This window comes from Plectropomus leopardus, chromosome 8 (genome assembly GCF_026936395.1).
Source record: "Plectropomus leopardus strain MGB_pleo_1.0 chromosome 8, ASM2693639v1, whole genome shotgun sequence".
NCBI classification, from domain to species: domain Eukaryota; kingdom Metazoa; phylum Chordata; class Actinopteri; order Perciformes; family Serranidae; genus Plectropomus; species Plectropomus leopardus.
In genome coordinates, this window is record NC_142183.1 from 23,513,847 (window position 1) to 23,752,060 (window position 238,214).

Below are 238,214 nucleotides of genomic sequence, written 5' to 3' on the forward strand. Positions count from 1 at the left end.
TGGGGGCCTGGCTCATGTGGGGATTGTATATTTGGCCATTTGGTATTTAATTAAATATTGTGGCCCTGATGTTATGGCTGCAGGGGTGTCAATCACGATATTCTATTGCATAAAGCATGTCCAGACTATTAAGGCCCTGGTTATGTTGGACGCCCACGTGCCTCAGTGTGTTCCCGCCTCAATCAGCTCAAGCAGGTATATCTCTGTGGCCCCACTTGCCCTGTTTACATCTATCTGAGATTGCTTCTGCTCAAATGGAATCTCTTTCCTCCCTGCTCCTCCATGCATACGGCCTCTGCATATAAACACGGACGGCCTGAATCCATGTCTGCATTCAGAATGAGGTGGAACACACAGAGCATGGTTCTATAGGTTTTTGGTCACAGTTTGTCTTATTGATTTATCGTCTCTGTCTGTGTGCGTCTGTGTCATCCGTCTGACTCCTTCTCCTCTATTTCTCTCTGAACCTCTGCCTCATTCCCTGCCAACTCATGCTGTAATAAAACACTATATTTCATGTGATTCTCTGTTACTTCGGTCTCAGTACTGGTACTCTGCACTCAGTGTCAGTCAGCTCTTTTTTTCTTCACATTCTGTATCTGTCTATGCTGTCTATGGACTAGAAAGATGCAAATACTTTTGAAATTGGTGCAACATGACCCAAGAAAACAAAGAAAAAGAGCTGTGGTGTTTAGTTTTGCTGAAGAGGTAGAAAACCTACAGCTACTAGAATGCACTGCACCATATAAGACAAAAAAACTCCTGCTGGTGGGTGATGTAATGTTATCTCATCTGTTTGACACAATGGCAGTCAGCTGGTAACAAATGATCGTGTATTTCAGTTAAACGATAAGCTAAAACAGCCCATTTTCATTCTAAACACATCAAATACTACCGCTTTGTCATTCACACTAATGCCGAAAGCCACCTTTTACAGCGATTGGCACCTGGCACGGCAGTATTATATGTGGACAGGTGGCGTCAGTCGATAATGTGGTCGGATGAAACCTGTTGTGGCCGTTTGATATACCGCTGGACGGCGTCAGGGTGAAATGCAGTTAGTAACGACAAAATATGAGGAGCTGAAGGGTCCATATAGGATGGGTGGGTGAAAGGTGTGGTGGATGGGTCAGACAAACCCCGACTTTTACCCAGAAACATTCACTTCCCATATGAAAGTAGGGCCAAACCATGATGTTTTTTATAAACCTAACCAGCCATGCCTTTGTTGCCTAAATAATACCATGTGGTTTCGTGGTCTAATCTTACTATGTGTTTTAGTTGACATCCCTGTTAGTTGTGGCATCCTTGAAAGTCAACACCAGCAGCAGGAGGGTACCTAGAGTGTAATATATAAACACAAAAGTCCACTAACAAGGCAGCAATATGTGGCAACTTGGGATGAAAACATGTTGGTTAAAACATGTTTCTGAAAACATTTGAGGCAAGAAATAGGCAGTGCAGTAACATAATCTTGATTTATATTTGATCAGCACTGACTGGTTTTGCTGTCTGATTGGATTTCAATCCATTTCAGCTAGAGAGAGCGGAACTTTGCTGAATAACATGCTTTGTGTCATTTGCATCATCCGGCTGAGTTTCGCCAGGATCAAGGAGGAATAATAAGGCACTGGCTAGATGGAGGGAAGTTTGTCACAGTTCATTTACACATACTACCCACAATGTTTTGATATAAAGTTTGTTGAAAATCAGCAAAGTGCCTCTTTAAATGAGATGCTATGTATACATTTCTGGCTTATATACTAAAATGCAACTGAGAAACAAGGCGAATATCCATAAAGAATATAGGAAGTGCTTTCTTTTATACGGACAAAGGCGACTGCCATTTCTTGCTGAACTGAACATGAAAAATGTTTATCCACCCACAGAGCTTCTTTCATGGTAACCTGACATGCATCAAGTGGTCTGTGGCATTTTCTTTCTGACTCTAAAAGACAGAGGGCAGGTTGAAGTGCACAATTAAAGCTTTTGGAAGAAATGCACATTTGGAATGGAAATGAATTGCATTAAAATGTCAGAGAGAGAAAGAGGGGGTAGAGAGAGAGAGGGAGAGAGAGAGAGAGAGAGAGAGAGAGAGAGGGAGAGAGAGAGAGAGAGAGAGAGAGAGAGAGAGAGAGAGAGAGAGAGAGAGAGAAAGAGAGAGAGAGAGCAGCTCAGGTTGTTTAAGACTGCCCACTCGGTGACTAACAGAGGAGACCATCAATCCTCTCCATCTAATTAAGCAGGACTTTAAATCCATCAGCACACTTGAATCTGCCAGGTTGCATCTGAACACTGAATGTTCCTCACATACATTTATACATAATTGTTTCATTTAGGCACCAAAGGAAATCCAATTACAGAAAAATACACATATGAATACAGTATATAAAATATACAACTGTCACACACTCAGTGCACTGTGATCTAAGCTCATCTATGCTACAAACAGAAAACACTAAACTACAGTGACAGCGGCCATATTCTGCAAAGCTTCCTCATTGACATTTACAAGAGATCCACTTTAAGGGGTTTATCAAGGCATACAAAACACCACAGTCAGTATGTTTGCATAATGAATTACTCTGCATTTCAAATTTCATTTCAAAAGTAAATATTTCATTTAGACAAGACACCCTGAGGCTATTGATCATAGAATATTACAGAGGCAATTCGTGCAGATTACAAATTGTCTGTCTCCTGATTTCAAGGTCTTACTGTGAGGCACAATGTCGTAAATCAATAAAAAAAACTATTGCAGTTCTACTTTACCTATCCCCAGCTGTGAATTCATTCAGTATTAATCAAAGACTGTCACCCAGTGGTTTGTAGACTACAGTTTTGAAGTCCTGAGGTGGCACAAGGCTGCTCAAAGGAGGCTGGGACATGCTGTCTGACCCCATAGGAGCTATGGGGTTTCACACACGCGCATTATAATTAGAGCTGTGATGTTGAAGGGTAACAGCAGATGGCACTACAAATAAATGTAGGGTATCCATGCCACTGCTCTTTTGGTGAACTTCTTTTAGCCTCTTTGGATGCCTTTGCCCTGGCCCATATCTTTATTTTTTGTATAAACTATATTCTTACCCAAGGTCAACTGTGGAGTGAACACTTCAGTTAAATGATTAAAAAAACCCAAAGTTCACTGACAGAGCGCCAGCAATTGAGCCTTTCAGCAAGCATAGACTAGAATTTACTGGGCATGTGTTGTACCCCAACGATATGACATAATATGATGATACCGCTTTCAGCCTTAATAAACTGTTAACAGCTGAGTTTTATATATATATATATATATATATATATATAGGTAAATAAAACTATTCACCCCCATACAGTTGTCAGGAATATTGAAATAAGCTAGACATAAAACCACTGGTCTGTAGGCTGTAAACATGTTTATTTCTGCTGTAAAGTCAGTAATTTAAACATGTCGATGGGGAGTGACTTGCTTTTTGAGTTTTTGAGTTTAATTTTTAAGCTTGTCAGTGGTAGCTTCGGTAGCCGCTTCCTTGCTCTAGACATCGGAAAGACATTGTTTATAGTGTTCAGTGTTTGACAGACGTTGACTTTTGGTTGGAATGAAAATTGGGTGAATGATGTTTTAAAAGCCAAACTATATTAAAATGTCACATTGATTTTGATGTTTCTGGTTTAGTTCTCCATACCTTACACAACTTAAATCCAACTAAATATCAACATCATCTGTTGTCAGTTTTCTACATCAAATCGAGCATTAGATGTTATCCTGACACTAGATTTTGTTCATAAAATGTCACAAACTAAATTCAACTAAATATCAACATCTAACGATGTTGGTGGCCAGCAGGGTTAGTATCAATCCACAGTTCCTCTATACGAGAGTTGTATTACAATATTGTGCACATGTGGGAGTTTGGCCTGAGCATCAGTAAGTTCACTTAGTTCACTCTGTTGCCCCTGGTAATTGAAAAGGCGCGTCTGGGCACAGGCGCGCTTTTCTCCATCAGTGCTATCAAAGGAATATGGTGTAAATTACACTTCTGCATGCTAATGTAATGCAGTTAGCCTGCTGGAGTGCCAGATCCCCTTGGGAGAGATAAACCAGGACATGCTCCTTTTGTCTGCCCGCCTGCTTGGTTAAATATTGATACCCTCTGTGCTGTCTCAGACCATTGTTTTGGCTGACTGCAATGTTGCTATAGTCGGGTTACACTGCTGTGGCCAGAGTTTTGTAAACAGGCTATCCCTGGTGTGCCAGCTAACCTGTGTTGCGGTGTCAGTCAGTCTAATCAGATACTGCAGCCTTTTTGTTCGCCGTCACGCTGAGCCAACAGCTGATGGAGCCTGTTGTTTGATTGCTGAGGGTTTAATGCACTTGTCAATCACAAGCCTGTAGGTGTGCTCAAGTGAAAGTCAAGCCGTCTACTTGACTCTGTTGAGTTTCATCAGCCTTTAACCTGTGTCTGGAGAGTTATTTTCATATTTCTTAGTAATTTACAGTTCCCTGGATACCAAAGATAAGGTTAGAATCCACTCTTTCATGTGATTGATCGAGCCATTGGTTCAGGGAAACCAACTGCCCCAAAAGTGCCGTCCATCTGGCAAACTATCTCTGGAATTGTCTGCATTCAGTCAGCATGTCATTCGTTGGAGCAAATGGAGGCTTTTACAATGGTTGCCATTTATAAATCCTAATTTCCCAGTTTGATGTTTCCAGTCAAGACATTTTTGTCTGGAGGGAGTTTTTCCCAAAGTGGTCATTTTCTTAAATTTCAATTGACGAAACATCTTTCTACTCCATCATTCCAGCTGAGGCAAGCTGAAAAGAAACAGATTGTATAACTGTGCAGTGAACTTCTTCAACTTCCCACTCAATAGCACTCGAGAAGTAGCAGTGAGTGGTCGATGATTTCCTGTGGGCTCGTTGTAAAAAAAAAAAAACACCCCCTACCCCCCAGTCTGGCCTTTTGTTCTGTGAATCTGGAGGGTAGTGAATAAAGCTTGTTCTCTTTGAATGATGAGGTCATTAGCAGAGATAATAGGACTTTGCTGTAACGATCTTAAAACTGGGATAACACATCACATTTTAAAAAGCTGATCTGTACCACCATAAGTCACATGCCTAATTTTCCTGGTCAGATCTCCCCCATCAGCACTGTCATTTTCACACAGGGACTAAATTTAACACAGGCACCGCAGCACCCATCTGAGCTCCACAGTCTATGACAGGGTGAATAATCTCTGCTCCCTGCCGAAACACCTGACACTGAAATTATTTCTGCGTTGAGATAATGGCAAGGTTGGTCATGCATATTGCAAGCTGTGATGTGTCAATGGGAATGAGGTGCATGTGTGTGGCGGGGCTTGGAAAAAAAGGAGAGTGAATAGTTTGCTGGTCCTTGTGTGTGCAAATGCAAGGTGTGATCATCATGAAATGAGACAGATGTGAAAGCAACAAGGTCACTCTCTGAGAAAGACATGACTTAACTGAATAAATAAATAGCGAGGAGAGCTGTGCTGTTCAGTCATATGTAAAGGTGAGTGTTGACAGGCTGCATGACTTCATAATATGGGCTGTAGGTGTGCACTCATACTCCCCGGGGCAGAGATCAGGAACCTCTGAGCCATAAGTGATGTACAAAGTTGAAGCTGAAGAAAATTAAGTGCTTTTCCATCACAGTAACTGCTGAATGTCAAAGCTTTTCTATTATTATGTGATATATGTGAACATTTTTTTTGCTAAAGTTTGGAGATATGTGGAAGTTTGTTTGTGGTGCTTACAGAACTTCTGTACAGCTTCTCTGCCGGTTGCCCAGCAACCTCACGGTGATGACAAGACATCAGGAAGTCACTGTGCCTAGCTGTTGTTATCATGGATGTACAGAGAGTGTTGGAGGTGGGACCCCATCCAGTCGTATGAAAGTTGCTCAGTGGTGCATGAAAAAAGTTCAACTGCTACATATAAAATTATCTAGATAATCGGTGACACTTCCGCATCATTGGGTTCGTATAAGCGCACCAGAGATTGCCACTGGCCAAGCTTGCTACCTCCAGTTTAGTGCTCGGCTGACTTGAATGCCGATAAAATTATTGAATTGTGCGGCTCTTCTAGACTTTCCAAATGTTATCTGACCGAGCGGATCATATTCTGATATTAAAAATTCACTTTATTTCATAGGAGGTTATAAAGCTCGAAAAATATGTTTCCACCAATTTACAGACGTCCCTTTCAAGATATACGTCTATGGGAAAAAGGATTTTTGGGCCAATCGCGTTGCAATTCCCCTTCTTGACCGCTAAAAAAATTGGCTTCAAAGCCTGTCGCACGTCCTGGGAGCCTGGTTGTTACAGTACATATCTACCCTTAAAACCAAAACCTGTCATGTTTACATTGCTTTTTCTGTAGAGTTTAAATAAAATACACACATTGTATTAAATATTATTGGGCTTTAGTGAAAATTGTAGGAGCGTTTTTGTTTTTTTTTTGCCTTTGGACAAAGTCAGGCCACCTGTGTTTACCTGATTCCTGTCTTACCCTAAGCTGAGCTTATTAGCTCCAGCTTTACAATGCAGTTATTTTTCTCATCAAATTATCTATAACTAAACAAATACGCCAAATTTAGACAATGCTACGTCATGCTAATTTTGGGCTCATTTAGAACTGGTTTTTCTATTTAATTGACACATATGATGCACTGCTTATTATTATTGTTAAAGGGGCTCAATATAAAATTCACGGCATGTGAGCTGCATGCAGTACGGTTCTTGGCATGGAGGTGGCAGAACTGGAGGGTGGGCGCAAAGCTTCCGCTAAAGCGCTGTCAAGTTATCCGCGGTAACTGCATTATGGGCCTGTGGGATAACATGCACTAACATGCACACGCGGATAAACTGGCTTACCACAACAAACCACAGAGAAGCGCTCGGGTTGCAACACACACAATGTGACTTAATTTTCTGCTCTGGGTGCCATTACTCCACTATACATTTACACAGGACATAGTGATTTGATGCTATGTAAATTATCTGAATGTCACATATAGACTGTAGACTGTAAATACTGTTTGGTTTAAGCATGAAATTACTTGGTTTCAGTTAGGGAAAGATTGTATTTTGGCTCAAAATAAACTTTTGGTCAGGGCTCAGGGACAACTGCTGTCAGAGGAGAAACCAACAAAAACTGCTGGTAGCAAATGGAAAGCAAATATTTCCTCCCTCTACAGAGTTTGTGGCAGATATATCACAGTATTCCTGTCCACTAGAGGTCTATATCAGATAAATGTGAATACACACACCCATGTGGGTCTAATAAGGGTAATGTCGAGGGAAATACAGGACTAATATAAAAGAAAAAAGGAAAGACACTGTCACGTGATGATTCCTTTTTTTGCTTTTCTTTTTTCCTTTTAAATGATGTCTACACAAATACTGGTGACGTGGTAAATGGTGAAATATTTATATGATATAAAAATGATACTGACTGATTATTCAAACACTCTGGTAGCAATGGGTCACCTCAGGTCACCTCCCACATAGGTTCAAAATAGTCAAGAATCTCCAGGGGTGAGAACCATGATAACCTCAGTATGATTTTCTTTTTAATGCTCAATCGACTCTCATAAGTGGAGAAAAATATGACATGGTGAACACGTATCAACCCTTTGCTCTCTCTCTCTCTCTCTATTGGCAAACTTCAATGACACCAAGAGCAGGAGTTGTGAAGTGTAAATGGAGGAGATGTTATTTTTATGCTGAGCACAGACCCATCCTATCGTAGATGAGAGGTGAGATTTCCGACTGCCAATTACTTCAGACTGCCGGGAGGTCAAGCATAGCGGCCAGGATCCGCCAGCTCATCCAGCTCAGCCAGCTCTGTGCGGATGACCCCTGGGAACATCATGCGGACTTAGCTGAAACCGCAAACCCAAGGAGAGGTGCTCTGGAGCGCTGGACTATGGCCTTGTTGACAATGGGGACACAATTATACAGGGACCTTGTGTGAATGCTGAATTTGAACCTAAATTTCTTTCTAAGCTCTTTTTAATAATGTTCACAGCACCCTTGATATTTTGGATGACCTCTGTGTTTGGTGAAATATAATCACTGTTTGAAATGGATTTTTTTTATCTTGCAGTTTATGAAGTTGCAGGTTCACATGAGGTTACGATTACCAATTATCACAGATTGCACAGGGACCAGGTAATACTAATCTAAAGCAACAGGCTGCTTGGAGACATTTTTCAATGCACTGACGATGAACTGTGATGCACCTCTGAACTGTGAATTATTCCACACATTATACAACATAGATAACCTTTTTGTGATTTATAAGGAATAAAGATGAGGCTTGTGGTATTTATGGTTCATTGCTCATGAATCCTGTCTCTTCTATGTGAGTGAGAGAAAGGCATTCGAAACAATAAAGCTGAAAAAGTTAGATTTCAAAAATAAGAAAACGGAGATAAAAGATAAAAACTGCCGCATGTAGTATCAAACAAAAAATAAGCATATACTGCCTTGACTTCAGATATATCTTGCTTAATTTTTTTTTCAGAATACACTTCAGTATGTAAATCATCTATATTAGGAGCAAACAATATAAAGGAACTACTTTTAAGTGATGATACAGGGGATCAGTTAGCTAGCAGAGGTGGATATTAAGGTGTGTATCATACCTTCGACTTTCCAGCCTTCAATCAAAGAAAGGGTGTTACTCTGCTCTTTTGACGAGTGAAAAGGGCAGCTCGCCACTGGAGACCAGGAGGGGGGAGAATCCCAGTAACAACCAGCCTGGGCCTGTGAAGGTAAGAGCCAAGTAGCCCATTGTGGCAAAAAGCAAAGCCTAGCCTTTCAGAAAGGGCAGGGTATGGCCGTGAGGTATATGGATTCAGCTCTAGATGTAATGTGTTGGCTCTCTGATTACACCGTGCTTCCTTTTAGTGCCCTGAGGGCGTGTTCACACCAGTCGTATCTGCAGCAGTTCAATCACACAGTGGAGCATTTATTTAGTTTAGCTCAATGTGACAGGTGAGAGCTGTGCCATTTGAACTTGGGCACAGAACAAATAACCACCTGCCTCCAAATACGACACTTGGTGTTTAACCAAGCAAAACAGTGAAAATGAATCTGAACAGGATTTCTTTTTCAGGTATTAATCGACAGAAGTTAACCATGGGTCATTACAGTGGCAAAAAGACGAGTCAAGGGTTATCGAAACAGATTTGTTTGGGGTTTGGAGTCACATGTTGAATTCTGGCTAGAGTTGCTGTGAGTGCAGTAATCATTGTCCGGCTTTAGAGGTGTAACTAATAACGAAAGGGTGAACAGAGCCCACCAGACCTGGTTTATCAGGCCCATTCATCTTGTCATAGCTATTGGTCATTCTGGGCTGTATGATAGATGATGTGACAGAGACACAACAGGACTTACATCCCATCATTAATCACCAGGCTGGTATTTACACACCAGGAGAGCTGTTAACAAAAAGAGAGGAGGGGGAGGGCAGGTTAAGTAACAAGAGTATTTCAGAGTCCTCTTCTGCTTCTACTGTAAATGTGGCTTTCATGTGTGTTAGTTTGTAATTCTTAAATGTAACAGGGCGTGGAAAGGCGCACCTGTTCTATTCTGCTTAAAACATAAAACCATGTACACACACACACCATCCTGCTCTGATACTTCTGAAATCCCACTAACAGACCACAAGGCCATAGGGGAAATACAGATCTGAAAGTCTAAAAAGTCTTGCTATCTGCTCTAAACAGAGCACTGACATGAACCGCAGTGCTTCTCCGAGCGGTCATAAAGTTGTCACGCCACTGTCACGCACATCTCTCTATAAATAAGATTTCCTCTGACGCAGATGGTACGTCAATTACTGGACATCTGTTATGGTTTATTATATTTTGCAGACCGTAGCAGAAATATAAGCAACATGGATCTTTATATTGTCGGAGCTGTTTGACAATTTTACTTTTGTAAGTAAATGACAGCTGCCATTTGGGGTTTTCTTTATAGATCCAAATATTCCCACAGACCCTGAGGCCAAATTTATTTAAATGTCAATGAATAAATGTCAGTGTGGGTGTGTTTGCCTCTGTCTGCCTGAATGTGTGTGTGACTGTGGCTTGTCCAGATAAAAGTTTGGGGATTATATAGGCATATGTTTATCTCTCCACAGCACTCAGATAAACATTAGCACTCACCACAAGCATGTACAGTATTTACTACACATGGTTTACTCTTAAGACTGTATGTGTGTTTTGTCCTTGAGGGAATAAAAGCTTTCAGCGTAGGAGGGGATGACTCTGAAGAAGGTCAGTGAAAACATCTTAATGTCAGGCTTAAATTAAACAAACATTTCAGCTGTCTGCTGCCAATACGTCTGTACCCCACTCCGAATTATTTCAGTTGAATTGGATTTGGCTGTTCAATACAAACATTTAACTATTTGTTCTTTTTTTCCCTGCAGTTTATAGTAAACAAGCCAAGCTGATGTTCCAACTTAACTAAGCTAAAGATGGATCAGAAAAAAACAATACTGTTAGTTTGCCGCCGCTAGATATCAAACAAAAGACAGAGATTTTATTGTATGAAGTTGCTGTAAGATGGTAATTTACCACTTCCAAGCAGAAGTCAGAAGATAATGTTATCTCAGAGCCTGCCCGGGAAATGGCTCTCCTCCTCCTCCAAGCAGCTTCCTCTATATCACTCAGACACACCCTGGGTCTGGGTCTGCAGCTGCCTGCACTGCAGAGCAGCATGCAAGTGAGGAGCACTCACTCTGCAGCTACATTTAGGGACCGAAACATCCACGGAAGTAGCCTAGACTGCACACCGTCTGATTAAAAAAACAAAACAAAAGAAAAACTGCTCCACTTCAGGTCTCCAACTCATGATTTCAAATTTCACAAAGCAGCCCAAACTGCTACATACAATATAGTACAAACAAGTGTGTTTATATTCAGTGTTTTTACTCAAATGCACTGTGTGTATTCTTTAAGTCTAACAAATGACATAAATCCATTTTCTTCCTCATGAAACATCTGCAAAGCTAATTTATTTTTTTCAAAGCCAATAGTTTAAATTATGCATCGTTCCCATCCATTTTTCCTATCACACAACCTTCTGCTTCACTGCCTTTGTTGGCGTAATGTTACATTTGGCAGAAGCAGGGATGTGTATGGCACTGCGCACATGTGCATCCTCAAACTCATGGGGACCTTTTCAGCAAAACATTGCTCCACACCACTAACAGTGGTCAAAAACATTTACAGCATACCTAAGGATTAAGGATTAAGCCCAATGAAAAGGTGATAATGAGGTATTCAACAGTTTAGAAGTGCATCTGTGGCTACTTTTGTAGAGAACAGATGAAGAGAGGATTAAGGAGAATCTATACTCACAAGACTGTTAGGTCTTTTGTATTCACAATGACAGTCTGCTGCCTCTAAGTAATCAGTGTGATTGACTGAATTATACTGTTAATGTAATCAAATTACATCTCACCACTTTTTGTTCCAACTTGAAAGTGGAAGAAGCGATCAATGGGGCGGGTGTGAAGTTATGAGACTTTAACTACATTAAATGTTCTTTGTAAAACAGTTGTTTTTTAGATGACCCTGCTCAGTTAAAGTACAACAAACAATCTTAAGCCCCTTTCCTACTAGACAAAAAAACACAAACACCCATCTTGCTTTTGTATTTAAGGGGAAAAGTTACAAATGGCATTCACTACTGCGACAAATGACTATAGTATTCATGGGTATTTATCAGTTCCAGCTCCAATCAGCTTTGACCGGCACCTGGGTGGACACATTGATTTTAGTCCCTTTGTCTGCGAATACTATGTGTCTCCATACAAGTAGAGCTCATTAATGTTCAAAATTTAGTTGGCACCGAGTTTGAGAGACAGACTGAAAAAGTTAAAGATATAAAGTAGAAGTAACCACTACCACATTTTCACTGGCCTTCATGCTGCTTTCCTCTGTTTAATGATCTCTTTTCTGGCCAATGATGTCAAACATGACACAAAAAGAAAAAAAAAACAACAAACAACAACAACAAAAAGGTGTGCTCATCTACTACAGAGTGCTGTACACTGCCCAAATCTAGTGGCTATGGAAAAGTAGTCTATCATCTATTTTTTACAGGTTTACCTGCTATTAATAAACCTGCATACACAGGCTAGTTTTGGTGGACAAGGGTAATGGCAAAGTTGTTTGCTGCCAGCTCTAGAGTCTTGGTACAGTTGTGAACAAGAGCAAAATATTGCACTACAGAATATTTCCATGAGGAGAAATGTGCTGCGGCTTCAGAAATGATGCCATTCAAAAACAAAAATAAAAATCAAAAAACAAAACAAAAACATTGCAAACATCTAGCAAAAGGGGGGAAAAGTGCCAAAAAAACCAAAAACAAATCACATTTACAGCAAACATGCTGCAAATACAGAAACAATTCAAAGTCACAAACACAAACCAACAAAACAAACCATTTTAGCATGTTTGCCCTTGTCGCCCTCTATATCTTGGTAAAAGAAATTACAACAATGGAAACTTAGAGGGCACTCCATCTGTAGTCCCACAAACCAGTCAAGTCTCATGACTTAATCATTCTGTGAAAAACATCTGGTCTCCCTCCTGGACAGCAGGATAGAGGGAAAGTCTGGCCACAAAATAGATGGCTGATTCCCAACCTGGGGGCTAATTAAAGGAGGTGACATTCAACCAACAATAGAGGGGATGGAATATGGCAGCTGTGTTGATGACTATCTTCTCTTAATCAAAGGTGTTAATGCCTCGGGTTAGGAGCTCATAATAGCCACACTGAGGGTAAAATAAATCCAATATAGAAAACGAGTGAATCTAACATACACCATTATTTCTCTATTAGTTACCCTCATGGTGAGCGGGGTGAACATCTGAGAGCTAATAAGGTATCTTCATCCATTTCCGTGATGTTCTGCTGCATTGTTTTCACAGTTCCATTAATATTTAGGAGAAGTCTGAATACACATGTTGGGAAGTCTCCAACCATCTGCAACTTGGCTGTCCTTGACTGAATGATACATTTCAAAATGTGCTCTCAACTACATTATAGAGACAGGGTTTTCTGAAAGCCCAAAAGGCCCTCTCTTGGACATTATCGAGACAAGCGGCACACCTAATGCTCTCTACTGTAACACACCATTCAGCACCCTTAGAAATATGCCACATTACCACTCCATGTTTGCTATATACTGATGGATGTACAGAAACCATCACTGGATAACTTTGATACCAAAAAAACATAAAAATGTGATAATTCTTAGGAAGTTCTGGAGTGAAAAAGAGCATCTTTTTTTCTATGTATTCTAAGCAGCTTTCTGGATGTTTATTTGCAGTGGACACCAGAATGGTTTTCTCGAAAAGTGTAAGTCACTCTGAATATAAATATGTGCATCATGTCTGTGTGTTCAGAGCATAGACTGTATATAAAGATGGACAACATGACAGTTCCCCCAAAGTGTAGCCCGCCCCTTCATGTTTGTGAATGGGACGTAGGCCAAACTAAAAACTCAAAGTACACGCCAAACAAATTTTTCCCAAAGATGGTTTCTGACACTGAAGGTAGTTCTCATCACCCTGATGTTTATTCAAGTGTTTGTTTTTATGATAAGCTTGGTTTTAATTAGTTAATAAATTCTACAAAAGGGGATGTTCCGCCATGATTGACAGCTATGTGTGCTAATCCATGCACTCCCATTTAATGGGACTGCTTGCGATTGGTAGGACAGGTGTTTTGGCGAGAATGCGTAGAATGCGGCTCTCGATGACATCAAGATGGAGAACGCCCGTATCTCTGATATTTTAACCTCACTTAAGCATAGCGGGGTAAATGTGGGCATGTCGTGCATCCTTGTATACAGTCTATGGTTCAGAGTTTATTGAGTTATGACTCCAAGAAGGTGTACTATAACAACAAATAGCTGCCATTGGGGGCTAATTGTAATCAAGTATCTTGTTTGCCACCATCAGATGTGTGTCACAGCCTCTGTTGCAACTATTGACTGTGTTGGGCTGGCCAAATTAATGGGCCAAGTTACAATCACTACCATCCTGCTGTTTTTAGAACACAGACATGCACCTGCCTGTTTGCCTCATGATGTATCATTACCTCATTTCTCTTTCTGAGTCTGAATACTTCTGTATTGGAACAATCTGAATGGTATTGATGTGAGTAATGTCTGGCCCCAGAAGCTGTAACTATTGCTGTCATTTTTATCTCATCAGCATAATTAGCTGTGTTGGAGAATTTAAAGTCAGACTACAGCCTCCATACTGTCATTAAAATAGTGCCCCTGCTTTGAAAATATATCCCTACCATATTGAATCAGATCTATGTATGTGTATATTTAATAGTTATAGCTTCAGGTCAATATGTGACATCATGGTATGTAGGAAATTAAGTTCCAGATCACCACCAAAAATGAATCAGTTGTTCCTTGGCCCAAGGCCTACCTTTCTACAATATTTCATACAAGTTCTTTTATAATTTAATCAGGCTAAAAATGTAACCTCTGTGGCAAAATTAATAAAACAATATTCACTAAAATAATCATATTTTTACATTCTCGTGACTAAAGAACTACCAGTATGTTCTGAAAGATGGTGGGAATCACCTGTATCACCTTCCTGTCTCTGCTCTTACCCTGACGGCATCCGCAGCTTGTGTTGTCTTTGTTTTGAACTCAATCATCTGCATTTCTGGCTTCATATCCTGAGCCACAACTCCACTCTCTAACATGGAGGGCAAAACTTTTTTATGTCTTACTCTCACTTATCACAAAATATTGACTCATGGATCAGCTGATCGTACACTGAAACGGCTCTGGTGACAAAAACAGAAGACTGGGTACATCAGGGCAATGATTCCATTGAATGACTGCATCAGGATCAGACAACATCAGCTCACCATGAAATACCACACCTGTCTGTCGGAATAAGAATCAAACATTGACAAACAGAACCAAATCTACACACACACATACATCACACACACACACACACACACACACACACACACCCACGCACACACACACACACACACATAAACAGACAGACAGACTACTCCTGTGGCTCAATAGGTTTTTTGTTTTTGTTTTTTCAATAAAATGCAAGAAGTACTTAAGCTTTTTTCTTTTTATCCAATTTTAGCCAACCCCATGAATTCTACAATACCTTGCAGTTTAGTCTAATCCCACCAACTTTACCATTAATTTGACTATTTCAAACAGGTAAAATCCCATTTCAATGTAGAGCTGGGTGTAGTATTGATTTGCACAGGACCTCTCGCTCTCTGTTTATCATGACACCACAGCTTCAGCACTGGAGCTCTGTGCCTGGGATAGAGTCTCACACACACAGACACACACAGTGACAGGACTAACCGCTAGCATCACATGGCTAACATTACCCATCGGCTGTTCCCAGATGACAGTATGTAGCCGTTTCAGTGTTAGGTCGTGTTAACCAGGCAGAGAGAGCAGGAGGAGAGCAGCTCAGGAGACCGATTAAAATGTATAATTCATTAATAGCTCATGTTAGAATTGTGGGGAAATAAATGATTCACTTTACACGTCTCTTACTAATGGCATGAAATATTCAAAAAACTTCATCATGTTACCTTATACTCCAGTGTCTCTTTGATCTAATTTCAGATAACATTAATTAGCCTAGTGTTAGCTTAATCTGAGGACTTACGCAGATTTGTATCCCTTTTAACGGACAACTACACGACAACAGGTTCATTTTTATTTAAGTTTTTTTTTGTTAGTTTTTGGAACATTTCATGCCAATAGTCAGAGACAGTTGAAAGTGGATCCTTTATTACTTCACAACAGAAACATGCTCATGGAAAGGAGACGGCAGCATTTCCTTTAGTTCATCACGTGAGCTTTACAAGACGTGACATTAGCTGGCTTACTACCCCACCTTTGGAGACACTGCCAAAGCCGTGCATCATAACATAGACCAAATACTTAATGAAGAAATTTGCTGCCAACTTTTTTTTTGGTTTGTGTTTTTTAAATCAATTTCAATCAATTAAATTGACTAGTAATGCAGACCTTAAGTCTTTTTTAGGTTAAGTTCCCCTCTCTGACAAGTGGACTCGGGTCATGGTCTGACTTCGATTTCTATGATTCAAGTGAGACCTGTCAATCTTTGATCACTCTGAATTCTGCCCAATCTCTCTGTTGTTGAGTTCACTGACTGGCTTCGCCTCAAATGCGACTCTCGCCACTCCGCTTTTGTCTTCCCATATCCGTCACTGCCACAGCAGACAGGACACAGTCGACATCAAAGATAAAGGGTCAGAGACGCTGCGCTCCCGAGGCCAAGACGCGCTGCATTAACTATACTGCATTCCTCAAACTTCTGACAAACTTGGCAGTGCGTTTAAGAATAGTTATGAAAAAAGTTTGGCGTGTTTGTCTGCGTCAAATTTTCCAATTACTGATGAGAGACAACAACTGTATTGGTGCTGTCTGTTTCTTTCTTCATCTGTCTCCATCTCTGCTGTCTCTATATCTCGCTGCCTCTCAGTCTCTCTGTCTCTCTCTCCCTTACTCTGTCTTTCCTACAAAATCAATAATTTCTAATAGATTCAGGACATGATTGAGTATAGGCGTCAGTTTTCCACAGGCTGAAAGAGAAGCGTATTAATCACTGTAAATGTCTTTTTATTATTTTGCACCACAGAGCCCTGTAGTGAGCCTCCAGCACCGGATAACTGAAGCATGTGTGTATATGTGTGTGTGTGTTTATGAGTCTTAATGCAAAGTCATGTTATAAGCCCTACCAATGGAATATCACAGAAGTTGTCATAGTAAATGCATATTTTTATTTGTGAAACTAAGCTTAAGTCTGAACGAAGCTTTGTATGAGAGATCGTTATTATATGAGAGCAATTTCACATCAGCCGTGTACTTTAAACACAGGTTCAAGCTTACTGTGGACTGTCACTTTGGCGTTTTTCACCAAGTGGGCAATAACTTGAGTGGCGGTTCTTTCTCTCCACTTGTCACCTGTGCCACTCTGTTTCAGTCAGGCATACAAAATACACTCAGGCCAACAGTTTGTCGTGAACATGCACCTGAAAGCTGATAGCTTTCTGGTTTAAATTTAAGCTCAACAGTGCACTGTCTGTCCAGGGTTTTCATTGGGGAAGGAGAATCTTGTGTGCTCTCTATCTTTCTAATATTTTCCTCTCAGTCATGTTTACCAGAGCACAGCCAGCTCATATTTCTGTTGAATCCATGGAGGTATTGTGCTATAGGGATGGTCAGTACGAAGCAAAAACTTTCATACTATGGATGGGATTTGATATGATTTTATTGATACCAATGCCTTTATTAATTTAGCTTATTGGTCTAATTCCTTATCGATTCCATTATTGATTCCTGAACAATTTTGTATGTAAAGAAAAAGTAGGCCTGCGCAGGTTTTAGGCATCTATGCAACTGTTTTATCATCTCTGAGTATGAACACTGTAGACATGGAGTAGACCAGCAGTCTCTCTTTCTTCATATAAAATGGATGAAATGAGGGAATGTTTGTACAACATTCATTTTTATTTAGGTTACTCACTTACATTATTATAACATGATATTTCCTCTCAGTAATGGACGTGCTGCTCAGCTGGGAAGCAGCGGCACTCAGCTCAGATCACATTTTTGGGGTTTCCGCTCTTACTTTAAATGATTATTTTACAAAATTACATTCAGAACTCTGGTCATCATTCTTTGTGAAATGAAGATATACTTTGGACCATTTCTTCCTGTTTTCCATAACTACTTCTCTTTGCAAGTTTACAGCAGTGTAGACATGACTTTCACTTCATTGTTTTGCAATGCAAAACTATTAGAAAACCATGCCAGAATCGATAAAAGGAATCGATAAGCTCAGAGGTATACAGTTCCAATGATTAGAGCAATTTGAAGTTGATTCTTAATTAGACCTAAGTCCCAGTTTCCAGCTCTATCATTTTGTAAAACAATATGACAATAGAGTTGCAAAATGGGAAGAGCTATATTTCCATTTTTTTCATCGAAACATCATCCTCAATGTTATTCCACAATGAAATGTAGGACTCTCTCAGGTTAATGTAACAATCACGTAGGTTTATATTGTGACCACAGGTTCAATTTCAACTTTGTTTCTGAGAAATCACGTCTTGTTTGTGATTTTTTGGCATGACATGTCTAAATGTTACAATACCAGTGAGCATGAGCTGCCATTGCAAGGCAGAGGAGTAGCAAATTCACAATGTTTTGTTGTTGGATTAGTGAAGAAAACACGGCGCGTGGCTGTTAAATTAATCCAAAATTGATCCAGAGTACAAAAGTAAACTGGTACAAGTTGCAGGATGTGTTTTCAGTCAAAATCATCATTTTTTAGCTTTCAATGCCATTAATGGCACACATCACAAAATGTCAAGCTCAGTGACTGAATGTTTCCCGCTGAAATCAGGCTGAAATGCACTGTGGGAGTTAAAGTTAACTTCTTCCTTTTTAAGTTCACAAGCACACACCCTCTACTATTTATCAAAGGACCAGATATTTTCTAACAGAGTTCTTAATCTGTTGTATTAATGATTTAAACAGGAGCGTTTCATGCTGATCCAAGCAGCAGAAGAACTCCAACTGTGAGTCATGTAACAATGTGTATCGGAAAAATGAACAGGGGCAAAATAGCTCTACTTTGCAGCTCTATAACAATTACAACATATGACCGATAAATCTGGAGTTAGTGGCCAGCCTTAGTTATATAACCCCTCCCCCAGGCTTCTAATGTGACTCCTTTAACCCGACATTATTGCCCAAGACATTTCACTCTGAAGCCGGATCTTCCTGCTCTTTAACTTAGAAAATTAAGTCATCAGCACTCATAGCTACGTATGCAATACTTGTAATGATGCACAGTAGCGGAAGGAGACAGATGCGTTTCAGCCCCTAGGCTTTCCTCAATGTTACTGGGACATTTTTGTGTGTAACCCCTATTAAACGGCAGCCAGGAGCCTGCCGGTGATAACCAATCAGCTGATGCAGACCATCAAAATAACATCATCAAACACAAGACAAATTGTGAATTTCAGACATGAGAGGAAATATATCAATATGTTCTTGCAACAACCAGATAAGTGACTAATGGATGTATGCACTAATGATAGAAATGCATGTATGTAAACTCATCAACACTCCATCAAGGGATAAATAATAGTGATAAGACAACAATTTAGCATTTAAGTCTCCAGGATTAGGGGTGGGTATCATTTGTGTTCCAATTCCTGTGCTAAAATAATACTTTAATAATAGTAAAGGTACCTAAACAGTATCTGAACTGATACTTCTAAAAAAAATAAATACATAAAGCACAAAACAACATTTCTCGCATTTCACTGTTATGTTTAACGTCATACTTTCACCTTGTCATGTGTCACTGTCACACACACCCACTTCCAAAATTTCGACTGCATCCTCACCAGGCACAATCTGGAACCTATATGAGACACTGAAATCTGCGTTGTGAGTTGGTTATGTAGGTGCCAGTTGTATAAGTTTTGGTGGCCGGACTTACCCAGGATACACAGTCTGTAATTCTCGTCTCATCTCCATCTCCTTCTTTTAAGTGGCCCAACAGCCTCAACACCCACAAATCACAAAAGGGAAACCCCACGGCCAGCAGAATTAAAGTGTCTGTCACCAGAAACCCACAGCACAAAAGTAAAACAGAAATTGTCATTTCCAAAGGAGATTTTGTCAACAGGGATCTCATTTTCAAGCCAGTCAGCAGAGAAACCAGAAAGTCAGCCGGAGACATTCCCCTCAGGTATTAGGGATTCAGTGTCTCACTCAGGGGCCCGACAGCAGCTCAAGCTCAGGTCCTTTGATTAAACAATATTCTCTCACTGCTCCTGCTCCCTGCCTGTCTGCTACCTCCCTGCTGCTACTTTAAAGAGGTACAGTGTGATCCTGTAAAAACTGCAGCTAAGGTAAAGCAACCAAAACCAAAACAACACAGATGAATACATGCATGTCGAGTTGCAATGTGTTAAAAAAGAGACGTAGAAGTGTGAATTCAATCAGTCTGAAGGCGCGTCAGCCTGCCTCTTCAGAAATTGGCATCACGCTTGGCCAGACCACATGGCAGATGCGAAGTCAGAGGAAACTAACAGGCTCCTGCCAACAGTGCCCATTAACTGCTGGGCATGCACGCAGGGCACAAGGTTAAACTAACAGGCCTGCTTGTCCCAGATCAAGCCTTGCTGACTAAATGCACTAACTGACACACAAACACGGGCACAAATGGCTGACATGACACTACTGCATGCTGTATCAAGAAAGCTTGGGGAGGTTGCACTGGCGACAAACTGCATCAAAGTCACGACAGGGAAACATGCAAATGGTATGCATGTATGCAGCAGACCTGTGTGTGTGTGTGTGTGTGTGTGTGTGTGTGTGTGTGTGTGTGTTTGTGTGTGAGAAAGAAGGAGTTGCTGCCTGCATGTAAACAACTCTATTAGCAAGCTGTCCTTGGATGATCGAGAGAGGCGCAGCCTCCATGGGATGTCTTTCTCCGGCATTCTGTCTCACCACTTTCCCCTTTTCTTTTCACTCTTTATTCAGGCAGCACAAGATGGCACATAATGGAATACTTAACAGACTGTGAGTGCCTTTATTGTTTTCTCTGTCACCTCTAATGCATCCACCGGCAGTCACTGTACAGTGCAGGCAAGACTGCTTGCTCTGATTAAGTATTGCTTGCCTTCTGTTCAGATGTCCATTTGACATTTCGCATTTCCCCTCTGTTACTTTAATATTCAATCCCCCACCTCATAATCCCATTACTGTCAAAAGCCTGCTTTGTGCCCCTCACTGTCTCATGTTCTCATTTTTCTCTTTGACAATGAGCCAGCAGAGAAATGAGACTCATCCTGAGCACCAGGAGAGAAGGGTGAAGACGAGAAGTAGCGGGGTAACAAGAAGAGGGGGCAAACATCGGACAAAAGAAGAAAGAGGAGTGAGGCAGAGCAAGAGGGAGAGTGAGGAGAACTAAAAGATGAGGGATTTTGGTTTTGAAAGGGTGAGGAAAATAGAAGCAAGGAGAAAGTTGAGAGATACAATTTAGATGAAAATAGATGAATAAGAAGAAAGAGGAGAAGGCAGGAGAGGTTCAGGTATTTCTAGTCACGCTGGGGGATAAATATGCGTCTGCGCTCGTTCATTATCTATTTTTCTCATTTCTCTTCGGCAAAGTGCAAAGGTTTATATAGCCTCTTTTGTGCCGCCGTCGCAGAGTGCTCAAAGCATATTGTCGGCTCCCAGCTCCACCTTCAGGTACTCTGCGGTCTATTAGTTCACGTAGGACCTTCTCTAATCTCTTACTCCCCTGAAGCTTGCACATGTTCAGTGCTACTACATCATCATCCAAAGGACTATACAGAAGAAAGGCTAAGAGTGTTGGAAATCTTGTGCTCTAATCAGCATAATGGGGCAGAGCACACAGGAATGCGAACGTTTAACCTTGGAGCTGTCTTTGGTTAACATATTGTGCCATTATGTCCTTGTGCCGCAGCACAATAAAAGACAGATGATTGGTTTGTGTGTGTTTACATGTGTGATTACCTCAAATTTCATACCACTCATATCCGACTGTGATGCCTCAAAGGGCTATCTGCTTGTTTGCAGCATAAAAAATAAAATAAACATTCAACAGAGATCTCTTGCGCACATACCAGCTGAAAAGGTGTTATCTTTAGCACTGCCTCTGAGACGCAGCCTATTACCGTACATCCAACCAACATAAACAGAGCACGTCCATACACACACAGCTGTTCAGATGCACAGCCCGGGGCAGAGGCAGGGAAACAGACAGAAGCATGCTCTCATGAGAAACGAGCTATGTTATCTCTGTTATCTTCCTCCCCAGCTGGGCCTGGCAAGACACAATAACGTTGTCGCAACGATCGATGCATTTCCACAATTCACAGAGTTGATGGAGTGGGTGTCAAACTCTGTAACTTACTTTTTTTTTTTTGACTTCCCTCTCATAAATGCACGCACACACGCACACGTACACAAACACAAACACCTGCCTTCCTGTTCCAAGAGCTATTCAATCAAATGCCATTATCTGAGTTATGAGGAAGGTCAAAAACATCAAAGGTCAAAGCGGCTAGTGGATGTGTTGGGAGGAAACTTTATTATGTCATTATGCTGCTTGGCAGCTTTTATTTGCCAGTGATGAAGCTTGTGTTGTGTCACAAAAACGTATCTCATCCACGGAGGGAGAGTGATAGCTCAAGACCTCAACGTGTGTCTTGCATACTAAGTATCTCATATAACACCACTCAAGGTTTTTGTGTAGAGCTAAGTGAAGAGTTGATTGATGGACTGATCGATTGACAGAAAGCTACTCTGATTATCAATTAACTACTTGAAGTTTTTCACTGCTGAAAAAATGGTCTTTTCAGAAAAACTGGACTGTGCAGTATCTGTGCAGTAGAAAGATGCAGCTACTTTTGACATCGGTGCTACATGACCAGAGAAAACAGGAAAAAAAAGGACTGTGGCGTTCCCTTTTGCTCAAGAGGTTCACAAATTTTCATCTTACAGCCAAACAGTGCACTAAAATATGTTTCTGAAGACATTTTAAGCAAGAAATAGGCAATGCAACAACAGAATTGGTTTACATTTGATAAGCACTGCCTAGTGTCACAGTTTGACCGGAGTTTGACTCTGAGTTCGAGACAGAGAGGGGAGAGAATCTCTTACAAATGAGGGATTGTGCCTGTATTTGGTATACAGACCATGTAGTATAATTTCAGTATAGTTTAGCATATTAAGCCACGCTCCCTATAGCCATATATTCAAGAATCAGTGGGGTTTACCGGTAGCAGCATATGGACTGCTTTTCTTTCTCTCCAGACGTTTCCCTGCAGCCTCAGCAAAGACAAACAGGGTCTTGTAATGAAAAACAGAAAAACCTCAGGGATTCTCTATGACAGGTGATGTCAGGTTTGGTTTGCAGGTTTCACTGTCAGTGTGTACACATACCTCTGTCTGTGTGTGTGTGGGCTCATGGTGTTTTATGCCATCAACATGTGTCTGTGTTTGTATATGAGTGTGTGCTTTGGGTCCTAACAGAATGGTGGAGGACCACTCTGCTGTTTCCTGCTCTTTATGAGATTTGTGATTAAAGGCCCGTGGCAGTGAAGACTCTTTTAATCTCTGTTTGTTTGTCTCTCGATGGTTTTCTCTGGAGCTTCCTCTCTCCCTCGTCCAACATCGGCCTGGACAAAACCTCTTTCAACCAGCCGAACGCTGGATCCATGCTCCATCCCAAAAGACAGCATCCATTTTACTCCCATTTATAGGACAAGCACTATGAGAAATACATTATGAAGTAGTATATTTATATTTATGTAGTATAAAATAAGGATTTAACTGTTGAACGCAGCCAGTTGAAATCGCCTCAGTGCACAGAGGAGGAGAAATAAATTGAATCAGGACCAGGCACATGTGTAGTCAAACAACTATATCTTCCATTTAGATAATTGAATTTCCCACAAACTCTCTCAATCCCAAGTGAAGGATAAAAGAGGAACCTGTGATTAAGTTGAAGGTGGGTGTGCAGGAATGGAAAATAAATTCTGTAATTAGCTAGCGCATTAGATTTAATTTGAATGGTGTTGAACAGTATTCCCATGTTTCCTAAAGCGGAGCTGTGGGGTTAATTGAGAGAAACACCTGTAATCATTGTCATGGAAACATCTGTGTTCTCTTGAAATGAGGGACTCAAACTTTAATGAGTAAAATCCTGTATCTTTTCATCTATTCTATGACACCTCAACTCTGTAAATGGTAAATACAAATACATTCAGGAGTGCAATATTGAAAAGAGTGTAAACTGGGACAGCAAGCAAACTGCACTAAAACAATACCAGGAGGCACAATCACCCATTAGTTGATGCTTTATAGGTTTTACACTACCTGGAAGGAATAGATCTGAGAGGAGGCCCATTTGAATCTGTTGTAAGGAGCCAAGGAAAAAGGATATTCCTCAATTAAAGATGAGTAGCTTCGGGATGTAGATATTTGCCGACATCCAATGGTGATTTTCCAACTTATTTTTGCTAACTGTGAAGTTAGAAGAATACAGCCCATCAAAACAAGGCTGATCTTATGATCTTCACGTGTGGAGTTTGTTTATAGGTTACTTTATAGCTGACTTAGCTCAGTTTTAGCAACGCCACAATAACAACTAAACAGTCACATCACACCATTTGAAAAGTTTGTTGCGAACTGTAAGTCTACAGTTCGTGTTGTCATTAGTTACATTAAAGATATGTTTTGGTAAATAGCCAACGTTAGATGTTACTTTCCAGTCTAAAAGAAATGTTGTGGGTTCAGCATCAGACCGCATATTTTTACTCTCCAAGAGCTGTCTCCACTGTTGGAAAGCCACAACAATATTTACTCTGGTTTTGCTTCCTATGTTGCTTCTTTTCTTTGCTGCTGAACGTTGCTTCTTTCCGGGAGCTGCTTGCGATGGGGATAATAGTCATTTTCCTGGAGCTTCTACCAACCCTGTGTTTCTTACGCACTAATTCAATGAGACTGTAACTTCTACGCTTTATTTAAATGCTGGCTTTACTCATTCATCCTCTCCTGTGGCACATTGGAAGCTACAGTGACTCACCATCGCCTCTCAGGTCAGGATGTATTATTACAGAAGGTAGGACCCGTCCCTGGTTGCTTAGCAGTGGATAACTCTGTGATACAATAAATGGCATCTAGGTTTTACTCTGTCATACTCTGTTGATAGGAGGGTTTGCTTTTTGAATGTTTTAAACAAAAATTATGTCCAGATCTTTCATAATGCACGTTAAAACTAGACTAGAGTAATTAACTGGACAATCAGACACAGGATATGAAACTTGGAAACACACTCCAGTTTCCAAATGTATTTCTCCTCCTGGTCACCCTCCCAACTGAATGAAGCTCCCTTCATTAAGATGTAGCTTATAAATACAGTAGCAAGCTTTTGTCTGCAGCGAAAAGGAACTGTTGTAACTTTTCACAACCAAGGAGAAAATAAAATTTACTCTCATTTATGTTCTTTACACATATTTGTCTCACTTATTTTTGAGTTGTTGTGAATTTGAGGTTTCGTATTTTATCCTGTTTAAAATAAATGTGCTAGCCTAGATTAGTCAATAAATAAATAATTACATAAACAAATCAATAGAAATAAAATTAAGTTAACTCCAAAGCCTCCTTGGTGGCTTTTTTTTTTCTTTTTTGTGGAAATATTTTTTTACTCTTGTGTTTAGAAGTTGCTTGGTTTTTGCAGCAGGTTCTGTAGTTATACAAAACTTTTATATGAATATGACTACTGTTTTCTAGAGACTAGGGAAGGGTATATTTGATCCTAAATACAATGTAACCCTTAAGTTGTTTAGCATCTGTTCGACAATAATAAATGAAAATATTGAGCAGGTCACATTTTAAATGGCAGTTACAAGGAATATTATTTATGTGAAGCATCTTCACGACAAACACAGTACAGCACACAGTCAGTAAGTCAGCAATGGTGCCGGCTTATTGCTGGAGGGTTTTATACCACACTGGGACTCTTCAATAGTTGGTTTAGGGTGGGACTTAATGTGGTGGACCCTCTGTGCGAACGCAGAAATTGAGTGGAGGAGGGTAGGGCGGGGGTGTAGGGGGTGGTTTGGGAAAGGCCCATCATTAGACACAGCCACACTGATCTGCTAGGCCACACCCTAATCACACAACAAATGGTGATTGGATAATCATGCTACACCACAAAGATGTATGAGCAAAACGCAATCAAGAAGCCTTCAGCTAATTAAAACCTTTAAACAAAACAATGATAGCAGCTACAGCCGATCAAATTACTTCAAACAAATGACAACAGCTACTATGTCTCATAATAGAGTTCAGTTTATCATGCAGTTTTTGGTTCACTATATTCAATGAGGTGAAAATACAAATATAAAGTACAATTTTTAATAGATAGCCTAAACAGCAAAAGTTCAAACATCAGATTTAAATAAACATAAACAACTTCATCCAATAAGTAATGTTACATTTAAGAAAACAATTAAGTCTCTATTCATCTCCAACCAACTCTCATGCTTTGTTAGTCCAGTCAAACACTCTAGTGGTTTTATGCTTAAGAAAAATTACTTATGCTGTTGTTTTTTCTTGTAGTCATGTTGGTTGAGGAATGATTGAAATAGATTTTTTTATTTGAGTCTAAAAGTTCTGTATTATTTTCTTCAAGTCAGACACAACAGGTATAAGGAGAAGCCTGCACTGTCTGTTCACGCCTGCACATTTCTAAACCCTCCATGGACTTTCTGTCTTTGATTAAGCTGCCAAGACGCTGAAAGCAAAGCTATTGGGAACTGCCTGCGGGGAGAACAGAACAGAGATACTATGATGGGTCTTAGTCTCTGTGGCGTTCAGGCCTCTCAATGTTTTTTATTTTTTTTATTCCCAGTTCTATGTCTGGGAAATGAATATAAGTATTTCTATCTTCACCTCATTACAATATGGCAGCTTATTGGATCCCAGCCGCTGCTTGTGATGGTAAACAAAACATAAGCTTGTGTTTTTTATATATCTAGCTAAATTTTCTTGGATATATGTCACCTATTTGCAATACACTGCTAATGAGAAAAGTCTGATCCAATTATCAGCATAGCAATGTAAACAGCTATGTTGGCAGGAAGAAAACAACACTCACAAAGCCTCTCTATATCTATAACACAAACTGCACACTGAGGCATGCACACACACAATGCACACTAGCAAACTCTATACATCATGGAGACACTGCAACACTACAAAAATATGTTTCTTATTATGCTTGTATTGAATCTTAGTGAGTTTTGACACCTGCTGGTTGTTTGCTTTGTTGCAAATTAGCAGCTATACTATGTCTCTACAGTGAACCTTAGCACACAGTCTGCACACTGCTGCATCTCTAAGCAAAATACATTATGTGTGCATTAGCTATGTACAATTACATTCCCAGTTGTCAGAATTTTAACTTTCAACTATAATAAAGGAATTATATAGAGGAAAAACAAGGGAACCGCACTGTGGCATACAACAAAACAAACAAAATGAAGCATATAGGCATCAGCCATTGCTTTCACGTTGATTCTCTGATTTATAAACTAGTGTTCATTTGCAGAACATTCAGAAAAATGAATCAAGGCTGCAGCTATGTCCATGCATCATCCTCTGCTTATCCTGGACCTGGTTGTGGGGACAGCAGGCTAAGCAAGACACTCCAAACTACCTCTCCCCAGTGACATTTTGCAGCTCCTCCTGGGGTATCCTGACTCATTAAATCAGTTGATTATTCAATCAATTTATTGTCCTTTTAGCACACATCTCTGTGCAAGACAAAATGAGAAAGAACAAGAGTGTTTCCAAGACCAGATGAGCTATATATCTCCAGCATGTTCCGAGTGTATCCCACAGCCTCCTACCAGTTGAACATGTTTAGAAAACCAGTTACAGGAGGCAGCCAGCAGGCATCCTGCTCAAATACCCAAACCACCTCAAATGGCACCTTTTGACATAAGGAGCAGTGGCTCTACTCTGAGCTCCCTCAGGAGGTTTGAGCTCCTCACCCTATCTCTGAGGCTGAGCCCAGATACCCTATGGAGGAAACTAATTTCGGTCACTTTCATCCACCATCTCACTCTTTCAGTCACAACCCAAAGCTCATGACCATAGGTGAGGGTCAGAACTTAGATGGACTGTTGAATTGAGGGCTTTGCCTCCCAGCTCAGCTCCCTCTTCACCATGACGGTCCTCTGCAACAACCACATCACTGCTGATGCTGCCCCAAATAGCCTGTTCATCTCAAGCTCCATTTAACCCTCACTGGTGAACAAGACCCTAAGATGCTTGAACTCCTTCACTTGAGACAGTACTCTTTTGAGATTCCCAAACGAGACACTTTCCTCCCGTCAGCTTTGCCTTGAGATCCTGTCCATGAATATTACGAACAGAATTGGTAACAAAGGACAACCCTGGCAGAGGCCAACACTACCAAAATTGTTTTTTACTGTGTGCTGAGTATATAGACAGTGCTCTGAATTTGGTTGTTCAATGACTGGATGGCTCAGAGCAATGGCCCGGGTACCTCACACTCCCTCAGAACCTCCCACAGGGTTTCTTGGGGAACATGGTCATAAGCCTTCTCCAAGTTGACAAAGCACATGTAGACTGGATGGGCAAACGACCCTTCCAGCATTCCCACAAGGGTGAAGAACTGGTTAACGGTTCCTTTGCCAGGACATGTTTCAAAAGAGGAAGATGAATATGTGCTCTAATGAGCGCCTACAGCAATGTAGTGACCTACCATTTTCTTCATGATAAGTTGTGTGAGCTTGTGTGCTGCAGAGAGCTACCCAGTTTGGTAATGTGAAGTCTCTGAGAAGAAGTGACTGTTGAACCAAAACAAAGAAATGAAAACCTCAGTAACCCTTACACATGGCTGATAGTATTTAGTTTAATAATCATTAAAAAATGACATACTGAGCTTTAAGTCACTGTTGATCAAATTGCATTTGCACTTTAAAAAGTTTGTTTGAAAGTGTTCCAACATCATCATCATCAGTATTGTACTTAATTATAGGGTGAATATGGAGCGAAGCTTTATTTCTAAGACTGCAGCTACTGTGTATTTTTATTATTTATAGTCTGAAAATTATCTTTTAGTTTAATGGATTAATTGTATGGTACCAACAGCCTAAATCTTTACTATCTAACACTAACTGTGTTTGCTGTGTTGAAATGGCTTTTCAATAATAATAACAATGATAATAATACATTGGATTTATATGGCGCCTTTCCAGAACTCATGGTCACTTTACAAATAATAATAATAATAATAATAATGATAATATGGGGGTGTATGATTGTGGAGAGAAATGACATGGGACCTGTTGGAGAAGTAGGACCGGAGCCACTGAGTGCAGTACCTTCGATACCGAGTTTTTTGAGTCTGGTGAGCAGGATGTTATGGCTCACGGTGATGAGGATAAGGATGTTGAGGGAAACAATGTCAGCAGAGGTGAGGACATTGTTGAGGACTTTGAAAAGAGTGGTTTCTGTGCTGTGGAGGGGACAGAAGCCAGATTGGAGGGGTTTAAAGAGGTTATTTGCGTGGAGATGGGATTGGAGTTGTGTGGCGGTGATGCGTTCCAGGGTTTTAGAAAGGAAGGGGAGGTTAGAGATTGGATGGTAGTTAGTAAGGGGTGACATGTTTGGGGAGAGTAAAATTGTCTTGTAGAGTGACAAACTTAGAGGAGAGCTTGCCGGTGGGGGAGTCCATGTGGATATTTAGGTCAACAAGTAGCTTTTCAAATGCAAAAGTGATCTGAACACCGTCACAAGGCTAAAGGGTTGGATAGACCAGCAGAACTGTTTTCTTCAATCTTGCTGTAATGTCATTAATGTCAATACTGTTCAAGATTACCTTAGGTATTAACAAGTATTGAAAAGTGTGTTTAATTAAAACTAAAGGTACCCAAAGTAATTAGACAAATTCTTTGGACAATGGGCACCAAACTCATCTCTGAGAGGAAAGGACATTGACACTGGAAGACAGACAGTTAAACTCCATATTACTCATTGTGGGCAGAAAATGGGCAGTTTTGCTTGTGTCTTTAAAAACAGATGAATTCTAAAATGGACACCTTTTGCGTTGTTGGCACAAAAAGGCTTCTTGGCAGCCAGAAAATGTTTCTGTAACTTGACAGAAGCCTTTTAAACAAGGATAGGCAGATCACTATTTTTACAGATGAGCCGCTGACTTAAGTGTCATTTTGTTTTTTTCTCCGCTCCATTCACATAAATGAGCTGTCAGCGGGCACCTCTGCAGGCTGCCAGGGATGAGTATGTATGACATAGGTGTTTGCTGGATTATAAGTCTTTGTCTGAATCAAGTATATTGCTTTGCAACAGTGCTGACTTTGCAAACTAAAAGTATATTGCCACCACACTTGCCCGGCATAATCTAATTCCCTTTATCCTCGATTCAACACACCAGTTATTTCCTATTATAAGCATTTTTTTACTTCCTGAGAGCCAAACCGCTCGGGCGGCAGTGAGAATATGAATCACTCCAACAAAAAAATTGGATTAACAGCAGCTAGTGAAAAATTAAGGAGTGAAACACCGGCCAAAAACGCAACATCAACCAACTGTGAGTTATCCAGCACAATAAGACTCCTATTTGGATTGTCTGAAGCACATTGGTCTCAGTCCTTTCATGCTACAGCAGTAAGCAATTATATAGAAGTGATGGCTTTTCTAGCAGATGTAGAGTTGGAAAAAGGTTAGGAGGATGCCTAGTTGGAAATCGACAAATTAAAATAAGAAAGGTCATGTAATATGGAACAAAAATAAAACAACACACATTTATAGAACAATGCATGCTCTATAATTTGCATGCACTTAGACAAAAGCATATGTTTCAGAGCCACAGAGGGATGCTGCCAAGGAGCATCAGAGAGGAGAAGTTCATAAATGAATAAATAAACACTTTGACACTTTTCACTTATTCATGCTGAGCTTTCAGTCACTGAAATATACTCTTTATTTCACATGCCACTGAGAATCCTTGAAAGCCAAATGTGCAAATAAAATATCTTCATGAAAAATGAATCCCTGTCTCTTTCACCCTCTCCAAGAATAACAGAGTGCACGTCTGTTGTGTGATTAAAGAACACACACATTAAATCTAACCTTTAAAAGTGCTGTTTTCTTTATCATTATCTTTCAAAGTGAGAACAAGTCATCAGAGGAGTGTTTTTAGCTAACCTCAAATGTATTTTATTGAAGAGATAATTGTTTATTCTAATGAGGCAAGGTGAACATAGAAGCTCTAATTGTACAGTCAATTCCTTTTTTTCTCAAGCGTGTTTTAGCTAGACTTAATATGCTCCTGCGACACGCGTAATAAACAGTCCATGTTTATATTGTCATGCATTCCACTTCAATGATTTATATAACATCACGACAGGCACTTTGTATTCAGCCTGTGGCAAAGCATTCTCATGTTTGTCATGTTATTCAGAGCTTAATCACAGTTGCTGCATGCAAATATCTATCAATCAGAACAAGGAAAAGTTCACATGAAAATCTTGTTGGAAAAAAAATAAGTGGCTCAGTTGTTGACTGACAGCTGCGGTTTGTTCTATGTATATTCTTCCAGTCTCACAATAGTTCTTCTGAATCAGGTAGAGAAAATTTCCCTTTTGGTTTGTGCCTCTTTTTCTGAGCAAAGTTACCAGCTTTCTGCTCAAACAACGACCTCCTCTTTTTAACACGTAGTCTCAGATTAACCTATAGCTCAGTTTCAGTCAGAAAGGTACACCGGGGGAGAGCACTTGTGTCTGTATCTTAAAGTGTTTTTTTGTTTTGTTTTGTTTTGTTTTAATCTTATAACATTTTGTAGCTTCCCAGCAGTGTTCCTGATGTATTCAAATCCAATTTAAACTTTGGTCAAAGTGAGTGTTTTAGTGTCAAAATGCTTTCCCCAAGCCCTTCTAAAAAACCTTTCCCCATGTGACCCTAATGTAGGTTTCTGTAAAATGACCTTACTATATATAAACTCAATGGCCCAATGTAGGTCTTAACTAAACGTAAATGTAGTTTAGTGTTTTTATTGGTATCTATTACATATCTAACATTTTGATTAGCACTGGGGCACTTAACCTGCATATGTTAAATGGATGCCATGCACTGTATTCTGCAAACCAAATCTACCTATTGGTACAAATAAAGTAATAAAGTAAAGTAAAGTAAACCCCCCAACCGGCACTGAGGCCTCGCAACATACTGCTGTGAACATCACATAAGTCACACAATGACACAGATACACTAACTAATAGAGGCAATAACAGACAAGCATAAAATATGTTTTGTGAGGTAAAATTACTGAGCGATGAAGCTTTAGTTTCCCTCCAGAAAGGGCAATCTGTGACAATACTACGCTGACTATGGATAACTACTAATACAATCACACTTCAAAAAATCCAAAGGTACCCTTTCAGTTATTATTATTTATATCACATCTTGCCGCTGTAATGTAGGCATTTCCATTTAGACCCCCAACAAATGACCGTAGATGGACCCATTCAATAACACGCTCAAGGTCACCACAGTGCACAGTGCAAAGGGTTTTTCTCTCTCCAATTAGCTGCTGCTTTACTTTTGTTGACCCTGAGAGCTTCACCACAGAGAAGGTCAGAGTAGGGCGGTAAGCAAAGATTATATTTTGTTAAAATATAATTGGAAACATTACCAAAATATACAGAATATATATAGATAGAAGCCTAATAGCAAATGCAGTTTTCACCCTCAAGGCCATCATGGAAACAGCTTAATAAGAGGAAGGAAGAATGAGAGCCATGAAGGACAATTATACGCAGCTATACATGCAATCTGAAATATAAATATGTTGGAGAAGCACCTTTACACAGAACAGTTTCTCTAACTCAAAACAAACAAACATGCAGAGTTTGGAAAAAATAAATAAATGCATTTTAAATGGGAGACTAAACTGGAAGAACTCAACACAAACTATATTCCCAACTAGGAAAAAGCCAAAACACTTTTTCCCCTCTGATCACAACAGGGAGTTTACTCCAGAGGAAAAAAGTTTTATAAGAAAAACTTCTACTTCCCATAGTTGAAATTTTTAATTGCTTGATCAAGTATATAGTCAGGATCTTGCAATCAGAGGGAGCTGATGAAAAGACTGTACTGTTGATTACAGAAAAGCACCTTTAGGTCAGTGAGCTGTGATCTGTGAGCCACTCTGGGAGGTAAATGGTTGGCTGAAGATTTTATGTGCAGCAGTTTGTAAAAGCACAGAAATTAAATACTTTTATTAACAATGAACATTACAATCATGTTTCAGCAATACAAACACACGCACTATTGTTTTCACTGCCACTGTTAATATACAATTTGCAATTAGAGAAATTTCTCATTTCATCTTGAATCTTTTGGCATCCTTTTTGATTTTTGATTGTTCTTGTCTCCTTGCTTTTCTCTTTTTTAACTACTGTTTGTTTTCTTGTGTATATAATATAGATATCTTTTGTGCCATGTATCCCTTGCTTGTTTGTTGCTTATTTTTGTTCTATTTTTGTTAGTAACGTCAGTTTTAGTGTTATTTAAATAGGGGAGGACTTTGATTTAACCATTCAGGCTTCCTTCCTTTTCAGCACTTAAATTAATTCTCTTGCATATATTTTTCATTTTCTTGAATACAATTAAACTGAAACGTAGTCACATGTTGATGGTAACTTGCAGCTTGCAGCTATGTGTTTGATATGAAACTCTAAATTATCATCAGAATGATTTAATAATAGTAATTGGGTGAAGATAGTGTATGTTGTAAAGAATGATTTAAATAATCAGTTGAGAATCTTACAAGACAAATCTCGTAGAAGTGGGTGTGGGGTAGCTGTGTTGTAACCACACAAAGAAGTGAATAATATGTTTTGAATGATTGCAGGTAGAAGAAGGAAAAAAGTCACTAATAATGTTGTGATAATATAATATGTAATATATATAATATATATAATGATGTATTTATAAAAACAAAAAATATATATCTATAGATAAGAAAAAGAATAAGCCACATGTCAACTATCAAAATGCTGAGCAGTAATAGCACATATGTTTATTTCATTTGAGGTTAAAAGGCCATTGACCACTTTTTTGTGTGGAGTTTCGTTAACAGAAAAAAATCTTATAATGTTGGAAATTATGTTGGAAAAATAAGAGCTAAATAAATCCTGTGTATAGTTCTGAATGACTTAGATGGTTCTGTATTCGTATTCTTTGATAAGAAATGAATCCATCTGATATATACAGTATATGGTTAATACAAAATTGAAAACACAGTGTAGAGGCAGCAGAAACAGCAGTGTTTATCACAGTTCTTCTTCCTAAACTCTGTAGCACCTGAAAAGAAGAAAACCGCCGCAAACAACTGGCCTTTCAGTCTGCCATCAGCAAGAAATCAAACTGCAGCACGAGTCCCAAACCTATCACATTCAACACAGTCAACAGACATTTTGTACACCTCGAGGGGTCCTCACAAGGTGAACTGAGGTAGAAAGCAGCACATTTCACCAACACAGAGCACTAGTTAAAAAGAGCACATCATAAAAAAAGTCCAGCAGTCAGCGTATTCTGATGATCAGAGGGGTGCGTCGCGACTGATGTGAATGTTAAAGAAAGCTTCCACGTGCGTGCGGGACTGTAGGAGTTTAAGTTGGTTGGGGAAGGATAATTAATCGGAGAGCAAACAGGAGCAGCTCAGTGTTGGCCCTCTCGTTCTGCTCCATTAGAGGGAGAGAGCATCATTGGCCTAATGTGCCCAGAACCAGCTGTAGAAGAAGAAAGAGCTGTCTGGAGTCCAAGTGGGAACACTAATGAGCTGCTTTTAAAGACACAGCCCTGCAACTGGCCAATAGGCTGAGACTCGAGGGAGTAGCACACACATGTAAACAGGCACATATACATATATGAGCATGCACACACAAAATTGTGGACTTGTTACACTAAACTAAGGCTTTCTCCTCAGCTAATGAGAGGAGAAGAGGGAACAGGGTGTGAGGAGACAGGAGGATAATTGTGTGAGCGGAGTGAAAATACTTTGAGAAACAAAAGGCAGGGGAGGTAAAAGGAGGGTAATGGCTGTTGGATTGGAACAGATGACAATAACCCCCCCCACACACACACGAAAAATATCACAACCTAATGGCACAGCAGACTACACCCACATTTATCTCATCCTCCCCTGAGAGTGACTTGCATTATTCCGCTGAGAGCCACCGCTGATGATGATGATGGGAGAATGAAACTGTTCAAAAATCAAGGACGCCCGCAGTGAAGCACACAAACAAACATGCACTGATACACACACACACACACACACACACACACACACACACACACACACACACACACACACACACACACACACACACACACACACACACACAAGGGCAAAGTGATCCATTGCAAATGACATTGCTTTATAAGCCAAGACCTCTGCAGTCTCAACAATCCCTTTAAGCTGCTCTCTCAGAGGAAAAACCCAAATTTTACAGAGTTATAGCAGGGGTCATTTACCATTTCTGCTCATTCCTAACACACTTTTATGTATTGCTTAAAAGCAAAAAAACATATCACTTGTTTGTTGTAAGTGATGTTTACTGATTTATGGGTTCCAGACCAAATGCATATTTAAAACAGTATGTAGATGTAATCCATGTGCAGTGGGAGTGGGAAATATGATAATATGTAATATGTTTGAAAAGAGTCAGAAATGTTGTCAATTTATAACTTGGCAGCTATATCTTTACCACTAGGTGTAACAGGTAATTGTAGGCACTAGTGCAAATCAATAGCAGTTGTGTTTTATGACAATATTACATTATTATATTATATATTTTATGAACAAACAATTTTCAGGGTTGAGTCAAATCCTAATGATGAAATGAGTATCTTGGTATCATCCGAGTAAAATATGTCAATATCCATATTGGTGATGAAAGAAAATCCAACCTTGGGTCATTTTGTGTAGCAATGTTCAATCTATTACACTTTTGATCAAAGATGATCTGAAGCTAAAACCAGAGCTTCTTCTGTAAATGGTTTCCTGATAAATAATGAAGGCTGCAACTTTTGATCAATTTCAGGCTTAAAGGTCCAGTGGGGTAGGGTTTAATGGCATCTAGCATTGAGGTCGCAGCAGCGCACAACAAACGTCCTTGCCGCAGCATATGCAAGTTGAATTCCAACCTGCAGTCCTTTGTTGCAAACAAAAGCAATATGGAAACATTAAAATCCGGCAGTATATAAAGACAAATCTTCACTCAGAAGCACCATGTTTCACTGAAGGATAAAATCAGTCAAATTAAATCAGCTGCAGGGCACACATCAAGGGAGACAATTTTCTGCATTCACACCAGTCAATCACTAAACATACACATGCTATTGACCTATATGATGAGCAAAGCACTGATTGAGTAACCCATCAATCTGTTGCATTTTAGCACGGCATCTTAGCCCTGGGCAAAACCGATGTTAAATCCAGTATTTCCACAAACTGCTTTACTGATGACCCCACTGTTCCCTTTTCGTCTGTATGAGCGGCTCCATCAGAAGCGCCAATAACACCTGTACTTTTTCTACTATGACAAGTGGAAATGTCTGCAGTAAGCCCATATGGGCTTTTAAGACGCCAGATGACAACGCATTCCAACGTAACAAATGATGTAGAACTTTTTAGAAAAAATAAATAAATCAAAGTCCAATTTACATGACACATTAAGTCCTGTTATAAAGGATAGAAGACGCAACTGTGCTTTTTATCTTGCCATAACAAAAATCCTCTCATTAAAAAGTAAACTTAACATTACACTTTCAGACAGCCAAAACAAATTAGGAGTCTATAATAGATAACAGAGTCCCCAGGTTGCTGTACAGGGGCAAAGAGATATAAAATGAAATGTTTCTATGGCAAGATAAAAAATTTTAAAAAGACTTAATCTCTGCTTCTCTGCTGAGAACCACTATGATTAGGATGAATGTAAATTCCCTAATATAGTCTCATCTACTACATGGTGGTCCTGCTCTGTGGGTGCATGAATGGGAGATGCCTTTTCAAAAAATTTTGAGATGTTATGTGGTAAGTATAGATGATATAGAAGAGTCCCTGTTTCTTCAATATGACATCCACCACTTGAAAAATGTAAATATTAAGCACTGTACATTAAGGGAAATCAAGTCCCAGTTATAGCTACATATAGCTATAGTTGCAGCCGATGGTTTATATCAGATTGCTTCTTTAAATAATGATGTGACTGAACAAGTCTCAGCTTACAAACAGCTTTTTTTTGTCCTTGAGAACAATCTTCCTTCTAAACATCATATTGAGTGTCTTAGAAGAAACTCGGGTGAAGTTGGGTTTCATTTTAAAAGCAAACTGTGTCTCTCTCTTTTGGTGCGTGGAAAAAATTGGTTCGAAAGGCGCATTTCAGTTACTGATAATAGTGATGGTTTGTTTTATATGCATGCAAATTCATCTTCCTTGAAAATGTCAGATTGAGTTTACCATGCTTCGCTGCAATTTGTCTAATTTGGGTTTCTGCAGACATCATTGCAGTTAGTATGAGAAAGTAGGTTTTCCCACTTTATAAAACTATAGAATGGAGTACTGGTTCATTTTTCTTTATATGGCTATATTACATGAGCTGCCTCCTTATTTAAGTTCTCCACTGACTCCTTAACCCATCAGTTGCTGCAACCTTCAGTTACATGGACAACTTATTCATTCCTCGACTGTCTTTGGTGAAAGTGCTTTTAAAATTTTTGCTCCCTCCAGGGACGTAGCACCAAATTTAGGGCCCTATGTATGGGCAGTGTCTGTGACACCCCCCCGGGTGGGGGGTGTCTGACACTGCCCTCCCTCCTCCCCTTCCCCCTCCCCTTCCCTCCCCCTTCCCCTCCCCCTTCCTCCTCCCCCTTCCTCTCACAATGACGTCTCATGCACCTTTTGATTTGTTTTTCACAATATTACAATGGGGGAAAGACATGACACTGTATGTCGATGCTCCTGCAGCATAAGCAGTCACTCATTCAATTTTACAGTAGCTGTGTTTAGAGACAAATCCCAGTGCTGTGGCGGATTACACCATTTTGCATCTTTAAGGGATTAGAGGTGCCTTAGTCTTTCAACACTGCTCAGCTGATTGGTATTTGTAAATAAGATGTTTGTTCTCGGTCTTGCTTGTTTTTTGTTTGCATTTTTATTTTATGTATTTATGTATTCTTTTGCTGTATGATTTGTCTTTTTGCCCTCATTCTTTCTTTTTTGCTAAACTTTTTCTGCTACTGTCATAGCAAGCACTCCCTGGCAAAAAAGATTTTGAATCTCAGTAAAAATATTCCTTTTAAAACAAAGGTTAAAAAAATAAAATGAAATAGCAGAACCCCTGACTTCTCAGTCGTTTCACAGCACTTCTACACTATTTAAACATTTACTTGCATCTATCTAGTGGTATGACAGGCCGCCCTCTGTCTTGTCACAGCAGTTTATTCGTAAATGACTCGATGCATACCTCTGGGACAGTTCAGTGACCTCGGATTTATGTTGTCATAGTTAGTGCAACATCAGCCTGAGGGGAAATTCTAAAAGAGTACTAATTCAAGGATTGAAACAGAGTAATAAAGGTCGAGTGACATCACTGTCTTGATGTGAGAGGAACAAAGAGCAGAGCCCTGAGGTAAACACGGATGGTCCCACTAGCCGGTCCAGACAGATGGCCCAAGTCAGAGGGGTTTAGATCGACTGAGGGTGCTGGAGGTTGAAGTCCACCGTATCTACCATAAAACACATTATTCTGGGGTGCCTGGTAGCTCAGTGGATGGAGCGGCGCCCCATGTGCGGGGGCTGTGTCCTCGCCCCAGTGGCCGTGGGTTCGAGTCCAGCCTCGGCCCTGTGCTGCGTAACTCCCCCCCTCTCTCTGCCCCTCTCACACTCACACTGTACTGTCAATTAAAGGCAATAAAAGCCCCAAAAATTAATCTTTAAAAAAAAACAAAAAAACACACACATTATTCTAACTGGAATGCTACTGACAAATATAGACAATTTTATTTAAACTGTGGTAATAGTCTGCAACAGAACAATGGGATTACAACGCCAGAGAGGATAGTGAATATTATGACACAGGCAAAATCTGTCAGCAAGCACTAAAAGTATTCAACAGCCAACAAGCTAAAAATCTAGATCTTGGCAGAAAGTGTACTGATAAATCAATGTCTCCCACTCTTTGCTCAGCCTGCTCAATAATTTGGGATTTTGCTTCAGGCCCTTTAAATAATCTTTTGTTATAGAACAGATGAAACATTGTTTAGATTATTTGTTACAACTACAAAAATAAGCATTAATCAGATCATGAGTTACAACAGAATATAGTAAACTTATTTCAGTTTTAGAAAATTGCTGTTTTAATGCTATGCAGTCAATAAAGAATAACTCACAAATAAATAGTCATTAAGCAAACCATAAAACTGAGCTTTACTCCAAAAGAGTCTCCTGTGCACCTCCTATAATATTCTTGTCAACAGCAAAGTAGGAGCCAAGAACGCCAAAAGTTGTCATTGTTTTTTTGGGTTTTTTTTTGTTTTGTTTTGTTTTGTTTTGTTTTTTAACTCCCCTTATCTTGACATTACAAAATAAAGTTACCCCATGTAGTTTTCATTTGTTTCTTATAATTGCAAAGTATTTTGTGTGAATCACTGAGACCAAACAGCAGTGAGAATATATTTCTGATCTCAGCTGCAAAAGCTTTAAAAAATGCAGATGGAAACGTACATCGTTTGAAATTCTTTTTCTCCTGTTTTTATTGGCAAATTAACACCTTCAAAAGTATATCTGCATTACCACCCTCTGCAGATGTCACTTACGGAGCAAAACATTGCTCTTTAGCACCAGTAGTGGTCAGAAACTCCACAACTTTTAATTTTTTTGAGAGATCAAAATGTATCCCCGAAATAGCTATTTACTCATCCTGCTACCCTAATAAAACATACTGTTTTTCTTGAGATCATGACTTTATTGATAACTAAATGTGGTTGAAAGTGTCAAATGTTGATAAACGTAAAATCCTACGTGACGATCAGTCATGATCTCCCTGACCAACTGTTCCACTTTCCACTTTAATCTGTCTGCAGTGTTACTCCATTATCAGGTCCACTTGCCTTTCATGAAGGTAACAGCAATTAGGCTGCAGTTGTGACCTTGAAAAACCATTAATTTTTTTTTTTTTATCTTGAGATAACAAGATGATTAAGTCAGGATCTTAAGATTAGAGGAGTTAAAAAGCACGTGGAACAATGGCTGCACACAGGACTGCTAAGGTCAAAGATATTTGGCTGAAACAAGACTCGCCTGTCAGATAACTGTGTGTTTAATGACCAACTTCTTCCAGTTTGTGATGGAACCACAGATCTTTTTATCTTTTAGTGAGTGAATGAAGCATTCGAAAAAACTGAGAACATTTTTTATGGAGAGGAGTAAAAGGGGTGTTTAACAATACCAAAACTTTATTAAAACATCTGTTTAAAGACTAATAACTCAAGTCTGACCTATCCTGTCATCTGCTTAGTACTTCCCAAACACATCATTTTGTTAAAACCTATTGGAAACACTTTTGCATTCTAGTAGTGCACATGGGCAAGCACGAGCATTTGAACTTTGCTCATTCATTACATTAAGCAGAGTCCAAAAGCGTGCTCTTGCCAAGGCATGCTAATCATGTGTGCATAACTGTTTATGAGGACGTTTTTTTAAGCAGATGCTTTAAGCATTCAGGTATCTGTAGCCATCGGTGCATTTGTATTCCTGGGGATCTTTGCACCATTGAAATATGACGTTAACATGAACATTTCTATTAAGCGATTCTCTTAAAATGTAAATACAGCCGCTTTATACATCCTAAAAACTGAAAAGAAGTTTTCACCTGGTGTTTCCAGCACAGAATATTCAAGAGCTTGTGCTGATCCTAAGCGTTACCTCTTTGCCTTGAGCCCACTTCTAACCTTGACATGTCAATGTGACGAGCACGAGCCAATCATAGCACTCAGTGGGACCCATAATAACATGATGCAGGGATGGATGTAAATAACAGAATAGCCTGAGTGTAATTATTCGTACCTGTGTGCAAGCACACACTCCCTTGTTTTAAATTGTAAAGTTTCAATAAAAATGCATAAACTTGTATGACTGGATAAATCAGACTAGGAGAATGCTATAAAGCTTTTTTTTTTAGTTTTGCTGTTGTAAACACCCTTTTACTCCAATTCATCAAGAATTTTTTCCTGTTTTTTCTAATGCTTTATTAATCGAGGAACATGCGAGAACAACAAAGTTTTCTTCACAAATTCAAGGTAACCCAGGGGAAGTAACTGATATGCAAATGATTATTTTATGGATAGCATATTTATTTATATCAATTTGCTATCTCCTCATTAAGCAGTACCCCAATTGTGATTATAATTTCACAATAAATCTTGATTTATAAGACCAAATTTTGATGATAACATTAGGGTTAAATCATGAGCAACCATGGCTGCTTTGAACTCAAAGAAAAGTATAGGAAACACAAAAAAAAAAGATACTGCACATCATCAATATGTCATTTTAGCGCCACACCCTATGTAGTGTCACAGACTGTGCTATTCCACAGGCATCTTTTTAGACTCCAAAAATCTGATTCATCTTCTGACAGGAAGTTTAGCCAGCATTTGTCAGTGTGAATTCAGCTCTGCAAGACTGCCAATTGTAATCAGTAATAACCAGGCCTCCTGTTGTTCTCACAAAAGGGAGGGGGAGTAAGATTGTTTTGTGTAGGTTCAAAAAGACCCTAAAATTGATCCAGGACACGGGATCTCTGGAGCCCAGGGTTTTGTACTAACATGCCCGCTTCATGTCTGTCTGTCTAATGTGCTGCTCTTTGACTGGTTGGAGTCCCAGAGGCTATTTTTAGACTCATTCCCGTGATAATGACAGCCAAGTCCTTGATATGTCTGGGCAAAGACTTATGGGAAAAGATATCTTGTATTGTCAGTTAATGTGGACAGCATGGACTGACTTTTTCTTCAAAAGGACACAGCCCTCAGCCATATGCTTTTATCGCTTTAGTGCAGCACAATGGGTTTAACCTAAGACACACACAACACACACACACAACCCTGCATGATTGTTCTTTCTGACTTGCTGGGATTTGGTCGAGAACTAAGAAGGCAGAGTGGACAACACCCAGCAGGAAACATTATGCTGCATTTTTTCTTTTTTTCTTTGTAGGCTCCTTTTGTACCCTTACCATAAACTACAAAGGCTGTCTGGGGAACCTGGTTGAAACACCCTGTAAGATTACAGGTGTGGCACAGCTGAAATCTCACAGATGTATACGGTGAGAAAAGCCAACAACATTTATAGCCTTCCAGCTTGTCCCCTCTGGTGGATAAATTAAATTGCCCAAATAACACGTGTCAAAATGGCAGGCTAAATGTTGTAATCAAGTGTTGCATGTTTCATTATGCCTTTAATGCGTGTTGTTTCTGAGAATTCTGTCCACGGACCAAATTTCACTTGCTAGATTAAAGAATAATGAGCTAATTAGACTTTAATTGAGCAAAAGTATAATTTGAAATTATATCATTTGAATTCTGTTTGATTGACTTAATTAAATTCTGAACTGATTTGAACACAGCTGCTGGGAAAAAAGACAACAAATGAGGCAGCATATAGAACTTTCAGTTTGGTGCCCTACCTTAAATGGCAATCAAAAATTTTAATCTTGCAGGTTTTTTAGACTTCCCAAATGTTACTGAAATAAATGGATTAAATCTTGATAATGAAACAAGTCATTTTGCAGAGGTTTTGATGCTTACAAAAATGTATTGACTAATTAACAGATGTCTCCTTCCCAATGTAAGTCAATAGGAAAATGTCTTTCTGGGCCTCAAGGCATCACATGACTGACCACTATGTCAAATTTGCTGAAAGCCTGGCGCTCTCCCTGTAGGCGTGGCATGGGTAGATTGGTCAAACAAACTCAGGACTTTCACCTGGGACACCACTGTTTGTTTCTCATGTGAATCACCACTTCAATAACAACAGACTGTGCTAGTATGTGCAGCATACAAGACTGGTGACATATGTCATGTGATGTCACATTATGTTACTAACAAATGTATTTATTTTAAGTCAAACCTTGATTGATTTTTCCAAACATAACATGTTTTGTTGTTTAGACCTCATTAAGTTAACCTAAAAAAGATGGGGTTTTTTGTTTTGTGTGACGTTATACATTTAACAAGCAAAAACTGTACATTTCTTGTGAAAATTTCAGTCTGTTTTGAAAAGACACAATCTATGTAAACTGGAAATTGGCACACGGTCCCTGAGTTACCAAAACACTGGACAGGTACCAGAGCGCCATATTTTGACATTTTGGGTCAATGACCAAGAGTCAGTACTTAACAACCTTGGAGTAAGAATTTGTTGGATCAGTGTTTGGAGAACTATGTCATAGAGAACAATAATCTGCAAACATGTCTTTAAGACATCAATGTATATAACACTCACACATACATCAAACCATGGATAATCTGTCATCATGACAATAAGAAGATGGGTCATTAAGAGTCTTTTCAGCATAAAGGCCATGCACCACATTTCTTTGCACATTTGATTCATAGAGAGAAACAAATTGAACAATTTATCAAAATCAAATTTAATACCCCACTTTTATGTACTAGACCTTTTGCAGCGAAAATGCCAACAGAAAAATAATTAATAAGGAACTGGTCGGTCATTACAGGTACTAACAGCTCCTGATGGCAGTGCCCATCACACATTTAGCAACATAAAAGACCTGGAGTATGAGAGCTCCAGTTTGCCATTTAATAATGTAAGTGCAAAATTTCCTGCGGAAATGAGAGGAAAATAAATGGGCTTTTTGAAGCACGGAATTACATTATATGAAAAGAACTGAAAATCAGAAAGTCCTTCATGCTTAATATTTCTTTCGCAGATGCCCTCCTTTACATCTAGAGTGGAAAAAAACGATGAATGTTTTTTTTTTCTCTTTTTTTTGTTTTGAGTCTATATGTTTTGACTGAGGCTTTGTCTTCACATAATCATAACAGTCAGTCAATAAGTCATTAGGCAGTACAGCTGGGTGTCATGTCAGTTCAGCCTGAGGTCAATGTGGATATTAACTGTCTTATTTCTCATTATGTTTTCATTGCTCAGCCACTCATGAAATCCAATAGATGCACCGAATTGCCAACGCCAGGCTGTGTAACACCTGACCCCTGAAAACGACGAGGAGGATGAGGAAGATCGGCATGTGTGTAAATAAATCTGAAGAGCAACTTTGAACGATGAAGGAGATGATGGAGCCATTATCTTGCAGTGGGGCCGCTGTGTGTGCAGTAAGTACTGTATGTATAGGGCTGTATGGCATTGTTGACCGTGGGGATCAAAACAGATCAAAGGGTTAATTGAGTGTTAAGCCTCCATGCTGTAGTGATCAAAGACTCAAAGTCTTACGATCACAATCAGCACCTTCTCTATTCAAGCCGCTGCTGCATCCTCTCTGGCAAGGTCACCACTGATACAACATTGGATTGGTTGGGAATTCTTGCATGTGTCTGTGTCGACCTGTGTGTCTAGGACCACAGCTGGTGTTAGTGTGTGTGTGAAATAGAAACATCTCTTGAGTGTAATGTAAGGCTTTCTTTTAATTCTCAGATGTCACGGTGAATGCATATGTGAATGTAAATTTGATTTATTGGATCAAAATTAAACACCCAAAGAGTTTGTATTCATCATTTGCCTGCCTGCTTTCTCAAGAACGATAATACTGTCGATTACAACCCACAAACTGTACAGAATTTGTAAATGTTTGGTATGAATGAAATACTATGCCTATCACTATTGGGTGACCTAGTACAAAGGAAAAATACCGTAAATAAGCTGGCAACATTACACTGTAAGTACTTTTTAAATGATGCATATATATAAAATAATCAAAGTCACCCTCAAGAATATCTTTTTAATTATGTAAAAACACTCTGCTATGATTAATATTTCTTTAGCATGGTTTTCCCACATTAAAAGTAATTTAAAACATGGAGGAATTTTCTTTCTGCCCTCCACCTTGCCCAACACCAACAACAAAGTGTGCCTCCAAAAGTGGGCCAATACCTGTGCCCAACTTTACAGTAGAAAAAAACATCTAGTATATGATCTCACTTTTCACTTTCTCTAGCACTGGCATCACGCTAGCGTACTTATGCTGGGTTGACCAATAAAAAAGCAGTTGCATAAAGATGGCTCGTGTTAGAGAGAACATTAAGAGATTCAACCATACATTTCTGTGCCTCAGTCAGACTCAGATGTGGATTTTTTTTTTTTTTTGCACCAAAATCAACAACAGGCAGATGTATCAGAATGCTAGCCGTAGTTAGCGTCTTTTGTTTGTATTGTTTGTTAGCTTGTAACTGGCAGCCACTAACACAGTGTTAGTGGTTGCGAGGCATACGTCTGCTATGTAACACATTAGTCTGGTTTACATCCAAAAATTGCACACTGACATTGAAAATGTAAACTCTGCTCTTTGTACTGACAAGTCCCCTCTGTGCTGAAGGTTTACAGTTTCTTTGCCAGCGTCGTGTCAAAGTTTGTTCTTTCAACACTGTGCATTTCCCATATTAGACAGCTATTGGCTTTTGAAACAGTAACATTCCTCACGTAGCTTTCCTGCTGTATGTTTGAATCTTAGATTTTGGGGCGGTGCACAAATATCGACGCCTTTAGTGGAGGAATGTGAAAACACCTCTCTGGTGACAAACTTTGCACAGGTCAAAGACAGTATAATTAAGATCAGACATTTTAGGGGACATTAACAAGAAAAACACATTTTTAAGAACATGCAGGGCACCAGGTTTAGCCTGTATGTCTGATTTTTTTAGGAGAAAGAATGATGAAATATTGCCAAACTAAGTGTGGCACTTATCAAAAACAACTCTATTATATTATGTAAAATATAACATAATTTCATTGTGCATACATCTGAAAGGAGTAAAACTGTACTGGCTACAGAAATAGTTCCTCCATAATTCCATTATCATCCAACTGCCATTATAGTATACTGTATGCCAGAGAGAGTTATAAAACTTTAACCAGAGGCTTCTGACTGCAGTTTAGAGCAATAGATCTTCTACTTATTGTTTACACTTTCAAATCAGTTTTAAATTGATAGACATATCGTGTTTTCTGAATAAGTAGGCCTTTATTATGGAGATAGACTGTACTGTTTAAGTATACTGGAATAAACAGGCCTAATGGCATATATAACAGCCAACATTCCTAATTTTATATATATATATATATATATATATATATATATATATATATATATATATATATATATATATATATATATATATATATATATTTCGATTTCAGTGATTCAGTGAACATGCCTTACCTCATTCATGCTTTCCAATAAAAGTTGGTAGATACATAAAAAAATTAATAAATAAATGCCATCCGTTATTAATGAATAGTGAACCACACACTTTCTATACTGTATTTTGTCCAAGTTAGTTAGTAGTTAGTAGTTAGTAGTTAGTAGTACGACGTATGTGTGTGCCTCTTTAATTGCTTTTAATCCAATGACAAGTCAGGATATAAAAGCTACTCCAGGTTCTTCCCCAACATCAATGGTGATCGTTACATTGGATTCAAAACTCCCTTTGTCTTCCCCAGTGTTTCTCTGTAATTTTAAAAACATGCATGTTACTTATTATAGCTATAGCTGTAAAGGTGCACTCTTCTCCCAGCCTTGCTCCTATGCAACAATAATGTACACTATATTAACATTAATTTCAACTCTATTATTAAAAACGTAGTTTTTATATCATAGTTTTAAAATAAATTATACCCTGAACAATTTTATTGCAATTTCAGTTGTTTTCCCATTTTCCTGTCTTATTACCTTGTATGAATATATTGATTATCAAAAACTGGCAGTGTAATTTATTTGATTTTGACCTTTAAACACCAAGTTTCTATATGCTTATTCAATAAACTGTTGTTTTCTTTCATTGTACCTAAATATCGGTCTCTGCCTTTGTGATTCTCCTTTGTGAGAATCACAAAGGCAGATATTTGCATGATCAACACCCTCAAATTGCTACACAAGACCACCTGTTGTGCTCCATCAGTGTGCTCCATTTCATCATAATAATAAAGAAAACTCAAGAGTGGGAACCTTTTCCTGCTGTTGGAATTATCAGATTAAAATAAAACACATTTAGCAGGATGAGTAGTGCACCTGAAAATATGACTGCAGCTGTCAACAACGTGCCATCACAGTTGTACTATGACAGAAATAAAGGAGGACCAGAAGGAGAATGGTCCATGACTAAAATGGGAGGCGGTAAAATTGACCGGACATCGCAGAGATGGACAACAGAATACATCCTACAGTATAACAGGTGATGTCACAGCTGCAGAAAAACCCTGGGTGAACATTTTCCTAACAAGTTCTGCATGTTGCAATGTTTATAGGCTTTTATTTTTTCACAAAATTAAAGATTTGCAAAAAAGATTATTTTTTTTGTCTAAAAATCAAGGACAACGTGTTCCAGTGAGAATAAAAACGACACTGCGCCAAGTGACTACACTGACATTTCCACTAACAATGCATATTTTTCCTAACTCGCTTTGATTCTTTTAGCACTTGCTGCAGATCTGGATGCAGCAGCCTCTCTCATGGTTATTTGTCTTGTCTATTGTCACCATGTTTCAACAGTTCTCCAAGTGTGTTGTTTGATAGAAAAGTAACATTAGAATCATAACATTTGTTTGCATGACTACAATCTTTCACATGGTGCAAAATGTTCCTTTCATGTATAACCAAAAGGAAGTGCCTAGCATGACCTTCAGCATCAATTTCTGTTGCAAAATATATCTGCATGTAAATGAGTTTGGTGACGTTGTGTGGGAGACTGGTCAGATTAGCAGATAAATTGCACTGATGGGACAAAAGTGCATGGGGTTGCAGAATTCACAGGGATTGATTGAATTTGCATGAATTGATGTGATCGCAACATCCTGGAGGGGCTGTTAAGTCATTTCCTTTTACATCTTTAGACCCTCAACCCTACTCTCAATCTTACCCTTTATTTCCTCAGTGCCAATACATTTCAACAACTGCATCTTGGCCTGAAGTAATCTGACATGTCTAAAAACATTTTAAAAAGCTACAAAAAGGTTGTGTTTTTTTCTCTGTAACAGTGGAACAGAGCAGATAGATGTGGTTAGTTGAAGTCTAACTAATCTCATCTATCTACCACTGTGACAGAGACCTTTACTGGCGCTATCTGTAGTGGGAGTTCACCCACAGCGTTAATGAATGGAAACAGCATGTCAGTGAAAGTGTGTGTGAAGGTGTTAATGTGTGTGTTAGCTTCTGCATCAGAGAATGACAGCTCTCCTTTGTCCCAGCCCAGATTCACTCTGACTTTCTCAAGCTTCTCATTAATAGGGAGAAAAACGGGTCGAGCCGGTAGTGACCATGCTGAGTATTCACCTTTATAAAAACCGTTTTCTCCATAATCCCGACTGCATGAGTCCCTTCCTGTGGACTGACTCTGCAAACACACCCAGTGTCCAGCACATGAGTAGCTGTGAGTCCCTGAGTAAAAGCCTTCAGAGCCCAAAACACAGAAGTAATCCTCAATCTTCTCTGGGCTGTCAGGAAGCTGCTGTCTCTCCCCGCATCTCACACTGTTCGGATCTTCGGACAGGACAAGGTACGAACCAGCGGTGTTTGGGTCCAGAATCACAGGAGTGTAGGAGGCCATCTCCTTCATCTTGTCGCAGATGTTAAAGGTCAGGTTGTCCAGATGTTTGGCCATATCAATCAGAGCATTTGAGAGCAGCTTTGGGTCATCCTGCAAGGGGCACTGCTGGACTCATTCTATCACAGCCCTGTAGTTTTGCAGGAACGAGACATCTTCAAGCTCTCAGCTGCTCCTCTGTGGCCCTGACTGTGTCTGAAAGAGCTTCTATCTCTCTGCTCAAAGGCTCAATCTTTTCCTTCATCATCTGACTCTTTTACTCCACTTCCTCCCTCAGGGCAGCCATCCTGGCCCACTCTTCCTCCTAGAAACCGCTGAAGCTTTGTAAACTGTTCATTAATCCGCCTCTCTGTGTGTCGAACCTGGACTTCAATGTGTTCTGCTGTTTGATTGAACTTAAATGTAACTTTCCTAACAAGATGCAGTTTGTCCTGTATGAGCCTCAGAGATCTCTGGAGCTCCTCTCTGTGATCCTGTGCAGCTTCATCGATGGGTCTGAATCTGTGGTCAGTGTGTGTTATTGAATCTTTGCACATGTGACACACTGGCTGCTGATGCTCCAGATAGAAGAGTTTTAGTCTCTCAGAGTGCAGACTGTGGAGAATCTCTGAAGCTTTCTGATCTCTGTTCTGTGAGAAGTCCTCACACACATTTTTTTAATGCCAAGTTAAAGGTTAGTGGTTAGTGGTCCTTTGAGAATCTTCTCTTACAGAGTGGACACACACATGCTTGTTTCTCCCTTCACCGGCTGTCTTTACAGAAGCTCCGGCTACACGACAGGAGGACAGGATTCTCAAAGATTTCACAGCAGACAGGACAGAGGAGTCTTCTCTGACAGGGAAGCCATTTTCTCTCCGTGTGAAGCTGAAAACACTGCGGATAAAAGTACAGTCAGTCATGCTGCCACTCCCTCCTCTAGCAATTTCACTGAAATGTACTTTCAGTTTGAGTCACGCTTTAAAAAGAACTCACATTCAGTGTGTGGTATGCCAACAGGTTGAAATAGAGTGTTTCCGTTTTTTTGAGGTCCTGTGGCTGTAATGCTGGAGGTCGATGTGAGTTTGGTGTGGCCGTGAATCTTTTTTTGCCTGTGTCACATTTTAGATGGAAAAATAACTGAGTGTGTTTCCTGATTTGTCTCAGATGAATCACATTACGGGTTGAGCTTTGTCGGACCTGTAACACAGATGTGTGTTTCATTCCAAGGTATTTGTCTGTCATTGCATTGAAGGGAAATTCAATCGATAGTGTGCAGAGTGATAAAGCTCATCTTGTACTTGTTGTTCAAATAAAATATTCCTTGTTCATACAACTTACAAAACATTTCAATATCTGTGCTCTCTCCCATAATTTTCACGGTTGTTAAACTTTTCACAATTAAACCTGTCCGTTCTTGAGTTAGTGCTCTCTCATTTGTGATTGAAGAATCTCTATTCTGTAACACCACTGCACAGTTGCGAGTGGACTGAATGTTTCTGTAGTTCTAGCATCACCAAATGGGGGACCACAATCTGGACCTGGACCGAGTGACAGACCCTTGACAAATATCTGAAAAATTAATGAGAATAAATAATCTTCACGGAGCATTTTTTTCCCTGTGACAGTTGCGGCCACAGACCGGGCTTGCAGATAATTGAGTTAATATGGCAACAGCTTCACTCCACTGAGCCAATAAGATTGATTGTTAACCATGCGCAGACAGTTATGTACAGAGAAAAACAACGTAAGAGAGATGTGAAAGAGATGACGACACAGAGCATGAATCAACTGACCTGCCTCTTTCTGACTACAGACTGTGTCTGAGAATATTTTCTTTGCTCAAACCAAAGCAGCACTAAACACCACAACCATGTTTGGATCGACTTAGAGCTGTGAGTCAGCTTTCTCCACTATGAACAATATTAAAACCAAATATTGTTCCATGCTCATCGATGAGCACCGACACATGTGCATGAGAATGGACCTAACTCCAAGCCAAGATTAAAACTGCTGGCAGGCCAGTCACAGGTCCATTTCTCTACTGAGAAGGATACGTAGAAAGAAAAAATAAAAACAAAAGAAGCTGTTCAAATAAGCACTTTTACATTTATTTTATTCAGAATTTTCTACTTGGTTTCTTTTATCTGAAATGTAGGTCTTATGTTCATTGTGTTAGGGCTAATTTTATTTTTATTGTATATTTATCTGCACATATGTATTACTGAGACCTATTTTTATACCTTTTACATGGAATGTATTGCTGCCGTTTTTATTTTATGTTTTAATGTTCTTAGGGTATGCCTTTTATGTATGTTAAGGTGAAACTGAAGGCAAATTTTGACATTTGTGGTTTTCATATTCGTATTCGTAACAATATCAGTTATCAGCTATTAGTTTTCCATACAAGTGTCATACATGGTTAATGAGTCTGTATGTTAACATTGTACTTTGAAAACTGACAATACATATTTTTGAATATTGAAATGATATAGAAATGCACTTTGCTGATTCTATTTGGTACACAAAGGGGTAAGCTATAAGACACAATTTAGACATTATAAGCTTTGGACCTTTGCTGGGAGGAAATATTAGTATCTAGACCTCTTTGAATTTTAGTAGATTACCCCTGCTGTAGTTCAAACACTTCCAAACCATACCAACTACACATTTTCTCATGTCACATCAATGTCAGTGTTCTCCAAGTTAAACTTTAATTCAAAACATAACAAAAAATAAAGCTAATAAACTTCATCTTTTAACCAGGACCTCCAGTATTCGGATCATGTAGCTTAAGAAAAATAAAGTGTGTCAGATTAAGTCTAGACCTCTTACTTCAATGTTCTTGGCAAAGGCAACAGCAAAATGCCTTAGCACTCGTCAGCTCTTCCTTATTTATGAGAATTATTCAGTTAATTTAGCTGCTTTGCATCTGCATTTTGTATTTGCTTCCACCTATGTAAGGTTAATGTGTACGCTGTGTTTGCTGCATGCAGGTCAAAATAATCCACAGATTTGGATTATTCAAAGAATCCCTCATTATTTATTTGATAACAAATACAATAGCAGATGACATGCTAATTTTGCTTGTAGTTTAACAGAAAGTGAGAAACCCTTAAGCTATGGAACTGTTAACTAATAACTGAGTTAGGCAGTGTATAAAAATAATTTACTGCCATTTTTAATTGGAAACGTGTCTTTTAGAAAGTGAGAATCCAATGGGGATTTTTCACAACTTGGCACCCCAAAAGCGGTTGATAATGACTACTAATCTTCAGAGCATTAGTGAATGGCTTCATTAACCATTAATAAAGCTACTACTTACAATTCAAATAAACACTTTAAAATAGGCAATTTCGAGAATTTAAAAAGTCTCACTCTATCAGGCGTGATGCTGCTTATGTTACTGAATCTTCCAGTTCCAGCAGTGTAACATCAGCGCAAAATGTGCATTAAAGCCAGGCCTCTGTGACCACTGTAACACATCTGTATGTGTGAGAGCAGGTGAAATATGCTTGTGAAGGTAGGTACCAGTGCATTTGTAATCCAGAGGTCTGCCAGAAGTGCAGGAGCGAGAGGAAATTACCATCTGTTAGTCCTCTGCCAACATCCAACGCAGTACTAACCGTCTTCCTCACGCATAATTACCCACACACACACTCCACGAGGCTGATTCCTTCTCCATGAGATTGCCTCAGTCACTGCCTCGGCTCACTCCTAAAGCTCGATTTAGCAGCAGATTACAGAGTTAGATTAACACAGCTGGGAGTCAGCAATTGCTTCAAAAGCAGACCCCAGGTCAGTGCAGAACTGTTTCCCCTGAAGGCTCGGGTCTGTATTCAGTCTACACTAAGCTCTAGTGTGGGATGAATTACAATGTGCACATTGTGACTGAATTTTAAACTGCTGTTAATCAGTTTCTTCATATCCATAACTTCCGTTTCATGTTTTAAATCCTTTCCATAATTTGAATTTGATGTAGCAGGTGCAAAATTCACTCTTTTTGGGTGTAATTGGCCATGCTCATATCTGGGAGAATCGGTGTTTCTGTAACAGAGAATGATGTTGATTATCAAGAAATCAGAGTTAGCCTGGAGTGAGGTGAAATGTAGCAGAATTACAGTCTCTTTGACTATCCTGTCAGTCCAGTCACCTTATGCTTCAAGCTTGATTGTCTGCAGGCCTGAACACTCTGCAAAGAGAGTGTCTTTCTACTGCTTAAAACATGTTCCTCTGTCTGTCTAGACATTTTCAGTTTGCAGAAATACTGGGAGATTGTCGATAGCCTTTTCTGTCACGTTGACAGGGGTAACCAGTGTTTTTCTCAACTGTTTCAACATGTACGAGGACCTGCTTTGTTCAAAGCCAGACACAGAGGAAAGGATTCTGCTGGAGACAAAGACATAACAAACGAGGATGCAAAGACAAGGAAAGACTTATATAAGAAAGAAACAGGGAGAAAAACGACAACATTAAGAGGTTGTTTGGTATGCTCCTCCTGTGCTTTGTAAATGTCCCTGCTTTTTTATCAGATGTGAAAATGTCTTAGTGCATACATTTCTGTCTCTCGCTCTTCTCCTCTCTGTCAATTTCAAAAGCCTTTTTTCCTATCTCCAGATCTTCACTCTTCTCCATTTCATCCCTTTCTGCCTCTTTTTAATTCTTGAGGCAGTCAAAGCAGAACAGACAGCATGCTCAGAGAACAAAACAGAGCGCACTGTCAGTGAAACTGAGCCTCCACATTTCACCTCTTGTCTTTCTTATTTTCTCTCCTTACCCATTCTGCTTCCCTATTTAATCACATGGCCCACCTGCCTTTTGGGGTGTTTTCGAGGAGTGTCTCACCATAGGGTCTAGCATATTTATTCCTCTCCTCTCCTCTCCTCTCCTCTCCTCTCCTCTCCTCAGGATCCTCTGCAGTGTCGAGGTGTGATATATCATTCCTCTGGGCATTCAGAGAGGCAGGTAGCCTGTTAAGGTTGTAGGTTCTCAGGGCTGTTGATATACTGATAGCCTGAGGAGATCTTCTGCTGCTATTTAGGTGTTCCTCTCTTCTGTGTGTGTGTGTGTGTGTGTTTGGCTGTGTGTTCATTTAAGCTGTGCATGCATGCAGGCTATCAAGTTCTCAGTTAACAATTTAAAAAAATGCTTATTAGCATTAAAATGACTTACAGAAATGCATTTGCACACAGCACACATGCAAGTTATGCAAAGCACGAGTATGTTACATGCACACACTGCTTATCTTTATCTTTGCTTCTCTCTGTTTGTGTGTGTCACACAAACAGAGGCATGCACATAGGTAGGAATGACTCATTATCTCAGCCATGGCTGTGCATCCCTGATTGAATTGATACCGATAGATGGAGCAGCAGGGAAAACAACCTTTCCTATACTCTCCTTTGCAATTCTCCCTCCCCCGCTACCACACACACACCTCTCTCTCTCTCCTGCTCTCTCTCCCTCTCTCTCTCACACTGCCTAAGCATCTCCGAGCCAGCAGCATTAACAGTTAGGAAGGAGACTCCGTATTCACACACCGCACACAGAGTGGATCCAGCACGGACGCGCAAACACACAAAAACGCACTAACACACACACACAAGGAGAAAACGAGAGGTGGACGGTGGCTCCAGCTGTAGCATGTCCACTGGCTGCAGTCAGACATGTAGAAGGAGGAGGTGCTCTGCTCGCCGTTCCATGTCCGCTTCAGTCCTCTAAGCACCTCCCATTTCCCCCCTCCCTGAACGCTCGCTCCCTGGCTCTGCGGTTGCTGAGGGGCTGGCTGGAATGACCCGGGAGAGCGGGAGACACAAGGAGATGCGCTAGACGGGGCTGCCGGCTGGGAGGACTCTCTGATCCTTGATCCCTCCTCTTCTCCAGGCTGACAGATACGAGGCAGACCTCTGATCTGCCCCACAGATGCATGCCCATATAGGAGGGCATGGCTGTGTAGACCGAGGGTCTTCATCAAGCCCAGCCACAGAGAGGAGGACCACCACAGAGACACGCAGGTAAGATTCAGCGCAGCTGGGGCTGTTTAGCTGGATTTCCATCTGTATCGATCTGCGCAGATCTGAGGGAATCAGCTATGTGTCGTCTGAGATATAGATTACTTTGTTCCTTTGATTCTCATCTGTGTTCCTTTCATTGGTTTGATAATTAACAATTGTTTCTTGTCTTGTTTGGTCATGCCTGCTGTGCTGCTGTGCTGCATGGTCATTGATTAGAAGGGAGATGGGTCTGTGGATGAGCACTGTGGCAGCATGATAATGGAATATGTCTCCTGGAGGACATGGTCCAATATCCATCAGATGTCTGGGGAATGTCAGGGGGAAATGAAGAGGGAACAACAGGGAGGTAGCACAAGAGAGGAAAAAAAGAAAAGAGACGGATGGCGAGAGAGGGTGAAAGTCCATGAGATTTCATATGATTTATTTGAGTGCCATATCCTGTGCGCTTCTGCTGATTTTTAGGGGGGTGACCATTTGGCAGTGCTTGTCTTCAGTGCTTCATTTGTAATTCATATATTCATCTCACACTCCACATTTGGCCAGTTTTTCAATTAAATTCTAAAGGCTGTGTTTCACGGTGTGTCAGGGTGCTTACGTTGAAGAAATGCCACAGAGGAGTTTGAAAAAGGGGGTGCTCACTGTAGCTGGAGAGCACAGCGAGCACATGAGTGTGATGCTACACCAAAACAAGCAGGTTGGAAGTTGGGGTAGAGCCTCGGGACAGAGAGGAAAACTGTGACTTGCTGCATAATTAGAGTGGTTGCACACTGAGGAAACACATGTCAGAGCAATGAGCGCTTCATGAAAAGGAACATTGACAGCCATATTACTAATGTTGCTGTTGCAGCCTTGAGACTTTCCTTTGGCAGCCCCTGCAGAAAAGGGAAAAGGTCACTTTACAACCTTTGCCAACAGAAGATTTATCCCCTCAACCCTCCACTAATACTCTCAAGCCTTGTTACATGACGTAAAATGGTTATGTGCTTTTCTTCTTCTGTGGATGTCAATGACGGGGGCAGCTGCAGCCCCAAAGTGCATTTCAAAGATTGGCCCAGGGTGGATGTGCTTATTCAGAGGTGCCTGTGGCTGAGAGAGATGAGCTGTCCAGTGCCGTTGCATGGAGCATACATCACCGAACGCACAGCCATGGACCCAGGAGAAATCAGCAGAAGGAAAGCCATTACTTAGATGACTAGGCTTCTCTGATCTCATCATGTGCCTGGGCAAGTTATAGAGACACCGGACAGGAGCAAATGGAGGGAATGAGACAGGTAGAGCCGGCAGTCAGACGAGGAGAGAGCACTCTCTTCAATGCCATGATTTATTCTAGAGGCGATACATTCAGCATATGCCAAAAAACATCAATATTTTCCATTATACGGTGCGTTTCAGAGTGGATGGTGGCTGATTTAGAGGTTGATTTTAAAAGCCATTCTGCAACATCTATCTAGATGCAACTCAGCCCGACGCTGGTGAGGCTGGCGTTTGATGGAGTGGATGTCTGAGGTTGATTAGGTGTTCTTTTGCAGAAAATGCTATGTGGAGGTTGATTGTGGGTGTTGTTTTATTGCAGTAAATATACACACAGGCATTATATGACTTGAGGAAAAAGTTAGACAACGCTTTCTTCAGGAATTACATAAAATTACTGATATTCCAAGTTCTGTTAATGTATTAAATATGGTCAAAAGTGCATTACAGCCCTGAAATCATTCCTGTGATCTTGCTGTACATTGTGCTTTCACACGCAGCAGCTATTTTATCTTCACTGTCAACTTCTGCTTAGTCATTAGAGAAAGCAGAACAGCCCCAAGGTTGCAGGGTAGAACAAATTAATACAACTAGTGGTGCAGCCTTTGCCCAAGCATATAAACACATACCACATAATATGGCTCATTGAGATATTCTGAATAACAGAGGGCTACCACAGAGAAATACCAAGCCTGGATATGCTTTAAAAATCCAATCAGTATCAGAGTAATGAGGTTTGATGCACATGTAAGGAGAGGGAGTTGGCACAACTCTGCAGAGGCACATAAAAGCACATTATAAAAACAGACTTGGCACTCGATAAAACCTACAGATCACACCAATTACAATAGAGGGCACTTAAATGAGGGGAAACAACACGCATTTTTGCAGTCTCCCTAACACTTAATGCCAGGAGTTAAGAACGAGTGGATAGCTCTGTTGCAAGGCACGTGAACACTCTCAGAGATACGCATGAATGCACACGCTCGCACCAACTGCTTTCCCCTGCTGGAGTTGATTTTTAAATCACTGATCTCCATCTCCAATCTTGTCTGGCTAAATGGTTTATGTCCGGGTTTTAAAGCTCCAAAACACGACATGGAGTTTAAGTATGAGGGTTTTTTTTTTCCCTTTTTTATATTTAACAGCAAATCTCACAAAATAATTAAAACACTAATAAAGACCCAAAAGAGTACCGTCTGTGCATCCACAGTCTGTGGCTAATACCTCTTTACCATTGATTTCCATTGTTGCATTGGCTGACACATGTTTACTGTAATTACAATGAGCGTAGGACGTGTTGTTCATTCTTGTCAGCAGTGTAAAATGCAAGTACGTCCATCCCGTGGAGTCATATCAGGATAAACAACACTGGCTATGATCATCATAATGAAGGAACGTGTCAATCACTGTAATGGTATCTTTCACGTATCTTTGCTGGAGATCAGTGGCATGCAACTACAGACTATGGTTACAGAGGCAATACTTCTATAAATAATATATAATGTTTCCTTCTAAGACAACATACACAGTGAGTCTATAAAATGTATGAACCATGAGAGAAACACAACAGAAAGGCAATGCTTGCTTACAATAGTACAGTCGAAAATCCCTCTTACGTAAAAACTATTCATTTGCACTGACCTTACACTGCTTCTGTTAGTTTTTAGCCACCTAAAAAAAATCAGTATCAGTTTAGAGTATGCTATTTTTAAAATATTTTCACAGCTTTACCTCGCAATCAGACAGCCCTTTCCGACAGAAAACTGAAGTCGTTATCTCAGAGTCACCAGACTCTGCTAACAAAAACAGTCATTTTACTTTGCAGAACAAGGGAGTTACTGGTCTACTCGCTGCTTCCATCAGTTGGTGTGTAAAGCAGTAAAGCAGTGAAAACATTTCAAATGTAATGTACACTTAAACTAATTCTATTTTTTTTTGGCTAAATTACATTTTGTTGCGTCCCCATCCACAGCAGTAGCCTACATTGTTTAGCTTATGTGCCAACATAATTAGTTTATATCAAAGACGCCCGCAAAGCAACACAGTACATAAAATAAACACAACAGAAATGTCAGAGAGGCTGATCCTCAGGGTTTACTATATATTTCTTCAAACGCTACATATAAAGCAAAAATGAAAACAGGAATAAATAGGACTGCCCAAGGGCGTAGGTTTCAATTCAACATCGGTAGGGACACATTTGGGGGATCTGGGGTCCTTCCCCAATAAATTTTTAGGCATCAAACACTTAATTTCCTTCATTCTGGTGAAGTTTTATGTAATAATTTGTGGTGGAAATGGCTTTATTAAGACACACAGGCAGTAGGCGATGATTTCAAATATAAAAATGGGCTATTATAGAATATAATGCAGTAAGGTGTAATCAGAGGTGAAATACCAAAACTAACTGAAGACTCTGCTGATCAGGTATAATAGCCTTAGTGATCATCCCATATCGAAAAATCAAATGCACTGTCTCTTACTGAATACAAGACACGATTTGACCTGTATTTTCGTGCACAGAACTGTTGTTTGAGGAAAATCCAAACGAGTTTCGTAGGGACAGTCACAGGAAAGGACCGTCCATATGCAAATCTATGCCCTAGAGTTTGCTGGATTCACATATGTCTCTAATTAATCTTAATTATCAGTTGTCTACCAGAAGTAACTGCTGCTTAGTGCGACATCATGGTGGGTCGGTCTATACAGTTTATAACATTGTAGTTTTCCCTTTAAAATCTCAGGTCATACTGTATTAAACCAGTGTAGCCCCTTTAGTCAACCCATGATTCTCCTTGGTAATCTAATATTTTAAAATGGTGTATCCTTTAATAGGACTTAATATGATCTGAAGGAATCCTTTTCAAATTTCGGAAGCATACAGGTGGACTCTAAACCTGCTACATGTCACATTAAACTATTTTTTTCTATATTGCTGAAATCTGGTGATAACAGAGAGGATCACTTTTAGTAAACTCTGACAACCGAGGGCCAAGTCCTAACACAGATCCAACAATTCTATTTTGTTCCCATGGAAACCTTTTGTATTTCTAGAGAACAGACTGAAAAAAGCAGGCATTAGATGAATAGATAGAGAGGACAGCACATACCATGAACAGAAAGAGTAGCCACTCAGAAAACTGTAGAGCAAATTTCTCTCTCTTTCTCTCTAATGTGCTTGCTCGCTCACTCGCTCTCGTGGTCACCCCTGACAACCAGCTGTTTCTGCTGCTGTAACCAAGGACCAATCTGACCGAGCTGGAGCCCTGGCCTCAGACGCTCATGAGAAAAAAACAAAACAAAAAAACAACCACCGTAATAAACTGGCAGTGTTACTGGGGCGATAAATATCTGAGTAACAACATGCATATTAATTGGTCTTTTGTGCCAGCACGTATCTGAGAATCACGCTAGTGCTCCGCAGAAGAGCAATGCAGTGTGAAGTCATTACTTAACTTGGCCAGGATCCCAAACTATCAACTGGGGAAAAGAACACACTTGCAGCAAATGCAAAAATAAAACCACGCTTTGAAGACTGGATTGTATGATATGTGCATGCTAGGAACAGCTTTCTGCCTCGATGATCGGGAGAGAATGGACCAGAATCATTTCCAGACACAATAATTTGACACTTTTCAGCTACTCAAGATGGCCATGTTATTCAGTCAGTAGGTCAGTACAACAGCTCCTAGACAGATAGTCACGAACACGAGTACATATATTTATGTTCTAGTGAGGAACTACTTGATCTCTGGCTTCTTAGTAGCAACACCATGAGGTCTTATTTAAATTTTGTCCAATATTTTGGTTTATGACCTGCAAACTACAATGACCTTCAGCTTTATTTTGTGCTTAATGCTATTAAACTAATGTTAGCATTACTAACACGCTAAACTAAGATGGAGAATGTGGTAAACATTATACCTGCTAAATATTAGTACGTGAGTATAATGACATACGCATTTAGCTCCAATCAACGCTGTGACTAAGGTCAGCATCATACAGCCATTAGCAATGCTGTGGACTCTAATCTTGCGTTCATGTATTGGTGAGACAAAAAATATGATAAAGTCCAGTTTTAGTCATTGGTCCATGAGTGTGTTGGCTCATCAGCTTCACCAAAACAATGCACAGTGGTTTATAGTAATTTGAGAAAGGATTTTTCAACTTAAAAGTATTGAAGGTAGCCTGTTATTAATAATTTTATCTTTTATCACATTTGTGAACTGCTGCTAGGTTGTATTTTATTGTCAGAGCCCAAAACCCTAAAGCACCGTAGACCCATTTCTGCCGGGGGTGGGTAGGTGGGGGGGAATCAGCTTTCCAGTCATGCCTCACGTCCAATTTATTCAATTCGAAGACTGTTTAGGGACCTCAGTGCAGAAATATTGAAATACAACATTTTTAGTGTAGGCGAGAATAAAACAATTATACTACACACAAAAATCTGCATGCTTTTTGGCACAGACTGCATGGGATTTTTATAAAGTGGGCACGTAAAGGGGATACTCGTCAGTACCCACAGAACCCATTTTCATTAAGATAGTTTGAGGTCAGAAGTCAGGGGAACTCTCTGAAAAATGGCAACACCAGTTCTCCCGTCGCCAAATCATTTAGCTATCTTCCAAACAAGCTAGCATGGCATGGATGATACTACTCACACTTCCAAAAAATCTCAGCCGCATGTCGGCTGAGATATCTGGTGGTCACGTGGGTCTCTTTGGGTTAACATAAACAGCCATGGAACAAAATCTCTCTCCAATGCTAAAAGCTCTCAGGCCAAAAACGGAGACTTCATGTCCACAGCTGAACAACAGCCACAAATGAAAATGTTCTCAGGGTTATGTAGCATTAGGCAGACGTGTGCAGTCTTTGGGGAGAATATTTGCATTCCCCCTCTCTCACACACACATAATTAGAACTTTGCACATTTGCACATAAATATTTCCACACAAACACACATGCTCGAAATAAAAGCACTATCTGTACCGCAAGGATCATGTTGATGACTTTTTTGTTGTTTCACAGGGTACAAACATAGCCAGGGGCCATAAAAGCTAATTACATTATTAACTGTGGTTCCATGTTCTCTCTTCTGCCACAGTGGTGCTCCAAAGGCTGCTGGAAAATATCCGTAACATTTCGTAGTTGGGCATCGCTAAACTCCCATCTAGTCTACCTGAGTGTGTATGTCTGTACAAGTCTTTCTGCAGCCAAGAAGAAAACAGATGACTGCAGTGCTTTCTGCAGGTTCAGCCAGCACCCAAACTCGCTTTCTTCTGAGAATATTATCCTATTAGGTTTGCTTTTCAGCAATTTTCATTTGTCAACAACAAAAACACAAGGATTTTAAATGTGCTATAGATTTGTGAGCCGTAACAAAAACTCAATTTTGGAGGTGAGGACAGTTTTAGAAAAATAGCCAGGAGGGGAAGCTGTACACAGACGAAGAAGTGGTGGGCAGAGATGGTGCTGCTGCAGGAGGAATGAGGAGATCAGTGAGGTAGACTAAACTGAAGAGCTATCAGGAGTCTCTCTCATAGTCCACAGTCCATGTCCACACGTGTGGAAATCCAGAATGAACTAAATCTTTCAGTACAGCAGGTCTTTCGCCAAAGGAATGGGAAACGTATTTGAAAACAGATAGATATATTTACTTAATATTTCAAAAGAATTTAATGGATTTCTCTTACTCTCTCTCTCTCTCTTTCACTCCCCATCACCCTGAACCCCCACCTCTCTCCTTCTCTGGCCCTGTTGTGTTGTTCTTCCTTTTTGTCGTCTTCATGAGATCTCGTTCACATGACATACACACACAATGTTGAAATTGCTCTTAAACATGACACAACAATATCAATATTTGCAGCTTAAAAAATATATACCTATCTTAAAGGCTCACATTTTTTTACCACACGATGGGGGGCGGGAATCACCTGAGGCCCAATGATATAATATTATCACAATACTTCCTGGACTCAATAGTCAGTCTTCTCTACAAGGTGCTCCTTGGGTGGGGATATACTACGATTAAAAATCAGAAAGAAAACTCCAAGGCACTCTGTAGAAATGTTAAAATGCCTTTATTGCGATGGTCACGATGAACCTTAACAACCAATCCTATGCATTTCGGCACACAGGCCTTCGACAGGGAGTCAATATAGTTGGGATTTGAAACATTTTTTGATATGCTAAGTTATTGTGATACCATTAAGCGATATTTCTTACCTTTTTTTCAACTTTAGTATTTCCCCAAAGAAAAACTTTGTCAAAAGCTGTTTAATCTAGTATGATTATGCTTCCACTTCAGTCATTTTATTGCAGCAAAATGTATCAAACGGACTGAAAAAGTAATAGTTTTTATTAATCTAGTAGACTACCAAAGGTTTTATTTGTATTTGCAAGATCAATTATTTATGTATTAATAATAATTTTTTAAAAAAATAAATAAATACTTGGTATGCAGGTACTGATAAGATATTGCCACAAAAATTATCACAATACCATGCTGTATCTATTTTTCCTCCACCCTTTTAAAAGACTGTATAAAAATAATGGACGTAGTCACTATGACTTCACCCACTGATTTGAAGCCTTGAGTTCGGCACGTTGGCGACGGCTGTAAAAGATTTCTTGTTTGTTTGTTAACTTAACTGTTGTCATGTTAGAATTTTTATGTAATTTTTGTTTTTTAATTTTGTTTAATTGAGAAAAAAAATCAAGGCTATTCAACACATAAAATCCACAAAATACATTTATAAATCTTCCTTAGCTCATGTAAACATTACATTTTTGGAGACACAAGGTGTTTACCCAAAAGCAACAGCACAACAAAGGTCTTATCTAGTTAAACTACAAAAACTGTAATCCTTTTCCAACTCTTTCTTTGTTGCCATCAACATCTTCTTCATTATCCAATGTCCATTACATATCCAGTGCAATTTGGACAGAGGAGCGGACCATCTGTCCTCAGATAATATGCAGAAAATGAAAAGGAGTCTGATCAAGATTAAAAAGAAGCAATATATTCCTCGAGTCTGATGCAAGTTGGAGAAACAGACGGAGAAAAGAAAAGAGACGCACACAAGGATGCAGAGTTGAAGATGATTGATGATCCTTTTTTTCCCCTCTGCACAGGAGAAAACAATCTCCCTAGAAGTGTTAGAAAGTAGATTTTGACAGAACATTTCAAGTATTTTGAGATGAGGTTTAAAAAATAATATGAATAGTTTTTCACTGTTGTGCATAACATACACAAACAACAACAATGTAGCCTGACATGCTTCAAGATTTAAGCTGCCTCATCTGATAAATATTTTAATTATCTCACAGGTGGCAGCTGAAAGGACACAATCACTAATAATGATCACCAGTGAATGTGGGACATTTGCTAACAAGCTGTCAGAAACTGAATTGCTGCGCTCTTAAACCAGATATAGCTCTGTGAAGTGGAACCACCACATCAGCAGAGAGTGTAGCTCCTCCAGCTTTCTCTACATCACAGCCTTCAGTGGCCCCGCTGCTCAACTCACAAGGCATCACGTTTAATAATTTTTTAGAAAGTCTGGAAGAAAACAGAAGATTTTCTGTCTGGTTTTGTTGCTCTAGACTGCAATTCTATGAGTTGTTCATAAGATAGAGATATGTGCGGAGAAGATCAAACAGATACAGCATCTGTTATATAAACAGCAACAAGCGGGAAGACGAGCCAAGGAGTTTTATCTGATAGTTTTTTGGAAGTAACAATTGCTTATGCACTAACCCAAACCAATTCTGCACAGATAAATCTGATATTGTGCACAAACAGAACAAACAGCTCAATCTTATATTTCATCCTCTGATAACATTTCATTGATTTCAGTGCAGAACAATTGAGAAAGGTATCATGCTTCTACACCAATAACAAAGTTAATATAATGGTGTTGTTGTAGAGTGAAAGGTGCAGGCTCTGAGTAGATTTATGAACAGAGGCAGCCCAGTTGCCAGAAGATAATGTTGGCATTGTACATTTCTGTATACCACAGATATGTTTTATTTGTACGTTTCATACAAATCAACAATTCTAAATTGGCCTTGTTCAGATTACATGAACTGAGTTTCTCATCAGGAGGAGGAGGAGGCGATGTCGGTGTGACACCAAGGTAAGATGGCTGCCAACCAGCCTATGAGCAACAAGACTAGCCATGTTTTTCAACAACACATCGTGACATTTCCAGATGTGTTTGTGGTGATAACACACATATATATTTATAATATAAGAGATAGGAAGAAATGTGTGTTTAGATATCAGAAAAAAAACACTTTGTTTTCATTTCCAAAACAATGTGGCTGAGGTCCTACTTATTAATCTTTCCTCCTGATCTAATGACCGGGGGGGAATGTGTAAACCAACAGTCTGCTCAGCAATGTATTCAGGCAATAGCGTCTCACTGTGGAGCTCCGTTATTACACAAATCCCGAAGCATTCTCACTTTCAGTGGTCCAATCAAATGTGACGGATTTGATTTTAATCCTTCTTACAACTATACACTGCTCAAATATTTCATCTTACTTGGAAATATGTCATAGTACATAAGTGACAGTAACCAAAGCATTGTCACAACATAAAACTGAAAACTCAACATAATTAAAATATCTACAAATGAATCATATAAATGTAAAATAATCAGTGGTTTGCAGAAATGTGCAATGCCAACATTTATTTTTCTGGTAACTGAGTTGATAGAGGACCTATACTGCTTACAGTTACCCCTGGCCATGCACAAGTGATTAGAGTCCCATTTTCTATAAAGTGATGCAAATTTTCCTTCATGATTACTACAGAAGTGCTTGGCAATCAGTCAAGTCAAGAAGCAAAACATAATAATAATAAAAAAAATAGAAAAAAATGTACCACATTAGCCACCAGTATTTAGGTGGGCTGCCTACAGGAGGAAATGGAAAAATAAATTAATTAAAGGAACAAAATCCATTTTCTAAATAACTATAAGGAAGTTAGCACATGATTTTGCATTATATTGCGGAACTGCACTTGATAAATGGAAGGTTTAAGTACTATTCAATGATGCTGCACCCATACTGCACATTTGGTGCTTTGAGATCAATTGTTTTCTACATTTTTTTACAGTAATTGTTTTACACTAAAAACCCCATTGAGCTAATTATACAGAAACCATCTTTTTTTGTCTGATCGTAAACAGCATTGTGAGATGCATTAATAGACACAACATAAAGCCTGGATTGAACAACAAGTGGGAGATGTAATAGAAAATGCTAACATAAAGGTCTGTGTTGGTTTTGCTGGTGAAGATTACATGTTTCACTCAACTGTCCCCACTTTGACATTGCCACTTTAATGAAACGTGGTCTAAAATGAAACAAATTGTAACAGCATCTACAGTAATTAGATTTACTCTACTTTCGCTGTAATTATTTGCAGAGTGAAATAATTAAAATCGTCTTCATTCAGTACCTGGCTCACTTAATATTGTCTCCATTTTTGCGAACTGAAACAATTAAATTATATTCAATTGTAAGTGCCATACAATGAGGCAAGCAGGGTTCATTTAAATGTGTGCCTTCAGCATTTTTAGTGCATTACTGACTAAATATTGACTCTAAACTTTAATACATAAAACATAAAACCAAAGATGATCACTGTAAACTGAGCACTACTTCTGCCGTCAGAGAACACTGTTGTTTGAAAAGAAAGCAACTAATGAGAGGGAAAACTGAGGAAATCTCTCCTGGTGCAGATGATTTGTTGGAGTAAATAAGGCTGAGGATTCACTCGTCTGCTATTGTCTTTCTGTGGAGATTTGGAAAGGGATCTGATGTTCTTTGATGTGTGTGCTGCTCCCCCCTGAAGCAGTGCCAACCAAAGATAAAACCTTTCCTTATAATGTGGGGCTTCACTTCAAAGGTGCAAAAAGAATGAAACACTTTGACATATCGTGAGTGTTTACTGGTGTGTGTGTGTGTGTGTGTGTGTGTGTGGTTGTGTGTGGTTGTGTGTGTGTGTGTGTGTGTGGTTGTGTTTGTAACATTGTTGCCCAAAAAAAGGTGTGTAAATTGTCTTTGCTTTAACACAGTTATTTAAAAGTGCTACTTCAGAAAAAGACACACAGATTAGGTCAATGATTCACTCCTGTTTGGGTCCTAACCACAGCACCAGCGCTGCCACTGGCAAAGGTGTACACTGTACAAATGATCCCAATTGCTGCATAATATTACATATATTATATATATATATATATATATATATATATATATATATATATATATATATATATATATATATATATTTGCAGTTTTAAGAGAGCAACACACTAAAATCAAGAGTTTTTTCATATTAAGCACAACTGTTTCTTACTGTGCCGAGCACAATTGCTCGCCCCTCCCCTCTCACGTTCACGTATATAACGTCATTCCTATGTCAGAACATTAATATAAAGTGGGTCGCAGTATGCACTTAGTTGCTTTGCAATCCGTCAGTACACACAAAGAAGAGGAAGCAACCACTTGCATAATCAACTAGGCACATTTGTTTCTGTTCCATGCGACAAAAGAGCCCAGTGCTGTGCGGCTACAAAGGAAGAAACAGGAGGTGTTAACAAATGCCTTTACAGCTCTACGTGCTGACTGCAAGTTGTGGAAGTCCATGAAGTGACAAACACACCAGGTGTTGACTAAAATATACTCTCTGGATTTCCTCAGTGCATTTTAAAAAAAAATGTGGACAAGCTACGTAACCAGTGACAGTAGTTATGTTTTTATGATGGCTGTGACCGTGGCACGTATAATGCATGGCATAGTTGCTTTCCCATCTCCTAAGGGACCATACTCGAGTACACATTAACTGCGCACAAGACCACCTTTTCAAGCAGACTTGAACCAATTCAGAGTATGGTATACTTGTGGTTATAATAATCATATGAACTGGATTTTGGGGTCAAGTGTACTCAAATCCAGGCCCAGGTCTCTAATGTAAAACAACTCATAAGAGTCCCTTAAAACTTGAAACATTCATTGGGCATAGAAATAACATGAGAACAGACATTACCACCCAAATAGCAGGATGGTCAGAGCGGCAGCCATGTGCAGTATGTTGTCACTGCAACCGCTGAAGTGGGCAAACTACTGTGAAAACTTCACCTAAACAAACCAACTGGCAGCAAGTTGCAAGTTCACTAAGATGAGCAGGGAAGTAGCCATGCTACTTTTTCAAATGAGCAATTTGTTACTTTTAAATTATCACCATTACTGTTATTCTCCTGTTAATTTTGTTGCCATTAATTTCGTGTTTACTTAAACATGATGTACTTTTGCTGCGGACAACGACTCAGCTGGCTGCTGAGAGCCATGTTAGACTGAGGAATAATTCAAAAGCATGTAGAGCCAGCACATTTTTTTACATCTAACCCAGTGAATTAAGGATTTAAATTAATCGAACCAGAGCTGGTGATTGTTGAAATAGTGGACTAACTAACCAAACAACTAACAAAACTATCTGAGACGATTTGATGAGTTTTACTTAGTGTCTGTTGAGTTTAGGTTAAGGTGTGTTTTATGGTGAGTTAAGAAGGCACATAAGCTTACTTACATCATGTTTACTTACTAAGTGTTAGTGCAGTAAAGGAAAGAAAGATTGGTGTTTGGTTGTGTTTTGCTGTTTAATTAAGAAATTATGTGTAAGAATAAGTCAAACAAATTTTCAAACTAGTGAATGTAACACACTTTACCGTTGTCACCATAACTAAAATGATTCACCATTTTATTTTGTAGTCAAATGACCATGGCAAACCGAACACTGTCTGTCTCATTTTGTTTTTGTGGTTTTAGGTTATAAAAATTGTATTCACACGTACAAGCACACATATGTGTTTATGCTAAGTTAAAATATTATGTGTTCTAAGTTGTTCACGTCACAAAAAAGTGTGTTACCAACCACCTAGCCAAATTTGAATGAGAAGACAGACTCTCCTTCAACAGTAGATAATGCTAGCACAAATCACACAAACACAGCAGTGAATAGTAACTGGGTAACCATCTGATCTGGGCTGGAAAGACTGAAAGGTACATTACTGAGGGCTATTTCCTCGTGCTTACATGACGGTGACATTTAACAGAGATTATCAGACATTATCAGTATTTATCATACAGAAAGAGTTAAGACAGTTTGTGAAACTCAAACTTTTAGTTACAGGGGGTCAACAAAATGACACTGATTGACTTTAATGTTTCCCCAGGTGTTAACAGATTAGAAAAAATCCTGTAACCCCAGCAGTCATAAACATATATCATGCATTGCAAAGTTCCCTGGTTGACTCTGGCAGGTAATTTTATCAGGTTATTCCCCTTCTTTCCATATATATCTATTTGTCTATGTCAGCTGTGGAATAAAAACAAAATGCAATAATTTTACAAATACTATTATCTGACTACTCTGCAACATGTACCCACTGTACATCCATATGGTTAACATGGAGGTGCAGAGCAGCTGATAATGAGGATTCAATATTCTGCAATCATAGTCAAGACAGACGGCGTGATTCCCCTGCAGATAAAGATGCTTTCTTTCATAAAGCCCTGCTGGATTTTGCTGTCAACACAACACATCTACGTACAAACATGGGCTAAGACTTCCAACAAAAAGCTCAGATTTGCAGATGAACACAACTATGTCACATTCTGTTTGAATCAGACTGATTGCTTGTGTAACTGAATTGTTTTGAAAACCGCACAGACAGGGTTTATATTCATCTGCAGACTGTTTCGGGGGTAGTAGCTTTCAGCCCACAGGTCTGTTAGCATGCACACCACATGCTGCGTGTTCGTGTGTGTGAGTGCATGAGTGCGCACAGTGAGAGCAGCCCACGAGGAGTTATTACTGTAAGACAGATTCTTTCCAACCCTTCTCATGCACATACACGTGCACCCACAGGCACACACATACAAATTGATTGTGTGGGGGTACATTCATTCTCTTCAGAGAAGCCTAATTTAAATTTTTAATGGATCCAGACTCTTTGAGGAAAATAGAGAAGTGGCTTCACTGAATGCTTATAACCAGCCACCCCTCCCAACTCTAAGTTCCTACATCCCTGAGGGAAGGATGCAGCCCAATATGAACATTTAATGTAATTGGACACGCTAAATGTGGTATTATGCAGAACATGTCCTCACGTAAATAGCACTCTACCATGCATGAATGACTGATTAAGTTTTCCATTTATTTCTTCGTTTAAAACTTTGAGCACAGGATTATTTACAGTCCCACGTTCATGCCAGGGGGCCTCAGGTATTATACTGCATAAAGAGTAACTTAACTTTGTGTATCTATAAAATAATAACACTCATTTTATTTGTTCAGAAAATACTTTGATTTCATCTAATGACTCTGTGACAATCCTATGTATGTATCACACACAATTGCTACTTATTGTTATGGGATACAATACTGATCGCTGTTGGTTCCCTCAGGTACTTTATAAAACAATCTGATACAGTTAGAGTCCTATAAATAGATTAAGCACTGCTCACTTATTTGTTTGATTGTAGCGATTAGTACTGCAAGTTGCAAAGCAGAGTGAGAAGCTGCAGAAAAATCAATATGATCATAAGCAACAGAATGGCGTATAGCAAGCATATTTTTGTGTGCAATGCAACATTAATGCAGAGTAATAATGTGGCAAGAGAAGCTTAATATCAAGAGTATTATTTGTATAGAGTCACAGGGATTTACTGTGGATATGGAACAAACTGATTAACAATGAAAGTCACTGTTCTTGTCCGATTTGAAATGTAATACTTTAGGGGTGTAGAGAAAAAAAACATCCAATATGTGAACATACCGCATGAATGAACAATCAAGGCAGTTCCCTCAAATCTAATTTCACATAGGCCCATGAGTATTTTACTCAAACTTACAGCAACCACTTCTGTCCTTCTATATTTATAAGGACTGAAAAAGATGTAATTCAAATTAATTTCCCCTCATTTCTTTATGGGAATATTTTGACAGCTATATTGCTAAAGGATAAGTTCATAATGTCTCAAGTGCCCATATAAATGTTTAACAGTTTTTGCTTCAGGTAATCATTCCTCATATTCACACTGACCATTAAGAGATCCCTTTCTAACTCGAAGTGTTGAGCACCTTACATTGTTTCTTCAAACCTTTTCTGGCGCACTGATCAATAGTGCTACTAGAGGTCAAATACCTTTAATCCAGTGCCAAATGTTAAGAAAATGGAAAACTCTTACAGTGATTACGCTGATCGGGTCGATTTCTTTACTTTTAGTGGGTAAATATTCTAAGTTACTTTTCTTTTTTTCTTAATCTTTCATGTAGATTACTTGGCATTTGTATGTGTATTACATGGAAATTAAGTATTGACACAGAAAGTTACACTATTTGCCAAAACATATTAAGTATTTCAAAATACAGTGCAGCTGCTTCCTCGGTTCACTTGGTGAGGGCATCTTCAACCACATGTACTTTACCAGTGCACTTTTGTTTTCTGTGTCCATCACTTGCAGCCATAACTGTTTCTCATTGTTTAACTAGACTGCGCTACGTAGCCTGAGGAACACCAAGGTCTCCTGCTGCAACTCATTGGCTCATTTTTGGCAGTTTTTCATAAGCTTTGACGACATTGCATCCCTTCACTTTGCAGCTTTTTCCTTATCTAACAGTTGTTGAGAACATTGGCTTAATTCACCCTATACAGTAAACGGACCTGCAACACACACACCACACAGGGTGAGTCATGCAGTTATTAGGGTCATCCTCCTTTGATATCTACTCCCTCCTGACATTACCTAATGATAACCGCCTAGCTGGATGTCTTTTAGGTTGATGAATAAAAACAGAATCGCCATTGATCTTGTCCAGAAATTTATCAGCCTCTAACTGATCGTGGTTTGCGCAGCCGAGGGCCACTGCTGAGATGAAGCTCCTGTCTGCTTAATTAATGGTCTGCAGGTAAAGTGGGCGACCCCGTCTCCAGCTCCAGTGGAGTACATTCTCAGGAGAAGGATCGACCTGTAATGAAGCGCACTTAGACCACCTGCCTGGAGACTACAGCCATGATTAAAAGTCACTGTGAGTTTCCTCGGTCCAAAATGCACTGCATCGCAGATGTGTTACTGAAATATTGTGTTGTTGTAAACCTACAGGTCTAATCTGCATTCAAACAGAGTAGAAACAGGAGAAACAGCAGAAATGCAGTAAAGGACATGTTTGCTTATAATCGCAGTGTTGATGATTAAGTATCTTTCTGTTTGGAGCAACAGTGATAAATTGTGCTTTGCCCAGCATATTCTCATTCAGCGACTGTCTCTAAGGTGAAAAGTCTGGATTCAGACAAATCCTTTGCTAATGGCCTGTCATTCCTCTAGGGAATACAGTAAACACTGGCTCTGTAAATTATATTTCAGGGTGCACGTCTTCCTGACAAATATGCTGACAACACACAGCACAACAAATATAGAGCATGAATAATGCACTTACTAATGAAAGGGAAAAGTCAAAATAAGACAATATTCATGCAAAAGCCTTTTGGGATATGTGCATATCAAGCCTTGATTTGAATGAGTAAACTGTAATCAGTTTTCAGAGTTTGCTGCAGCAACGCACAGAAGGATGCTCCATCTAATTTTGGCTAAAGCAGTTTCATCCAGCAGTGGTGTATAATCACAGCTGCTGATCTGCAGGTTTTTTGTCTTTTTTCCAGGAAACACAATGGGATTAATTATGAATTTTGCCAGGGAATTAAGCCAAAAAGAGTCTGTGTCAGTAGCATACCATACTGTGTTGCTATAGAACCATTTTTTAAAGGATTACAAATGGGAATTATTCATGAATATGCCTTCAATCCAGGTTACTGAAGGTGAAAAATGCCTTTGGCCTAGCATTTTTAACAGTAAGCTTCTCCACACTCAACACGCTGCAGTCTGATAAATATAGTAAGGCTTCCTGACACATAAAGTGTTGTGTCAGCTTAAGTTTGTCATTTTTGTCATAGTCTGGGGTTCAGTCAACATCTGACTATATTGTTTTTATATGTTTATCACCTCCGCCAGCTAACTTGGAAGGAGAATATGTTAATTTCATCCCAGTTTGTCTGTGAGTTGTTCTGTGTCTGTGGGCAGGATCTGTTAAAAACTTGACAGACAGAATATGAATGAAATTTCATGAACAGATACCCCTTCTCAAAAGAATAATTTGATTAGATATTGAAGATTAAAATTGTTCATTATTTTCTCAAAATCTAATCTTTGTCATTAACTTTACCAAGCATCTCAATCTCAACACAAGATCCATATAGTAGTTGTTCTGCATCTTTTTATCATAACATATGTGCTGCATCCGAAATTCCATACTAACATGCTATTTATACACTAAAACAGCATGTAAGATTTTTGCCTGAAACCTGGGCATGAAGCCAATAATATGCAAACTGCATGTTAATGTGAAATGTTACACATTGAAAACACTGGGCACTAAGCTGGCATAAGTATCCCACAGTGCGACATAGATGACCATGTTCATAATGGTCAATGGAGGACAGCAACCAAGGCAGCTCTGTAATGTCACTAACTTAACATAAGCTAGGCTAGGCATTATATATTTTAAACTTATGTTTTAAAAACTGCAGAGCTGAGGTTTGTGCAGGTTTACATGGTTACAATCCAACCAACAGTAAGGCTCTCAGGAAGTGACTTGATACCTTCAGCTCAGTGACCCCGAAAAGATACATGTTACTATTTGTTCACACAAAAGCATGAAAGCAACAACAGAGTGCACCTGTGTATGTTGTGCATAGTATTAAATATTGACAGCCGGGAATGACATGATGCCAAAGTTGACTATGTCCCAGGACAACATGTCAGAAAAGATGTTGTTGGCAATGCCCGTTCTAGCCAAGTTAGCCACTGTCAGCATTACTAGTTAATAAGAACGGGTTATGCTGCATTTTGAGCATACAAACACCATAGCCACGTGTCCACAGATAGAAATTAGACGGGACTGTGTGTGTGGCTGGTAAAATGAGACACAAATAAGATAGAATTGTTGATAAACAGTATATTATTTTCACTTGATGCACAGAGCCACCATCATAGATTTGAGGTGGGGGTTGGTGACGTTCCTCCAACTTTCCAAAGCAGAAATCTAACTTTAAAGACCATCCCAGTTTAAATGTCCATATGGTGCAAATGGAATGCACCATTTGCGTAACTGTCACAGAATTGTAGATTTTTTAATTTCCATAGTTTTCTGACCACTTTATGGACTTTGAGTCCATGTTCATTTCAATTCAATTTTATCTATAAAGCCCAATATCACAATTTCCCTCTGAGGGCTTTACAGCATACAACATCCCTCTGCCCTTGTATCCTCTCAGTGGATGAGGATATACTCCCAAAAAAAACTTTAACAGGGTAAAAATAAAATGTTTGTTGACATTGTTCAACACAATGTCTGTGTCCAAATTCCACACTAACATGGTATTCAGTACGCTAAAAAACTGCACTAATGACCAGTGATATATTACAGTATGCAACACAGGACACTACGCTGGCATATTTATCCCACAATGCGATGACAATAATCTTCATTACAGACAGCGGCCAAGACAGCTCTGTAAGATCAATACAACTTCAACTTAAGTGTATGAACGTAAGACGTGTAAGATTTCAGCTGAGGTCAGCATGAGTTACCATAGTGATGCGTCTTCAGCTGGCAAGTAGGCTCTTAGGAAATGATGTGCTCATCATAGCTCAGTGCATCAGAAAGTATACATATTACTGCTTTTTTTAACTACAAAAGTATGCTGAATGACAGTACACATATTGGGTATGTAGTGCACAGTATACGAATTTGAATGCAAGTCACTGTACATTTGAGTTATACTTTCAGCCTATCCCATCTGTCTGCCTCACCATGTTATGGATGAATGTGTGTGAAACCTTTCTGAAACATTTAGAAGAACAACCACAGTTCCCTTGCTTCTCTAATGGCATCAAACTATCGAATGATCAGAATGAGTCAGCTCCTGATAGTCCTGAGTTGGTCAGTGCTGTAACCAACATATACTGTTAAATTTGAGCTTGTGTGGTTGGTTTAACACATGTTTTTATTTGCATGTTATTATATTTTATGATCATATCTATGTAGTGGTAAATTCTGTATTTCTTTTGGCTGCAAGGCAAACTTTCCCTTGGGAACAATAAGGTTAAAGTTGAAGATGATATACTCATTGGCTGGTGGTATTTGGGGAGATTTGGAATCAGAAACATGATTTAGAGAAACATATCCTGATAATTCTATCAAGGCTTGGTGTAATTGTGGGAGGGTAGCTCGGTGAACAGCCACTGCCTAAATATAGCTTTGACTGTCCATCTGCCGTTGTGGATAGTTATTTTAAATGGCTAGGTTTTAAACAGGCACATTTCATTGTCTCAGTTCAGAAGCAGTCGTAAAATAAGTGAGCATGTGAAGCTGATGATGAAACGCGACAGAAAATATCAATTTCTGGTCCAAAATCTAGAACTGCCGTATCCTGTTAATTGCACAATGCTGGCAGTTTTTGCATGCAATCTCAGGAATGCCAGCCATTATGCTGCATTTCCATCATTCACTACATGTATTCACATGCTGCTTTCAGAATACTCAGATGTATAAACCCGGCTCTCTGTCCAGACTGGTTGGCGGCAGTTGATGACTTCATGTATCTTTCTGGCAATTTGAGGCTCCAAGAGAACATGTGGCTGGTCTGTTTTTTGCCAAACGTCTCACTGGGCAAAGGTGCTGCTCCCAGCTAAAGGCTGTAATCTGTCTCACACCTGGCTAGTGTGGTCGAGGCCAATAACTGCCTGCCTCTCAGGCTCATCAGCCTGGCAGACAGTAAATCAGCCTGGGTCCCTGCAGGAGCCCTGGAGCTGAACTGCACGTCACAGACAGCAATTTATACCTATAATACCTTCCTGCAGGCTTGCCCCTGTGTCGAAAATGTGCTTGCTTTGTGAACATGAGTATGTGGATGAAGACTTGAGTGTATTTTTGCAAATACTAATTCTTTTCACAGTGGGTTGCAAAAAGTCCAAAACGTCATTTTGATCATTTATGATGCAGGGAGCAGATAACAAGCACACCTTCCATCCAGAGGGAGTGCTTTAAGCTTTTTCTGAAAAAGCTGTGTGATTACTTTGAATGCAGCTCCTCTGGTAGTCTTTTGTCAGAGCATCAGGGAGAAACTGACATACATTCCTTGTGTTTCTGCTGGTGCTGGATTCGGATGTGTATTTGTTAACCGTGTGTGCCAGGGTTTGCTTATGTCTGTGTGTTGAGTGCTCTGTGAGCCGGATGCAGGAGCCTGGTATGACAAAAGCTTACGGCTTCAGACAGACAGATGTTCCTCTTCAGATATCGATCTCAGCAAAGAACATGGCTGTGAGAACAAAGCCATCTCCTGTGATTATGCTCCCTCTACAGCTTGGACCTGGGGAATACTTTGTGCGCGGTACAGTCGAGACCCGGCTGATTGGAGTCACACGCAGATAAATGATTCATGCATTTATGACAGTTTCTATTTTTATATCTACCACAGCGGCTGTTTGAAGTTGGTGGGGGGAAAAAAGCCTGTGCCGACTAACCAACTTATTTACCCTGTTTTTGCTGCGAGTTTCAAAACCCACTGAGATAAGAGAGAGGGGGATACGGCAGCTGGCAGAGTAAAGGCTGTTTTTGAAAAGCAGAAACTTCAGAGTCACATTTAATCTCCACCTTCTTACCTAAATCATCCCCAGCAGCTGGGAGAGGAGGACCTGAGCTGGTGATTACCAAAGGCAGGGGCACGGATGTGACTGCAACCCTCAAAAGAGACAAGGCCCAGTTGTCCTCAAATCTAACGGAAGTGACACCAGTTTCAAAATAGCAAACACACACACACACAAACAGACACACATACAGAGTTCAGTATTCATCATTCAATGACTGACATCCTCAGGGCTTCTGTGAGTGAGAGCTTCTTTTACTGATAACTAGAGGGGGGAAAGGTGAGGGTTTCAACATTTTCTCCAGCTGACGAGCCGGCTGCCATGCACGCAGTGATGAATGGAGGAGGTAGCCTTAATGTGACTAAGTGCCAAAGGTTTGGGCTCTCTGAGGTGGCTGCAAGGCTGAACTGTGATGGAAATGCAGTCAGAACAGCAAATCTTATTGTATGGAGAAAACCGATTTACCTTAGAATATCCTGTATGCTCCAAAACTAAGCCATTCTCCTAAAGAAAACACACCGCATAACATTCTTTTGAGGCCACAAGAAGTGCTTTACATACAGCAATGCTGGTCAAGATTTTTAAAATAAAAAGGGGGGGGGGTGTTTTGTTTTTTATGGAAATTTAATTTACTTGAGGCAGAGTTGGACATCCAGCCCTGCCTGGGATACATATTTAGACAGATTGCACTATCAAGTTTTTTGGCAAAAATACAGCACTGTAAACTTTTCCAAACTTTGAGCGGCCATTAGTGCAGTTTGTAAAAAGGTAGAATAGAAAAGGAGATCTGTTTTCCCAGTGCACTGCTAAAAGTAAAGGATTCCCTGTATGTTTTTTCTGTTGTTGTTTGTTTGTTTCGGTATATAACTATGGACCTTCTTATATTTAGTTTTGTCTTATTTTCACTGTCCAGTGATAGAAAGTAACTAAGTACATTTACTCAAGTGCTGTACCTAAGAACAACTCAGGTATTTATAGTTTCATATTTTAATTTTCTGCTTATAATACTTCTACTACAGTACATTTTAAGAAAACCTCTTAACCTCACCACATCTACCAGACAGCTATAGTTAATAGTTACTTTTCAGATAAAGACTTAAATAAAAACATGGGGTATACGAGTTTATAGAATATATAACAATTTGATTAAACCTTTGCCTCCCAACCTTTTTGTCATGTGACCTTAATAAATCAGTGACGTTTGGGGTCTTTGTTGTGTTTAAGATGTCTATGAGTATGACTCTTTTTTTTTACTCTGAACATCTCTGATGGTGTTATCTAAATTACCCTAAAAAAAACTGAAAAAACAGATTAGTATATCAGAACTTTTCCTTCTTTCTTTTCCCTCTCATTATCTAATGACCCATTAGATTTATCTTGTGACAAGACATTCTCACTTCCATCTTATCAAATACCGATGCTTGGTCAGTGGGCCTCAGCACCCTTTAGCAGCAGTATGAGATGCGCTGGGCAGTGTGTGGCAAAACAAACTTAAAATGTTAGCAAAATAATGTTTTGAGTTTAAGAAACAAAAGCACGTGGTTAGGTTTTACATTTTCAGGTTTTACTAATGTAATGTTACATCACTACCTGGTATCCTACAAATACTCACACACTACGTTGTTAAAATCAATTAAAATAACTCTAATGACTTTTGTTACCAAATGTGACATAAACAGTGGGTGAAAAGTCCAGAGTGAAAAGTCCAGAGTACGTCCCTTCCTACTCATCTAATACTCATCTAATAAAAAATGTATTTATGGACAGTTGCCCAAGAATGCTACCACCCAGTGCTACTCATACCACTGATAAACAGTGCCTCGATGTGTCTTCAGAACTAAAATCTGTCTTCAGAAATTGCTCTCTAATCAACTTAGTGTAGCATTATAATAAGTACAGAACACTATAAATGAGTAACAGAGTCACAATGCCACTTAGTCACAACAAATAAAAAAAACAGCCACAAGTCCGCTTATTTTAGCATTATAGTAAAACCAGTTTACTAAAACTGATCAACAAAAATTTCACTTACACTTAAAGTGGTGTAGCAGTTTAAATTTTACATAAACAAGAATCAGTTTCTACATGTTGGAGTGGAAGCATTACAATAAAACCTGAATATCTGCAGCAAATCGTGCTCTCTGTTTATGACGCTTGTGTGACTGCAGACATAAACAAATGATCAGGTAGGGTGCATGCTCAAAATAACCAAAATAATAATCAAATAATCAAAATAATTAAATAATACATTGATCTGGCCTAATACTGAATCCTGTGATCTGATAGAGGTGTCCCTAATTAACATTGTTGTATTAAGTCATGTTTAAATTTTTTCCGTGTTTGATTTTAGTATACGTGTTGTGCTCTTTTCACAGTATCATACCAAAACATACACTTCCAGTACTGTATATACTCATACCTTATATGTGATGATGTGATATGATGATGTTATATACATATCAGACAGGTCACATAATTAAAAGGCACAAAATTCTGCCACCAGGAGAATTTATGATGTCTATATTTTTTGCCAGTGGTGCCGTATGTTAAAGTCAAACATTTCAGCCCAGAAAACAGATCTGACAGCCAGAGATTTGCACTTGCAACTGGGACTGTTCAGAGGAAAAGGGCAACGTTGACGTATTGACGCAGAGTGGGGGCATGACCTGTTCTGCTGTCACTAATCAATGTTCACCTCAACCTTCAACATTTCCTGCAGAGAAGAATCCCTTGTGTGCAAACACAATGTGCCTGCTTTTCCACTCTCACTGTGTGTGTCAAGATTGGAAATTTGTGACTGTTCACTCTTCTATTAAAATAAGTGGTGAGCTTTAGCAGAGAAATGAGGGGGCTTTTAATGATCTTGGTTTTATGGTGCTACCACTGGAGAAATGACCAGAAAATAAGGAGCTATCCAAGGTAGGATATGTTTGTATATGTCAGAGATGCGAACAATGTCCGCAAGAAAACACATTGCATCTTTGGTGGATCCTATCTTGACATATCTCCGTAAACTGACACAACTGGACCCTGAAAAATCTGGAATTGGGATACGCATCCTTGAAAAATACATAAAATATCCTACAATGTAATCTGCTTAAGGTCTATGTGTCGTATCTTTTCATATATTACTACGGAGCTATCCAAGGACCGATATGTTTGTATTTGTCAGGGATGCAGACAATATCCAGAAGAATACGTACTGCATCTTTGACAGATTATATCTTTACACTGTCAGAAATAATGTGTAAAATTCGTACCTTTAGGGGTCCAACAGCTTGTCATAGTAGTATGGGTATTGGAATGCACAGACAGCTTATGTTGAAAACCAAAAAGAACCGAAGCCCTAGCTGCTTGAAACACTCACTATGTAGCAGCTCCATCTCCCTGACATCACTCTACAATTATTGACATGACTACAGGTCCAGTGTGTCAGTGTGCGTATTTTTGGTGTATTTGTGGAAAAACTGAATTTCCCCATTGAGAGATTACTAAATAAGAATATGTCATTGTATCAGTATTGATTCAAGTTTAAAAATATAGAAGCATCACAGACAGTCATGGCACAGCGGCCATCCAAGATCATTCCAAGATATAAGTCAGCACGGCAGCCAACCAAAAACACATGACAGATTTTTAGATAATAAAAACACTATATATCTTATGTGACAGGCACAAGAGATAAGATAGAGATAAAGAGAGATATAGCTGAAAAGATGAGGTAAAGACATTGTAGGGTGATATATGGAGGGATAGTCATGGCACAGCGGCCGTTAAAGATAACCAAACAGAAATGTCAGCACGGAAGGCCATAACAGATAATCAAACAAATCAGTTAGCAAGGCAGCCAAAAACACAACACAGACATGAAAAATAAAAATGGCACTTACTTTTTGTAGATCTTGCGATAGCTCAGTCTGGGACTTGACGTGGAAAATGGAGGATGGTGCCCTTGAGAAAGGCACTGAAGCTCGACCTGCTTGGAGCTCTAAATATGTGTCAGCTCCATCAGTCTGACATCCCCCTGCAACTAATGCATGTCTATGCAGGTCCTGTTTGTGCATGTGTGCATGTGTGTATAAATAATAATAACAATGTTATATTTAATTTTGACAATTATTGTATCATATTGATCTATACTAATAGATCCACCTAGATAGACAATAGATAGTCATGGCACAGTGGACATGACAGATAATCAAACCAACCAAACCGTCAGCATTGTATCTGACATTTTTATCATTATTCTTACTCTGTGACAACTTAACATTATGTGAGGTGTTTCATAAAAGTTATGTGTATTTTTTGAGTTTTTATTTAGAAAACAAAAAACATTCTTGTAAATATGAATGCACAACTTTGAAGCTCAATATCTCAAAACTGCTCAGAACACAAATAGAAACTCATAATTCTAAGGTGGCAAAATGTAAATGACACTTATATCTCAAAGCAGATAGTGAGATAGAGAGGCGATACAGAGAGTCAAGGCACAGCGGCTATATATAGATAAAGAGGGATGAGGAATAGAGATAGAGAGATAGAGAGGTAAACCAGAGAGAAGCGATACTTACAGAGATGAGAGATGAATAGTTATGGCACGGCGGCCATGATCAACAATCAAACAGATTGATCAGCACAGCGGCCAACCAAAAACACAACACAGACTTAAATAAAATAAAAATTGCCCTTACTATTCGTAGATCTTGTTGGGTGGCAGTAGCTCAGTCTGGTGTGGGAACCAGAGGATGCTGGGTTGGAGTCCAGGAGTCCAGCATGGACCATGTTACAGAGTGTGGACTGGTAGAAAGACAAAGAATAAGGAGATATAGAGGGATAATCATGGCACAGTGGCCAAAAACACAACACAGATATAAGGCCCATACACATGGGACTATTATTACTTAAGGACCTCATGTTATGTCAAAATGATACCCCCCACATCTGTTTTTCATGAAGCGCATTCGCACAGGATAAGCAATGGCTGTGTTATACCCGAATTTACTGACAATATAATCCTAAATTTATAATAATAAATAAAAATAATAATAATAAAAATAATTTAAAAAAAACAAAAACAAAATAAATTAAAACAGAATTAAAACTGCCACTGCCAGACCACCCACAAGCAGCTTATAGGTGAGCTGCCACTGTATGGGAAAGATTTATTTAAGACATTAATACCAATTTAGGCCTTATTTTTAGATCAATTAATCCAATGTCTTTTAAGACTTTTCTTTCCTGGCACTCCGTGGCAATATGTGAGTTCATGGGCAGGTTCTAGAATTTCTTCCATCATGTTATATAGCCTCCCGAATAATATCTTTTTTTCTTCTTTTTTTCAATGGCTGTCGTTCCCCTGTAAGGCAGAATTTATGCAGAGCTGTAGTTGTATTGGATAGCATTAGATTGTTGGTGTAGCTAATTAAGTGACCATGCAACTTGCGTTGTAACTTACACTGAAAGTCAAATTTCAGAACTTACAGCCACTAGATTGCCAATAATGGATTTCATTTGCAGACTGGAAGGAAAAACATTGGTCCAAGATGTCTTTTTAAAAAATGGAGAATTTCTGTGTCATTCAAATGTATATTTTATATATATATATAGTGTGATTGACATGCACTTAAAACAGCTTGTTGTGTTAACTTCATCACATGTTGCTAACAGCCTATGTTACGTTACAACCAGAAGACTCATGTTCTTTCTGAGGGCAGGCTAATGAGACTTAAATCATTTTTTCTCAGTGTAAGATAACAATGAATTTTTAGATAGCAATGAAGAGAAAATAAAATAAAAGTCAGACGGTCTAAACACAGCCCAATATTCAACACCCATTTCTGGGCAAAATTAGGACCAAGTCGGACAAGTTTTTAAAGTCTTTTTGGGGGCTAAATTAAGCTGACCCGATTTAGCCAAAAAAAAACAAAAAAACATCTGACTGACATCTGTTGCTCAATGGGTAGTTCCGTGCATATAGGGCTTTGGAGAAAATAATAACGACACTTACTCGTTGTAGAACTCGCTGGACGGCAGTAGCTCAGCTGTCGTGGCATGGAATCTGCCAGCTCACTTTTCAGCCATCTGTAGGTTATAGATGAAAATAACTTTTATCTAAGATGAGCATTTTTTAAATGTATAAACAACAATTCATTTTAATGGAAAAACCAGACAATTTAACTTTTGTAAATGCCACAACTTAAATTGTTTGGTTGTAGGTCATACCAAACTGTGAGTCTTGAACTAAACAATCAAGTGTTTATGCACAAAAATTAGATGAAAATATATAAAGTAGCTTCAAGTTTTGCTTATGTAGCAAACTAACATAATATACTTGCTTTCAGAGTAAAAGTTGGAGAAAATATATTAAATTACTATCCAGCATTGCGTCTCACTAACTAGTTGATAACATAGTCCAGCTTAGACCACATTACAGAGTGTGGACTGGTAGCTGGAGAGGTGCAAGTTTACCTCCTGGACACTGCCGAGGTGCCCTTGGGAAAAGCACCAAGGCTCCAACTGCTTGGAGCTTTGTCAATGTGTCAGCTCTATCACTTGACATCTCTCTACAACTAACATGTATAGGTCTATAGGTCCTGTGTGTGCATGCATGCGTGTGAGTGTGTGTGTGTGTGTGTGTGTGTGTGTGTGTGTGTGTGTGTGTGTGTGTGTGTGTCACACACATCCATAAACAGAATTGCACCATAAAAATCCAGAATCATAACATCTATCTGTAATCATAACATCTATCCATGCAATATTCATGAAATATATATACAGTATGACTGGTATCTTACAGGGTTTGTATACGGACAATATTCAGAAGCATATGTGACAGATGAGATATTTTCCAGATATCTCTGGATATGTGAAAGACAAAATTGTGTACCACTGGATCTTTCAAACTAGCTGTAAGCTTCTTTGTCTAACACCTAACACCTAACCTTGTATTTCTAACAGATTATACTATAGATAAATATTACAACATTAGCATCTTTGACAAATTAGTTTGATGTTAAACATGTAATGTTTAACATCCAACCCTAACCCTAACCCTAACCCTAACCCTTATGTAAAGATCTATACTCGACCATAGATGATCCGATTTTTTGGTCAGCTGAGACAGTATTGCAGGTTTCTTTGTATCTGCAGTTGCCTGAAAATCAGTTGTTGGAATTTTTCCAGATCTGCGATCTTTGTGATATATAAATCTGGTATCATAACTGAGATGTCACAGATATCATATGCAGAAAACATCATATTTATGGATCTGCTATGAATCAGATCTTCCAGGATACTATCCGAAAATGTTATGGATATGTGACAGATCCATAAACCTGTATACTAATGGATCTTTCTGGATACGGATCCTTTTCATCTAGTGTACATAAAGCATGACATTGAAGATGCATAAGAATGCTGAGGAGGCGAAAGGATATGGTGCGCAGCCACCTCCTCCCCCAATCACAACCTTCATGAGCTCCTCCCAGTTCCCCACTGCACATTTATGGTTTCTGCTGAATGCAGGCTGAGCTGTTTTGCATATTAGCCATAAACCCCCGGGGACAGCGCTGTAGATCATGGATTTGTTCATTGGTTTGTTACTGGATGAACTACATGTCAAAACAAGGTGCAAATCTAGGCAATACTTTATCCGGAAAACAACAGAGAGGGGTAAATGGATTTTAAATTCAAAGTCAGAGTAATTAAGTTTGCGCAATGAGATTGTTACATCACAGAGAAGTGTACCACTAACCACCCAGCAAAATTTGAATGATTAAAAAAAATCAAAGTATACAAAGTATACAAAATTAGGTTTAAAAATCGTGAAAAATATTGTGAAGAAATTAGATATTCTTTGCTCTGAGACACAAGAGGCATGTCCAATGAAGGAACTGAAACAAAGCACAGGATGCTGCAAAGCAATAAACCCTGTTAGCAACTAATGCTAGCACAAAGCACACAGCCACAGCTGTGAGCAGGAGCACCCTGCAGGTCAGGTAGCAGATTCAGGCTAAAAGACTAAGAGGTATGTTAGTGACAGCTATTTTGCTCGTGTTATTATGACTGTGGCATTTAACATATTTATTAATGTATTTATTGACTGAATGAGCTACAAGATCTTGTTGAATGAAGTGTAATGAGCATACAAGATCACACTGATGATGCTATGCATACTACAGGGTGTCCCACACATTCATTAATTCGTAGCAGCCAGCCACAATTAAAACATCTGCCGCCACATATTGATTTTATATCTTTGGAATTGGACCATTTATCAGGAGCACTATTAGAGTTTATATACCATTTGATCAGCTGATGCACCACAACCTCCACGTGCAGAGTGCACTCTGGGTACAGACTGAGCAGCAGAACGTCAAACTTTACCCTTTATTGTGCTTGGGCCAAAAGCTTGCTTTTCTTGCCTCTCGGCAGCTGCTCCTCTAATCCATCGAGCTGATTTGATCAGCTCTGACCACAACGACAGATCAGTTACCCACCATGCAACTCAAACACCTCAGATTGCCGCTGAGGAAAGAGTTGCGCTTGCACTGTGTTCCAGGACCGTAAAAAACATCCCAATTTAGATTGAACACACAAAATGGTGAAGGAAAATGCAAGATAAAAACAAGATAAAAAATAAAATAAAATAAAAAAAGTACACTGACTTAAAACATCACAGATTACAGGTAAAACGGATTAAATTTTATGTTACATAATATTTAAATACCTGAGCAAATTGTCATTTAGACTGTGTTGTTCAGTATAAAAGCGCTCCTCCTCAGCATTAGCCTGATCAGCTGTTCACTTATGAAGAATAAGTCAGGCTTTTCTGTAGTCAAGGGCATAGAGACTGCATCGCCACCTGATGAGGAGAAACTGGTGCGTGATAACAGCCAGTCATTAAACACAAACAGAGCTAATCTCCTCATTATGCCACTGTTACATTGACTGACTCTTAACCTACGCCACCGCTGAAGACAAAAACAGCCACAGCAATGTGAGGATTAAAGTTATCCTATGGCTTTAGTGACGGGCTTTTTTCTTCACTTATCCTAGTGGTTAGGCTCTCTGAGTACAAACCATTTCATTTCAGATGGAGAGCAGCACTGAGTCATTAAGTCCTCTCAGTGCGTCAGCACATGAAGATCTCTTCAGAGTTATCAGTGAGGATACATCATCTTGCTGAATTGAGAACAATTTCCTGAAATGGAAAGCGAAGGCTTCTCATTTTCATTACACAGTAGTGACGGTCCTCGGTATCATACCTCATTAACATAACTCTCTCTACATCTACTTGCTGTACTCCATTTTATTTCATTTGACCGGAGATATGTAAAAGTTATAAATAGACTATGTCATGTAATCTTACTGTTGTTGGGTTTTTTTTTCTTTTATTGTGAGTCTGACCTTCATTCTTTGTCCGTATATTAAAACTTATTTCTGTTTTGTGGCCTAATCTGCGAAAGGAAAGCAAAATATGCATATAACACTGTTTTTATATATTTTTTAGCTAAGTTAGGCTACCATATTAGAGATAACAATATATTTTGTGATTACTTTTGATTAAATAGTTAAAGAAGAAAAGAAAACAATATTTGCTGATTATGGGACTGTACCAGAGTTGCAAAGGTGGAGAGAGCAAGGCTGCATCTCATATTTCATATATTCTCTGCACATGGTAAAGCACAACTTTATGACCGCCTACAAAAAATTGAAGCCATTGAAGCCATAACAACAATTTATCTCGTAGGGAAGGCTGAAATAAAATCTGCAGTTAGAAAAAAATAAAACACCCTCCACTACTAACCACGGTTCCGTTTGTCTGTGACTAAGGAAATCAAAAACAATGCATTCTTACACAGTGACTCAGTAAGTGCATCATCATGTTAGAGAAGCCTGTTTTTGCAGTGACTTTGTTTTGCTGCATTAGCACTGTCTATTGTGACGCTTAGAGATCAGTCATGGTTGTCACATTATCCATGGCGACTGGCCAAGTATATGATCCACTGTTAACAATTATTGAGTCTGATAGGCTCAATCAAAAAGCATATTTCTTAATGACACTAACAGAACAGGTTCCAGTTTAAGTTAAGTTTTAGTCTAAATGCTGCTCCTTGAGTTATAATATAAAATCTATTCAAGAATCCTTTCTGTGAATTTTCAGTGTGCACAACAGTTAAAAAGGTCCGCAGATTGTGTTTCTGTGACCCTCTCTGTGTAATAGTTTTCTCTGGATGACTAGCTAGATGGCCTTGAGCTCTTCAGTGGGCCAAATCTGTTATGATGCAATGCTTTTACCACTTTCCCTTGAGACTTGACTTTTAAAGAGTTCAAAGCAGTGCCCTTTGAAGTACAAAGTATTAAGTTCTAGTTTATGTTACAGAGCTACTCAAGTTTACACTGTGGTGCTGTGCAGTATGTCAGTGGACTCATGTTCCCAGTGTGCTGAGGGCCACCTGAAGGTTTCTAAATTTAAATACATAATTAATACATTTATGGAAGTGCATGCAGGCTAGTCTGAGTCCTATGTCAAATGTCCTTGTTGTTTTATTTCATATTTAGTCAACCTCATTCCATTGTTTTGTCAAGATTTTATCAACAAAAGCTCTGAGCATTTGCCTTATCTTAGTCAAAGAAAGCCGTAACTATTTTAGTTTTAGTCCATGAAAGCTGTTGACTGTTGACTTTAGTCATCAGATTAAATTGAACATTTCTGTCAATCCTTTCCAACCAAAACTAATTTTTTTTGTCAGTTTAGTCATTTCACATAAGATTTTATGTGATCTTTTTTTTTGATAAAAAACAAATGATAAATGACTAAGTGTGCAGCTTCGTAATAACTGTCTGCTCCGGATGTCTGATGGTATTAATTTAAGAATAGATCCAGACATTAAGCATATTCTTATTTGCATATTTACTTTGAACCAGCACAGGGCCAGAAACACTACTCTGAGCTAGTATTTAACAATGAGAGCTGTACATACAATATGTGCTAAAGGGAAACTACTTTCCATTTTCAAAATTCATGCATGTTAATGCTATGATCTAAGGCAGTCCAAAAAATATTAGTAAGCATGAACAACTCTCCAAAATCCCAAGTGCTAAAAGTCAAATTTTTGATATCATGTGGTATAAAGTCTGGAGCTGCTCCAAAGACAATGAGTGGTAAAAATATTTTACAGATGACAATGAGAGCACCCAGTTTCGAGTTTTGAGAATATGGGTACATTTTCTGTTTATGAACTGAAAACATTACAACAGAATTAAGATCATTTGGGTGTAATAACAAGTTACAAATTAAAAACAAAGAAAACAAAGATTCTGTGGGTCCGCAAAATAAAGGCTCTCTTCGTAGTCTTGTTGGAGTGGCTCCTGGCATCAGCTTTGAGACGTACCTCTCTGATTTCTGGCTTTGAGAGAGAGAGTAGCTCATGTTCACAAATATTAATTTAACTTTACTAGACCATGGAAAAAATATATTGGAGTTCAACTTGAAGTTATTCTGAGTCCCCCTCACTGTGCTGATTGTGTGCTGCTAGTGTAGTACATGCAGCACATGATGTGGGACTACTGCTGAATTGAAAAATTTAAATAACAAAAAACAAAAAAATATATATATTCAAGAGAGACTTTAATTGTTTTTACTTTTACATGACATATTAGTCTCATCTTTTTTGTCAAAAATATTGCATACTGATACAGTCACAGTTATTAAGAGACGTTGGTTTCCTCTCATCATCATCTCATCTTAATCATAGTGAAAAGGTCGTTGGCAAAGTCAGTTTTTATTAAAAAAATTAACACAGATTCAGGTAGCGTAGATGGCTAGACTTATATGGGTTGAATAACCATCAATTATAAGTTCGAAGGGACAACAAACAGACTCTAGCAGATCCATGACAGAAAGGAATCAATGCAAAAAATAAGACACCCACAAGTATAAACTTTCACTCCCACATGTACGCACTGTTTTTGTTGCTTGAGTGCAGGCTTGTGAAGTTTATCTCATCCTACTCGGCCTCTGCATGTTTGTTTTCCATCATAATCTAAAAATACTATAAATATTTTGCAATTGGCCTGTTTGCACCCCATAAAGATATCAAATCTTTAGCATACTAACTTTGATATGTGTGGGTGAAAATTAAAAACTGAAGCGTTCCAAAATCCTGATAAGCTCTATCAGCCACTGTGTTATTAAAGCAAAACTCATCATGTTCCCACTATGTTTCTCATCTATTGCATATTTTTACTGCAGAAACATTATTTCAGGGATTGCTGGAATATTAACAAACAAAAGTTTTTGTGGAAACTAGATATTATATGACCTAAAAGCTCGAGAAATATACACTGCAGATATATAGAGTTCCCCAGAAATTAGTCCTAAAACACGGAAATAAGTTATCATTTCAGCACCTCCGGTTCCCTCACCCTGAAAACAATGGGGTTTTTTTTAATGGGTTTTTGGTTAGAAGCCTGAAATAAGGTCTGTGGTTAACACAAGCTTAAGAGGCTTTCACATTTTGTTCTTCAAAATAAAATTCATCAGTATATACCCCACTTGCGAACTGTAGTTTGTATATAGCCTAATGTTAGCGTTTTACAACTGGCAATTACATTTTGGCTTCAAAAATTGGAAAATGGGCGTTCATTTGTGAAGAATATTTTGTAGAACAGAACGTGCAAGTATCATAAACATTTGTTTACCTATTTTCTGCAATGATCCAAAATCAAATGGAAAAATCCTATAGGCTTTTTGAAGAGGGAACCATAGCAAAGCTAACTTCAGCATCAGTCCGTCTGAAAAATGTCATCCCTGGGGCTCTCTAAAAGCCCTTATTTCCAACATAATTTCTTGTTTTATAAGAAAGAAGGTTAAGGGTGATAAAGATATAGAGAAGCAGAAGTGTAACTGATGCATTTAAAGCTATGTGTTCAGTGATATGACATGATGATAAATAGCCTGCACCTCAAGATCACCCAAACTAACTAAACTTTATGGTTTGCAGCACTCAGTGTAGCAAATGAGTGAGTAACTCTATTTTGAAAACCAGTCAAAGGTTAAGCCGATCATTTGTAATCAAAAGAGTTTTTTTGATTACTCCAAATTATAATTGCAAATCACCAGCAGTTGGATGCGGCTTTCTTCTATAACGCGGTGCTTTGTTGTAAGCCACAGCAAAGTACAGCGTGAATAATAGTCATTTTCTCGGCACAGAGTATCTAAGTGGTGGTGGTGCGGGGGTTTATTTTGGGCAGTGGTTGACATTATAAGAGAAAAGGGGAGAGTGCACTGAAAGAAATGATTAGTCACAGGTGTTCTGGCTGCTGACGTAAACTCCTTATGCTGGTCACAGGGTACGCTCATGTAATATAGGACAGATACAGAGCTGAGATGAGTGGGCTGTGAAAGATACTATGATGTATGCACTTTTACCTGTTATGTTTAGATTAAATATTTCATAGAAAGTGCTTCTGGACTTTTCATTGGCTTTAATAAACGTGGACAATGATTTTTCCTCTCTCCTCTATATTTACCTGTTGAAATGTGTGCTCTTTATGAAATATCATTACAGATGAATGTAACAGTACTCTGGCAGTTGGACAAAAACTACCTACTAAAGCAAAGCAATGCCAGAGTCTCTCATTTCTAAAAAAAAAAAAAAAAAAATCAATAAAAGCAATACCCTTACAATTGTTTTAATTGGACCATGATTGATTACGGACTGTTCTAAAACTAAACCTATCTAATAAAGTTGGCTTTCCTAAGTGCTCTAAACAATTAGCTAGAGGAACAATACAGCATACAATACAACTACAGTATATATTACTGTTAGTTGAGATGTATTCGTTCACAGTTTTGTTGTGTCAAAGCGGAAGTTGGGAGCATTGTGGTGGTTTAATTTCGTGTCCATATTATTTAATGTTTTTTTTGCTGAATTAGCTTGTAAAATGGCAATATTCTTTTAGAATTTATCTTTACATTTTTATTACTAGGGTGTTCTGTTTAATGTCATTAGAAGCTTTGAGATTTCCATGAGGTCAAGTATTTTCCCTGATGAAGGTTAAAAGACCAAAAGCTTGGCTTTTTCATTAAATAAATACACGGACTATAGCGCGCAGAGTCTTTCCTTCTCAAGATTTAAATGGGTACTCAAGCAATTTAGTATAACACTTCAATAAAGTTAGAGGACCCACAAGAGACAGATTAAATACGAATGGTCAAAATAGGAGCAGCAGAGCCAGAGATTTCCTGGCTTTAAGTGCCAAGTATGAGTCAAGCTCAAAATACAGTAGATCTTACGATCCCCAACTCAATGACATCTCATTTGACCCTCCCCGCTGCTAAATTATCAATTTTCAAACCTTCAAACTCCAGAACTCAAACCACACAACATATTCTCATAGAGGGTTTGGATGATGTCTTACAAATTAGTGTCCCACAAATGATGTTACATATTTAACGTATAGTTATGTAATTAACATGCATTCACTGTGATTAGGTTGAGAAAAGGAAACATGATGAAGGCATGCTCTGAAATGACTCAAACCTCACACCAGACTTCACATGGTTCCAAGCACCTGTCTCCTAGGAAAAGTCCTGTGTTTTTTGATCCATCCAACCACCCCAAAGTACCTTCTAATAAACTCGCTATTGTTTTATCTTTACTCCCATCAGGGCATTGGTCATGTGACTGCAGCCTCACAAAATGTCCATTATGTATGAATTTCTGGCTCATCATTACATGGGATATGTACAAATTCTGATGCATTACTTTTTATAGAAAATAGCTGTCCTGAGAAGTAATCTATTGTTCTGGTCTTCTTGCACCTTAGCATTGAGTATTGCGTTCCATGACCCATGTTTGTCAAAAACGAAAAATTTTAGCTGAGGATCTCGTGTTTTGTATGAAACATCTTGAGTAACAAGAAACCATGGCTGTTAAATGAATGCAGTGGAGTAAAGAGTACAATATTTTCCTCTGACTTGTACTAAGTACTTAAGTACAGTAGTTGAGTAAACGTACTGATTTTCCTTTAGTCAGAAGAAGATATATACAGAAGCCAAAAATGTGAGCACACTAGTTATTTGTTTTGACTTCAAATGGAAGGAGGTTGAAATGGATAAAACTGCACTGCTTTATCTCGCAACATCGTTTTGTTTGCAATTTATAATATCTCTTGGGATGCTAAAAGCGGATGTGGGATCTGATATTTTCTTCCAGATCTACAATTTGAATAGCCAAGGCTTAAACCTCAAGCTTTTTTGTTATTTTGCTGTGTTGTGTTTAGACACAAACAAGCACAAGAGAAGCTCTGAATCTCAAGGCCTGCAGGGGACAACACAAAATAAATTATTAATTCTTCAGACTCAAACTGAGCCTTACTTTTATTTCTTAAAATCAAATAAACAAGCTGCTGTTAGCTGTTCAATCTTAAGAACATCCTGCTGATTAGACAGTAAAACAACAAGATGATTTAAAACACGTCATTTGCTTTCATGTGGAAAGGTGTTTATTTGGATCCCCATATGTTGTTAGCTTGACAACAACTGACTTCATGATGTTATTATTAAGTTAGGTACACTGAGGACCAAGCCAGAACCAACAATTATCTTGGTAATTTGGATAATTCCAAAGACAAGTGAATATCAGGTGTCCCAAGACAGCAGCCAATTTTACCTTATCTCTGAGATGTGCAAGGAATTAGAAAGTGGTAATCATCCAAAGACCTCCCAACAGCATCACACACACAGACTCTCACACACTTTATTCTGACGAAAGGCTACATTAATTAGTTGCCTACCTCCTTGTTCAATGTTCTCCTTTCGGCCCTCTTTTCCCTCTGTATTCATTAGGCAATCATGTATGACTGTCCTGAGGTGTAAACATCATGCTGCAAAGTAAATCATCATAATGAGCCGAGGAAGGTATATGCAGCTGGCTCAGGGGAAAAGAGTCTGTATAGCTTCTGTACATTACCGGTGAGCACTGTTAGTTATTCGTGAGTACAATGTATTTAAAAGGCTAATGGAGCATATAGTATAAGGAGATAATACTCATGTTGCTGTAGTCGTCCGCTTATAAAATAGGATGCAGCGAGTATCATCTGATCTGTGCTGTTTTAAAAAAAGAAATACATAAAACACCAGCAGCTTAGGGTTTTTTTGACATTTCCTTTTCACTAGTAAACCAGATTTACATCCAGAGAAAGGGGGTGTTGCTTAAACAGTTGATGTTGTTTTGACATTGTGAGGCTTGTGTAGAGCATGTATTACTGGGAGGGAGGAGGATGCCAAGGACATAATGTTTTCAACCTTGTCTTTAAATGTTGGTCAGCAAGATATCTAAAAACTGTATTTAGAGATTTCAATTAAATTTGCTGAAAGACTAGGCCATTAGCCATGGAACATATCATATCTATAGGCTAGCAGTATTTACAAACCACTTTATGTTTGGGTACATAACTCCTGAACTATGAGCCACAGGATCCTGTTTTTCTTGCTTTAAGACAAATTTATCACTATACTTAAACATACTAATATAAATCTGTAAAACAATTTTACAGTCTATCTAACACCAACTAAATTGTGTAAATGATTAAGATGAGACCTTAAAAAACAAGTAATTTGTTTTTTGATATCTCATACCATTTTACAAACAGTTGCCAAATCTTATAGTTGTGGCCCATCTGACATAAACTGCCTGTCTTTTAACAGGCTGAGCGACAGCAACTAAATTTGGATGAGATACACACCAATCAGGCAAAATATTACAACCACTAACAGCTAAAGTGGATAACAGGACAATGCTCCATGCCACACCACAACAATTGCAATGGCAAGAGGAACATGACAAAGAGCTCACAGCATCAACCCGGCCTCCCAATTTCCCCAAATCCCCATCTGATCTGCGGAAAGTGTTGTAACAAGTCCAATCCTTGGAGGACCCACCGCGCAGTACAAACCATTCAAAGAGTCTGCCGCCAACACTCTGATGACACCTCAGGACACTTCAGAGGTTTAGGGAGACCCCACTGTGGATCATTTGTGAGAACAGTCTGTGACACAGCCATCATGTTGGAATAGGTCTTTCAATCATCAGTTAATCACTAACTTCGTTTTTTTTATGGTTTGATGAAGGGCAAGCGGTATGGAGTATTTGTTGAAAAAGCTACTGCTGAAATTAAATTTGATGAGAGTGGAAAGAGTGCAATAAAGGTGAGGTATAAACCCAAAACAGTGAGCTTAAAGATGCTAAAATGCTGAGAGAGATAGCAAAGTCACTTAATAATTCTCTGTGGGTTCAACACTGTGAGGTACGCCTTTCATATTACACATAAAAAAGTACTGATAAAAGTATTGATATAATCTGCCCATCAGCATAACCCTCTTGTATAGTGCATATTATGGTGAATTTCTGAATTAAAATGCAGATAAAACCTTTTGAATTATTGCATATTGCTAAAATAACAGGTTTAGAGGGTTGTAGAATTCTTGAGTGCTTTCTATTTTTTTCTTTTGATATGAAGATACTGTACAATAAAATCATTTTAAACAGGGATCTACAAATCTCTTGTATGCAACTCAGATATAATCAGAATGACATATTGGTGGAAGTTACGACTCTAATAGGTTCAACAATTACTATACCGTCACACTAAAATACTAAATATATTTCGGTGATATGAGCTGCTTTACATTCTCGTCATTACTTCTCAATTATTTATGTTTCACACTCCTAACACAGTCATTTCCAGTGGCTCCTCCACAGAGTGCTTTTCTGCATATTTGCAAATAAAGTCCACTCTCTCTCATCCAATTTCCACAGACACTTGTGGTGCCTGCAGACCTGTCAACCTCTCACTCCCACAGCGAGCAAAAACTGGCTGCAGAGAACGACCCCTGGGGACTAACTATCTTAATTAGCAAGTATTCCTTTTTCCAAAGTGAAGCATGCCACAGCAGAGGGCACCATGAGAAAAGGCCAACCCGCAGCTTTCCATTAAAAGCTTAAAGGGGTTAGGAGCTAGCAAGAACATCTAACAGCGGGATGATCAAAGACTTGAACACAAATCAATGTGTATTGTACACATGTGAGCACACACATACTGTACAAATGTGTGTGCTGATGTGCACAGGCACATACACATACAGTACGGATTCACAGGCTTGTATTAAGTTGAAACCATTTATGCTTGAAAAGCAGCTGGGCCACTGAGATATCACTGTGTCTGGACACTTCAGCAGGTTTATTATGGATATCCAAATTCAAATAGCTTTCACTTTTCTCCCCTCACATGCATCCAACAGTCCCATCGGCCACAGCCATGGCGTTATCCAGTAGAAGAAAAAAGCCAAAGCACCTGCTCTTATGACCACAGAGCCTTTGAAGGCATTAGGATGCATATTGACAATACAGAACCCATGGGCAATTACTGGCCTTATCTTCCTGCCTGACAAACAGTTTGCTTCATTACAGGCTTTTAGCTGGCACCTTACCTCAGCCTTCCCCATTGAATCATCACTGCTAATGCAAAAAATGAAATGGCTAAGAGGTTTGTTAAATATATCTGAATTGTTTAACCATAATTTTCCTCCTTGATAGTCCCTTTAAAGCTTCCATTAGTGAGTGGATGCAGTGAATGACAATTGAAGAAAGGACTTTGGGGGATGCAGAGGAGGAGGAATATTTAATGCACTAACTTCTGAAGGAAAGCGAAGAGGTGGTAGTTTAAAATTATTTCAAGTATATGACAATTACTAGAAATAAAGTGGACACTCTTTCCAGCCTAACCATGTGAAAATAATTTCCACAAAAAGATTGCAGTTTTGTTTTTTATTGGTTGATTCATTTATTTCTTTGTGTCATAAAAAATATCCTGAGCATATAAAATAGATCATGCCAAATTCCAGAGGAACTAATTTCAGCAGCAGGTTGTGGCTGCATATCTTGATTAAAGAAACACTCGAATGTTTGTCTATGTATGTTTGGGTTTAACAGGGAAATTCTTTAAAGTAAGGGCGCTTGTTTTCCTCCTTTCTCACCCATCTAGGATGTCCTAGAGATAATAGTGTAGTCATGGCACATGGACGTGGTAACAAACGTCTGCCGCAGCATGTCTGCTGCAGCATGCCCGCAGCAGCGCTCGTCCACTGTAATCAACTAAAGCTGCTACACTGTCAACCAAAGCAACATTGTGTGGCTCTTCTCTAGTCTTCCGTAGCTGGTCTATAAAAATCAAGTACAATCTGGTTAAAATTAATCAAAATGAATACCTCATTATGCCAGAGGCAATGTGAAATAGCACAGCAACCTTGTGGGTGTTTTTTCATTTCACATTAAAATAAATCAATCAAATCGATGCATCATGTTGTTAAAGCTATTCAGTTAATTAATTCAGTGCCTGTTTATATAGCCTCTGCCTCCAACTATTGCATAAACAACTGCAATATTAGTTGGCAAAACTCAATATGCACACAGTGGAGCTGGCAGCAACCACACACTACAAAGACGGAGTCTGTGTAGCAGGTAAAATACCCAGCTCTGCCTTGCCTACATGATGCGTCACGTCTGTGCCCCATGTATTTTGGATATAATTCTGTGGATGGCTTCCACTGCAAAAACACTCAGTGATGACGTGCAGGCATGTAGTCGTTCATTCACCACGTTTGCTATCCATTCTGTTGAAACAGTCTGCGGAGAGATGCTGTCCACGGTGCTAAAACGCATTCACCAGAGAGTTGCGGTTCATGGTACTGTAACGCATTCACCGGAGTGTGCTGTCCATGGTGCTGAAACACATTTAACATAAAGATGCTCTCGATGGTGCTGAAAAGCATTCATCAAAGAGGGACTGTCCATTGTGCTAAAATACGTTCACCTATGAAATGCTGTCTATGGGTCTGAAATTCATTCACCAGAGAGATGCAGTCCACGATGCTGAAACATCTCTGCCAGGCAGTTTGCTATCCATAGAGCGAGAACATATTTACCAGTGAAATGCTCTGAAGTACGTTTACTGAAGAGATGCTGTCCATGGTGCTGAAACATGTTCACTAGGCAGTTTGCTGTCGGTGGTGCCATAACATCATTACCAATGAAATTCTGTCAATGGTGCTGAAATACATTCACTAAAGAGATGCTGTCCATGGTGCTGAAGTGCATACATTACACAGTTTGCTGTCTGTGGTGCTGAAACACATTCAACTGTAAAATGTTGTCCATGGATAGGGTTATTTTTTAATGTGGCTCTAGCATGTCCATTGTGTCCATTGTGTCCACTGTGTCCACTGTGTTCACTGTGTTCACTGTGTCCACTGTGTCCACTGTGTCTGTCTCTGTCTGTCTACTAACAACAAGTGACTTAATATTTTGGTCTGGTCTTAACAGTCCATCTCAGCTCTCATTCAGCAGAATGAGTTTCCTTATCTTCTCCTTATTTTCCTCTTTTTGGTTACAAATTAAGGTTCAGGCTGATGAGCTAATAAGCTCTAATTACTGATGACAGCTAATTCTATATGCCATGAGACATCTCATGATGTTACCATAGTAACACAGTGGGTGCTAGACTTGTGGGTGTAGTGTTGATATAGGGATGTTGTGTGCAATATGCGATCCATTAATTAACTATGACAAAAATCTGAAAATGTTCAAAAATAATAGTATTCTCCTGGCTTTGAGCATTTTCATTTTGCCCAAACCCTGGTTGACCTTGTTTGAATGTAAAATGGACAGCGGCATAATTTTGTGGATACTGTAAGCATCAGGTGTATGTGATATGATCAGACTTCTAAGAGAACACAGAGTCAAGGCTGTGTTTGCCCTGGCCACAGAGATAACCTCAGTGGAGAGGTGTGAAGGAGAAGGGAGCATAGGAGTGAAGGTGCAGACAGACACTGTTTGCACAGGACAAATAAGAAGTGTTACAATGTGTGTCCAGGGACAGGGGGGTAAAGAATGCAGAGACGATAATGCCAGAGAAAAGTCTGGATGAAATGGACAAAGGGTCAGGCTCTGTTTACTGAAAATACATGTTGGAAGATGGATGAATAGCAGAAGGAGATTAACTTTAAAGTAAAGGGAGATGAGTGAGTGGAAAAAAGGAGGATTAGCATCATTTACTTGAGAGGAGGAAACTGGGGAAAAAGAGGGATGAGATTAAGGGACAGAAAGGTGAGGGGCCTTCTAAACATTAGGATATGGATAATTCATGTCACCAGGTGGTGAAATGACTTGACTATCTGCCTCTTTCAGAATTTAGCAAAGCAAAGGACGAGCTTTGCACATTTTGAAATCAGTTGGCTGAACGTGAAACTAATTACATTTCACCTGCCTTGAAGCAAATGTCTTCTTAGAAGACAAAAACATTACACAAACAAAGAGATCAATCAGGGCCGTTGAAGAAAAGAGCTAAACAATGACGTTAAACCTTGGATTTGGAGATTCATATACAAACATGCTAATATTTTTTTTTTTTAATCACTTAAGTCAACATTCTGTGGATGTTGTTTACTTCTTCAAGTTGCGCTCCTCATGTCTCCCTTCATAGTTTTTCTCTAACTTTACATTTGCTTTAAAAGGTGATTTCTTCAGAGAACAAACAAATGCATTGAGTAAAAACTCAAGCATGTCTATGCAGGAGATCAACCTCCTAATCCTCATTGAGTCTTAGTAGGAAAGTAAAATATTAGTTTGGACTACTAAAAATCTGTACCCTGATTATCTTGATCCCAGATCTTTACCATGAACTTTATTATGTGTAGCAAGCGCAATACCATTTTAACTGTAACAATGAAACATCTTGTTGACATGTGTATCTAAGCATATATGCCACAACCCACAGCAAAAGAGATTCTTTCAGTAATTACGTGTCAATAAAAGTCAGTGGCTGTATGCTTGAGCGATGGAGTGGTAGCCTGTTTTCCAGTAATGAACATGTGTTCCATTCAACTACAGCCTCCAGCAAATACAATTTTATAGACTTTTCTAGACATCAGTGATGCCATTCATAATGCAACTGGAATGACTAATGAATGTGAGACAGGTAAAAACAATTATGATAACCATATTATTTTGGGGGACTGACAAGCTAAAAGAAAAGATGGAAGATACATAGGGCAAAATATAAAGGGGTGTGTCACTGGTAATAAAAACTATGTCAGAATTTTATTGTGATGCAGTCAAGCTTCATAGGTTGGAGCTCAGCGTTGCAACAAAGTTATCGTTCAGTAGTCGGAAGCATTATATGTACCAGAATGTCTGACTTTTTCCTCTACAATGTCAATAAGGTGCCATGAAAATACAGAAATAAAAAATTGGAAGCTTCTTTACCCTTTTCATACGTTTTAAGAAGCAATTCTTATTTTAAAATTACTGTGCTGTATTTTTACATGGTAATAAATATACATCTCCAGCTTCTAATTGTGGTTTTTTTCTTTGTCTCTCTCTCTCTCCGTTATTCACACCCTGAATCAGTATCGGTGGATTAGTGAATGCCACTGGGTGTTATGCGAATGCTAAGAGGTCAACAATGTATTCATATTTCCACAGATCTGTGAATTGTTACCCCCCTTGCGTACAGCATTTCTGCATATTCTATTCACTCTTTTGTCCAGCTCTGTGTTGTGTAAGTGCTCTTTTGACACTTTCAGCTAAAAAAAGCCACAGTGTCTCCGGACACACAGATCCGCCTTGGTGTCCGTAGCGGTTAGTGAATCTAATTTGGTACTATGGTATTAGATGCTGGTCCCTGCTATGTACAAGCTAATGAAACATTTAGACATACTATTACAGGAAGCACCACTGGGCCTTGTTGGCGCTAATTAATATCCTCCTACTTTTATGTCAGATCTGATTCTTAACTTGGATTCTACATTGTAAAAAAATCCTCCTGGGTCAGTTGTAAGCAGCAGTGGGAGACGGTTATGTATGCGTTCTCCAGGTTCCAACGTGGCTCCATCTTGTTGTGCCTCCTGCGACCAGAGCTGCAGGCAGTCTGTTTTTGAAATGTCCTTTTTGTGCAATTATAAAATAAATGTGGATGTTTTTTGAGCCCATTAAAACTGGAACACTGTGCTCGGCAGGAGCAGAGTATCAGTCAGTCTGTATTTAGAAAAGTGTGATGAAATATTAAATAAGGGCATGCTTCAGAGATTGGAGTGTCATTACTTAGCTCAACATCATATCATGAGATGTACACTTGATAACACACACTTCTACATCAATACATAAACAATAACAAGAAAAAATATTTAAAAAATAATGGGATTTAACTGTTCAAAAAAAGTGTAAAAGACAGTGGTGTCATGGTACAATGCATTTTTGATACATAATGTAGAAATGCCAGAGAAATGTCTTTGATTTTCTAGTGTAGTCATTTTTTTATGTTATTTTAAGTGACCCATCTTCTTGGGAGTCTTTTTAGCATCACGCAAAACAAAAACAGCTCCTTGTAACATATATAGTATTGAGATTATTGTATAATTATTTATTTTGTACTATTTTGTAGTATTATTTCCTTCTTCTATCTCTTTCTATTTTTCTGGACATAACAATATGAATATTTTTACATATAGTTATATAGCTTATAGTTTATGTATAGTTATATATAGTTCAATCTATTTAGCAATAAAAGTGAATCAATTATTTTTCAATAACTAATGGAGAAGGGGCAGGATTTAATAATTTTGTATTTCTTTCCACTCCTTTTCGGATATGTCTGTATATGTGTGTATATTTATATGTTCATTCTTTCCTTTCCTGTCTTTACATGTTCGAAATAAATTTCAATTCATCCATTCATTTGTTATAAATAAATACAAACAAAAAAGACAGCTCTGTTTCTGAAATGCCAGAGATTTTTTTTTATGTATTTAAACAAACATCATAATTTGGAGAAAAATAAACTTGTTTTTTGGTACAAGGCAGGTCAGACTGAAACAGGCTATGACAGAATATTGTAGAGGGGCTTTATTACATTAAGCATGTCTGTAAAGCCTGTATTTTAAACTACAGAGTTGGGTTTAACATCTGTGGCTAAAAATGTACCAATCACCACTGAGATTTCTTTGTCCCTGAATCAGTTAGGAGTGGCTGCCTAAATGCTGGAGGATTAACTGGAGCTTGTCGTGTATGTGTTGCTCCTTGTTTTTGTCCAGTTCCACCTACTATATTACCACAGATGTAGCCTACTGTCATGTAGCAGATGTGACAATTCGGTGTTTTTTAAGAACCACTCTCGGCTTCGCCCTTATAAGTCAAAGCAAACTAAAGTGGCTGCAAATGCCAAACCTGTAGGTTATGGGAGGATCTTCTATTTCTGGTCTATTAATGGTGTAACTAACCATCTTGCAAAGGGTTAGCTTAGTGTAGCGTGCCTCCAAGTGTGTCTCATGGGAGAAGAATGTAGTGTTTTGGGGTTTGGGAGGGGCAGACAGCTTGTTGCCTGTTACATTGTGTGGGCTGCCTTGTTGAGGGCAGAGGCATTGACAACATAAGTTCAACATATCATTCAGTTTGTTATGCGCACCGAACCTAAGGCCTCATACTGAGCGGTTCAGTACAAATACATGTATTGTTACACCCCAATAAAGTAATAAAAGCCATCATACAGCAGGAATCCTCAAACATGCAATGAGTACTGAGATTGGGTAAAAACAAGTAATATACAGATAATTATACATTCTAGAAACACAGAAATACCTAGACAGATATTTATCCATCATTAGTCTCCATAATATTAATCATCACTGTCATAGCAGGAATTACTAGGGACATCATGTTTCAGTCACTATGGACATCATCACCTTAGCTATAAAAGAACAAGACATTTCCCCCACAGAAGGACACTGTTACTGCCCAGTTTCAGCCACAACCTGAGAGAAGATAGAAAGAAGACCCACACACTGCAGACTAACTTATTACTTCACTCCTACTCAAACAAACAGACATGCAGCAACATGAATAAACAGGGTCACACAGATCAAGAAAGTAGGACACCGAGACTAAAATTGCATTGGCAAGAACCTGAACCTGTGAAATAACGATAACACTGGAGTTAAACATTACTATATGAAGGGAATGACTCGCCCACAGTAACTGGGCAAAGCTTGAAGGAAGGCTAGTAGCACTGTGGTCCAATATTTTTATGAGTGGGCTGCTGTTTTAAAGCTCACATGCATGCACAGCTCACATGTAAGCACACACTTGATACGATACACACTCCTGACAGAGGTTTATTCCAGCTGTCAAGGTGGCAGTAATGTGCCAACAAGGGCAGAGAGTAAACGCGGGTTCCTACAGCTTACGGCAAGGTAAATTTGAGACTTTTTATAATGTTTTTTTTTTTTTTTTTTATACCACTGGGATTAAATTGAAAAGCTATAGCACAATAATCAAAATTGAAGGGAAAAAAACATGAACTGACATATCTGATATTCCAAGAACATTGTGCAGAAAAGGTCGTCTACTCCCTAATTTGACATGAATGGCTGGTGTTCTGTAGCCATTTTTATACACGCTAGTACCTTCTGTGTATGCGTCTATATGAATGTTCTTCGAAGATCTGTTGCTATGGACCCTGGTGCTGCTATTGGAGATAGTGTTAGAGACGAGGGTAGAACAGAGCTGGAAAATACCTGCTGTTTGTTGCTGTGTTTTTTTGCCGATTTTACATGTTGGATTCCACTTCCTTTATTCCCAAGAAGTTTTTTAAAAAAAAAAAAAAAAAGACTTTTGCATAAAATACACAGAGCCTTGTATGCGTTTCCTTGCGCTGGTTTCAGTCATGTAGTGAAAGCAAAATTTCTTTGAATTTGCATTTTCCCATTTCATCCAGGTTACAGTGACAGCCAACTAGCAGACAGTGAATCCTAGTTTTAAAAAGTAGATGTTACCAGTTATTTTGAGATTTCACAATGCAATGACAAAAATATAATTCATGAAATGTTATGTTCCATGTGTTAGCAGTTTTAAGCCTTTTAAAGATTGACTTAAGATATTTTAATAGCAATTAAGCCTTTATTTTTAGATCTTTGAGCTCTGCCTCTGCTGTGTTTATGTACTCGAAAATACCTCTGAATTTTGAGAGGGAAAACAGAATTTCCCAAAATGATACAAAGGGGACAAACACACACATACACACACACACACACACACACACACACACACAAACACACACACACACACACACAAAGCCACACAGAAAAAACTTGGAAAGTCAGAGTCAGCTACCACCATACACAGATTGCAATTCTACAAGAAACATGAATGTAATGTGAATGAATGTGAATGTAAACAACAAGAAAACTCCTCAGAGCACCTCTAAGTTTGTCCAAATATTTGCAAATAGTTGATATGCTTTACCCACACATGCAGAAGTACATCACAATATCACTCCCAGTGATACAGCAGTCAAGTTTGATTCAACACGTGTGTGCATTACTACCAACAGACTTGTGCAATGTGTCAAGTTGGTCAAGTCGGTCCACTGTTTGCTTTCAATACACAGCCTTCAGTCTGGTTATTGAGGTTATTTAGTCAGTTGACTTGGTATATTCTGTTCAATCACAAAGTAAATTGGTGGCAAATGAAAGAATCTTAAAGGAGGGTGATATGCTTAGGGCAAATGAGGTTAATGAGTGTGGCTTCAGTTGCAATAAAAAATATAATCGAAGACAGACACACTGTGCCAAAACAAATGAGAGATCGATAATGTTATGCATTAATGCCCTGACACCAATCCGTGCCCAGAATGTAACAATCTGTGTGAGCATTTAAGGGGTCAAGCACACAGGTTCAGTTTTTTCTTATCCTGTGATAACGTAGAACAGGGGCCTGGAAAAAAAAAAGACTTTGAACCATGAAAGTATGCAAACAGTTTGATAAACATCAAGTGAGTTATTTAAGTGAGGGTCAGCTCCCTCTTCTGAAAGTTTGCTTGTAATCTCATTTCTAATTACAGCAATATTATATTTTAAGAAAACTTGAAGTCGTCAGCAAGAGAGAGCAGTCATTACGAACTACAGCGGCACAAAAAAGAAAATTCAGCATTCAGCCTCATGAAATCTGCATTTTGACTGCTCAGAGTCCACATGAATTATTTGTTTATTAGTTTATGATCACTCCGTGCAAAACAGACTTCATGCCTATAGTCATTTAATCTCCAGTTTTAATAAGCTATAAACTACAGCACTGGGTTTTTGAGTTGTTAGCAATCAAATTAAAAGAGTGTGAAACAAGGTGGTGTTCAAAATGCTGATACTACAATATCAAGGGTGCCGCAATTTGAACAGAAGCAGCACAAACATCCACCTGTGAATCTGAATTTCAGCAAAACAGCTGGTTTAGATATTTATATTATATTTAAAGATATTTAATATTACATATTTCTACCTTGACAGCAGAACTCACAAGGTAATTTGTGTTTAGCTCTACAGGACATGGACGCACTGAACAGTGATATCACTCCAAAACCTGAGCTTCTGTAATTAATGGATTTAAGAATGAATCTTACAAATTAATAAATATTTAAGCTAAATAAAACCGCTGCGCCGACTTCACTCACCCACACACTATTATTCTTAATAGTATTTAAATATGTCTCACAGTTTTTAAATATAAATCTATTATTCAAGGGACTTTCTATATATTATTTAACATTTTTGCTTAATTTTTACCTGTTTTACAGGGCCATTTTAAGTACCAACACTGATGCTGAGCAGCTACTTGTTATTCAGCATCTACTTTGATGAGCACTCAACTCTTTTGTGTTTTTGTGTCTCTCAACAGGAAAACACCCCACGGACCAGTCGCCTGTGTGTGTGCGTGAGCACATGTGGGAGACCCCTGCTTAAAAATAAAAAAACAACTCCTGTCCACCAGTCAGCATTCAGAGATCGTAAGTAGACTTTTAAACCTTCCCTTTTCTCCAAGGTTTTTATGAGCCAAAGCTGTACATGGTTCCCGAAGGATACTCGTGCTAATATCACACTGTGAGATCATTTATACAGTAGAAAAAAAGCTAAACCCAATTCAAAGCTATAAGGACTATTAGAAAGAACATGAATCATACGAAAAAAAGATTTTCGACTTCTTCCGCTTCAGTTTGATCTAACAAAAGGATATAAAACCTAATCTTACAAGGATTAAATGATAAATCCTTTATCAATGCGAGCCATAGGCAAAAGCTATACAGTTAAATTGTGCTTAAATGCATAACCTCTTTCTCGCTGACTGATCATTCTGCTTTAATAGGCCGTTTAAAATAAGTCACGCATAATTATTCCCAGTGCTTTACCCTCTAACCTTCTCACTCTCTCTCTCTCTTAAAAAGAGACATAACTTATATCCTGTTAGAGGTTACAAACTCTGTCTTGGTAGGAAGCCTCTGTTGTCATGATATTGCAGTGAAGGTATGATCAAGCAGGTAGCAGCAGTCTCTGTGTGTGTGTATGTGTATGTGTATGTGTATGTGTATATGTATGTGTGTGAGTGTGAGTGTGAGTGTGAGTGTGAGTGTGTGTGTGTGTGTGTGTGTGTCTGTGTGTGTGTGTGTGTCCTCTGCAGCTTTTGCTCACATCTGCAATTCTGCATTGATTCCATGCCAGTGAGCAGAGAGCTGATGCAGAGTGGAGGGTTCTCTGTTATAGCCAGGTACATCAGCCAATGGCTATTGCCATAACGGGATGTGTGTGAGGGGGTTTAATAATGCTGCAGAGTAAATGACTGCAGTCAATACAGTATCATCAAATGTGCTGCAGTCATAAGCAATTATGTGGAAATGTACTGTTTATTTGCAATTAATGCTACAATAATTATTACTGATATTTTTGTTTGTTTTAGAATGAGGTATAGCCTATTGAAGCATTGTTTCTTTATTGTGTTAAGCAAAGTGGAATTGAAACTAGTTTGCAAAAAGAAAATACTAGTCAACAATTGGAATCTTTCCTTAATTAGCATATAAAAGACAATGTTCAGACATCAAAAACATGCTGTTTATGCCCACAGCGCTTTGGGATTACAATCAACTCGTGGGCCCAGTTATTCTCAGAGAGGTGGCCACTTATGCTTGTTAGGACCCCCTCAGTGCAGAATCACTGCCGCATATTTCATCACCTTGCTTTTCAACATATTAACATAGGTCGAGAAGCGGGTAAAACTGAGATGGAAAAGCCTGCAGTGCTTCTATTTCAGCTGAGAGTGGGTAACATGCTGAGCTGATATTTACAACATCTTTGGGAGATGTTAAGATTGTAAACGTGCCATCAGGAGCTGTCAAAAAAAAAAAAACATTCACATCCCCAGTGGCTGGAGTTCTGTGTAAATGTGTCATTTTATTTCTGCTGATGAATTAATTACACTTCCTATACAAACTGCAGTTCTCAAGCATGCTAACATGCTGATGTTTAGCAGCTGTAATGTTAACCGCATTGACCATTAATCACCATTAATTTAATAATTTGATAATTAGCATTAAATATACTACAGCTAAGTTTGGTTGGCGTTAGTTTTGCAGGTAAACCATGAGCTTTTTTTAGTCTGGAGCAACTGGACTAATGGACTAACAAACAGAAAAACATATCCCAGAAACACTATAAAGTTTAATTTAAAGGTACAATTCATACCCAAATAAAAAAAAAAAAAACACATATTTTCCACTTACCTGTAGTGCTATTCATTGATTTATTTATCGCTTCTCTTTGGTACAAACTACTGAGTGTTGGAGATGTTGGCCATAGAAATGTCTGTTTTCTCTCAAATTGAATGGAACTAGATGACACTTGGCTCATGGTGCTTAAAGCACACATGCACACAAAGAAACAAACAACCAAAACAAAAAACTCCATGGCAGCAACAAGTTACACAAGATAATCAACAGATTTTGTTGCGAGCAGCTTCATATAGACACTACTTTCTTTCTACAAAAATACACCCTCAAAACATATCACTGCACAGAGAGAAGTGTGCATCTACTGCTAGCTCACTGAACACTGAACTAGTTAACGTTACAGCTCAAGGTGGACACTGTTAATGTTTACAAATTACGCTGTCATGAGCACAAGCCCTCAGCTATGAGTAGATGCACACTTCCTTCTGCACAGTGATGTGATTCTGAGTTGTGGTTTGGTAGAAAGAAAACAGTTCCTACATGAAATTGCTCACAACAAGGTCTGTCGATTATCTTGAGTAACTGGGTCATGATTTCTTATAAGAATAATTTCTGTTGAGTTTTTCAAATGCATTTTTTGGCACTTTAAGCACCACAAGCTGAGTGCTATCTATGTCCATTATATTAAAGCGAAAGCAGACAACTCTGCGGCCGAAATCTGCACCACTTGGCAACTCACACCAAAACAATCCAGACTCAGAAATAGCACAAAAGGTAAGAGGAAAATTGTGTAATTTTGATCTAAGGGTGAACTGCTCCTTTTGATGAGAAGCAAATACATAGACTTTTCCCTCTAACTGCACAGCTGCATATTGTTGCATTCCATAACAAAAGTGCCCCTCCTAAATATCTTAGTGCCGCTGGAGGACCATTTCACCATTTCAGAGAGGTTTAAGTAAACTGTGCTGAGTGGAGGAGGCCACAGAGGAGCTGGTGCACCAGGGATAGACAACATAGATGCAGCACAAAAAAAACCCTCTGTGATCTGCCAGGGGGGAATATAAACAGTTAAGCATATGGAAGGGGCTGCTATCACAGGCAGAGAGAGGGGAGTTTGTTTTTCACCTGCATCTCTACGTGTGTGGTATGCATATGATGCTTTTGCGGGAACATTTCTGATCTGTTACCTTCAATGATTTATGAATGCATGTAAATGCATACTATTGAAAAAGAGGAAATACTTCTTACATACTTCGCAGACACCTAATCACATGCAAATGTGGCTAAGCTGGAATGTATTGGACTCTTACCTTACACTTTCCGCACTCTATTTCTTAATAAATGAATCAGACTGATAACTCTGGGAGAAATGGATAAACAGACAGTAACCAGGACTCCACAGAAGCGTTAAATTATTTGAGCCACACTGAGACAGGTTAGAGATCTGCTCAGAGGCTGTACATTTTCCAAAGATAGATGCACTTTAATACAGTGAAACTGCTGTTAAACATTGAGTCACAGTCTCAAACAGCTATCCCCTCCGGTTAAGAGGTCTCTTTTTCTCTGTTACTGATATGGGAGCTGACCTGATTCAATGGCTGTATTGATCAAATTGATTAAATAACAGTCTGCCGTTTGACTTTATACTGTGGAGATCTCACTTTTCAAGGAGCTGAGCTCTGCTGCAGGACCGCAATGCATTTCCCTGCTGTACAGACTCCAGACACCCTGCTCAAAGTTGTTAGAGCCGACATCAGTCAGACAAGCCCATCAAAGGCCAGTCTGGTATCCTAGTGGGGAGCATTTACCAGTCCAAAACCAGCAGACTGATCCTCAACCTCTGCTAGATTCCTCTTATCTAGACACCGTGACCTCTTGTCTCGCTTCATCCCTGACCTCTCTGTGCATCTCCTGCACCTGACATTTACTTAAGGGCTGCACCTCTACTTCTCCCTCCCTCAGTTTTCAGTGGATACAACTTGTTTTTCTTTTTCTTGCTCTTTGCAGTTGCATATTCTGTGATGGTGAGCTTACAGCAGCCATCAAACACGATGGATTTTTCTTATCTCTGGCCCCTTGAGTGGAGAGGCTCTGAGGCCCCTTGCATGTCTTTCTTCTCCAGTTCAGATAGAGAGATGCCAGCCTCTTTGGGGGCGTGAACACAGCTGAGCTTATGCCAACATGTTGATATCAAGAACTGCTGTAAATATTGAAGCAGAGATTGCTGTTGCTAATCATCGCTGGCAAAACGGTGAAATTGCAATCAGTCGATCACAGGTAGACAGCGCCTTTTTTTTTTTTTTTTGAAAAGCTGACTGAATTTAGGCCAGGTCTTATTCTGTAATCCTCCTCTTGATCTCAGCGGGATCTTCACACTCAGATAAAGGCGGGATGTGTGTGAGGATGCCGCTTACTCGTGTGTGTGTGTGTGTTTGTGTGTCTTACAAGTGTACATCAGTGTGTGTGATCGTCTCCAGACTCATCAACATGGTGCTCGTCTCCTGTCACAACACTGTCTGGCAATGAGCGGCTCTGTCACACTGGGTGACACAGCACTCCAATTAATCACAGGGAAGGACCACTAATGAAGTCATTATGTATTCTGAGAGTTTCATCTTGACAACCACTTTTCCCACTAAAGGAATGACTGATACAGAAATACATGTGAAAGACTTGGGGCATAGTGGTAATGGATTTACAAAAATGGTTTTGACAAGTAAAATGCAGCTCTGAAGAGGACGTGGTGGACATTAAGTTTTACTTCATCTCTACAAGTGCTTAATTTCCCCTTTTCTGCTACCAGTGTTATTAATTTTGGTCTCACCTTTCAAATATCAGTTAAGAGTTTCTTGCTTTTCTTTTAATGGGTCTAAGTACAAAGTGCTGAAGTACCACTTTCACCTTCAAAACTACAGTACATTATGATCAGAGTTAAATTTGTGTCCTTCTGTCTTTGTTCATGTTGCAATATCCACATCAGACTGTCAGTTTAGGCTGCTCACACCAGTAATGCAATTTATAAACCTCTATACATTCAGTACCATCATATACAAATGTTGAATGAACCTGTGTTCATGTGCTGTCGGACTAATGGAGAAAATGATTTCTCCACTAATAGAATTCATGTGAACGCCGCCTCAAATCAGAGCAACACCTCAGAGAGCAGAGAACAACATAAAATGACCTAAATTAGTGAGAAAAGTTATTCCTCAGCATTAGTCTACTGTTATGTCCCAGTGTGACTCCAATTTCCAATTCCAAGAAAGGCCAGTTATACAGTAGTTATCAGAAATCAAAGTTAGCAGTTTATCTCAAACATCAGAGTTGAGCCATGACCACAACAATAAACAAAAGTTAATATTTTCAACCCTAAACTTTTTATGCAAAAAAAATTAAACAAAAGACAAGCTTCCAACTTGAGCTCCTAAACAATCTGAAATGAGAGAAAACATGGCAATGACAAACAAAAAAGGGCTCTCACTCGTACTAAACAGCTTTAAAGTGCTCTTACATTTACAGTGACAAAAAAGGAATAACTGAATATTAACAAACTGATAGCACTACAAAGTTTCAAGCCTAAATAAAACACAAACTGGTAAAACGACTTTTCTACAGCTAATACGTTTATTAAAAAAATTATCAACATACAAAATGACCCTGGATAGTAATATAGGTAAAGCAATACTTTAATAGTTTTAGGGGATGTACTGGTGTAGCAACAAATCTGGGGCAATATCTGACTGTAATATAAAGCTTCAAAATGTTGCCACCTTTTCTTAATGTTTCCCAACTCTGGAAATGAGACCTGAAGAGCACGTGAATGCAGTATAAGTTTGAAAAGTTTTAGAATTTTGGCACAACCAGAAGAAAATATCACAAAAGGTCCCCTCCTCTTAAACACTGATTTAATTAAAAATTGGAGTGGACTTTACTGATCAAGGAACAAAGGAGGGGTAATATTGTTTGATGATATTAAGTGAGAATCTGAATACATACTATATTTTGGCAGTGAGATTTTGGTATTTAGATTTAGATTTAAGAAAGATGTGTATATATAAAATGGAGAAATAAACAGTATTCCCGACTGAAGACCAGTAATTAAAAAACAATCATATTTAATCACTATAAATGATCTCCACGGTGCAAAAATAGTCTTTTCTGTTTGTTTTTTGTTTGGTGTTTCTGAGTTAAATAAAATCATGCTGTATTCCCCAAGCAACCACTTCTTATGTTGGTCCAATGGGATGTAGGTTTCCAAGACTTAAAGAAGAAGAATGTGCTCTAATGAAGAGTACAGGCTGAATGCATGAACACTAGAATGAATTACAGCTCTGTCCTGTCTACAAACGTCTCTAAGAAGTTGATCCAATAATCTCTGAATTTGGCATGCAGTGTCTTTGGAAACTCAAGACTTTAAGTTATTAAATGACTGTTGGCACTCATAATCGTTTAGCTGCCGTGAGCAAAACAAAATGAGCCTGAACTTTTAGAAGCAAAGTTCAATCTTCAAAACACTTGACACAACTGGCCACAACTTGTAATCCTCCCTTTAGCATACCAAATTTCCAGAATGTTCAAATGTAAATGCCACTTCGCTAATCAGTACTCATCGCTCTATGGTACTTTTCTTAATTCAATATTTTAGGCAGTTTTGTAAAATGATGCAAAATGCAGCAACGCCCGGCCTATACAAATCACTACACTGCTGACTTGCCTCACAGTTCCCATGGTGCTTGGACCTGCCAAATGCTATTCGTGGCTACATATTATTTAACTCCTTGGAAATCAGCAGCTTGACGGCGCGCAGGGACGCCCACGCATACATACACACATTCATATGCATGTGTGTGTACATAACAAAGAGATGGCACAAGAGAGAGAGAGAGAGAGAGACAGACAGGGAGAGAGAGAGAGAGAGAGACAGACAGAAAGAGATAGAGACAGACAGAAAGAGAGAGAGACAGAGAGAGAGAGACAGACAGACAGACAGACAGACAGACAGAGATAGAGAGAGAGAGACAGACAGACAGACAGAGATAGAGAGAGAGAGACAGACAGACAGAGAGAGAGACAGAGAGAGAGACAGAGAGAGAGAGACAGACAGACAGAAAGAGAGAGACAGACAGACAGAAAGAGAGAGAGACGGACAGAGAGAGAGAGAGAGACAGACAGACAGACAGAAAGAGAGAGAGACGGACAGACAGACAGACAGACAGACAGACAGAGATAGAGAGAGACAGACAGACAGAAAGAGAGAGAGACGAACAGAGAGAGAGACAGAGAGAGAGAGACAGACAGACAGAAAGAGAGAGAGAGACGAACAGAGAGAGAGACAGAGAGAGACAGACAGACAGACAGAAAGAGAGAGAGACGGACAGACAGACAGACAGACAGACAGACAGAGATAGAGAGAGAGAGACAGACAGACAGAAAGAGAGAGAGACGAACAGAGAGAGAGACAGAGAGAGAGAGACAGACAGAAAGAGAGAGAGACAGAGAGACAGACAGACAGACAGAAAGAGAGAGAGACAGAGAGAGACAGACAGACAGAAAGAGAGAGACAGACAGACAGAAAGAGAGAGAGACGAACAGAGAGAGAGACAGAGAGAGAGACAGACAGACAGAAAGAGAGAGAGACGGACAGAGAGAGAGAGAGAGAGACAGACAGACAGACAGACAGAAAGAGAGAGAGACGGACAAATCCTAGACAGATTTATTGTAGTAGAACGCAAAGAAGATAAAGATTATGGATGGAGCTGCATACATGCTGAGATGCCAAACACACACACACACACACAGATGCCTTTTTTCTTCTAAATCAATCATGTTATTTCTCAAGTGATGCCATGTGACATGTACTTTAATAGGACAAGCAGAGCAGCCTTGCACAGGTCATCTGCATCCCACCGTATTTTACATCACTATGCATACATGTGCACATCAGTATGTTCATGTATGTGAACTGAGCACAGCTGAATAAATAAACCAAGCTTTACACAAATCCCAAATCACAATAAATGTCATTAGCATTTCTATGCTTAACTGTGAATTCAAGGACATGCATCGAATTAACCGATGTAAGCCTCCAGGTACAGTATGTGTTGCTAGAGTGACATATCTTCACACTGTTGTTCATTTCTGCAAAAGATAAAGGATGAGCAAAAGAGAAAGAGAGAGAAAAAGAGTGACAGAGAATAGAAAGACCAGCATGGTAAGAGGATGATGTTGGTGTAGAGCTACATGCAGATGTAGTCTTGAGGGTTCGTGCAGTGTATCGTCTTACTCATAACCTGTCCTCGCTCCTCAGCCTTCAGGCTTACAGCTGCTGCACTGTGGAAATGACACTTTGCTCCATGCTCAACAGGTTGCTATGGTGATCACCAGCCTGAGGAATATGTAAATTACAACCTACCGAGTCCACAGGTATTTTAGAAAAGAAAGAAAAGTGAGATGCCATTATGGTTTGTAAAATAATGATGGAATGGATTCGATTAACTCCCCGATAGTCCTTTGAAACAACAGTGCGTAAAGTTGTGACGTCAAATGTGATGAGTAAAGGGATTTTTACATTATGAGTTGAAATGATGAGATGCTTAATCTACTGGCAGGACATGTATCACAAAATTTTGATGTGTGATTAATAATTTTTTAAGCAAAATAATATTTCATAAGATAAATACTGCTTGTAACTTCCCCAATGTGAATATTTGCTATTTTGAAAGTAAGTTATTATAGTAACCTGAATATCTTTGGGTTTGGGGGCTTTTGATTAGATCAAATAAGCAATCTGAAGATGGAAACTTGGGCTCATTGTTTTTGGATTTGCCTTGAGATTAATTGATCATAAAATATTTGCTTGTTTTTAGTGTGCAACCAAAATATTAAGTCTGTATTAAGGCTCTGTTCAGAGTTACACAACAAACACAAGTGGATATCAAAGATAGAGTGTGTTTCTATAAGAATAATAATGAGAGAAAAAGTCATGAAGCAATTTAAAATTTCAGTGCAATATCCTCAGTATGCCTAATAGCATAAGGAGGTTTAAAAGGATAGTTTGGGATTTTTGAAGTGGGGCTATATGTGATACTACTTATGTATAGTCAGTGTATTACATACAGTAGCTGGTGGTCGAAGTGCCCCGTCTGTTTCTGCAATCCGGAAGTGTGCTGACCACCAGCTACTGTATGTAATACACTGACTATACATAAGAATCTCATACAGCCCCACTTCAAAAATCCCAAACTATGGCTTTAATGTATCCACACAAACTATTCAACAATAAGGATTGCCCTTTTTCCTGTAATGCTAATAAATCTAGCAACTCACTTGCCTAGTAAAAAAGAATTAAACACATTATTATTTTATTCTGGAGCTGATGATGGAAGGAGCTAAAGAATGAGCCATCTTGCTTCCCTCTCATGTCATGTTGCACATGCTCAGTAGCGATCCTGCACTCGTTAGAAAATGGCGGTTGGTAAAGATAAAGTTTATGAGCTGAATGGCAAGCGAGGAAGGGGAAATGTTTCGAAAAATGCACATGTAATGATAGTGAGTAGTAATCTGACTAAGTGTGAAAAAACTGAGACATGTCTCAGGGTCTCCTCTCAGGCTGATCACCATGTTTTGTAAATGGATAACCATTGTCACAATGTACTCCTTTACACTAAAAGAAAGCGAAACATTTGCAGGTGTTGTTATGTATAACTTGGTATGTGGCTTATTAACTAAAATGGGTTTGACAGCCCTGACCTAATGGATAACAGAATTTATGTAGGGGGAAGTAAAAATTGACCTCTGCCAGGTAGATTCCTGATCCACTTGCCTGACTAGTCAAAAAAAAAAAAAAAAATTAACACTGAACCCTAACTACTGTTCCCATGTAACACAGAAACACATTTTGGGCTTTCATATATATTCATGCCTAAAGACTTTTCATCCTGGATTCATTATTCTGTTTGCCTGTGTGCTCCTTCTCACACAGACACACACACATGCTTGTGCACGTGTGTGTGTGATGTAAAAGCTTTCTGGAGCATGAAATAAGCTTTCCAGGGGAACAGTGAAGACGAGAGGGGCCGATGTCCCTTGCTATTTCTTAATTAAGTACACGCAACTCTCATCTTAAAAATCGTAAATGTCACCTCAGAGCTTCTGGCTACCGTTCCCCTCCTTCCTCTTGGTTATGGCTCTTAAGTAAAATGCTGGCGCAATCTGAGTGATGCAGCAGCACTTGGCTATACTCTTAATAAGACACTCTGGGTGAAGGGCTCTGTCGCTACAGCGGGTCATTCATTATTTTGTAATCCCAACAAAAAACTCAAGAATGCAATTTTGTTCCTAATGTCTCAGTGGGGAAAAAGCAGTGTATCAACTGTCACAACATTTCCCAAGAGTTTCTCTTCCAAACATGTAAATAGATTCTCTTTCTTCTCTCTCCCTCCCTCTGCCTCTATATCGCACTCAAGGAGGTGTGATGTTGTTGCGAGTGATGTGTGTGTGTGTGTGTGTGTGTGTGTGTGTGTGTGTGTGTGTGTGTGTGTGTGTGCTCATGTGCGTGATGTGCTCTGGACTGTGATGAGCCGAGAGGAGGCAGCTCAGCGATAAGAAACATATCAGTGTTCAGCACCTGCCTTCCTGCCTGCCTGCCTCCTTACTGACTGACTACACAAGCAGATTGCATGTGGAGTCCCCTCTCATTGTCACAGCTAAAAAAAATCCCCCAAACTAATGATGAAATAAAGTGAGAGACTTTGAGACTCTGTTTTGCCGATGAATGCATTTTGTCCACGCGTGCAGCGAAAAATTAACCACATCAAACAAATTTTAGTTGAAACAGAAATTTCATCACTTCTTGTTCTGACGTGAGATCAATCCTGAGGAAAGATGTGTGTAGTCGTGAAGGTGTGGCTTTGAAGATGAAGCAGCCCCTAGCCTCAAAAACAAACATTTTTGTCGGAACCCTACAAGCCTCAGTACATTTGTCACTGTGTAACAAAAAGCTGCAGTAATTTTGCTGACAGGTAAGCTTCTGTGAGGACTGTTAGACGCCTTTCAGCTTGTTTTACCCACCCTGTAATGGCCCTGCCAACACGGATCGTGTGTCCCAATACATACAGCTGCTTTTATTGGGACACAGTAAATATCTTGTGTCTTTTCTGTAGCACCTGACCAATTACCTTGAATGGTTCGTAAGCACATATTCCATCTTTGTGGCAACTTTGTGCTCACTTTGGTTTGGTTTGTGTCTGTAGCTCAGTGAAGCCACAGAGAGGCTATCAATGTCATTTAGTACACAGTATCACAATGCACAGTTGTTGATTTTCTTAATGAAATCAGACGATCAGATGAAAAGGCTTGAGCAGCATATGCTTGCATGCCTGTAAACATCTCCGGCTTCAGACATTGCTACGGCTCACACCAATCACAGTGTCTAATTGTATCAGCGTAAAACAATATTCCAAGCATAACTTCTCATGTTAAGTTTTGCAAACCATAAACAAAGTCATCTAATTTACTCACCCGATCTCTGACTTCCCTGCCGTTCATTCCTTTCTCCAAACAACCAAACACAAAATGCTGTATCGTAACCTCTCAGTGCCCCTGTCACAACACCACCACTTTGCAATCAACTTTGCTTTCTCAAACTTCACACACATGGCTGAACACACGCTATCACACAGCGTTGCTGAAGAGGGAGAAGAGACGAGCTGTGACAGGCCCGGGGCCTTGAGGAGAGAGGCGAGGAGCAGCCAGGGAGCACCTCTAAGCCACTTAACACCTTCGGGACATTCACAAGTCCTCTACAAAGATGTGCAACATAATATTGAATGTTAGATGTGTCATTAGCGGCATCTTCTATCACCCTACGGCAGCCTTTGCACCTAATTGTAGATAGATGAGTGCATTTAAGAGTGTCATAAAAGAAATAGGGAAGGACAAAATAGCATTCCTAAGTCAAAGAACAACCGAAATTACAACACAGTGACAAGCTTACAGAAAACAGACGTATGCTTATTATCTGTGACTAATTAGACTATATTTCTCCTTTTCTCACCCTCACCGTCATGACACAAATGTTCCCCAGTGCACTGTAGGCTCAGTGAACCACTTCTTATGCAGTACAGACGATTTCGTAGGTTGTACCCTTGAAATGGTCCTCCTAAAAGTTCGATATGAAAGACCACCCAGTGCATTACTTCCAATCTTGTTGATTATCTCCACATTCATATCGATTATCACGTGGTTCCCTCCCCCGTCATACTCAGTTATCACTCTGTGGTTGCTGATATGGAGCTACATTATTGATCGCAGCCCATTAACAGGGATAAAAGTGCACAGTTGCCGCCTGATTCATCACAACTCATGGGGGAGCCATCACTCAGTGGGCCACCTACACTTGCAACTGGAATAAACATCCGTCCACAGGTACACTTCACATCGGGTGCCTTCAATAAAACGAATTCTCAGAGTTATTAAATCATAAAAGAGCATAAATGCTGCTGGACTCTTCCCAAAGCAGAGCTGAACGGTGACAGGGGGTGTACTTTTTTGGTGAAAAACAAAAAGGAAAAATTATATGACATGCTGTCTTTTGAAGATCTTTATACAGTAGTCTGCTTTCCCCATTAATTGTACTGGATGAATGACTATAGAATTATTAACAAAATTCAATGTGCCATTTTGCATCACCAGCTGGAACAACAAATAAACATTTGGTGGTGAAATGGTCAATAAATAATTGCTGCAGAGGGACATTGCCATTGATCGGAAGCAGTGGCTCGGCGCAAAGAGAAATTCATTGAGCATACTTATTTACTCTTTGTAGGATATCAAGGAACCGTTTTTTCACATATTGAACACCCTGACTAATGCTAGCAAACGAATTACACATGACAATGACAACCGCAACCACAACTGCAAGCAGTCAGCGGTTCTGCTTCACCGTAGCAGTCAAGCTCTTTTAGATACGTGCACCACAGCCGGCTACATATTCCTCTCTCCTCTCCTCTGCCTAGGGTGCATTAAATGGATTAAAGCACTAAGAGCAGCCAAGCATATATTCATTTCCTCCACACTGAGAGTGAGAGCAGCAGACAGCAGACAGAATATTATGGAGTGTCACAGTCCCTGGACCATCTCGCCAGATCAAAGATGGAAGATTGAAATAGAGAACAGAAGAAGATACAATCTTCTTCATTAAGCAGCTTTGATGCAGTATTGTTTGTTTGCTTTTTATCCGACATATGCAGGAGCTACCACACTCATATGGAGGAACAGATATGAGCAACTATGTATTCTAACATAATGGGAAAAAAATGTGGTATAAGCAAAAATATATTTCTTTAGACAACTTTTGGTTGTGGTTCTACGTCATGAATTAAAGCTAAGCGCCCTGACACACCAAGGAAACTGTCATTGATCAGTCAGCATTGGGCCTTTGGTGAGTGTCTGTCACCCTAGTTTCATTGTGTTGTGCAGTGTCGGCACTAGTCAGCTTTTTAAAGGCCGATTCAGCACTCTGAATTAACGTAGAGGTTGCGGAGCCTGTCAATGAGTGAAATGACTGTGATTGGCAGTTCAACTCAGTACACGAGAAGACAAACGGAAGTGAGGAAGGCAAAAAACAAAGTCAAGTGGACATCAAAACAAACTTGTTACTTAAGGAAATATTATTTTTAGCCATTGAGTTTAAAGCAAAAACAGTTTAGAACTGTCTGTGTCATTGTTTGCTGGCACACAGTAAATATCCTTTGTTATTTCACCATCAGGTTGGGTTGTTGATGTGCTAACTGTCTAACTAGCATCTTGAATGGTCTCCCAGATCCCCTTTTTGAATGCTGAATACAGAGTACTGCCTCCTGCTGGTATGGAGAGTTATTTCCTCTCACAAAGCTGCAGAACATAAATGCTGGTTGGCTGCTGACTGTAGTCTTTGTGGTGTGTTCAAGTGCAATTTTCGGCCAAGACACAGGTGACGTGAGGCGACACAACAGTCAGCATTCACCATCACTAGTTGTTAACATAAGTTAGAAACAAAAGCAGGCCTATGTTGTGTATAAAGTCTGTGGGCTGAATATTTTTCTGCAAGACTGATCAAATTAAATCTGCAAAAACTGGGGACCTCTGTTAGAATAAAGTCACTGTAACAGCACAGGATTTAATCTAATCACTCAACTCTCCGACCGCCACCTGATTTAAACCTTGATTATCTCCACTTATTGTTCTGTTACAATACACAAGCTCTTACACTCAGCAATAAGTAATAAAGAGCAGGTGGCTGTGGATGGTTGGGCAACAGAGATTTGGGTTTGTGTCCTGGTCCATGTGTGATTAGTGTTAGGGCAGTTTCATGCCAACCACACAACAATGAATAGATTGTGTGAGGAAGAATGCATAATGAAAGGCAACAAACAACACTGCAGTATTCTGCTGTGCTTGAGATTTTCTACTTAAGTATGGGTAGATTCAGAGAGAAGAGTAACAAAACTCAGAGAATTCAGAAATGCACAAAATTAACTTTTCCACCATTCTCCCCCTAAGCAGTGTTTGTCGTCATAACCTCTGCCTCCTGTCAAATAACAATGCAGATGGATGGGTGTTTTGGAGCTCGGTGTATTTGATGTCGATGTCACTTTCGGCAAAACCTGTAAAATATGTGTAATGTGGGCTACCGGTCAGTAAGGCAGCTGCCTGAGTGAGAACAGCTGATCGCTGCATTGGAAGTAATGGCCTCAAGCAACGTTTTGGGCTTAGAGTGAAATTCACATTAAGCTCCTAAAACACTTGGTTAAGGTCAGGCAGAGATCTTGGTTAAATATTGAAAACATCCCGTGTCTGAAACTGAATCAAGATCACAATCTTTTCACTGACATTAACTCAGTGCTTTGAGCAAACCTAACCATAAAATTGCTTGTGTTTTATTGGCCTGGAGTGGATATTGTGAGGGAAAACAAATTAATTAGAATATCTATTTCAACATAAAGTGAAATGATGATAGTACAGAAGAGATGATGCAGCACCACTGTTCCAGACAGCCCTCCAGCCACAATAGATGCTGAATAATACACCCAAAAGGCACCCATAAAGGTTGTTGATTTAATAATTAATAAAACATTTGAATTTGTAGATAAATGGAAAGATGCGGTTCTGAAAACAACCGTGGCAGCACATTAGAAAACCTAAAAAAGAACAAAAGCCACATAGTCACTGTACAGTGCTGGACTTTGGTCCGAGCTGAGGCAGGGGAGGAGTGCGGCCTGGCTGAACCCAAGCAGACAGGCAGCAGGGGCATGGTAGCTCAGCAGGCCAGATAATTACACACCCTGATGGAGCGGCCACTTGGTATTCTCTGCACACCCACTAAAACATACCAGCACTAGATAAGTCAGTAGTAAGGGAGTGAGACTGAGGGGAAGAAAGGGTGGGGAGAGCTGCTTCAGAAGCTCCCAGACCAGCCAGACCCAGACGGCAGGGAGGCTGCGTTACAAATCAACCGCTTACTGCGCTCTCAACACGCTATGCTAAACGCTGTGTAAATAATATCAAAATCTTATTTAACTCAGTGATGTATATTCTTCAGAATGAGTGCAATCGCCTCGTCATGTCAACAAACTTGAGCGCTCTCCGGGGAAAAAGCAGTAATGACAAAGAAAGAAGATGCACCTCAGTGATTAATGTGATATTGGGGCAGAGCAGGGAGGTCAGACTGGATATTGTGGGTAATGAAGTGTGGCAATGGTGAATCCACACCTTGTCATTATTACATGTAAATGAGAGATATGGGCAAAACTGTTGTACTAACTGTTGTTGAAGCAAAGCTCATTTAATAGTCTCTCTTCAGCTCCTTATTTTGCTGTTAAATACAGAGGAACATCCCTTTGTGTGCAGTTAGGCACAATGCATGAATTAATATTACAGAGAGAGAGTTTGTGGAAATGCATCTGAGTCAGAATATTTGTTTACACTGTGTGATGCATAGCTGAATGTTAGTCAGGCACACAAATATAGAAAATGGGAGGGTGTGAGAAAGGCGCGCACACTGCAGGCAAAGAGCACTTTATTGGTAGTCACAAAAGGGCGGAGCTGGGAGGGGCATGCGGGTGATATCTCATGGGTGGCAGCAATGGGAGGAGGAGGGGGGAGTCAGCCGCACTGTATTTGGTAGAGAATGAGTGTCACTCTGTGTCGTTCCGCTGTCAGGCGAGCTGCTGAGAGCTGTGTGCTTCACTGAAGGGTGACAGCAAAGAGACACAGCCGCACTGCTGCTGTCACGGCCACTCTGCCTCTTAGTTTTCAGCTGTGGGCAGCTGGCTGGTGGAACTGGCTGCAGGCTGCTGGACCTGAGTGGCTTATCATGTCATTTTCACTACGTAAGTGAAAGCTAAAGCCAACTATTCGCTAATGGGTTCATTTACACAACCATTTGCACAAAAAATATGGAAGAGGCTGGAATTAATTTAGTAAAGGTCAGGTGTATTAGCCCGTGGTGGGAGCATGGTCGCAATGCCAACACTTAAAACTTCTGTCTTACTTACAGTAACTTGAAAGGTTAGGTCAGGTAAATAACAAGAAATAGATCAGGAATGAAAGTTAAAGCAGGTACACAATCTGTACAGTGTAGAGTCCCCGTCAGAGCCTAGGCGGGTTGGTAGACTTTAGGGAGAGAATAATGCTACGGGGGCCTGACTTTCTCCTTTCAGCTCCTGACTGATGAATCAAATGTAGTCAAGTGGAACCTCCCCAGCCTGAGAACATAGATTCAAAATAACCAGCCTGGGAAACTGCATCTCCTTGCTATCTAAGACGGATTATTGAACTATGACGGGTGGTTTTTTTTCTCTCCCTGCGCTGCTTTATCACTTAGGAAGTACTCCACGTTGCTTATTTCTCTGCTCCAGATTTCATTTTACATATTTCTGTTTTACTGCCCTGCAGCCTTATTTAGTTTTTAAACTAATTCTCTATCGCTGCTCTACACTATAATTTAAAAGTAAGCAAGCACACCCAAGTATATGCATACACACACACGGAGAAGTGTTGGTGTTAAGATATTTAACAGATAAAGGGTTAAATGCATGTAAGCATATTATTTAATCAGGTTTAATTCAATAATACAGCATTATTTGTTAGTTGTTCCTCCTTTTCATTTCTTTTTAATTCATGTTCAACAAGCAAACATCTGACTCAGCATGTCCCACAGGGTAACAGGGGAATTGTTCTCTGTGTCTGCTTCTCATTTATACTGTATGTGCTTCAACTTTAGCAGTCTGCCATGTCATGGATGGGTAAAGTGGACTAAAATGTATGGTTAATAGGAAAGCCTCTGTGGCATTCGCCAAACCCCAGTGCTATGGAGATGCAGCTCTACACTTGGCAGCTTCAACCTCCCTCATGTAACAGCCCACTCTTCTTACTGGAACTTATATGCAGCTTATAGTCAACCAGATCTCAGTCTCAACTCGGCAAATACATACACATGGTCAGTGGCCACTGGCGTCAGATACTGACACATGGAGAGAAACCAGGTAGCTTGTTTTTTGATGCTCCAAGCGACTGCTGTACAATAAAGAGCAGGAAGGCCCGCATACAATGAGCAGGAGGACAACTGCATGGACAACGTCCCATGTGAAATCAAAAGTCAATCAAGTTATTTTAACTAACAACATAGTGTGGCAATTTATAATATACTACAGGGATTCCCACACATTCATCTTTTTATGGCGGCCTGCCATGATTGAACATCTGCCGCTACCTATTGATTTTATATTTTTGGAGCCAGACCGTTCAATTAGGAGCACTATTGGAATATATATACAGTTCGCTTATTCATTCACCACACTCTTGGCTCAGACAGCAACTGTACACCAGATGCAGTGAAAGTAAAACTTAACCATTCATTGTGCTGGGTCTGAAATTCTGCAGCACGTGCTCCTCTCGTCCGTCGATCTCATCAGCTCTGAGCAGATCGACAGATCAATTTTCTATACAACAACTCAAACTCCTCAAACAGCAGCTGCGGCAATGACCAGTTTCACCTGTGATGGGTTCACAGACTCACAAAAACATCAGAATTTAGAGAGGGAGCACTGAATGATAAAAAAAAAGGGACACAAGCACACAAGAGAGCCGCCCACCCGCCCCCTTCGCCAAACATACATTCCAATTCTGTGTGAAACACTGTATTACGCTAGGGATGTCTGTAATGACACATCACATTAGTAAAAAACATATTTATCTTAAGCCAAACCATAATGTTTTTGTCAAAACCTGCAATGTATATTTGTTGTCTCAACCTATGGAAGTGAACCTAAAAACAATGTTCCTTACCAACATTCTGAGTTTATTTTGACAAGAGGCTGTACATGTTTAACAAGCAAAAACCATACATTTCTTGTGAAAATGTACGTTTATTTTAAAGAGACAGAATGCATGTGTGCGCATAAATTGACATGTTGTCCTTTACATCCAAAACTGACACTGGAGGGATATCAGAACGTCATGGCTTGATGTGTCAGGCCACTGATCAAGCATTGGTATTTGGCGAGTTTTTATGTGGACAGGGAGTATGGCATTAAATAATATATTTCAGGTATTCAGACTATTTTTGATTAATTGCCAAATGTGTAAAAAGAATAAAATCTGAATTTGGAATGTTAAAGTCTCTAGTTCCCGGCATCAGATCATTATACAGTGGCTCAGGTTTAAATGCTGTACTCTGGAGCTTCGGAAAGTGACTGATTTAATAATAATTAAATATAGTTATGAGGGCAAAGCAGTCGAACAAAAACAGGAAGAATGCCGTCACCGCTTTGGCTTTCACCAGACAGCACTGTCATGTTTGCCCTAATATTTATGACCTCTACAGAGATACCGCAGTCTCTGGACAGCATTAAAGCCTGCCCCTTGCCCTCTATAAATATTTTCTTTATGGCCAGGGAAGTGAGGGAAAGTCGTAACAAGCTATTACATGGATGAGCTGCATTTCTTAACCTCATCCTCTTTTTATCAACCAAGATCCTGCTCAGTGACCTGCAGAGACCGTCAGAGCCGAACATCTGTTTGGCTAACCTCCTCCACCCATCTTTCCTCAGTGACCGATCGGCTCTTAACCACCGTGCTGATCCATCACAGCTCACTGTCCCTTCTCTCCATATCTGCCTGTCTGTTCGTCTGTACGCCGGAGAGAAGGCCAGGCTATTGATCTCTACTCAATGAAGCAGGCTCAAGGTCTTTAGAGCAAAGCTATGTTTTAACTTACTCTTGCTGAAGGAGAAATCTGCTGTCAGACAAAGTTTTGCTACAGTGCGACAAGGTCTGTGCTGAGCTGTGGGGGCCCGCTCTCAGTATTAATGGTGCAGCTTCGAAGAACTGAATTATGTCCTGAACTTGAACTGAACGTAAAGCAATCACACACAAAAACACACCCAATAACTATGCTCAGGGACTATGTCTATGATCAACAACAGCTGGTTTACAGCAGCCTGTAGCGGCTAAATTAGACACAAGGTATCATTGTATCACTACAGGGACTGACAGTGTCTCTGTTTGCCTAGCGGAGTCAACAGTTTACAGGGCTGCAATTATTTTCTGTACTAATTAATCTGCCAGTTATTTTCTTGAGTAACTGATTAATCATTTGATCTAGAACAGCCAAGAATATAGTCATAATTCTCCTGTTCTGTCCTTCTAACAGAACAAACCCAAAAGATATCCAGTTTAGTGTTGGACTGATGGACAATGCCACCGTTCATCATCAATGGTTCAGTCATCGACCACTGAGCATGACATTGTAAATTAAAAGCCCCAGCCCCTCTGTCTCCACCAACACCAGGATGTAGTGGCGCCAATGGCAATCATTGCATGCTTATAACGTAATCTGATTTATCTACCAGAACTGTAAGCTGCCAGACAGGTGAACTGCAATTGTCACCTTGTTTTTAACATTATATAAACATCACAGGTTCAGGGAGGAAGGTCAAAAAGCACCAGTCTGAGTAAGTTATTTTTACTTAAGAGGCTTTAACACATGAAAAAGTCATTGTGTAGTATGAAATCCAAAACAGTAGGGAAATGTTATGGTATATTATGTTTTCCAAAATGGCATGAAAACATCTTTTTATAGTATGTCATCAGAAATATCATAAAAAAGTCATAGGATAGTATGACATTCAAAAATAACAAAAAAATCATAGTATGGTATGCCGTCAAAAAGTCATAAATATTTCATAGTATAGTTTGCCATTAAAACCTTCATCAAAACTTAATATAGGATTTTATCAAAACTATAAAAAAAAGTCATAGTATATTATATTGTCCAAAATAGCATACCATAGTGTACATGACATAAAACAGCATCATCATGTAGTGTGTCCTATAAAGTGCAAAAAAGTAATAGTACAGTATGTCGAGAAAAGGTTTTTAAAAATTTCATGGTATAGTAAAGTGAGAAAACAGATGCAGAGGCAAAGGGAAGACAAGATGGACGAGCTAATAATGGTAATGTTTGGAGTCCGCTAGAAACTTACAAGAACAGCCATAAGAAAAATTGTGCCTGTGTTAACTTTTTCACCAAACTGCAGATGACTGGTAAATTATCAAAATATTTAGAAATCTTTCAGTGTTTTTCATTGTTTTGAAAAAGTATGCAGCTACAAGCTAGTTTGTACCTCTGCCAGTGTTCAGTGGAGCACCTGCCTTTTATCACAGCCACGGATGGTGGTGGCAGTAGCCACTTTTAAAAACGCTTTACCTTTTGGGGGAACGCTCTTGGAGGAAAGTGGTTTTCAGTGCAGTTACCGTGCAGTGCTGTGAAAGCCCATACAATGCATACAATACTCCACCTTTCACCTTGTCTTACCTTCTGTCTGTCTCTCTCTCTGTCTGTCTCTCTCTCTCTGTGTCTGTCTCTCTCAAACACAAACACACTCCTTCCTTACTGTCTCTGTCCTTGTCTCTGTCCTCAGTTCTAACAGTTTGGCTACTACAATGCATAAAGTTCGCAGTGCGTGGGTCAGGTCGGGTTCTACAACAATGTCATCATCATCACAATGTTTTAATGTGGACATTGTAATATGCCAACTTGGTGGATATCGCTCAGACATAATTTAGTCCATAACAATATATGACAGATTCTACCAGCAAATATTCACATTTAGGAAGCTATAACAAATTATGTATTGATGTTTTGCTTGAAATGACATAAATATTAGTAGATTATCAAAATTTATTACATTATTGCTAATTAAAATTAATTTTCTGTCAACCCAGCTAATTGACTAATTACCTTACTGTTTCAGCTCTATTTACCTTCATCTACGAGAAGACATGATGCAAACTCTAGAGACTTCCCTATGCTTGATGATAGATCAATTTGAAAACTGCATATTTTTACCTTGTGAATGTAAGAAAATGGTTAATAAAGCCAATTAGAAATCCCCAGAGCCAAGGTGGCATATTCTAATAACTGGTTTTCAGCAGACAGTCGAAAGCACCATGGTATTCATACACATAAATAAGTAAAACATTGAATCCTCACACTGCAGAAGCTGGATAATGAGAATGGTTGCTTGAAAGTTCCTTCAAAGACTGAGCCGATTAAAGGATTATTAAATTAGTTGTCAGTAAATTTAGATTGATTGACCATTTAATCACTTCAGCCCTACATGGCCCACAACAAATGCCAAAAAATATTTTTTTAATTTTAAATTAATTATTTTGTGATCAGAGTAAAATAAGAGTAGACACCACAAGTAAAAGTCAATATAAGAGACTCAGACCAGACACTGACATACAGAGCATGGTGGTGGCACTCCAACCTTTGGTCCCTTCAGAACGTCTGGCGCCAGCTTATGGCTACTCTTTAGCAGAGAGGTTGTGGGGTTAATCTGGTCCGCAGACTGTGCACTCTGGTAGGTGGGATATTAATTTCCATGTTGTGTAGAAGGTCATGTGATGCAATGATCACATGAATGCTACAGAAGTGACTCAGAGGAGCAGCTACATTAAAGAGCAACAGGTCACCCAAATCCTGTATGGTGGAACCAAGAAGGTCTTCAAACATTGACCAAGCAGAGGTTGCTTTTCATCATGTTTTTTTATATCAGGATGTGCCTGACAGAGATCACAGGAGATACAGGAGAGTGACAGGGTGCCAACTTCTGAGTTTTAGCCAATGTCTCAATTGTCTGATCATGTCTTTAGGCTCATTCAGTTCTTGCAGATCTACAAGAAAGCTCAGACACAAAGGTCTTGTCAACCACAGCATGAAAAATGTTGAATCAGTAAAGGCAGTACAAAAGATCTCTAGCCTTTATCACAGTAAAGAAATAGAGGTCATTTTAAGCACTCTCTGTGGATACATGTGAATAAATCACTGATGTGTGACATTCGTAGAATCACCTGTTTATACTGTTCAGATAAAACTGTAGGACGTAGCATAATAAAGCCTGTCTGCCATCATTCATCTTCATTTGTCTTAGTCGAGGTGCTAACAAAAACAGAGTAAATCAGAGAGGAGGAAAGAGAGATGTGGAGGGAGTTCAGTCCAGGTAAGCACGATCCGTGTGTTAACAGAACCACAGTTTCATCTGAAATCTGTTTTCAGAAGGAGGGTTTGTTTTCCATGTTTGCATTTCTACTTAATGGAATCTGGAGAGGAAAGTGAAATTATGGGCTGTATCCTCCTCAAGGTTGTGAACTCCATTGTGAAGTAGTCACATCTACTCCAAACCCCATTCACCTTTTCAGATCCTTCTTAACCTTTGCTTTAATCACCTGCACCTCCAAGACTATCTTACTCTCTCATAGATTAACATCTTGGAGAGACGCACGATAAACAAAACACCCAAAGGAAATATCACTCCTTTGTGATGTCATTAACTTTTTTTCTAAGTTTGCCGTTGTACGTCAAGAGGTAGTCTGCTTTGGTCATTTCCACACTTACCGAGTAGGGGTCCTGAGGAACCCTAGTGATGCAGCAGTGTCTTGTTGCCAGTTTGTAACACTGGTTCTGGATGTCAACCCCCACTAGGGGTCGCCAAAGCTTTACCAAGGACTTCTTATAAGAAAACTTTTTATAAAAATATATTGTTGGCCTAAATCTCAGCTTTTCATTAATTTCTGCGAACAAAACTATATTAAATTGAAATTTCTTAAAGTTTAGATTTTTATTTAAGATATAAACTTAATAAGATATAAACATGATAAGGAAATGGTGAAAACCTGAACACAAGCTCACAGAGCTTTCACTCTCTACTAAACAGCCTTGTCCTGCAGGTAAGACAACTAAGGAGTTAACAGAACAATGCCCAAGTATTAGAAAGAAAAAAAGCACAGAATTTATCAAAAACAAGCCAATTAAGTTTGTACAACTTTAAAAATAAAAATATACATAATATTGTTTCAAAAATCATGTAAAAAGTCCCTCAAACATCAGGAATACTCATCTCTGATGCCACATTCACAGGATTCATCTGCTAAAAATGTATCCCAATTGCTCTTTTTACACAAACTTTCTGCAGTTATTGTTTACATAGTTTGGGTTGATTGTAGAGTTTTATCTTCTTTGACTATTCATTGTTTTATTTATTGGCATTATTTTGATTATAACTGATTTGAATATAACTCAACCTTCACTCAGGTGCACAAACCAGCCTTTAACCTTGAAAGACATAGTTATTTCACATGTATCATTATAATTATTAGTAGTGACTGATATGAAAATTCATAACGTGATAACATTTTTAGCCATATTGCCCCGCTCTAAATACAATAAGATCATCTGTACATCAGTTTGTGCCTTTTAAAACACAAATGTGTACTTTTTTTTACCAAATCTTTTCTTTCAATTAAGCTGCCTCCTCAATCTTCCTACATAAAAATCATTGCGAAGGTACAATCATGTATCTGCTCAGAGACACTACACAAAAAACAAATCCACACTCTCATAAGAACATATATATACAAGTAGGCAGTGCCATGCATACACACCTGTGTGGCTGTAAATACACATTTTAGTGAGACTAAGCAACATCTGGTACAAATCTGACATAACAACCTTTTTGTCACTGAGTGATAACCAAATTAACTATTCCAACCCTTCAGGCGTACTGGCTCAACATCGGACAGAACAAATAAAGTAAGTGGCTAATTGTTTGACACAAGACAGGTAAAGAGCTCAACAACTGAGTCAATTGTCTGTAAACATTCAGCAGACATCTTCCACACAAATTACATCCTGAAGAGCCGATCCCCTCTCTCCTTTCTGCATCAATCACCACTCAAGCTGTTGCTTTTGCCCACAGCCACAATCCATTTTCAAACAGGCAGCCAGCTTTGGCTGAAGTAGAGAGGCTAGGTGGTGACAGACGGATAGTCAGGCAGTGACAGAGGGGTGGAGGGGGAGCGAGATTAAACAAAGAGAAACAGTATAGGTAGGCAACAAGCTCAGAGAGTGAAAGTGAGAAACCAGTAAGCAGCACTTTCTAAACGGAAGCCATCTGGCCCGACAAGGGAGGTCATTTGTGTGAAGAGAGGAAAGGATGCAGCCATGCTAGCAGGCAGGCCAGCAGGTGAACACAGCCAGATACAAACAGAGAGATGGGTCCTGCAGCTGCGCAAATCTTTGTGTCTGTATCTGTATTTCATATGACAGGAATGACAATTGGGTGGAACAAGCAAGCAGCCAGCATGTCAAGTGAGGCTTAAAGAGATGGAGTTTGTATTGTTTACCTGGTATTGGGGATAAGAGAGGTTGGCTGGAGAATCTACCTGCAAGAGTGGGAAAAATTGGGAAAAGCAGATTAGATGTGAGATAAATTGAGGAATCACTCAATGTGTATGCATGAGTGTCAAAGGTGTCAAAAGTATATGACTGAATTTGCATAAAACTGCATAGTACAGAAAGGACGGAAGAAGAAGGATTTGCAAAAAAGACGGAAAAGCAATGTTAGCCACTTCCAATTTTCGTCAAAGGACTGCCTAAGGTTTTATATGATCCAATCCTGGAGATAAAATACACAATGAGAAGTTTATCAGTAAGGATGTTCAGGACTGACTTTTATATATCAGCTTTCACTTTCCCCACAGAATAAATTGTCTGTGTTGTCCTGCAGGATTTCGGCGGGATTGGCCAGGGCAGCCTGCAGTGACAGAAAGGATTAGGCCCAATGCCGATGGCTTCATTTGATTGGCTCTCTCAGTGCAAAGGCCTGTCTGTCACCACAAACCACAAATCCTTTCAAAAAAATAACACAAATATTTTTGTTTTATCATAGCCAGCAATTGAAAACAGATTGAAGACAGTGGCGACAATGCTGCCAGATTGACTTTCATGTTTGCAGCTTCCTAGAGGCCAGACATGTGACAGGCAGAGTATCTTTGTCCAGGAAGGCTCATTTCACAGTACACTAGGGGAGATTATTGTGTCGCCTCTTTCATAATCCTAACAGGATTTTTGCAGATTCAAGGATTTGCTACATTTGATACGAAATGTTGGCAGCCTGCACTCTAGCTTGACAGAGGATTTTTCAGTGATTGAATGGAAAGTATGAGTATGCATCATGACTTACATACATATGTATGTAAAATTAGATATCGCAGTAATTGATACTGAAAGATGCACCATCTTTACGCTGCATTATCTTTTCTAGTGATTGCTGTCCAATTTTTTTTTCAGCCATGATTAGGATGCATCTTGTCATGCAGTAGATTAAAGCATTAACAAGTTGCTTAGATCAGAATTTCCTTCCATAACCTTCTCCTGCATAAGAAGACAGCAAATCTGTCTTGGACATATGCAGACATCGACTGCTACACATCAGCTATTAAGCACTGCCATTGGCTTGGTCATGCTCTTATGTGTATTTGTTTAATTTGTCTGTATCAGCAGCTAACAAATAAGGGTGGAAATCACCAGAGGCCCCCCAGCTACAATATTATCACAATACAATATTATTGGGATTAATAATGTATTGTAATATGTTGAGTATTGTTATAAAACTAAACTTGCACAACACTGCAAAAGCTCTGATAAAGGCTTTGTGCCGAAACGTGCAAGCATTTGTTTATATTGATGTGAACCAAATAAATAAGTGAAATGAGAGTATTTTGTCTTCCTTGACTTAAAGACTTCAGATGTGCTACCTTTTCAATTTTCTGGAATAAGCTACTAGATTTGAGTTTTGGCACTCCACTGAGAATCCCAAAGCTGAAGCACTACCTCTTTTTCTAAATATTGTGATAAAATATAGTGACATTTATTACATTTTTTAACTGCAATTCATGTCCCCAAATTCCTTTTGGGACTTGTCAACATCTGTTTTATCTAATAGATAAAGTTGTCAGTCTCTCACTTCATTTTTATTGCAGCAAGGTGTACCTATTGGACTGAATAGCAAGTTATTTCATTATTCTATTATGCTACGAAATGTTTAAATTGTATTTGTAAATCAATAATTTCTATAATAAAAAAAATCTATACTTGCCATCTGTGCATTGATAGGATATTGCCACACAAAAATATAGCGATATTATGCTTTATCAGTTTTTCTCCTCACCTCTACTTCATGCATATAGTACACATTTGGCTAGTAATTAGTCTAGTTTTAAATAGGAAAAATATTAGTTGTTTTTGGATAATTCTCGTGTGTGCATTGTTATAATGTGAATTTCAACAGATTGTATGTCTGCTGTGTTTCAGACACCACTGATGTAACACACATTTTTGTTTACTATTTGAACCGAAGTTGAAGAAAACACTCTGAGTTAAGGGCATGCTTAACTCAGGATCACTATAATAAATTGCTCATGTGTGCAACGTGTATGGCACGACTGCTTGTATATTCATGTCATCCGACACTGTCCTCTTTAACTGTCTGGCTATATTCCAGTGCGGGTAATTCATCACTAAGCCCTTGACCATGGTCAAGCATCAAAGAAAATACTATCGCCCTGATTGATTGCAGTTTCTGATTGGACTTGAAAGAAATTACCTTGTAGTGACTTTGAGGGTACCTTTTTGGATATTAATCAATTTGCACAAAAATCCTTATTCTTTATTTATTAAATGACTAACTATAGACCATTTATGACTATGTTTGACTGTTTATTTGTGTTTCTTAGCCAATGTGAAACAGCAACTGCTGTCAAAATGGATGTCAAGTTTACAGGCACACTAGCAGCTCTGTGAGGCTTTACTTAGACAAAGCAATGCTGTTACACTAACATTATCTCTATCTCTGCTAACATTGAGCTCACATGCTCATAAAGACTATACTAACATGCAGATGTTTTGCAGATTAAAGTTTACTATGTTTACCATCCAGTTTAGCATGTTAGCATGATAACATTTGCTAATTAGCAGAGGTGTGAAGTCATTGTTTTGCAAGACACAAGAAAGTCTCAAGTCTTTGCCCGAAGTCGGGTTGCAAGTGATTTTTTCTAGTTGAGTCTAAAGTCATCAAATGTATGACATGAGTCTAACTCTAACGGACTCACACCTTGGCTAAATAACAATAAACATAAAGTATAGCTAAGGCTGATGTTAAAATCAATAATTTCACAGGTATTTGGTCATAAATCAAAGGATTGGGAGAAAAAAATAAAATCTTGAACAGATGATGGTGCAATACATCAGCTCAGGAGGTCACCAACGTTTTCAGGAATAATTGTCTGAAGACCATGACTGTAAGTTCAGACGTTTGTCAAACAGCTGTAGAGAGATGCAGTCAATTGACCAACACTGGCGTGGATAAAACCTTGTTGGCTCTCTGAGTAGCTGTAACCATAACAGGCCTGTAAAACTTACTGCCATGACTGCTGCCACACAAAGCTTCAGCTTACATGATCAAAAGTAATAAAAGTCTACTCAGAGCAGTTTTCTAACATGGTTCCAACACAAATTAAGCAACAGAGCTGTATACAACTACAGTAACGAAAACTCCTCGAGGGAAAACCAATATTGGATTGAATTGACAAAATGCCAGCGCTGATGCTGATGTATTCTTATGTTCATGAATTATTTAGCCAGCTGGAGGATATAATTTCAGCCTGTTCATCTGTCTGTCTGTCATAAATAATCACTGAGATAGTTCTCACCTATTGTCTGGCTTTTCAAGGCAATGATCCAATAACATACAGTCACTTACGACTCTCCTCAATTTCCAATTAGCGCTGCACAACTCCCAAGTTTCTGCAGTTGATTCCATCTCTGATTCAAATTACAATTTATAATTCAGGCTTTTAAAAGACGCATCTAATCAGAGAGATTAACAATTAGTGCAACAGTAAAATAAGTGAAAATTCCTCAAGCATCAACAGGGTAAGTAGCCAGATAATTCAGTGTGCAATGTGGAAGTGCTATGCTAATTGTCACTGGAATTGACTCTTCAATTCCTATTAAACCATAATTAAGAATCTACATTCAAGACGTAGCATCCAAAAGGCTAAGCCGCAGCCACTGCATGTGGGAATTGGCTAAACTAATTAAGTCTGAATAATGTTGCACAAGCAGAAATAACATTGCATTCATTTACCCTAAATGCATAAATCAGTGTTGTCGAGCTCAATGTCCTCCATATGAGTTCGCCCGTTGATGAGTTAGCCATTTCAATAAATAGGCTATATACAGTTCTTCATATTCTCCAACAATATTCCCTATTAATGCCTTTAATGAAACTTATAAATGCTTAGTTGACCAGGCATGACATTTATATCTCTTTAAGCATGTGTATCACCAAGGTCTCAGCAAGATTTCTAGAGGCTTTATTTGTATTAAAGGATTTATGTAATTTTGAATAGATATTTTCTGTGGTTAATGTGAGACAGATGCACAATGAAATAAGCTGCTCTTCAGCATCTGCAGCGTCCTCTATTAAGCAAGGATCACATTAATTATTTCAACAAGGTGTAAACACGCCCAACAACAACTTAAGTGCAGTTCTGATGATAAATTTAACTGAAAATTAAGCTAAACTTATAGTGGAAAAACAGCTGAGCAAACTGAGCAAAGTGCATTGGCTGGCAGCACGGACTGTAAGTGCAGCACAATGCAGGACAGCTACGAGAGGCAACTTATTCACCCTCTTTTCAATGGTTCTCAGTGGTATGTCTAATTTTCATGCAGCTTTCAAGCTTTACTATTTGTATTCAAAATAGCTAAGATGTCCTTCATCTTTGCTCTCAGACTAAACTAATTTGCCGTCTTTCACGGCAAATTTCCTGCAGAGCCCATTCAGTTTCCACAGTAGCTGCAGCAGCTACAGGCTGTTGCACTCTTCACCATTTCAGTTCCACAAAAACATTTAAACATTTTTGAATGGGCTTCATTTATGTAATTCTATTTAACAAAGAACATTTGACCATTAGTTATTTTTTCCGTTTTAGACATAAGGAATCTGGGTTTCATCTCAGACTTAATTCTCAAATAATGTGACAATCTGCCCATGACAGGAAAAGAGAAAAAGAAAAAGCCAAACAAGAAAGAGAAATTAAAGTTTAGCATTTGATTAGCTGAGCTGATTTAATTATTACCTAATGTAACTGCATCTAGGTCTTTTATTCTTGTCTCATCTTGTTTGGGAGTAGACGCATATACAAACACTGCAGATGTACACCAACTTGTTTTATTTCTCTTATTTCTCTAACAGCTTTCGTATAAATTATGGCTTTCATATAAATTATTATTATTATATCATACACTGAGCTGCCAATTATTAGGAACACATTTCAGCTACATTTTAGTTAAAAAAATATGCTAAAACTCTTTATGTTGCTTATCATACTTATCTCTCAGTGTTTTTAAAAAAATGTTAGAAACATGGCATAAACACAAACTACAGTCTTCAGCATTAGAGTTGCATCAACATCTCTCAAGTAAATGATAAACCTTAGATTTCTGACAAATTATTGGTTTGAGGCTGGGCTGGGCATCATTTAAAAAAATGTCTATACCAGTACAAATACCAATACCCTTAAAATGATACTAATACAAACAGAGTACTTCATTTGATACCTTTTTTTCCTAATTTATTTGATACCCATCATGTGAATGGAAGCGTTCTATTGCATTAAATGCCACCATATCTCACAGAAGAATAGACGCATACTTTCGAACGTTTTGGTGGCACCTCAGCTACCAAATCTGTTAAAAACACCGCACTCGCCTTCACCACAACATAGCCTGTACAGGTTGCAGCTGTTTCAGAAGGGGGCCAATCACATATCGTATGAAATCGAAGAATGCTGGAAGTGATTGGCTGCGAGCAAAACCATTCAAAAAGTCTTTTTTTTCTCGCTCTAGGTACAAAAGGGATTGAATGAAGGTATTGTTTGACTTGAAAAGTTTCAATACTACCTGTTACTGGGTTATTTCGGTCGATACCTTCAAGGAAATTTTGGTAATATTCAGTACAGACACCAAGCCTTAGTTGTAGCTGTACCCAATAAACTGGAAGCTGGTTATAAAGATGCAGAGACTGACTGACTACTTGACTGCCTGACCGGCTTCGTCCCTCACTCCGTCACACTGTAACTGAAACTATTCAGTAATGTTGCTGTGTGAAATGCAGCGTCCCTCCAAGCTAATGATAGCCCCGTTAGAATGCAGGCCCGGGAGGATAATAAGTGAAAGGTCATTCTTCGTGGACCCTGAGGCCTGGTGAGCTGCTGCACACTGGGACACTGGAGGAAGAGCAGGTATGTGATGCCGTGACCTCTGGCGCCCGAGGAAATGTTGGCATCTGGCCACAGTGGCTGCGGGGTGATCGGAGAGCAGTCACATCACTATTCTCATCCACCCACTATCGCTCTGTCCACCCGAGCTTCAACGAGCAACGGAGAGCTGTAGTCATAGCAACGGGCAGGCCTGCCGATGCCCTTGGGGATCATTTCTTGACAGAATTCCTTGGTGTCCTCTCTCAGTAAAAGGTCTGCCCCTCTGCTGAATGGCTGTTTATCTTTGCAGACGTGCAAGCTTCAGTGTCCCCCGGCTACCTTCATCGCTCTCCCTTCTGTTCACTTCCTCCTCACCACTTATTTTGAATGTCAAAACTCTAAATTAACTGTAGACTTTAAAGCTGTAAATCCACAAAGCCACAGGGCAAAAACAAACAGAGGAGGACGCATTTCTGTTTCTGATCCACGCATGCTTGTGTAACAACGATGTTGGTGGCACTGCACAAGTTCTAGCTATAGTTGAGTTTTCATATTTGGTCTTGATACATACAAAAAGACTCATAATACAACAAAGGCTCTATGGATATTGGACAAAGTTTAAGTGTAGGCTTTTCTCAACAAGGATTTTTCTATAGTCTCCTTGCTAAGGTCAAATCTTGGCTTCTCTGTACTTGAGAAGAGGTGCTGAGGAGCTACTGTCAATTCATAAATAACACATACCTGATGAACGGCTCGTCACTGGCACCTCCTTGAGGATCCAACAGAATGAGTGTCCTTCCAGCAACTGGAGAAGGAGACAGATGGCGGCAACAGGAAGACATTAGAAAGAAGGAGAATAAATGGGGAGAGAAGGTGCACTGTCAGAATCCATTGGGAGAATCAAAGGAGAAAATAATCATTCTCAATCAAAAACATCTAATCCTTTTCAGAGGCAGAACCAGCTGGTGCAGCGCCATTTGTCACTGCTGTGCACCTTTGATACAGACAGATGATCCTTTGTAAGTTAGCTGAATATTGAATACAGAGATTTTTATTCAAATCTAATCTTTTTAAATGATTAGATAATTGAAATTCAAAGCACACGTAGCATAATGGATTTTTAGTCATGGACTGAGCTCAATATGAAGCCTATCTACAATGCATCAAGCCTCATCTGATACCATGATACAAGGTAGAGATCAGTAATGCATCGCTGGAATTGTAAATGAGCCATGCTCCCCCATAAGCCACTGTTATCAGAAACAACAAGTGACAAGAATATGAATCCGAACTATTGACGATTGTGACTCAGCCCCCTGTTACTGACAGTTTGTTCTCTGCCTGTGGCACTCAGAAAGGTATTTGCACTCAAGTTTATCCCTGCATAATAATCAACAGTGCTGCCGTGGTCTTTTTCTGTGTCTCTGTTTTAGCTCATCTGCACCAGTAACATCACAATCAGTGTCTCATCTTTAGTCAGCGATCACGAGTCCTGGATTACAGCTATCAGCCTAAATATCTGGCTCTCTTTCCCCTCACACAATCATTTCTTCCCTTTTTTGTTTAGTCATTTTTCTGCCACAAACATGGAAACCCACGTGCTACATACATATTGGCACTCAGTCTTTTGGTAATCTTGCTCTCACTGCCTCCCACACAGGCATCTGTAAAAGAGCATGTGTGGTTAACAGCAGTTGCTTGGTCCACAGTGAGAAAGGCTGGCATATTCAGAGACCTTAACGTCTTACATATTCTTGTGCATTATGTTATAGGTCGCTGATAATTGCCGTTTTTCTAAATGCAGGCCTCAAATGTCAGATGCTTTTAGCAACGCAATTGCCTTCATTTTTGCTTTCAGCTTGTGCATTTTTTCACAACAATACAGAACCTTGTGAGGAGCAAAATCTAACTTGTTGACACTGGAAGGTGTCTGAGATTGTAATCTTAAATGTTACATATTTCACCTCCACATCTAACATTTTATTGTTCTGTGCAGCAGCGTTCCAAGTTGCACTTAGACAAGTTGTGGTTTCAACACAGAAAAACCTACAAAAGAGTATTTTGGCATCCTTAAGGGAAAACAGGGTATCTTATTTCTATGCTTGCATCCTTTGTGTCCTCCTTTCTATTGTGCAGGTGAATGATTGCGGAACAGAGAGCGGCCTTTGCAGTGCGACCCTGTCCCATGCTGCTCCCTCCTCTCAGGGGATGGCCAAGGTCCAGGATGGACACACGAACGCATGTGACAGGTACACAGTGCAACACCTGACCTTGACACTTGTTTTCTCTGCACAGAGAGAATATTCCACTAGAATTACAGCCTTGTGTTTGTATGCCTCTGCAAACCTGTCATGTTGCGATTACAGTTTACAACATTGTCTGTAAAAACATGGATGCTTCACACACATCTTCAACCCGGCAGCGCAAAAGATCTATAGCTTCAGCACAATTTCAAGGTGGACACCCACGATATGTGCCACCAATTCAGTATCTGACCCAGTTGTGGCCAGTAAAGTGTTTTTGCTGAATATTATGATGTCACAGTTAAGTTGAGCTTTGACCTCTTGGATATGAAATGTCATTACTTCATCATTTTATCCTATTAGACTTTTGTGTAAAATATTGTCATAATTAGCCTACAAATTATTGAGTCATGGAAAAAACATGTTTTATAAGGTCACAGTGACCTTGACCTTTGACCACCAAATTCTAATCAGTTCATCCTTAAGTCCAAATGGACTTTTGTGCCAAATTTGAGGAAATTCCCTCAAGGCCTTCTAAAGATATTGTGTTCACGAGAAGGAGACTGAAGCAAGCTCACAGTGACCTTGATCTTTAGCCAACTAATTCTAATAATTTAATTCTTGGGTCAAAGTGGATGTGTATGCCAAATATGAAGAAATTCTCTCATGGTATTTTTGATATCACATTCACAAGAAGGCAACATACAAGGTCACAGTGACCTTGAACCTTGACCTTTTGACCACCAAATTCTAATCACTTCATTTTTGACTCAAAATGGACATTTGTGCCAAATTTGCTAAAATTCCCTCTAGGTATTGTTGAGATATCGCGTTCATGAGTGAGACAGATGAGGTCACATTGACCTTGAACTCTAATATATGACCACCACAATCTTATCAGTTAATCATTGAGTCCATGTGAACTTTTGTGCTAAATTTAAAGAAAATCCTTCACGGTGTTCTTCTTCTTGGACTGACAACCCGAAAACATTGCCTCCGACCACGGCTATCGCTGGTGTGGGGGCATAAAAAATGCATGTGGATATTTATTTGTGTTAATATTTATGAATGTGTCCGTGTGCTCTGCAGCTCTGAAATGTTAGAGGAGAGCCAAGATGGTATGGACAGTGGTACCCTAAGTCCTGCCTCAGCTCGACACGTCACCATCCAACGCCACCCGACTCAAGGCTTCGGCTTCATTGCAGGCAGCCAGAGGCCTGTCATTGTACGCTCCGTCTCTGCTGGTTAGTGTGTGTGTGTGTGTGTGTGTGTGTGTGTGTGTGTGTGTGTGTGTGTGTGTGTGACTAAATGTGAGAAGGAGATCCTATGTTGACACAAATTAAACTTTCCTTTTTTACTGCGTGTATATGACTTTGTATGCTGGCTGTGTGTTCCATCTGATCCCTAGACGGCCCCTCCTTTGGCAAGCTTCTCCCTGGAGACCAGATCTTGGCTATTAACGAGGAGACGGTGAGCGACGCGCCCCGAGAGAGAGTCATAGACCTTGTAAGGTAACATCCTTTACTGTCCCAGGAGGGAGGGAGAGGGAGGGGGAGGGCCAGGGGAACAGCAACACTGGTAGGTGGAAGTAAAGAGGACATGGGTGAAGAGGGTGGATCAAAAGGAACCAACTGCTTATTATTGCCAGTGATGCGTTACATCAACACAAACCAGAGGATGAGAGTCCTTCTACAGCTGAAGGACAATGAGGATATAGCAGATACAAACTGGCAAAGCTCTTCAAATGCTGTGCTGTCCATGGCGTTATCTAACCCAGTCCACTCTCTGTTGTCTTTCCATAGACGCTGCAAAGACACTATAGTTCTCACTGTGCTGCAGCCCCATCAGGTAGTACAATGGGACACTCACTCTCTTTCATGTTGCTCTCCCTCAGGATTTCTCTTACTCTTTATCAGTCTTAACACTTTTTCTGTCACTCTGAATCATACAGAAACGCTGTATAGTATTCTGTTTCAACAGTGCACACTAATGCAGTGCAGACATACATTAGTATTCATAGCTATGCCTACACATTAAGGTATCTTTTTCTGGTAACCCCTTTCAGAGCAGCTCCACAGTAGGCACATAAACACATACACGAGACCTTATTCAATAAAAATTGTGTGTGCATCCATCCATAGAGAGGAAATAGAAATTTATTTAGCTGACAAGCTAAACTGGATATTTTTAGAAGATGAAATACTGATATTAAAATGCAAATAGATTCAACTCTGATTTATTTTTTATAATTTGGTAGCTCCTATATTCATATGCAACGGTTCTGCAGGGATTTTCCAATGCGTTGGCTCTAACATCTTTATTGTGCTCAGACCACCAAGCACAACAATTGAATAAATAATTAAACTTTTAGCAGGTGAGTTTCATGTTAAAAGCAGGTCTTCAGTTGTCGCATTGCAGCAGCATTAGCGGGCTCTCTAACACACATCTCTTAAGCACTGGCAGTCACAGGAGCTTTTCTTTCATTTATGTCTCTTCTTTCAAGCTGTTTCACGAGTTCCTCTCACTCCCTCTTCTTATCCTCAGTCACCTAAGTCTGCCTTCATAAGTGCAGCCAAAAAGGCCCGCCTGCGAACCAACCCGCCTAAAGTGCGCTTTTCAGAGCAAGTGTCCATCAGCGACCCAGACTCAGTAAGTTCAACTAGTCGTGTCTCTCTGTGACACGTGCATGCAAACACATGCTGTTACCCTGAGCATCTCGCTCCCGCTGCACATTTCTTTTGTTTGATCAGCAAGCGCAAAAGCCTCAAGTATCCTCTGTCTATCCTAATATGAGTCTGAGCCATACCGTGTGTATGTTTGAGCCTTTGGCCTATTGGTTTGGCCTGGAATAAATTGCTTTCCTGACTGATTTTTGACATGATTTTTATTTTATTTCATATTTTATATTAATCATAGAAAAAAAAACATTTAATAATTACTTTAAAAAGGTAGGGTGGTTTTTCTGTTCACAATGAAGGTGCATTTTGCCACAGAGAATATGGGGTGGGATGAAAATACAGTGGTACACAAGCTGTCACCTGTTCCCACACATTAGGTAGACAAAATATCAGTTTATTTCACAGCTCTTTATTCAGAATACATTATTTTGAGATATTGGGGGGAGAGGGTACTGTAGTTTTGTTTTTTGTTTTTTTTGCTAAATGAAGAGCAAAGTCTAAAGAAACATAAAAGATTTATTATGCAGGAGTTTCCTAAAAAACAACGTAGAGACATTATACAAAAGCAATCCCTCTTGATCATCACTTATGACTCACTAAAAGTGTGTGGTGTTGCATTTATCTGCAAAAACTGTCTTCAGCCTCTGTTTTCTTATTTTCTTCTGACTTGCTGTTTTCAGGACGTTTTCTGGGCACAGCATGCAGATTAAGTTGAGACTTTATAGAAAGGTAGCAACTGGGTGCCAGATCATCAAAGAGTAAAGCTGCGTTCATACAGAATCCCGCAGACAGCAAACCAGATGTCATTTTCGTGAACGAGAACAGGACAGTAAAATTAGGTGAGGCCAGCAGAGAATACCAGCATTGTAGATGGCATTGTTGTCCAAAGTTAAGAAATTTTAACTTTCGGCTGTCATTCGAAAAGGAATTTTCAACCGGACATTGCGGACAAAACATGGCCGATCTGGACAATGAAAAGTATTTATTTTGGTGCAGTAACACCCTGAACTGTATGATCAAAAATTTTAATTCTACCAAGATACAAGAAAAGCGGACATATGGCAGGCGATCAGTGCTGAGCTAGGTGGACTAATTTTCTTTACATTTCAAGGGGAATTTAACAATAATTTAAAGTTTGCAATAGAATATGAAGAAAATGCTTCCTTTTATGGCTATGTAAATTGTTACAATAATGAGTGCACACATTACATTTTCCAATTAAAGTTTGATTATGGCGTTTACATGATGGAATAGCTGGGTCTGGGTGTGTTTGTCTGATTTCGAGAAATTCAATTTAGTCCGATTTCAGTCGGACTAACATCATTACATGTATTTTAAAAGTCCAGTTTTTGGTCTGACTAATGTATAATTTGACTTTTTCTAACATCATGTAAATGTACTGACTGGCTTTTTTTTAAAAAGAAAGTATACAATTCAGCACCTCTCCACACAAGTATTTTCAGTATAGTACCTTATCTCTTGTGTTTAATCAAGGATCTAGGGAGGTAAGGGTTAAGGGGGGTTACACTATAAATAAAGTGGGAGGCCAAAGATAATAAGCAACAGACAATCAATAAAGAATCAGAAGTTGGAGCACAGGGTATTTCATCATTCTATTTTCTATTTACACTTAATGGAGGAAGGTAGCGAGCGGGATTGCTCATCACATGGACCACCAGGTCTCTGATAACCTTTGGACAAAGCCAATGCAGAGTGCTGGGCAGACAGCCTTGAACTCGCTTTTCATTACTACTGATTTAACCATCCACTCTACCCTGGCAGTACAGGTCGTCAGCATCATGAGAACCCTGAGGTTTCCTTTATGAGATCTAAATTAAGGTGCTCTCACAAACTAGCAAAGGCCATCAGCTCTATTTATGGCTTGAGCTATACTATAGGAAGGCTGAACAGGGTCTCCTCTCTTTGGAGCTGTGTCCACCAAAGTGTTTTTTTTTCTGAGGCCAGTGTATTTTTTTATTTATTTGCAATTGTAGCACTGCATATATCCATTATGCTACAAATGTCAGTGGTGTGACGAGGTGCCAAGCATCTTCTCAGTGATGAGCACTGCACGTTTGGTGTTTTTTCCTGAGCGCTGAGGCGTGAAAAATGTCTAACTTTGGGTAAAACATTATGCTCCGTTTTGCTGGCCATCCACTTACAGTGGAGGCGGGGCGGGACATACACAAAAAGACCAACCATCACATCTTACAGGGACAAGTTCTGAAAAACAATGAAAAGGAGGAGAAATATGTCAATATGCTGCACACACCAATAAGCCAAAACAATTAAACCACTGGCTTGCAAAGTTCAAAGGATTTCATTACAATGTATGACCCACTCCAGCCCTCGAGACACCACTGCAGGCCACTAACACCCGCTCAGGGCATCAACACCTCATGATGGCAATGGCCCCCCAGCAGGACAATGCAACATAACACACCACCAAAACTGTTCAGGAATGGCCCGAAAATGGTGACAAGGAGCTCAAGGCATCAATCTGACCTCCAAAGTCCCCAGATCCCAATCTGACTGAGCATGTGTGAGACTTGCTGGTACCCCAGAAGTATCCCTGATCCACAGTGGGGCCTCATTGGATAAGACTTCGCTCTGACCTGACACAGAACCTTAGAGGGTTTCCAGTGGTGTCTGGCACCAGGGTGTTAGCAGCCGATCCTTTGAGTCTTGTGGGGTATGACCTGACAAACCAAAGTAACTCAGGTGAAAAAATGCTGTGCCTTCTCAGCACTCTTTTGTGCTCCCAGCTGGGCGTTTCCTGACGATCTTCAGGCATTTTCAGCTAAAAAAAAAAAAACGCTTTGGTGAACACAAGGCCTTGCTCAACTAATCTCCCACCCTGTTTCTCTCTTAGAATGTGAATCCATTTGAACATGATTGGCAAAGATCAGATGTTCCTGCCACTACCCCCCAAGGCAAGGCAAGACATTTCTAATCAGGAGCCACAGGCTGCTATTGATCATCTGAAGACTTACCAGTGTTGGCCTTAAAGCCTGGTGTTTGAGAAAAATAAATGGGGAAAGAGATAAGGCCATGGCAATGAGCTGTGATGTTCCTCTCCTAAAAGTTTCCCTGCATGTGACAAATCCGCTCCAGCTCTCCCTCACTAACAAGAACAAAGGTAGTGGCTCGTGATGGGAAGTGATAGACCTGTTTGTGGCATCTTTTCACTGGTTCACCCTCGCTTTAATGCTGCAGTATGGAAAAAGATCTGTTGACTCATAACTCAGGCTTTAGTCGCTTCCAATCTGCACAAAAGAACAGCTTGTTGGGCCTTCTGAATACTTAAGTTCTCCAAAAACAGACTGCCGGGCATCTGCTGTGGACACAGCTCTCCATTTCAACTAAATGCATTTTCTGAGATATATTGTTGTAATAAATCCACATCCCTTTACTGTCATGAGTAATGTCTGCCTACAGTTCTTACAATGCCCTCCATCAGATAAAAAAACAGAAAGAGGAAAAAGATAAGGATTGATTTTGTTTTGGCTCGGAATTATGGTGTAATTCATTTGGGCTGCATCCTTGCTACATGTCACATTAAACCCTTAGGTCTATCTTATCACATTAAGAAACCTTTTCCTCTGATCACAACGGCAGTTCTTTGAAACTACATAATGGGAACTGAATCATTTGCTTAAAAAGCCCTCAGCAAGATTAAAAAACGGGGGATGGGGGGGAGGGTGTCTGTCACATCACATCACATCCTAGCAAGAATGAGCTGAACTGCATATTATAACTTTTCTTCTAACGAGGGCTTTGAGTAAAAGCAGTAACCTTGAATCAGGCCTCTCCTCCACTCACGAAACTCTGTAGTGAATGCTTTCACTCCAACCACCCAACTTTATTGCATGGCATACATATTGAATGGATAGACTGGAGACACTGAATAAGCCCATCTTTGATCCTGATACAATGCATAGGGTGGGCATCCTGAGGCAGAGTTTTGCTTCCTCTCAGTCTGTCCAGAGTTCAGTTAAAGTACCCCTCCATTGTTCACAACTTCGTTTCTTAACGCTCCTCCTAAAGCGCCTCCTTCTTTTTCATTTGTCTTGTCTCAGTAGCAAAGCACAGACCTGCAATTACAGCTGTGTTTGTATTGTACAAATAAATACATGTTGGCACATTCTCACACATACCATCATTTTTCTTCACTAAACCAAAGCTGTTTTCTCCCTCAATCTCTTTCAGACAATGCTCAAGGACGACTCCTTGCTACTCATACCAAATGTGCTGAAGGTGTTCTTGGAGAATGGACAGATTAAGTCCTTTACATTTGATAGCCGTACCACTGTTAGGGTATGTATTCACTGCAGTTGTGCACATGGAAAAGGCAACTGAATTTCAACATCTGTGTGATTTTTGCTGCCACCAGCAGCTCTATAGCTCACTTTGTTGGTTGATCAGTCCACAAACGTTTCCCCACTCTGGCCATATTTTTGCCCTAGGAGGCTGATATTTAACATGGAGGTCATGTGTGTGTATGTGTGTGAAACTGTGTGTTAGTGTTCATGTCAACTGGCTAAAAGGGGGCCATGGCAATTAGGGATGTAACAGTACATTGATCTGGATCTATATATTTATTCAATGATCAACTATCCAATATCATCGATGGAAAGTAAAAACATTAATAAATCATCCTCAAGACACACCTTTATTTTCAAAATTCCTTTGGCATGTCTGTGTCACCATTGCTGCCAAAGCACACGTCCTTGCTAAACATTTAATGGTGCTTGCACCATTGCACCAAGAAAAAGACAAGAGAATACTTACTGATATCATCACATATTAATCGCAGGCACCTCAGTTAAATCGAATCAAAATTACATTGTGGTAGACTTTATGATATCGGCAAGTACCGCATTGTGTCCAAAGAATGTGCATAATATTGTGTTGCAGTTTAAACTTATGATCTATACCCTGGTGATAATGGGAGTTGCCTATCGCAATAGGTATATAGCTTCCAAATCGATTAACAGACTTCCTTGAGATATTGTGGAAATATTGATCATGAGCCAAAGGACAGGTCAGATTAACTGATCATGCCAACAGGCAAAAAGGGGCAACACACAGATGCATGTGTGTACATGGTTGCAGCTATTGCAAATTCACACTTGTTGTATTAAGCCGTCATAGTCCAATCTGTAATGATTAACACTCAGGTAATTATCAGTTCTATGTAGGGTTTCAGAGACAACTTTACTGTTTTTGTTCACTCTCCCCATTCTCATCAGTGGCATTTTTCAACAAAAAAAACCCTCTGAAGATTAACTGTACCGTGCCAGCCCAGTATCTGAACATAGTGGAGCATTTAGCAGCTGACAAGCTGAATTTCTCAGGGGCTGTTAAAGACCAAAGCACAGCTAGACAGGAGTGACTCCAAATTAATGATAGCGTAATTAAGAAATGTTTGCTAACACACACCTTAATAAGGTGATAATGTCAAGGTTGTGTTTTCAGCTTGATGCACTGCCAAAAGTTGGCTAAAAAAAGAATTACTCTAGGTTTAATATTTATTCTATTAGAAATAAACAAAACATGACGATTTCCGATTATTTTCTTAGGATTTTTAACATTGTGTAACAAGGATTGAGGCAGAGCTTCATATTAAGTGTTTATCAACCCCGGCACACATGATTTCCTACATATTATCAAGGTCTGTAACACATAAATTAACTACAAATGCTTCAGTCCTCAGTTTGACGTTTATACATATAACAAGTGTTTTTTGAGAGAATGAATAGAAATCTTTAATTCTAATAAATCTTTAAGAATTTGAAAATCTAGATGTTGAAAATCTAGATGTTATGTAATCAAGGCAGTATAGCAACAAATAAATTCAATCAAGCAGAGGTCATTTGTGTCTTAATGTCAGCCTCTAAGATGAGTCTGACATCTCTGAGCAGACTCATTAAACAGACTCTATTAGATTTCACAAATCTCTCCTGTGCTCTTGGAGGGAGAGTGAGGAAGGAGAGGAGAAACACGGCAGCACTTTAAAGGGGAGATGGAGGAAGCTAACTCCTGTCAGCCTAATTAAATGGAATTTCAGCATAATAAGAAGGCCCAGATCAATAAAACAATGCCACAGATTAAATCAATTCCACAACAGGATGCCCAGTTATATGCCTATTAGACTGTCTGTCAACTAAAGAAGCTTTCCTGCAGTATTTTAGGCTACAATCTATAGCATTCTGTAGCTTCCCCAGGTGGCGTTTAAAGCAAACCGCACAGGTCAATACAGTTAAAACTGCTTATCCCTGTCTTTCAGAGACAGCTGTTGCATAGGTTACATCAAGCAGTGTCAATTAAATTGCTTGCAGACTGCAAACCATTAGTGTACTTACTTTAAAGCTCTTAATGAGCCTCCATACTTAGTCTTACAGGCAAACTATGGCAACAAATCACTACAATAGAATCCTTTTTAATGTCCATGTCTCTAATATATTAAGAGGGCAAAGAAATAATGAAACCTTAACCTCAAGCATAGCCCAGGGTATGATGTGATAAACTGTGACTTTCCCCTCAGACTGTGTTCTCAGTACATTTTAGAAAGAGGATATGAGAAAAGCTCTAAATCATTCACAGATACTGATCTACACAAGAGCTAACGTTTGCCCTGCACACACCAACATACAGAGATTTTTTTTTTTTTTAAATAGGATGCGCTCACTGTGCAGGATAAAGAATATCTGGACCTATCCTCAGCACAAAATGACAAATATAGTATCAAGGTAAAGAGCCAAAACAGATCACAAGGATATCAATTTGACAACAATTCTATACAAACACAAAGTGAATATGGGGTGGAAAATAGCCTCCATACATCAAATATATATATTTTGCTAGAGAATGCATTCTTACTGTGGAAATGTACTTCAATGTCTAATCGGTTTTCTCATCTCTTCTTCCAGGATGTGATCTCCTCCCTGCAAGACCGCCTCTCACTGCGCTACATTGAGCACTTTGCCTTGGTGCTGGAGGCAGGTGGTCTGGACCAGAATCAGAAGTTGCAGCTGCTGCAGGACAACCAGCCCCTGACACATGTAAGAAATCAAAATAGGGCAATTAGTGTAAGATTTGTGTCAAAAAAACCAAAACAAAAAAGACTGAATTGATATATGTGCTTGTGGGATATACACAGCCTAGTCAAACAATGAAAACACTTGAATAACATTGATCATTTTGTTACCATGCAATGTTGTGCTGTTATGATGTTGTGTAGTGGGCTCCCTAGCAAGAAAATGCACCATCCCAAACGGCAAAAAATCCTCTGGAATCACCCGAGGAATGTAACAAAACTCTCAAGGCATTGACCTGGCCTCCAAATACCCCAGATCACAATCCTGATACCAGACACAACAAGACACCACCAGGGATCCTGTGCCCATGACTCGACAGGACAGGTCAGAGCCAAACCAACCAACCAACCAACCAACCAATCAAATTGGGATCTGGGGAATTCAGAGGCCGTTCTCAGGCCATTCCTGAGCAGTTTCGGGGTGTGTCATGATGCATTGTCTTGCTTAGGAGCCACTGCCATCGGGGAATGAAGTTGCCATGAGGGCATATGCTTGGTCTGCAATGGTATATAGGGGGGTGGAGTGCATCAAGTGGCATCTACATGAATGCCAGAACCAAAGGATTTCCTGCGGAATATTGCATTGTAACAAAATGGTCAATATTTTTCACTTCACCAATCAAAGGTTTTAATATTTTAGCTAATCAATATATTATATATTATTAGTCATATTGTCAGGACGCTGGAAAGTAAACAGCACAGAACTTATACCCAAGGCATAAAATATTTCCATAAGTCAGATGATTCTGAACACTGAAACTGGGATTTTGGGGTCTAAATCACATCTGTTTCAGCACCAAATTATTTTGTATTCATACTACATGATTTTCAGAATGCAAAATACCCTCTTCACCTATGTAAATTTACATTCAGGGTTCCCACACATTTTCATAGGCAAAATTTCAAAACTTTTCTATGACTTTTCAAGGACCCCTAATAATTTGTTTTTCTTGACCAGTGGTTTGTTGTTGTTGTTGTTGTTGTTGTTGTTGTTGTTGTTGTTACATGACTCAATGTTCAAACATAATTCAAACATAATTTCAGCTAGCTGGCATAAATGAAGGAAGAAACAACGCAAGGAGAAAAATAAATGTACGGTGGTCAACAAAACTTTGTTACGTCGACAGCTACAGAAAATAAATTTGTCCTTATACAAGATTATCTATCAGAGATTACTGTAACAATGTCTGTAATCATAACCCAATTCCATGACTTTTCTAAAACTTTCAATTTTTTTTACTAATTCCATGACTTTTCCAGGCCTTGAAAATATGATATTTTATGACTTTTCCAGGTGTTCTATGACCATGGGAACCCTGTACACAATGATATGTGTGACTGATGCCAAAGATATAGCTGGTTATCTATCTGATATTGTCGTATTCCCTCAGGTGGTGCATAGAACCTATTTCCAAGGGATGAAGTGTCTGTTCCGCATCTGCTTCTTCCCCAAGGACCCTGCAGACCTGCTGAGGAGAGACCCTGCTGCATTTGAGTACCTCTATATACAGGTACTGGATTAAAGGGGGTTTAAAAGGATGTCACTCAACCTCATGACACTGTTGGAGAGCTTTCTCCTTGAAGAGCAAGGGCTTTGCCTTCTTCAACTGATTTTACAGTTATAAAAGTTATATACATCCAAGTCAGGCTTTAGACATGATGACCCTGTGGCAAGCTCTCCAAAAAAGCTTTCACATTAACTGATATCCAACAGTCTTATGAATTTTGGAAGCCGTCCCTGGCAATTAAACTAATGATTCGACCTACAAAAGAAGTCCAGTCTTTTAAGAGTGTTGTTTGCAATCAACTGTGTACAAAACAACATTTCAACATGTCCTTACAGAGTCGCAATGACGTCATCAAGGAGCGTTTTGGCATGGACTGGAAATCTGACATCACATTACGATTGGCTGCGCTCCATATCTACATCACTGTGTCCTCCGCGCGGCCCAATCAGAAGATCTCTCTCAAGCATGTCGAGTAAGTCCGAAAACTAAGTTCGCTTCCAAATGAACATGTGAGAAATTACACACAAGAATTGAAGTATTGCATTTCTTGCCTCATTAACAATTCTGTATACCATATCAGCAAGTCCCAGAGTGAAGTTTGTTCATTCAATAATGTCTAATTGATTAATAATTAATCCCAATAGTATTAAAAACTCAAATTACTCAAGGATCATTTTCCCGGGGTCATTATGAGAGAAAGAAATCCATTGCTTTGTGAAATTACATCTCTCCCTCAATTTGCTCATTTACACTTCAAAACCTCAACCTTGCAAGTAATTAGCTTCTGCCATCACAAGCAGGGAAGCAGAACAGATCCACTGTGCCTTTAATAGACACAGGGTGGCCATGACAAGCTGGGGGTTAAACATGATGTAAGTTAGGCTCATTGTGTCTTCCAGTGGTACGATGAAAATTCGTCCTTTAAGTTATGACATGTTTCCCTGGACTCTGAATAACTACTCCTCTGTCGTTTTCCCTTGTGTCTAAACTCTTCCATTTCACCCCTTGCTCTTGATTACAGAAAAGAGTGGGGACTGGAGCCTTTCCTTCCCCTCACTTTACTCCCAACAGTCAAGGAGAAGAATGTGTGCAAGAGTCTGTCTCAGTTGCTGAAGACCTACCAGCATCCACCACCATCGGGCAACAAGGTTCCTCCATCTAAAAAATGTCAACACTAAGTATTCATTGTAACTATTTCCACGACTGAAATATTAAGGCATTTCTTTGTAGATGATTGTACTGCGTTTGTTTATACTGCTATTATAATACACTTGTAAGCATTGCAAATGTATACAGATCTCTCGCCAAACTGCCACACTCTTGATGACTATGAACATTTAAATCTCAACAGTTCGCTGATTCTGTAGAGATTTTAATTTATTGTATTCTATGGTTGTGTCTGCTTGATAACTAGTCATTTTTATTAGGACAAGTCCTTCATTTCTATAGATGGAACTGTTGCATAAGACCTGATGATCCACATCTGTGGCTCAACAGTGTCCCCAAGAGGACATAGGAAATGCTGCAGGAGGACTCCTCTCAGATATGAGCTTTTCTTGTTTATCATTCTGTTGACAGGTCCCTCCACTCCAAGGAAAGCTGCAGTACATGCGTGTACTCAATGACCTCCCACCTTTTGGTGGAATACTGTTCCACACTGTTGGACTGGTAATACATTTTTGAATCTTTGTGTATAAGAATACAGAAGGCATGCATCTCTTCTACTTCATAGAATGGTCCATTCATTTTCTTTATGTCTTCAAAGCTGTGCATGTAGTCATAAAAGAAACATGCTTTTTAAATGCATTGAATTAACAATTTAAGGAAATTGTGGATTTTGAAAGTCTTTAAAAAAAAGTATTTGACGTTTCAATATATTGTAGTAAGTGTAGGTAATTACTTCTTGTGTTCTCCAGGATGAGAAACAATCAGCTACAACACTACTGGTGGGTCCTCGCCATGGCATTAGTCATGTGATTGACCTGAAAAACAACCTCACAACAGTTCTAGCCGAGTTCAGTCGGGTTGCCAAGATCCAGCTGTACCGAGAGAGCCAGGGAGTGGCTCGTGTGGAGGTGACAATCCATGAGGCCAAGGTATTACAATAACATGGTCTTCAAAGATGCGCACTCTCTGATAATCCCGAGACACAGACCATTATGCTGGAAGGAAAATATCTATTTTACATGCAATCTCTTTAGAGATTCCATTTTAAATGTATAAATGCTAAAATTATAGAGAACAAAACTGCTTTGTAAATTCTATTTCATCAGGTCATTACAAAATGAGCAGGCAATGCTCATTGCCTGTCTTCTAAATAGTCTCCTAATTCCCCTCCCTCCCACCCACTGCAGCCCCTGGTCCTGCTCATGGAATGGCCTGATGCCAGTAACTTTGCATGCCTCATCTCTGGCTACTACAAGCTGTTTGTAGATCCAAAACGGACCATCTACTTCCGGACCCCTGGTCAGTCTCAACTGACCAAGGCAGGTATGTTACAAGGCTTTTTGATCTATAAAGATCCATTTGGAACAAATGGTCTGATATACACTCTATACTCTATTGTTTACTTAGGAGCTTAGGATGAAACATTCATATCACCCATTTAGAGTTGTACAAGTGTCTTTCTTTCAGCATCATATTGCATGTCAGGCAATATTTGGTAATGTTCATTATATGTTCTCCCTACATGGACATTGATCTGCTTCTTCATTGGCTGAAACCATTACCTGTAGTAACCAGGTTATTCTGGAACTACCATCCCATGGCGCCCTCTGCTGTCTCTCCTCTCATCTCAACTGTGATTCATTAGAATGGGATTCTTCATATTTCTTTTTACCAAGATAGAATAATGTGGAATTTTACAGTTATTTTGGGGTTTTTTTTTTAACTGCAATCATAAATATTCTGTTCAAACATGAACAGATCCTCTGCCATCTGCTGTCTCAACCCGAAGTCCACATAAATGAAGGATCATCATATCATCACATTCCACAAGAATCTAACCTCCAACCTTAAACAAACTTCAAATTTCAACATCCATCTCTGAAATAACAAATAATCCCCATGTAACCACCAGCTGTCGCCTCTGCTTTCCCATCTGGATCTTCTCTATCCCCACTAGTTTTTAACACCTCAAACTTTCCACTGCTCTGACAATTCTATCCTCAGATTACAGAAGCTCCCACCATGCTCACCCACGTTCTGGGGCAACCAGCTTGCCAAGTGGAGGGCGCCGAGGGGACGAGAGGGAAAGCTCACACAGGGAGTCAGGGTCCTCAAGGGCCCTAGTTCCAGCAGAGCCTCAGCATCTCGGCCTATGTCATGTCCACCTTCGAGAACAACAACAATTTCAAGAACTCCAAACACACGCTGAAGCTGAACTCGACATCAATGAAAACTTCATTTCCCATGAGCCCCCTGGGCGGCCCCGCACAAAGTCAGATCCTACACAACATAGTACAGAGGAAATTGCTGGGGTTTTAGAGAGCCCAGTAGTGGAGAATGCAGGATTCAGAATCCGAGCCCAAACAATGGGCCAATCCCAGAAAAACTCCCGATACTTCTGTGACTCCTGTAAAGCCAGGCATAGAGCTGAGGGTCTGTCAGCAGCAGCAAACAGTAGTGGGAGCTCGGGGAAACACTGCTCCAGTGCTTGTGCCTCTCGAGATGGAGGCGCTGTTGACCTTATGGCCCTGCCGCCCCCAGGGAATGAAGAGGAGGATGAGGCAGATGGTGGTGGAGAGAAACTGCAACCACCACCACCTGCTATTGCTGCCCCACCACCTGGCTTCAGGGACAACAGCTCAGATGAGGATGACCCAAAGAGAGGGAGGAAGGCTCGAACCAGTGCCAGCCCAGGGGTTGCCTCTGTGAAGCTGGCCCAAGCCAAGGGAGATGTGCCTGTGACATTAATTGATAATGTGGCCACAAGAACAGTGCGAGATCATGCCCAGGAGCTTGATGATGCTCTGGTGTCAACCTTACAGGCACTAGAGGCTTTGGCAGCCTCTGAGGACTACCCCCATCACCCACAACAGCCAACACAGACTGCAGGTCAACAGCCTCAGTCATCCCATGGCCCACATCTCACACGAAAAATTAACAGTAGTACTGATCCAATAAAGTTTACAGTTTTTTATCAACATTTTACAAATTTATGTAATACAGCTGTACATCAGTTTTTGTTATCTTTTGAAATGAAAAGAAAATCCTTCAATCTTAATTCTGTGGTAGCAACGCATGTGTAATAACTGCATAAACAGCATAGAATTAAGATAGGAGGTTCAAGACAACCTCCTATAGGACACTGGGCAAATTTACCAACAACCCAAAATAGAATATTAAAGTCGAGCTGAAAATTTTATGCACCATGGAAGCAACATAAACAATATCCAATAATTACACAATGTGATATATATTTAAAAGATAAATGTCAACTTAATCATTTAGATAGTATGGTCATATAACAGGAAACGTGCTAGTCATCTGCATGCAAAACCTATAGTTCTTTAAAGCTGGATAAGGTAAGCCCAGTGGTGTATATCAGTTTGAAAGGTGGATATAAATATGACCCTGAAGGACTGGTTTTGGGAGCAAATTAAATCTATTTCAAAATTATTTTTTTGCTATTTTACAATCAAGATGAGTCCACTCAATGGCAAATGTCTGTTTGATTACTGAATGACACCAGTATGACATTTTAATATCTCTGTGTAAATTATGTATGTTGTTTTATGATTATCCTAACAATGTGCTGTGTTGCTTTCCTCCTCAGGGCTGATTGTCTTAGCTGCCATTACACCTGAGTCATCATTGGACTCAGGCCATGAAACCAACTCCTCTGAATTGACAGATGTTTCTGAGATGGTGTCAGCTATGAAGCAGAACCAGAACCAGGCCTATCTGTTGGCTCACCATATCAACAAAGAACGTATCCTCTGCCGCCGTGACTTTCCCCTGGCTATCCCTGGCTGCACTGCAAAGACCATAGGGACTGGGGCCTTCTCTGTGGGTCAAATTCGTGCTGGCTGTCCACCCAAGCAAGTAATCCTTAGCAAGACGGTTCCCTTTAAAGTTAGTCCCGGTCAAGACTCTGCAGTACTCAGTGTTGTGACAGAGCAGGGGGGCAATCAAGACACTGCTCAGACTGAACAGAAAGGAGAAATGAAAGCAAACTCTGAGTCCACCAAAGCAAACACCCCTGATCCCCCTTCTAAATTACCTGAAGAACTTAAAGTGTCTGGTGCTTCACTGACAGCTCGAGTCAGTAAAGATCAGAAGTTATCAAATTCTTCTGGGGAGACACAAAATGTTTCCGAGGGTATAAAGGGGAAGACAACATCACCTCTGAATACAGATCCTAGCAACAAAGCCTTACCTATACTCCTACCTATGGACAGAACTGCCTCTGCCAAGATTTCTCCTACTATTATGTGCCAAGATGCCAAGACTGCCTCTAGTGAGACCATGAAGCCTTCAAGCTCTACAGAACTTCTGCCAGTTGACGACCTTTTCTGCACATGCCCAGTGCAACAGGAGCCTGGGCCTCAACTAAGACTTAAAGACCCACAGGTTCAGAAGATAGTGGTATTTCAATCCTCCTCCCCCACAGATGATGAGCGTCTTCGGGCCAAAGGCCTCCAGATTGCTAACAGTAAAGAAAATGCAGTGAGAGTAGGAGCAGATCCTAGTTTGGCAAAACCCAGCCCTCAAATACAAACCAAGTACTCCCCTCGTTTGCCCGTAAAAGCAGAGAGAAAAGAGGCAGCTGACAGCAAGACTGAGGGTGCCCAGGGCAAATCCCACCCTGAGCCTCAGAAATGCCCCATAAAAACCTTACCCATTTTAGATGATCTAACAACACCTAGCCCTTCTGTAGATAAGGTATCCACTCTCCCAGCAAGAGACTCAAAGAAGCAAGGCACTGGTAAAGGGAAGTCCCAGCGCAGTGCCCCTTTCTTGAGCTTCAGAAACCTTCTTTCAGCAACCTTCCCAGCAAGAATGCGAAGAGAAACAGATGAGCGAAGGGCTCAGTTGCAGAAAGTCCGCCAGTATGAACTAGAGTTCTTAGAGGAGCTGCTGAAACCCAAGTCATCCCAGGGAGAATTTTTGCCCCAGGGATCCTCACCTGTGCCCTCAGGCACTCCTTGTGCCTGCCAGCTCCGCACCAGCCCTGTCTTAAAGGCACCAGGTATTTCCAGGGAGCAGCGGCGCAGCTGTGACTGTAAGCGAATGTGTCGAGGCATGCGACTACCTGACACACCAGTTGGCTCTTCAACAGAGACACAACACAGAGGCAGAACTATCTCGAAGACCCCACCTGCAGTCTCCAAAGTCCCTCATGCACAAGGTGGCACAAGGAGACCTCAGACCTTAGAGATCAAGACCACACGAATACGCTCTACCAGCCTTGAGTCAAGAGAGCCGAGGGGAGAGCATGGTTCCTGCTTGCCCACCTGTACTTCTCAAACAGATTGCATGGGAGCTCCACAATACAAGAAGCTCCAGAGGCGATACAGCATTGGAGAGCTGGATAACAGTACTAGTACACCTGTGTATGCAGAGGTGAGGCCCAAAGCCAAGAGTCTAGAGAAGGAGATGGAGAGAGTGAGGGCCACAGGGCTGAGGCTCCCTACCCCAGTAGAGCCAGTCCACACTCAGTCCCATCAGGTAGAGGGGAAAGGGAAAAAGGGTGTGTTTTTCATACAGGGAGAGGAGCTACTGCGTGAAAGCAAAGAAGGGACTAACGAGGTGCTGCTGACCCTGCCCAGTGAAGACAGTGATGACAAGGATAAATGCTGCTCATTCTGTTTCTGCTACAGAAAGTGTGAAGCAGCAGATGAAAGCAGTGAGAAGGATGAGCTCTCATACTCAATACCCCTTCAGGTCCTTCCAGGCATGGAGCTGGACTCACGTACCTTTCCTGTAGTAAGCAAAACGCTCCAGGTTCTTAATGCAGAGGACTGCAGTGGGGAGGAAGAGGAGGAGGAAGAGGAGGAGCCACAGACACAAGAGATTGATCTGAGAGCCTGCGGTACACTGGAGGGGAGCCTATCCCGGGTACAAGCTCTACAGGGGAAAAGCTTCAGCTTGCCTGATGGTTTCCTCAATGCCCAGTTGGATGCTAATGAGTTGCTCGCCATTCTGCGTCAGTGTGCTAACAGCCCACAAGCTGAGGGCGAGGCTCGTCTTCAGCCCTCACAGATTGCAGAGTACAAACAGGAGCTGGCGGTGCGCTTCAAAGAATTCAGAGCATCTTGTCGACGAGTTGCAAGTGTTGAAAAAAGCCCAACACGAATGCTTGCTGTTGTCACAGCCAGCTTTCAAGTGCTGTGTGAACTAACTCAGACCTTCATCAAATTGGTCAGAGGGGTTCGTTCAGAGACCCAAAGGCTGCAGCTGTTGAGAAAGGTTGAGGAAGTAGCCATCAACTACACGTTGCTTCTGCGTGCAGCAGAGGAATCAATGGGACACTCAAGCAGCTTGCCGACAAAGACAGTGAGCCCTCAAGTCTCCTCCAACATCAATAACATGAGCTCACTCACTCGACCCATCAAAACTCTGCCTGCCCAGTGAGAATAAATCTGGCAGGGATGTAATCAAAACAGTCCAGAATGTGGGTGACTACTCTATCCAAATTCATCATTTGTTTATTGTTTACATTTTTTACAAGACATGCAATGACTCATCCTCAGTAAGAATTGCAATGCAGCTGTTCCATCCCATGTTTACAGGCCCTGAGGTAGCCTCGTGGATCTTGTTTTGAAATATAAAGATACACCAAACTAATGCACAACGGAATAAGAACCCTATAACAGACTGGGTGATACAGGGCTAATCACCTTACATCAATATTCACAATATACATATGTCATAATAGTATACTATTTTATATGTAATGTATATTTGAGTTGTGTCTACTTAGCAAATAATATAAAGTTTTGTGAAGAAAAAAGTAAAGAATATATTTGAAATGTATAAGAGAACTATAAAGATTATAATAAATCATCAGAAATAAATGTATGCTCTGGACAAAAATACTTCAGAGATCTCGTCAAGTAGCGACTTCTGTAAATTGCATAGTCCAAAGCGTTGGTTGGTTAGATGGTGATGTGTTTTGTTTGTTGAATTTTCTAACTGTTGTAATGCAAAATGGAGATCTCTGTGGGCTATGTTGACAATGTCAGGCATAGTGATACGAGAGTCAAAATGTAAGTGACAGTGTTGGAAAATGACAACCGTGAAAGACGAGTATGACATTTTAAACTACACTGACTGACAGAGGCCCATTCTCTCACTATAAAAGTGCAGGTATGAAACACACCTGCTCAGGGCTGACAATGTAGCAGAGACTCGAGTCACAGTCTTATCCACTATACAGAAATGAGTGTCGTTACCTCACTCAGCTGTAGAGAAGGAATACCCACACTGTACTTAATAACGCACAGAGTGTATTTTACACCATCACTGATCCATGGCTCACTCACATCTCACTTGTCGTGAATCATAGTTTTAAATATAGTCATCCACTTGCAAGTGAGTAAGCTTATCACTAGAATTTGCACAACCTCTGAAATTAGCTCTGAAGTTGAAATGTATCTTTTAATGTTTGATTAAGTGTTTTTTATTCACTCTGCTGCTGAAAACCTCACTTGAGTCCACACCACCAGTTTTACATACTTCATCACCTCAAAGCTAAAGCTTACCCGTTTCAAAGGATCCTTTGTTTTTATTCAGGTTTTCAAATACAGTATAAACAAATTTGCTTTCTATGTGCTGTTATACATTGTGCAATCTAGCAAATATATAAGAAACACACAAAGTAGTTTTCTATGTATTTTAATAAAACTAACACATCTGTTTTCTGTCTGAAATCTTCTTTGTGTCTCATCCTCTTTTTGGTGAGAGGCTTTATAGTTGTCCTGGCCTAACATGTATACCAGACATACTGTTAAAAGAAAGTGCTGGCCAACCAAATTAAAAGGGAACAACTGGGCTGCCACTAGAAATGTGACATTGCTGTTGTGCTGCTGTCTTGTGCATAAAATATTGGATAGCCCTTTTGGACAGTGGTTCTTAACCTTGGGGTCCCCATTCCCAGTAGGGGTCAGCAAAGCTTCATGGGCCTTCTTTATTTTTGAGGGGTGCAAGAAACCTTTTAAAAATATATACAGTAGGCCTGTAGATTTGGATGACCTGAATATATGTGTGTGTGTGTGTGTGTGTATATATATATATATATATATATATATTCTTACAGTTAATGTGTTCACTGTTTGGGTTAATTGTACAGTTTATCAGACATTTTGTATGCATTAAATATAATATGAAATACCAATAAAATATGTCACTTAAACAGTTTACTTAATTATGAAAAAGGGGCCCCTTGAGGAAAAAGGGTGGGAACCACTGCACTAAGGGGATGTGACATGGTTCCCTCGTGAACCGAATTCACAGGTTTATAAAATAATGTACATGATGTAAACATCCAGCCTGAGTTGGGGTATTTAACAGCTTGGTGGTAAGAATCTAATTTTAGTATACTTAGTGCCATACAGTGAATGCTTGTTGAATATTTGGAAAACACTATCAGTTGATTAGCTTGATAAAAGTATTTTCTAGCCAAATTATGACTCAGTACTGTTCTAAATTTGAGCCTCTTCCATATTTTTGTTGATTTAATCAATAGTTTCAGCTTTACCATTATTCATTAATTTCTTTGTGTGGCAATATGAGATTTCATTAATTTATCATCAAAGCCCCCCACATGATACTTTTCATTTTACACTGAGACTTTGAACATCAATATTAATCAGAACACCAGCCTAGCTGCACTTCTTTTCTCGGTTTCAGAACACGTTTGTAGTGTTTACAAGCACTCTCTTTTAACAGTTTGTCCTTCGTTGTTGATGTGGCATTTTCCATAACCATATGCAGTGTTTTCTCTTTCACTGTACTGCATGTTTACTTTTACATATTAGGCTTTCAGGGGCAGAAACTTTGACAATTGAGGGTGATGAATACTGTTTGTACACATAATTTTCCAGTTCTAAGTGTAGGCAAAAATGAAAGGCCATGGTGGCAATATGTTAATGTTTTGCAAATGATATTCAGAATGGAAATGTATTATTCTACACTGTAAATAGTACAATAAAATATTTGAGAGAATAAGAAACACTTTTAAAACATTACCTGTAACATTAAGATTTATCCAAACTCTTCGCTATTTTGTAAAAAGGGAAAGATAAAACATGTCTGTAAGGTAATTTATTTATAGTAGTAATGTAACATAGAGACTAATAGCAAAACATATATTTTAATGAGTATATAACACGTATAAAGCATGGGACATGTTTATTTTTATAAACAAAAATATCAGACTATGTTCTCCCATCAGCACTTGAACATTTTAACATTCTGATAAACATTTTCTGTGGTTGTCATTGTTCAGTTGCTTTGCTAAACTGTGTGGATTTGTCTGTGTTTCATTCACACGATGAGCCCGTCATGGCTTAATCCATTGTTTCTTTATGTGCACCTATTCATTCCTGTCTTTATTTACTGTCAATGATCTTGTCGTCACTGTGGTCTCCTGTCTGTGTACAAAGTAACTCATGTTTTACAAGCAATAAAGTATATTATATAAAGTCTTTCAGAGAATTTGGAAATGACATTGCATGCAGAAAACTTGCGGTATAGTGACAGGGTGACTTCAAACTAATTACTAAATAAGTCATTTGAAAGATAATAGTCTCTCTCGCTGCTGCCAGCAAGTTCTTACTGCTGCGGTTGCGTCATTCATATACCTCTGGCAAAAACTAATGTTGACTCAACAATGTAAACCTTGACACAACACCTACAACTGACAGTAAAACGGTTTTGTGTTATTTACATTTCAGATAGGTTTAGGCTACTTAAAGTGGGATTTTCTGTGTTATTCCTATTATTACTAAGCCTGAGCCAAACCCCAGGAAGTCTCTTTGCCAAAAACACTGTAATTAAGTTGTACAAATTTACAAAACTGGATACATAGTCCAGTAAAAATACAGCGTTGTGTGGATGTTAGAGCCTACAACCAGTAGCGGAAGAAGCATTCAGTTCCTTTACTTAAGTAGAAGTAGTAATACCACACTGTGAAAGAACAAGTCCTGCATTAAAAATGTTACTTAAGGAAAAGTAACTAAGAATAATCAGGAAAAAGTACTGTAAGTATTAAAAGGACCCAATGCAGAAAAATATAAAAATATTTCAAAAGAACATTAGAATAAAACATCCCCTAACCTCAAAATTATTAAAAAGAAAATAGAAAACACACTCCCCAAAATTCAAATTTGACAGGAAAAAAACGTTTTAAAAAAAACGCAAAATTATCTTATATTTAGGCATATAGCTATAGGAAAAATAAAACACAGAAGCTCAAATTTTAAAAATAAAATAGGAAATGATTTAAATTCATTTTCTGACAGTCAGCTAATTGGTTAATCAACTACTCATTTCAGTTGTAGTTGTATAAACTGTTTGGTAGTTTAATTTATAACAAAACATATCTTATACACGCTTGTTAAGTTCTAATGTGAAAATCTTCATTTGTACCTAAAAGTACCTAAAATTTGTACTCAAGTACAATATTTGAGAAAATGTAGTAGTTACATACCACCACTGGCTATAAGACTCATAATATTAGGCCTTCACACCAACCAAACCTAAAGTAATAGTTCATAGGCTTCATTGATAATAGATAATATGGCATGTCACAGGATAAAAAGTACAGGTGAAAATAATTAAATTAATGATGACTGAATCCACTTAGCTGCTTCAGTTTCAAGGCCCTGGTTTTGTGCATGCTCACACACTGTCTTGGCTTACTGCCACACTAGCATAGAGCACATCCATTAAAGTTATTTCATTTTCTTACTATGACTGGTCAAATATCTGCTGTGAAAAATGCTTATACTTACCACTTTTCCAGACTGCATTTTGGTGAAGTACAGTCCCCAAAGTTCGCCATGTTGTCTCTGCGGTCCCCAAGGGAATGCCAGGCTCATGCAAGATGTCTTTTAAAGTTAATTTTCATGACAACACAAGGGGAATATGCACTTTTGACACTTCGGAATTTAGTATGCTACGGGCTGTCTACTTTGTATAAACCGTATCCAACACCGAAGCTCATAGAGCTAATGTGGACGGTGTTTTGGCGTTTTGGTGGTGTCCTCTACGTGCCAGGAAAGCTGGTGAATGTTCTCGAAGCCCACATTTCCAGCGGACGCACATTCGTAATGTTTAACCTGATTAAAACTACTGCACTAGAATAAACAAGGGCTCTGATTAAAACCATTAACTAGCGTCACTATTATCCGTGTGTTTTGATTAAACAATTTAGAAAATAGACGATTTGTCTGCAGCAGTAATATGTATAACTGAAGGGGGAGCTCACAGTATTGAGTGCTGGATGTGCCTCGCTCGCTCAAGCGCCTTTCTAAAAAAAAAAAAAAAAATCAATTCTTTATTGAAAAACACCATACATACAAAAAGAATCAAAAAGGCTGAGGTAAAAGAAAATTTTAAAATATAACAAAAATAAAAATGTCTTTATCCTGAAATTGGATCGTTTGTCCATTTCTCCATCTGAAATAAAGTTTAATATCCACCCAAAATATTCTGTTATACATTGTTATTTTTAAAATGGCAAGTTTTTCTTGTTCTGATTCACAGAACGTGCAATGCTGCTATTATTAACCCGGACTCTCTCCAATGTCTTTTTGAAAGATATATTTGATGCAAGATTTTTAAGGAAACCTCTTCATTATTAAGCTCGCGCGCCCCTGTTCTTGGCTCCTCGGCCCGGAATGACGTCATCACGGCAGAACGTAAGTGAAAGCGTGCGCGCGACCCCGGGAGGAAGAGCCGCTCGCATGATCTGTGGGACATAATGGTGGATAGGTAGGGAACACACTACGGCTCAACAAGAGTTGCTCATCAACTGTTGACCAATTTCCAGTTGTTGTCTCGTACCCTTCTCTTCTTCTGACTCGACAGCAGCTCGTTGCCGCTGCCCGCTCGGACTGGACGACGCCCTGGACCGCAAGAAAATGCCGAATATAAAAATATTCAGCGGTAGCTCACATCCGGACCTGTCTCAGAAAATAGCAGACCGCCTGGGTCTCGAGCTGGGGAAGGTTGTTACGAAGAAATTTAGCAACCAGGAAACATGGTGAGTTATTAAGCGATGTGGCCACATTAAAGAGGCTTATAATCAGAGGTTTACCTGGTTTGCAAATGTTGTAGTCTAGCGACATGTAACGTTATTTAATTAAAAACGTGGTGTCACGGTGAAATTGCCGCGCGGTGTTGTTAGGAACTTGTAGTCCACGCATGGCTAAAGACTCGTGCTAGCTAGCCGCCTGTCTGGTCAGTTCAGAGCAACAAAGCCACTTAAGTTGTCTCAATAAACTGATACTATAATGACATTTCTTTGTATTGAGACTGCAAGTTTCTGACTCAACATGTTGCTCTTTTACTCAATTTAACCCATGTTCAGATCACACGCCATTGTTTACCCTGTCTCATCTATCTCCATGGTGTTTTAAATGGCATTAAGTGCTGTTTGCCTTGTCACCTCTCTCCTCTGCCAGTGTGGAGATAGGGGAGAGTGTACGTGGGGAAGATGTCTACATTGTGCAGAGTGGCTGTGGGGAGATCAATGACAATTTGATGGAGCTGCTGATCATGATCAACGCCTGCAAGATTGCCTCTGCCTCCAGGGTCACAGCTGTCATCCCCTGCTTCCCCTACGCCCGGCAAGACAAGAAGGACAAGGTGGGGGTGAGGGATATCTGTCTAATTACTTCTGTCATGCCATTTGCCATCCAGCATCATGACGAGAAGCCTGCAGCCATGTCCATAAGTAACCAAGGCATATTTGCTTTCTGTTTTGGTTTGTTTTCCTTCCCCTTTTCCTGTATGCATTGCTGAACCAACTGCACTTTCCATCTTTTTTTGTGTTTAGCTCATAGCTATTTGCTATTTCCCTATTATTTGCTCTCATTCCAACAGTTTGAGGACATTGCATCATTTTGCATGAATAGAATGTTTTGCACTTTTTACTGCCAAATCTTAACTTTAAATAATGAAGATGTGAGACTAGATATCATCCAGGATTTTGTTCTGAGTTAGTTATAAAGTAATACGTGTATTTTCCCCATATAAAAAGCCATACTTACATACAGTTGAGCCAAAAATGTTTATTTTAACCTTATTTGTGAATGTTGTAGCTGAGTGAAATGAAAACAGAATGCCTTTCAAGTGCTGAGTCATCCTATGTTCACACTAGTAGATTTTGTCTATTGCTCATCATAGAATTGAAATTAACAATTGTCAAAGTAAATATATTTTGTTATTATGTTAATTTTAAAGTCCAGAGTCTAAAACGTTAACATTTAACCAAATGGCTAAGTTCTCGGTTAAGAGTTATTTTTAGCAACAAGCCTTGCTTGCCAGTCCACTTATTCCATGTGACTGAAGAGATCTATTTCCATTGCAGAGCCGTGCTCCTATCTCTGCCAAGTTGGTGGCCAACATGTTGTCGGTGTCAGGCGCTGACCATATCATCACCATGGACCTGCACGCCTCACAGATACAGGTGAGCAACACAAAACAGACCTAAACAAAAGTGTATCTCATTCAATATCATGCCTCTAGTATGTGTTTTGGATTATATGTCACCTACATGAGAAACCTGAATTTCATAGCCTTGAGTTTATATAAACAACAAAGGTCAAGAAAGGACAAAGGGAGATATGAGTCTTCTGTTTTTCCCTCTAGCCACTGTGCATCTTGTGACCCCAGTCAATATTTCTCTATTATCTTTTCCAGGGATTCTTTGATATCCCTGTTGATAACTTGTATGCAGAGCCAGCTGTGCTGAAATGGATCAAAGAGAACATCCCTGAATGGAAAAACTGTACAATTGTGTCACCTGATGCAGGAGGAGCCAAAAGGTATGCCCTTGCCCCCTTAGCATACTGTAGGAGTTTTACCCTTGTGCATCTCCTTTGGAATTTACTTAAGATTAAACTTTTGTGTGCTTTCCATATCTCTGACAGGGCTCTCATGTGATGTGTACACACTTGTATGCACACTAGCCCAAACTCACTGACATTATACTTTCCCTTTGCAGGGTCACGTCAATAGCAGACAGATTGAATGTGGACTTTGCCCTTATTCACAAGGAGAGGAAAAAGGCAAACGAGGTGGACCGCATGGTTCTCGTCGGAGATGTGACAGATCGGGTTGCTATTCTAGTGGATGACATGGCCGACACATGTGGCACAATCTGTCATGCTGCTGACAAGTAAGCACCTTTATATACCTTTAGTGGTAAACAATTTTGGAGCATAACAAAAGACTTGTGTACAGCCACAGTAGCCAGTGGTTTCTATGGTCCTGATGTCAAACTAAATCAAAAAAGGATCATTATTGTATTCATTTTGGAGATCTCTGTTTCAGAATATATATCCATGTGTGGTGATTTGTAATGCATTATCCTTTTCTCTTCCTTTTAGACTAATTTCTGCTGGTGCCACTAAGGTGTATGCCATCCTGACCCATGGCATCTTCTCTGGCCCGGCTATCTCGCGCATTAACAATGCCTGCTTTGAAGCTGTCGTTGTCACCAATACAATTCCTCAGGAGGAGAAGATGAAGCATTGTCCCAAAATCCAGGTCAGGATACAGCACTTATCTTTGTATATGTTAAATTGTAACTGATCATTTTGATTATCCATTTTACTTCTAATGTCGAAAACAGGCAATGGTACAATTTCTCAATTTTAGAAGCTGGAATTTTTTTAAGTTGCTATTTTTACTCTTCACAAAAGTTACCAAAAGCACGCACATCTAGACAACAAAAAGGCTAGGTGCCAGACAAGAGATAATCCAAGAGAAGAAATGCACGCACTAAACATTGAGTATAAATTGTCACGTCATTTTCCTAAGCCATCTGTATTTCGGTTCTCTCGCTCTCTTCTTCAGCCCCCCCCCAAACACACACACACACACACACAAAACAGGGCTTTTGCAGAGCTCCATGCCTTGATTATTTAATCACAATTTGCGACCATGGAACACAACTGTGATTTGCAAATGCTATTAATATATCAACTGGAGAGCTGTTAGTTTGTTTCCAGCTTAAAGTGAATTAATCATCAAGTTTAACAGCACTGCAGTAACAGTCTAACTTAATGAGTGGTAATGTGAGCAGGTGAGGCGTGGTTGTATTTGCAGAGCTCTGATTGCGACTATTTAGTCAAATTTTGCGACCATGGAGCACCAGTACAGTTTTGAAATCTTTGCAATATATGAACTGGAGAGCTGTTAGTTTGTGTCAGTAAACAAATAATCCAGTCAAGTTACAACAATAGCATCTTGTCCTCTCTCCCTCCAGGTGATCGACATCTCCATGATCCTTGCAGAGGCCATCCGTAGAACTCACAACGGCGAGTCTGTGTCGTACCTGTTCAGCCATGTCCCCTTGTAACAAATGGTATTTAGCATCTACTGTGTGCTGTTTCACCAAAAAAGAGAAGAGGGAAATCCCCAATCCAAACACAACCATGAGCAAAGATGTTCTGCTAACTAACCATGAAAAAAGCAAAGAATGAACTGTCATGTCTGTTACTAATGCTGACCCCACTCCCCTGAGTCCCTTCCTCCTTGAGCAGTGTCCTGTCATGTCTGGGCACCAAAGCAATCGCAAGCTACTAAGTTAGGCCAGCATATTTATTGTACTTGGATAAAAAAGTGTTTATCCACCGTGAACTTTGTCTTTCTTTTCATAATGTTTAGGCACAGAGTTTCTCCTGACCATTGCCCCTCTCCAGGAGTCATTTTGATCTGTTGTCAGAGCTTATATCCCTGGCAGGCTCCAGTGGTCAGGAGAAGCATCTGCCTTATAAAGCTGTTACAGTGCTTTTTGTTTAAATGAACGAGTGTAGTATTTCATGTTGCTCCTGTGTCCTCTGCTGTTCGAAAGATTATTTTAATTAATGAAGTGAATGTGTATTGAACTAGTTTACAGTGCCACTGAAGCTCCACTCAACCAAGAGTGCCTCAACAGTCTGAAACAGAATGACTTTTTTTCCTCCAGTCTCCTCCTTTCTCCCCCTCCTATTTGTCTGTTTATTTTCTCACAAGATGAAGAATTTTGACATGTTTTATCAGGCTGTAAAAGATGTTGTTGGGATGTTTCTTTCAACTCTTGAGGTGCCCTTCATTGAGTGGGGTTCGCCCAGTGTCCAGGGTTTACCCTCTCGAGGTTCAGCATTGAAGGTCTTTCTATAGAAAGCTGTCGGGTTTTTAGTTTGGGGTCTCTGCAGGCTGGAGCTTCCTTCAGAAATGTTCACCTGCAATTTTATTGTTTTTCATGTTGGTCTTTTTGTATGTCTGGAGGAAGGATTTGTCATTAATGTGCATATTCCAAACCTTTGTGTTTGCTCGGCAGGGTGAATGCACTGGTTATTTGAGGATGTGTTCTTAATAAAAATTAAATATGCGTAAAATCTTAAACCTGGCACTTGTTTTTTCTGATATTTGTAGAGACATTTAAGCATATAACTATTTATAATTGGCTTTAAACTCAATATTAAAATGTTACCAAAATTCAATTTTGTTTATTTAACATACAGTCGGTCAGTCATTTTCTGTAACCGCTTATCCTCGTAAGGGTGGTGGGGGGGCTGGAGCCAAACCCAGCTGTCATTGGGCGGAAGGCGGGGTCCACCCTGGACAGTTCGCCAGACCATCGCAGGGCTATTTAACATACAGTGAACAACATATTTATTATAGTGGCTGAAAGCTCAGGTTCATTTGTAGCCCCTGGACGGAGATCATTGAGTATGTTTACAAAGACTTAAGTAACCCGTTTATGATCAAGTTACTGGAATTTCCCCTTACTGCATTTGAGCATGTAAACACCATATTCCAAATATGATCAAAACTGGGATATGCCTGATAAACTGATTATTTATTTCCATGTGATCGTACTCAGTTAGATGATGTCCTAAATATGTTTTTATTATTTTTTCAGGGGGTGACCCGAAATACTTTACATTCTTTAATCAGAATCAGAATCAGAAAAAGATTTATTGCCAGGTATAGTTAACACAATACGAGGAATTTGTTCTGGTGGGTTGGTGCAACATAAATATAGAAAAAGAAAACAGATAAAATAGAAGATACAAATATAAAATATAAAATATAAAAAGTATGAGTCTTACAGTGCAAAACAAAACAAGTAACACAAGTAATTAAAAGCCTTTGGCCTTAAGCATTTTTGTGAGGAAAATCAATAACTCAGTGTTGTAGAGAAGCCTTTAAACAGCATTTACACTAAAAAAAATAATAGAGAATTTAACAATGAAACTGAAAGTATGAAAAATCAAAACACATGTTAAGCTTATGTTGTCTATTAGACTCCTAACGTAAGTATTTTTTGTAAGTTCAGGAAAAAGAAATCAAGCATGTCTTATAATAGTGTGTTTTGTTTGTTTGTTTGTTTTGTTTTTTTACGTTGAACACACCCTTAATCCCAAGAAAGAAAATACTTTGATTGATAGACAAAAGAACCAAACGTCGGCCTCGTGACGTGGAGCATCTTGACCAATCGTCATTCTAGCAGAGGCGGGCCGATCATGCCGGCAGAGTAATGCTCAGTGCACGGTGTCGTCTTGATCCCGTTATACATCGTCGGACGAGGTTTGGCATCTATTTCGGGTACAAACGAGGGGGAAACGCGTTGCCATCGTAACTGGACCAATTACCCGAAATTATCTCTCCACGTGCAGTGTCGAAGAGAGACAACAGACGCGAGTGGTGCCTGTAACTTCAACAATGAACGGAGGGACATCAAAGTAGCCACTACGGTTTATATATATTTTTCTTGTGCTTTTTTTCTGCCTTGTGACAGGTGACTGGGTGAGTAAATTTCATCTATGATTTGTCTTTTTGGTTCTGATCACAGACTATAATTCATGTATTACATTCATATATTGTTTAAGTGCATGGATTTCTCTCCTGATGGTGAGTATCAGACTGTTCTGCATCAGAGTGACACTGAAGTGATTTGTGATTTAATTTTTACTCAGTTCAAGGATGGCAGGAAGTCCAGACCATAAACAAGATGAAGAGGGCCTCGGGGACACAATGGTACGTTTCCACAGCTACTTGCACGGAGGGACCTCCAGCTTGCTATCCACCCTCCCCACCCTCATCGTCTTCCCTGTCTACAAAATTGTTTTTCGTCAACAAATCCACAACACCCCAGTGCACCAGGCAGTGGGACAGCTCTACAAAGAGGGACCTGTGAAGCTCTACAGGGGCGTGGCCCCACCATTACTGATGAGGACTCTCAATGGCACATTGCTCTTTGGCCTTCAGGACACCCTCCTGCATCAGCTCTTGTCATCCCAAAATGTCATCTCTACCTCTGTCCTGCCTGCTGTTGCTGGGTTTGGTGCTGGTATGGTAGAAGCTGTGGTTTTTACCCCCTTTGAGCGTGTCCAGAATGTGTTGCAAAATGGACAAAATGACCACCGTCTACCCACCCTGAAGAGTGTTCTTGTCAGGCTGAAGTCACAGCCGCCAGCTTTAGGGTACTACAGAGCGTTACTGCCCATCACAGCCCGAAATGCTATTGGCAGCTCCCTATACTTTGGCCTGAAGGGGCCAGTGTGTGCAGTTGTGGAGGGACAGGGCCTCCCTCCTTTGGTTTCCTCCTTCATCTCAGGGACGCTGACCTCCATGGCAATCAGCTTGACACTTTACCCTCTTTCTGTGCTAGTGGCAAACATGCAAGCGCAGGTGGGAGGGGAGGTGAAGGGGGTCATGGCTTGTTGGAGGATGCTGTGGGAATCTCGGCAGCGGAGTGTGGCTCTGCTGTACAGAGGAGGTTCTCTGGTTATTTTGAGATCATGCATTACATGGGGAATCGCCACCGCTATCTATGATAGGCAGCAGAAACGTTCAGGCTAAAAGTTGGGAAATTTTGATTATAGTGTTTGTTTATTATCCATAAATCAGTGCATATATTTTAAATAGGTGTGTGTGTGTGTGTGTGTGTGTGTGTGTGTGTGTGTGTGTGTGTGTGTGTGTATTTTTGCCACTTGTGTTGTACTCACAGCTAACTCTCATTTTTCCCTGTGAGTTAGTAGCCAATGACAGAATGCACAAGCAAGTTGAACGTGGTGTGCAAGTATTTATCATAAACCAAAGTTAAATATATTAATTATAGAAATAAGGTGCTAGTGATTCACAGGTGCCTTTTCTTTTTATTGTTTTAAAGGAGAACTTCACCAGTTTGACTTATCAAGTCAGTTTACTCATCATGAAAAGTAATACTCGTGCTATGAAAACAGTTGTATAAGGTCCTCTGTAGCCCTGGAGGAGTTTTGCTTTTGTTCAAGTATTTTATTACAATGTAGAAAGAAGAAATGGAAAAAGTCTCAGTATGGAAAAAGTATCCATAATTTTAAGATTGGACCCATATGATGGATCAAAGGTTGGGATATGTCAACTTGCTTGATCTTGATCTGTCTCATGGAATTTCCCTTTGAGTGCATAAAGGGACATGGATGCATGTTCAAGGTGTATTATCACTATTTTAATCTTGAATGATTTAAATATTACACATGAAGTAAAGGCCAGGAACAAGTAAGGCTGGACACAGTGGCTCAATGGTCAACACTGGTGCCCCTCAATAAGAAGGTCCTGGGCAAGAATCTGTCCAGCAGGTGGATCCTTTCTGTGTGGAGTTTGCATGATCTCGCGTGTCTGCATGGGTGTCCATAGACATGCAGGTTTTGTATGTTGGAAACTAAGCAAGTATGAAAAGTATGAAAACATCCTGTGAGTGTTTGTCACCAGAAGGACTTGGTGGTTTCACATTTGGTCAGTTAGCAAATGTGAAAACACCCTAAAATCATAATGTAGCTCATTTAATAAATCTGTGTCTGTTTGACTGTGGAAGTAAAATGTCAGATGACTGTCTGTGACCTCAGCATATAACCTACCTGTGAAATGAATGCTGAATGGTTTTAGGGACTGTTTGTTACTTATGAGTGGTGGGGTGGGGGCATGTCAAATCATTTTTAAGCACTCGAGAGGGATTTGTGGTTTCATTTTGGCTTATAGGGGAGGAACATATAACTTTAAAAAGTTATATTTTTTAATAATTTCTATTACCCCCTGAATCCCCAAACCCACCAGCAGTCTTAAAGTGCATGTTTTTCGTGTGTTTGTTTTTCTATCCTTTTTTTTTTTTTAATTTATCAAAGCAAATTTTCAACAGTCCTTGAATAAAAGTGGGGCGATGAACGCTTCATTCAAGACACATAATCAGATCTTAGCTTACAATAGTCATATTTCATCAAAATCACTTAATTCCATATGTCTCATTGTAAAAAAAAAAGCACATAAAATACATTTTGCACCATAGAAAAATTAGAAGGGTCACGTTTTTCCAGCTGGTCACTCAGGGAGAATCATGGGTCTCAGCCTCAGCCACTACCCTCCTCTGATAAACAACGAGCAGTCCCTTATAATAATTATTATTGCTGAATACAGGCTTATTTTCCCTCAAAGTGCATTAATAAATAGTCCTATTTGTCATGCATTTAAGTGGCTTCAATGATTATTTTCCTACCATTTAAGATGTCTTTTTATCAAACTCTTTCATATCACAAACAGTCCACTAGATGGTGCTGTGTTAAAAATAACACCATCCAGGTCCGCTGTGTGAAAGGCTCGGTGCTGTGCATTCTTCCACGCGGGGGCAGCTATTTCCAAGGGTCAGCGTGTAATATTTCAGGGAAGTCAGGAATCAAGTGTATCCAATCAAAATTCTTCCTGTGAACTCGAGGAGCCAATCAGAGCCAGAGCACAAGGGCGTGTTGTCTCTACTTAAAGCGTTGTTGGCTTTGAACAGATTACACAGACGCATTTTACCTGGAGAGGACGTCACGCACTTCTACACAAGGTAAAGTAGCTCTGAATCGTCTCTGTTTATCAACTCGTGCGCTCAAAAAGACACCTCATCATTGTCATGTAGCGTAACGCATACACACTTAATGCAAAGACGTAGTTGTTTTTTTTTAATGTTTCAAAGGCTTGTTGGTTTTATTCGACGTTTCTGTCGTAGGCCCCAAACTTTCCACAATGTTAGGCTACTGTGTGGTTAATCGGACTGTTTTAATGTGGGCTGCGTAAAGGCAGGATGTCTGAGAGCGCTGCATTCCTCTGCAGGCAAACCGTTTCACCCTATGCATGTTGTTTCTTGTGACTGGATTACATAACTCCGGAGTTCAGCCCAGTACACTCTTGTTTTTAACTGGGGTGGGGCTTGATATGTATACCTGTGACGACTGCAGACAACATACTGAGTGATGAAACGCTAATTGGATCATGTGCTCATAGGCTATATTCTCATGCTTTGTTAATAGTCAAAATGTGTGTTAGATAATTTTTTTTTTCTCCTTCTCCAACTTTTCTTCAATAGAAAACATCCAAAATGAGCACCACCCATCCAGCCTCTTGTGACTTGAAGGGATTTGATCAAAAAAAGCTCAGGAAGACTAGTACTTCAGAAAAAAACTCTCTTCCAACTACAGGTGGTAGGTGTCTAACAGCAAATAAGTGCACTCTCAATAAAAAATCTGTATCATCTGCCCTTGATCAAGGTTTGTTCAGCTCCTTGTTCGGCATAGTTAAACTCCTCCCCGCCTATTATTATGAAAGGCAAACATTGTATTACTGATTAACTGCCAGTACACACCCAGCTACTGGAGAGCTGAGCGTGTTTCCCCTACTTAATGCCAACCTGTTAAGTGGTAAAGCATAACCCCACCCCCATTTGTGTAGTGTAAGATCTCTGTCTCTTAAAGTATACATTAAGGTTTATGCTACCCGGCACTGTGGGGCTGATATTTCGTCGAGAAATGAATTACAGATGATATACTGCACAATGCTAAACCTTGTTCCCGTATTATGGGGCTTATACTGTCCAGTTTCACTTTGATTTTAAGCATTAAAGTGAGACTGCTGTTGGGGTCGAGTTCGCTGTGTTTTACGAGAAGAGTCTGTATGAACACTGCCCTGTTGTATTCATAACCTTGTGAGTGAAAATCTTCTGACAGCTTCATGGCGTCATTGTACGACTTCCCATGCCTTAAACACGAGTTCACCAGTTCAATTTGAACACAGCAAATGTCTCTTGTGTCTGGGAAGGGAGCTGTCTTAATCTGATGAGGTCATAGTGATGTAATCAGGGTTATGAGGTTACGCTTGAAGACTACAGATTTTCACAGTGAGCCTGTGTCACACACTGGGAGTGTGGAGTTTAATACATGCAGGCACATGTCAGACAGGCATTTATCTGATAACACATGTTGTTGAGCATTATAGGACATGTAGGATCCGCTGTTTTTGGAGCTAACCCCATACTAGACACAACATTTAAGATATGTCTGCCTCTGTAGCTTTGATTTTGACTATTATTTTTTTGAAAAATGAGTCTCTTGAGATACTCCCAGTGCTGTGGAAGTGCAGTCCTGAATTGCTGGAGTGTCTTTTAATTATTTGCACTTTGCACTAATCTGACCCCCATTGTTCTGGTGTGTGTACATCAGAGTTGGGGCTTCAAACTGAGTACAGGAGGATGATGTTCATCTTTGTCTCTGTCTGTCTGTCTTGTAATCACACAGTGATTGAAGATGAGAAGAGAGCCCAACAAGAGGAAAGTACCTGAAATGCATCTGTCACAGTTCCTCTCTTTCAGTCATTCCCTGTTACCTGCTTTTCCTCCTCTTAGGAATCCTGTCTATCATCTCGGCCTCTGTCCTCTGTGAATTTCTCCAATACTGTAGAGTTACAATCAAAAACTGCCCAGAAAACATGGCTTGATTTTTAGTTTCATACTTCAGGAAAAATGTTATGCTCTCATCAGACCTTTTTTCCCACCCAGGCGCTCTTTCCCTGCAAAACTGAAGTATCTCATTTTCCAGCTTCACTTCCCTTTGGTTTGCTTGTTTTTTTTAATAACTGTATGGGATTGCACTGCAGACAATTTTTTTTTGCCTGTATTCTCAACAGGTCTCCCACGCAATATTAAGTCAAAATCTGCATCTTGATTTGAATCATAATTTTGGCTCTCTCTTTTCTCAAACAGGATGCCTGCAAAAAGAAGATCAATGAGCAGGTGGAGAATTGTGATGTCAAGCTGAAGAAGACTGAAACACGCGAAAAAAACTCTCTTCCAACTACTGAAGGTAGGTATTCAAGATTACAAATAGAAACTATACAAGAACTCCAACACAAACTTTGTTTAAATGACTTTTAGCATGTGTTTAATGAAAGGGAAACCTGGCCAATTTTCAGCAAGCTTTGTGTCATTGCAGTGTGGGTCTTATGTGTAAATGTAGATTGGTAAACTTCTCTCCGTCTTACAGCACCCCAGTCTCAGAACAACAAATTCTGACCAATGTATGATGAATGTTGATCAATCTTTGACAGCTCAGTTATAGATCGATCACCTCATCTTTGTCTCTCTTTCTGTTAATTGCACAGTAATTAAAGACGAGCAGAGAGCCATGGAAGAGGCAAGTACCTGGAACACAACTGTCATGATTTCTCTTTCAGTCCTTGCCTGTTAACTGCTCTTCCTCCTTATAGGAATAATGTCTATCATCTTGGCCTCTGCCTCAGTTATTTTTGGTGAATTTCTTCAGTACTGTAGTGTTACAAACAAAAACTGTCCAGAAAACATGGCTTGATTTTAGTCTGATATCTTCAGGAAGAATATTTTGTCCTCACCAGACCTTTTTTCTCACCCAGACGCTCTTTCCCTGCAAAACTGAAGTATTTTAGTTTCCAGCTTTACTTCCCTGTGGACTGCTTGATTTTTTTATATCTGTATAGGATTGCACTGCAGAAAAAATCTTGGTTTTTTTTGTTTGTTTTTTTTGCTCGCATTCTTTAAAACATGTTCCCATGCTCCATATATAGTCAGAATCTATGACTGATTTGATTAATAAGTGCTGCTCTCTCTCTTTTCTCAAACAGGATGCCTGCAAAAAGAAGATCAATGAGCAGGTGGAGAATTGTGATGTCAAGCTGAAGAAGACTGAAACATGCGAAAAAAACTCTCTTCCAACTACTGAAGGTAGGTATTCAAGATTACAAATAGAAACTATACAAGAGCAACTCCAACACAAACTTTGTTTAAATGACTTTTAGCATGTGTTTAATGAAAGGGAAACTTGGCCAATTTTCTACAAGCTTTGTGTCATTGCAGTGTGGGTCTTATGTGTAAATGTAGATTGGTAAACTTCTCTCCGTCTTACAGCACCCCAGTCTCAGAACAACAAATTCTGACCAATGTATGATGAATGTTGATCAATCTTTGACAGCTCAGTTATAGATCGATCACCTCATCTTTGTCTCTCTTTCTGTTAATTGCACAGTAATTAAAGACGAGCAGAGAGCCATGGAAGAGGCAAGTACCTGGAACACAACTGTCATGATTTCTCTTTCAGTCCTTGCCTGTTAACTTTTCTTCCTCCAATGACGATTCCTGGAAAGGAATCGTCATATACCTCAGGGAAAATTTTACGTCCTCTTCAGACATTTTTCACACCCAGACGCTCTTTCCCTGCAAAACTTTCATTTTCCAGCTTCACTTCCCTGTGGTTTGCGTGGGTTGTTTTTTTTTTTTTATAGCTGTATGGGATTGCACTGCAGACTTAACACATCTTCCCATGCATGATTGATAGTCAAAATCCGCATTTTGATTTGAATTATAATTTCTGCTCTGTCTTTTCTCTAATAGGACGCTTGCAAAAAGAAGATCAATGAGCAGGTAGAGAAATGTGATGTCAAGCTGAAGAAGGCTGATACACAAGTGAAAAGCAAGCTTCCAACTTCTGCAGGTAGGTAGTCAAGAATAATAATAGAAGAGCAGCTGCAGCACAAACTTTGACTGAATGCCCATATGTTCAGTTAAAGGGACAGTTGGCTAATTTCCAACAGTTTGTGTCTCATTACACTGTGGGTAGTATGTGTAAATCAAAATTGGTTGATTTTAATAATTACGCACAAGAGAGCTTGGTTTTTTGGGATTTATTGTGACAAAAAGCCCAGTATTTGTGCATTTTTGTTTCCTTCAGGTTTTAAGCTCTATTTATTTTTAAACAGAACTGACAGGCGAGACAGAGTTGGGGGCCACCAGTTGAATAGGCTTTTTTTAGTACAGGATATAAGAAAGTATAGGTGTAATGTCATTAAAATAATTATGATATAGGATAGCAAATAACTGCAGTAGGGGTTGGCCAATGTCTGTTTTTTGGGAGGTTTTCGGGGCAGATAATAATTCTAAGTATCTAAGGAGACCGTTAACTGATATTTAAAATCACAATACATTTGCAGAGAGGGAGAGATTGATAATATGAAGTTTTGACGAAGATACAAAAAAACATAATGAATGAGTCATAAGGCCTAATGTTACTGTGTATTTTCTCTGGTTTTTCATAAGGTGTATGAACTATACTTTACGTCTTGTGTTTGAAATGGCTATAAAAACGCAGCGCAATGAGAATACAAACTATGATAATCTGGTCTGCCTGTTTTACTTTGATTTTGAAAGTTCACTTTTTAATGTATCTCTTGCGAAGTTTTCAACTTTGTGATAGTGCAGTGCTAAATTGATAGAATAACCACCTCTTTAATTATTTGCAGTCCAGTCAGGCCACATTTGATCTTTTAGAGTGAAACTGAGAGGGGGAAACCTGTTTGCATAAGTCAAAATCTCGCCCACCATCTAGAAAATGTGACACTGCAGCTTCAGATTTTACTTGTTGTGTGGTAGTTGTTCAGAAGAAATGAAGGGTGCTTTTAGCAATAAAATCCAAATCATCTGTACTTGATCAAGGTTTCTTGAGCCTCCCTCTTCTGCATAATTCAATTCCTTCCACCTAATGCTAAAACCATTGATTTATCAAATGCCGCATCAACCTCCATGGCTGAAAAGTGAAGCTACTGCAGAAGTGCTAAAAACTGCAGTTCATCAAATGACCACTTGAGGCTGGCTCCAGAAGTGAGTTATGTGTACAGCCTGGTCTGATGTGTTACCATTAGGGTTAGCAATTTAAATTTGTGCAATTAGAGGATTAATGGAAACTGCCTTTTCCCAATTTGCAGACGTTTTTGGCAGCTGCTCTTCTTTGCGTTATATGCTAACTTAGCTGTCAGTTTAATGCAGTCACTAGCTCTGCTGCTGGCTTTAAAGGAGAGACGACTCTATAACCCCATTCAACATTTGAACCTGTTTCTTGTCCTGACAACAATTAAGGACTAATCTTTTTTTTATCTCCAGACTTGGGTACACATTTATCCCCTCATCTTGTCTCTGTTTTTGATCACACAGATATTGAACAAGAGAAGAAATCCATGAAGGGGAAGTAACTGAAACATAGCTGCCATGATCATCCTCTTTGAGTCCTGCCCTGTTTCCTGCTCTTCTTCCAATTAAAGTTCCCGTTAATCACCTCTGTCTGATTTCTGTACTGCCATGTTAGAAATGTTTGGGCTGATGCTATGGGGAAAGATCTGCCAGTATTCCCAAGTAAAATAATGCATAGGATGTATTCTATTTGGGTGTTTCCATGCTGTTTTGATAGAGGTGAACAGAGCAAGACAATGATTTGACAGGGTCAAGGTTTACTTTAAAAAGGGGAGAACTCATGAATTATTGTATAAAAGAAAATCTATCCAATATTTTGCATTGTAAACACTACCACAAGTATCCTTGTAAATGTTGCCATTCAGGAAATGTTCTGAAAAATTACATGATCTGTTTTTTTTTTCAATAAAAATGTACGTCAAAAGTTTTAAGTTGCATTTGTATTTACTTTGTCAAACTGATTTCTGGTTTAACTGTTGTGTTTTTGAAGAAAACAGAATTGTTTCTAATGTATGCTGGACATGGTCTAAGTAATTTTCAACCATGGGGGGCAAACAAAAATGAAAATAGTTGCATTTAAAGCTACATTTAAGTTCAGGTAATGCAACATGTTTCCCAATTGTCCTCACAAGACCTCAGGCCAGGGGTAACATGGCTGCTTTGGATAAGCAGGGAAATTTGAATTATAGTGCAAACAGGAAGCGGCGGTAAAAAAACCACAAGTTAAATATAGTTGGGGTTTTTTGTGTTTTTAAGGACAGGCTGGGTGGCTAATTTTACATTACTAAATGATGTAAGTACAGATACTGCACTGTTTAGCATATACTAGTATTGCATGTGAGTGATGAGTGTAGATAGTAAAACATGAAAACAAGATATAATAATTAGGCTGAGTTTACATGATTGTACGTTTCAAGTACAGATGTTGCACATTTGATAAATACTGATATTGCAGATGAGTGTCAGTTATCCTCTGTGTGGTCTGTGGGGAGCAGTGTTGGTTAAGAGTATAACAGCAGCAGGAAGGAAGGACCTCCAGTATCTCTGGTTTACACACCAGACATGTTGTCTATAAGGGATGATAACTTCGCTGCCAGGGGGCATGCCAGGATATCTATCAGTCTGAGTCTTTTCCTTTCAGCTGTCGAGCTGCTGCTGCCCCAGCATATCGCTCCACAGATGATACTCAAGTGGTAAGACAGGAAAGCAAGGGTAGTTTAAGTACACACGATCGCCTGTTCCAGTCGTTTGTACAGCTCTCAATTCTCGTTGTTATGATCTTTTGTCTTTACCAGAAACATGAAACTGCACTCCAACATAAAACTGAAAAACATCACAAAACAGATTAAATGATTAAAATAAAATTGTGTAATTGAGTATAGTCTTTAACTTTTTAAGTTTAAGTTTTTAGGTATTGGAGGCTAAAAGGGTAAAGGTAGAATTTAATGTCATTACAATAAAAACCTTATGTATTTAGCACTTTTAAAAACAAAGTTACAAACTGCTTTAAAAAAATACTAAATTAAAATGTAAAAAAAAACAGTTAAAAGCAGTTGTAAAAGTAATGCAAGCTAGAGAGAGTAAAATATATAGGATAAAATGAGACAGTAAAATAAATTAAGAGAAGGCCTTTACAGGTTTTAAGAGATAACATAACGATGGAAGTGAGTTCAGGCCAAAAACCCTAAATAGCATTTATGAAAGTGTTTTTTTAGACGAAATTAAAAGATGATCCGCTACTTGCCCATCTGATCACCTTAAGGAGGTTGTTCCAGAGACTGAGAGCCCTTCATATACAGTATGTACCATACAGGGGAGAAAACAATGCTCCAGTGTACACAAAGAAACAAAAAAGGTACAAAGGACATTGAAAAGCAGTAGGCAAGAGTAGGAATTAGACCCTATCAATGTGTTTCCCTGTCGAGTCAGCTTGTAGTAGATGATGGCACTGCCCTGTTACTTGATGTTTGACAGGGAAGACAAAGGTCTTAACTAAATGTCTGTTGCAATGTCCAAGTTGCATTTTTGAATAATAAAAATGTGATCCCTGTTCACATTGGTTCACACACAGCCTATTTTACATTATCTCCAAATGGTTGAGTGAGTCCTACTCATCCAGTGCAACCTCCATCATCTCAAGTTACAACAGGTCTTAGCCTGCTGAAGAAAAGGGAGTGGATCCATTGTATGTGCAGCACATTCTACACTGCCAACATGATATATAGTTCATGTTAGAAAAGCCGGATTTAATTTAGTCTCCTGATGCAAGGGTGTCCCATTTGCTTTTTATTTTAAATGCATGTAATGTATAGCAAAATGTCTACATGAATCTTGTGTCTTTGCAGTATGGATGTTTTTTAGGAGCACCATATTGAGGAAGGAGAAGTGTATGACATTTTTTTTCCTCATACCCTGTGTGGATTCACTGCTGGCTGTGTTTTTCCACAGCAAGCCTGTTGAGACATGCTCACACAACAGCATGCAGGCACTTGAAAACAGACATGCAACGCATCTAATTGTCTTTTGTTGACATTTAGTTACCAAAAGTGGCACATATAAAACTTATGCAGACTTACAATTTCCCTTCAGTTTGAAGGAAGCGAAAAATAAACTACTTACTTATCTTTGAGGATCAGGTGTGTCTATGCACTATAAAAATAGCCCAAAGATTGCAGCACATGAAGAGAACGGATGCATAAGGACAGCTGGAGGCAGACTCAGAATTATGATCGTATTCAGTGTCCTTAAAATCATTCTTGAGCCATACTGAAAAACCAAGAGATTCATCTGTGATTTAGGCAGTAATATTACACTGCTTATTAACAGATACACTTGTATTTTTACTTCCTGCTGTGTTCATTCAATGCATTATCCTTACATCAACACTGTGACATTCACACGATTGTTGTCTTGCACAAAACTCGTTAAACAGGTACTTTTAGTTGCACTGCTACTTCCTTATATTTACCTTGCCGAACAGAATAGACCAAGTAAACTGCCAGTCTTTTGCCACCTGCTGAAGACAAAGTTGAATTTTGCAAAATGATCAATGCATAAACTACAGTGTGCAATGACATCATATCATTTGTTTGTTTTTAACAAATTTTGCAGCAGTACTTTAGTCAAGTTTATTGCAGTGGGTATAATGTGAATGTGAAGGGGTAGGGGGGGCCATGACCACCCTGATACAACTTTTGAGTGCTGCGTGTAGTGTTAGGTGTTAGATGTGTGAAAGCAAGAAATAGTACACTGGAGGGAGGAGAGCGTCGCAGCCAAAGAGCTGGGGGTTATAGCCTGAAAGAAACAAGCCCAGGTGTTCCCAACTATGCAGATCACTGCGGCCACCAGGTAGACTACCTGCTGCATTAAAGAGACAGAATAAAAATCACTCTAACCATGTCTGCTTGAAAGTTTTAATCGCTAAAAACATACCTGAAATATCAACACTGTTTTTATCTCCCAGCCTCTTAAGTCATTTGTGTCCTTCCCTCACTACTGTTTCTTCCCATCTAGCCACCCCTATGGAAACATTTCTGGAGGTGCAAAGCAGCTTCACTTAACCCTGCAGTTAAGAAGTAAGACACAGGGACTTAACTCGGGTCTCAAAGAGCTGCTTTTTATTTCGTGGCCAATCTGAAACCCACATTTAACATTCACCACTACCTGACAATTTATGTGTTAATTTCCTCCCTGCTCTGATTGCCAACAGCTGTCTGCTGTCATGCGCACACACACAAACTGATATTGTTTTGTTTTTTTTTTGGTGGCCAAACTATGTTTTGCTGCAGTCCCATCCAAAGCGGTTCATTGTTTAGCTTCTGTGCTGATGTTGAAGACTGTTTCTTCGTTGATATGTGTTACCCCTTCCTAAACCTGACCCAAATCCTTAAAGAGACTGTACTTAATTTATCAGAGGAGGAGGGTGGCTGAGATGTGACTTTTTTGTTTAATAGAAATACAAGATACTACAATTTAAAGTTGTATGTCCCTCACCCAAGCCAAAATGAAAAAAAACACAAGTCCCTCCCCAGTATTTAACTTTTTTTTAATGCCTTACCCGTATAGCACCACCCCTTATCCTCTCATAAATAATGTACAGTCCCGGTGTGGGAACATGGAGCGTGTGCAGAACAGAAAGTCAGTTCAAGTCCAACTGAGGCATATACATAAAGGAGTAGCTTGAGTATCAACCAAATTATCAGGGTGCGTTAGTCCGACCTCTAAAAATTCTATTTTGGTAAGATTTCAGTCAGACTAACATGTTTGTGTAATATCTGATTTAAAAGTTCAGTTTCAGTTGGAATTACACAGTAATTTGATTTTTCATGTAAACATACTGACTGAGCTGAGCAGACTGGGGATAAGGAAAGACAAGAGTCTCTCTCCATGCTCTGCAGCATGTGTTTAGTTTGTTTTCCAATGTTATACTGTAGATATTTTTTTTCTAATTCCCAATTTCTTTGTGGAAGTTAAAGGGTTCTCTCTAACATAACATTTTCTCAGTTAATTAAAGTTGTATCTGTTGCCGGGCCCAACTTATTTTAACAACGAGAATTAAAACACTGAATAAAATACTGAAACAATAAATAAGGAGAGGGTAAAAAAATGGGGGAAATTTACTAAAGAGGCTGAAAATGCCACACAGTATTTAGTGTGAGCCTAGGACTCTAGGACACAGCAATCCATAAAACAAACTAAAAAAAATGATAAAAATCAAAAGCATTATTTGATTAAAAGCATGCCACAACATGCAGTTTCTGACCCGCTCACATATCTGAATCACTTTTATTCACCAAGGTCTTCTGTCGCTATTCCTGTGCAATGAAGTGACTATTATATCAGCTGTGGTACTCAAAGCATGGAAAAATCATTTTCATTCATTTTTCCCTCTCAGAAACAATACCCTCCTCACTCCTTCCTGGTGTCTATATTAAAGAATGACTGCCATTCTGTTACTACTCATTGCAGATAACATATTTATTGGCTTTCTTCTTGTTTTTAACAATTTATTTATAGCAGTTTTATCCAAAAGGAAAACAGGACCGATCATTTTTAAATCAAGTAGGACAAGGACAGTGTCTACAAAGAAAAAATAGTAAATGAATAAATAACAGCCATCGTTATAGTATTAAAATAAACCCACGCCCTTCCTAAAAAAACAAAGACAGGAAAAAAGACATTAGGGCACCAGTACAGTAGTGTGTAAACAGCGACACCTAACGGCCAAACTGTAGATTACAAAATTATGTTGTTGCAGTACCAGATGTCCACCATAGGAGGCGCCAAATAACAGCGAAAACCTTCAGGGGGAGGGGCGAGCGCTGCTGCAGGTCTGTTCACCAGAGCTAACTAAAGTCCATCAACAAGCTAGTTAGCAGCGATATCATGAACGCTGTCGGCAATCCTCTAGCAACAAGAAAACATGGACTAGCTCACTGAGATTCATTTATACAGTGTGTCGACAATCACTATCGTGCCGAGGACCATTTCAGGTGGGTGTAATTAGCTGCTTCATTCATGCGGTCGCTGGTGCACAGAGGAGTTTGAGCTCCGAGTGGCGGGCAAGCTCAGTCATCAGCTCGCTGGGACAACTGGGACAACACGGCTCTCTCACCGGTACGATTGTTTTGCTGTTAGCATGCTAGCCGAGCTAACATTGACTAGAGTGCTAAAATGTACATGTTGGACTAGATATATTGCATTATAGCAGCTGTAGTTTCACGGATTTTACGGTGTGCATCTTTCTCTTGTCGCTAGCTTCTTGCAGCGGTTATTGCAGTTGCAGAGTTAGAAACGATACGACGAGAAAAAGAAGTGATCATCGTCATGTAAACACTGGTGATGTTAACCTAGCTGGAATCGGCTAGTTAATGTACCAGCGGCGCATTGATACCAGAGCTACTTCATGTAACTACGGCCAGCGGTTTTTCACGTGTTTGAAATAACTAGACATATTTACTGTATGTTTTTCCTGTGTTTGCCATTTGTTGGGCTGCTGCAAGTTAGTGCCCATCTGGTAATAGTGTAGTCAGCAACACAACCTGAGCTTGCAGGTAGTGCTAATGCATCAGGTATCATGAGCAATTTGGCATGTTTTCTATCAAAAACAAAGGAAGAAGGCTGAGCAACGGAAGGAGACCCAAAAATGAGCAAGAAATAAGTAAAACAATATACTGAAAAACTGAAATAAAATGAAAAGAAATAGAACCATTAAAAAAACCAAGGCAAACATGACATGGGAAAAGTGCTATAAAATATTGTATTAATGTGTCAACATATTAAATTTTTAATTGTGATAATTATAAATATAGTTTTCCCTGAGCGTTTTAAAACATAGTTTGCTACTAATTTCTTGCAAATTGTGGACCAGTTCTTTCCTAGTTACTACCATGGGTTTTTTTTTTTTAAAAAAAAAAAAAAAAAAAAAAGGCACTTACTTGCTTAATGTTCAAAGGTTTAAATCTTTGTGTAAGGTGCTCACAATATAAGTGAAGTCACTCTAGGTTTCAGAGGGTTAATATGTAGACTCGCAGTGTACTTCATCATGTAAATTATAATGTTACTCTTCCTCCCAACAGAGTAGGAGCATGGTGGTTCCGGACAGTGCCAGCGTGGTTCCCCAGGCTGACAATGGCAGTCCTGCAGGCCTCATGGAGAGCTCCAATCCCGGATGCAAGGAGGAAGAAGAGGTGGGTCAGGACCTGGCGGGGGTGGAGCTGGAGGAGGTTCGAAAGCTGCAGGAGCTTGTGCGTAGGTTGGAGGTCCAGAATGAGACCCTTCGCAACAGAGGGAGCAAGACGATCATCCACAGAGGAGACGGCGACAACAGCAACCTCACAGCCGCTGTCAATATTAATGAGAGTTTGACTTGTGAAGAGGTGAGCAACTCACACCTCAGGTTGGAGCACAGTGGCAGCACAGACTTTGAGCTGTCGCCCCCTCAGGACAGCAGCAGTGGCGAAGAGATGTCCCCTCTGCCCGTGGCCAGTAGGCTGGAAGAAGAGGACGAAGAGGAAGAGGACCAGGGTCCGTGTGGGGGCTTTCTCACCTTGACCTGCAGCAATGGAGCGGGACAGGCCCAGACGCCAGAGAGCCCCTCTCAGGAAAGTTATGAGTCAGAGACACTTGCAGAGAGCGACTCAGGGGTGGACCAGTCTGCACTGGATGAGGTGGATGTCCTAGATTTGGAAGATGAGTGTGCAGAAGTAGAGGACGAGGACAGTTGGTATGTTTTATTATCTTGCACAGCCTGTCTCTGGTCTCGAGTTCTGCTTTTACAGCCACTTGTTAGGAATATTCAACCTATATTTTGTGTGCTTAACCTAAAAATTTGCAACTGTGAGAGAGATAACAAGTAATATGTCCCAGTGCGCACGAGTTACCCTCAGGGGAAGTTGTTTTCTGCCAACATGAGCTACAGCAATGCCACATTTAAAGTGTGCATGTTGTGTTTGCCTGTATATAGGTACGGTAGCCCCTTCAGCCAGATGAGTCACTTGTGCTTTTCTTTTAATTTTGACCTCTGATTTCAAAGTGTGTTTCTCCCCCACAGGAAGTGACTGCACGCTGAACTGTAGCATTGGGTTATTCGGATTTAAAATTAGACTTATTTCTTAGCCAAGACAGAAGCTGCATTTTTATTTTCCTTATCCACAAAACCAGGGAAAGACTTTACTTGTACTTTAAACGCTTTGCTTAACTTTTGCAAACACTTTGAACACCAGCTCAGGATATTTACTGCAATCAGGAGGAAATGATAAGGTGTAGTGATGGAGAAGAGAGAGCTAAAAACACACCAGAGTGATGAGGAGGAGGCGGTTAAAGAAAGGGCAGCCAGCCAAAGTGAATAAGTTCAGAGGCGGTTGATGTGAATACAAAAGTGAGAGGCTGTGGATTGTCTTTTCAACTTGACTCTGAGATCTCTGACCGAGCGAATAACAGGCGAGACTTCTCTGTGACCTGTTTGGCAGGTTATGATAATGAAGACAAAGCGTGTTTTCACTCCCACCTGTCTAAACCAAGCTTGAATAAAAGCTTGATAAGCATCAGAAGAGTTTTAACAAGCTGTTTCAAAGAGAAAAGCTATTTCAGAAATTGTTCTGATAATGTTTTTTTTCAAGTGAAAAAAAATCCAGCACAGATCTGCATTCTCTAAGCCTGGTTATACAATGTGCTAATGATCAACTAAGCCATATCTGCGTTAGTTAATTCCTGAATGCAGGTCAGGTTGAAGCTCATAAAAACAGGATGAACTTTGCTTATTTCCTCCAGTTTAATTGGCAGTATATAATTACCCCAAAGGAACACTAATAGAGGATTAATTACTATTAATCCATGCTCATTTCATGCCAGAGTTCAGTCTAGACATGTTTGTTTATGCTGTGTGCGTTGCCTAAAACAGTTACCATATTGTGTTCCTGATGGCTACTTGAGCTGCTTATCAGCCAGACCATTCACGACTTATTTTCGGTTTCACATCATTAGCCATACCATATGTGCTTTGTGAGGTTATCATAGCCAAAACATCCAGTAATCCCAACGGCGACATAATCTGATCTGCTCTGGGCTGGATGCTGCAACAGCTTAACTGCTTTGGGTGGGATTGCACAGCATGTGATGTGAGGGCCCCCCTGTGTGACCGGGCTGCAACACGGACACAAACACTGGAGCTCAGAGCAACCGCGGGATCTGGTGTTGTGAGTTTTGGAGTCATACGATCAAATCTGTTCAAGAGAACAAAAAAATTGCCCATGGCGCAGTATCCACAGCTTCTTCTAAATAATACTTCACAGACTCGATTAGATTAGACAGGCAATGTTTCAACCCCATCAGGTCAATTCAAAACAGCCATGTGAATGTCACTCCTGCTCTAAAATTGTGGTTATTTTTTCTGCTGGATGTTTCTTTATAGTTCAAAGCTATATTTAAAACCTTCTGTTTAAAGCCGGTATATCTGCACAGTAGCAAATTAACGTTAGGCCATTAATATTATTAGTAATATACCATATGTAGAATTAGCTTACGGTGATGGTTGTGTAGGATTGTTTCTGTGTGTTCCAAACATTTCCAGTAACACCAGAGTGCTGTAAAGTCCACGCTAAAATGTATTGAAAAAAAGGTAAACAAGACTTGGAAAAAAGGTAAACAAGACTTGGAAAAGTCAGAAAAAATCAAATAATACTCTAACATAAATCAAGATGTAATTGTGATAATAATATTTTAATGATTTTAATAATTTCTTGCAATTTATTTTTTTATTTATTTATAATTTTCAAGTTGCTCATTCTCTTTTTCCCTTTTTTTTAAAAAAAGAAATCAAAGCAATTGTCTCAGGGTTCAAAGGTCTAAATACTTTTTAAAGGCATCTGCAAAAGAAAGGTGATGTTGCTCCAGGTTTCAAAAGGTTAATGAAGTGGCCCCACAGCAATTTAACAGCACCACAAATTACACTTATTCACCGAAAAAAAGTTTATTCAATCAGAAAAGACTAACCCATTTAACCCGCCGAATCGCTTTATTAAAAGCGATGAGAGGCATTCGACGCTTCATTCAAATTCCCCAATAGAAACTTTAATTGTTTAAAAAAATGGTACAGCCCTATTACTTATGGAGATTGATTTGTAAACGTATAAGCTTAGCAAAATAGTGTTTCTGGCCTATTAGACTCTTCACACAGGCTTAAACTTCAAGCCTCTCAATTTACGCTCCTCACAATGACACAGTCATAAATAAATTTCCTTTTCCGTCTACAGAAGTTATCCAACCTGTTGTGTGATGTTGCTCCTGGCAACACAGACACAGATTTAACACAGTTAAATACAGATATTGGTGTTGACTTCATCCACAAATGCTGCTCTTCTCATCTCAGATATACTGTAATGTTATTGTAGCAGTAGGTTGTACCAACTGTAGTCTGGTATATATATATATATATTTTTTTTTTTTGTTTGTTTTAGCAGCTCATGGAGCTACTTTTGCAGATCTGCGTAAAAGGCAACAACCAGGTGTCAGCCTGAGACCAAAACTCAAAAGCACGCAGAACATGCGTCATTATTCCACATCAAACATAAGGATTGTGTGTGAACGAAGCAGCTCCCGCCCCCAACACACTGCGAGAGAAGCTGTGCTCTCTGGCAGGATGTGTGACCTGATTATTGCTCTCTATATTGTTGCTCATTCCAGTGGGAAATGGGTCCTTTTGTGTTTGCCCAATGGGAAGATGATTTGTAGTTGATTGGTCCAGAACCAGTCAGTCCGGGTCTTTTGTGTATCCAGCTCAAAGGATCAGCCCATGTGACTGCCGGTTCAAAGCTTGTGGTGAACTAATGGCTGTTTGCTCTCGCTGTGGCAATGCTGGACGCATCTTAGAGGAGACAGCGGAAACAGTGTGTCAAGTGATGCTTTCAGATGGCGACATTGTGTGGATGAATAAAAAACCGCCATGGCAGGCTGTTTGTTTTTAGATGAGATCGTTTCTGGCAGTGGAAGTCAATGCACAGCTGTTTCTTAATATAACACTGTTTGACTGTGGATGGCCTGTCATTATAGGATGAACTGGAGATGTTAGGCTGGATGTTCAAAGATGCATTACTTACTTACAGTGTTTGCTCACTACCTGTTTGATCCGATCACATTATTCACTTTAAACAAAACAGCTTTTTTGTTGTTTGATGTGAGATCCTTGCTGCTTCACGGTGTACTGTTGGCGTAAAAGCTTTCAGTGGTTAGGCGTTGATTCTGTCTGCCTGTGTCTCACAAGCATTCTTGCTGTGCATGGCATGCTCAGTACTATTTCGTGCATACCTTACAGCCCAGTTCAGTCCCATCTCTACCTTACTCTGCCTCTACTCCTTGCCATTGCTCCCGTTTCTGTTGGTAATGGTTTGCTTTCTGCTTCTCTGTCTCTTCTCTACAGGTTGTATGTGTCTCCAAAAAAGCAAGTTGCAGATCAAGGCCCAGAGTCTCCACTGAAGTGGTGTCGGCAGGCTCTTGACCACCGCAGCCCAGAGACAGAGATTGCTTGTCGGACCCTGATCAGCCGTTTGGACCAGAGTATGCATACACACGTTTTTTGCAATAATCCTTTGAAATGTCTGAACAAAAACATTTATTAGTCGTGCATTTTAATTGATTCCCTTTATAAACTCTAAGATTAACAGTCTATGCTAGAAAAAAACATCTTTCATTATAGATACAGGGTTCCCACAGTCATTGAAAACCTGGAAAAGTCATGGAATTTCACAATCAGCATTAGTAAAAATCATTTAAATTTTGGGAAAAGTCATGGAATTATGTCATGTAATGAAATTTTGTTGCAGAAATCTTCTATGGTTAACTTTCCACATAATGTAACATGTAACAACAGCAAATTAATTTACTTTAGCTCTCAACGTAGTGTAATATGCATCGACATGTGACGTTTTGCTTACACATTTTTCTTCATTTTCATTCCACCTATCCCTTCATGTATGCCAGCTGGCTGAAATTATGTTTAAGTTGAATAGAGTTTTAATCTGGTATGTTTGAAAAATGCAGATAAAGTGGGGCAAAAAAATATCATGGGCCCTTGAAAAGTCAAGAAAGACTTTGACGGTCTTTGAGTCACATGTTGCAGCATTCAGGGTGGTTTGCCTAAATCAAGATTAAGGCCGCTGGTTAAGCAGAGAGACAGTCTTCCCTCCCTTTTGTTAATGTTCTGCTTTCTTATTTACTGCTCACCTCATTGTGCATGTGCACAGATCTGTGTGTGTTTTGGTCGCACAACAATGCCGGCGCGCTCAGTGAATGTGTACATGATGTATACGTCTCCATGTGCGGACAGAAGTTTGTGTCTGATCCAACAGAGCCCATGTATTATTTATCCCGCTCGCAGCTCCTACTTCCTGCACACCGCAGAACCTGAACAACAGAGCTATTCACACCAGGGCTGAATGACATGAAGTCATGGGCTGGGTTGGATTACCTTCCTCCCCGGGTCAGCTTTCCTTTTTAAAACGGCAGCACTGGGCCATGAAACTGCCTGTTGGTGTAGAGAGTGGAGGGTGAGCAGTAAAGATGAATTGAACAAGTTAAAAAAAAAAAATGTTAGTTTTGGTTAATTGCATTATGTATCTGGGGGTGGGGGGGTGGGGTGGGTGATACAGCACAGTATCACATTATATTTTCTGTGATAATGTTGTTTTGATACACGGATGTCATTATTCTATAAAATAGCATTATTGTTGCAAATTTTAATTATATTTTTGTTGGCCTGCTAGAATAACCAAATGAATTGCTTTCAGATCACTAGATACATTTTGCTGCAGTAAAACAGACTCGAGTGAGATGAACAAGCTGAAAGCATCACAGATTTTCCTTTGGGGATAAAATTTGCAGTTGAAAAAAGGCAAAAAAAATTGCAATATATCTGAATATGTTTTATCGCAATACCTGGTGTATCGCAGTACATTTAAAATTACAATAATATTTTACCGTTACTTAAGTATTGCGATAATATTTGATTACGTTTTTGGGGAGCAGCTAGTTACAGCAGTTAAATTACAAATAAATATAACTATTAAACAGTTACTGAGAAAAAATGGCATATTGGCATATTTTTGGTGAATGCGAGTCAGCAAAGCTGTTTAGACAAATTTGAGCACAACATTCATGCACTCATGTTTTTAGGTTTTTTCAGTGTTATTGCCTTGCTTAAAACATTTGTGAGAAAAGTAATCAAATAGTCATCAAATGTAATAAGTTGCACAACCTTGAAGTAAATCAAATACTTATGTAACTTATTACGTATTTATCAGGGTAACCAGTAATCTGTAAGCTATTACATTTCAAAAGTAACCTTCCCAGAACTGTTTGGTCATTCCTACACCTAATAGGTATGCAAATATTGCAACGGTTTGTTCTCAAAGCTCTTGTGTGAAATTATGCACACCTACATGTGTTAGAACACTGAACATCAAACTGTCTACATATTTTTTATTACTGTGTTTAAAGCAGGAACTCCGGTGAATCAGTCTGCATTTATCTATAAATGAATATGAGTGATTCTTACACTGTCTGTTGTCCACAGCAGCTTTATACTGTATGAAAAACTTCTCCTTCAGGTCAGTATACACCTGCAGGCTTCTGATCAAATATTAACTTATGTTGATGATCTTGCAGCCTCTGATTGGTGATGTTCTGCACTAGAGCACAAGGCCATTACGTGCAGCCATGCATTGCATTAACCTTCATCAAATCACATGCAAATGACACCAGGCTGCAGAATAACCATTTACCTCGACACATATTTGTTATATGTGTTATAACTCAGCTTTCTGTCAGTTTATGAGGGTGACACTGGATTACTGGAGCTCATTAATTCCGCTCCTCACAGACTCCTTTCCATTTTTTTTAAAGCTCATATTTTATTTTTGAAATGCATTATGAACCAAACGCTGCAGTCACATTTTGATACGGTGTAATCATTCTCTCTTTATAATAATTAATGTTCAATCCTTCCTCTCCTGTTTCCTGGCAGCATCTCGATGGAGGAACATGTACAGCAGCCCATCAGCAGAGGCGGGCTCGGCCGGCTCAGGCCTGATCTCTCCTGGGTACCACAAATCAACTAACAAATCCCTACTAACCTGTGGCAGCTCAGGTATGGCATGACATTAACACACTGTGCTCCTCATTTTCTGCTCAACACAACAGTGGGATTGACATCAATTATTGTAAGGATGTAGGTCAGTTGATATGTGTGTGCACTAATGCATCAAAAATATGTCCCCTCGGGATCTGAATGTTTTTTTTCGGTTTTTTTTAGACTATTCTAGCATTTTTGCATGTTGACTGTGTGTCACATATACTGCACATTACTATTGACCGTTTTTCAAAACATACCCTAACTTTTCTAGATTGATTTTCTATTGCTACCAGGCAGCCATTGTTTACTATTCATTTCATTATTTACTCAATTCAACAAAGAATTCCCACTTGTGTGAGAAAGGCAGTTCATAGAAGTGAACATTATGCAAGGTTTTCTTTCACAAAAAGGTCTGATTTCAAAGATGTAGCTCTGTCTATTTAAAAAATGATTCAAATGACTATGCATTGACGTAATTGCCAATGCAATTTCTGCCAACTAATTGACTCATCAAGTAATCATCGCTGTGATCAATTGTCTATCAAGCAGGTTAGATTCTTTTGAGTTGCTGTATTGAAATGAGTGGGAAACAGTGTGCACCTGGCAGGTAGAAAAACACACCTGTAACACTTTGGAAGGTGGTCAGTGATTATGTGAAGTATATGTGGTTTGTACTTCATGGATAAAAACAGGTGTAATGGAGGTTCTTGGACAATGCTAACCTGTGTGAAATGTATTTTGCTGGTGACCCTGAGTATGCGGTGATTGTTACAGTAACTTTGCACTTTTGTTCCTCCTCACATTTTCTCACAGTACCTGACACTTCACTGTGCAGAGACAAACAATGCTGATGTTGTTATAAAAACCCTGTAAATAATACGTCTTTGCATGAACTTGTAAATGCTTGGCTTGTGGGTGGTAATCCTGTCTAATCTCAGACTTTTTACATAACCAAATGCCCCTTGGATGATGATGTCACTTCCCGTTTGTCTCAGTCTGAGAGTAAGAGCTGTGTCAGACGGACGCGCCTGGCAGGGGCAACTTTGCATACAGCTTTACAGGGCGTCAGCAGCAGACAGTCCTCTCTTGTTTGATGCCGCTGGATGAGTAAAGTCTGGGTTAAGAGACCTCTTCATTTAACTAAACCAAATGTGATTATCAAACACAGATTTGTCTGCATTCACACCTTAGATTCTTTAATATTGGCCAGATCAGTCAGGTGAATATAAAACTTAAATCTAAAGTTGTCCTGATAAAGGCAGTGCTGCGTGTGTGCTAGTGCGGGTTGGGTACCAGAATCAGCACTTTTGAGGGTCCTGACCGAATTATGTTGTTGCTACTGAGTACTGATTCGTCAGTGCCAAATTTCGATAGCTGAGAGCATATCTGGGTGATAATGTTGGGTTTAGCTTAGAAACCAGCAATGGAGCTCCACCGAGCAGCCAGGTTAAACTTCAGACAGAAGGTACCTCTGTCTGAAGGTACCAGAAAGTACCTCAATGTGGGGAAGTCTTCCACGGAGCACTGTGGCTTCCCAATGAACCAGAACTGAACCAGAATCTCTGCAGCACTGATCTGCCACAATAATTTTTCTTTTCTATATAAAACATCACCCCTGCAACTTGTTCAAAAAGTAAAGTCTCAAAAATCGCTCTAAATGTAAACACTATCCAACTCTAATGTTAGTCGAGGTGAGGTGAGTCATACCTCACACACCTCCAGCTGACTGTGACTGATCGAACCGTTTTGATCCCGTATATTTTACAACTTAAAAAAACTTTTTTCATCAACACTGTGATGTGCTTCTTAGCTTGATTTCCTTGAGGTGATAATACAATTCTATGAACCTGATCAATCAGTTCCTGCATCTACTAAGAGTCTGACTGAACCCGTCGGCATCTTTTGTGATCAGTTCAGTTACCACATAGGTGATGGCTAACATTTGTCATACTCACTTTATGGTGTGAAAGGGGCCATTAATCAAGACCGTACTTTATTAAAGCCTCATATCAAATGTGCCGCATCTTGGGGCTGAGGGGATTTTTATTCTGTGAGGCAATCTTGGTTTGAAAGCTAGTTATCATGCTGTGATATGATTGTTCTGTGGCTGTGCAGTGTCAGGTTTAAACTGTAGGGAATATCTGTTAAAAAGGTTTGTTTTAAAAAATGTCAAACTGAAATAGTCTGATCTGTGTTTTTGAAGGATTATGAAGGGGCATTATCATTGTTCTTCTCCATCTGAAGAACCCTTTAGCCGTGATACAGGGGTTCTCGCGGATCCCTAAAAAGTCTTAAAAAGCATTGAATTCATTATTCTAAAAATAAGGCCTTAATTGGTATAAAAATGACTTAAATCCTGGTTAAAAAAACAAACCAATATGTTTCCCATGGCCGTTTTTTTTCAGTGTCAGCTGTTATTTGAAAATTTAAGGTAATTCCCTCCAACATTAGTGGAAACAACTGTGATTAATGTTATTTCTGTGTGAGGTGCAGCTTGTTGTGACAGGTATCCTGCTGTGTTTCTACAGGTGTCACAAGCGTGCACTCAGCCCTGAGCTCGCAGTCCTCCATAGACAGTGAGCTCAGCACATCAGATGACTCCATCTCTATGGGCTATAAGCTGCAGGATCTCACTGATGTCCAGATTATGGCTCGCCTACAGGAAGAGAGTGAGTAATATTGTGCACACGGTGTGCTGGATATCACATGTCTTTTTATTTCCACATTAGGACGAGCACAGGTAGTGTCTTTGCAAATATTTTCTGACACTTCAGCAGATCAGATCTGTATTTTGACTCTTTTTGAAGCTTTTCTGTGATTGTATATGTATGTGCATGCACATTCATCTGCATGGCTTCCTGTGTATGCAGTTTCTTTTATAACTCTTGATTTTTGTTGTCAGGTCTAAGGCAGGATTATGCTTCCAGCTCAGCATCTGCATCACGCCGCAGCTCCACAGCCTCTCTGCAGTCCCTGCGCCGGGGTTGCACCTACAGTGATCAGGAATTTGACAGCTACAGCCTTGAGGACGAGGAGGATGAGTTCTGCTCCATGCCCCAGCGACGTCATCGCTTCACGCCCTCGCCCTTAGGCTCACCCCGGTGCCTATCTCCATCCACCTCCAACCACGGTCAGGAATACAGCAGCCGACTCGGGGCTCCACGCACAAGAACACCAAGAAGATCTCTCCAGGGCCCCAGCGCAGAGCTGCTTAAGTTTGCCAAGAGTGAAGGTAGGCTTTATCCAGAAATAATTCAGCATTCATAGCCCGGGTCAAGAAGATCAGAGCGATCATCACAGAAATTCCTCGTACAAAATCTGTGATGATACACATACTGTTGTTGCTAAATGTGTAATGTATGTGTGGTTCCAGAAGAGTTGAGGCACAGCATGCCTAACCTGGCCCCCCGCACCAGCCTTCGTTCCCTGGAAGCAGTCAGAAACAGCCGCAGCATGGAGGCTAACCTCCAGAGCTCTGGCAACCGCATGTCCCACCTGACTCACTCCCCCTCCACAGGTAACCCCTCCCTCCTCACCTGCTCCGCACCACTCCTCTAATACAATAGCACCGGCCTTTGCCTTGCATTGTAGTGTCACTTTTGTCCTACCACCTTACCTCCTCCGACCTTTGCATGACCACAGGTAAGGTTTAATGAATATTTGGGAAAGTTCGGGTTAAAGGTACCGTGTGGAATATTTGACCACTACTAGCTCCATGGAGAGCTTTTTTAATGAATTGGTCCTGATTTTGCATATAACTTGCACAAGAACACACACGTGGCAATGGTTTCACGTTCTTCCACTGATCTACAGATGGCAGTAATGCACCAAGTAGCACAGTGAATAAGATGATTGCTAACAAACAAATGGATGCAATGCAGGTTTCAACATTTTCAAAAAAAAAATGGCTTATGAGGGAGGAAATGTATTCACCATGTTTGATAGAGTTTAAGGATACATGTAATGAGTTTTTGGTGAATGTAAACAGAAATTTTGTAAATGTAAAAAAATCTCAACAAGGAACCTTTAAATATAGATGTTTTTGAACCTTTACTGTAGGATTTTCAATATAAAACAACTCAGCCATAAATATCTTTATAAATAGAAAAGTCCAAAGACTTCAACATTACTAATAAAATAAAACACATATAAACAGCGATGTGAGGGTATACTGTTACACTGTTAGTCCACTACAGTCCACTACCCTTGAGGTACTCTAATGCGGACTACAAATTCTGAAAAATATTTGAGTCTTATCCTTATTAGAAAACCTTAACCTATCTAAGTACAATACAATTATAATTGTTTTATCCAAACATTAATTGTCGGTGATCTGTCTGACTTCCACAAAGGTAGACCTTTAAATTTTGTAACTAACCCTGCCAGTAGGCACAGTTTTGCTGATCTTTGAATGCATTATATCTTCAAAGATAAATTCAGATGCTTTGAATAATTGTGAATGTACAGAAAAATAAACAAAGTTTTATGTTACAACTTTTATGTCTTTGAAGGACAAGAGACATTGATATAATCCACCCCCCCCCGCCCCCCAAAAAAAATCTAATATCAGTCTGATACATTGAAAATGATGTATCGATGTAACCTTGACAATCTAACCCTAACAAGTCATCATCTATAATGAACTCACTATATGGGCGACAGCTACTCCTCCCTCCCTAATCACTTGTCTTCCTTGACATACTTCAAGCAATGTAAGTAAGTAACCCTCCATTCACCTACCTGCTCTGTGATTATTTCACTTCTGTACTCCAGACTTATCCTTGATAGTCCAGTGCAGCTCCTCTAAGGTTTTCCTACAACTCTTACGTGCCATGATTGGTGTTTGAATTTCAACTAAAGCATATTTGTCTTTTGTATGTATCATGCATTTTGTAGACCTTACATTTTTTGCATATGTTAATATTTATTTTCTTTCTAAACTTGTCTGAAAGGAATAGCTTAGAGTCTACAATTCCACTGTGCCTTTCTTCTCCTCAAGGTATGGCGTGTAGTCGACTGCGTAGCAGTGGACAGTCACCTCTGTCGCTGCGGACTCCAGTTAAAGCTGTCACACCTGTGGGCTCCATGGCAGCTGGTCGTCAGCCCTCCAGAGGTCTGCCTGTTGTCCAAGCACCACCTGCAGGAGGGGGCCGCAGGGTCCAGTCCCCAGGCTCTGCAAATGGTGGAGCCTACATACCTGGAAGAGCCTCCACCGGGGCCGGGAGGGCTGCTGTGGGCCGAGGACAGGCATCTGTTAGGGGGAAACTTTCACAGCCGCCCAGGAGGTGAGTGCTTAAATGAAAAGCTATGAAAAAATGGTGATAAACTGAGGAATATCAACACAACTTGATACTTTGGATCTTGCTTGAACGAAGACTAACTGTGTGTTATCGACAGGTCTTTGGGCATGACTAAAATGTCAGATGAATCCTGGAAAGATGGCTGTTACTGAGTCTGACTGCTGATGAAGGACGTTCACTGCTGCAACCCCTGACCTGACCTCTCCCCGTTACCTCTCACTGTACAAAGAACACAGCCACTGTGTCCGCAAATGTGTCGTACAACCTCTCGGTCCCCAATTTCAGACTGGAGCTCTGGGCTGCACTGGATCCATAGTCAAGACTCATCTCCTTACCCTCGCATGAAACATTGTCAACCCACACAAAGAGGCTGTGTAGGCAGACAAGAAGGCACACATGCACACTCCACTTGTGATATGGACCAACTCTTGAGCTTCCAGAAGATTTGTTTGTGTCAATTTTACTTATTTTTCTATGGTAATTGTGAGAAACTGCTGGAATATTAAGGGTGGTATTACTGTTCTGTTTATGTAATTGATATGAAGACATTTTAAATGAAGATATTGATGGTTTGTTCATTTTCTGTGTGAATTCCTACTAGATGAAGGTGCTGAGTGTTGCATGCTTGGTTTTATTGGGGTTCTTTTTCCCTTATCATTGTGTAACTGCAATATGACAAATCATCCATGTTTCCCCACAATGGTCTGCGTGAATCATGAATGTTTGTGAAATATCTTTAGATTTGTGTTGTATTTGTGTTTTGCTCTTTGCTTACACAGCAATGCAACTCCTGTAAACCACACTGCCCTTATAAATGATACAAAAACAGAAAAATATGGTTTGTGCCAAGGTGCATTTCAGCTGCAACACTCTTTCTAATTCCAGAAGAATCTAGAGTCATTTAAGGTACTGTTATGGTACTGCATTTTGCAGGCCTTTTTACTGCATATCTTAAGGTGGTTTTGAGTGTGCTTTTGGATACCACTGTAATAAAGAAAATGTTTATGCACGAAGGCCTTGTGCCTTAGACAGCTATGCACCCTCAAGCAGAGTGCCTCTGACAATTAGGAGCTGTAATGAAAATGAATAATAAAGTCTACCCTGAAACTGTAATTGCAGCATTTGTTCATTTACATTTATATACAGCACTGTGCAAAGGTTTTAAGGCACCATAAACTTTATCTTAGCAAGGTTATAATGATAATGAATGATACGTACTTATTTCTCAGTGGTCTCTTTACTAAAATACAACCAAAACATACAGGAAATATGTACACAATATTAAAAATACAAATATTTCAGAAAAAAAGAACTTCCAACAGGCTAAAAGTTGCAAGTATTTAGTGTGACCTTCCTCTCCAGTAGGCATGTCTTGAACTCTTGGTAAGACAATATGAGAAAACCTCTAGATAGTCTACTCAGGAGAGTTCAAGATGTATTGGCTTAAGACTGAAGAGGCCATTTTGTGGTGACTTTTTTGGTGTTTAATGAATTGTACATGTTCTCTGTATTGTTTATATCTTAATAAAGACACTTAGACATAATTATGTATACAGTACTGTACAAAAAGTCCACATTAGATTTGTTGTAATGAGGATTTTAATGTATCTTCATTAAGATACAAAGAGTAAAGAGAATATGTACCATTCATTAAAAGTAACACATGGAATCGTACAACCATAACAAATAGTAGCTCAGTCAATATTGACCTTTGGACATGCACTGAATGCAACCTGGTATAGAAACACCAGATTACTTTTGTAAATCTCACATTGTCTGCCGGAGAGAGTACAAGACATGCAAAGTGGAAAGGGGGGTCACACTAAATACTTGGTACTTTAACCTGTTGAAGTTAATTTATTCTAAATAATTTGCGTTTATATATTGTGTACACATTCCCTGTATGTTCTGATTGTATTATAGGTTAGAGACCACTGATAAATAATTATGTATGATTGTTATAACTATAACTAAAATAAAGTTTAAGAGTTTTGCTAAGTACTACATGATCCATGCATGCAAGGTCTGTTTGCTTCACATCGTAATTAGCCAGCAGCAGCAGCAGCAGTGTCGTCAGCATCTCCCGGATATTTCCTCGGTGCGTGACCAAACCGCCTCACAAATGACTGCTCGGCGCTGCCCACCCCCTGTGACAAAATGGCCCACAGGCCTCGTCCGCGCATACAAAGTCTGAGTCTGCAAAACCATTAAAGTTTTTATTTCCTGGTGTGATAACGTTTGACTTTTGTGTCTCCGAACCGGTCTCAAATATGTTCCTATTATGAGAATGTCTGTGTTAATGTAACTCTGCTCTCTTATGCATGACGCAAATAGTAAGGGATCAGCGGTAAACGAGGCCACGCATTGTCTGCCCCCCGCCCTCCCTCTGCTTGTCAGGAAGCAAGCTGATTGGCCGAGGCCTAGCAAAGGGTGCCCGGGGATCCAAAACTGCAGGCCGCACTTAGCTTACCGTCAAAAATAAACCAAAACAATAACAGACAAAACTGAGAAGGGGGAGAAACACCGATAGAGTCAGAAGACAACGCTATCAGGTAAATTTATTTTGAATCGGTTAGAAAGGCATGTGGAATAAGACGCAAGGGCCCAGTCGGCCGTAGCGGGCCTCTTTCAGCCTTTTGGAAAAACAACATGGAAGATAATGCGGCACAAGCTGCTTCACCTAGCTTAGCAAGCTAGCTAGCCGATCGGGCGGCCGTCGTCGCTCAGATTTGAGCGATACGCAAACGGTCGATGTCATAAGGCATGTTAGTTTGTTGCTTATACTGGCGACTTTATTCACACTGTAACGTTGTGTTGAGTTGTGGTGTAAATGATAAGACAAGATCGGTTGTCGCATTTCTTGAGTTAGCCATTATGCTAAAACAAAATGGCGCTCGGAGGAACAGCCCTAGCCTGCTTGCTAGTTAGCTTTGGTGGGTGGAGGGCGGTAGCCGCCCTAGTATGCATTGCATAACGTCTGCGGTACTTTCATTGGCGGCCATAAAGTCGGAGCATGTGTAGTTTTGTGCAAAGAGTCCAGAGTACAAGACTATTTTAAAACGACAACTGCGGCAGCACTGCGTTAGTGTAATCCCAACTAACTAGTTTAAATTCGCGGAAATCAGGGACCCATAACGGTCACTACATACTATTGCAGACATTTCATATTTGGCTCATTTTGAACCGTCATGTGACGGCCAGGCATTTCCTCCCACATAAAAACAACCAAGTAAAGCTCTTTTCTGCAGAGAAATCAGAGCCGCTGCCTGTAAGCTCGTCCTCCAGCACACTAAGTGGGACAACCCTTTGTCTCAGCTGGTTGAAGCCATCAGGCTCAACCAGCTCCAGGTGTATAGCTGCATGTCCTCAGGTTGAAGCTGCGTGTAGTACTCTTGATAAGCAATGGATGGAGCCCGTGGTCAACAACACAACTGCCCTCCTTCTCAGTGGCAGCAGATAGGGGTTTCTGTATCGTATTTAGTTCATTCACCTTTATTTTCAGTGTTGGAATGTAACTAAATGCATTTACTCAAGTACTGTACTTAAGTACATATTAATAGTAACCGTGCGTTACATGAGTATTTTCTTGTCATGCCACTTTATACTCTTACTCAACTACATTACAGAGGGAAATTTTGTAACATTAATTTTTTTCGTCACTACATGTTTTCCAACTGCTTTAAAGAATTTACAAATTAAGATCCTAACATAACAATCAAACAAGAAGAATTAATATGTTTTTTCTATTTTCCTAGTGACCATTTGGAAGTTTGGGGGGTTTTTTTTTCAAAAAAACATTTTTTGGGGGTGTTTTTTTTTATATATATTTCTTCACATTGGGTTCTTTTATTTTTCATACTTTAAGTACTTTTTTCCTGAATATACTCACTTACTTACAAAAGTTACATTTTCTATGACAAACTTTTACTTGTAACAGAGTATTTTCTCAGTGTGATAGTAGTACTTCCACTTAAGTAAAGAAACTAAATACCTCTTCCACCAGTGTTTATTTGTAGTGGCACCAGTGCCCGGTGTATAAAGCTAAGCCCGTGCAGAAATGCTGTGTGTTGTAATGTCTTTACAACACAGGAGACTACACTTAACAAACTCACTACCCCTTTTTTGTTCTCTCCCATTATCAGCACAATGCTTAGGAGTACCAATTGTGTGTTTTTTCTTTGTCAGAGGGCTTGATCACCTTGATGGAAGGAAAAACATCAGATATCCTATTGGCTGTATTCTAAGGGTTTTGTCAGCAAATGTGAAGGTATGTATTGAATACTAGACAACGCAGTATTGTAAGCTGGTGATTTCACTTTCATTTTTAGTAATGCAAAGTAAAAAAAAGTGCAATAAAACAGCTGACACAGTCTACACTTCAATTTTCAGTCTTTTATCAGATTGAAGACATGGATCAAGGAGGAGGGGTGTTGGAGCTACACACTCAGGAGCTGAAGATGCCCCACGCTATGATCATGCAAGACTTTGGTAGGTAGTCAGGAAAGACATGGCAATCATTTCTGCATGTAACATGTAGTCTAAGACACATTAAGATACAAATGAAAGACTATAGATCTTACGGATAAATTCTGTTATTTCTTAAAATAATGTTAATTATCACAATAACATTACAGGTCAGTCTAACATAGCACACAAATAAATAAATAAATAAGTGATGCACGTTTTAAAACATGTGACAAACTGCACTGATGTCTTTGTTTTTGCTAGAGCGTGAGAAAAATGTGTTAGAGCTTCAGTTGTTTCAGATCTCTTTGTCATGCACTCCTCTCTGTGTCTTGTGTTTACAGTTGCAGGCATGGGGGGTCTGGCTCACATCGACGGAGAGCACATTGTGGTGTCTGTGCCCGAGGGTATGCTTCTTTCTGACGTGATGACCGACGAGGGCATCCTCTTGGAGCATGAGCTCGAGGTGGAAGGCCTAGAGACTCAGGTGGTTCAAGGCCTGGAGACAGAGGTGGTTGAAGGACTGGAGACAGAAGTGGTGGAGAGCTTGCATGCAGATGTTGAGGGCTTGGAGGCAGAAGTGGTTGAAGGGCTACAGACGCAGGTGGTGGAGCTGGAGGCTCAGGTCGTCGAGGGCCTAGAGGCTGAGGTGGAAGTGGAGGGTCTGGAGGCGCACGTGGTTGAGGGCCTGGAAACTGAGGTAGATGTTGAGGACCTGGAAGCTCACGTTGTTGAGGGCCTTGAGGAAGAGGTGGAGGTGGAGGGTTTGGAAGCTGAGGTTGTTGAAGGCCTCGAGGTAGATGTGGAAAGTCTCCAGTCTCAAGGGGTGGAAGCCCATGAAATGACCACCGAAGACATGGTGTCGTCAGAACACAGCGTGATCATGCCTGAGAACATTCTGGGCACGGAGGTTGCAATAGAGGAAGCTCTGGACTCCCATCATCATCACGTCCTAACTTCAGACCTCATCCAGGACTCAAACCACCACCATGATGACATGCCAGACCAGGTGTTTGTGGCAGAGCTGCTGTCTGAGCACCAGGACAACACTCTAGACCACCAGCTTGTGTCGGAAGGCTTGATGGTAACAGAGGCCAACTCTGAGACCATAATCCACGAACAGCTGCCAGCCGAGGCCGTTCCCCTGCAGACAGATGAGGATGATGATGCAAGAAGCAGTTCTGAAGATTACCTCATGATCTCCTGTAAGACAGCTTGCATTACAATAACTTATATGAATAGAGTGACCAAGGGATGATGTTTTTCTGTCAGCCAACAAAGCTAACGTTACTCTGGTTCCCTCGTCAAAAAGTCTGTGGAATTTTTCCATTGGATTTCGGATCACTGTAGAAAATAAGCCTTGTGATAAACAAACATTTATGATATATTCCTGTTTTTTTTTCAGCAAGATAATATTCACAAATGAACACCACTTTCAGGATTTTTGAAGCCTAAATGCAATTGAGAAAAGTAAATGGCTATTGATAAGCTAAAATGAACTACATAATGGACGCATTGCCCCGGCTGTGGGGCTGTAAAGCTGTGTTCAGCAGAGTTCTGCGAATTACTGACATATTTAATGTTGTAGAACAAAAGGTGAAAGTCTCTTAAGCTTGTGTTAACCACAGAACTTATTTAAGGCTTAACAAAAAAAACATTCAAAAAACCCACTGACTTTGAGATGAGGGAACCGGAGGTGCTGAAATGTTAATGGATTTCCAGGTTTAAGGACTCATTACTGGGGTTCTCTGTAAACACTGTTATTATGCAATGTCATATTTAATTATTGGCAATTTCTAAGTTTATTTGTGTTTCTGTAGTGGATGAGGTGGGGGAGAAGCTGGACATAGGAGACACTCCCTTGGAGATCAGCACTGAGGTAATGGAAGACAAGGAATCTAAAGAGGAGGACGGATCTGAGGTCATCAAAGTCTACATTTTCAAAGCTGAAGCAGATGACGATCTAGGCAAGTGACTTAATAAATAAACAAATCATTTCAACAGTACAAGTAACGTTATTCTGTGATTGTAGGTCATGGCTTTAATTGAAATGTAATTTGTTTCTTTTTCCAGGTGGAACGGAGGTAATAACAGAGGATGATTACCAGAATGGCCATCCGGACCTGGAAGCGGCATCATCGGGCAGACTGGGAGTTGGCCGTGACAAGATGGTCTACATGGCAGTCAAGAACCATCCAAAAGAAGAAGAGGATGATGACGATGACAGCGATGATGATGACGATGATGATATCAGTATGTTCCTTTTACTCGATTTTGTCAGATAGGCTGTGTGGCTTTCAATAAGAAGAAGGTGTCAACCTTCAGTCTTTGTTAAAAGAGATCAGTAAAAGGAGGCAGCTGTATGCCAGCATACTTAAAAAAAACTTACTCAACAACAAGATGTATTTGCCTGTTTCTGTGCGGTGTGTACTGCCAATGTTAAGGTTTAGATTTAAAACGTGACAGTGCCATAGAGAAATGTTTTTGTCCCAACAGAAAGTGTCTTCTACCCTGCAGATATTGAAATCTTAACTGTCTGTGCAGGTAGTACCATTGATCAGGTGAAAAATGGAGCAGCTACACAATTTCTGCAAATCCGAGAGGGAATGGGCGCCAACCGTGTCCTCAAACCCAAAGCTAAGAAGAAGAAGAAAGGAGACACACGGCAGTGTCAGACTGGTATGAGCAGCATAAAATTCTTGAATGATGAGTATGACTTGATCATGAGCATCTGACACTTTTAAAAGTTTGTTAAACAATATTCATTTTGCCATCATCGTCTTTTACAGCTGTTATCATTGGACCAGATGGCATGCCTTTGACTGTCTACCCCTGCCACATATGTGGAAAGAAGTTTCGCTCAAGAGGCTTCCTCAAATGCCACATGAAGAACCACCCGGACCACCTGCTTAAGAAGAAGTACCAGTGTACAGACTGCGACTTTACCACCAACAAAAAGGTCAGTTTCCACAACCACTTGGAGAGTCACAAGCTGCTGAATCACAACAATGAGCGCTCTCCAGAATACACCGAATACACACGGCGCTACCACGAGTCCAGCCCCTTGGGCTCTGACAAGCTTATTGTCAAGGACCGGGAGCCCAAACTGCATCACTGCAAGTACTGCGATTATGAGACGGCCGAACAGGGCCTGCTCAACCGTCACCTGCTCGCCGTGCACAGTAAGAACTTTGCACATGTGTGTGTTGAGTGCGCCAAAGGCTTCCGCCACCCGTCAGAGCTGAAGAAACACATGCGGACCCACACAGGTGAGAAGCCCTATCACTGCCCGCACTGCGAGTTCCGCTGTGCAGACCAGTCCAACCTAAAGACTCACATCAAGAGCAAGCACGGCGCAGATCTGCCTTTCAAGTGCAGCCACTGTCCCCAAGCCTACGCTGACGCACGGGAACTTCAGCGTCATATAGAGATGGTGCAAGGCCACAAGACCCACCAGTGTCCACACTGTGAGCACAAGAGCACCAACTCCAGTGACCTGAAACGACACATTATCTCTGTTCACACCAAGGACTTCCCCCATCAGTGTGACGTGTGTGAGAAAGGCTTTCACAGGCCCTCGGAGTTGAAGAAACACGCAGAGACGCACAAGGGCAACAAGGTGCACCAGTGCCGGCATTGTAACTTCAACGCTCCCGACACCTTCACTTTGAGTCGCCATATCCTGTCCTTGCATACAAAGGACCTCCCCTTTAAGTGCAAGCGCTGCCGGCGAGGCTTCCGGCAGCCCGCTGAGCTGAAGAAGCACATGAAGACGCACAGTGGTAGAAAGGTTTATCAGTGCCAGTATTGTGAGTATAACAGTACGGACGCTTCTGGCTTCAAGCGCCACGTCATCTCCATTCACACCAAGGACTACCCTCACCGCTGCGACTACTGCACCAAGGGCTTTAGGAGGCCTTCGGAGAAGAGCCAGCACATAGCCAGGCATCACAAAGACATGTTGATGTAATGCCATCGCACACACAAACACACTCCTCTTTCCCGAGTAAATCTGTGTCACACACCCAGAGGTAATTTTAGTGTATTAACAAAGAAATGACGGATGTATGCTGTTGATGAAGACGACATTATAATTGCCGTTCTGTGTTCTGTGTCGTAATGGGTGTAAACCTCCTCCCCCAGGGGTAATGCGAGAACACGTTTTAGATGGGGGTGAAGTCTGAAAAAGACAGTGTGTACACTGAGTGGGACAGCTGTAAATTGTGTTTTGTTTTGTTGCAGAATCACATATGAACATATATTCAGGGTCTCAAATGTCTATATTTTTATACCCACTCAGCTGAAATGCTGCAAGATGATGACTGTGTCCTGTAAAACAGAAAGTGGTGCTTTGTGAGCGTCATGCCAGTTCTTCAGATGAGGCAGAATGAGTACCGGTGAAGTTTGCCCTCATAGTACCAACTAGTATCTCTTTTCCTTATTAACCAGCTTTTAGCTTGACATTTGTTTTCAATGTCACGTGGTCTTAAAGGGGCAGGGCCATTCATGAGTTCATAAATGGTTTTGAGTGATGCTGACACACATTACGCACCTTAAAAAGATATTTCATTAAAGACAGTTGACCTTCCATCACTTTGGATTTTCCTACCAAGCCTGAACACTTGGAGTTCCCATTAAATTAATCATGTATAATATAGGCTGTATTCTGTTAAATATGTCTTAAAAGTTGAATCAGTCTGGTCTGATCAGCAGTGTCTAACAAAGGAGAAACGGTGCAGTTGGTATTTTAGTAGAATATCCCTTTAGTGTACACCACACATTTCTGACACAGAAGTCTGCTATTATATCTGCTACGATGGTTTCCGATAGTTCACAGGTGGAATAGCATATGGACTTGACAGATGGTTGGCTTCACGTTTTATAACCCCCGAATTGGTGACATCTGACAGCCACTGTAAGTTGCGTATGTGTGACGTTACCTATGACACAGATGTGCTCTCTCAGCTAACCATTTGATTGCAATCATGCCTTACATCTGTTGGTCTTTATCCCCTCAAGCACTGATGAACACAGCTAATCAGAAAATAAGTGATTTTTAACTCTCAAACATGCTGTATCAATACCATTCTCTCAGAGATTGTGTGTTTGAGTCAGTGGAAAGCACTTTAATAACTTTTTTGTATTTTAATTACGTGTGTGTACATATATAGAGATATATACATATATCTGTATATATATCTATATATATCTATATATATAAAAACCCTAGATAATAAACAATTACAGAGCTTTGTGAGTTGGTAAAGGTAAAGATTGTTTTGAGTGTTCTAGCAAGTGAGCGCGATCCATTACTGCATCAAAAACTGAATTGTCATTGAAAGTGGTGGGTGAAACCATTTATTGTTTTGTTCTATGGATAAGTGATTGGGTTTTGTGTTCTGTTTGTGCTCACTAACAAGTTTCCCAGACCCTCGTCCTGCAGTCCCTAAATAACCCCACCCAGATCCCAAACATGGGATTATTCCCCTTGAAGTCAGTGGTCATCATATTGGCATTAGTCTTTAAAGTATGCACATATGCTGTCTCCATGAAATTAATTGTGGTATATATTAAAAATCCCTGCATTTCGTGTACCTTAGTCTATATTTTCTTTCAGTCTGATTGTGGATAAACTACTGGTGGGGAAGAACCAAAATAAACAATTATCTTTTTACGCTCTTTGTCATTTCTGCCATCCAAACAGGAATCACCTTTATGTAGCTTTACATGGCCCTGTCAGCGGTTTTATCATCATCATATAACACAGGTGCAAGCACATATATATAATTTACACATTCGGTCACAGCAGATCTGTATTGTATTGAAGCAATGTCAACATTTGTTTCACACTCGTATCACAGATTGTCCCTTAAATTCACTTAAGAGGAGCACACAGAATCCAGATTAAATGGTTCTATATGTCCTCATTTCATTTAGTAGATTTGTAGGCCCATGGCAGACAGGACATCATGCAGGATTGTAGTTCAGCCACAATATTAAAACCACTAACAGGTGAAGTGCATAACATTGATCATGTTGTCACATTGCAATGTTGTGCTGGAAAACACTGAGCTGTACTGCCCAATGATACTTTTCCAGTAGACAGTACAGTCCTCCACTTCAGTTGGCTGAATGAAATTGATTCAGTCAACTTAAAAACTTCAAATTTAAACACTAAAGCCTCCAAAGTTGTGTTCATTGATTTTAAATCACTCTTCCAAATGCAGTCCTGCATCCTTAATAGCATCTCCAACTCAAGTAGATTCAACACATACTTTACATGTGCAGATCTTTTAAGTGCAAAGAGAGTTCAGAGCCTCATTGGTTTTGCAGAAAGCAAAAACAACAGTACAGGTTAAAAAACATATTCTCTCGGTCAGAAAGAAGAGAACCAGCTGACACAGACCGTTCTCCCGCCTGCACGGGATCTGAATTAGTTTCCCCAGAAAAGTTACAGGCACACAAATGAGTTTCAACCAGTTTTAGGAAATCAACATACCAGCTTTGCATAATAGCTCTACTTATCAGTCCGGTTGTTTGTCTAGGATACACATTTTTGTGTCCACTGATTCAGAATTGGTGTAAGGGCAGTTTAATTATGACTGCTGTTAAGTGCTCAGGTGTTAGGAGGACAAAAATAAGAAAGGCAAAGGTGTTACTTATAAAATCAACAATAGCTCCTTTTTTCCACATGGGCCAGTAAACCATCACAGTGTGAGCCAGAATGCACAAAACCAAGGCAAGGCAAATGTATTTATAAAGCACGTTTCATACCCAGAGGCAACCCAAAGTGCTTTACAGATTAATCAAGTCAAAGTTCACTGTAGCCCAGTCACATAGCATGCCCCAAAGGGCTGGAAGAATAGTAAATTCAATTTCATTTTTCAATTGATGTTTAAAGTCCAGTGTCACAAATCATAATTAACCTTTGAGGGTTTTACAACATACCAGCACACTGACTGTGAAGCAGCTAAATCAGCCATCCTCAATTTTATTATTTACACCTTTTGTGAAACTGTCAAACATGTCCTCTGTGAAAACACACAAAAAAAGAGTACTGCATAGTGACCCCAAATTGTCTCAATTGAAAATGCCCCCCTTTCATGTTAAATAGGTGTTAACAGCTCTGAGTCTACATGTGGCAGGATCAGTTTCAGCGCTGCACTTACTTAAAATTCAGACAACCGACTTCAGAATTGGTGGTAGCCAACAAAGCTAAAGCTCAGTCACAGAGATGGTAATGAATGTGGAGTCACATTTGTCAAAGTCGTTAGGGAGGAAATGATTGGTTTGGGAGTGGCCCTGGAGAAAGAGGAAACAAACATTGATTAAATGTTTTGGGTGAAACCACAGAAAAGCGAGGAGAAGCTGTGATTGAATCAGAAAGAATGCGGAGTGATCTGATCAGAAAGTTTGCAGCTGTGATACTGTGGGTGTGTGCGGGCTGTCCAGGCGAGGTGGCCTCCCTCTTTGAATGTCCACTTTAATTTCATCAGTGTGTTATTCATCTGTCACAAGGACTGCCGTCATTAGTGACTCGGGCTTATTATTAAATAAACAACTGGATCTTTTTCCTCTCCACCGAGACTCACGGGAGACTCTTTCTGCGCTTTACAACTGTGTGTGTCGCTGAGATGCGTAGCAGTCGTGTCTTGTTTCGCTTCCTCATCGCCCGTCTTGAAAGATGTATGATGCCTCATACTGAGGGAAATGAGGCTGTGCAGACGGGTCCACATGGGCACCGCAAACACCTGATAGATGCAACAGCCTGTTCATTTTTTGTTGATCCCCCAGAATATCTCATAAATCACTTACTGGTGCAGCTGTCAACAGAAACGGCGGAGAACGCAGAGATCAATATGCAGACACATCCACAAAATCCTCCCTAAGTAACCCGTCTTTCTCACCGTATTATCCAAGAATTTAGCACGAGTACATCGGGTTGTTTTTCCTCTGAGTACACGCGATTAAGCAAAAGCTGTGGCAGTAAGTACATTTTCCCATTTCCTGGTTGAGTATACTGAACCACTATCTCTCTCCCAAGCCTCTTCTCTGCCTATTTTGAGTCAGCCGAGCATCAAACGCACACCTAACAGCCTCTGAAGGCCATCACAGTGATGAGAATTGACAGGCGTACACGGATAATCCAGCCGCTGCAGAAGGTCAAACTAATTTATTTGATGCAGTCGTTTTGCCTATTTGTCTGAAGATCAATGAGCTATTGTGTAGATGTGATTAGAATGATGAAACCGCCAGTAAAAATCAAGGGTCACATGCTGATCTGAGTGACAAGGTGATACATGCACACATATTTCAGCCATTTCATCATTTTAAATCACTGCAATGGGTTAATATTTGACAACAATCCCAAAATATTTTGATATGGTTCTTCATCAGAGCATATTATTTTGGATTTTTTTTTTGACTGCACAGCATTCTGGGCATATTGCTTGTGCATATTTCAATGAAGGGAATGGCAAATGGAGCCGTGGGACTCATTGGCAGACAGCACGGCCATATTACCTCCAGATCCTGCGGTGGCCCACATAACCGGAGTGGTCCGAGCCAGATTGTCGACGACAAGGCTGTAAGTGCTGCAAGCCAGCTGGAGACTGCGGGGCCTTCGGGGAAATCAGTGCCAGGACGCTTGGAGACGGGCAAAATTGGCCTGCTGATTAGTTAGACAAAGGACTGTGTGGCGGACTACACATGACAAGAGAGGGAAAACGAGGGAGACATTGAGCATAAATATCAGGCAGCCTGTTGACTATGCAGGTCTCTCTGACTCACCCATGCTCCTTATTGGTGCAAGTAAGATCTGCCATCTCATATTCCTCAATCTGAAAAATTATTTCCAAAAGCCAATAAGTGGGCCTTTGAGTTTATGGTGCTATTGAAAATGTCAAGAACAACTTTCATGCTTAATGTTTAAATCTAAAAAAAGGTGCTATGGATAGAATTGTAACAGCTACTGAGCTTGCTATGATAACTGAGTCCTGACTCAGTGAATGTGACAAGGAGGGAGTCCACACAAGAAATTTACTAAAAACAATCATTTAAAAAAAAACAAAAAACTACAGATTGACTTAAATGAACAATGAAGTGTGCAGATCAGCAACGTCAGTAGAGAAAGCCACGCATGGATGTTTGTCAGGTGTGCTGTGGAGGTGATTAAGGTGCAAAACCAAACTGCAGTAACGCAAGGTGGATGTGTGCTGGAGGAAGGAAGAGAGCAAGTTAACACCTGGGCCAACTTTTAAAACCTGGAAGGCCCAGGTGAGCGCAATCAAGGCAATAATCCTCCAAGATAGTGGAGACAAATTACTCATGCAATAATGTGTTCATCACTTGATGGTTGCAGTTGGTAAAGGTAAGACTCGTTTGAATACATTTATAGTAAATGAGTAGTTTAACCTTATAATGATAAAAAATCATACTTTATTACTTGACTTATGTTTTGAATTAAAGGTCCAGTGTGTAAGTTTTAGGGGGATATAGTGGATTACAGATTGCAACAAGCTGAAAAATTCCTTCAGTGTTCACTGTTTTTACCTGGAGCTGAATAATTCAAAGACGTCTCTTCCTCACCAAAACAAATGAACCAGGTAATTTAAACCACTAAAATAACTGATTAAAACAGTTTCACGTGATCAATCATTTTTTTCTCCTACACTGTTCGGCATGATGGAGTTGGGCCACTCTTCCCTGCACCTGCCAAAGCGTGCTCACCTATTCTCTCTGATAATTACTGTGTTCTCCCCTTATTTCTGAAGCAGACAGTTCTGAGGTTTTCACCAAGGACTGAATTATCCGCAGAGGTAATTGCACACATATCCCCTCAAATCTGACATGTGGACCTTTAATAATATTAATCTATACAGTAACTCAAGCTGTCAAATAAATGTTGTGGAGCAAAAACTATATTTTGGCTGGCTAATATTTACCTCTAAAATGTGGTGGAATATAAGTATACAGTGACAGAAAATCAAAATATTCAACTAAAGTACAAGCACCTAAAAGAAAATTTCATCAAGTACAGTACTTAAGTAAATGTAATCAATTACTTTCCACCACTATCTCAGTGTGTGTGCACTGAAGTGTTCCCACATCAGACTTGTCTCTGAACTGCATACTGGACCATGAGTGGCTTGTGATGTCACAAATCAGGCTCCTACACAAGTGCTGAACTCAGATTTCAAGGTGAGCGCAGAGAAACATAAGCAGATGAGTGTGAAGAAATCCCTGTAATGTCAAACTCTGCACATACATCATTCTGCAGAGAAGGTCAAGCGTCCAAGTGAAGTAGCAGACACATTTTAAATGGATTGTGGCTTAAACGGCAAAAATCACTAATGCAGAATATCAAGAAACTCTTGAGGCATCTGATCAGAAGCGAGTTATTTATGCTCTGGCAAAGAAAAACCCTCCCTCTTGAGTATTCACTAGATGTCACTGTTATCCCATCCTTCCAAGAGACACTGTCTGCACTGATTACTGAGAATGTAGCCAAAAATAAATTCATCAAAATTAAATGCAAACCCATTTCCAAGTCGGTGGCGGGGTTTAAATGAGACTGGGAAAATAAGAATTGGGCAGTATAATTATTTTTGCTCTTATTGCGCACTGTTTATTTAGTCCAAGAAACAAATGGGGACATTGGGAAAACATGCATGAATAAATGTTGGGAGCACATGTTTGGTTGCTGTTCTCGTCAGTTTATGACAGTCCTATTTATGGAATGTATGAATGAATAAATTATGGGGGAAACTAAAAAAAAACAAAAAAAAAAAACAAGGAGAGAGGCCCTTCAAATGGATTCTGTTTGTATTTGGGGCAACTATTTACGCTGAACTTTCAGTGAAATCATCAGACTTTATCTTCCATGCGCTATTATAGTAAATACAGTTAAGGACCTATCTATTTACACTGCTCTCTGAAGACAGGTTATTTTGACCTGGATCCAAGCCGTGGCGCGTCACCGCAGGTGGGCGTGGCTAATCGGGTGAATAACGCTGTATCCCCCGTTACGTTGCAGCAGAGTTACCGTCTGACACGAGAGAGGAGCGGAGGGAGCAAACAGCTGAGCGTCTCGCGCAAATTTTAACCGCAGAGTGATGGAAACCATTGAGATCTTTTTGTTCACCTTCCTCACCAGTCACTACTTCAGCAACGTCCTCATAGTCTTGTGGCTTTACGTGTACGGGATACCCACAGATCTCAGCAACTATGGATTGCCTCAGTGTTGAAGTTGGGCCACCTGATCCTGTTTGCGCCAGGACAACCGAGCAAAATTAGAGTAAGAGAAGTCGTTATGGACAGTTGTGCAAATGGTGCATTTCCTGCTCAGAGAACTGGTGTCAAAAGCAGAGTTTCAATCTCAGGATATCACATCTATGTGCGCGTAAAGGACGCGGACACAACGGCTCCTCTAAACGCTGCTTGAAATACCCCGCGCTATGTTTTAGCAATAATGGGAGAACGCTGTAGTTAGAATAGAGGGTGTGTTTATGGGACCATTTAGTTTCTGCCGGCTTTGATGCAAGAGTGGCGGCCAGTTTTTATTGCGCGCATACCAATTGTGCGCTGCTGCAGATTAGCAGCTCCGTTACCACAGGCGATCCACCGCAGCAGGACCTGCAATCTTTGACAGCAACAGGCCTCATCAACCACTGTGAAAATCCCTTTTCAACTCCTGTTATTGAACTTTCTCCACAATCAAGAGAGTTTTAAAGCTGCACCCAACTGTGAGGCAGGAGCAAGCCATGGCTTTACCAGATAGTGGCATATCTGGAGAGGAGGTACCCTTCCCAGAGATCATAGAGCTCAATGTTGGTGGGCAGGTGTACATAACCCGCTATTCTACCCTCACAAGTGTGCCAGACTCCCTGCTATGGGAGATGTTCAGTCGGAAGTCAGCCAAAGGACTGGCCAGGGACACCAAGGGGCGCTTCTTTGTGGACCGTGATGGTTTTCTGTTTCGTTACATCCTGGACTACATGCGGGACCAGCAGCTGGTTCTTCCAGACCACTTCCCTGAGCGCGGGCGTCTGCAGAGGGAGGCCGAGTTCTTCAACCTGCCAGAGCTTGTCAAGCTGCTGGCGCCCAAAATCAGCAAGCAGAACTCTCTTGGCGACGAGGGATGCCAGAGTGACCCAGAGGACTCGTCACCTGGGATTGACACGGCCCGCAACCTGGGCTCCCTGGGTGCTGCTGCTGCTGCCTGTGCCAGCTTGGTGCCAGGTGCCATGGATGGCAAACGCTCCGGGTTCATCACCATCGGCTACCGAGGCTCGTACACCTTGGGCCGTGACAGCCACACCGATGCCAAATTCCGCAGAGTGGCACGGATCATGGTGTGTGGGAAGACCTCTCTGGCCAAAGAGGTGTTTGGGGAGACACTGAACGAGAGCCGTGACCCCGATCGCCCCCCTGAGCGCTACACGTCCCGCTACTATCTCAAGTTCACCTTCCTTGAGCAGGCTTTTGACAAGCTGGCTGACGCAGGCTTCCACATGGTGGCCTGTAATTCCACAGGAACCTGCGCCTTTGCCCATGAGCAGACGGACGACAAGATCTGGACCAGCTACACTGAATATGTGTTCTACCGTGAGTGAGACTTTGTTCCCCCGGTCCCCCCACCCTGTCTCCAAGTGCCCCCCTCTCCAGCCTCCAGCCGTCCTGTCCTTCTCTCTCTGATGGCTTCTGCACCAGTAGATGTACCGTAGATGTTGTGCCCCCTCCATCTCTCTCTGCAGCCTCCAGCTTTTATCCCATGAACAGCTGCTGCTCCGACTCTTCATACCTTTTCTGCAGGTCGAATCTGCAGCCCTCTCCCTCGATCCCAGATCCAACCCCTCATCCTCAGGTCCAGCTTTTCCCCTTGCTTAAACCACCGCTCCATGTAGTTGTAGTCTTCGGCCACAGCAACCCCACAGCCTCCCCTGCAGAGACTTCTGTGTACTATTTCCCTTTTGTACTCTATATATTGCATCTGCCTTGGTGAAGCACAATACTGTATCCAAGAGCTAATTTTGTTAAATAAGCGCCCCGGTGTGTCTATATGACTATTAAAGCAGTCATACCGGCATAAGGGAAAGGGCTTCAAAGAGCGGCCATGATGTACAGTGCTAAACTTTGCCTGCTTACACGAGCAGATCGGACTCTCCTGCTCCTCTGAACTAAATTACCAAATAATTGGACATCTGATCAGCCATGAGGGACGTGAGCGGCCCTAGCACAAGAAAAAGTGTAACACAAAAATCTTATTTCCTTCAGTTTTTATTAAATGTGTCCAGTACCATGTGGTTGGGAATGTGCCATACAGTATCTGTTCAGTTGTGAATGAATGAGGGTGATTATGATAATGCAGCCACATGGACAGGGAGAGGAAAAAAAACATGCTTTTTATTTTGAAAGGGAAAAGTAGGTGTGTGGAGTTTCCTTTTTCAGAGACACAGATTGTGTGGCAAAACAGCTTTGATAAACAATGATGAAAGCTCAAATATCATGAGATTTTGTAGTCAGAAAGAAAAAAAAAAGGTTGCCAGATGAGGTTTGCGTATTGATTGTGCAACGGAGCCTTCAGTATTGTAATCACCCACGCTGGGAGGGCAGAGGAGATGGAAGGTGTTACATCACTCATAGCCCATTGCTCTATTTTTTCCCTCATTGTGCTTCTTTGACACGTCTTTGCTCAATTACATATTTAAGAGTGTCTTTAAAGTGAAGTACTTCTCGGGGCAGGCTCTCATTATGACTACATGTTGTTTTCCATTAAAAAAAAAAAAGAAAAACAGAAAGAAAAAAGAAAAAAATGTGGTAGTCACCTTAGCGGATCACGTTTTGAGTGTTCTGTATACAATGATGTTATTCTTAATACTCAGTTTGGTATTAGTTTAAGCTGTTACATATTTGATGATAGCTCTCACTCGCTGTAAGTGGATAACCACAAGAAAGGGTGGGATGACGCTGAAGTCAGCCAAAGCCCAATGTTTTCTCACTACTGTAGCAAGGGCATTGTGAGGGCAGTTTTTAGCGAGCAGGTGAAGGAGTTAAGAAAGACGGTCGTTTCCAGATACAGCCTCAGGACAGGTCTGCACATCATATACCTCAGACTTCAACGCAAACTGAAGGCACTTGAGATCCAGCTGATGACGTGAGAATGCAGACAAAGTTAGAGAAATATCCCAAATGTAGATAAGAGGTTGAATATAAGGTGGATTCTGAGCTGAGAAGCAGCCATGGAGGCAGTGTAGTGCAGGATTTCTCCTGAGCTAGGCGGTGTCAGGTTGTAGTTTTGGCAGAGCGTCTGACAGTGACAATAAATGTATTCTGAAATGTCTAGAACCCGCAATGTTGTGTTTCAGTGTGATGAAGTGCTGTTGACATCTAAGTCAATATGTTAGACCTGCTGCAGTGTGTCGCTGCAGGGGCAGACGACACTGAAATTAAAAGTGTTCAGCACAACAACAACAGAAAAAGCAAAAATGGATTTGTCAATAAAATATGTTTTCTTTCTATTTGGGTTGTATTTTCCATTCATAACAAGAAATGTTTTCCCAGCACTGAATGACAGTCAGTACAAACCATGAGTAAGAAAGTGGTACATGCTCTGATTTTTACTGCAGTTTTAATGTTTAATTTCCAGCAACAATACAACTCAATCACAAGTAAACCAATTCAAATTTTCATCCCACCATTTCCTATTAAAGGAAATGTCCTTGGACATAAACTCTACTTCATATTAAATGTTCACTCTACCCTCAGGCGACATCTCCTCCCATCTGCTTCCCCACTTTTTCATTTCTCTCAGCCCAGTCTTTTATCGAGCAGTTGACCAAAAGACAGTGCCAGGATAAAAATGAGGACATGCATAGATAACAGGCTCTGTTCAAGCAGCGTACAAACCCTTATTTTGTTGCCAATAATTGACCTAATTAGTACTTACAGTAAAGATTTTAAAGCAGAATCCAGGACAGTGAATACTGTAGTTGTATGGTCTTCACAAGATTAAAGACAGTGTTTGTCTTCTCAATAATAACACAGCATTTTCATCAAAATATAATTGGACATAATTTGAGCAACAACCGGGGTCATGTTTAAGTAGGTGAGGCAGTTTTATGACTCAGTTTTCTTACCTAGGGATTATCACATGCTAATTACCTTAGTATAAGACCTTCAAACCTGATCTCAGTCTGGCCTAGATAAAAGCATAGCTAATGAGCTTCACAAAAAACTGTTTAAACATTTATGTGACCGCTTTCCTGGAAAACAGACGATTTTTGTTACGGGTCTGCAATGCATGACGAATCCTCAGAGACGGAGGACAATAATGTGCCTGCAGTGTCTCTTCAGCCCAAACAGTCACAGGGTCCTCAGTCACAGTGCTCCAAGCAAACCGACGCACCTTGGGAGTGCCAAGGTCAGTCATTAGCACAAGCCTGGAGAGACACACGCCTCATGTGTAAAATTTCAGGCGTCCTGAACCTCTCTTTCGCTCTATACCTCCACGAGTCGCCTTGAGACTCGACATTCAACAGTAAATGTGTGAGAAGTGTTGACACTGCGACAGTGAACAGCGGCAGCAGCCAGGTCCACAGGCCAAGCTGTGATGAAATGCTGCTTGGGTTTTTTTTCCTTATTTTTTTTTTAAAGCTCTGTTGTGAAACTTGTGGCTGAGAAAGTGTAGCCCGCCTGTCTTGCCTGCCAAACAAGGAGCAGGCTCTAGCTGTGTCACCACCGTGATATGCTTGCTCTATTTAGAGTGTTATAATAAAGATATTTTACAATGAAATTTTGCTTCTCTGTCTTTTGGGGAAAAAATCAAAATAGTAGATTGTATTATTTGCACACAGCACACAATTTAATCAAATCTTTTATTTTCGTTTTACTTATACATGTGGTTTGAAGTTAGCAGAGTTTCTCAGTGAGCTTGTGCAATTCATTATTTAACTCTCGCCATGCACAAGCACAAGGGAAATGCACCCTGAGAGCACAAGGCTGTTCTCTCTCCCTCGAGGCGGTGATTTGACCCATGGCGTGTTCCTGTGGTGCTATTGTCACTCTAGGCGGCTCTACATGGCAACATGCCTTGGCTCGGTCTGCCTCCCTCTCTTAGAATGATCCCCTTGTCTCGAAGCCAGCTGGGTCATCATCATTTCCCCTGTTTGGAAAAAGAAAGGAAAGAGAGCAGGGGAGGACAGGAGCGGATGTACGTGAAAGGAAGAAAAAGGGACCGGAAAATGGGGCAAGGAAGCGGAGAGACAGTGAGACTGATAACCTGGTGGAAGCGAGATGAGAGTGGGAGAGTATTTAACCGGGGAAGGATTTGGTGTTCCCATCTTATCTCTCTTCCTGAGCAGCATGAAATGCGCTGTTATTCGGAGAGGTGCTGGGCTGTCCAGACAAACAAAGCCGTCACTGGGCCGTGTTGTAATGTGCTCCTCTGTGGCCTGTCTGCTCCGTCAACACTCACACAGAAATTCAGTTACACCAGACAGATATAGATCCACAGGATTACTCAGTATGGTTGGGATAAATATTGATTCATAGTGAGATTAGATCAAAAGAAAGGTGGAAAGTGATATTTTCCAGCAGAAAAATAGATTGTCTTTCTCATGTTTAAGTGAACTGTGCCTTTAAATTGACTATGAGCAGCCCAGGTTCTCAGTTTTGCATTCTCTTTTATGAATAGACAAATCACATGAGTAATTGTGACAACACAGAGCTCCACGATGAGTCATTTTCTCAACATCTTACACTGAATGTGTATCAGATTTTGTCTACATGCTGCTGTTTCTTTTCATTCAGCTGCAACCATCTGTGGCTCTGTGCTTGTTTATGTCTTTTTCAGCCTCTGTGTTTTGTCTACTTCAAGATCTGTGTGCCAGTATACTTTTTGGCTCTGTTTTTGTTTTCGTCCTGGTGTTGTGCTTACGTGGATATTTGGCGGACAGACAGGATGAGTGTTTGTGTGGATGGGTCACCGCTGGGTTGGTATAAGGGGGGGCCACGCAGGGGCAATGAACTAGGTGCACTCCCTGTCTCACAAATATGCTGAGTGGGCAGTTTAGCTGCTCCAAACACATACATGCAGAGAGGGAGGGAAGTTGCTTGGAGAAGATGTGCAACAACTCTCCCGTGTGAGGCTAATGACTTGGAGCTGTGAGGTTTTAGATCTAATTGGCTGCCTTCTTTTCACTCTTCTTTCTGTGTGATCAGTTAAAAAGGCATTAGCAGGCAAACAAGCCATTTGCCTCCCTCGTGCACTCTTGACAGCAATAAACAGGGAAGTCCATGCTAGTGTAGAAAAGCATCGTTGCTGCTAATTACCTGGGAGTAGCGTCAGCCAACAGGAGCATGTAATGGGGAGCTGGAGAGAGCATATGCGGCAGCCTGAGGCCTACCACTGCTTTCTCTATATGACATACAGTATGTGTGTGTGCATGAATGTAAGTAGAGAGCTCTACATGCCTTTTGTCCATTTGCACATGTAAACGTACGTGAGCTCCAGCCCCTCTGTGCTTGTCCTCGACAACAACATGGTTCGCCCACGCTGCCGTGTACACCCACATGCAGAGTACAGTAGCGCTGGCTTGGGGCAACTTTATTTTATTGTGTGTTGGGTTATTTATAGTGGACCAGTCATGGAGTCAGATGTGTATCGTCAGTGTGCTGCTCTATCCTCCAGCATGGGTGCCCCACTTCCCCCTCCTCTTTTTCACACATGTCTCCTGCAGAGTGAAGCTATCATGCAAGGTCAAGGCTGTACATAAGACAGGAGACAGATGTGGGAGTTAACAAGAGAAAAGGAGCACATTAAGTCACGAGTGATAGTACAGTACCGAATCTCTGTTACTGTTCCTCTCTCTCTCTCCACATCGTCTCCTTATTATTCTCTTTGACTTCACCATATTTTCGCTTCTCTTTTAAGCTCCAAAACACAGAAAGAATAACTGACAGAGGAAAGCAGGAGGGATGTGCAGAAATACAAAGAAACAGTAGGATGGGAATGAGGGAGCATGAAATTAGTTAAAGGGAGTGAGTCAGAGTTTCAGAAGCAAGTTGTAGGATTAAAAAGGAAGGCAACAAAAAGGAGAACTCAAGAGGCAAAGTTCCTCAGTGACAGGGCCGTAGCGACTGTGAATATGTGAAGAAGAGCATGAGGAGTGGGGCAGGAGCAGTTTGAAAGGAAAAGGAGAGAAAAAAACGAGAAATGGCAGATTGGGCAAAGGGAGGTGGAAGTTGTGGTAATAACAGACGGAAACAGTTGGAGGACAGTTGACCTTCCTCTGCTAGAGAAAGCTGCAACTGGCATTTAAAAGATGTCAATTGTTCACTACTAATACAACATACAATACATACAATACATACAATACATACAATACATACAATACAACAGCTAAATGCCATGGATGCATTAAAGGCCAACAGGTCCCCTAAAGCCACAGCCTCCATGAAGTGACAAATAACACTTCGTACAGTGACCCAGTGTTTTTTAAATATTCACTATTTCATCTTATTTAACTGTGTACGTGCATGCAGCAAATTCACTCAGCCTGTTCTTGCCCCTCTATCTCTCTGTTAATCAGACCACAAATGAGACAAGAATTAGTGAGCTAGCAACCCCACGTCCCTCCGCCTCGCTCCCTGCTGCTGTGTACTGCTTCCCAAGAGGAAGAACAGTTAGCGGCATGTGAAACGGACCTTCTGTTGGCGGCTGTAGTAGCTCCACTTCTGCCAGTGCAAACCTCCCAGTGCAATGTGTCACAATTAGCTGGTGGCCAGCAGCAGCCCTGGGTCAATTTGTGTAACGGCAGCAACAGAAAGCTTTCTGAACAAGCATGGAGTTGGGCTGATGCCTTAGTGCTGAAGTGTCTACTGGCTGAATTCGGGTTGCCGCACCCGCTGACTGGGGGGTCTTTCTTTTCTTTTTATTTCATTTATTTTTGGGTTCTCACCTTTATTTGACAGGAAAGCTTAGAGTGAAAGGAGGAAGAGAGAGGGCAAGGACAAAACCTTTGTACAAGGGTCACCTGCTCTAGCAGGTGAGCTACTGGGCGCCCCGATTGGGTATCTTTCCTCTGAGCTGTTGCCCATTCTTTTTCTGTTGAGGAGGTCTTTAGCGGCGGGAAGTGAGGCGGAGGACACACTGTGACTCGAGGGTTTAGCTAATGCCGCAAAAAACATGAACAAGAAGCCACAGCTGTGAGCCGTTTTAGCTCCAGTTAGCAGAAGGTTAACCATTAGCAACACTTTCTCTTCATCTCTGAAACACTTGGCTGATACTGACATGTGTTTTATGTTGTTTGTTTTCAGACTCTCTTTTAGATTCTGTGTTTGATATGTGCTTCTTCCTGTTTTGGTTCACTTTGCAGAGTAGACAGTTGTTGCCAATGCTGGAATAGCAACTTCATCTGCAGGATTTCCCGCCAGTGAATCAGGCTTTTACTGAAAAACATGCACTTACATCTGCATTTGTAAAACAGCCAGTAGGAATGCCCTCTCTCTGACCTGTGATTGGCCAAAGTCTTCCATCACAGGATGGATTCTCTAAAGCCTGAAAATGGAGCCAAGAGGAGGTGCAGATATCTAGTGTTCTCTCACTCCAGCTGAATTACAGGATGCCTAAAGTTGATTGTGGAATTCTTGCACAAAAGAGCCAAAATTACACTGCCTATTCCAGTGTTAAGGGGCTAAATGGAAAGTAGGAATAAATATTTTGGCCATAATTAGTCCCACTCATACAGAGTCTGATGCAATATATATATTTTGTATGTTTTGTTTGATTTAATCCTAAAGTTAACAGTTGCACAGTAAGCCAACATGAAGTTTCTGTACTAAAAATTCACAAAGTGATTACAAATGTGGGTCCTTTGTAACAGGGATTGTAAAATTATTGATTATTTACACCCCCCCCCTTTTTTTTTTTTTTTTTACAGTTTTTATTATTGAATATATCATTTTATGTTGTTGTTATATGTGCTGTTATTTTATGGGTATATATTTACTAGATTTTATTGATCAGCATTGTCTCATTAGGATGGGTACACTGTATGTTTTTATGGATAAACAAATTGAACTTTAGAAATTGGTGCTTTTATGTAATTGTGCCCAGAGGCCCATAGTCTCATGATGTGTTTACAGCTGATGATGCTAAAATTTCTGTCTTTGCAAATGAATGTCTCAAGATGGCAAATTACTTTAATCTGATGAGTTTTAATTGCATGCCATCAATCACCGACAGAGGGGGAAAAAAGTTTCATTTCTTTATGCTGATGTAATCTTGGCACGGAAAATTTAGAATTTATTAGTTACACTTCATGTATGTAATGATATAGTTACTTCTAACAACAAAACTGGTATCATTGCTGTGGAAACAATGTGTAAGCGCAGGGAGTAGTCACTTTGTTTCAGCTGATCGAATGTATCCTGCTTTAAGCAGTGAGTTTTAAATGTGTCTGTCAGCACTATGGGATTCACCTCGGCCATCTGGACACTTGGGCTCTAATCTGCCCCTCTAATTATCAGTAATCTGGACAGCCTGGTTTGTCCTTGGTGCTGCAGTCCTGGGATGGGATGGACCCCGGCTGAGGAGAAGCAGGTGGCAGGGGGGCTGCAGGCTCTACAGGGGCTGAGGGGTGCCAGGATGGGCTTTAGGGTGCTTAGACAGGCTGGTTATGGGCTGCGGCAGCCAGGCAGCAGCTCAGGGTGTTTAAAGCAGGGGGGAAGATAAAGAGGAGGCACATGGAGCAGGTGAATCGGCAGGACACTTGGATCTAACATTTGTGCAAGTCTGCAAAAATAAGAATCATATAATGGAGTTTTCTGCTCCCAAAAGAATTCTGCAGGTTACTTCCCGATGATGAGCTCACAGGTTTCTCTTTCCCCCTTTCTGTCCTCTAACCTCTATGCTTTTCTTACTTGGCAGCAGCTCCCAGGTCTCCAGCTGTTTACGTCACGCATTTCCTCCACATTATGTAGACTGACAGATCTGTAATTGCTCAGAGACATGTGAGTACACTCTGGTGATTTTGATATGGACGACTGTGCCTGTGCTGCACCTTGTAAAGTTATTCGGAAGAATATAGCCTTACAACGTCTGATTATGTTTTTGCTCTGATGGCAATCAGAGAGGGAAAAGACAATGAATGAGAAGACAGTGGGTGGTGAGGCCCTCTCCGTCACTAGGCGCCATACTGATCATTTCACAAAGCAGATGTTGCATATCTGAGCTGAATACGAGGTCATTAGATATAAAACATGCTGTAATTGCCAAAACTATGTAGCATGAGCTCCCATTAGAGCAGCAGGATGGAGCCATATGTACAACTTCACACTTCTGATTAAAGGCTCGTCTCGGTCTAAGAGAAATTACTATGCATTGGTGTAGCTCGGGCTCCTGCACGTCATTGTAGCGTTACCATGGAGATGATGCTGTCCTCTTGTTTGCCAGTCTTCAATCCCCGGGTCACAACACCTGTCAGTGGCCACTATGAATTTTAAGAAGTACCCACAGGCTGAATGACCTAGTCATATATAAGGTAACACAGAAGCAGCTGATGCATTCATTTTTAAACAGCTTTGTTTTACATTCATACATTGTGAGGTGTTAAAGTCAAACTGAAATGACATTGTTTTTCTGACTCTATTTGTGTACTATAATGACACTGCAGCTATTTTTCAAATGAGGATCTTTGGACATATTTGAGGAAACAGCATCTAAGCATCATCTTGTAGAGCCTACAAATGCTGATAAAGTTTTCCCCCCTTTTCACCAAGCTTGCATATATTTAATCGTTATCTTTAGGAAATTTAGGATGTTATACAACACTGATCATTTGTAAGAACCCATTATGCTTTTGAAGAAACAGCTTAATATTTGGGGAAATACACTTCTTTGCTGTCTTTTCGAGAGTAAGAGGAGAAAATGGATCCTACTGATGTCTGTATTCTAAATTCAAACCACATTCACCAGTCGACTCATTAAGATTAGCTAACACTTTCTCACTTCCAAACTGTTAAATACAAGCGGCAACCTCAGAGGCTGAGAAATGAAGCCAAAGTGGAATTGCCAAACAATGTAGTACCTCAAATGGCCACTTGAAGCTGGCTCCAAAACACATTAAATCCCCATAGACCTACATGTTAAAATGCCCAAAGTGTTTACAGCCTGGTACAAACAGAACAGTTTGGGCATTTTGACATTTAAATTTTATTAAGGCCTAAAGTTATACATATTCAATAATTTTATTTAATTTGTTATGTAACAGTAAATCAGTTAGTATGTCACATGACTTATGCCACACATGTCCTGTCATGATAAGTACATTACACAGTTTAAAAGACTCAAAGTTGACTTTTGGTTTCAGACGGGACAAACTCCAGTCACCAGGGTGAAATGCCGATGTATATTTGATACTACTTTCTTTCTACTACATTGTTGCTAGGAATGGATTTATATTGGAGATTGTTAGAAGACTGGTGCATAGCACGCTATAGGTATCAAAAGCCAAGAGCCTCTGACCAGACTGATGTATATGATGCCCTGGAACGAGAAGAGGTTGGATTAGCACAGTGATGACTTGAACCAATGGGAAACAGCTAGCCTGACTCTGACTCTATGCCTCCAGAAAGTTATTGCTCTTAGCCAAGAAATAGTCTGGCACATACATATCTACGGTGGCCCTGAGAGCTCAATGCACTGCAAATAAAACAAAGACATACAACTCACAAAACAAACCACAAGCAAATTAAGAAAAAAATGTCACCACCACCACAACAAATACAGAAATGCACTGTAAGTAGGTCACACTATAATGGAAACTGCTTCCAGGGAAGACTATTAAGCACATAGCTGAAATTACCCTATATGTAAAATGGACTTGCACAGCATGTGTGTTTCCATTTACACACTGGTGGCTGAGGCTACCATACAAGGTGCCACCTGCTACTCAGCTTAAACGGACTCACACGCAGATGGAAAAGCAACTGATTTGGGGTTCAGTATTTTGCCCAAAGAAACTAAGACATGAGGACCGGAGGAGCCCCAGATCGAACCGCTGACCTCCTAATTGGTGGACAACCTGCTCCACTTACTAAGCCACAGCTGCATCCCACATGAGTCGAGTCACAACAAAGAGTAACCAACGTGTGCAGTCACAGAGAAACATAGGGAATGCCTGAGCTAAAAAAAGTTTTTAGAGCCCATTTAGCAGTTATTGTAACAATCATAATAATTGACACTGTCATGTGGCATCAAAATAATGTAGGTGGTGCAATCAGTGCACTTATATCATAAAACTTTAAACAATTTTGACCAATAAGGTACACAAGTCTAAAAAAATCACCAAGGATTGATATACTCTATGTACTACTGCTATTACTTAGCAAAAAAAAAAATCCATTTGACTTCAAAAAGAAAGCAACTCCTGTATGTTTTTATTAGGTCTGAATGAAAATACATTTTTTCCCCACCAAAATAGAGTGTTTATTTCAGTGCCTTCGTTGTCATAGTTGTTTTGAGTCAGTGTGTATAATACACAGTGTGATATGATTCAAGTAAAACATAAAGATTCAGGTGGGGTGAGACAACATTACACACCGTAGAGGAGACATTTAGTGACAGAGAGGTGCTAAACCCTGGCAACAGTGCCACATTAGAGTTGCTAATAGCAGTAATGATGGCAACAGAGGGATGTGTCACACTGAACAGATGGGAGAAACTGAGCGAGAGAGAGGAGAGGATGTGTGAGAAAGTGCTTTGGCTTTTGCATATATCCCTGGAGAAGTGGCCTGGGGAAAAGGGTTGAGTGCTCTCTTTCGCTGTTCTCCTCCATAAGGCTTAGTGATGGAGGAAAGCATGGAGCCCATCCCCCAGTGGATTATTCCTTCGACACTGTTAAGCCCCCATACTCCCACGTCCAGGCGGCCCTTTAAAACACATGTATTCATTATGAGAGGCATTGAATGCACCAAACACACAAACAGTGGAGCACATGTTTATGTCAACCCCTCCTTCCCCTACATCTTCTTTCTTCCTCTCTGTCTTTATCTATCCTTCTTTCAAATGTCAGTACATGCCTGGAATATAACAACACACACACACACACACACACACACACACACACACACACACACACACACACACACACATCTGCCTGCATACACACACATGCAAACACTCACTCCTACACATACAGTACGCACACACACGTGCTTATGCATGCATGCACAAATACACAAGAAAACACTCACTTGCTCTCACAAACAGGCACACACACACACACACACACACACACACACACACACACACTCGTATTCAGGTATTCAGAAAGCCAATGCAGTGGGAGAAAATTCTGTGCCGCCTCCGTTTGACACAAGCAGCTTTTCCTGTTATATAAGATGGGTTACCGTGACGATGAGCCCCGTTGACGGAAAGAGTGTGGGGCCTTGTGTGTCTTCATATGTCTGTTTACATGTGAGTGTTTGGGTTGTGCATAGTATATTGTACCTGAGTATCTATGCAAGAGCATGCATGAGAGGTTGTGAGAATCATAAGTGTCTAATATGTTTCTCCGTTATAGCTTCACAGTGAGAGTTTAAAATGATGTTACTGTCGGGTGATGGAGTGCATGAGCAATATGCACAAAGAACTGTCATTAACTTGGTCTAAGGCCAAACTCATGTGGATACATTTTAAAATGTTTATGTATTGGATTTTTTTACAGTCCACAGAACATTTTCCGATTGTTTTCTCTTCAGCGCCCACATTGAAATACCACAACAACAAGAACAAGGCTCAGATCTCCTTTGTTCGGCATTTGCAGTGGTAAAGCTTTGCACTATTTTCTCCAGAGATTTTCTGAAATGCTATTTACTGTTTACAGAGCAGGCATGAAGTCCAGAGGAAGTCTCCAAAATGTATCATGTGACCAGAGAGCATGAGAATGCATAACAATCATACAGTGACATTCTGGATTGGCCAAGTTTTCCCAATTCACCCTGCAACACAAAAGGGGCAATTTTCAGCTGTGCTGTGTTTTCCATGGTCAAAAAACCCCCACAGGATTAGCGTGAAATGGAAGGCCAAAAAAAGACAAAAGATGAAATTTATCCGCTTTAGTGTGGACATGGGCGACATTTGCTGTGAGTTGCTCAGTCAATCTGAGGCTGTGTACCATCATGTAGACAGTGAAAATCAAAGGAAAAAGAGGGGCTGATTACCCACTCGCTGGCTGCTGGGGGGCGGGGGGCTGTTTGTAAAGAAAGAGGGTACAATTCAAAATGGTTGATGGGTTTTCAAATACCGAGAGGTGCAGAGTGTGCATGTGCCACTCCAACTATTCCGAGAAGTTGCACCACAGCAATCTCCTCTGTCCTCACATAGAGATGAGATGAAAAATCAACATACCGTGAAAAATGACTTGTCAAGCTTCAGTCAGGAGGCTTCACGCCATCCGTTCAGTCACAGTACTCTATCTAGGATAATGCACTCACAGGCAAAGGTAAAAGGGAACTAAGGGAACTGAAATTAAATGAAACTGTCCTCCACTCTCCTTATCTCTCATTTCCTGTTCTCTCCTGCTGAGCTCCTTTCTCTGCTAATTTCTGTTTCCATAATGCTCCTATGCACTCTCGTGCCAGCATGTGTTTACTTTTGTACTCTGAGACAAAAACTGTGAAGCTCAAAGCTGAGGTGCTTGTTCCTGTGCCAGCAACACACTACTGACACACTTTGATAAGGCAAACAGAAAAAAGAGAAAGGTAATCAAATTTCTGTGTGAAACTCTACTGTACTATACTGAGACCTGAGTATGAATATTATTTTCATCATTTTATTTATCCATTTTTAAGGAATAATTTAACATTTTGGGAAATGCTTATTGGCTATGATGCTGAGAATTAGATGATAAGATTGGTACCACTCTCAGAGAGTTGTGTTGATTTTCCCATTTAAAGCTGAGGTAGGCAGTTTTACTTTGGCTTCATCTGGCAAAAATCCCATAAAAAACTTAGAGCGTATTGTAAGTCAGCTCGTTTGAAAGACTTCTGCACCTCGTCTTGGCTTTGTTTCAGGCTCTAGAAAATCAATCTTGTGATGGGAGACTTTGGCCGATCACAGGTCATTTCAGAGAGAGGGCATTCCTATTGGCTGTTCTTCAAATGCAGATGTGTGTGCATGTCCTTTCAGATGACAAAAGCCTTAATAAATGGCAGAGAATCCTGAAGAAAAAAGTATTTCAATTTTGGCAACAACTACCTACACTGCAGGCTTATCACAAAGAGTCTAAAAGAGAGTCTGACAATGAACAAAAAAAAACACGTTAATATCGGCATAGCATTTTGGAGATGGAGAGAAAATGAACAGTTTGCCTTCTGCTAACTGGAACCAAAGGCTCATGTTTGCGCCGTCAAGTTAATGTTTTCATAGCATAAGTTAGCAAAAGCCTCAAAACATATTGTGTCCTCCACCTCAGCCACAGAAGAGCTGGCAGCAGCTCAGGAGATGGACCCCCCAGTTAGTTACCGCAGCAACCCACATCTAGCAAGTCCAGCTCCCTGCTGGATCACTAGCAGGTTAGACTGAGCACTGCTGCTGGCCACCAGCCCGTTGTGACACCCACTGGCCAAGTTTGAGCTGCTACAACCACTGACCAAAGGTCCGTCCCCTGAGCTGCTGCCAGTTCTCCTCCTGGACAAGCAGGCCACCCTGGGGGGAGCTAGGCGGAAGGACGGTAGGGTGGCTAATGGCACCCCACCTAATGCTAATTCTTGTCTCATTTCTGGTCTGATCAACACAGACAGAGGGAGAGGGGCAACATGGGCCTAAGTGAATGCACTGTGTGCAGCTGTGAGAGCAACCTGCAGGAAGGTGTATTTTCAAAAGTTGTATTTGACCTTTTTTAACCTTTTTCAGATTCCACCCTGCCTCAAATCTCATCAAGAAAAATTATGAGCATTTTTTCCCCATGAAGAACGACAAACGCTACCTTTAATTATGACTTTGCATAAAATGCAAATTTCACAGACTTTAATTTGTAATTCTTTCGTCCTGCTGCAGGTGGCTCATCACTGATTTCCAAGGCGATGCCCTCTGACCCCCCATCTCTCACTGAAGTAGTGACCTCTCACCCTGACACTGCTCATGCTGAATCAGCCACAGCGGAGCCCAGCAGCACTGGCCGCACCCAAAGCCTTCCAGAAACCAGCAACATCACAACACTGGACATACGAAACCCGCTGCCCACAGACTGTCCTCCACCTCCAACACCTCCTCTTCCTCCCCCACCTCCTCTTGCTGCAGACAGCCCCGACCTCCCACCTCTTTCACCTTCAGTCCTGCCTCCTCCTCTGCCATCCAAACCTTTTTCTACCTCCAGTCCTTCTCCCTCGACACCGCCTCCCGCTGAGAGCCCCCAGCGTCCCACCACTCTCAACCTAAAGACGCTGCCACGGCCCACCATCAGGGAGAACGGCGGTCCCCCGCTGGGGTTAGATGAGGAAGAGGAGGAGAAGAAGATGCTGGAGGAGGATCTGAAGAAATGCATCGAGGACTTTAAAAAGATTCGCTTGCCCAGAGAGTTTCCGGATCGCAAGAGGCACTGGCAAAGTGACTTGCTCAAGAAGTACAATGCTTAGAGCGCTTTTCTGTGGCATCGTAGTGACCAGAACTTTGACAAGGATTTTGTAACAATGTGAGTGGTGGACTCCAGCTTTATACTGCTGTGACGTTGCTCTGAGTCAGCAAGTTTACTTGAACCTCTAATGTAGTAGCTTTTGCATGTCAACATGACTAAACTGTTAAATTATGCGTAGCGCTTAGCTCATCTAGCAATCACACGTTAAAAGAGATTTGTCTTCTTCCATCGTAGAAAACCACATCCCTATAGAGATTGCTAGTGATACTTCTTTGTTCCACACAGCTTTTTGGAAACATTAAAAATATTTGAATCATTTTATTTCCGCTCATTCAGAGGATGATATATGTGATGTCGTTAATTAGACATTTCTGTCCTGCTCTCTTTGCTGTATCCACTGATCAAGCCACTGGAAAATGTAAGCTAAGTGTGAAATTTTGGGCATTTTGACCTTGCTGATGCAAAATAAAAGAAAGAAGTGAAATCTCTGGTGCTAATCATCTAAAATATCTCACCTCATCAATATTAACCGTACGACTTCAAAGCCTTTCTTCTCCTTGCCGCCTGTGATTCAAAAGCGCCGCAGTTTGGTTCATTTTGTGATTACATTATCTTCAAGCCAGCAACGGAAAGAATTCAGAGTGGGAGAGTGTGTTGTACCGGGAAGCGCAGTGGGTAATTACAGACGGCCAGCATGTGGAATAATAATGACAATAATGGCTAGATGAGCCAGTGCACAGTGCCATTTGTTCCTCTCTCTGCTTTGCATAAAATGTTCAACCAGCTTCACTAATGAATCACCAGGTTGATGTATGTCTGTATGTAGTCCTAGTTATGGGATATATGGAATAAGTCATAATAAAATGAAAACTTTCTCCTTTCAGTCACCGTGTGAACTGATTCTCAACATTATAGTATTCATCCACTTAAAACAATTGTTTAACATTTTGGGAAACTGGTTTACTCTCTTTCTAAAAGACAAAGATTGCCAATGCACTCATGTCTGCATTGTGTTCACCTCTAAACCGGCTCAATATCCTGTTATTATGACTCATTAAGGAGATCTTTCTATAGGTGTAGATTTCAGTGGGGACATGGTGGACACGCTTCCATTAATATTTAGAACATGTGCATGAGCAGAGGACTTTTATTTTGACAAAATTAAAGATAAAAAACTACATCCACCTTAGTTACTTGCTTCAGTGAATTTTTCTTTAAAAATTAACTGTCTTCAACCCTAGCATCATCAGTTTGGGAAAAATCAAGAGACAACACAGAGTATTTTTGAACTTTTGAAGCCTTTTGATCATTTTCCACCAGCACCCTGTTTCCACTAGAAATAATAACTCAAGCGAGTGACTATCAAATTGCTGTTCCCTTGTGATTTAAACAAACATCCATGAGTAATTCTGGGCTAATATTAAATTTCCAGACAGCAACAAATATTACACAGACACAGATAAATAGACTGCTGACTTATTGCATGTAGCTTTGAAAGCTGTTTTGTTGTCCCATTTTGTCTGTTTTGCCCAAATTACTTTCTCTGTCTATCTTATTTGACCTGAGCAGAACCGAAGTCCAACCTGCCGCTCTGATCATACTGACCCCGGTGGCCATCCACCGCATCTCTAGTTAGTCATCCTAATGATGTTGTCTTTTCCTGGAGCTGTCTATTAGCGCCATGCCTGCAGCTTGATGAAGTTCAGCTCTGGGTTAATATTGAGGTTAAGACATTAATCCCTAAGTGGTGGCTAAGAGGGAAGTTTTATCTCGTTAAAAATCAGACAAATAGAATAGTATTATCACACACACTGGTAACCGCTGAGGAGCAATAGAAACATCCTCTTGCTCTGAGAAGAGGATTAACAGCAGATTAGGGTTTGTCACAGCCTTAAAGAGTCTCTAAACAGCAGGCTATTCCTCACACAAACTACACGACAGCGACAATTTATACGAGTCAGTCTTTGCTGAAATATTTCACACCGTCATCAACATTGAGGCTGACTCCAACTGGCTGAGAAATCCATAGAAAATATTCGACTTCCCAGCTCATTAGAGAGTATTGCCTCATCAGCTCCTTTTCTCGTATTTCTCATCTTTCAGCATTGGCTTGGACAGCGCGCTGGCTGGGCTCCCGGGCTCGGAGGAGTGTCGTCGGTGCGTGCTTGAGTCAGGATGCATGCAGAGGATTGAAACAACAAGTCTCCCTGACTTAAAATTCCTGTTTACTGTGGCAGAATGTGCACAGTCTGCTGTGTTGGAGTCCTGTTAGACAAAACAGACATCCCTGTCCAAAACCAGTCCTTGATTTGCATTTGGGCCCCTCCATAGGAATCCATTCACTTCTCAATTCTCTTTTACCCTTTGTCTTTTTTTTTCGGCGCAGCCCTCTGAAGCTGGCCTTTTGACTTATTATGGATGCACTATGAGGAGTTGATCTCTGAAGTTGATAGGCTCAGCCCTTCAACAAAGGGAATACTTGTGCTTTGAAATGAAGAGGTAAAGCAGTCTAGTGGGAACAGGACTGACAGAAAAACATTCTTTGACAGAATATCTAAGCATGAGAGATCAAACTTACGAATTGTAGCAGTGGTGATTATCACTGGACTGAGGTGGAGCTAACCATGGGCCTGTCTTTAAAGTCACTTCCTAAAGTTTTCACTGGATTGGCACTCAGGGGCACAGAGGATGAAGTCTGAATCAACCCCTTCCCCTGTGAACGACAATCCAAAGCTAAGACTTTGACTGAATATTTCTGTCACCTGTTCTATTGCATCTGATTAAATGTGCAATTTAAAGGAGAAAAAGGGGGGGACTGACAGCGCAGCCCCTCCGTTGTCTCCAGGTAATGCCCTAATGACCACAGTAGCCTTCAGCAAGGAACGGATGTCAAAGGAAACCTGCCACTAACATCCTGAGCACAGTCTTCCATCTTCTCTCCTCAAATGTATCCGATTTTGCCTTTTTGCTGACACACAGGGTGCCTCACATTTGCATGAAAGAGCACCTTGCAGATTTATTTCGAATGGCCAGCAATACATTAGCATCTCATTTCTTCGGGGCGTGAGTTATCTTCAGCACTGTTGGCCCTCCTGACAATTAAAGCTCAGCTGAAAGTGATCCTTGTGATATACAGTGCTGCAGTGAGAGGTCTTTGGATATTTTAGCATTTCAGCAGTCAGGAAGAGTTTCACACTTAAAGATAAACTTTGTATGCAAGCAGTACGTATGTGTTAATGGAATGTGGCTTTAAGAGAGATAAGAGAACTGAGGCCTGATTATTACGCCTGAAATGGGAGTGCAGAGCGGGCAGTCAAGCTGTCTTACACACTCGCAGGTTCATATGGTGTAAAGATTTAGCAGCCTGCAGTTTTCTCATTATAAGTGGTTTGGTTTGACCAAGTGCTTTGTTATAATGACTCCTGGTTTTGAGCCACTAAACTGTAGAAGACGATTCATCATTAAAAATTTACATACACTCCGCTCGTTTCACTCCAACTGATTAATGCCATACTCCCATTATGATGTTATTAAACACTTTATCAGGTTAAATCCAACAAAAAAAAATTATTTTACACACTTGACCTACGAGTATGCACAGCCTGATTTAAGTTTGTGGATGCTCCTCAAATGTAATGTACTGATACATAATCTTTTTTTTTTTATTATTATTTTTATGTTTTTGGTTTTTTTTTAAAGCAGTACTAGAACCTCTCAGAAAATGGTTAAGCTGACCATTTTCCAGCAAATATTTTTTTCCAACTGGTGATCACTAACATGATTGGCATATTTGGAAAAAGTTGGCTGGCTTTTTATTAAGAAGATTGTGTTTCCTTGGTTTTTGGGTTTCCATTTATTGTGTTTCCCCTTCCTGCGGTCCATCTACACACCTGTCCTGCATCAGCCTCGTAAGTCCTTCAAAGCTCTTGAGTGTCTGCCAGTCAGCTACACACCTGTGCTGAATTAACCTGGTTACTCTTCCCCTACTCTTCAGTTTCTCCCAGCCAATCAGCTCCCTGCCTGTTCTTCTGCCTCATCACCTTATTTTCCTCACCTGAGCCTCTCTGCACTTCTTTTCCATCTGCACTTCATCCCCTCGTCACTCTAGTTTGTATTTAAGTCCTGGTTTTTAGTTCAGTTGTTGGATCCTTGATATGATCGTGCCTGTTCAGTTAACGTTTCCTTAAACTAAGAAGTGATCCCTGGAGTTCCTGTGGCCGGCTGTCTTCTGTATTTGGGTCCACCTGGTCCACATTGCATGACAGTGCTGACTTACTGGGAATTAAAAACATTAACATTAGTTGATTGAGGAAATTTTTTAAATAACTTACTTTTTAATCTTAAGGCTTGTGGCATAAAATACTTTCAAGTCAAAAGCTCATGTCCAAGTAAAGTCTCAAGTCTTGTATATAACATTGTATATGTGACATAATTGAGCAGGAAATACAAGAGTTTATCATTTTCTCTTCATCAAATAAAACAGGAAAATGTTGACTATTTGGGCATTTTTATACCATAATAGGGCAATGTATCCTGGCAGACACAATTCAAAAAACAAAATATACAAAATATTTTTAAAAAATCAGTGAAAATGTTTATTTAAATGCGCATGAGATAAGAAATAACACTGAATTATTTTATAAAACACATTTTTCACTTCTGCCTTTTTATGGGGTGTGGCGTAAATTAAAACATAAAAATAAAATATCAACAAAAGTCCTTTATTTTCATTTCCCTGGCATCAATGCAATGTTTCCATGACCCAAAATGCGTGCATGTATAATGGGCAAAAAGCTGGGAAAACACATTTTGCACCTGCAAAAAGCACAATCCAGTCCACATATATTAATGGTTAACCAGACCGGCTGCGTTGCTTGGGGAAACATGTGCTTGCACATAAATGTTCTTTAAACAAATGTATGCTATTTGTTGGAGAGCAGTGCTGGCTCTCCCCGGAGGCCATCCACGCAATCAGCAGGAGACACATGCTTTGGAGAGGGAGTGAGGAGGAGAGGAGGGCCAGAGAGAATGTGTCAGACTCTGTTCACAGCTTTTCCATTTCCATCATTAAAACCTGGGGCCTAATCCTGCAGCTACTTTAATCTCCTAATTCTGCACCCTTTTCTCTCTGCATACACTCCTATTCCATTCTCTCTCTCGCTCTCCCTCACTGATTTAAAATCATGCGTTTCCAAAGATTCAGAGTGAAAGCTTTCAGCGCCCTTCCACCACACACGCACACACACACAGACACACTCCCAGTTTTTTTTTAGCAGGGTCACTTTACTTGCTTTTAAATCCTTTACGTGAATTTGTCTGCATGTGATAAGTGTGCATGGAGAGGTTTTGGTGCACATTTTTGCCGTGTCCGTGATCCTCGTCAACCCCTGTATGTGATTAATGGCATGTAAGAGGATACACAGCAGAATCATGGTTAGTGCTGCATAATGGCAAGCAAGTAGGCATGTGGAGATGAGCAGTAGCATGAAGTAAATGGAAACATTAGATGACTTGATTACCAAGCATCACATAAAAGAGTGAATATGTGGGATGGCGCAGCAGATGGCCTGATAGTCTGATCTGTGAGCCAAGTGCCTGGCCTGCTACTTTTCTCTGTGGAAAATATGACATGGCCTGTCTGAATGTGAGGCACGCTGCCTTGTTGCTGTTTTGCAGAGACTGCTGCGTGATTGGAGCAGCCTCTCTCGCTCTACATGGGATTTATAACATACCAAATATAGATGCAAATATCAAACAGGCTAAGCCTCCTGCAGGAGAGTAGTATATTCATAAGAACTTAATAATGATATAACCAAGCAGTCGAGATGTAATTGTCCTCACGGCACATCATTCAAATTGATTAAAATTCAGCCATATCATTCTGACAGTCATCCCAAGTTTTCTTGCTGCAGACCACCGCACTGTGCTCCATATCAGTCTTGGCCTTTTGCACATAGTTGCATTTTTTATTCATAGCAATGGGTGCCCTGCTGACACGTTACCCTGCAGGCCATCTGCTGTCAGCGCGCAGAGGAGCTGGGCAGAGAATACAGCTTGACATGAGTTTAATCTACAGCATCAGAGCCGTCTGGTTTGTGCTGTCCTCTGACTGGTCCTGTCTCTCTGCATTTTATGGACTGCGGGATGGTAATTCAATGACATTGTGGTGAGCTGTAGAGATTTCACTGCTCGGTGTGCGCACAAATGAGACAAGGTAGCCTGCCACTGTAGCGCTTGATGTTTTTTTGAGGTGAATTTGATGCAGTATTGATATAGTATGGCTGACTGTAAGAAACAGAGCCCCACCCCCCCCGTTATTACATTACTGTCTTTGAAAGGCAGAGGTGTGCTTATTTTTTAAGCTAGTATGAAAATAGTGAGATAGTGATATAGTGTGAAGCTGGACAACCTAAGACATGCAGTGATACCAACCATGTCATGCAAGCTTTTCAGGAAAGGGGCTAAAACATGCTACAAATTTAGCCAAATTTTGGCAAGAGAAAATTTGGCATGGCTATTTTCAAAGGGGCCCCTTGACCTTTGACCTCAATGTATCTGAATGAAAATGGGTTCTATACACCATAGAGTGTATCAATAATGGATGTAGCTACCGTGACTTGGTGACCGTGACACCCATTGGTTTGTGGACTTCCAGTTTGAAGCCTCAAGTTTGGCATTTAGGCCAATGCCGTCTTGGAATTTTGGAGCCAGAATTGGCCAGAAGCGGTCAAGAGGCTGGAGCTGTGGAGGAGTGAGGGATGGATCTGACTGGGAAGCAAAGGAAAATATAGGAAACAGCCTGTCACGCAAAGTGGCCATTCAAGAAACTGCACTTTGCACTTCCGCAATATTGGCTTAATTTTCCAGTCTCAAAGGTTGCCACTTGATGAGTATGAGTTTCCCATAAAAATGAGAAGCCTTCTTTCATATGAATGTTTTGTTCCTTACAATCAATGTACTCCTTCAAAAATAATGCTTTATATTTATCTTTTTATGGAAAAAGACAACCAGCCTTTTTGAAGAACAATGAATCGCCTAACATGTACGGATACATAACACATTAAAACAGGATTACTGAGGAACTCAAAAGAACAAGAAACTTCATCCCTGAGGGGAAATCCATCCTATTCCCTCTGTTGTTGTATCACATTTATACACACAGGGATAGGACGCCAACTGGCCCCTCTCCAGCTACCAGTCCGCACTCCGTACATGGTCCGAATGAGGAACTGAACCTGTGACTCCTGAGTTCCCAAGACAAGTCCATTTGGACTGAGCTACTGCTGCCCCAACTATGCTACAGCCATCCCTAAATTTAATGTAACTGTACTGATACAATGCTATACACATCAGATAATCTGTAATACTAACTGTAAAAAAAAGAAAGGAAAGTATATTAGTTTGCAATATCTTAACTCTCAGCTGAAATAACTTTTCAACTACCCTATATACTTCAACAGCATTATATAAATATAAAATTCAGTTATGGCTTTTGAATTGGTGTGCCACCCCAAGATTTTCAGTATCCCCATCTGGCCACCCCTATGAAAAATGCTGGCCGCGCCATTGTTGGCTTTACTGTAGTTGTTAACTGTACTTAAAACAACTCTAAAGCACACAGTAATAGCAGGGGAAAAGACTCTTGACATCCACAGAGAATGCTGCCTTTTAAAGACCAATTAGCCCTTAATCCTATTTGACATGTATTCACCTTTAATGCCATTTTTAAGACTGTTAAACCTCACCTTCAGGTCCCTCATTAGCTGGGGTCTTATCTGTCATTCAACAACAACACAAACAATCCTGTTCCACGAGTGCATAATGAGTAGATTTTCCTCATGCAGTTTCGCTTGCTGGCATAATCCATTACAAATAGTTAACTTGAGGAGGAGGAAGTTCTCACGCTTTCCTTGAGAAGGAAATTTTAATGACTTTGTTTAAAACTAAATTGTTATCAGAAGTTCCCATTTGCAGTATCACAATGAAACAACTGCACATGACAAGTTTTTCCTTCTGATCTTCACCAACAAGTTCCATATACAAACATCAAACACGGTGCTGTCACCTGTTAGTAACCTGGTATCTCACATGAATTCATAATTATTCTTTTCTTCAATAACCACTCATTCCTATGCTTGGAAACATGTCTTGATCATAAAAAATAAAAGAGAGAAGAATTAAATATGGAAAGATTGTACATTTTTTTAATACCATTGTTTAAAAGTGAACATTAAGTCTACCCAAATGCAGAATTTATGCATTTTTTATGCAGCCTTCGACAGCTCAGCCTAATATTTTGGAGACAAACAACTGCAAAAGTAAGAGGAAAAGAAAAGATTGCCTATAGCTGCAGCAGCCTCAGTGGATACTGACCTTATTGTCTGAAAACCCCCTGTCTGTTACACTGACACTATTAAAACTGTATTAAAAGAATTCCCATTGAAATGTCAGGGGCTTTGAAGCTTTGTGCATTGCACTACAAGGACTGGTATAGCTGTCATTACCTGATGTCTTTATTTCATTTTGTCACAGGGGAGAAAAATTGGGTCTCTTCTGGTACTATTATTTATTGAATCATTATTTCACCAGAAAGTTCTGCAGGACCAAATGTGTATTTTGACTTATTTAGCACAGCGTGGAAAAATGAAGATTATTAGCCTCTCTGGGAAACGAGGATGAGATAAAATAAAAATTCAGAATTGCAAATGCTCAACATTCAAGGACTCAGGCAGCAGACATTAAACAACAAACAACATTACCATTAACAATGGGGCCAGGGAGTCTTTGGATACTGGGCTCCAGAAGCTGCAAAGCGGCACTGTTTCTGGCTGAGGAGGAGTTTTGGTGCACTGGGAGCAGATAGTAGTTTCTTTGGCCCCACGCTCCCACTGTGTCAGCCTGAGTCACTGCGCTCTCCTGGCATTGTGCACTGCTGAGGAGGCTCCTCAACATACTGAGGCAGTACATCATCATCAGTGCCTGCGCACTGTGTGTGTTTGTGTGTGTGTCTTGTTTGTGAGTATCTCTTGAGAGACCACACAAATTCCTGAGCAACAAACAAACACACTGCAGCAACAACAGAGCCTGCTTGAGTTCCCCACTGTTCCCAAATAAACCAGGAACATCGTTGGCTTCCTTCCTCTTTGCATCCAAATGGGCCGTATGCATTAGTGATGCTACTCACTTGTTGGCAAACTGCCAGTAACACACTACTACAGATTCACACCTACAAACACGTCCTGGAAAAAACTATAACTCCCACTCACAGAGAGAGATTGTGCATAGTGCTTTGGTGGATTTTATAGTGGCTATAATGAATATATATGAAGAAAGTCTAACTGACTTACTGTATGTGAAAGGGGTCACTTATCACCCAACTCTGCAGCTCCCCTCAGCTCCATGGGGGATTTTAGCATCTTTTAGCTAATTGTTTTAGTTTTCTGGCACAACTTTACTCTTTTGGTTAACTTGCAAAGCTCTCATCAGCATTGTTACCTGATGTTGTTTCTGTTTCCAGCATAAAAGATCATGTAGATGCTATCTGACCAGCACCAAACAGCAGACAGACAAAGTAAGCTACGATATTTCCATCAGTAGCTGGGGGAGACCAAAACAGAGCTACAAGGAGAATATAGATTAGACTTACCTTTGCCTTGCAGCTAGAAACACGACTCCAAATTAATGCTAATCTGCATCTGCTGGAGGTGAAAATAGACGACTGTTTGCTGATATCATTATTAATCTTGAGACTTAAAATGGATGTGTACACACACACACACACACACACACACACACACACACACACATATATATATATATATATATATATATATATATATATATAAGACACTTTTGCTTTTATCAATACTACAGCTAAAGATATCCAGTGTGGCCCATGCTCCTCCAGGTGAGCTAGAGGTCATCCCAAGACAATAAAAAATAGATAGACACTATTGAATTGTAGTATGGGAAATGTAGTATCCAGTGTAGAGATCTTTACATGTCTCCTCAGAACCTCTACAAGTTCTGGTCCAAGTTTTATTATAGTTGCTGAGATCCTGGTCAGGTTCCATTATCAAACTGTGGGTCCTGAGTGTGTTTATCAGTATGTGTAATACCCAATGAATCTGAGAAGACTGATCATGAGAGAAAAACACAAACGCTGTGTGTAACTTGCGTGATAATTAGGCCGACTTAGGATCATATTATGAAAGCAAAAGTAGGTTAAAAAAAAACAACACAACATTGGGCAACAGTGCTGTCAGTTGGAGGTGGAACATAGAAAAGATGTGTAGCTTTGAGCAGTAATGTAGCAGCATTAGCAATTTTAATTACATCGTTTTATAGAATAGACCCAAGACCCCTCTCTCCACTCAGACATTGACTGGGTCAAGTTTTTAAGATCTCAGTCCTGTATTAGGTATCTATATTTTTTATCAGGTCCATTCAAATCTCTGAAAGAATTTCCAGGTCCATCCAGTTTCATTTGAGTTCTCTAACTTTTTGGAAAAGTTCTGCTGAAATGCTGAAAAATGGCTTTTAGTAAATTTGTTTTTCCTCTGAGAGGTCTGCCAAATATTCATGTGCATGGCTGCGAGTGAGATTGACAGTGTTGCGGAGCACGCCACAGTGACTTGCGTGTGATCACAGCGTTGCTTGTGAATGTCTTTTTTAATTCCAGCAGTAGCAGCAGCCTCTCTTAGGTGGCCTCTCATCTTATTAAGGTGCCTAAGGAATAATTACCTCTAAATTAATTGGGAGGGAGCAACAATGCACTTCAGAGCGGACTGCTCTTGTGTCATCCATTATGTATAGGCCCTCTGACGGCTTTGAAGTGATCATCACACCGCTGTATTCTTCTCCCAGAGTTTTGTGAAGTCTCTATTATGGCCTGTGGCTGTGTGTCTCTGTCTCCAACACATCAAGGTGAGCAGAGAGAGCGCTCTCCCCTGCAGCCATGGCTATTACAATGTACAGACAGAATTCAATTAAAAAACACCACTAAGAGAACACGTTGGAATTATTGAGATTTAATCAGTGTCGCACTCTAGCTGAATGCAACCAATTAATGGCAGACAGAATTAATGAATTAATGGAGGTCTGAAAGAGCAAAGTGCTAATTCCTGCCTGTTACCCCACACATATTGCCAGAAGTGCATTTAGAGCTTTTGTATTGTTGTAAACCTCTAAATGGTATGCAGCTTTTTAGCCCGCATTCAAGCAGTGTTTAATACGCAAATCCTGAGTTTACTCGAGATAATGAATGCAAGAAAAAAATCTGCATTTAAGGTTAACATATACCACATGACAAGTCAACTCTGTTGATTTGTTATGGTTTCAAGTTTTTTTAAAATTTAATTCTCTAGGGGGGCAAAAAACTCCAGGTTCGCTGTGTGCCATCCATTATTTACTTATTCTTTTAAATTATTATTATTATGTTTAAATGGGCTATGAAGCACCCTTATTCAGCCATCATTTCAAGTCATTTCTGCTGTATGTCGTTTCACATTATAGATTAATACTGGCAGATGGCAGCATAACATAAAGAGGCAATGAGCTAAATATTGAAACAAAGAAAGCTTTATTTATTTTATGATTCCTTTATACTTAATTCAGTCTTTCGTCCCAGTTACATACTTTATTACAAAATGTATAGTTAAAGTTCATTTGGTTTGATATGGACATCAAAACCCTAATTTGAAATACCCATTCACAGTAGGCTTTTTAAAAGTTAAAACAAGAAGAACCAAAAGGAAGCACATCCATGAGTACATATACAAAAATACATTCTTACAAAATATAAAATATATGCGTCGCTAAAGTGGTACTAACTCTGAGAACAATGTTGTTTCTCCCATAGACATGGTTTAATAAGTCTGCACAGAGACACACAAAAAAGGGTAAAACAACCATGAAGGCACAGAAAATCATTCAATCAACTAGAGACACAAAACAATCCCAGAGAGACACAAAAAAAATCCCAAAGAGACGCAAAACAACCACAAAGAGACAACAAATAACCCCAAAGACACACAAACAACTACAAAGGTACAGTAAATGACCATAAAGAGTCACTTAACCAAAACAAAATGATGCATAACGACTACAAAGAAAGCCAAAACCACCTCCTACGTAGAAGAGGTGGCAGGGCCTTATGCATATCTATGCCCATGGGCCCATTGCCTCATAATCCGCCCATGGATAGAACTGGGCTGTGTGGAATGGCAGATACTTTCCTATACTTATACTTAGGTATACTTTGCTATATGTTGTACTTGACAGACATGCACCAACAAACCTCAGCCAAACGGTGATGCTG

The 238,214-nt window shown here is 40.1% G+C and overlaps 7 protein-coding genes and 1 long non-coding RNA gene across 13 annotated transcripts; 7 read left to right on the forward strand and 1 right to left on the reverse strand.

The window, feature by feature from the left end:
* Positions 1 to 54,031: 54,031 nt before the first annotated feature.
* Positions 54,032 to 156,372, forward strand: frmpd3 (FERM and PDZ domain containing 3). Of its 2 annotated transcripts, XM_088081211.1 has the most exons (17): positions 54,032 to 54,546; positions 103,368 to 103,476; positions 135,973 to 136,085; positions 137,169 to 137,323; positions 137,488 to 137,590; positions 137,882 to 137,927; positions 138,624 to 138,728; positions 142,967 to 143,074; positions 145,690 to 145,821; positions 147,248 to 147,367; positions 147,700 to 147,836; positions 148,386 to 148,512; positions 148,943 to 149,032; positions 149,281 to 149,460; positions 149,719 to 149,854; positions 150,536 to 151,420; positions 152,142 to 156,372. In XM_088081211.1, the coding sequence occupies exons 3-17, from the start codon at positions 136,045 to 136,047 to the stop codon at positions 154,940 to 154,942; spliced, it is 5,166 nt and encodes a 1,721-aa protein (XP_087937337.1). In that variant the 5' UTR covers positions 54,032 to 54,546; positions 103,368 to 103,476; positions 135,973 to 136,044; the 3' UTR covers positions 154,943 to 156,372. The 2 variants fall into 2 exon arrangements, with proteins under 2 accessions (XP_087937337.1, XP_087937338.1); XM_088081212.1 differs by lacking the exon at positions 150,536 to 151,420.
* On the reverse strand, positions 127,922 to 159,830 carry LOC148188943 (uncharacterized). 2 transcript variants are annotated; one of them, XR_015777283.1, is made up of 4 exons: positions 159,325 to 159,830; positions 145,640 to 145,812; positions 134,578 to 134,641; positions 127,922 to 127,953 (listed from the first exon to the last, which is right to left on the reverse strand). It is a non-coding gene; the product is annotated as an uncharacterized LOC148188943 (long non-coding RNA). The 2 variants fall into 2 exon arrangements; XR_015777284.1 differs by lacking the exons at positions 127,922 to 127,953; positions 134,578 to 134,641 and adding an exon at positions 139,338 to 140,980.
* A 429-nt stretch (positions 159,831 to 160,259) lies between these two features.
* On the forward strand, positions 160,260 to 164,929 carry prps1b (phosphoribosyl pyrophosphate synthetase 1B). 2 transcript variants are annotated; one of them, XM_042493690.2, is made up of 7 exons: positions 160,260 to 160,577; positions 160,999 to 161,188; positions 161,907 to 162,005; positions 162,239 to 162,363; positions 162,543 to 162,716; positions 162,928 to 163,087; positions 163,809 to 164,929. In XM_042493690.2, exons 1-7 carry the CDS (start codon positions 160,456 to 160,458, stop codon positions 163,899 to 163,901), a joined length of 963 nt encoding a protein of 320 aa, XP_042349624.1. In that variant the 5' UTR covers positions 160,260 to 160,455; the 3' UTR covers positions 163,902 to 164,929. The 2 variants fall into 2 exon arrangements, with proteins under 2 accessions (XP_042349624.1, XP_042349625.1); XM_042493691.2 differs by having other exon boundaries at positions 160,261 to 160,577; positions 160,999 to 161,182.
* A 1,121-nt stretch (positions 164,930 to 166,050) lies between these two features.
* Positions 166,051 to 169,394, forward strand: LOC121947730 (solute carrier family 25 member 53-like). Its single transcript, XM_042492819.2, has 2 exons — positions 166,051 to 166,336; positions 166,507 to 169,394. Exon 2 carries the CDS (start codon positions 166,514 to 166,516, stop codon positions 167,390 to 167,392), a length of 879 nt encoding a protein of 292 aa, XP_042348753.2. The 5' UTR covers positions 166,051 to 166,336; positions 166,507 to 166,513; the 3' UTR covers positions 167,393 to 169,394.
* tmsb1 (thymosin beta 1) lies at positions 169,256 to 175,296 on the forward strand. Its single transcript, XM_088081213.1, has 9 exons — positions 169,256 to 169,394; positions 169,914 to 170,028; positions 171,118 to 171,147; positions 171,580 to 171,681; positions 171,980 to 172,011; positions 172,475 to 172,574; positions 172,876 to 172,907; positions 173,241 to 173,340; positions 174,834 to 175,296. The coding sequence occupies exons 2-9, from the start codon at positions 169,926 to 169,928 to the stop codon at positions 174,869 to 174,871; spliced, it is 537 nt and encodes a 178-aa protein (XP_087937339.1). The 5' UTR covers positions 169,256 to 169,394; positions 169,914 to 169,925; the 3' UTR covers positions 174,872 to 175,296.
* Positions 175,297 to 180,185: 4,889 nt separating this feature from the next.
* LOC121948041 (SLAIN motif-containing protein-like) lies at positions 180,186 to 194,906 on the forward strand. Of its 3 annotated transcripts, none has more exons than XM_042493289.2 (9): positions 180,188 to 180,361; positions 181,448 to 182,094; positions 185,785 to 185,921; positions 188,386 to 188,508; positions 191,022 to 191,162; positions 191,396 to 191,725; positions 191,867 to 192,010; positions 193,493 to 193,778; positions 193,891 to 194,906. In XM_042493289.2, the coding sequence occupies exons 2-9, from the start codon at positions 181,457 to 181,459 to the stop codon at positions 193,943 to 193,945; spliced, it is 1,854 nt and encodes a 617-aa protein (XP_042349223.1). In that variant the 5' UTR covers positions 180,188 to 180,361; positions 181,448 to 181,456; the 3' UTR covers positions 193,946 to 194,906. The 3 variants fall into 3 exon arrangements, with proteins under 3 accessions (XP_087937340.1, XP_042349223.1, XP_042349222.1); XM_042493288.2 differs by having other exon boundaries at positions 180,189 to 180,485; XM_088081214.1 differs by lacking the exon at positions 191,867 to 192,010 and having other exon boundaries at positions 180,186 to 180,485.
* A 1,275-nt stretch (positions 194,907 to 196,181) lies between these two features.
* On the forward strand, positions 196,182 to 203,931 carry znf711 (ZFX family zinc finger ZNF711). The gene is made up of 8 exons (XM_042493408.2): positions 196,182 to 196,345; positions 197,979 to 198,060; positions 198,183 to 198,281; positions 198,602 to 199,462; positions 200,078 to 200,224; positions 200,331 to 200,510; positions 200,802 to 200,936; positions 201,047 to 203,931. Exons 3-8 carry the CDS (start codon positions 198,203 to 198,205, stop codon positions 202,225 to 202,227), a joined length of 2,583 nt encoding a protein of 860 aa, XP_042349342.1. The 5' UTR covers positions 196,182 to 196,345; positions 197,979 to 198,060; positions 198,183 to 198,202; the 3' UTR covers positions 202,228 to 203,931.
* Positions 203,932 to 209,275: 5,344 nt separating this feature from the next.
* Positions 209,276 to 226,778, forward strand: kctd12b (potassium channel tetramerisation domain containing 12b). The gene is made up of 2 exons (XM_042493217.2): positions 209,276 to 210,863; positions 225,319 to 226,778. The coding sequence occupies exons 1-2, from the start codon at positions 210,020 to 210,022 to the stop codon at positions 225,894 to 225,896; spliced, it is 1,422 nt and encodes a 473-aa protein (XP_042349151.2). The 5' UTR covers positions 209,276 to 210,019; the 3' UTR covers positions 225,897 to 226,778.
* The last annotated feature ends 11,436 nt before the right edge of the window (positions 226,779 to 238,214 follow it).

Excerpts from the sequence above, each read along its gene's own strand:
- frmpd3 (XM_088081211.1), top strand. The coding sequence starts at position 136,045 with ATGGCCAAGGTCCAGGATGGACACACGAACGCATGTGACAG. Across the intron at positions 136,086-137,168 it reads CACACGAACGCATGTGACAG|CTCTGAAATGTTAGAGGAGA; the intron begins GTACACAGTGCA and ends TGTGCTCTGCAG. Across the intron at positions 145,822-147,247 it reads ACAACCAGCCCCTGACACAT|GTGGTGCATAGAACCTATTT; the intron begins GTAAGAAATCAA and ends GTATTCCCTCAG.
- kctd12b (XM_042493217.2), top strand. The coding sequence starts at position 210,020 with ATGGCTTTACCAGATAGTGGCATATCTGGAGAGGAGGTACCCTTCCCA. Across the intron at positions 210,864-225,318 it reads CACTGAATATGTGTTCTACC|GTGGCTCATCACTGATTTCC; the intron begins GTGAGTGAGACT and ends GTCCTGCTGCAG.
- LOC121947730 (XM_042492819.2), top strand. The coding sequence starts at position 166,514 with ATGGCAGGAAGTCCAGACCATAAACAAGATGAAGAGGGCCTCGGGGAC.
- prps1b (XM_042493690.2), top strand. The coding sequence starts at position 160,456 with ATGCCGAATATAAAAATATTCAGCGGTAGCTCACATCCGGACCTGTCT. Across the intron at positions 162,006-162,238 it reads TGCACGCCTCACAGATACAG|GGATTCTTTGATATCCCTGT; the intron begins GTGAGCAACACA and ends TATCTTTTCCAG. Across the intron at positions 162,364-162,542 it reads GATGCAGGAGGAGCCAAAAG|GGTCACGTCAATAGCAGACA; the intron begins GTATGCCCTTGC and ends TTCCCTTTGCAG.
- tmsb1 (XM_088081213.1), top strand. The coding sequence starts at position 169,926 with ATGAGCACCACCCATCCAGCCTCTTGTGACTTGAAGGGATTTGATCAA. Across the intron at positions 172,575-172,875 it reads CTCTCTTCCAACTACTGAAG|TAATTAAAGACGAGCAGAGA; the intron begins GTAGGTATTCAA and ends TTAATTGCACAG. Across the intron at positions 173,341-174,833 it reads CAAGCTTCCAACTTCTGCAG|ATATTGAACAAGAGAAGAAA; the intron begins GTAGGTAGTCAA and ends TTGATCACACAG.
- LOC121948041 (XM_042493289.2), top strand. The coding sequence starts at position 181,457 with ATGGTGGTTCCGGACAGTGCCAGCGTGGTTCCCCAGGCTGACAATGGC. Across the intron at positions 182,095-185,784 it reads GTAGAGGACGAGGACAGTTG|GTTGTATGTGTCTCCAAAAA; the intron begins GTATGTTTTATT and ends TCTTCTCTACAG. Across the intron at positions 193,779-193,890 it reads CTTTCACAGCCGCCCAGGAG|GTCTTTGGGCATGACTAAAA; the intron begins GTGAGTGCTTAA and ends TGTTATCGACAG.
- znf711 (XM_042493408.2), top strand. The coding sequence starts at position 198,203 with ATGGATCAAGGAGGAGGGGTGTTGGAGCTACACACTCAGGAGCTGAAG. Across the intron at positions 198,282-198,601 it reads TATGATCATGCAAGACTTTG|TTGCAGGCATGGGGGGTCTG; the intron begins GTAGGTAGTCAG and ends TTGTGTTTACAG. Across the intron at positions 200,511-200,801 it reads TGATGACGATGATGATATCA|GTAGTACCATTGATCAGGTG; the intron begins GTATGTTCCTTT and ends CTGTCTGTGCAG.